The following is a 270,924-nucleotide window of genomic DNA, read 5'->3' on the forward strand; positions in this document are numbered from 1 at the left end:
GCAATATCCATGCATCAGAGTCTGATCTAACCCCACAGAGTCCCCGTGCTCGTAGAGGCGGCACATGTTAAGACTCCTAATGTAGTTTGCAAACATTCCACGTCGTAGTCCAGCAGCTCTCTGTTTCTGAACCCATCATCATCTCATACACTGTGTGTATCAGGGAGTCAACGGTGTGTCCAGACCCCCAGTGACAAGTGCTTTTATAGACTCATAAGCTAAACCATACGTAAAGAAACATACTGAATGTGAAACCAAAGGCAGAGTAGACCTGTGATGGAGAGGTGACCGGTTTGATGTCAGCAATAAGGATCCATGTGGACAGACTGCGATCAAAGTGAAGACCCTGGACCATAAACACTGCTGGTTTCATAGTTCACAACAGAGAGAGGGTGTGTGTGGTTTTGTGTGTGTGTGTGTGTGTGTAGACCTATGTGCTGAAACATAATGTGTATTTTGAACCAGATGCTGGTTTGAAATTGTCACTCTATAGTTCTTGGTCTGTATTCATAAAATGGATCCTAACCTCCAAGACTAGAGATAGAGCATTCATCGTGTCGGCCAATCAGAAACGTACATGTGATCATGTGACTTAAATATTAGATTAATGCTCTTATTCTTTGCAGCTTTGTGAATACAGTCCCTGTCCTATAGAGCTCCATGAGTGGATGTTTAGGCTAATGTGGTTACTTTGCTTCAAGGAAACAGTGTCGTGTAAATGTGTGAGTGTTCAAATAAAACAAGAACAAACTTACATCGTACTGTTTATTGGGCAAACACTGTTTCAAACCGTCAAAAGGAAGTGTATATTTGTGTTAAGGTGTGTGTGCACAGACATGTGCTCAAGTTGCATAATGACGTAATGAGTCTTCAAGATGAGACGGGACAGTAGTGGATTAGAGAACTCATCAATTATGGAAAAGAAGAACAAGACAACTTCATTAATCATGTCCTGCAATAATAATAACAATGTGTACATTTACATTTTATGTCAAGTGCACAAACTACACTAAATTGCATTTGGACTGTGCATAGGCTACTTTATCATGATGTGAAAATGTGAGGGTTCAAAAACATTAGAGGACACAAGACTAGATTAAAGTTATGAATTGGAGCACAAAATGAAAAATGGTGCACAAAGATGGTTTGGAATGCAGGATAAGAAATTTAGGGCTAAAAATGTTTTTATCAGGTCAAAATAGTCTGAATGTGAAAAACAAAAAACCCTTAAAAAATCATGATCTTCATCCTGACATAAAACATCCTGATATATTTTTATTATTTATTTATCGCCCCCTAATGGAGAACATTTCCTCTGGTCTGAAGCAGAGTTTGCTGATGTCCGTGTAGCATGTAACCAGCAGAAAACTGACCACTGATCATCTGGTATCAAGAGACACCTGAGGGACAGGTGAGCTTTGATTTCATAAGTCTGTGATGATCGCACAAGTATGTTTGAGTTCAGTTAGTGACTGATTTTTACAGAAATCACTGAAAGAAACAGATATCAAAAAGTAAATAAAAGTGAGTAAATAAAAAATAAATAAATGAAATCAAATGTGACATGCTTTGAAAAAAGATTAAGAGTTAAGGTGTTGAAATTGTTGCACATCTCATTGTTTGGGCATCAAAACTCTGCCTCTTTGGACTATCTTACCACATCTGGAATCAGGGGCATTAATTCAATCCAACTCAAATTGAATTCAAACTAACTTTATTTATCTCCAAAGGACAATTAAAGGCACCAAGAGCAATGTACAATGTAAACTACTGAAGACAAAGATGAGGAAACAAACAGCACAGACTACCCTGGTGAATAAAGCAAAACAAGATGTAAACACATCACCCTCTGGGTCACGAGTTTTCTGTAATGTGCCAAAATACCGCCCAGTCCTGAAGGTAACTTTAACATGGCACTCACTGCTGACAGTTGAGTGGTGTGTCTCAACTTGTTAATGAAAACACCTTCTGGGAGTTTGAAATATGTTTGATTAATGAACCATCCTTGCATTACCTGCAGTCCCAGGGTGAGTCCTCAAATAGCCTCAGTGACGTAATACTGTCTTTGAAAGTCTTTGGAAGTCTTTAAATCATGCAAATGATCCAAGGAATTCTCAATCACCTTAACGTGCTTTTAAACAAGAAAATTATGTAGACTTTTATTTTTATTTTTTTACCTTTTCTAAGAAGCTCGAGCTTTTATGGAATTGGATTCAGAGGATTTTTTTTTTACCAATCTGGTGCTAAAATACCTTAGAAACTATTCTTTAGGCCTGTAAAATTGGTGGACAATGTGCACAACTTAATGACTTTAGTCAAAGTTCAGATACTCCTGGCCAAAAATGACTCCAACACAAGTGAAAGCAGCTAAGTTCAGTGGTTACTTGGGATAGAGTAGTGATGGAGTACTTGCTTTATGCTCAAATATTTGTAATACTTGAAAAAATATATATGTAAATACAGTATGTTATATTCCACATTGCATGAGGGCAGTCAAGAATACATATGGCCAACAGTACTACACCGTAAAAAGTGAAATCGAAGCAAGCATCCAGGTTGTATTTAAAAGTAGAAATTCATCTTGTTAGACTTAATATGAGACACATGGGTACAAACGTTACCTGCTTGTGAGCCCAGACACACTTGTGCTCTTGGGTGGAAAAAAGACTCACACTAAACTGCTTCTTTGGCTGGTTAAAACATAATAAAGTGCCCTCTGAGGTGGCAAAAATGCGCACTGAAGTTGCATAAATAAAACAAAACAGAACAAAACAAAACAGAAGTTCCCTCTTTGGTGGCAAGAACTTACTGTAGGCGCCCTTGTCTTCTTTTTGCCCCTACCCTTTAAAAAGTCTGTGCACACCACAGATGACAAGTCCAGAAAAATTTATAGTTTCAAAATAGTAAAAAAAAAAAAAAAAAAAAAAGTCTCTGAATTACGAGTAAAGTGTAAAATAATTTGCCCAAATAATGTCTGTTTGGTTCCTTGAAATAAAAAAGTCCTGTCCTAATACAATAAACTAAACAAGTAAACCAGATTTAGTTTTTTCTTTTCTTAAAATAAAATATTTTTCTTGACTTGTCAAGTGAATGTGTTAAGTCTAATAAGACATTTTTATTAAAACTAAGATGTAAACTCTTGTTATATTTCACTTTTTTCACCACTTCATGAACTGTCTGATCTGCACAGTGTAAATCAACTTTACCTGCAAGGTTTACTGTCTTTGGGAATAGATGATGGAAAAGAACTGGTCATTTATTCAGAGCAAAAGCAGAGCGCATCCAGAGCGTTGATAGATTTACAGTGGCCTCACAAGTAAAATGTTTGTTTTTCAAATGGAGTAAAAGTCACTAGTTTTACCAAATGAATGTAACCTTGATACTGTCCTCCACTGATCTAAAATCTATTTAGTAATGATTAAACTTTTGCTTTTTATACAACTGTAGTTCCAAATCATCTTCTGAAAAGAGGAAGATTGGTTACTAATAAGTTAAAATGTTGCTTCATGTCTTTAGAATAAGCAAAACACAAATAGTTTCCTGTTTCATCTGTGCAGGTTTAGTCTCCAAATCAACACAGTAAAAGTTTTGATGTCTTACAGTTCTAAGCTTTCAGACAACCCACAAACCCTCTAATGAATGAATGAATGGAGAAAAAAGGGGTTCTTTTCCTGTCGTTGTTTGTACCATATCCTGCTCGTCTGATCTTTTTTTACAGTATTTGAAAGCCATTAAAATGTTTTTCTTTGCTAGTGTAAAGCCTTCTGGGTGTTTAAAATTTGCTTGATAAATAAAACCTTGTATTACCTGCAGGCCCAGGGCGAGTCCTCAAATAGCCTGAGTGAAGTAATACTGTAGTCTGTAAGTGCCTGTGAAAATCTTCCTTCTGTTATAGAGGAACCTTCTAGATATTTCCATTGCATGCATTACAGGGAAATAAATGATGTCAGCATATTCAGACATTTTCAACTTGCCATAAGTTCCTGCTCTGCTTTAACAATCTTGTCTAGTGTCTCTTTTGTCCCGGCTGTCTCTTTGCTTATCATTTATGCAGCCTGGAAATCAACAGCATTTGAACTCTTGGCCTCGGAGTCCTGACCAAGACCAGCAGCAGCATGATGCTGCAAAGTTACACACATGCAACATCTACTTAAAAAGAAAAAAAAAACATGGCAGCATATCCTGGATTAGCAGGAAATCATTGGTCAAAGCATCTACAAGCTAATGCATCTTCTTCCAGTGCCTTCCGCCTGCTTTTAAAAACATTAGGTTGATTAGGGAACTTTATCTATTGTAATTTTATTTTAAGATCACAGGAAAAATGAGTTAAGATCTCATCAATGTAGGAAACAGAGGAAATCAAATGTACAGATGCATGTTTGTTCAGGACTTGTGTTTGGACCTGTAGCCTGTGGCAATCTTTTAAAATCCTGCAAATAATCAAATAAAGACTGACTCTCATCCCAAGGCCCCTGACAGTCCTAAAAGCTACATTTGTTATACTTTCACTTACTTTAAAGAATGACAGTGATGGCCAAAGTTATTAGAACACCCGGCTTAGTTAAAATTTTTTTGAATGCTTTTGTTGAATTGGCTTTAAAAACATCCATAAATCCAATTCATAGACCGTATGATAAAGCCACCATGAGGAGATTTAGTTCATTTTTCTTATAACTAGCAACACTGAAAATTATGGAGTAGATCAAATTTGGGTGGGTTGTAAAATAAAGTGGACAGATCTATTGTGCATTCAAAGGAAAGCTGGCATAACATTAGTGTTGAATTTCTCAGGAAATATATTGACATAATGCCAGAGACATGTGCTGCAGTAACTCCTGCAAAAGGTGTACAAAGAAAATGTAAAATTAAAAGGTAGATTAAAACAGGGGGACTCACTTCATCTGATATATATTGTGCTCAGAGCAACCATCTGCATGTTTCATGATCAGAATTTGGAGAAAAAAAATGTTTAAGGTGTTCCAAAAATTATTTTCCACCACAATTTAACTATCTGAGATTCATTAGTTTTAGTTAATATGATATTACATCAAAGGATCTCTTGTAGACAGAAATAACAAGAGTAACACGTGAGTAGTAAAAGTAAACATTGCTTCACTTTGAGAGTTCATTCACCCTCAGGAACGTTTTAGGCTAATTCAAACACGCCCACTTGCACCACATGGTTTGTGCTTAACATCAACATTGGCTGCAGGGAAACAACTTAAAAAGGTCTGAGGAAGTTGCACAGCCAGGTATCTACAGCTGTCTGAGCCACTCTGCGGGTCTGAACCAGCGGCACTGTGGTTACTGTGTCTGTGTGAGCAGGAGACCAAGTTAGGACGACAAAACCCAGGTGTTCCCCAGGTGTCTGTATCTGAGCAGCTAGCTTGTTGGCTAACAGTGAGTTTAGAGGGAAAATGAACGGTCAGCTGAACGGTTTCCACAACAGCTCACTTTATGATGAAGACTGCTTCCTCTTCACGTCTGAATCAGTCGGTGAAGGACACCCAGGTAAGTTCTGAATGTGTATAACCATGTCTGCAGTGTATACAACAGTAATTAGCCTCGTAGCAGCATGTTAGCCTCTAAAACAAGGTCATCATGTGGCGTGTTGGTGTTAGTGTTAGCTCAGCGTGTTGGACTGTGTCAGCTGGTTATCCCATTCATACACGGTGGACTGCTGTCAACACAATCCAAAGGCGTGTACATGCTGTGTAACAGTGTTTTAGTTACGTGTTTGTAGACTTTATCCCTACAAGAACAACAAACTCTTTGTATAAGCCGGCTTCGTCCAGGGGTTTTGCAGCAACTTACGGCTGCACTGCGGCTAATTCTGCGAGCTAACACCGCGCTAGCTCTGTGCCTGTCAATCACTTAGAGCTCCACATGGCTTTCGTACATGAATGTCAAAAACACGCTACGTCTTTGTTCAACATGTATCCAACATCTCAGATTATAAAACGGCAGTTTTGTGTATCTTCACATCACTTTCTGGGTAGCTACCATGCGGCATAGCATCATTACAGTACCCCTAACTGTACATGCTAACAGTACGTGACATGTGCTCAGCAGCTTAGCATGTGGGTTGTTGTTTGTTTGGGGAAAGAGGGCTAAAGTTGAGTTTTGGGAATCAATTTACAAATTATTCATACACAATACGCACAAAAAATAACTGTAACACATTCTGAATTAAGGTAGCTCTCACTTTTAAGTATTAGCCGTGTTCTTTGCTGCTTAGAAAAGTATTAAACTAATGGATCTATTTTCACAGGGCGGATGGATTTAAAGGTTGAACACCTCTCAGCTAAAAAATATTTAAGTACATCCTAATACACCACTTGATCACTAACAGTTGTGTATTTTATTTCACACAGGGCTGTTGCATGAGACTTCTTTGGTCTTATTTTGGTGCATGTATTAGGTTGAAAATTGAGCCTACATCTGCAGTAGTCAACTGTGTATATGCAGAGTTAGTCACACAGCACTCCTCAGTTTTTAATCTTTCATCGAGGTAGTAGGTGCCAATCCATTGCAACAGATAATAGGCTTACCAGTAGTCCTATATATAGGTACTGCAGGGGCCGCAGCTGGGCTGTGGGTGTAATGTACCCACATCGACATACTTTATAGTTGCAGGGCACTGAGGTACCTACATAGATCTCTACTGATTGTGTGCTAGAGTTTCCCTTTACACACCTAGGCAGAGCAAACTTGAAGTATTAAATGCCGCAGACCTCCTTTGTAAGCTGTCAAACCTGTTTCATTAACGAGTGAGGGGAGCGTCTGCTTCAACAACTTTCAGGATGTGAGAGAGTAACCTGACAGATAAGAACTTTCTCAAACACTAAGTGAAGTTGAAATTGACACTGTGCACATCTATAAATGAGCGAAACCTGTCTCTTTTATGAATTGTTTTTGTCTCATTGAGATATTCCTGCTTTTCTCCTCAGATAAGATATGTGACCAGATCAGTGATGCTGTATTGGATGCCCATCTCAAACAAGACCCAGATGCCAAAGTAGCATGCGGTATGTATTTCATAAGGATTATCCAAATGACTTATGTAGTGGGTTTTGTAACGTATTGTGCAAGTTCAGGAAAGCTATAGAGGCTGTTTACAGACGACTATAACATGTTGGAACAAGCGAGTTATAAAACGTGTTGTAAAACCGTGTTTAAGTCCACCCAGATATGTAACCTGGGGTGTAAACCTCATGGATGTTTTTGGTTCCTCTCATCATCATCATCATCATCATCATCATCATCATCATCATCATCATCATCATGGGAAGTAGAGCCAGACAAATTCTGCTGTAAACCAAGAAGCACCTAATGTTTCCTCAGGACTAAACCAGTGTCTTTATTTTTTCTACTTCATATATAAGAGGTATTTTCTTGTCTGGGGACTATTTTCTTTCAGCAGACTTTGTGGTACAGACATGAATTCACTTGGTAATGAGATCTGGACCTGAGACAGTACTTGTTTGTCAGGATCAATTTTTGCTCAGACAGATGAAGATGAGTTTAAAAAAGTTTCCTGTTTGACATGAAAACTTGTTGATCTAGTAAAACATGGTGGTAAGCTATGCTTGACAAGGAAATCACAGAGATTTGGAACTCTTGGAAAATGGAAACATACCTATCTCATGTTGTCTAACAGGATTTTCTTGAAAAAGCGTTTAGTTGGAAAATTAAAAGAAAATTGCAAGCATCCAAAGGTTTTACAAATATTTTATTTAACTTCAAACTCAGACTGTAAGTTCCTTGTAGGATGTCTAGACTGACTTTTTATTATTCAATATCCACATAAATAGATAGAAAAACAGAGAGACCTCTCTTTGCATCAGTCAGGGCTGAAAATATTTGATTTTTGCTTCAGATCTTTTTTAAGATCAGCTGGAAAATGCCAACCAGAGTCGTGGATCCCCTTTTGGCTCCTGGTTCTTCCTCCTGTATCTCCCCCCAGTCTCCCTCATTCCTCACGCTGTACGTTATTGTGTCCTCAGAGACTGTTGCTAAGACCGGGATGATCCTGCTGGCAGGGGAGGTCACCTCCAGGGCCAACGTGGACTACCAGAAGGTCGTCAGGGACACAATCAAACACATCGGCTATGATGACTCCTCCAAAGGTACGCTGAGAGAAGCTAGCAGTTCAGCTTAAGATTAAGTTAAAAAAAAAAAAACTTACGTTTGTGCCAGAGATGATTTATCATCTGTAGCATCAGCATACTTGGTGCATGTTGTTACTTATTCTGTTTGGACTTAGACTCAGCTGTTTGAGTTTGTCATTTTTAATCGATGACGTCAGACAATCACATAAAATGTGTCTCAAGCAGCTTAAAACAACAGAATAGAAAGCCTGTTGTGGCATTAAGCGTTGAATGTTAAACAAAAAATACATTCTTGGACTTGGTGCATAACATTCAGGCTTGTCATAAAATATGCATTAGACTGAATAATGCATCATTACATAATGTTCATACAGGACAGCAAAAGTAATGAACCTACATTATCTTTAACAGTGTATGACAGATAGTATACCCTTAGAAAAATACTTTGCAGCAGTAGAAATGACTTTATTGCAGAATGAGAGATTAGGGGAACAAAATAAATGGGATAATGTATGGACAGGTGCTCGTGTACTGCAGCTACGCCTTGTTAATAATTCTCCATCCATACAAGAGTGTCATCTTCCTGTACTGCAAAAACAGAAATCTAAACAAGTGTTAACGTCAATGACTTAATTTGAGTTTTCACCTGACTTGGCTAAAAATGGAATCAAATCACTTAAAGAGTGACAAAAATCCGCCAGTGGAGGGGGAAAAATGAATTGTTTAGTTTCTTGTTATAGAAAATATTCTCATTTCAAGCTTCTGTTGTGTCTTCTTTCCTTTAATATCTTGAAATTAGGCCTTTTTCCAAACCTCTCAGGTGAATAATGCTCGTATAAAGTCTAATCATAAGAAGTAAACATTTGTTTAGATTTTGCTGTGCATGCATGGTTTTCCTCTCAGCATCGTCAGTCCCCAGTTTTACATTTTACACTAAAGAATTGTGGTATCTACTGGACTTGATCAATTGCAAAGGTGTTTTGGGGCATTCATGTGCTGCTAGGAGATGCTGGAGAGTAAAACCTGTTTTCTCAGATTCATAATGAGCATTCTGTACAAAGTCCGCCCCAGGCACGCCATTGTACAGTAGCTCTACATAAAGTGCATTCTCAGAAAAATGTAATAAATGTAGTGTCGCTTTGAATTTCGGTTTATTGTGTGAGAGAGAGAGTTTTAACCTAAAGCAAAATGAGGTTTGCTAAAAGTCTAACGTCTGTCTCTCCAGGCTTTGACTATAAAACCTGCAACGTGCTGGTGGCTCTGGAGCAGCAGTCTCCTGACATCGCTCAGGGTGTTCACCTGGATCGTAAAGAAGAGGATGTAGGAGCTGGTGACCAGGTCGGAGGGTTCTCATACTCATGTTTGCGTTTGACCCACAGCTGGGAGCCAGAAATGTGCTGGTAACAAGATTTTGATGGTGTTTTTACCCTCATTTCACACTGTGCTCTGTGACTCCTGCAGGGGCTGATGTTTGGATACGCCACCGATGAGACCGAGGAGTGTATGCCCCTCACTGTCGTCCTGGCTCACAAGCTCAATGCCAAGATGGCTGAACTGCGCCGCGATGGGACACTGCCGTGGCTGCGACCTGACTCCAAAACTCAGGTGAGCTGCACCAGAGGATATTTTATCAATGAGAAGGTTCAAGCAGCTGTAGATTAAAATAAAGAAAGAATAAATTTAATCCTGAATTACTTTAAATCAAAACAAGCCAGGACATGATGCTCTGACATCAGCTTTAAGGCTTGAGGTCATTTTAAAACCAAACAGCATTAACAGAGACTTTGTTACATGACTTCAGGCTGTTTAGCAGCTCTGCTCATATTCCTGTCAACTCCTGTATCCCTGGAGGTAAAACAAACCCAAAGAGGGACAGAAGTAATCTCTCCAATCCCGCTCTTTATTTATTCCTGATCCTTTGTTTATCTTCCCCTCAGGTGACTGTTCAGTACAGGCAGGATCGAGGCGCCATGGTACCGCTGCGTGTGCACACGGTTGTGGTGTCAGTGCAGCACGATGAGGACGTGACTTTGGAGGAGATGCGCTGCTGTCTGAGGGAGCAGGTGGTGAAAGCCGTAATTCCCAGTGGATACCTGGATGACGAAACCGTGTACCACTTGCAACCCAGTGGACGCTTTGTCATCGGAGGACCACAGGTGAGACAAGGTTTTACTCTCCCACACAATTATACTACAAGGGATGACGTACTAATACAAATCTTATTCTAAGTTTTAGATCTCGAGGATTAGTCTGAATAAATTTCTACAGAAGTCTCAAATGATTAATTTATCTAGAATGACTCAGATACACCTGAATCTTAAAGTCTGACGTCCTTCCCTCAGGGTGATGCAGGTCTGACTGGGAGAAAGATCATTGTGGACACTTATGGAGGCTGGGGAGCTCACGGAGGTGGAGCGTTCTCTGGAAAGGACTACACAAAGGTGGATCGCTCTGCTGCCTACGCTGCTCGCTGGGTGGCCAAGTCTCTGGTGACGGCTGGGCTCTGCAAGAGAGTGCTGGTCCAGGTGAGTTAGCTACATCTAAACTACTTCTCTAGTCTGTACATTTTACAGAATAGTAGAAGAAGTCATCAGATCACATGTTAGCCATTTACACCCAAACACCGCAAACCTCACTTCAATCGAGAGTTGACTGAAAATAAAAAATAGTAGTAGTGGCTATTCAAGGTTACTGTTGCATTATTTTTGCCATTTATTGATCCAAATAAAAACACAGGCACAGCCAACTCACTTTAAGGTGGTATTTGTGCTGAGGGTAACTGTGATGACTAAGATATGCAGTAAAAACGATGTGCTCTTCCTGTTGCTCAAAACACTACTTTACCTGTGCACCAAAAACAAAAAAGTTAGAAGTAAAATGGGTCAAACATTAGTACTTTTTAAACTCTGAGAAGGTGCCTGAAAAAGTGAGTTTCAGGCCCTGTCTAAGACTAGATTTAGGAGTTAGATATTATTTATTCATTTAATTGCACATATTAGAAATCAAACATGAAATGAACCATACATAATGATTTGGTAAAAGAACAAAACAAAACTGAACAATGAAACAGACAATAATAATATGGAGAGAGAGGTAATAAGTTTAGGTTAGGTATAAAATTAACAAACTAACATGACAAATATTTTATCAGTCAGAAAACTGCACCACCTAGAGATACAAAACACGAAGTTATTATTACCCAGACATGCATGTGCATTCCTCAGTTGGGACACATGATCCAGGACATACATGCTAGTCCAATTAAGAAAAACTCTAAAATCGTTTAAAGAAGAAGGAAAAGCTTTAATGTCATGGCATTAAACAAATCCAGTATTAAATGTTTATTTTTGCAGTGAAAATGTGTGTTGCAATAGTCGTAGCTTTTCTAGTTCTCTCTAGCCACGCTGATGTTTTTAATCTGTTTGTAATTTGTCCCAGGTTTCCTACGCCATTGGAGTTGCCCATCCTCTCTCTGTCTCCATCTTCACCTACGGGACCTCCCAGAAGAGCGAGAAGGAGCTGCTGGACATTGTGAGGAGGAACTTTGACCTCCGTCCAGGAGTCATCGTGAGGTACGACCCAGTTTTCTTACCAACACTCAGGTTAGCTCTTCATTCACAAACTCTTCTCTAAAATGATTGAATTCCTCCCTCAGGGATCTGGACCTGAAGAAACCCATCTACCAGAGAACCGCGGCGTATGGCCACTTCGGTCGTGACCTCTTCTCGTGGGAGGTGCCCAAAGTGCTAAAATACTGAAGCCCCTCTCCAAAGTCTGAGCAGGTGTACTACAGAGAAACCTGCCTTTCTCTTACATCCCTCTTCCTCCTCCTTCCTCTTCTTCCTCTTCTTCTTCTTCTTCCTCACACACAGCCACATTACCACAGCCCCTCCCACACTACAAGCTGACCCCTCTCACCCGTTAGCATTGTACACGTCAAAGACAGATCAATCGTATGTCAGATGCCAAGATGTTAAATTATATATCTATAAGATATTTATAGCAGGTTTCCTCGAGGACCATGTGAGTATTTTCCACCAGTGATGGTGTTTTTTTAAGAAGATATCTAGTGTTGCTCAGCTGTTCAAATTGAGAATGTCATTGCAGTTTAGGCGACGCGTCGTTTTCATTTCTCCTAACATGGTTAGGTTTAGGGCAGTATAGCAAAGCACTCGTCAAAGTGTGAATCAGATCTGCAGTTTCCTCCTGCGTGCTGTCCCTTCAGGCCACTTTTGTTCTGACGTTTTACAGAGAAGTCAGAAGCTGCTAATGACCCTGTGGTTTTGTTGGGCTGCACTGTGAAGTCACTCCATTTTTATAACTTATTTTGTCAGTTGAAATGTCATGTGAATGTTCCAGATGATAATAAATGTGTCAACGCTCTACTTACCAAAACGAAGACGAGGTACACTTCCCCCCTCTTCCAGAGCGCGACGCTGGGTGTAGCTACAGAGAAACCCAGGGTCCGCCTCTGGGAAGGGAGTGCCTTTTTCCTGGATCCACACTTTACTTGAAATAATTTAAACAAAGGAGCATAACTACTGTGGGACTACAGGTTCAGTCAGGGAGGGATGTGTGGCACACGTCTTTATATTTTAAACCCACTCTGTCGCACAAGTTGTCAAACAGGCACAGAAACAGAGCTTTGGCTCAGGTGAGCAGGACGAAGAGATGGATGTAGGACACAGAGCGACTGCTTATGCGGTCTCAGCGTTGTTACAGATAAGGGATCAGATGTGCTCTTGGATCTTGGCTCAGCACATTAGTTAAGTCAAAACTTGACAGGATCTGGGCTGCTGTTACATGCACAAGACTTTATGAAGGTTACGTTTGCAGCTGAAGCTTTTCTTTTATTTATTACAAAATATCTTCACAAAACACCTCGTCATGAGTCTGATTCCCTGATGAATAAATCAGAAAAGAACCCATTTTTTGTGGAGTTAACCCTCTTCTTGCAGCCTTAGCTTGCTTGCAGTGAAATAATCTGAAGATCAGTGCCAGGAAACCTCTCCAGGTTTTATCCTGATGCCAGGATTCAACCTTTGAAGCTCCCCCAGATGCACACGTATCCTGACAATCTTCACTAGAAGCCTGGTGACACTGGTGCCTGCTCTAAGCTGTGTATACAAAGTGTCTTTCCATTATGTTGCTAGGTGGCGCTGTTTCCTCACTAATAATATAAACACAAGTTTTAATTTTTCACTCCAGCACTGTCTGGTCTGGAGTGTGTCTCCTCTGGCACCCCCCAGTGGCTCCATCAATGTACTGCAGATAAATTCAGCTATGAGCCTTAATGTAGAGTGTGCAGGGAGCAGGCAGCATTCACCTGTTTGTGCGATCGATCGATGAAACATTCTCCAAAATATTTTTTTTGTACGATATGTTAGTATCCTCATACTCGTGCACAGATGAGACCAATGATTGGTTGGTGTTGTACAGAGAAACCAGCCTGTTTACAGGTCTCCTGTCAGAGTTCTGAGGAACGTTTTTTCTGTTTAATACTTTTTTGTTACGATTGCAAACACGTCTGTCAGTGTTGTTGCTGAATGCGTAAAAGTGGCTTTTCTAAAAACCTGCCCCCGGATCCCTCACTCCTTATCTGTTAACCTCCCCTCCTCCTCCTCCCTCTGTCCTGTGATGGCTGACTCTCCATCTCCAACGATTCAACCAGAGGAGTTTGATTTGTTGAGTGTCTCTTTCAAACCCTTCAAATAAAGTGCACCCTCCTCTGTGCTAACAGCCTGTTTGGGCTTTTTATTTTTGCCAATCCATTTCTGAGTAATGTGGCCTTCATCACACAAAGATATGATTGTTCACTTATGCATTAACAAATAAAATCAAGTAGATGGGGAAAGGTACAGACTAAGTTTAATCAGTATTAAAGGTCTTGGTATGATCACTTCCTCAGGTGAAATCAAAATTTAGTCACATGAAACCTTCAGCAGCAGTTTCACTTCTTGGTTTCTTAATGTTACAAATGTGTTTTTGTGCAGTGACAAACATTTACAAACCTTTATACACAGTAACATGCTGCTTTAAGGAAGCACATCAAGCACGTTTACTTCAAGCTAAGAAGCCTTTTTCCCTAAAGTCAGTGGCACATGTTTGGTCTTTTAGTTTAGACAGGCATGTCCAAAATCAGGCCTGGGGGCTAGCTGTACCCCAGGATCCATTTTCATACGGTGGCAGCTTTAGTTTTGAGTTAATCATGGCAGTAAAATGAAACATGTTCTAAATGATGTTCACATTAACTTTTTTGTCAAGTCACAAACAGAACTATAGTATAGAAACATTTGGACTGTGCAACGTCTGCTTGTCTAAACCTGAAGCTCTGTTCATTCAGCAGATACTCGTCAACTCTTCCAGCTGACATCTTCACATGAATGTTTTTATCACAGTGTGAAAATGTGAGAATTGAAAAAAAAGCAGAGCATGGGTTCTCAAACTTTTTTTAGACCGTGGACCCCTCTCAGGTGTGAAATCCTTCCAAGGACTCCTAACATTGATTAGCATAATATTAATACCATGTCACAATGTACTGTTGTACTTAGCAACAATAGAATTAAGCTACATTTATACTTTCCAAATTATTTATTCTGAAACCTTTGGGAAAATGTTTACAGGGTGTTTTTGTTTTGTGTTTTCTGTTGTTGCGCACCATGAAGTGATGGACATTTCACGGTCATGTCAGAACTGATCTCATTCCACAAAACTAAATCGGGTATTGGAAAAACCAGCTGATTTTATCTCTGCAAGAGATCCCAGTTTTTCAATGTACTTTTCAAGTGATACAGCACACTTTTACATTTGTTTTTAAATTAGTCGGCGTACCCCCTAGCTATGGTTCACAGACCCCTGGGGGTCCTGGGACCTTACTTTGAGAATCACTGCATTAGAGGAGGCTAGGCTAAATTAAAGTTATGTAATGGTGCAGAAAACACAAGATTTTGTGCTAAAAATGTTCGCAGGTCAAAACAGTCTGAAATGTCATGTTAAAAACATTCATGATAAAATCCATCATTATCCTGCCTTAAAAAAATCCTGACACGTTTTCCCAACATCGCCCCCTAATGACCTCTTTTTGAAAAAAAAAAAACTGGGACTCCCCTGGATCATCATCTTTAAAAATAAAATAACAGGGAAAACAAAGTGATTTAACAGAGCAAATGTGAGACAGCAGAGACTTTAAAATCTAGTGAAGTTTCTCAGGTCATGACAAAATCACAGCTTTAAAATGTTTTATTCTGTTTTTTCTCCTCAGACCATGTGTGAAAAAGCTCATACAAAGAAACTTCATCAAAGCAGGAAGTCCTTTAACTCAAACAGTCGGTGCTTTAAAAGATAAAGAGAAATCTGACCACATCTCTAAATCATTTCTTTCTTTCATAAAAAAACAGTGACGTTTCTGTTTTCCTACATATCTTTTCAAACATTCCTCTCATTTCTGAAGTTCAAATAATTGCATAGCATGAGCTCACATTCCTTTCCCTCAGTGCAGGCAGTATGTAAAAAGTAGAAAATCAGCTTCTGAGTGAAAGCTTCAGCAGAAACCACAAGAGGAAAGTCAATAAACATTTGCAGTTTGGCTTGGAAAGATTAGCATGTTTGTCCAGCTTCCACTCTGACCTGGGAAGAGAAAGTAGAAGACATTTCTTTAAATGATGCACAGAAAAAAACATGATTTCAATCACTATAAAAAAAAAGTGAATAAAACTCCTACATTTGCTTTTCAGAATGTCTTGGAGTCAGAAAGTTTCCAGGCAAATTTCTGGCAGTAAAACACGGTCTGAAATGAGAAACAAATAGTGAGAAGTTATAACGACTGATTATTTTTAACTTTTGAAGAAAAAAAAAGTTTGAGTAAGTTTCCTTACTCCACACTGGAGGGCCGTCCTGACGTCTTTGCACCTGTGCTCTGCCAAAGTGCACGGGTCTAAGAGGGAAACAGTCAATATTAGAGGAGAAAATGTTGAATCAATAGATTAACTGTCCCCTGTGCAGTAAACTTGTGTTCTTGTGATAGAAACCTTTGTCCCCAATCAAAAGTGTAAAAGTGTAAGGTTTGATTCAAAGGATGGCCTCATCCCGTGTCTGATGATCTGAGCACTGACCCACGAGAGGGGCCTCCTGCCCGTCACACAGGTGGATGAGGGCACAGATGGCCTGAGGGGTGGCGTAGGTCATGATGGCCTCCAGCACTGCCTTGGTGAATTTGCTGACGACTGTCTGGCACTGATCGCGGTAGATGCTGGGCAACAAGTGGCAGATCTCTCCAACCAGTTTGACCACAGCTTCCTGCAGGAGGAGCAGAGGGGACATGTGTGAGATTAACGTTCAACCTCAGACCACAGCGTGCTCTGGCTGTTCAGTCATGATGGAGTAAATCACGAAGGGTAACCTGTTTGCTTCTTGGCTGTATGCTCACCTCAGTCCTTTGTCTGGGCAGAAGGCTCTCCAGCTCCTTGATCAGAAAAATGCAGAAGGTGCATTCTTTGGATTGTGCCACCTGACAGCAAAGGGAGTTAAACACAAGTCAGACCTTTATCCTTCACTTTCCATTTTGAAAAAACTTCTTCAGGTTGACCTTTACATTGTCACTGGTTGCAGCAGTCTGAAGAGCCTCCTTGACCACATCGTGAACTATCTGCTTCATGTCGCTGGATCCACACAGCCCAATGCTTTTGCAGAACTCTGCAGGTTTCTGCACAAGAAGAAATGGTTTCTACATGAAAAAGAGCCAAACACACTGACAGCAAAACTGAACCAACTCCAGCGTGACTCACAACAACGGTCGTGATGAAGGTTATGGCCACAGGGAGGAACTTCTGCACCTCATCCTTGCAGAGTTTGGCAGTACCAGGTGGACCAGGCAGGTGATCACACACGCTGTCAATGGCATCCATGATCTTTTTCTGAAACACAGAGCAGTTTTTGCCAGTGATAAGACAAACACTTGATGGCTTTCGGTGAGTTTTCCCTTTGTTTTGTTTTTTTTTTTTTTGGAAAGAAATGAGTCTCAAAATGTTTGTAGTAATCAACCAGTTTGAGTTTCCTTTCCTCTTTCACCTCAGCGAGGACCCACAGTTCAGACCAGGTGAAGCTGTGAGGAAAGAGGATCTCTGAGGTCAAGTAAGAAACAAAAACTGCCTGTAAAATCTCATTTCACCTTTCGTTAGACATGCAAAAGAGGAAGTAGCACAAACCAAAAGGAACATTTCCTCCAGTCTGTGTGTGGTTATCTGCGAGTTTTCACAGAAATATTTGCATCTCTGAGTGTGAAGAATGTGCTGTAACTGATAAAAGTACAGGTGCAGCAGTCCAGGAATATAAAGGTGTTTCTTTATTTCATTGAAAACTAATCAACCACAGGTCTTGGGAATCCCTTCAGATAGCGCAGCTGGTGTTTTCATCTTGACTTTAGATACGCTCATCCACAGAACCAACTCAAAAATCTGTGAGCAAATAAAAGAAAGAATGTTAAAGAATGTGTTTGCTGTTTGGTGACTCACCTGGAGGTCTGGATTAGAAAAGAGGTCAGCCAAGAGTTCAATTATTTGGGTGCAGTCCTTGCAGACGTCCCCGTTCTGTAAAGATAAAGATACATTATGAAAAAGGATTACTTAAGTATTGGACTTAATCATGCTCTCAGTCTTTGCGAGGAAGAAACCTCTTGTTTTAGTGATGAAGAGGACTTAATATGTTGTTACATCAGTTCTGCAAGACTGAAAACAAAACAGTCAAAAACCTGAGAGAGGTTCACACTTTAGATTTGAAAACATGGAGCAGAACAACAAAAGTTAAAAAAAGACTCCTGGATCGGATGAAATGCAAACGTTGTGGTTCTCTGAAATATGTAGATTCTATTTCTAAGTATTATTTATTTATTTATCTTTATGGGAGCTTTTCATATCACTTATCCCTTAGGGGTAAGCAGGCACATTTTTGTCCTTTCAGGTAATTATTTGCTCAATTTTTAGGTATAATTTTAGCTTTGTTACTCTATATAAAATGTGATTTGTGTAATGACAGTGCAATCAAAGATTGTATTTATAATGAGAGTAGATAGGACATTTTGTCTCCTAGTTGCCTGAAAGTGTAGTAAATTCAGAATCTGACAAATTCATGTACCAAAAAAAAAAAGCAACCTATCAAAATTAATTTTATTACCAATCTTGTGTATATTTTAACCTGATCTTGAAAAAAATATCCTTGGCCCCCCACACATTCTCTGGAAAATCACCCATTATGTTGTTTTTTTTTTTTCCCCAAAATAAAAATAGTGACATTATGTAATGAAATGGACAAAAAATAGAAGAAAAAAATATTAATCTGTTAGGGTGATTTTTACAGCAGTTTTTTGGTAGAGGACATTTTTGTCCTTTACCAAATGTTGGTAATTGAAGCTACCTGTAAGGGTTAGGGTCACCTCACTTACGCAGGAAGAACTTTGTAGAATAAAATCAACGACATAAAAACTACAAACAGCCGGAGTGAGGGTGGCGTGAATAAACAGAAAAACAAAAAACAAATGAGTTTCGAGCTGCAGTTTGAAGGTGGAGAGAGGTAGTGTCACAGATGGTCTGAGGGAAAGAGTTTCAGAGACGGGGAGCAGCACGGCTAAAGGCTCAGGACCCCATGGAAAATTGACAGGAAGGAGGTGTAGAGAGGAGCATGGAAGTATCAAAGTGCTTTTATCACTCTCATCATTATTTTTTTAAATATAAAACCAAAAGTAACTACATTTATACTCATAAACATCCGTTATATATTATTTCTGGTTTAATTTAAAAGCTCTGAGTACTTTTAACTCCACTACTTTCTGAGGAAAGATTTTACATCAGATGAGACAAAAAAAACAACATTAAATAATTTTGTTGAGCTTTTGTAATTAAATGTTTCCCAGTTTTATTGTTTTATGACGTCTTAGATTAACACCACAAATTGATTTCCAACCCAAACCTTTAAAGTAGTTTACTACCAAACAAACCACTACCTGCTTTCACTGTAAAACTGAAACCCCCAGAGGAAAGTAAAGTAATCATGTAAATAACACACCAAATGCGGTGTAGATCAGAATATGTCGTTTTTTCTTGAACTAATATTCAAGGTCTCTGAAATGATGTGTCTTTGTGATTAAAATGTCTGAGTTTGTGTGTTTATGTTTTAATGTCGGTGTTAATTTATATTCTAACTCATAAAAATCATTCACTTACTGCTGTCAGAGCAACTGGGGCATCGTACAAACCACCACCAGCATTCAGAGCTGAAGTCAGGGCTGCAGAGTGAAATATTCCTGTGTTAGTGAATCTTCAGTTTAAACATACATAAAATACTCTGATCAATAAAATATATTCTCACCACAGCCCTGAAGACAAACAAAGAGAAGCAAAGTGATCCTGAGGGAGGCCATCCTCTCTTGTTTTCTCTTCTCTGAGCGTCTCCCCTCCTGAAATCTGTACACCGGTCTCTGAACGCAGCTTATATTTGTTAGAGCCCCCACAGTCTCTGTGGCCCCCACCAACCAGATCCTGTGGTTACCAAGCTCGTATGATAAGAGTTTTTTTTTTTTTTTCAGCACAGCAGAACTTTTTTTTTTTTCATTTGGACGGTGAGTAAACATCATTTGTGTTTCATATCCTCAATCTGAGGGGAAAAGGCCTCAGCACTAAAAGAAGTTGTGATGTTTGTCACACCCTTTGCCTTCAGTTTTAAAGATGGCTGTGAACGCTGACATCAATTCTGAAGCTCTAACTGTGCAGTAACAGTCGCCTTCATAGACTCTCATTTTAGTGTTTTATTACCATAACATCCTGCATACATGATGGAAAGTTCCAGAGTTTGGGTTAATAACTCAGAAAACTGCAAAACAAAACAAAACAAAACTCATCAAGCTGCCACACACACATTAATTATCTTCATCAATGACTTTCAAACACAACTCAAGTCCAAGATCTGATGTTCATGCACCATCAAATACCTGGACCTGGTCTTGGACCTTTTCTAGTCACTCTGGCGGCTCCTAGTGGCAGCTTCAGATAAAACACTGCAGACAGACAGACAGACACATTCATCCTCCTTCCTTACCCGTGCTCTGACCTCGTGACATAAGACCATTTTTACTCTCAGTTACAAAAGTGCGTTGGTCAATCTGATGGTGTGAACAGAGCCGGTTACAGGAGTGAAACGTGTTTTTGGCAGCTTCTGAGAGCAAACCTTTGGTAAAAGACATGTTAGCTGTGTTACATCACTTCTTTTACTGTCTGCATTTTCAGACAGAGACCATTTGTTCTAATTCTGAATGATGGGTGTCTCTTTCTTCATATTTTGTTTCAGAATCTGCCAAAAGTTTTCAGGGCGTGATGAGTCAGGTCTGTAGGCAGACCACTTTAGCACCCTCACTCAGAGAAACATCAGAAAAATTGGCGTTGTCTTGTCTAAGTGAAGTCTACCTGGAAGTATACGCTGTTTCAAAACCTGTACCTATCACTCAGCATCTGTTGTGCCTTCAGTGACGGCAGGTTTTGATCTGTGAGCTGATAACAAGTCTGGCAGTCTTTCTTCTCTGAAGATTGGAGGATACAGTGTCAAAATGTAAAGGTTTGACTTGAAAGACCACGAGATAGGTCTCCACATCAGGCACAGAGACCGCAGCAAAATCATTTACAGACAGTTTGCTCTTTGCATGCTGGAGTTTTAACTTGTATTTGTTTTAAAGGTGTTTCTGAGCCCACACAGTAATACCAAACACAGGATCATGTCTGGTTTTAACATTAAGCTGACACTTAAAGAGATTCTCTGAATCTTTTAATAGCAGCATGCTCTGAACATGATGATGTTTTCATATTATTGGCAGTTTTATGCTCAGAAACATTTTTATTAACCCTCACTTGCATTGTGGTGACTGCAGTGGAAGGCGATTTAAAAGTCACTTTCTCTGAACTGCTCACTAGTCTGTGTCAAGATTTTTTCCTACAGTGTTTTCATTATTTTTAAGAGAAAAAAAAATCTATATATTTTTTTAGATATTGGTGGGGTTTTTTTTGTTTGTTTGTTGTTGTTTTTTAAGTTAAAGACATGTATCAGAGGGTTAAAGAGTGTATCAACTACAAATTGTACAAAGATTAAATGTGTGAAAATATGCTCAAATTTTGTGCAAAGAATAAAAAAAAAGTATTGTTCATGGAATTACAACAAACAAAAAACAATTTAATTCATTAACCATTAAGTTCATACTGTTTTATGTTAAATGCCCAGGCACATGTAGTCCACTGGAGTGTACATATCTTTGACTTTCTGAAAAAAGATAAATAAATAGATACAGGAAAGTAAATAAATAAACAAATAAATAAATAAAAAAAATAATCCCCCAAAAAGAATGAAAGAAAAAAAAAGAAAAATATTTTCACAAGCTTCATATTTCTTGCATCAGGGTATTAAATTGCATTTTATTTATGTAACAGCCATGGACTGTATAATATAGAATAGAATAGAATAGAATAGAATAGAATAGAATAGAATAGAATAGAATAGAATAGAATAGAATAGATTAAAAATACTTCATTTATGTGCAGGGAAATTCAAGATTAGTGACAGCAGCAATTAACAAAACAAAAGTAAGAAAGTGTATGGAAAGTGTAAAAAGGTCTATAAGAAAATAGATGATGACAGCTTGTCCATCATTGTCCAGTTCAGTCAGCCTCCACCTCCACAGGGTCCAGGACTGAGCTTCTTCAGCAGTCTGTTCAGTCTCTGTCTCCTGGATCCTGTCTGCTCACAGCAGGTGAAGCTCTTCCAACGAGGTGTTGGTGTCTGATGTTAGCTCTGTTAGCCATGTCTGTGAATAGCATGATGCTACTCTGCCCTCTGGTATTCCCTCTGTTGCTGGGTTAGTACAGCTAGCTCGTCCATCTTATTGAAGATAGATCTTACGTTCCCAATAACGATGGATGGAAGGACAGGTCGATGTCGTCACTTCTTAGCTCACACCTGAGAATCAGCACGTCGTCCTCACCTCCTTCTCCTCACCTTGTGGGAAAACATCAGGCCTTGCACCAGTTAGCATTGGCATGCTAAAGGCTGCTAACAGCTAAGTTCACAAGTAAACAATGCAGCCATGGTTACATGTAGGATCTCCAGACAAACACAGGAGAAAAAGTAGTAAAAATATCACTGAAGCCACAAAAAGTTTGGTGTCCATGACCAACAAATGAACCATACAAAGTAATGATCCATGCCAAATGCAAAAATGTCAAAAAAAAAGAGACAAAAAAATAAAAGAAACGGACAAGGAAGAGAGAGCTACTGTAACAGGCAGTCACAACAGGACAGAAGTAAGTAAGAAACAGGTGGAAGTAGTCTCTGTGACATCACCCATCTGTTTCTGATACAGAGTTTTGAAGCCTCTAACTTCATCTTACTCTGGTTGAGGAAGTTTGATGTAGAAATCTGGAGTTGAAGCTGAGTTTTCCTCTAAACTACAGCGCTGTCAGAAAACCCACTCCCTGAACACTATGTGCTGACAGTGAAATGAGCCCCTAAGAGTGAAGTCATTTTCTGAACCAGGTGTAAACATGTTTATTTCACTTTTAAAGATCAGCTTATTTGATAAAGTGTTTGTAATACATCGGTAGCCAGCCTTAAATGGACGCTCAGTGAACCATGGTTTTTACTTATTTATATATTATTAAACCAAAATTGTCCTAATAAACAGTGCAGCTATCAAGTATCTTCGACCACAGTTTTTGTGTGCTGTAGGGTCTCACCTGAAGCAGCCACCAGAAGCTGCCAGAGTAACAAGGCCATGGCTGAAAATGTGCTGGTGTGTGAACAGTGGCAACATCCTTAAATGATGCATTTGACAAAAGGGTGGGTATCCTCACAGTGTAGGGGCTTTAGATGTAAGAATACAGCATGAATATGGGTTGTGGAGTCTAAAAGTTGGGTCTAAAAGACGTAAATTATCAATTTGGTCCCGGCAGGTTCATATGTTTTCTTTTGCACTTTACTGGTACAGTGTGAAAACAAAAGGGGAAGCAAAACTTAAGCTGTGGTAAGTTAAAGATGATACAGGCCAGTGTCTCTGGGAGGGTGAATGTAACTGTGAGAACTTCAGATTTCCTGTCAGTGTTCACAGTTCATGTTCTTCAAATTGAAGGAACAGGATATGACAAATTCAGTCACCAAGTATCACTCTCCACTGAAGTGTTGAGGTCTTTGCACCTCAGTTTACGGAGCAAAACTTATCACACTTCACCAAGGTTACTTTTTCCCACAAACTCTGGTAGGCCACAGGGGCAGGCAGGCTCCGACAATTGTAACCTGCGTACACATTTCATAAAGAGCCAAGAGCTTGAAAATAACAAAGGATGGCCTCACTCAAGATCACTTTGCTTCTCTTTATTTGTCTTCAGTCCTGTGGTAAGGATATATTTTATTAAACAGAGATTGTTAGTAACAAAAACAGGTTTGATAACACAATGGCTTGGCAGCTTTATGTATGTTTAAAGTACACTATTATTAATGCAGAGAATTTTATTCTGCAGCTCTGACTTCAGCTTGTAATGATGATGGTTTGCACAAAGTCAATTAATGATAATTTTAGAAGTTAAAATACAACACAGGCATATCCAAAGTCAGGATCAGGGGCCAAACTTGGCCCAGGATCAATTTTTAATACAGTCTTCCATCTTACTGAATTAATGCCACTGAAATGAATCATGTTAAACTATGTGTACATTTACATTTTTTGTTGAGTGAAAAAAACAAACAAAGCAAAAGTGTATCTACTAAGATCTCAATAAACTATATCTGGACTGTGAAAAGGCTTTTTGTATAAAGATAAAGCTCTTTACATTCTGCAGAAACTCAGCAACTCTTACAGTTGATGTCTTTAAAACAATGTTTTTATCATGAGTTAAAAATGTGAGAGCTCAAAACATCTTGACATATGTTCTCCATATTCTACCTGGTATCAACAACTGAAGGACAGGAGAGGTTTGATGTCATCAGTCTGATGATGGAACAAGGATGTCTGAGCACAATTAGTGACTGAATTTTACAGAAAACACTGAAAAAATAGTTACAAAATAGAGCATTCATATGTAACTTTCAAGGTTCATAAATATGTTAGCTATTTGCACAAAACCAATTGTGACTCTCCCTTATGGAAAAAAAAGTTTGACACACCTTCTTAATGGCCATGTTAAACTACACTCAAGGAAAAACATCACTGAAGCAACGTGTAAGCATATGTTCTCTAGATGTTAATTCAACCTCTATTCAAAAGGTGTTTTTTCCTAGAACACTCCAATCAATTTACAGGATGAAGAAACATTTTTTTTAACTTCATCTCTAGAATATTTTTTTGACATTCTCTTGGTAATGCTTTTCTTTTCAGTCCATGGCAGGGTGCAACAATTACTTTTAGCAAACATGCTACTGCATGTTAAGCTATGATTCACTGAGGTGATAGTGTTGAAAGGAATGCGAACTTGAAAGTGAAACTTAAGAAATTAATTTCAGTGTTCACATCAATTGAAACTGAAAGCACAGGTTGAGACAAAATGCAGCTACAAACATTAGCTGCTCTCAGACTTTAAACAGCTTGAAACTAGGAGAACATGGCTTCGATCAAGATTGCGTTTCTTCTCTTTATTTGTCTTCAGAGCCCTGGTGAGAATTTTTTTTTTCTTTCAAACAAATATTGTAGATAAAGTGAATGATAAAAAGGTCAGGCTATTTTATGTCTATTTAAACTGCAAGTTTAATAATGTAGAAAATGTCACCCTGCAGCTCTGACTTCAGCTTTGAAAAATGCTAAAGGTTTGCATGATGCTCCAGACACTAAGACAGCAGTAAGTGAATGACTTTTTATGAGATAAAACAACAATTTACCCACAAAATGTAAGACCTAATGCCACCTGTATAAGTCACCTGTCTGTTTGTATGAGCCAGCAAATCACAGACTCGATCCTTAACCTGTGTTCTGCCTGCTCTGCTTTTATTAAATTATTATTTCCATGATGTGACTTTATCTTTACAGGAAGGGGACAGCTGTAAGGACTGTATCATAATTTTTGAACTCATTGTTGACCTCATTTCCAAAGCACATCTCCAGGTGAGTCGCACAAGCAGCTAACACATTCTTCAACATGAGTATTTGCTCACAGATTATTAAGCTCATTCTGTGGATGACTGTATCTAAAGTCAAGTTTAAAGGTCCCATATTCTGCTCCTTTTCTGCAGTTTAATATGGATCATTGATGTCTTCATGAAATGGTAGTAACATGTTTTGGTCCAAAAAGCCAATAAATCAAGCACAGCAGCATTGTTTCCAGGCTCTCATAGCCCCTCTGTTCAGAACACTCTGATTTAGTGGGCGTGACCTTCATATGTAAATGAGCCACCGCTGATACCGCCCCGCTCTTCCACGTCACTGAGAGCAGCACCACAAGCTCCGAGTGCACAATTTTAGAAAACAGCGAAGCTCGTTTACCGTAACATTACAGGCTAAAACAACAGGCTAACTGCAGCTAAAGTTAGCATCCTGAAGCTAACTCAGAGACAGGGGGGACACTGAGGAAAAGCTCTGCTCTGGTGGACCATTCAGGTCACTTGCTCCTGATTGGTCAAAAAAGGGAAGCGCTGACACGGCAAATCCCCAAAATTTAAACAGCTTGTTTTAGGTCAGGATTTAACATTCACAAGCACTATTGAGTACAGGTTTTATCATAAAATATCACATATTGTGGGCTGGGAGGAAAGCCAAAGACCCACAAATTTCACCAAAAGACTTAATAAAGTGATTTTTGCATAATTTGGGACCTGTAAAATACCAACTCGCTATTTGAAGGGATTCCCATAACCTGTGCTTGAATAGTTTTCAATAAGATAAACACCTCATATATTTCTGGACTTCTGCACTTGTAATTTTACCTGTTAATGCAGCTAGCATAGCTTTTACAAGATGCTATAAAGCCAGTTTATTGGATGAAATGGGTAACACTTTACAATGAGGGTCCCTTAATGTTAACTGATGCATTATTGTGCATTAGTTCTAAGTTTATTAATCATTATTATGTGTTACCTCACATTGATTAACACATTAGTTCAGCATTAATGAGCAGTTAATAAATGTCTAGCATTAATAAAAGTCAAATTGTGTATTTAGTTATCCATTAACCTTAGTAACCTTACATAAACCTCAATAAATGTAAAGGAGTGCATTATGTAACTATGGTTAACCATAAATGAATGCTTTTTGGACCCTTATTGTGAAGTGTAACACACTTGTCCCTAAGGTAACACCCATGCTGGTAACACTTTTATTAACTACATTTAATTTAGCATTAATTAAGCATTAGTTAAGTATTAGTTAGTACTTGACTCATAATCTGTAAAGCAAGAGTTACAAAAGTGTTTATAAATAAAGTGATAAATTTTACCTTTGGTCTGACTCAGGAGCTAACAAGCTTAATCCAGACATTCAGCAGCATGTGGAGGGAATAATGGTTCTGTTGTTCTTATAGTCAGTGATCTTTCTTTTGATTATGAAGATTTGTAAAGCAGTGACTGCATTAACACATCAAGATTAAACGGATCATTCTCAGGTTTAGGTTTAAGCACTGCCAGCTCATACAGGTCTGTGTTTCAGAAAAAGATCACTGACAGCGTGTGTGATTACCTGCCTGATCAACTTGGTTTTGCCAAATACTGCAAAGAGAATGCGCAGAAGTTCCTCCCTGTGGCCATCAAGTTCATCACTACTGCTGCTGTTGTGAGTCACGCTAGATTTGTTCCCAAGCTCTGGCGAAGTTTGTCAGAAAACTAAACAGCACAAAAAGTAAGGCAGCTTGTGTTCAGTGGATTATTTCTTTGTTGTAACAAAATGTCTTGACAATAAATCATGTACCTTTGGAAAGCCTGCTGATTTCACTTTTAAACAGTGCCATGGTGCTGACACAGGTGAGCCAACATGGTTGTGTTGGTCACTCTGGCAAACAGCACGCGCCAGTTGATCCCACAAGTGTTGAATGGGTTGAGGTCAGGACTGCTGGAAGGGCACTCCATCTTCTCCACATCCAAAGTCTGGAGGTGTTTTCTGAGAAACCCTGCTCTGTGGGGGTCAGTGTAGTCATCTTGGAGGATAGAGCTGAGATCATTCAAAAGTGGCATGCTGGTTCTTGGGGCAGACACCCACCCCATGATCACAGATGCTAACAATTAGGTGCAAATCAGGCTCCTGGGGAACAGGGGCTAAGACACGAGTCAGAATAAGTTGTTTGGCATTGGCAATAAGAAGATCTGGAATATTTTTAATGGGTGCAACCCACACACACTTCTGTTCTGCTTATCGCAAAAATCCATGCTTATTACAAATGTGTCTTTACTTAGAAGAGAAATAAACAGGCTTTCGAAAGGTACTACATTTATTGCCATGGGGCTTAGTTACAACAAAGAAATATTCTACCAAACACAAATTGCCTTATTTTTGTGATATGTTTAGAGGCAATCATTTTGTTTCCTTAATTTTTGCTGTTTGTGTTTTTGGCTCTGTTTCACTCAGACATCATTTCCTATCTTCCTGTACAGAAACCAGCAGAGCTCTGCAAAAGCCTTAAGCTTTGTGGTTCCAGTGACACAGAGAAGATGCTACGTTCAGTCATCAAGGGGGTCCTTCAGGCAGCAGTGGACACTGAAAATGTAAAGGTCAACTTAAAGTAACTATTTGAAAAATGAAAGTGACATATTTAAGTCTGACTTTGATCTCTTGTGATGAACTCCCTCTCCTGTCAGGTGACGTCCTTAAAACAACACACCTTTCGCAGTTTTCTAACCAAGACTTTTGAGGAGCTTCTAGTGAATCAAAAGACTGAGGTGAGCACACAACCAGGAGGTAAACAGGTCATCTCTTCTTAATTCACTCCATCACAAATTAAATTTCATGGGTTGAAAATAAGCTTGTAACAAAATTTTACAGGGTATGGTCATTACATTTGTGAAGATGGTATGGGTATGATTTTAATTTTCTGTACAAATGAAATATTGTCTATTCACTGTTCAAGTTTAAAATTTAATGTCTGATGTAAGACAGCGTTATGAGCAAGGTTAAAATAGTTTGGGATTTGTCATTATAGTTTAGTTTTAGTTAGTTTTGACATTTTTTTTCCATTAAAGTTTAGTTTTAATTAGTTTTAGAGCAGGCATTCTAGTTTTTATTTAGTTTTAATTTTTGCAACAAGGCTTAGTTTTAGTTTAGTTTTAGTTTAGTCTTAGTTATTTCATACCTTATTAACCAGGTGCAGGATTCAAAAAGGTCAGAGTAAATATTTTGTCATACTGTTTATTTTCCAGTCCAGCATGGTGCTCACTGCTCAGTCAATGCTGATACTGAACTGTTGGCTGCTGCCTTCATCACAAGAAAATAATATAAACTTAATATAAAAATATAAACATTAATTATATAAAATAATGTTAACATGAATGAAATAAAAATAATAAAAACATAATTTATATAAAACAATATAATATGAGCTTTAATAATTAAAAACTTGGACTCACATGAAATTTTTAAACTATTACAGATGCTCTGATTCATTGCTCCTCTACATTTTGTTGCAGCACAGAGCACAGCCAGTCAGTGCAGTAAACAAGCACGTCCCTATACGCCGCTACGGCTGACAACTGCCTAAAACTGTCTAAAATTGGTTGGGAAAATGTGTTGGATTGATTTAAATCCTAAAGGCTATTAATGTTGTCAAAACTCTAACCAAAGACATTTTGTCTTTAATTTTGGTTAGTTTCAGTTAGTTTTGAGAACACAAGATACAGTTTTAGTTTACTTATTGTTTTTGTTTTATTTTCTAGTTTTTATTATTTCGAGTTAACTGCAATGTATTTTAAATTTTAGTTTTCCTTTTTAGTTTCGTTTTAGTTAACTATTAAAACCTTGGTTATGAGTTAATATAGCACAATTCAAAGGGGTAAGATTAGTTAATACTTCTTCCTACTCCTTTCCGCTCATGTTAACTTGAGAACCATGTTCTGTTTTCATTATTTTTTTCTGATTATCACTTCTTTTGTATTTTTCATTGTTAAAGTTGTCATCTACATGGTATAAGATGTACATGTTGTATAATAATCTTTATTTATCTACCTGATAAAGATTCATTCTTTCAAATAAACAAAGACTCCTTCTGCTCCTCCCACAGGAAGCTGTGGTCAAACTGCTCCAGGAGACTTGTCAACTGTTACCCAGCTTCAACAGGGATCAGTGCAAGATTGTGGTCAATGAGTTCGCAAAGATGGGGCTGAAAATCATCCTGAGCAACCCGACCACTAATGTCTTGTGGAAATTGATGTCTCTAGTCTGGATGCTGTATAGATAAAGGCAGGAAACAGATCAAGTGTCTTTAGGGTATTAATGATTGTAAGAAGGAGTAAAGAATAAGGACTGTCACAGCTGTCTACAGAGAAGCTCAGCTCAGGATATAATATAGGACACTGTATATGCGTCAAACCCCAACGCCTTTGAACCTTTTTACCAAGAAGGCATGTGAGTGAACACAGTTTTGTAAAGAAGACACAACAAAGTCTGCACCAAGTCAGGTGTCAGGAATGTCAAACTAAATTCACATTTTAATACCCAAATTGGAGCCAGCTCACTGAATTTATCTGGGAAGTAAATCAAATTAATCAAGAATAACAAACAACAACTAAAACACATGTCTTTCTCATAAAAGGAAGTAAACAGCTATAATTTGACAACCAAAAATAGTAAAACAGTGTCTTTAACAATTAATGGATAACACCAATAATTATATTTTATCATTTAAGATGTCACTTTGATAGCAGATCTTGCACATACTGGTGGATTAAATATTACTGCAACACAAAAATATTTTGGTAATCAGCAATATACACTGGGTTGTGGTCTAATAAATTTGTGAAACTGTGTACTGTATTTCACTGCACTGCTCTTTTACTCAAGTCAGCCATGCCTTCATATGGACAAAATTTTCATATAGGTGTAGTCTCCATGACATCACCCATCTGTTCCTGATACAGTCAAGTGAAGACAATCGTCGTCAGAGGCCATATTGGAAGTGCTGGCTGAAGAGGCTCGTTTTGAGCCTCCTCACTGACAGCTGCAGGGAGTCAGACCTGTCAGTCTGTGAGCTGTGTCTTGTGATCTTAAAACCTTTTAAACCACTGAGTTAAACATTTTTTGTACCAGGCTACAAATATGTTTTCTTTTATTTAATGCCATTAAAGTGTGTCTTGTTTTGGCTTGGTTTATATGTGGTTTCCGCAGCCAGCTTCAAGTGGACCATCAACAAACCGCAACTTTAAGCACTTCTTCACAGGTTTATTTTTTTTAAAGCTGATTTTGCCCTTTGGTCTTGACCCTTAATTTATACATTTAAAAGGCCAGGTTAATTGGCCTGTCTAACATAAAACTGATGTGACTTACATTTCTTTTTTGCTGTTTTAATGTGAACGGTACCCCATGCAAAATGGAGATTTATGAGGTGAATATCTCAATTTCATCCTTTTTCCAGGAAGTTAACAAATGATATGCTGGCAGAAGTGCTAACCGATCATGCAAACCTTTTCACATCTATAAATTTAAAGAATGTGATCATGCAGCTTCAGGGACTTTCTGGCAACCTAAAGTGTTTTTCAACCTATTAGCAGTAAGTGTAGGTATTTATAGGGTTGAATGATACCAGAGAGCAAATAATGATCCTTTGTTCAGTCGTCTGTGGTTGTTAGACTTATAGGTGAGCTTAAAGAACTGGGTGCAGTCCTGTCAGACGTTCCATTTCTGAAGAGATTATGAATCAAATAATGAAACTAGACCAACAGCTTAAACGGATTAAAGCGGTCTGATTAAGGTTTCTTATTATTAGTTTCTTTATGAATACTAAGCCACTCTAAGCTGCCTGTGTGCACAACGCCCATTATCAGTGTCTGATGTAGGTAAACTCTGTCCTACAAAACAAGTCTGACGTCATGACCTCAACAAAAACTGTGCTACTCACTGTGACCAGCAGTCATTGACTGAGTGGTGTGTTTATTATGATTCAGGTATACATCATACTGTATTGAAATGATGTTCTAGTTGTGCCCAAAGACTGCGTATCACATGGGTGTGATATCCGTGGCGTCACCGATCTGTTTCTGGTTCAGCTCTGAATGACACAGATGGATGATTTCTAATGACCCCTGTTCAAGGTGAAAGTCAGCTCTAAACCAGATTACATAAAGCCCAATTATCTGTGTTGTTTGTACTGTAGTGTGTCTGCTGTAGTCCATATTTACTGATGCTTTCCATGTAACCCAGCATGTCAACATTCTTTAGACAGCAGGCTTTGTGTGATGAATTAAACCAGTGTTTATCATCCTGTGGTTTAGTTTAATGAATCAAATAGATCGTATATAACATGATGAAAACTAACTTAATGAAAGGTCACTGAAAGGAGGGGTCCACTTGTAATGTGTTCTTGCTCTTGCTACCTTTGTGTCTTTAGGCTTTAGAGTTTTAGGGAACTGAGGGGCCATAGTGTACTAAACTCATCAGTAGAGGCAGTAATGAGGTGGGTGTCTTCACTCAGCCCTCATCTGTTCACTGCTAGTTAAACCCCAAATTTTCCCTTTCAAAATAAGCGCATGCAGAACATTCATTGGACCAACTTAGTACACAATATGTATGAAATTTTTTATATGTTGTTATTATTCACCTTTCATGTTATTTCATTCTAAATCAGCTACCCAAAGTCAATCAACACTTCAAGACAAGGTCCACCACGGGGACTGACCCATGACCTTGGCGTTATTAGCACCACGCTCTGACCATCTGAGCTAACCATGCGCCTAAGACCAACTACTTAAGGGGCCACCAATTTGCATATGGCCACACATATAAAGGGTCAGCTGGGCTGGTTTTGCCTTTTGACCAGCATTAATCAACCATAAAGGGACTCAAACCCTCAATTTTCTGATCCAAAGTTGGACGCCTTGTCCATTACGCCACTAGTCATGGAAATCTGCTGCCCATTCAAAAGTAACTCGTTCTACCTCCGAAAGAGAATTATGAAGGGATGCGAAAGGCCAAGCCAAGACAAGGTTTTTAGTGATTTTGAGGAGAGCTGTTTTTGTGCTGTGCTGGAAACAGAAGCAAGATTGTTTGAAACAAATGTTATTGGTGAGGTAGGACTTAAAGGGTGACAATACGTTCCAGGATTTTTGACAGAAAGAGGAGGTTATACATATCGTCAGGATGGAGTCCAGGTTTCCTCTGGATGGGGGAAGCGGCTGAAAGTTTCGGCTTTTGGGGGCTTTAAAATCCCTTGAAGTGTTGATTGACTTTCAAGTCCTACCTCACCAATAACAGTTTCAAACAGTTATAATCTTGCTTCTGCCCCAGCACAACACAAAAACAGCACTCTTCAAAATCACTAAAAACCTTGTCTTGTACTCCGATTCTGGCCACATGGATCTCACCGCTGCATTTAAAACAATAAACCACACTATTCTTCTCTCTTGTCTGGAACATACTGCCAACATCACTGGAACTGCACTCTGCTGGCTGAGATCCCACCTCTATCAGCATCCTACCTCACTCCCCCCCTTTGCTCAAGGTGTCCCCCAGGGTTTGGTTCTTATCATACACCCAACATGGCCTTCATGTTCCCTGCTACGCTGATGACATCTAGCTCTACATTTTAACTAAATCCATCACCACAGAAACACACTCCAATGTCATAAACTGCTTCTCTGAAATAAACACCACTAAGCTACGACAAATCTGACCTTATAATCATCAGTCAAGTCCTCCACAAATTCCACCCCCAATCTGAGCCTCAACCTGAAAAACTCGACTTTATGTCCTGCACCTTTGCAGAATTATTCACATTTCTGTTATACAGCATGTTACCCAGCTCACTGAAATTGCCTTCATCCACCTTAGAAACATCACCTGAATCCATGCATTCGTCACATCCTGTTGAGATAACTGCAACAGCATCCTCTATGGTACAGCTTCCAAAGTCTAAATAAAATGAAATACATCCAGAACTCTGCTGCACTCATGTGACCACATCATCCCTGTCCTTCATCATCTTTCATGTCCCCTACCACAGTTTAAAGTCCTCCTCCTCACCCACAAAACCCTACACCACCAGGCCCCTTCTTACCTCAATGACTTCCTCCACTATCACACTCCTTCCCGTAGCCTGTGTTTCTCACACAGACCCACCCACCAACCTTATTTTTGTTTGTACTGATTTTAACAATTCTTGTGTCTTTTTTTTTTTTTTTTTTAAAAAAAAGCACCATTTGCATTACATTTGTTGTTGTTATTATCATCGTTATTATTATTATTATTATTATTATTATTATTATTATTATTATTGGGTGTAGTAGTAGTAGTAGTAGTAGTAGTAGTAGTATGTCAATGATTATCAATTATTAATGGAAGACTTTCCCTAAAATTCACAGTTGTTGCAGATGAAAGGATTAAAATTATCTGATCTGTTTTGCCGTTTATCTCACTTGTTTAAAATATCAGTGAAAAAATGTATATAGGTGACCTAGATTCATTTGTTGTGCTCGTGCCTAATAGAGGAGTAAATCACAGTTTATCTTGATTTGAAATGTTTCCCAGACGCTTATCTTTATGCTCAGTAGTTTATGGTAGCAGACGGGTGTTGTTTCCAGCAATCCAAGGCTCTGCAGCAGTCCCAGATACCTCGACCTGCCTACCTATGGTGATATAACCTGAGGCGGATTCTTCTTTTACCCCTTTGATGAGCTTTTACAACATGCACTTGAACTTCCTGTTTAGCATGTAAAGCCGGCAGCCTCGCTAAGAGGAAGCAAAAACAAACTGGAGGTGCTGACAAGAACAACAATAGAAAGTTTAGGCATTGTGATTTCTTGTTGTTGAGTTGTCCAGGTACCTGGCGTCACCATCGATGTCTGCAGATGATCGTAGGCGGGATTCCATGACAGCGTGTTCTGTTTTGTTCCAGCCTGACTTTCTTCCTGGTCATTCATATGTGATCTTGTGAAATCACCTTGGCATCCTGCTTGTCCCTGCTTCCTCCTGGTGTGGATAGAGACAAAATCTGCAACTTTGGCTCTTGTGAGGACGTTTTAAGTGATCGTAAAAAGATCCCTCTTAAAATGAGACCATCACTGTCAAAATAGGATGTTTCTAAATGGTATTTCTCAGCCTCCGGATTGGGTCGGACAAAACCAGGTTGATTTAATGTACATACAAGTCTATGTCACAACACCACGCCAGCTGACAAGGTTTAGTAGTGAGAGGAGAGATCTGTGTTTTTCTCCGCTGAAAACGATTTCTGTGATTAATTTTGTAGTGATGGTGGACACTGGAGCCAAACTGTCTGACAGAAAAAGGACAGAAGAGCAGAAGAAAGATGAACAGGAGAGAGATAGAGCATGAGCTAACACAAGGTTTAATCTGTTAATGATAATGTTGATTCCAACCCCCAGTCAGCAGTTATTCTGCAGTGGTCTGTTCAAACTTGAGAGTCTATCAATAAAATGAAGAGTGAGGTTACGTTAGCTCTGATTGGTGAGGTTAGAATTGGTAGATGAACTCTGGTAGGACAGAACCAGACACGTCTCAGAGCACAAGGCTGAATCAATGAAGCTAACTACTAAACTACGGAGCTCACAAAGTTTGTTTGTAGTCATGTTTCAAACTGAAGTACACCACTGCATAACTGTTGTCAAATACCTTACTGCATTTTGTTGTATCGGGTAAAAAGTTGTTGTGACCAAAGAAAAGTAGTGTTAAAAAAAAGATCTGATCTCCATTTATTTTTCAGAACAAACACAAGCCTTGTTGAGAGACATATCATCAGACAGTATGCACATGATTATCTGCAATCCACTTCAAACAGATAGTCCTCAGTCCATTTAACTTGCTTCAGGTGATTTCACTTTGCAAAAACTAAAATGTTGGCAGATTTCTGTCTTATGGTAAGAAATAGTCAATTAGACTTGATATAAGCCACATTCACCTGCCAAGTTTAGAAATAAAAGTCTTATCCAATATGTTAAAAGACAAAGTGATGCCTTAATTGTATGTGAGGAGAATTTATTAACATGTTTATTTTCTTGAATTGAGACATTTTTCTTTTTTTAAAAAGCTTAGAAAGTTTTTTTTTTCTTCCACACTAAGGGTAAATTATCAAGCACTTAAGACAGTATTTAATTTCTTTAATATTTTGAAATAAGATTTTTTTTCTGGTGAATGTGGCTCAAATTAAGTGTGCTAGACATTTTTTTTTTTTTTTTAACCAAAACTAAGACGTAAAATACTTTATTAGATTTTACATGTTGCATCACCAGGGCTTTTAGTCAACAAGCAGATTCATCTTTAAAAATGCTTTTTTTGGTCCACCAACTAGAAACTATGAACCACATTATCCAAAACAAGCCGCAAAGAAATTGACTCAGCATTAAATGTGTCCTGCCTAGGTTTTATAAAAATATGCATCTATTGTCAAGTCTTGACCAAACTTTTGCATCTATTGTGTTTTGAAATGAAGAGATAAAATTGTCCATTGTTAAAAAGGAAACTGAAAGGAGCAGCTTAATGAACAGTTGACCAAACACAGTTCAGGGTGGTCACTGCGGGGAATGAAGTTTTTTTTTTTTTGTTGGTGTCTTTCCGGGACGATGGGACTTTGCTCTGTTTGCCTCATATCAGTGACTGGAAGAAGAAGTGGAGGGGGGGTTAGAGGAGTCCTCTGGGATCAGGGAGGCTTTCCTGGTCATCAAACAGTTTTACAGTTCACGGATAAACTGAGTATTTTTGCAGGATATTCTTTTCTGACTTTTCTGGATAAAATAATAAAGGTTGATTGGATGAATGAGCAGTAAACCAGGCTTTGATTTTTCCCTGCTTTGTGTAAAAGTAGACTTATAGATACTTTAAACAACAGGAGTGAACAGAAACCATCTCTGAAACCAAAATGACCCGATTACAATGAGTTTAATAACACATACAGCTGCTCTTAGACTGAGAGGAAGCGAAGAGTCATTTGATACGTTCCAACGATGTGAGAAAGAGATTAACTGACATGTAAGCTGAGTATCAAATGCTCCATGTTGACGGATAATAGCAAGCTTTTTACGCCCTCTTACAAAATGATTAAATAAATGTGTGTTGAGTCACATCATTTCAGTGCTGTCAAGACAGTAAGCTCTGTTTCTAGTCAAGGGTTGAGCAAAAGAAATTCTCCAAGGCTTAAAGGTACTTTGAGGACTTCATGAGTAATCACACTTTTATAAATTTGGCTGTTCAGAATCTATGATTTAAAATAAGATATCAGCAATAAAAAGTGGTAATTTCTAGATATTTCTCAGAATCTGTGGTCAGGTCATATTTTTCCAGGGAGAACACAAATCAATTTATGGCTCAAAGACTTTAAGTCCCTCTGATCAATCTACACCCACTGGCAAAGTTTAGCAGCTGCAAGCAAGATCTGTCCTCTTTCTCTGCTGAAAATGTTTTTTTCCCCTTGTCCTGTTCAGCGTCACGACAACAGAGTTATGGTCTGGCTGCCGTATTGTGCAGAACACATTTGCTTTTCCAAAGGGAGCCATTAGTGTATAAGGCTCCCCTTGAGTGTTAAAATTGTACTCTTTATTAGTGTTTTTTTGATATATACTTTATACATAAATACACATACATATATATGCATACACACACACATACGTATATATGCTATACGAATATGCTATATTCTTGAATTAATTTTGTTGTAATGGTTGACACTGGAGCCTTACTGTCAAAAAAAAAAAAAAAAAAAGTTCTGAGCAGAAGAAAGCGTAACAGGAGAGCAGAAGAAAGATGAACAGGAGGGAGATACAGCACAGGCTAAAACAAAGGTTAAGGTGGTTTCTGTGCATGACTTCTCGTCTCCCTCAATCTTTGCCATGGTAAATGTACTCGTCACCACAATGGAGCAAATCCAATGTAAGATGATGCATTGACTTGAATGAAACTTGTCACAGGATCTTGTGCCATGACGGCCCAAATACACTAGACCCAGTTACAATCAAGCAGCACCCTCGGTCTAAGAATATGAGACAATGTGAAAGTGCTTAAATCTGCTGTTTTTCCAGTGTCCACTGAAGGCTGACTCCAGAAGTCCAGGAAGTCACATACACACCAAGCCAAAAAAAACCCAGTAGAAATTAACCTATTTACTGCCTGGTTTAAAAAAAAAAAAAACGTCTCCCGTCTGAATCACTAATTTTACTATCAGCACATGCTTACGGGGGTGAATTTTTTGTCTAACTTGGCAGTTTAGAGATTCCAACCTCACCCAATCAGAGACACAGCTCAGGTGACGCCCTGTAGCAAAGCCTTTGCCACTTACAATATGGTCACTATAGCCCATTTGCTCCAAAAACCTTTACACTACTAAATAAGCTTAACTTTACAAAGTTTGATGTTTGTCTTGTGTCAAATAGCGCAACATAACCACAAACAAATATATATTACCTTGTTGCTTTGAATCCTGGGAAGAGAAAAGTAATTTTAAAAAGAAGATCTGCTCTCCAAAACAAATGCACGCCTTGGCAAGAGTCACATCTGTACAGCAATTTGTGATAGTGCTCATGGGAAACTGAGTCTTTATCCCAGAAAAACAATATTGATTCCAGCCACAGGTGTCATTGCAGCAGCATATTCAAAATTTTGTGGCTAAGAATGAAGAAAAATGTGAACATCGACTAAAATGAAAACTGTCTTTGTTTCAACAGTTGTGATACTCAGTTATATACTCAAATATTATAACTCCCAGTGCATGCTGGGTATAATGAATACAATGACAAGCTTTAAAGCTTTGATTTCATGAGTTGTGATGTGGTTGAAGACGTCCTCAGACAGAGTGGAGCCCATGGTATCCAGTTTCTCATAAACACATGATGCTGTTATGTAACTGTTTGGAGTCAGAGGAACTGAATTAACAAACATTATGGTGAGAGCAGCCGGTTGATTTAACAAGTTTAACTCAAAGGCAGCTTACACACACACCCAAGGGTCTGAACACTGACACACAGAGGGGAAGTGAAGCTTGAAGAGGTTAATGTTGACGAGTTCTTCTTTTTAGGTTAAATTTTTGTATTTTTGGGAAAAGACAAACAATGAGGCAGTTCAGACTGACTGTTGAGTGCACCTCATTTTTCGAGGGTTTCTCTTTGTTCTCTTTATTTCGCTTTGTGAGAAATAAGGAAACATACATGAAAAAGGTGTGGCCTCTTGTTGCTCAAACTTACCTTCAGTGTAGCAACCCTTTACCGTGCAAGAAGCTATACATTTCTGACCCTGATCTAAGATCGTGCTGATGCACTGACAGTCGTTTTCAGCGCTTAAATCATCTGGTTTCCCATTGTTTGTGCTGTTAAACACATTATTCATTTGTTTTCTTTTTAGGACAGGTAAATTTATTCCCACAGTGAAACGTCTGCCAACCATTCCTGGGCTCCTGTTTTGATAATGTCATAAAATGTGACTTCCTGCACCTTACCTGCTACTCTCAGTGTAATCAATCTGACAGACACCTAAACTTTACTGCTTTCAGTTCTGAGCCAGTTGCTTCCTTATGTTCAGGTTGTGTCTTTGTTGTATAACTTGTATACTGACTTATTGTCATCTTAAATGACTCATAGCGATGAAGACAGCTCTGCTTCCTGGATTGTGAGGGGATTTCACTCACAAAAACAAGTCTGTGAGGCAGCGTTGAGTCATAGAAAACCTGATATTTGTATCTATTAATAAGAAACTTGTTTAACGTGACGGCTGAGTTGACGCTGGAGTGTTGAGTGTCTTGACAGCACACTTTTGTCATATACCTTTTTCAGTCAAGAGCTGCTCTCCCGCCGACGGACTGAAGAAATATCATTTCTTGCTAAACTCTGAGGTTGGCCCACGGTGTTTCAGCCATTGCAACTAGTTTCTGCTTTTTTAACTTTCTTCACCGCGAGCTGAGCAGAGTTACTGCAACTTCCCACAGAGTATCGCAAGCTGAATGATTTGCTGACAGAAACATGATCCTGCACTTTTGGACAAAAAACAAGCCATTGTTGAGTCATGGTAGCATTTTTACATAGATGAAAGACAATGGTCGTTTATCCATCTATCATATTCCACTCATCCAGGGTCAGGGGTAGCAGTCTGAAGGGAATCATCCTAGTCCTCCTGAGGCCTTTCCAGACCAAATTTTCGACCAAGTTCTGGGCCTCCTCCCCGCTAAATGTGCCCAGAACATCTCTTATTGAAGACACCCTTACCGAGTGCTTGAACCAGCTCAACTGTCTACTTTAGATGGAAAGCTTACTGTTGGCGGTTGCAATATTGAAAAAAGCAACTAAGTTTAGATGAGGTATATAAGGAGACTTTAAGCCACTGTAAAGACAGCTACAGGGTGTCAGCCTGTCTAGCAACTCAGCAGTCGCGTATATGGGCAAAACTGATAAGTTTCATAGCTCAAAAAATTAAAGGTTATGAAAAAAATCCTCTGTTGAGTGTGTGCTGATAAAGAAATAAACTATTCAGACCAAAACCAATATTCTAACTAGATGTGTTTATCTTTGCTGTGAAATTGAGCTTTTTTGAATAGGTGTATATGTGGTTTCTCATACTTCTGCAACCACCCTCCAGTGGACGCTCAAGGAATTGCACTTTAACATTTTAATGGGTTGCAATTTGTTTAAAACCTGTAGCTCTTGACTACAGGTAAAGGGTTGAAGAGATATAATTACTGATTATTTTATTTCTCTTTTGCATTTAAAACAAATATAGCTCACACCTTTGAAAATTAGACAAATTGAAAAACCTGATTAAGAAACCCAGAGGATACAAATCATAGACTGTATAATATATGGACGTGGTCTCCACGACGTCACCTGACTGTTTCTAACATAGAGAAATTAAGTGAATTGGCAGCAGGGGCCAGTGTGTGAAATACTGTGCCACAATCAGGGGTCCACTCTGACTAGCAGGTGTGTGCTCACACATACAAACATACATATTTGAACCAACTTATGGCCAAATGTACTTCTGAAGAGACCCTCTAATATTTTGCAGTTGAGGCTTTCAGGGGTCTCAGGCCCCCCTAGGACAATGTACGTCATACACTATTGGGGGGCCATACTTGAAATGGTGACTGAGTAGACGGGAATTGAGCCTCCTCACTAACAACTACAGGGTACCAGACCTCTCAGTCACATGGGCTGCGTTGGGCTCTGTTTGGACAAACTCTGGATTTCTATCTTCTAAACCGCTGAGTTACAATAAAATTCCCCCCTACACAATGTGTGATATTAGCAATGTTAGCATTTCAGACCCAAGCTGTATTTTCAACCAGGCTGTAAACATGTTTTAAATGCCGTAAAAGTCCATTTTTGGGGCTTGGTGTGTACGTGGTTTCTGCAGTCAGCCTCAAGTGGACCATCAATGAGCTGCAACTTTTAGCAGTGCTACACAGGCTTCATTTTTCTAAACAAGATGTTTAATTCATGTTTGAGCATAATTGAAATTGCAAATAAAACCCCCCAAAAAGAAACTTATGCAAGTGTTTGTGTCTTATTTTCAGTAAAAGTGTCTAAGACTCATTTACCTGACAATTCCAGAAAAATATCTTACCTCAAGATACATAAGACAAAAAAACAAAAAGAAATCTGCCTAATCAGAAAGAGAAATGTTTTGTTTAGTTTTTTGTGTATGGACCTTATTCTTATTTAAAGAAGCTAAACAAGTACATTATACTCACCCCATTGGAAGATTCTCTTTTGTCTGTGCAAGCAACTCAGGCGTCACTTTTCCGCTCCCTTCCAGTAAATGTGGCTTGTGTTGAGTCAGATAAGACAATTTAACTTTACAGTTTTTAATAAAAAAAATAAAACAAACACTTGCTTTGATTTCAGGTTTTGCAGTGTGCAAGGAAAAGAAATGCTTCATTTTTTTTCTGGCTTTGAGACAGGCTTGAGTAAATAGTGATGTATGTAAATGAATAAGTAAACACAACCACAAAAAGGCCTTCCTCATATAGTGTGTGTTTTTGTTAAGGGCCAGGTGTCAGACAAAGTGATTTCCTGTAAAGTTTTGTTCCTTTTTTCCATGGAAAGGCCTCTCAATGAGTGGTGTGTCTGCCAACAGAGAAAAATGAAAATGGGAAAATTCTTCTCACACATTCACAGGAAAAATCAGAGAACAGATAAAAGACACATCTTTGCCAACGAGACTCATGTGTGAGGTGTGAAATACTTTGAAGCCAGGAGCAAAAAAATCAGATTGTGGTCACTTCTCCTCGGACTGTGATGGAGGCCAGAAGCTGCAGCTGGTTTTGACCCTCACATGGATCTGCATGATGATTTTCACACTTGGTGAAAATGAAAGCCATGGGATGTGTTCAAGGTCGTCTTTTGTCTTGGGCCGGTGGACATTTTAAAGGTCTCTTCCTTGTTTGGTTATCATTGACCATTTTTGCGTGTCAGCTATGAAGAAAGCTATTGTATGAGCACAGCAGTCATGGAGCTCCCTGCCCAAAAACAAACAAAGAGCTTCAGGGAAAATTTTGACCTTAAGCCTGTCTGATTTTTCCTTATTGCACAAGCATTTATTCCATACAACTGATTACTTATTGACCTGTAATAAAGTCAACAAGACACTGGAACTCGGAAAAGGAAACAAATGAATATGGGTCATTTCTCATCAAATTAAAGAGGACTTCTCATTCCTGTAGAAGTCGTTCAGTGATAATCTTAAGTAAGAAGTGTGAGGCCTTCCTCTTTTTTAAACACTTTCTCAAGTCCATCGGTTTCTGTGTAGCAATACCAAACACTGTGAGCCACAACATGTCAACATCAGTAAACAAACGGCACAAATTTGGTCAAATCCTGTGAGTTAGCTCAACTTTCTGAAACTTGACTTAAAAATGTTGAATGAAAGATGATATTTGAATTGGAGGAAATTTTTTATTTTTATTTTTTATTTTTTAGATGTTTTTCTGTGGAAGCATTTATCAGTCAGTGACTGCCTCCTAATTAGACATCACACACTGCACCTTGCGTGCCACTTAATCTGCATTTTCCTGGATTACATCAGCTCGATCACTGACCGGAGACAATAACTGATAAGAATGAAGGATTTCCTTCAACACACAGACGAGGAAGAAGGAACTTCTGCTCTTTACTGACAGTAGCTTCACCTGCACAGCCCTGGGGGCGGGGCCTGGTGGCCTCAGACTGAATAAAAACAAGGTGATGATGTGAGACGCAACATCTCCGACTCCAGATCTCGAAGAGCATCTGACACCTTCACAGCTAACTTCTCACGCACAGGTAAAAAAAAAAAAAATTTTTTTTCTTTTTTTTTGTTTAAAATTATGCTTTTTTTTATGATTTATTCAATATTTAAATCTTTTCTCTTGGATTGTTTCAGAGATGCTTCTCTCTGTGCTCTTTGTGCTGGGCATCTGCCTGGTGCCTGCCCACTCCAAACCAGCAGGTACATCTTCAGTTCCCTCTGAATGAGTTTTCCATCACATTGATTCCCAGTTTAATGTGAAGTGTGTGTTTTTTTGTCCTCTGCAGGGCAATATTTCAGCAGCTCTCTTCTTCAGGAGTGTTTTCAGGATGCAAAGCAGCTTGTGGATAATGCTTACAAGTACTCCAGAGCAGAGTGAGTTCATCTTTTCCTCTGAGAATTTAAAACTTGAGAGAGCCACATGCAAGACAAAAACACAAAACTTGATGAGAAGATTTTTTGTTTTAACTCGTGAAATTATCTTTCCTTGCTGCTGGTTTATTTCACTTGATACGGAATCTTGAAATAAGAAGGATAAATAGAGGGAAAAGTGGCTTTGAGAAGTATTCTAAGTTGTTAAAATAAGAAAAAAATCTTTCTTTCTCTTTTTTTTTCAAATAAAAATACTTAAAAACAAGCTTCCTGAAGCAAAATAATAATAATAATAAATAATAATAATGACAATTTACTTCTTTTTGCTTTCTTAATTTTAGCAATGGACAGCAAAAATATCATTTATTCAAGTTAAAAAAAAAAAACAACTCAGATTTTTTTCTAGAGAAGTGTGATGCTTTCCTTCTATTTCAAAGAAGTGTGTTCCAATTAAAAATATGTATTTTTATGTAATATTATTGTACTAAAAATGTGCTTCAGGATGTATCTATGTATCAGGAGTCATGTTTGTTTTCAAATGGTGTCTCTTTCACATTGTTTACACAAGTCTGAGCTGTTCAGATGGTTTTAATGCGTTTTTTATCTGGTGTATTATCTGTCAGACATAAATCAAGCTGCTTGAGGATGTCACTGAATCCTACAACAAGTTTTATTTTGAAGGGACCTTTGGTGAAAGAACCAATTTAGTTTATTTCAACAGTTTTTTTAACTGGATTTTAATATCCCCCTTCTAAGTGGGAAATAAAAACATATTAAAGCTCAATAAGGATTAATTCGTAAACCCAAAGACAAAAAACAAGTAGAGCACTTTTGAAACAATTGTGTTTATCTAACGTGTGGAAAGCTGAGAATTAAAATCTTTGCAAATACTAAATAATTTGAAGTATATGACCAGTCAGTACCTTAGTGTCTTAAGGAGACACATGAAAGAGGCAGAGCAGGATTTTGGATGTTGTTTTGTTTTTGGATGAATTTTGTGTAAACTTCTTAAAACTAAAGCATGTAGAGAAAGTCTGAGCTGTGTTAAGTTAAAGATAATAATCTAAGATTTGATATCTTAAGTGCAAAAAAACAGAAGCACGTCATAAAACAAAATTTCAGAGGAAACAGTCTCAGGATGAAAACAACAGATCAAGAGCCAAAAAAAGATAAAAGAATAATTAGGGTAAAAAAAAATTTTTTTTGGTTTCCAATTGATTGATTAAAAACAGCTATGTGAATCACTTGTTAGAAAAATAAACAACCCTTTTCATTCTATGTTTTCACCTTCCTGCCTTCAGGAGTCTGAGAAGAGTCCGCAAAGAGGTGGTTCGTCCCCACGATGCCCTCCGTCTCCTGAAGCAGCCTCGTTCTCTCACCAGGGAAGCTGTGAGATCTGCAGACTACATGGCACAAACCCTTCGTCTGCTGCACGAGAGGACGCCTCACGTTCACAAACGCTCCCTGAACGCAACAGGTCAGACCTGCAGCGTCGGAACAAAGACAGCACACGCAGACAAACCCTGACAAACACAGGCGTCATCGTGTCTTCCTGACTTTTCCGTGTTCTTGGTTGAGCGTCTGGTTACAGAATGTGATTGAAGAGATCACTTCAAAGGTTTCTTGTTTTTTTTTTTCAGATTTGCTCACAGCAGAGGACCTGAGGAGACTATCTGAGATAACCGGATGTTCAGCTAGAGTCGCTCTCCCAGAATGCCGAACCCTCCCAAACCTCAACGTGTATCGCACATACTCCAGTGTCTGCAACAACCTGTAAGAAAAACTGTGTAAAGAGATGACTGCAATGCTTCTTAAATTTACATCCTTACTTTCCAAACAGCTGAGTTACTGAACCACATATCTACGTTTACATCATCTGCATCACCAGATTTGATTTCCAGAACCACAAAGTTTAACTTTTATATAGAAAAACAGAAGATGTATAGTTTCTTTGGTATAGTTACCAGAGTCTGTGAGTGTGCTGTGCTCTCTTGAGGAGGAAATGCTTGTGAAACATGTTATACCATAGACCGCAGAAGATGAGAACACATTCCTGAGATTGCTCAAACGGCAACCTGACTGTCTCTCCCCTGCTTTCAGAAAAAACCCTCGCCTAGGAGCCTCCAACACAGCCTTCGTTCGATGGTTACCCGCTGAATACGATGACGGCATCTCTGAGCCAAAAGGCTGGAACGTCAACCGGACGTTCAACAACTTCATGCTCCCGCTGGTACGGCATCAGAGCATTGCTTTTTTTACTTCCATTTGGAAATGAATGTTAGAAATAAAACCATTGTTTCTTCTTCTCAGGTGCGACAGGTGTCCAACAACATCCTCAGCACAAGAGACGACGGCGTTGTTAATGACACAGACTTCAGTTTCATGGTGACTTTGTTCGGACAGTGGAATGATCACGACGTCACATTCACGCCCTTCTCCCCAAGCATCGTCTCCTTCAGTAATGGCGTTGACTGTGCCGAAAGCTGCGAGAGAACCGAGCCATGCGTCCCCATCCCGGTTGGTGTGATGAGTCAGATGTAATGACACATAAACTGTTCAGTCTATTGAAGATCCAATCTGTAACCTTTGACCTATGCCCACCTTACAGATCCCAGCCGATGATCCCCGCATCCCTCCAGGTCCAGACAGCTGCATCCCTTCCTTCAGATCCGCTCCGGTTTGTGGGACAGGATTCTCCGCGTATAACTTTGGTGGTGAACCTGAGAAGAGAGAGCAGATCAACGCTCTGACATCCTTCCTGGACCTCAGCCAGGTGTACGGCTCGGAGGATAAGGTGGCCTTGGCTCTCCGCGACCTGACCAACAACGATGGGCTGCTGCGTGCGAACACACAGTTCAAAGACAACGGCATGGACCTGTTGCCGTTCCACTCTCTGGACGTGAACATCTGCGCCACACGCCGAAGGACCACCAACGATAGCAACGCCAGAGAAGTGCCCTGTTTCTTTGCAGGTAGATCACAAATCTGAAGACTTGAGTTCAGCATCCAAAAGCAAAACAGGAATTACATTTTGCTGGCTGTCAAAGACTATTTAGACCTGCAGAATCGCAGCTTTTGCACCATGAAAACTACTTTGGTTTAACTTTGAAGGTTCCGCCTTTCAGATCAATCCATGCAAGTCTATCAGGGTCAGCTTTGGGAGTGGTGTCATACAATGTGTGCACAACTGCACCCTGACTTCCTTTTCTTTTGTGTTTGAGTAAAATACAAACACGTCACGTCTTGAGTGTTTCAACAAACTCTGTTCTGACTGTAACAGCCAAAGGTTTTATTAATGATGTCAGTAAGTGGAGCAGGAACACTTGAGGAGCCCTTATCAAATCCTACTGATTTACAAAGCATGGATTAATGAGTCGTTTGCAAAGTGTGACCCAAACGTCTGATCACTTGTTTTAACCTGAACCTCTCTGTCCATCAGGTGACGTCCGTGTCGATGAGAACATTGCTCTGACCTCTATCCACACGCTCTTCTTCCGTGAGCACAACCGCCTGGCCCGTCAGCTGAAGAGAATCAACCCACACTGGGACAGCGAGACCCTCTACCAGGAAGCCCGAAAGATCAACGGCGCCTACACACAGGTAGGTGAACCTGGGAGCTCTGTTGCACCATGTGTTGTACACCCCACAGTCTGTTCCCGAGAAGAATCACTCCTCCTTCCTTTTCTTCCTCAGCTGTTTGTGTTCAGGGACTACCTGAGGCACATTCTGGGGAAGGATGCAGTCAACAGACTACTGGGGCGTTACCCCGGCTATAATCCCAATGTTAACCCCAGCATGGCCAACGTCTTTTCAACGGCAGCTTACCGCTTCGCCCACTTGGCCGTCCAGCCGTTGCTGTTCCGTCTTGATTCCAACTACAGGGAGCACCCTCAGTTCCCCAGCGTGCCCCTGTACGAGGCCTTCTTCACGCCCTGGAGAGTCATCTTTGAGGGTGAGATATTCAGAGAGAACGCTGTGACATGTTCGTCTCCTCTGTGGTAAACTCTAATCCTTATTTCCTCTCTACAGGCGGCATTGAGCCTCTGCTCCGTGGTTTGGTCGGCCGCCCTGCTAAGCTGAATACTCAGGATCACATGATGGTGGACGCTCTGAGGGACAGGTTGTTCCAGTTCGTGGAGCACATGGCTCTGGATTTGGGCGCTCTCAACATGGCAAGAGGACGTGATCACGGTTTACCTGGTACATACCTACCTACCTTGGGTTTCTGCCTTTTTTAACGTCCTCTAACGTCTTCCACTCCTCATCTATCATCCACATTCACTCGTTTTACTCCTCTAGGCTACAATGCCTGGCGCAAGTTCTGTGGCCTGTCAACACCCAGAAACCAGGCAGAGCTTGCTCAGGTCCTGAACAACAGCGACCTGGCCACGCGGCTGCTGCAGTTCTATGGTACCCCTGACAACATCGATGTGTGGTTGGGAGGCGTGGCTGAGCCGTTTGTGAAGGATGGCCGTGTGGGGCCTCTGCTAGCCTGCCTCATTGCTGAACAGTTCAAGAGAACCCGTCAGGGCGACAGGTCGGTACATACGTGTGTTTGTTGCTATCTTTGAAGCTCAGACCTGTTCTTCAAGCCCTGATAAATGATATCACACAAAACAAAACATGACCTCTTTCCTTCCTCTGGCAATCAGACTCTGGTACGAGAAACCAGGTGTCTTCACCGCTCGGCAGAGACGGGCGCTTGAAAGGGCAACACTATCAAGGATCATCTGTGACAACACAGGAATCAATTCCATCACCGCCGACGCCTTCATGGTGCCGTCCCGCAAGAACCCAATCGTCAACTGCTCCCGTCTTCCCATACTGGACCTGGTGGCCTGGAGAACGAGGCCCTGCTCAGGTGAAACCTCTCAGCACCAAACCGTGTGACTTCGGGGAGGGGGGCACCATTTTCACAATCTTTTGTCACCCACTGTAGTTTCACCTGGTGTGTTTGTTCTTCTCTAACCTCTGTGTACGGACATCGCTCTTCATGTGTGGTGTTTAATCTTGCAGGCGCAGGTGGTAGCTGTTTTGAAGATTATGAAGCAGAGGTCGGTTTTTAAAACTAACACGTAGTTTTCACATTTCACGAGCACAATGCAGCCACACTTTCTGAAAACTGTGCACATTTCAGTCACGCACTTAACCTTTGGTCACCTTGGTGAAGGTGGTCTCATAACATATGAACATGTTGAAATAATTCCTTTATTCACAGGCTCAGTAGGCTTTAACTCCACATTTTCTAAATACACAGAATGTGACCGAGTGGGACCCCCTGGACCAAGAGGACCCCGTGGGCACCGAGGGCCCCGAGGCCAACGAGGTACGTTGTGCAAACATTGTCTCCCTTTTTTTTTGATTTACAGAAATAAAGTCATAGATTTACAAGAATAAACTCATGATCTCAGTCTTTAGCCATAGGCTACCAGGAGTTCTGAGAAATGTAGTGAAAAATGTGAGATCACATGTGTAAAATAATTTTACTCAGGTAAATTTATGAGATTAAACTTGTAATTTATTATTTAATTCTTGAATATTTACATCTTTATCTTTGTAAATTTGAGAGATTAATCTTGTTTAGTAACTTCTTTTTCAATGTTCCCCCAATCGTCCACTGTATGCTACCAAAAGTCACTCATTCACATTTTTATCAGCACTGAACATTTGAAAAATATAAACTCTGGTTGCATTGTTTAAAGGACACACTCAGCTCTACAAACCCCTGATATACAAAGTAGTTGATGAGCAGTGAGACAGTTTAAATCTTGCAAAAGACTGAGAGCAAAAACTGTAAGTAAAACAATGTAAAACAAAAGCACAAAGTACGTCAAAAATAAATAAATAAATAAATAAATAAAAGCTGCACCCAACGTGTTTATTTACAGGCCAAATATAGCTTACTGAATTATTTCAGTAGTTCATAATTGTAATGAAATGATATAAAGTGGATAAAATCATGTGACTAAACCTTTTCTTGTGTTCCTTTGCAGGTCCAGTAGGGCCCCCAGGCCCAAGAGGCCCCCCAGGAGCGGTAGCAAACAACGTTAATGCCTCACAGCCACAATCTGCCTTCTCTGTCCTCCTGGGAAAATACATCACAAGCTCAGAGAAAATCATTCACTTCCATAAGGTCATCTACAACCAACAGCAGCATTACAGCTCAAAGAGCGGCATGTTCACCTGCGTCATCCCCGGCGTCTACCAGTTCAGCTTCGTCTGCATCTCCTACAGCAGTGCAGGAAGCATGGACCTGTGGTGTAACAACAAGGTGGTGCTGCATGGTTACCCTGTCCATCAGGGGGGTCGCCACACCGCCTCAGGGGACACAGTGCTGCGGCTGGAGGAAGGAGACAGAGTGTGGGTGGAGGCCAAAGAGGGGATGAAAGGCCTCAGCACTAAAAGCTACTTCTCAGGACATCTGCTCTACGCTGTGTGACACCAACACCTCCTCTCCAGGCTGAGCCTCCTCCTTGTGATGCTTAAGTGCTCTCTCTGCTCAGGGATCTCTATTATTGCTGCACCTTTTTGCACTGAACTCTGCCTAAAACAATCAGGTTATACCAAATATCTATTTTAATTTAATGTGTTCTCTTCTTTTTTTTGCCTCTGGAGCAGGATTACACGACTTAACCTGTTTCAGATTCTTCAACAGATCAGCTAAATTATGAGCAGCCTAATGAACATGAATGAAAATGATTGTAGCATATCATTAAACTCTGTTACAGCATGCAGTCTATTGGACTCATATTTCATCCAGTGTTTGAATAATCATTTAATGCTCTGATGAAATAGAAGCATGCATTTAAATGCTTTGACTGTGAGGCTATTTTTACTGTGACTTTCGTATGTGTGTGTGTTTTGCATGAATAAAGAAACTGAGCTGCAAACAGATGTGTTCATGTGTTATTATATCTGAATGATTAAGGGGAAAGAAAAGTGTGAGTGGAAAAATGCATTTGTGTGTCACAATTCAGCAGGAGAAACACAAGATGAAAGAGGAACCAGGTGCAGATTGTAACCAAAACTCACAAGTACAAAAATATTAAAATAAAATCAAATAAAAAAAAAAAACTTTTTGAAGCTAAAATATCCAAAATTCTAAGAACTCAAAATTCCAGGATTTAAAACACATGGGGTGAAAACACTGGAGGATGAGACACGGAGAACAAAGCTACAAAAAGGAAAAAGGAGGAACACACTTCAAAAAAAGTCCAACACATTACAGGAAACAGGGAGATGGGGTGCCTCAGGGGTCAATTTTGGGTCCCCTCCTGTTCACTGTTTGCATGCTCCACCTGGGGCAAATCATACACAGTCATGGTATAGATTTCCATTGTTATGCTGATGACACCCAGATAGATGTCCCCTAAAGTCTGGATCTACAGATGTATCCAACATGTGGTCCTGTCTGTCTGACATCAAAAACTGTATAACCAGAAATTTTTTACATCTTAATGACACCAAATCTGAAGTTCTTAAAATTATTTATTCTGGCTCCAGCATGAGCATTGCTGCTAACCTCTCCACTACTCTCTGGTAGTCCAGTCGTGTTTTATACTACTGATGCTTGTGAAGAATAATTTGACCATTGTACAGTTCATGTATTCAGTATGATCCCTTAACCTCCTAACCTTTTCATGTATTTGACTTTATGTAAACCCTGTTCTAATCCTGTCATGTAATCATGCTTTTAATTATTATCTACTGGCTCCTGCTTCTTCTGACACTTACACAGCACGCACCCACATGCCTTAGACATTTCTTAAGCACATACCATATATACTGATTCATCTGACCTCTGTATCTGACCTCGGTGTAGAGACTGTCTTTCGACCTCTTATCTGTTGAGGGACACCTTCCACACTAGCTCAGTCTGGCTCATTCTAAGACAGTGAGGTACGAAGGATAACGTACACACACATACACTTCTTGTCTCTCTCATAAATACCAAGAGCACATACCACTTCTTCAGTTTCAGCATCCAGCATCCTGTTGACATGTTGTAAACTCGGGCACTGTATTAGATCTCAACTTTTTGCTTCAGTCGTCTCATGACCATTTTTCCTTTTTGAGTTATATCAGGGGTTTTTGTGGTATGAACCGTCAAAGTTGTACTGAGCTCTTAGAATTGCGAAGGGACAAAATCCTGACAATGCTGCTCACCAAAACAAAGCCAAGTGGCTGTGGCTCAGTGGTGGCTGTCTATCGAAAGGTCTGAATTGAATTCCAGCGTTGGCAGTTGCATTCAGAAGTGTCCTGATGTTCTTGTGTTTGAAATACATTGGCTAGATGCGACAATCAAGCAGGCCTGGCACTGTGTAATACTGTGCACTTCCTCTTTTTGCATTCTTTGATGGAAATAAAGTGACGTTGGTTCAACGCGTCCGTCAAGGGTTCGCAGGTGTAAAGCAGAAAGCCCTCCACAATAAGAACGCGAGTCTCCTCCTCTAACTTCTTAGTATCAGACTTTGGAACGATCTTAGTATCCAGGGTGTTATTAACACCATTAGGTTTCTCAAACTTCACCAGGTTCTCTAACCATGTGTAGTTGAGCAAGACACTGAACCCCATCACTTCTATTGTTGGTCAGTGATGTATGAATGGGTGCAAATGCTTTCAGTGTGTGAATGTGGTAAATGAGACTACCAGTGTAAACCGCTTTGAGTGATCCAAGAGACTAGAAAGACACTGGTCCATTTCCCAGTCATTCCTCTCCCATCCAGACTCAGATAAAGTCATTCATGCTTTCATCTCCTCTAGACCTGATTGTTGTAAATGCATCTGTTCCTGCATTTGTAAATCCTTTTATTCATAGACCCCAACCATAGTGTAGTGGCTATTTGTCAAAACAAAAAGGAAGAGAAACTAAAAGGATAAACTTGGGGAATAACTTTGACAAATTGCCATGATGCACCTTTCCAGTTGGGTCGTACGCAGGTCAAAAGAAAGCTCCACTCAGAAATCCAATTTGCGTCTTTTTACTGATAAGAAACTGTTCACAAACATTTCATCGCGTCTCACCGACCTGGTAAAAACCTGTATCCCCTTCCAGGTGCATAACCCCCAATGACACACCCCCTACCAATATAGATTTCCTAGGAGGTCACTGCCTGGTACTGTGCTTATTGCCCCCTGGTGTTTACAATGACAAACACATATACATATATCAAACAATCTAATGAAATAGCTACAACACATAGACTGTATAAAATATGAACATAGTCTCTGACTGTTCACCTGTCTGTTCCTGATGCAGAGCAATGAAGCCTACCTTTGGCAGTGGCCATATTGGACATGACGCAGGCTTTGAGCTTCCTTTCTAACAGCTGTAGGGCGCCTGTCAGTCACCTGAGCTGAGCTGTGCCTCTGGTGGACAAAAAATCATCCCTTTCGTACAGTGTGTGCCAATAGAGGGAATAGAGTTTCAGACCCAAGCTGTTTTTTGTACCAGGCTGTAAATGTGTTTTTAATGCTGTAAAAGTCTGATTGTGTACATACTTTCTGGTCTTTTCACAGCTAGCCTCAAGCGGATCCGTGATGAACAGCAACTTTAAGCACTTCCACAGCTTCACTTTGTTAACTGAATGTTGCCCCTTGACTCCAACTGCTTCCAGCCTTTTAACCCAAACTATATGAAGTGTGCACATTGCTAGTGCATGCTGCCCTCTTCTGGTAACCTGTGAGTTTTGGGATTGATTTTAAAATTTTACTGCTTGTTCAAAGCCCTCCATGTATGTTCACGAAAAGGGACCCCAAGCTTTGGGACTCCCTACCTGAGAATCTCAGGCAGGCAAACTCAGTATCTTCTTTTAAATCACCTCTTATAACCCAATTTTATCCAATTGCCGTATCTATTGACCTTATACTTCTTTTACATTGTTTTATAAATTGTTCTACTTGTTTCATGTGGTTTTAATCACATTTTTTTATTGTCAATCAGATTATAACTTTGATTTTAAAGGTGCAATATAAATAAAGCCTGATTGGATTAGATGATACTGCTAAAAAAAAACCTGTCTCCCAAAACGTCCTGTTCTATATGTCGAGGTTCAGTCACTTAAAACACATCAACCAGGGCTTTAACACACATTTCTAATAACTTAAAACACGGGCCAGCTGTGCTGAATGAAGTATATTTAAAATTCAGTTCACCATGATGTATCTTTCCTCTTAAAGAATCAGTGTTTCCCTCTCCCACCTGTTCCCAAAAAGCCAAAGGATGGCACTTTGGAAACTTTGAGTCTCATTTATTTCCCATTCTTAAGCAGCTCATCTAGTTTTTGACCTTAAATTGTGTGAATTTACCAAGCACAACCAAGGACAAAGCACGATCTTCAATAAAAATCTCTTCTATGCACCCTGTAGATGGAGCCATTGTCCTTTAACAAACAAAATAAATGAATACATAACCAGCTGGTATGAAGAATAAGCTTTCAGAACATGTACAAAGTGTTTCCTCCTTAGCTCCAGTTTTCCTTTTTCCATTTCTGTGGCAAAGCTCGTGTGTCTAAACAAAAACCATGCAATATTTATTTATCTTTTCCACCTCACGAGAAAACAAGTATTTATTCCTGTGTTTGTCATCTCCACCATGTTATTTAAGCCTCTAACCTACACTCTAGGCCAGGATCTGCCCACTAACAGCTATATACATGTCTGACAGATTGAGCAGACTGTGGTTAACTTTCTGTGTATCCTCCAGCCTACCTGAGCTATACGTGCTCAGAGTCAGAGGTGTCCAGAGGAAACGTAGGCGAAGCAACACACAAACATCACTCAGAGGGCTTTGGGTCGGTCGAAGGATGTGGACAGCCAGCTTTATCTGCTTTATCTAAAGATAAGTCCTGCACAGCATTTCCTCTACAGTAAACTTCTTGTGAAAAGATTGTTCGTAAATAATGCAGGCAGAGAAATATGAGAAGTTATTGGCCATTCCTACTTCTCATACTCAGACAGATCTGGACTGGATTTTGAGGAGCATTTAGGGCATGAAAGTGTGTTGTGGAAAAAGGGCACATTAGGGACCAGGGCCTGTATGCACGTTCAGTTATTTCACAAACAGGACCGTAAGTCCTAATGTACCATTATGGAACAGTCCATTTGGCCATAGCGTTAGCTGCATGCATGACTGAAAATAATTGGCCAGCTAACTAATTACACCATTAAAGAGGCACAGGTGCAGATTACGTCATAATTTGGGGGAACCTTACAGAAAACCCCTCGCAACAAATTTGAACTGTCTATGCCTACTACACATAAACAGCAATAAACCTGGGTAGTGTTAACGGTGTGACTGAGAGAAGATCAAGAAAATCATTTCTGAGTGGTAGAAAAGAACATTCAAGCAGCTGCTAACTGGAAATGTTGTGTTTCCTAACTCTAAACTGCTGGTTAGCTCCATATCGTCATACTTTTCCAAATGATTAGTTCAATCTCTACATATCCACTGTTTTGCATTTTTGTCTTAAACAATAACCCATTGCACAATAACCGCCTTTAAACAACCAGTGGTTAATGGTGGGGTCCACCACTATTAGCTTGAACACGCTTTTGGGGCGTTCACCTGGCCCATGCATACCGCTAATCCATTTTTTCACCATTATTACAAACAGTCTGATTTCATTGATAATGGTCGACCAAGCCTACGGGTCCAGGTGTTTTTTTCTTTGTTCGCTTTCTGTTTCCTTTGTTATCTTTTTGCCCAAAATCTATATTAATATGGACTTGAAAACCAAAGTGCTATCTCTACCAAAGTTTCCATCAGTCTTGCCACAGACAGGAAGTGGAGTACAGACAACTATGTGTCCCTCTGTCAGTCAGCTAGACACATTTCATGATGCGACTCTTCTGTTGTGTCCTTGAAAGTGAATCACATGTTAAGTCAATATAATGATGCCAGATCAGAGATGCATCTGGTGTGTTTTGGCCGTTACACTGAGTGGGGAGTGACATGGGAGAGAAGGCACTCGATGTCATAGGGTGCTCAACCTCATGGCAAGGTCATCTCGAGGGGGCCTGAGCTCTGTTAAGCCCCGTTTCCACAAAGTAGTTCTGTTCATCTTGGTGTGGCACAGATTTTGTGGCATTACCACATATCCCAGGACAGACCCCCAAATAACCAAACCCGACAGTCCAAGTTTTTGGTACCCTTCTTTTGGGGTGCCAGACAAACCGATCTGACCCAAGCTACATCACTGCAGTCTGTTGATTGGTCGAAAGAATCGTATCTTACCATGTGACAGTTGCTGTATTTCTCCTCGCCGTACACAACCTTCTCTGATTGTAACTAGGAGCCACCTGCCAATCACAAAGAAGAGTTGCTCTTTGTTTTACGGTGTTGTGTCTTTGTTGGATTTATTAACGGGGTTCACTGAGTCGCGCTGCTACAATGTCACACTATAAGGTAATTGACGCACTTAGTTTACATGACCCCGAAAACGGTCAATTCCGCAAACATTTCGTCGCGTTTTGGCCTTCCGTTAAGATAAGACCACGTTGCGTTTTCAGTGAAAACGCAATCTTTTGAAAACACTCCCCAGAGTGGAAAGATTTGAATCCGCTCCTCCATCCAGCCTCGTGTAAACACAGAGCAGTCACTGCATGCGCACTCGCAGTTTCAGGTGAAGGCTTTGCGCGCAGCCACATATCAGTTAAGCCATTCCGGTCCAGTAGGTGGCGGTAATGCGCATCATGGTTGGATTGCCGACCGTCTCACACAACAAAACGTCAGAAAAAGAAAGAACAGAAGAAGTGACTTGTCCTCTTGGAGTCGTATGAGCGCGGTTCGTTTTCACGCCGTCCTCATGTAAACGTGGGTGGCTTTTGGAAACGGAAAGGAAGAATCTTTGTGGGAGTCTCCGTGTAAATGGGGCCTAAGTGGCATCCTGCTTACACACCACTCACCAAGAAGGGCACAGTTGGGTGTGGAAGCTCCAACAGGAACAGGCTTACTGATCCAACCCGTACCAGACTGTACTGATCCACATCTGACTGCTTGATAGAAACGGGGCTTTATAACTCGTAGCCTCAAAGTAAAATAAAGTCCTCCAGTTGTCCTGTTTCAGTATCAGGCTGTAAACACACTTGTCCTGTAATAACTTATAACACAGGACTTTATCGGGTTTTCCTGTCTTTCGCAGCTGGCCCCAAGTGGACACTAGTGGAACCACAATTTTTTGCACCTCTGCATTAGCTTAACTTTTCATCACCTGCTCTTTGATCCTGCATTATACCTTTATATGTAGCATTCTCTGAAGCAGGTTTATTATGGAGTATTCACTGTAAAATCTCAACAGGGGCCTCAATCTACGAGCTGTTAATGAGTTTTGCAGACGGTGTTGAAAGTGGCAATACAGAAACAGTCTGAACTGATGCCCTGGCTTGCTTTTGTGTGTTATATATTATATTACTGAGACTGTTTCATAACCAGGAAGAGGAAAGAAGAAAAACTTGCCCACTGTAGTTTGAAAGGGTGTTAATATGTCAGTGTTCACAGTGTGTGTGTGTGTGTCCTTTGCTGCCAAGTGATCATAAAGCCAGAGACATTAACTTTAACCATAAGTCAATGTTACAGTTTGTTTCACTGCCTGTCAGTGTTATATACAACTCGAGTTAAGCAGAGAGTTGGATAAAAAAAGATGACGGGTAAAAGAAAAACAGTTTAGTCTCTTTATCCTTGTTTTGGATGAGAGTAGACACACACAGCAAAGAGATCAGCATGAATCATTGCACAATGTAAAGTCCTCTGATGAAGAGCTCCTCCTCCTGGTCGTGGAGGGTAACGTGCATGTGCAGAGTGCCACGTAGTCCTCCAGACAGTGTGTGTGTATGAGAGAGAGTGTGTGTTAGTGTGTGAGTTGTGCAAGCCCAAACTCGGTGCTCCAAGTGTAATGGAAACCCAGTATTTATGAAAGAGGAGAGAGTTTTTCAGTTGTCTGTTTCTGTCGTAGGATTTGAACTTGACCTTATTTGAAAAGGCTGAGTTTTGCAGATCGGAGAGTGGAGGGGAAAAAATATCTACGACCAGAAAATGTGTGAGTGTGATGAGGAGATGAACTGAAGAAGAGGCTATGGAGTAAAATCTGAAAGGTTTAAGTAAAGGGATGGATGATTACTGTGAAAAGATTAGAGAGCAGAGATGAGATCATAACAATGACGTGAAAATGAATAATTGGATGCAAATGGAAGGAAGAAATGTGTTCAGTGGAAGCAGATATCCTTTTTTTAAAAAAGCCATATCTCTCTTACTGTCAGACGCTGCCTGTGCTAAACGCCTGAATGTCTCAATGGCGAATGTCTGGTGCTGAATGATAGGTGCTGGTTTGACGGTAAATTTAGCATCCTGAAAAAAGGATGAGGAACTTTTAATTTTCTCATGTCCTGCGCAGGAGGCCTCGTCACTACATTCCCTCCTTTTTTTTTTTCCACAATTTGGACACAGAGTTATTCGAATTCTTTCAGCTCACGAGTGCCCGAAACGTCAGATATGGGGGTGAATTCCAGCAACGTGGACAAAAGAACTTGGCTAATTCTTTGCAGATGTGTCTCAGAGCTGTGCGAGGGAACACTGCGCTGCCCTCGCTGGAGAGAAACTCCAGAGGACTCGGCATGGAGACAGTTCAATGAATTACGAGCAAAAAACACCAGCGACCCAGTACAGCTGGTTCTGACAGCCTGTCTGGGTTTCCAGGGAAGAGAAAGGAGTCAACCCGGGAGCTAACGTGCATAGTTTCCACCCTCTTGAGGAAGTTTTGGTATGCAGAATCACAGGAGTGTATGTTAGTCACCGACTCCAGCATACATAGCTCTTTTATGCTGTTTCTCTCATCAGGACACTTGAGCCATTGATACCCTCATCTTGTGTCTGTTCCAGATGTTTCCACTCATCTTTGACTCAGATAATGAAGGGAGGAGAACTTTCAGAAGCTCACATAGCCTCACTTGGCTCTGATTCCAGCTCACAGCTTACTCAGGCTTAAAAGGTAACCTCATGTAGAAGTGAGATAATGTGCGTCCTTTGTTATCCAAGAACAATACGACTGATTCAACCATCATTTGCAGCATGATTTAATCTGTTTGCTCTACTATTAAAAGGAAAATCAGTGTCAGACTTAAGCTTATTTTTAACCTGCTCTTGGACCATTCTGTTGGCTGTTAAAGCAGAATAAATTGCACGTCAAGGAACACACCATCTCACCACTCTGGGCTAAAAAACACTGACCCTCTGCTAACATGGACAGCTCACCTCTTTTTCCCTCACACTTTGAGATGTAGAGCCAAAATACCTCCTCGACGTGCGTTGATGTACTGCAGTGGTGGAGTCAGAGGTGATCTGGTTGGTGGAGCATCAGGGCTGATGTCACATCCTCTCTGCTTACAAAGCCACATTAAAGCCCTGTATCCTCCAAGTGGTCTGGTTTGGATCAGTACAGCTTGGTACAGGTTGTATTTGGTAAATCCTGATCCTGTTTGTGTTTCCACAGCCAGCCGTGCCCTGTTGGCAGGTAGTGTAAGCCGGATGCTGATGGCCGAGTCAGTTTTGTAATAGCTGGACGCCATAACAGCGCGTCACAGTGTACCCCGCAATAACAAACTTGTTGTCAAGCACAATCAAGCTTTGTTTCAGAGAAGACTGTCTGCCGCCAGGAGATACAGCAGCCGCTGGTGCACAGGAAGTGGTGATTCTTCTGATCAATCAACGGACTGCAGTGTTTTTAGCTCCACCTTCTGGGGTCAGATCATGTGTCTGGCACCCCAACAGAAGGGTACCAAAAAGTGTGACGGTACTGGTCAGTAATTTGGGGACCTCTCCTTGTATTAGTCAAGTGAAACACCACAAAATGCACACCACAGGGTGAACTGGACTGAACTGGACTGAACTACTTAGTGGAAATGGGGCTTTGAAGGCTGAGGTGGGTTCAGCCCAGCAGAAAAACTTTTTGACTTTGAAGAAGACACTAATAGTCTTCTCAATTTTATATATTTGCCTGATCGTGATCTACAATTTAAAATGAGAATATTAGCCCCAAAACTGGTTATTTCCTAGGGCTATTGCTCTGTGTTTGGGGTTAAATTGGGTTTCCCCAGGAAATTTACAGCAAGTAGACCAAAAGTCTCTTTGATGACACAGCACCGACCGGCAAACTTTGGCAGTAACGCCTAAAATACACCAGATACATCTGCAGTGCATTGTGAACTTCCCACTCCATTGATAACGGCTGATTTGTGCTTGATGCGTCCATGGGGTCAGTGCAGCTTCGTGCAGACAAATGACGTCATTTTGGCACTTATGCCACCTTGCACAGTCCTATTCAAATGCTTAATTTCCTCACAACACACACTCAAAAATGTCCAACTTGCCAGAGACGTGCGGACAAGATGAAGTGCAGAAATACAGGCATCTGTGCGACTCTTCACATAGAGATCACCGTGGTAAATAATTTATTGGGCAAAATTGTGACTACTCTTGGCAGAGAAGAGGAATCCGTTAAAAGAGCCTGGAAAAATCTCTGGGACAGATGTGTCGTGTTGTAAACAAATGCAAACTTCTTCGACTCTCGTTTAGTACTCTGGTAAATGTATGTTTGTGATACACCGCCCCCTGCAGTTTAGGAATGGACATCGACAGCAGCGCGTTGGGTGTTGAAAAATAGAAAAGCCTCACACGTTCTCTCCTGTGCATCTTGTGCGTTTCATTTCTGCTTAGACATGTTCGCGTGGAAAGCACAACTCAGCCTTCAGTCTTCCTTCATTCATGTTGGGCTGTAAAACCTCAAACCTGTTGGCTCCTGGTCTGACTCTGCTCATCATGTCCGTTTGTCGTCATAGTCAAGCTAAATACAAACTCATTTTGACATGGTTGGTTTTATTTTGAAAGTCACTGAGTGTTTTTTGGTACTTTCTGTGCACTACTTTCTGTCCTGCTCGATATGCCCTAAATGGAATTGTTGCATCACAGCTCTGGTGTCCAACAAAAACAGGAAGGTTGAGTATTAGCAGCGACCAGCCACAGTCGGACCAAAACGGAGTGGATCCAGTGTAAGTTGACCCATTGGCTTGAATGGAAACCTATGTGATCGTATCGAGAGGAGATGGACTGGAGATGTATCTGGTGTATTTCAGTCATCGGAGCACCAGGCTGCGGAACAGTTAACAGATAGTCTGCTCACTTTCTGGACACTAAACTTCACTACAAAAATAAATACACTGCCTCGAAGCCTGGCATCTTAGGAAAAGTCGTCTGGAAGAAAGAAAAGTAAAGCTCTCCAAAACAAATGCACACCTTGGCAAGAGTCACGTCTGTACGACAATGGGTGACGGTGCTCATGGGAAATGCAGTCTTTATCCCGGAAAAGAGAAAAATTGGCCACAGGTCTCACTGCAAAAAATGCAAGATGGGTAGTCCTCACCAAGAGTTCAAGAGCACTATATGATAAACTGATACTGGCTGCACAATACAGACGTGAATAAAGAGGGTACCTGCTCGGGTCATAACGCAATCCCTGAACCCACCACATGTAACGCAGTCATCTCTCAACTCCAATTCAGCCCTGATCTCCTGTGCAGGGGCATGGAAGAGGAAGTGTCTTCCCAAAGTTCCTCAACTCTCCTATGTAGAAACTGGATTCAGTCAGGAGAGATGGATTAAAGAAGAATAAATATTTACTTTACAAAGCTTGGGCGACACTGGATTTATGAGGTCATGCTGAGTTAATTCAGGCCCTTGAATTCATCTGAGAAAAAGAGTGGTATGGGTAAGGTTTTTTCCCTCTGGAGTTCAGACACTGATGGTTGAGGGGTTTCTGATGAGCCTGAACAAACTGTGTAAACTTGACTGTTACCTGGAGACAGTTGACGAAGCTGAGAAATCTGGGTGTTGACTTGGCTAACGCTGATGATCCAAGTTAACACCAAATAAAGGCACAGAGGAAGAAAAGTGTCTCAACAACAACAGTGTTCCAGTTCGATCAGAGCGAGCTTTGCAGTTGATTAAGGAGGAAGGAAATGAAATGAACCCATCTGTTAGAACTCACACTGTAGACACACACATGGCGACGCTTTGTTTACTGGAAATCCTCACAGCTCTTCTTACAAGCTGTGAAAATTCTTGCAAAGCATTTTTTTAATTAGTTGAAGAGTTTAAAGTCATAACAGCCCAAACACTGAGTGAGATTAATGTCTGTTTGGTTGATTGTTTCAGTAAGCCATAAAAGCCCTTGTAGTACAAGCAGGTTGTTGAGTTCACAGTCCTCGGAAAGTGAAACCATTGTTTGTGTCCGTTTTCAAACTAGTTGGACCGCGAGTCTGCTGTCAGAGATCCAGTTTGTTTTTGCTCTGTTTGTGGATGTAACACGTACGAAATCCTCCACCTGCAGGGGGATGATGAGCTGTCTGGACTGAGGGAGATGTCAGGTCAACAGTGGTAAATGATGTGATAAAACTGATCCTGTCTACAGCAATTTAAATCCTAGATTTCTAAATGCTCCGGACTCATGTTCAAATGGAGAAAAATGCTCAATAAATGGATCTCTGGACCAGTAAGAGACTTCTGTCCTTTTTATTTTGGTGCCAGTCCAAATGTCTCTGACACTCTGTTTCTCAAGGGTACAGCCTGTTCTGTCACATCCTTTCTGTGACAGAACTGATTTCTTCTTCTAGTTTATTGATAAATGGAAAACCAACTTGGCAACACTGGTAGAGTTGTGGTACACCCAAAAAAAATATCACCTTTACCAAGGAGATTCCGACAGGTTGCCTGTGAAGACACAGGCTAATCCTAGACCAGAATAAGGCCACAACTGCTGCTGACTTTAGTCCAAGAACCCTAAAGACCACTGCTTCAACATCACAAACTATCCCTGAATGGACTCTCCTAAAAGAGCACCAAAGGGACGTGAAAGTCGAAGTAAAGTCTTATTCTTTGAGGAGAAAGAATGTAACCTTGACGGTCCTGATGGCTTCTGACATTGCTGGTATGACAAGGAGATCATACTTTTTTACTTGGTACTGTGGAAGAGACGCCATCATGATCTGGTCTGATTTGAATTTCCTCAAAGAACCTGAGGGTTGTGGAACAAAAGAGTCAAGTGTTAGACCCAAAGATATTTTACCAGTGCTGAGCCAGAGGATCTGATTGGCTGTCAATCAAGACACAGGACAATCCTCGACCCAAATTAAGGTGGTTACTGGAGCCCACTGCAGTCCAATAACCATTAGACGTCATCTGAGAGAGAAGAGCTTCAAGAACAAAGCACGTCTTTAAAGGCCTTGTCTCCTTCAACGCCACAAACTCACCATTTGGACTTTTTCAGAGAGCAGCAAACATGGGACACTGAAAGGTGAAGAAAGTTTGATTCTCTGAGGAGAAAAACGGAACCTTGACATCCTGATGGCTTCAACATTACTGACATGACCAGGAGATCCCACTGGAGATGTTTGGACCAATGGAGCTTCAGGTTGGTCAGGGGCGTCAAACGGCGGCTGGCTCTGTGGAGATGTTGCAGGGGGCCTCCTTCATGACTGAGGGCCCTGGTCTGTGTGGGAATGACTGGGTTTTTCAACAGGACAATGCTGCAGGTCACAATGGGCGCCTGACAAAGGACTTCTTCCAGAGGAATCAGCTCACTCTTTGGACCATCCTGATGTTCCCCTGATCTAAATCACTCTGACAACATTTGGGGATGGATGGAGAGGGACGTTTACAGAAATGGACATCAGTTCAGACGGTGGATGATCCTCCATGAAGACATCTTCACCACTTGGAGCAACGTTCACACAGCCTCCTGGAAACACTCACATCAAGTATGACAAAACAAATTTTTGACTTGTTTAAATTCTTGTAACTTTTGAACCAGTCTTTAGATGGTGTTCAGGAAAGCATGTTAGGCCCCTTTCATACCACAGCGTTTCATCTGAAAACTCTTTTGGGAGATCTCCACTGAGGTAGAGTTGGGCTGATCATCTGGTGTATTGGTGAATACTAAGTGCAAAAGTAGAGCAACAGATGCACATTTTGTTGAAAGACAGTCAGCAGATTCAGCAGATTCAGCAGATTCAGCAGATTCAGCGATGCGAGCACAACATGGTAGTCTGCGACAGTCATAATAACGGTACTGTTGTATGTGTTTGATCACTGTGCTCCCTGAATGCAGCCTGCTTGTTGTACCCATAGACTGTATAAAACATGGACGAAGCATCCGCAACGTCACCTGTCTGTTCCTGAAACCATGAAATGAAGCCAATCCGCAGACTGTTGGTTGTTGTTGCTGTTAGTTTTTCTTGCAGCTACAGGATGCCCTGCAGTCATGTGACCTGAACTGTGCCTCTGATTGGAAAATCAGACAATCCCGATAACTTCTAAACCGCAGTGCTGACAGTGGAATCAGCATTTTAGACCCAAGCTGTTTTTCGAACCAGGCTGTAAATATGTTTTTTTATGCCGTAAAAGTCCATTTTTATGGCTGGGTGTGTACGTAACTTCTGGTCTTTCAGCAACCAGCACCAAGCAGATTCTCGACAAACAGCAACTTTTAGCAGTTCCACATAGGCTTCGTTTTCATTAACCGGATGTTGCCCCTTGGTTGTACCTAGATTTTAAGGATGCGGTTACCCTGGCCATTTGAACCAGACTGAAGGCACATACATGGCCCGCCTATGTCATCATGAAGTGTCTGTTTACACGAAGCACAGACTCGCCAGAGTCAGCACGAGACACAGAGAATACACCTCGCCAAAATGTGGCAAAGCAGAGAAGTGAAGCATACTCAAGCACGGTACTCTTGGGGTCACACTGGCCAAGCAATCTGGACTTTAAGGCTGAAGTGTGCTTAAGCACAATTTGCTTGTGTGAGTGGGCCCTAAAAGAAGTATGGGAGGTGGAGCCTCCAGTTATCAAGCTCTTTATCATTTGAATCATCTAACAGTCAGAGTCTAGGAGGGGAGGGGAGGCTTCAAACTTTTCCTTTTGATAGAGCTTATGGTGCACTGTTCATGGTGCTAAAAAAATGTTTGCCACAAAGAAAACCCTGCTGTTAAAAAAATCTTAACTTCTCATATGAAAGAGACTGAAAGCCATAAAAACTGTGTTTCTTTGTAGGATGTGATCACTCATGTTTCCCAGGCTTTAAATGGGTCAGTGATGCTGAAAATAAACTGGTTTGCATGACGTTTCACCCAGCCTCCCCTGAAATAAAAGTATTTAGAGCTGTTGTGGACAACCACACTGAAACGTGAGGCTGAGGTGGTAATTATGGAGTACGGTTACACGTGATAATTGTTTAAATGAGGAGAATGGCACACTCTTCTTTACAACTTTCCTCACGGTCGTTTATGTGTTGTGCTTGTTTACTCTTAAAAAGAAAAAACCTGCTTAGCTGACCAATAATGACACAAGATGAACGATGTTCAGCATTTTGAAGAAGTGACAGAAAATGTTGGTTTACAGTTTCTAAGATATAAAAAAGGAGGCTGTTCAGAAACGTTTTTACACTTCACCGTTATTAGCTGAAGAATTTCATCAAACAGTTATGAAACGTTTTAGGAAATGCTGTTGAGTGGGTTGAGAACATTGATACCATCTGCTCCAGTAGTATCAGTCTCATCTAACCTCACGCTAGTCAGTGTTTCTCAGAGCGGTTCAGTCTTGCTTCAAATGTGTGACGCTCGGGGTTGAATGTTTACTGGATTCAACCAACAGCAACAGAGAAAAACCAGACCTTAACCAGTCCTCGTTAAAGGTTCGCCTTCACCCCATCCGGAGGTTTCATTAGTTCCATTTGACACAATCCAGTTTGTGAGATGACTGCTTTTCCTGTAAATGACGCAGTTTGAGTTGTTGATCAGTAAACAACATCCAGGGGTGGAAGTAACTAATTATAATTACTCCAGTTACTATAACTTAAGGGCTTTTGAACTTTTTAGTTGTACTTTTACTTGTACTGAAGTATTTCTGTGGAAGTTTTGTACTTAACTACATTTTACGTTACATCAGTTACTGAGAAGGAGAAGCAGAAACGATCCAAGCTGTCCATCAACATACTGCTCATGTTGAAATCACAACAAATCCTTCCTCAGGTTGGTCCTTCGGGTCATAACTTCTCAGAGAAACATAGATCTGATAAAGCTGACACCTCCTTCCTACCATAGTCAGCTCAAACGTGAGCTATAACCTTATTCTGATCAGAACAAGCCGTCCTGCAATCCAGACACTTTGTAGAAAACACAGGCTGTGATCTGATGAAAAGAGCATCTAATTGGTACAAAATCAAAACAAAGAGGAAACTCAAACATTCAGGAACTTCTACCTAAAGAAAGGGCTAGAGCATAAATTCAGTAGATTTAGCACTCTTAACATCCCAGACCATGCTAATATTTATTAAAAAAAAAAAAAAAAAAAAACCTACGGTTCTAGTCTGAAAATGACATGCAGCACTGTTGTCTTTGGTGTCACTTGTCCCCTTACATGTGTTTGGCTAATTACTAAAAAAAAAAAGTTAAAGGTACCCCCCCTTTTAAAATAAAAATAATAATAATAATAATAATAAAAATAAATAAAAGTAATTGAATCAGTTACTGGATTACTCTTTCATGAATGTAATGTCTCATGAGACTAGTGTTACCCAAAGCAGACGTAGACAAACACTTTGCTCTGGGACACCTCACATGTATGTTCATGTAGTGCCTGTACTTCCATCAATTCTCACTCAACAGACCGCTCTGAACTTACCATTGTTGCATCTCATTCTCTTGTGTGGCTGTTTGTGGCGCATTGATGTTTTTAACAACAACACCCACCTATCTGAACTCTTGCTCTGATTGGCTCACCATGAAATTGTACTGTGACTTTAGCCAATCATCATCACTTATGTGTCCATCATCCCTATAGACTGTAAAAAAAAAAAAACGGACGTCATCTTGCTCGGCTCAAAGTGAGGTCACCACAAAAACTGCTCCCCCTGGTGGCTGGCTGCAGTTTGGGTCAAAAATCCAGCTTCCCAGTCTTTCCAGATGGGCTGTGGTCAAACTTTAAAAAAATATTACTCCTTGTAGAATGTTTCTAACATCCGATTGTTGTGGTGATTTTGAAGATGTTATCTAGCTGCCTTGTATTCAGAGCAACTTTTTACAAAAAAGTTTTGTTTTCATTAGTCATAAGAGGTTAAAAACAAGGTTTTACATCATATTTAATGTATAAATAATTAATAATTGACAGCTGACGCTCTTGTGTGGGTTCTTTTTGGGGGGTCATTGTAAAGTATGTCAGGAAGTGGAGCCAAGAAGAGATTAGACTCTGGAAAGAAAAATATATATATTTCTGTCACCTGGCTCCACTCAGATTCTCTTTGAGTCCCTCAGCCTCTAACGCGTAGACTCTTGCTGTACGATGGCGGTGCCTCCGATGCAGTATTTTGGCTTTAAAACTGTACAATAGGAAAAAGGTGAGGCCACACAGTCCACTCTATATACAGTTTATGGTCATCGCTCCCCTCTCACCAAAGAAAGACAATCAGGAAAAAAAAAAGTTTTATTTGCAGCTCCTGTCCTGTGCCTGGCTGAGGGAACCAGGCCGGACAACAGCTGATAGATATCAGTGTATTAGAACACACTGCATTTCACTTTTGCTGACAGTAATGTCGTTGGAAATGAAATTAATAAAACAATTTGATAACCTGTAACTGGAAAACAATAACAGGAATAGTAACACCATTATCATCAACAACATTAATCCCCAATACTGCCCCATACTGATGAAATGTAATCTTCCCTAAGGTGATCTTTATGCTGCTTTGCCCTGCTTTCAGTACGCTTCATTTCTCAGTCTACTTCCTCCCTCCTTTTTTATAAAGCTTAATCCTGAATCTGAGTTTACAGCCTGATAAACACACATAGCATATGTTTCTTTTGGCCTCTTTGCCCTTTATCTGAGTCATTAGGCAAAGTTCCCATGATTCCACAGGCCTTTATGATATGGAAACTAAACCCTTGTGACAGTTCACTGAGGTTTAACAGCAGCCTTCCTGTGGTCGATTGTGTAGATGCAGGAAAGATTTTCCTGGTCTGCTGAACCGAGGAATATGCAAACCTTGGATTAAGTTTCCAAAGCTATGCATTACAGCTGTGGTGTCAACAGCAGGGCGGTGATTTGACCGAGCTGAACAGAAGTATTCCTCGGGATGGGAGTGAAAGGTCATTGTACTGTAAAACAGATACAACAGGCACATCACCACAGCTTCCATTTGTTTGGTGCACAGCATAGACTAAATATGACCATATAGAGGAGGAATGTCTTTAGATGCATGTGCAGAGTCTTTCACATTGTCAGCAAACCTCAGACAGAAGAGGTTTGTGGGGGATGGTTTCCCCGAAGGAGAAAAAACAGAAAGTGTAGCAGAGCCATCAAAGAGTACCATTAAGGCTTCTGAGATCCTCCTGTGAGAAAGTGAAGTGTAGAGGCGTCTGGCGGCACAGCTGCTGGAGTGTGTTGCAATTTGGTTGGGAGTTCATCCAACAGTCAAGAGAAAAGCTATTTACCATGAGACCCTGTTGATCTGGCAGAATGTGATGAATAAGAGAATTCTGCAGAAGTTTCTGAGAAGTGGGTCAATTAGTCATTGAAAGTGAGTTCACTGGAAGGTATGCATCTTCTTTGTTTGCAGCTGCAATAATTCAGTTTGTGCATCTCAAATTTCTGCATTAAGCATCTTTTAACGAGTCAAAATGAACAGTTATCAAACACTCTTGGCTGGGCATGGTCAGACATCACGTATCCTTTTTCTGGTTATATGAGCACCGGCAGCAGACTTGTGTAACAGATTCACCAAAAGCTGAACTCCTCCTCCTCCTCCATCATCCTCATCTCACTGGGCGCATCTGCAGGCTGCAGGAGCAGAGCGATATGAGTTTACACCGATACATCCAAACTTAGCTTTTCTTCTCTGCTCTCTGAGAATCCTTCAAACAGAGATGAGGGATTTTTGAGGTAACGACAACTGCTAACCCCGGCTCACATGAAGTACTTGCTTTGTCACATTGAATCCGCTCTGATTTAGTTCAAAAAATGGGATTACGCGTATTTGGCACGCGTCTTTACGCATATGCCTGCCTCTACTTTTGTGTTTTCATTTTGCAAGTCGCCCACTGTCAGAGGGAACCCGAGGCACAACAAAGAGCGGCTCTCCGGCAGACGTTTCAGTGGTCACACAATGGGAAGATTTTTAGCATTTTAAGCCACGGCTCAGAGTATCAGCCCGCGAGGCGGAGAGGGGCGCCTCAGGAGCAAGTGCACGCGCGACCTGTCACCATCATTCACAACGAAGACGCGAGACATCCGGACACCTCGAGCCAGTCGCAGCAGCTGCAGCAGCAGCAGCAGCAGCAGCCTCCCCGGCCGGCATCCAACCCTAACAGCTCCCGTGGCCTCCCGCCTCAGCTCCAGCGGCTCGTGAGAGGGCACGCGCACCGCCAGCATCACCACGAGCGCCTTGCGGAGACGCAGAGAAACAGAGCCAATGAGACCCAGGACAAGGTCACTGTCAGCCCGCCCCTACCCCGGAGAGAAGACATGATGATGGGGGACGATCCCTACGACCCCTACAAATCCATCGACAGTGATAATCCGTATTATAACTATTATGACGTCTACGAGAGACCGAGGCCGAGATCGAGACCCGGATATGGCACAAGGTATCATCAGTACGGTAAGAGAGGGGAAAGTGACCGAAAAAAAAACTTATTTAAACTCTTTAAGGCCAAAAGTCTGGGTGTATGAGTTGTTTTTTCAGGTGTTATTATGTTAGAACAATATTCAGAAAATCAATTTATTTAAAAAAAATGAATGATACGAAGAGAAAGTCACAAAGTGTTGGATGCTAGTTTGTTCCATTTCTGTTAAAATTATTTAATTTTTAATACATGTCTTATTTATCTGTCCTTTCTTGCCATTTATCGTCTTAAAATGACTGAAAATTCAATTTTTTTTATTATTATTTATTTTCAAATATGTTCAATTATAAGTTTCATCATCTTCTATTTCTGATTGGTTATGATGATTTTTAATCGTAGGTGTTTTGTCACATTTAACCATGATGACCTACATTTTGTTTTTAAATGTAGGTCTGCCTGATCTTGTACCTGACCCCTACTACATCCAAGCCTCTGCCTACGCCCAGAGAGTCCCCATGTACAACCTGAGATGTGCAGCTGAGGAGAACTGTCTGTCCAGGTAGACTGCCCAGCTGTCAGGATTTTGCCACATGTAGAGCAAGAGAAAGTAAAGAAGAGGGAAAAAGAAAGTATGGGGGGGTGGGGGGAAGTGTTAGCCACCAAGTCTGTGTGTGATTCAGAGAGCTCTGAGCCATAACAACCACCTTAAGTGTTTGTGGGTGAGAGGGCTGAGCAGTGGAACCATGTGATGAGGTAAAATTAACCAAATCCTCCCGCTGATGGGGTGGAGCGGTGGATTTCTGTAGAGCTTAATCATAGTGTGCGGGAGGAGAGAAAGCCTGAATGGTAAACACATTATTGAACACCAACCCAAACATGCCTGTACCTTTAAATTATTTTTCCACCCATCATTTATACAGACGAGGAAGCTCTGGAGGAGGGATTCAGCTGTCTGAGTGACGTCATTGTGTCCATATCTGCACTGAGGATTTATATTCCTCCTCCTGTTTGTGTCTGCAGCTCCGCCTATAGAAGCGAGATCAGAGACTATGACACCCGCATGCTGCTGAGGTTCCCACAGAGAGTCAAGAACCAGGGGACGGCAGATTTCCTCCCCAGCAGGCCACGTTACTCCTGGGAGTGGCACAGCTGTCACCAGTGAGTATAAAGTCACTGTCCACCTCACCGTCACACAGAGCGAGTCCAGAGGGACATGTGGTTTGTTGTCGTGCTTCATTTATCCTTCCACTGGCATCATTTGGAGTCATTTGCATGGAGCTGTCATGCATGGAAACATGAAACAGATCTGGAGGTACCTGCTCTGAATGAGAATGTGGAAACAGAGGATGAAGATTGAGGGATTTAAAAAGTTTTAATGTGAGACAGCACGCTCAAACCTATACACTTTTGTCAGTTTGGTCCCAATCATCAACAGAACAATGACTGTCTCCACTTTCTCCTTTTTTAGTATAAACTGAAGCATTATGCTCTCATTTTGAGCCACATTTGTTCTATTTTTGGCTTCTGAACAGTTATGCCAGCTGTTTTATTGCTTCACATCAAAAAACTGACATCTTTACATGTGTTTAATTTCCCCCCTCCTTCTTTTATTCCTACACTCTTTGTAGAAATGAAAAACACGGACATAACTGAACTGACTACGACCTCCAGCTTCAGTTTATTTACAGCTGTAAATCTCGTAAAATAAAGTTGCCTGATAGAGTTAATGAACCACAAAGGAAAACTGTGATTCTTTTATTGAGCGTCTGGCTCACTGCCGAGTTTTCCCTGATTCTACAGAGGCTACCTCAGCCCATAGTTATGTAGTTAAATAAACCAGAGCACTGTGCTAATGCCCGACACAGAGCACACTTGGCACAGACCCAGGGAGCTGTTAGTTCAGCCCGTGTAGGCTCTCTGTCAGTGTTTTGAAAGTCGACGGATGCTGAAGTCCAGACTGTTTCTGTTGAATTAGACAAACTTTGTCTTGAAGATAATGAAGCAGATTTGGATCCACTGCAGCTTTAAAAACGCCTGCATGATGAATTCACAGACCTACAGTATGGATTCAGACAGAGCAACCTGAAAAAAATTTGAATCATTTAACCAAATCTGTTTGGATGGAACAAAAGCAAAACCTGGTTCTTTTTAATTCGTCTCACATTGATGTGGAGCTCAGCTGGTTCAGATTAAAAGCGTTGAATTTGCTGTCGATCCACAGACACTTCCACAGCATGGACGAGTTCAGCCACTACGACCTGCTGGATGCCAACACGCATCACTCCGTGGCCGAGGGACACAAGGCCAGCTTCTGTTTGGAGGACACGTCCTGTGACTACGGCTACTACAGGAGATACGCCTGCACAGCGCACACACAGGTGTCAACATTTACCTCTGATTCACTCCTGAAATAAATCACAAGAACAGAGGGAAAAAATTACAAGAATCCACATTTCACACTGGTGGATTGTAAGCAGGTGGTAAGAAAAGCTTCAAATGCAGAGAGGTTAAACGGGAGCCAGAGAGAAAAATTAGAGAGTAGCTAGTTCATTGAAAACTGCATTTAAACTCAAACAGGATGTTCATCAGCTGATCAAAAGATTAAGGGAGTGCAGATTTAACTTTTTAAAGTTGTCTAACAACTTTTTGAAGTAAGTGATCACCAAGAATGATGGGGCTGCTCTCTTCCAGGTCCTTTCTTTGACACTTTTTTGGATTTATTTTTTGGGGTTTAATTACACACTGTTTATTTTTTTGTCTCTTGCTTCTGTTTATCTCTTTACCTTAAATCCATCTGTGAAAAATGTGATTTTTTAAAATAATTTCCCTCAGTCTTTAAATTTTGTTCAGGCATGTGTAGACAGTGCTGCTAGTGTCAAATTGCGATTCTTAACACGATCAAACAGAACAATTATTGGAATGCATCCAACCAGGGTGTAGCTCAGGGGTCAAATTGTGCTTTCTATGTACAGAAGGAGGAGGAGGAGTTCAAACATGTGGTCCAGGTTTTGATCTGGACCGTGCCTCTTTGATGCATGTGATCCACCAATCTTTCTTCACAGTTTCTGACTCCACAAGTTGCTGTCCTTTCAGAGGCTCCAAAAGGCTAAAAACAAACTTTAAAGAAGAAAAAATTCCTAGTTTTTTCTCCTTATTCTGTAGTTTTCCTTCTTTCTTAGCTGTAGCTCAAAGCTCAAAGTTGATGTTTCCATTCAAAACTATTGACAGTTGCATATTTTATCCATTATTGGGAAACTATAAACAAAAATAGAGGCAAGATGCTTTAACAAACCGTTTGAACATAAAAGTTTGATCTTTTTTCCACACTTCAGGATTAATATTTGCGCAGATCAGCTGAATTCAGAATTTATTTCTCACAGCAGGAGGTCTACAGTGTCTGGCAGCTTTATTTCTGGGGTCACAGGCTGAGAAGTTTGGAAACTCCTGTGCTACATGAAATGTACAAGCCAGATAAAGGAAGCAGATGGTGCTTTAACAGATTTACATTCACCAGTAGACAAAAATAATTTGCTTATAGGTGGTTTCTAGTGTTGCCTTGTGTCTGCTGCTTGTAAAATAATGACCTCTAACCCAAAAAGTTGGTCAGAGCAGTTTCTTTAGGCACACAGTGTGTCTGGTTTTGTTAAGAACTTGATTCGCTGCCCCCAAGTGGCAAAGAAATAAACCAGAATCCAGTCCAACCAGTGAAGATCAACCAGTACCATGTTAATCCCCATGTTCTTCTTTAGGTTAGTGCTGCAGAAAAGTTAAATTAATCTATAAATGATCATCACAAACATTCCCATACACATCACTGCTTGATTGTGACTACGATGATCTAAATACATGAGTCCTCCTTCATGTCAGTCTTTGTCATCCATGACAGTTTTATTCAGCTGGAGCATCCTGTGGGCAGAGGAGTGAGGCTCATTCACAGCAGATGTTTTTTATCGACACAGTAGGAAAAGTCCTGGTGTTAATAATGGTATTAGAGTCTTCTCAGTTCTGTATGAGCATTTCAGTAAATCACAACAGTGAGCCAGTATGTTCAACTCCAACGTCTTATTATCTACACATGTGCTTTTGTAACTCTGACATTTTGAAATGTCAGTTACAAAATGAAACTTTTTACTGAAGGAGAAACCGTCACCTTGAATTCGACTGAGCTGATGTGTTTCTGCAAGTTCACACTGCGGTGATTTACAGCATCTACGTGCACAGATGTTAAACGCTCTGACCAAAAATGAGAAAAACTTCCTCTGTCCTTCTCATGGAACGACTTGTTTTGGTATTTTTCTCCAGAACATCGGAGAAAGTACGAGTAGTAAAAGAAAAAATGACACACTGTGGCAGCTGTCCTTTGAAAAACAGCTTTAATATTTCCTCTTTGCTTGAGCAAGCGGTGGTTTAATGAATTTTCCTTTTTCTGGTCTGGTTTCTTTCTGTTTTTTGAGCAGCAGTATCCAAAACAATCAGAAATAAAACTTTGCTCTCTATAAATCAATCACAAGATAAAAAAAAGTTTATATGTCATGAGTTTAGACTGACTGTTGCATGTAAAATGACCTTACAGTGTTATATAAGAAGATTTTTGTGTGTTTATATGATGTTGGTTGCTGCCCCATGTGTAGGGTCTGAGCCCGGGATGTTATGATACCTACAACGCAGACATCGACTGTCAGTGGATCGACATCACAGATGTGAAACCTGGAAACTACATCCTCAAGGTCTGACAGAAACACCAGACACTTGGCCTTCTCCTGAGGCACTAAACTATTTTAATAAGATTTACTCTTATACAAAATAATATTTATCACATCTGTGCTTTTGATTCAGTTTGCTGCTGTCTTGTTTATCATTTTGTTTTCTGTTGTTCTCCTCAGATCAGTGTAAATCCACAGTATCACGTCCCAGAGAGCGACTACAGCAACAACGTGGTGCGCTGTGACGTCCGCTACACCGGGAACTACGCCTACGTGTCTGGTTGTCACATGTCGTCGTGAGTGTCGAGCCTCAAGTCACAAACTTTGATGTTAATTCTTCACAAACACGTCTTCATTCTTTTTCTCTGTTTTAATTTTTCAGGTATTAAGACGTGACAGACGTTCACACCAAAATGAAGAGGACTGCATATGAAAGCATATAAAATTTCATAAATTCTATTTTATGATTGTTAGATAAGCAGTTTATATAATTTAAAATACTACCATGTAAAAGGGAGCATCTGCTAAAGCGCCAGGTAACGTTTAACTCTTCTTTCCTTGTGTTTCTTATCTCCTCTTCTCACTAACACATATTTCTTGCTTTATTTTCATGTCTTACTCTTATTCCATATTGTATCGCTATTTTGAACTATTGAAAATGTATTTGTTATATTTATAAACAACAGAAAAAGCTCTTTACTTAAAAGCTTTGGTGAAACATGGTGGAAATAAAAAGTTTGAATATTGTACAAAGTGGTACAGCTCAACAGTTTGAAGTTTTTGTCTCTGCAGCTCATTCTAAAAAAGACAAAAATGGACCCACACAGCAAAAATGAAACCACAGCCAGTGTTTATCTCTAGTTTTTTTTTGTAAAAATTGTCTTCTTTGACTCCTTTTGACATTTATCCGTCAAGTCCAGAAAAAAAAGACGCCTGGATTGCTTAAAAAATAATAATAATCTACCAGTTTGGTAAGAAAGATGTACTGGTTAAGTTTTCCTTCAAGAAACTTGACAGTCAATATTTTCTTATCCGATAATTAAATAATTTTTCCCCTATTTGCAGTCAATTCAAGCACAAATTTTGTTAGATTACAGTTTTTTTAGTGTATTTACTGTGTCAAAGAAGGGATATCTGTAAAAGATGATTTACCTCATAGTTTATTCTATAAGGAATGAACCTAATTCTGATTATTTTGTTTCATGCCTCATGGTAATGCTCCAGCACCACTGAAACTTTTAGTTAAATGTGAGTTAAGACTTCTCAGGAGGCTTACTGGTACCATGGAGGTTAGTACCAAAGACGAGAGAAGACAGGGACTCTACATAAATCTAACTGATGTTTTATTTTTCGCATTATTTACTTGATAGCAAATATGACTTAATTTACTCTTTAGCTTTGGAATTTAATTACAGACCATTTTTGGACAACTGATGTAAACCCACCTTATTCTTTCTCCTGGTGTGTGCCCTTTGGCGCCCCCTGTGGGCAAAGTAGTGTGTCTGATCCCTGCTGTGTTTGTCCTCTTAGACGTTTCCTAACAGCAACTTAAAGAGAACTTTGGCTTGTTTTGTTTAACATTTAAGGAGTAACACTTGTTGTTTTTCTTTACACTGTAAATAGTCACGATTCATCAGATTTTGTACCAAAAAAAAAAATTCTAACAGGGTCTCCTGGGCCTCCATTGTGGTGGAAATTAAGCTCTTTCAAGGTAAAGACCTCTTGTATAAGTGAGGTAACAGTGATCTTCCTGAAAAAAAGAAGCTCTTGTGATGCACGACAAGTATGATCTTCAATTTGTCAAGTAATAATCATTAAAATGTCCATCAACACATTTTCTTTCCCTTTTTTCGTCTTCCAACTGGAGCCTCTCACTGTGGCTGGTTCTAATTAACATAAAACATTATTTATGCTCACAAGATTCAACGCCAGTTAAAACAGACTCATAAATGTAATGAAACACTTTAACAAACTTTCTTCTGATAAATTTTGTTAATTAAGAACACTTTTCTTTCATCATGTAACTTTTAGCTGCTGTTGTTGAAAGCTCGATTTTGAAGGGAGCCAAAACAAAAACAAAAGGCTGGAAAACACTAAATACCCTTCAGAGCCAAGTAAAGCCAGATGATGCACAAAGTAACTCCCTTAGATAAAAGAAATCATGTGAATGTTGACAGAAAAATTAATGATAACTCATTAAAAAGGAGTCAGATGCATTTTTTTGTTGACAGGATAAGTATTTTTGGGGGAAAAAAATGGGTGCTGGTTAAACATTTTGTTGAACTTAACATGCATCACATCTGTCAATAAAGGCTGCCACCATTCTGCTTTACCTACTACAACATCTATGGCCCACCAACTTTCCATGCACCTCTAGCTAAATATTCAGATAAGAGTCATAATAAAGCACCGTTTCAATAAAAACTGCTTTGTTTTTTCTATTTATCCCTGTATACAGAATATATATGACAATTATGCCTTTTACAAATGTATTCATGTGTTACTCATTTAACAATTACTCCTTTTTTTATTGGAAATTTTACATCTTGGTGTCTTAACCCAAAAAAGGTTAGACCTCTTTGACCTCTTTATGTCCTTTATATGTCATTCATTTATTAATTACTTAAATAGTTGTATTTCTTTCCTTATTTATTTATTTAATTATTTATCATTCATAATAAATGTTTTTTTTTTATGTCAAATTTAAACTGGCTGCCCAAAGTCAAACCAGCACTTAAAGACATTTTAGAAGTTTTTTTTTTTTTTTTTTTTTTTTTTTTTTTAAGTGTGGAAGCTATTGTTGCCAGTGGGATCAGTATTATAAAATCAACAGTTCTGAGTTGGGCCTTTGACTTAAATCTTTTTGTCTTAAAAGAATTGATATCAGTAACAATTTTTTTTTACTTGAGAATGCTAATTGTGTGTCCTGCAAAAAAAAATGACTGAATTATTGCGATTAAAAGAATAAAGACCCATTTCATTGAAAAAAAAAAAAGAAAAAAAAAAGTTTTTTTGGTATTTTTTCCCCGCACATTTATTTACTATATTTCTTTGCACACATTATTAAAGGTTTTGTTTTGTTTTTTTTTTTTTTGTTTTGTTTTGTTTTTTGTTTTTTGTTTTTCAGAATTAGAAATTTATCGTATATATTACCGTTAATGACTCTTATTTGGTCAAAAAAAAAAAAAAAAAAAAAAAAAAAAAAAGATAAAATCCCTACCGGCCTCACTGTGTGGTAACCTCCGCTCCACCAGGGGGCTCTACTGAGTCTGTGTTTGCTCTGTTTGAGTTCAGTGATTTTTATCAGAGCTCCAGAGAAGCTGGAGTAAACCACCAGCAGAGTGTGTTTGTGTGTGTGTCGTGGAGTGTATGAGTGTCACAGGATCAAATAATCCCCGCTGAAGTGTAACAACCTGGAGCCAAAATGCACCCGGTCCGAGTGTCGATCCCCTCGTTCCGTTCAGAAAACAACCCGATGGAGAAAGGGTTCACGGTGAGCCGCTCAGTAATAACCTCTGTGTGTCTCTGTGTGTCTGCATGTCTGTCTCTCTCTGTGTGTGTGTGTGTCTCTGCTGCTGTCATCAGCTTTACCCAGATGTTTTTCATTCTCGTACTTTTAAATGAACTTCAGTCTGTTTCATATCGATAAACTAGTAGCGTTATTATCTCTGTGGGTTTGGTATCTCTGTGTGTTTTTTTTATGTTCGCGTCACAGATCAGCCATGGGAGCCTCCTTGTTTGCATAGATATTAGTCTATGTTAAATGTCAAGTTTATTGTAATTAAAACAGCCAAAACTTAATGTCTGTTTACTGCAGCTTCTACTTTGTGAATTAATGTTTGTTAAGCGTTACTGTGCATGTTTCCAACCCACACACTGCAGAAGATCAGAGATCAGCACCCTCTGTCTGAAACGAGTCAAGTAGTGTAAATAGGTTTTTTTTGTATTAAAGCTTTTAGTTTTTTTTTAATTTTTTATTATTTTTATTTATTTATTTATTTATTTATTTATTTACGAGTTGTTGTATTTATGTTTTTTGTTTTGTTTTGTTTTGTTTTTGTTTTTTCTGGCAAAAAATAAATAAAAAATCAAACGAGACTCACTATGACCTGCATTCACCTGACAAGTCTTATTTCAAGACATTGAGACAAATAAAAAAAAGGCAAAAATATTGCCTGAGTTGCTCAAATTGCCAAAAAAAATGTAGCATTGGGTTGACAAAATTTAGTTAGTGAAAATCTTAATCATTTTAAATTCAAAAAACTATTTACAAACCGTTTTTTGGGCGCATTGTTTTGTTTTTATTAAAATCTTCCAGACTTGTCAGTAGGGATGGGTACCAAATTAGGTACTGTTATAGGTACCTACCGAATTCTGTCAAAAGTACCGGGTACTGATTCACGTAAAACCAAAAAGCACCATGTTTAGGTACCTAAATGCATCCTTGTGACTGTGAGGGAGTGGAAGAGTAGGAGATTTTCCATGCTGGACATGAACACAGCATTGCAAGGTTATATATTGAAGAATAAATTTGTCAAATTGAAAAAAGATATATGTTTTACTTTTGAAGAAATTGATGTTTTTACTATAAAACACAAAAAAGTACCAACAATTGGTACCGTTGAGTACCGTTGGGTACCGGTACCGATTGCCAGGTACCGGGCATCTGTACCGTATCGCTTCAAATGTAAAAGTTACCCATCCCTACTTGTCAGGTGACTTTGGCATACATCAAGTCTTAACATATGGTTTTACCAAAGTAAGATATAGAGATATTTGCTTAGAATTTATTTCTTTTTTTGTTGTTGTTGTACTGTTGAAATCCAAACCTCAGTCAATGAATTGAATATTTTCCCTAATGCGCTCTATATGAATAGAAGTGCAAGCCTGCTCTTTACTCCTGAAGCAAGTTTTTTGTTTCTGCACTTAAGGAAAAGAAGTCATGCAGTTTGTTTTCCTCTAATTTTGTTCCTTTTAATAAGCCAGAAAGAGAAAGCTTTAGATAAATTCAGGATGCAGACGTAAAAGTTGTAATCCTTTAATCCAACTCCTGGCAAGAAAACCAACAACAATGTTGAGCTAATCCCTGAAACTCTTCAAATCGCCTACACAAGCTAAGTCAGCAGTCTGTGGTGAATGAAACTTACTTGGTTAGCAGTAACTTTGTGACACCAAATGGAAACTGAACGTGACGTGTTTTGTAAAAGCAGTCACAAGATTTGTTAAAAAAAGTCTATCACAGGATTTTTATCATTTCTTTCTCCTTTGCTGTTTTTTCTACATTTAGACATTTAATTTATGTGGAAATCTCAGCGTACTTCTCTATGTTTACGCCACCAAAATTGCACTGACTACGGTCATAAATGCTGTCGTCATTTATGACTGGATTTCCTGTCTTATTTGAGTCATTTTGAAAGGTTTATTTTTGTCTGTCTTTCAAAGAAGATGAGATAAAGCAGGAAACAGGTTGGGAGTGGGGGGTAACACTCAGGAAAGAGTCCACATTTTGGAGTCGAACCGATGCCGTCCTCTTTATGGTATTAGCCTCTATAAATTGGGCGTGCAGCCTAACCACTGGTCAAAACTGGTGCCCAATTATCTGCATCTTTTACGGAAGAATCCAGACAAGCGAGGGAAGTAAAAGTCTGATAAATGACATACTCATTGTTTTTTTCATGTTTTCTTTGGAGTAAAACCAGCAGATGTTTCCTCTTGGTAACTCGCTGACAGCTACAAAAACTGACAGCTCCACTCTGACTGTTTCAGCGAGGAGGAAGAGGGGGCACATTGGCTCTGATGATGACAAGTCATAATTTACTCAACTTCACCTTTTCCCTCTTTTTCAGGTCTTTAAGATTGATGTGCTGATGAATGGCAGGCAGCACAGTGTGGAGAAACGCTACAGTGAATTCCACGCTTTGCATAAGATGGTGAGATCAAGTGCTTCCCCCACGTTTGTCTGGTTTGACAAAAACAAAGTTCTCCTTTTTATGTTTTTAGGTACTAAAACTTGAGTGTACTCGGTCAGAAAGTAAACATAGATCGTGTTTATGATCTCATCCAGCGTATTCATAACCTGGTTCCTCAAATACACGAGTTGTGACAGCATTAAAAATTGAGAAGTGCTGGAAATCCAACATGTTCAGGCCAGCTTATCAGTGGGTGTTTCCTTCTGGGTCTTCATCTTCAGTTGCCATACTTTAGAAACTGAGCAGCTGACTTATCATGTATGCTCATTACCTAACTAAAATATTCAATACAGTTCAAAGTAATGCAGTTTTTAATAAGTCCCTCGGTGGTTAACCACACTGACCATATATGTTTATTAGTTGTTGCAGCTTTACAGAGCAGTTCCTCTTCCTGTCCTGAAAATAATCCAAATTCTGTTCGGCTGCAGCTTCTCTTTGTCTGCACGCTTCTCCCCAGAGGACATGTTGATATGTTGCATTAAGAGCAGCACAGGTATAGATGATGGAATAAACCACAGCTTCATCACAGTTTGAGGATCCTGGAGCTGTTCATAGCGTCACACCTTTATGGCGTGTTACACGTGACTTGCTGAGGCATGTTTGATTTAAATGGAGCCATCACGTGCAAGTTAGTGCTTTCAGCTGTACAGGTCAGGTCCGTTTCTGCTATAGTTGTTGATATTTCTGCATCCTGGCTTTGCGTCATGTGTAGTTTCAGTCTAGACTAAAATATCTGAAGTGATACAGACATGATTGTGGTGTAACTTCATGATGATCCCCTGACTTTTCTTCTAGTTGCACCAGCAGGATAAAACTTTAACTTCTGTAGTTAACTTTATCAACTTCTTCCCTGTGGATTGGAACAACATCCTGGTCAACATTGTGATTTAGTTTTGTAAATTAAAGTTACATTTATGATATTTCTATCACTCTTCTTTATTTGTACCACTGCTGAAAATCAAAAAGCAGTGGCGCTAGTTTGGCATGGTGGGCAAATTCTGCATTGTGCTCAATGCACAGAAGCCAGGGTCACAAAAACTGCAAAAACTAAACACTAAACTTATGAGTCATTTTGAGTAAAAAAAATTGTCTTATTAGACTTAATATGAGCCACGTTCACCTGACAAGTCAAGGGAAATGTCTCATTTTAAAATATTAAAGACAAAAATGACGCCTGAATTAATTATAAGGATGTAAAAACTCTGCCATTAAGTAAAGAAAAATGTGCTTTTTCATTTTCTTGTGCTAAGACTGACATTCTTTTTTCAAGACACTTGGCAAGCAATATTTTTATGTGTATTACATCTTTATTTTGTCTTTTAATGTCTTAAAACAAGACATTTTTTGGACTTGTACCTAAATGAAACTCAAATTAAGCCTAATATGACATTTTTACTAAAAACAAGACTTAAATCGTTAAGTATAGAGCAATGTTATATAATGTAATATAATGTAATATAATATAATATAATATAATATAATATAATATAATATAATATAATGTAATGTAATGTAATGTAATATAATATAATATAATATAATATAATATAATATAATATAATATAATATAATATAATATAATATAATATAATATAATATAATATGACACAATATAATATAATATAATATGATATAATATAATATAATATAATATTATATAATATAATATAATATAATATAATATAATATAATATAATATAATATAATATAATATAATATAATATAATATAATATAATATAATATAATATGACACTATATGATATAATATAACGTAATATGACACAATATAAGGTTAGAAGAAGCCAAAGCCAAAATACTTTGGGGATATTGAAATATTTTCTTTCAAAGCACCACTGTGCCCACCCAAAGTTCAGCCTCACTGAGCTGTTTATACAGATATAATTTAATTTGTTGTTCCTCGTTTCTAATCTGTCATGATCAATGAAAACCCTGATGATGTTTTTCAGCTGAAGAAGAGCATAAAGCCACCTGAGATCCCCTCCAAACACGTCAGAAACTGGGTTCCCAAAGTCCTTGAGCAGAGGAGACTGGGTCTGGAGCTGTACCTGCAGGTACTTTGACAGAACACACTTCAGTCCACCTGATGGGACTGATTTACCAGCATAAACACACAAACCCGCTGCAGATGTCAGAGGATTAAAGACACTCAGAGTTCTCCAGAAGAAGTCATGGAGGTCACTGGCTTTGTGTGCCGCTGCCTCTGGTGCACGCTGTAATTTGCTTTTGTTTTGTCTGTTTTTCTCAGACTATAATTATGGAAAATGGGGTTCTTCCAAAGATATTCCTGGATTTCCTGAACATCCGCCATTTTCCTTCAGTGCCAAAAACAGAAAGCTGCGGGTGAGTTGGGAATGCACAGTTTCCATCGAGTAAAAAACAAATCCCTATTGTTTGTTTTTGTGTTTTACATCTTCATTCTGCCTCTCCCAGGTCTTTCGACACAGAATCTGAGGAATCCAGGTACAAGTTTTTTGTTAATTCTAACACTATGATATGAAACCAGTACATCTGATGTTTCAGTGACGGTCATCTACAAACTTCCTGATGTAGCTCGTTTTTATGCAGGGCTCAGATACCCAGACACTCACTAACTTCTTCTTTTGGGTTTTCTTTTTTTTAGCAAACTTTCACACCAGCCTGTCCTGCTGTTTCTGAGAGACCCCTTCCTGATGCCATCTGCACACGGTGAGTTCAGAGTACTAAGATCAGGGTTACAGTATCCCACACTGCAAAAAAATGAAATCTTATCGAGTGTTTTTAGTAAAAATGTCTTTTTAGACTTGATATGAGCCCCTCTCACCTGACCATTGCTGATTTTTTTTTTATTTCAAGTTCTTAAAAGACAAAAATGAGGTCTAAACTGCCTGTAACAAGTAAAAAAAAATCTACCAGTGGGGTAAGAGAAATGTGCTTGTTATGATTAGAAAAATGTCTTAATACAAGCACATTTCTCTTACCCCACTGGTAGATTTGTTTACTTGTGACAGGCAGTTTAAACCTCATTTTTGTCTTTTAAGAACTTGAAATAAGACATTTTTCTGGAGTAGTCAGGTGATTGTGGCTCAGATTTAATCTAAAAAAGACATTTTGTATTGAAAACAAGAGAAATACACTTGATCAAATTTCAGTTTTTTGCAGTGCAGTTCGTTCTTCATACTGCAAAAACGGAAATCTAAGCTGGTGTTTGAGTCTTAAAAAGAAACGCTACATTCCTATTTTTTTTCCTTTTAGTTTCTTCTTGGACTTGTCTTTCATTTTAACATTTTATATCCTGAAGTTTCCCTTCCCTCCTTTTCAGACGCATTTGCAAACGTGGTGATCGAAGGTGTGGTTCATGGAGTTTTCTACCCAGACCTCCAGCCGAGGTAGAGCTGCAGAGACGGCTCTGAAGGCATCTCACCACAAACGGATGCTCCGTATTTCTGCACCATTTTAGGTGTTCATCAGCAAGGGCATAACATGTTACAGTACACTGAGCCTCATTTGTATCATCCAAAGCATTAAAAAGCACATCCATGATTAAAAAAAGGGATTAATAACTGGAAGAGGCAAGTCACAGACACTTACGCCTCTTTATTTTGTAAAGTATTTGTTACACACTCATATAGAAAGGTTTGGAGAGCCTGAAGTCCTTTAAACACTTAAAAATATTTAAAACAAACAGTAGTTGTCAGCACTAATACGTTACTTTATGTGTACTAAAATATTGCAGTGTTACTTGAGTGTTTTGTGGCATCACAATCATAAAAAGATCATTCTTTTTTAGAAACTAGAGCTTTAAACTCAATCAGACTTTCTTAGATTTCCCTTTAAATATTAATATGAATATTCAGGATCGACTGGAGTTTGGAGAAGAGCAGCTCAGGGAGAAATTCCCGCACTGCTTTTTTCTCCGTTTTTGTTTGGCTACTTTGTGTTCTGCGCGCCACACCAACTGTTGAAGAAGCACAGAGGAAACGCAGACGTCAGCTGGACTGAGGGATCGTTTGTAGGACAACAAAGAGGGCGCTTATGGCCTACATACCAGCGGCTGCCACTCCCCGTGCTGCGCTGTGCTGGCTGGATTTGCTCTGAGGTGCCAAATTTAGACGTCAGACAGAAAGATGGCGAGCTGCAGGGTGGAGGGGGGGGGGTGCTCTCTGTAGCCAACATAATGATCTGATCTCTGTTGGTGGCTCTGAGCAGTGGTGTGAGGTGGAACTGCTCAGAGATCTAGAAAGGTCTCTCCTCTGATTTCATGTTGGTAGATTATTTCATTTTAAGTTGGACTGACGCAGAATCATGTGACATTTTTAGTCAGATTATCAAATTTCATGAAGCTTGCTTGTAGAGCTACTAAAGCCTTATGCACCATATGTACTATCTTTACATTTAACAGCCTCAGACTGACCGTGATGTGTACTTCACAGTCTGGAGTTCCCTCTTTGGCAGGATTAGAGTTCAGTGCTCTTTTCTATTCAGAGGACAATGATTAAAATAGAAATGACATTTAGTATTAGCTACAGCTTGTGCAAATTAAAAAGTAACAGCAGAAATGTTGAGTGTAACACTTTGTAAAGGCCAGTTTTAACACTAAACCCAGTAACGCTCTGTTTTATGTCGCTCACGTCACGTTGTGATTAGAGGAAGTGTCATCCTCCGCTAAAAGGGATTTTGTTGTTTCTTGAATGAGAGATGACGATTCAAAGGACTTAAAACCAGGAAAACTGTGCAATATGAAAATCTAAAAAACAGCAGACTGTCTATATCTTGTTCTGTGAAAGTGTTAACCCTCTCCTCTAGTGAACACTCAGAATGACTTGTTGCTTTTGTAAAACTTTATCTCACATCAGTTATTAAAAACACTCAAATGTGACTGGACCTCCATTACATCTGCACATTCACACTGACCTACATGTGTTCTGATCACCTGACCTCAGCGAGGCAGATCATGATCCTGACTCTGAACCATTTCATAAAGACCCATCATGTAGATTTATTTATATTGTTTAACATTGTACTGTTTGAGTGTCTTTATGTGCCATAGTGTCGACCTACAGTGAACACTGGAACTAGCACTTTAAGATGAACCATGTGTAAAATCCTGACACCAATAAAATGAATTATTTACACAAGTCTGAGAATTCAAGTTTATTTTTAATCAAAAAACACATGAATTGTATTCAAACATGACTTTTTCATATAAAAATTACAGAAAAATTCAGAAAATTTACAAGCTGTGGTTTGTTTTGTCAGGCTTTCTCACATTAAGGGGTTAGCATAAAGGCTGTACCTTCTGTAGAGTTAAAAATGTGGAAGCAGCAGGAGATTTTTGTGCATCCTTAAAAAGATTTAACCTTCCAGCTCAGTAACATGCTTGTTCGCTGCATATTTTCATTTAAAACAGAGTTAATTTAGCTTACAGGGTACTTCAGCTATTGTCAGTGTCTTTATACTTGTTGTTGGTCACATCATCCAACCAGAAAAATCCTCAGGCTGAATTAAACTGGAAATATCATCATGCTCAGCAAAGCAGTGCACTTCTGTTACCAAACAGTTTTCATGTTGCAGCATTAACAGAAACTATCCTCCACAGAAATTCAGATTCATGACCAAAAGCTTAGAAAACAAACAGAAATACTGGCTTTACATTTGGAAATAATCTGAAATGCTTCAGAAGCAACGAAGATTAAAATCCTTTGATTTCTGCACCAGGGCGTCTCAGTAACAGTCCAGTAGAGACAACACACACATACACACACACAGAGGTGTGAGTGTGTGAATCTGCACCTGTAGTTCATTTATCTGAGTATGTTTTGGTCCCAGTGGCCTTTTTAAAGCTCCCCGTGACCGACTTCATCTTTCAAGGGATCGTTCTGGCTGCCATCTGCCTGCGGTGCTTTCATGTTGGCGAACTCGACTTCTCTCGTCAGCTGTTCAAGGGGAGGGAGGCCGAATGCCAGGTTTCTCATGGCGATGGCCGTCATCAGGAATCTAGAGAGTGGTGATGAAACATAAAAATTAGCTCCTAGTTCTTTCAGAGTGAAAACCTGTTGTTGCTACAGTCTACACTCACCCTCTCCGTATGGTGTAGTATTTCTTCGTTGCAAAGCGATCCAGTCGCTCCAGAACGCCGGCCTCCCTGCGCTTCTTCACCTCTTTCATCCGGCGCTGCCTCTTCAGGAACAGCTGCACTATCGGGTCCGTGGCGTTGACCTCCGCTCCGTCGTCGTTGGCTGCAGCAATGAGAGGCTGCAGCTCAGGAGGAAGGGGTTCAGTTTCTGTTGAAAAAACTCATTTAGATTAAAACCACTGGTTTACACGAGGAGCTAACTTTACTGCACATTTCCTACAATGTTGGGCCACTTTTTCCTAACAACATTACCTCGGCCTGAGACAATAGTCAATAAATCAATTAATCGTTCAATAAATGAAATAAGTTTAATAATTTTGCCGGCCTCAATATATCACCATGAACACGTGTGTTTGTTTTTGTAGTTTGGGATGAAGCTGATGAGGATGATGAAGCCTCATGGATAAGAGGAGAAGCATCTTCACAGACTCTGAACAGTCCAGTTTCCTCAGTTTTGAGCGTTAAGATTAACTCTGACCTGGATCATAAGAATTCACACGGACACAGAGAGTGAAGTTTGCTATGTCACAAAAGAAATTCTGCATTTTAACTCAGTTTTTTTATTCAAGTGCAATTTTGGACTGAGCTTTTATTTTTATCCTTTGTTGTTTGGATATTTGAAAGTTATTGATATTCTAAGTACAATAATAAAAAACATACTCTTGACAAATAAAGTTCATTGCATTTGAAAGGGTGTAATGCGTTACTATGATTTATATTTTTCTATATTTGTGGTTAATTTGGTCTAAAAATAGTATTTTCAGCAATATCGTTTATCGTTAATAATTGTCAAATAAAACTACAAGTTTAATAAGAGGTTAAAATGGCTTAGAAAAAATAGCCTTTAAAACTAGCTTAATTTAAGAAGGAATAGAAAATAAATAAATGAGTGAGTAGGTTATTTTTGTGATTTTATTTCGGTAAGTTTCGATCAAATAAAGATAGCCACGTGCAGTTCTGAAGATAAATAAACAAATAAATGAGAACTTGAAATATTGATAATTACCTCGTGCTGCTAACTAGGGGAGACAACGAATATTTTAAACGATAAACCGATAAACCATCATCTTTCACCACTTAAAAGCGCACATTTCCTCCGGGAGTTTGGTACATGTTGTCCTGACGATGCTAGCATGGGCGCGCGCAGGGCCTGCGCTCTGCACGTGCGCCTGCGTCCCTTTGTTCTCGTTGTTTGTCTACGTAACGCAATAAAGATACGTGATTTAAACTAACATTATGTAAAAAAGAGACATAAATGAATAAAAATTTGATTGTTTTGAAATTATTCCTTTAGTTAAGGCAAAGCAAAACCTGGTTTAGTTTGTAACTCAGGATTTCTAAAAAATAAAAGAAATAGTTTCACTTATTTGTAATCAAAACCCAAGTTTAGGCTATTATTAAACTTAACTTGTTTTAAAATATATTACTTTGCTAGGAATGTTGACTTTTATTTTTAAAAAATGCTTAAACTTCATGCTTTTTTGATGATTTAAATGATTTCTTAACATTCTATTTGGCCTGCTTACTTTAAAGGTTTTTACCTTGAAAAAGAATAAAAATGGCAAATCCAAGACGAATCTGTCTTGTCATTCTTCAAGAGTAAAATCCAGTCTACTTTGGGCAGTTTACACTTCCTTTCAGTTGGGATCACTGCACAGCCGAAAGGAACTTGACAATAATTGTGGGACAATATATCGTCCAGCAAAATTCGTTATCAGCCCAGGCCTAACATTACTCTTCATCTTCAGTCTTTTACCTGTGCCGTTACGAACGCGTTCCTGGATCTCATGCAGTTTGGTGAAGTTCTCCAGCAGCGCTGCTTCTGTCGTGTTGACGTAGATGTACATGTAGCAAGAAGCCTCTTCAGACACTGTGTACACCTTATGGTACGCTCCTGCCGGTACCTGCAAACATAAACACACACACATTAAAGAAAGTGTGTATCTGTGCTCCTGCTGGGACGTCAAATGTTTGGGGGTGATGATGGCGTGCTGTTTGTACCTGTAGCTGCTCACCAGGCTGCAGGGTGTAGTTCTTCTTCTCCTCCACGACCTCAATGTTCACTTTCCCCTGCAGTACCTGGATGCTGGTGTTGCCCAGATCTTCGCTTACGAAGTTTTCTAGATGGAGACCTTAAAGGAAGCAGAAAGCAGAGAAAAATCAAGGTAAATATCACGTCAAAGCACAATTACTTTCTTTATTCTTTCATAGAGAAAAAGAGATTTAAAACCTGGGAAATCAGCGATAAAAACGATCTCTGTCTGATTGTCCAAACTGCCCTCGATCTCCTGGAACTTCGTCCTCCAGGGCGAGAGGTCCACCAGCAGAGGCATCAGCCACAGGTTTGGCCGGAAAGGAGACCAATCAGCCCTCACGACATCCACACGAGGGTCAAATATCCTGAGAAGAAGTTGAAAGCAAAGGTTTAAGCACATGTGACACTGAATCAGGAGTAGGAACATGCATATTTTCTCCTTCACACCTCTGCTGGAAACGCTCGTTGATGGACACCCAGATGTCAAAGTAGATCTCCGGCTCAGTGATGTTGTATCGAGGCAGCAGCTGGCTGAGGCACGTGGCGTACTGCTTCAGCATGTCACCGTGATCTTTCCAGCGACGGCTCTGAGTGAACACCTTCAGCACACAAACACTTTAATTACAGTTTCATATTATTGTGCCTGTATTTGCTGTTAACCAAAGTGAATAAACAGAGTTAACGTGACGCTCACGTGCTCTGTGCCTGACCGTGTTTTTGTTCTCACAACTCACCCCTGGGTTCAGATATCCAATTTCTCCTGTTTTTCCATCCTTGTAGGTGATCTTCACGTGCTGATGGGAGCGGGAGTGAACCATCATGTCCCAGGAGTAGCCGTACAAGCCATTGGTCCAGTTGTTGTAACCCTAAAAGTCACATTGAAGAAGACTGTTACTCTGTCTTTTTACATTTTGTATGAGTCGTGACCTTGAATCATGAAAAAACGAAAAGGGGGGAAGTTTAAAGGGTTCAGTAACAGGTTACGTGATGAGAATGTGTGTGTGTTTGGAGTTCCCTCTATGCTTACAACACCGGTTTGATCTGTGTTTGCTGTGACCCATTGACTGTTGACTCTGATTGAGCAACAAGTCTGCTGACGTGAGGAGGATTTGTAAGGCTTCTGCTGACATCAAAGTTAAATCTTACTTAATGCGTTTTCCTGTGCAGACAAAGAAAATCACAGAGTGTGTAATTACCTGTGTAATAAAGTGGGAGTAGGGCATGAAGAACTGCTCCATGATGTAAACAATAGTAAAAATAGCTCCCAGCTTGTGCTTCAGTCTCAGTTTGGAGGCTTTGGCGGCAGGTGGGGTCTCCTGGCGTTGAGTGGTTGTGCTCTGGGGTTCGGGGTAAACACAGGAAGTGCTTGGCTGGATGTCTGATGTGGTGAATGGCAGGATTGCCCTGAGGAATTCTGGGAAGCGGGCGAAAAATCTCCTCGGCCAGTCGGTGTAGCAGAAGAGGGGACTTGTAGCAAGCATAGTGTATGAAAACATCCCTGAGGAAGAAACGCATTACTGATAAGATAATGGTCTAACAGCTTTGAGTGGGACAGGAGGAAGTTTTACAGACACGTAATGAGACAGCTTTGAAAACTTGTAGTTCTGACTGACCCCTGGTGGACATTAGAGAAACTACATTTCAAATTCTGTTAATGACTTTGTGAAGCGAAGACGACTTTCATGACATTTGTTTTATGTGCGTCAGACCATTCAGAGAATCTAAGACAGTGGTCTTATTAGAGCCCAAAATGCAACAATGACCCGAAATGTAATAAAACCCCAAATAAAATACATTTTTGTCAGTTATTACATTTTTTTAAATTACATTTCAGGCTCAGAACTTTTGTTACATTATCGAACAGCTATTACATTTCAGGCTTTATTACATTTTTTGATTATATTTTGAGGCATTGTTACATTTTGGGTTGTTGTGTTTCAGGCTCTAACAGGGCTGGTCAAAGGTCCTCTAAGAAGCAAATGTTGGTCATTGGTTTCCATCAGTTAGTCACATTTCACATTTCCCAGAACCACTCGGGTGGTCATTCCTGTTTGTGGCCGTTAGACTTCATAACTCCTCCTTTCAAAAATCACACACCTGGATCAATGACCTGGAACATTCTTTAACTTGGACTACCAATACAGAGTGCAATAACGTATGTGCAATATCTGTGTAACACCGTTCATCTTTTCACATTCATAGTGCAAGCTTATCTTGTTTAGTAGATATTGTTTGTTTCAAATCCTTCTTTATTTTTATCTCTATTCTATTTTATTTCTGACTGCTGTACTAGGGTGAAGGGCAAAGGTACCAAATTACCCCACTGGGTTAATAAAGTGTTTTAATTGGCCATGATTTAATTTGGCCAAACAGGGACTTTCATGCTTTGTGTTAGACTCTATATCTAGTGAACTGTTGGCATAGCTGTCAAGTGTCTCATTTTGGCCAGGAAGGTACCATATTTTACTCCTCTTTCCCACCGCCCTCCTGTATCAGTGTTCTCCTTTGAATCATCTGTATTATAATACTACTGCTACTACTACTAGTAATAATAATCATAATAATAACAATAATAGAGATATACCAATATGATTTTTTGGGGCAGATACTGATACTGATTATAAGTGGGCAAGGAAAGGCCGATAAACAATATTTTAAGGCAATATTAATTTGCAGTCAAAGTTAAAATATTGGTGCAAAAAAATTTGTACAATACAAACTCCAACACTCAACTGCATTCAAATGCCTTCAAGCATATGTTAATTAAACAGCTTTTAGGCTCAGCAGCGTGTTTTATAAAGTTAAATGAAAACTTGAAAAATAAACAGCTAAAGTTTGACAGTGAATAAAGTTTTCCAAAATTTCTATGTAACTGCAATAAACCTGGACAGAATTGACTTTGTGCTGCCTTTTACAGACATGTAATGCAGTTGAATTAATTTTCTGTTTGGTTTTACATGACTGATTTCAAATGACCATCTTATGCTTTCATAGTGTAGACAGGGAGAAATTCCGTGCAGAGAAGCATCAGAGTCAAACAACACAGTTTTGAATTGGTTTCATGTCAGCTGTTGGATCGTCCTGGCGAATGGGTCTATCCCTATATAATAATAATAATAATAATAATAATAATAATAATAATAATAATAATAATAATAATAATAATAATAATAATAATAATAATAACAACAAAAACATCAACAACAACAACAATAAGAAGAAGAAAAAGAAGAAGAAGAGGAAGAAATAAAACAATCTTCTGCCCCTCTAAACTGAACTCTGTCACTTGCCTCCTGCAGCAGCCTGAGCGGCAGTTGTCATGCAGTTAGTGCCGACAGCAGGAACAAACCACGGCTGTCTAGTGTCCCATTTTTGGAAACTCCCATATTTTATCCCTTTGTACCTAGGTGGGATGGCTCACAACGAGTGTCGGAAAATTTCCCTTACTTTCAAATCCAAAACCTGACAGGTATGGCTGTTGGTGCTGCAGGGAAGCTGATAAGAGGGCACCAGAGCGAGCACAGACCACACAACTCTTGGAATTTCTTAGCAAAACAGTTGTGCATCATGAACTTCAAAATGAACAATTGAAACTGACAGAGAAGCAAAAGGTCTGATCTCTTAAGAAATACAGTGATGCTTGTACAGATCATTGATTGAAGCTGTGTCAGAAACTTAAATCACCTCACATGGAAGCAACATGACAGACTCACCGATACTGAAGAGCTGAGAGTTCATGCAGTGGAAGTAGGTCACAAAGAAGAAGCCATAGGGCCGTGTGACATCAAAAAACAGCAGGTATCCTGCGGTCAGATCCAGGACAAGACCCCCTCCATGCACAACCAGAAGATTTATCACCTCCACAGGAAGCAGGAGTCTAAAAAAGTCATGAGTCACAGAGCGGGATCAGAGTCAGAGTTATACAACAAATGAACGTCTTTGGACTGAGATGAACAGCACCTACTTAAAAGGATCAAACAGCCAGTGATGTGCCAGGTACGACATGGAGTATCCCTCCACCCAATCGGCATCCAGCTTTTTGATTCCCGCGATGAAGTAAACAATAAATATCTGTGGAAAGAGAAATGCATTATAAGATCACATGTTAAGATAAAAGATATACAGTTTGAGTGTGAAAAAGCTACAAACCTGTGTCCTTAGAATGGTGTAATTCCACAGAGGCACGTGAGCGTTTCTGATAGAAGGCCTCCGCAATCCATCAATTGACCTGCGAAACAGACATGAAAAAAATGTCTCCCTCTGTAAGTCCAACGCGTGCAATGCATGAGTAAAAACATGATGTTTAAAACCAATCTCACCAGAATCTGTTCCCCTCCATGAGCGTGAGCTGGAATCCAATGAGGCCGTAGAGGTAGGAGTGATTGTTCCAGGCCGTTTTGTCCAGAAAGAAAATGTACCAATATGTGGAGATGAACATGAGGCAGGAGAGACGATAGAAACAGCCAAGCATGATGCCCACAGCACCTGGAGAGTGAAACACAAGCACGCAATACACGACGTGAGTAAATAACACTAACAGTTTCAAATAATATTCTCAAAGTCTATTGAGATGTCTATTTTGACACTTAAAAAGCTGTCAACCCCCGAGTTTCCTAGTCTTTCCATTGTCCTATCCTCTACAAATACAGGTGTAAAATCCCCCAAATAAAGCTTTAACAAGAAATCACTTCACTATCCCACTGTGAATTTAATTCAGGTTGGAAATTAGCCTGAAACAAAGTCTAATGTGCCTCAGGATGAGAGCAATCCCATTTCCTTCTTACAATATCTGAGATTAAACTGACACATTTGAATTCCTGTCCTGAAACATTGGGTGCGTTATGAGACGGAAATAAATGACATTAGAGATTTTGATGTAAATTTCTTGTAAAACATCTGCTAAAATACACAAGAAAATATCTCTAGTGTGAAAGAATTGTGATTCTCTAAGATAAACAGGTGTAACTAGGTGTTGAAACAAAGGAGGAGAATTGATTTGTACCCACACTGGTGCAGCTTCAAGTATGAATGCCTATTGATTTTTCTATCAGTATCTATTTACTTGTTTTTCTGCATGGTGTCAACAGTCTCCTTTAACTACACAGATAACTTTTTTGCATCATTTGTTCAAATATTAGTGAGACACAAAGAAAAACCAGCACTAGTTAGTCAGCTTGGGGGAAACAAGGGGGAAATTACAGGTCTGGTGTTCATGCTTTGATCTTTTCCTTGGACACCCCCCTCCCACTGAGAGTGCATCCTGTAAAGGGATTGCTTGGACTCGTAAAAAGGGTGCTCTCAGCTTTCCTACCCTCTGTGAATTCTGGTGTGTCTGTATTAATCCTTGACTCTTTAAGAAATCAGCTCACAGCTTTATAAACAGTAGTGTGACCCACCTAAGAACATCACCACATACACCAGATACATCCAATCCAGAGGCAGCGGCTGCAGGAAATTGAAGAGAGGGAAGCGGCACACAGGGGCTCCATCCAGGAACCTGTAGTCCAGATGACTGAGGCCCCGCTCTTGTGTGACATCAATAGCCATCAGCAAACCTACATAAAAGACACATTATGATGTTGTGGTCGGCACAGGAGTTATTTAATAGCTTATAGGTGCAAACTTTGGTTACTATGCAAACACAACTTACCAAACAGGCAGCGGAAAATGCCCAGGGATGCAGGGTCAGTGGGTCGGTTCAAGAGGGTCACCAGTCTCTCCCAGGACGTCAGGTCCTCCTTTCTGAACCCAAAGATCTTCTCAAATCCACTTTTGCCCGGTGCCTCATCTTTGTTGGGAGCTGCAGCTCTTGTTGCAGTTTGCTCTTTGTGTTCTTCTCCATCACTTCCTACAAGAGCTCCTGCAGATTTAGAATCAAAGATGTGACAGAATATTGTTTTACTTTTTATTGCTTGCATTATATTTGTGTTAGCCCAAAGACGACGTCATCTTATGTGTGCTTTATTTGGAATCACTAAAAACTAACTTTATGATTCATACAACGTGAGTTTTCATTTATGCACCGAATAGTTTAGATAGCAGCTTATATTTAGGTTAAATCGTGGCCTAACTAGTCATTACACTGACTAAACAACAACACACCGCCTCACCACCCGACACCGCCAGCAACAAGCTCACCTGCAGTCGCGTCTCTTGCCTCCATGGTGAATTGTACTCAGATTTGAACCGAGCAGTACAATCCCCTCTCTGCTCACCCTACCCAGGTGGAGGTGTCCTGCTAGGTCACGTCGCTGAAGCAGACACAGTTACGTGTCACAGTCCCACGCACACAGGCTGTGCAGGCAGGGAGAGTGGGAGGATGTTTTGGGAGGGATTGGAATGTTGTGAAACAGGTACTCATCACTGATTGGCTGATTCGGTCAATGGATACGCCCTTTAAGGGAAACACCTGTACGTCATATCCTGTCCGGGATCTTTTTTTTTTTCGGGAAAGAAGATAAATATGTTTACGCAACGCGACTTTTCCACAAAAACTAAGATTTTTTTTGCAATTACATGTAAAGTAAAGTTCAAAGCTGCATTCAAAGTAATCTAAAATGATAAAATGATAACAATATATATCTTTATATATATATATATATATATATATATATATATATATATATATATATATATATATATATATATATATATATATATATATATATATGTACAGAGTTTAAAAAAATCTTTTTTGTCCGAAAACAATTATACACTTTTATACATTAATCAAGGGATTATTAAAAAAAATAAAATAAAATAAAAAAAAAATAATAATAAAAAAATAATAATAATAATAATAATAATAATAATAATAATAATAATAATAATAATAATAATTTCACAATTTCTGTTTTGTACCAAAAAGTTGAATGTATTGTTATGTTTTGGGCACATTTTTTACATTTATTGAGCCATGTTGTATCTACAAGACGGATTTTTTTTAATGATGATTATAAAAATGATGATTTTAAAAATGACTATGATGATGATGATGATGATGATGATGATATTGATGATGGCTTTATTCAGTAATTGCACATGTTTCAGACAAACAAAATTAAAAACAAAGAAGAATTTTAAAAATAGTGTCAAAACAGTTGTCTTTTTTTTTAATCACGGGGGTAAATAATATTACATCATTGTTATGATATTAGAATAATGTCACTCAGGTCCACTGTATTAGACTGAAAAATCACTCAGTGAGCTATCTTCAAAATGGCTTGGAGACATGATCTGATGTTGTTATAGAATGGTGTGAAACAAAAGCACTAGGATGCGTTGCACAAGGCTGGGTTTCCTCACATTTCTGCCCTGCATTGGCTAAATGGCATGACTTTAATTCTGAAATATAACACTGGAGTTGTAATAAATTTTGTTATTTAACATTAGTTTATAAAGTGCTCAAAAACAAAAGTTGTAGATCAAAATATTTTTTTTAAAAAGCCAACAATTTCACAGTGCAGAACTTAAACCTAAACAAGATGAGCAACCTCAACATGTATAGCAAATAGTTAAAAACCTATGAGTGGGAGATGAGAACCCTGGAGAAAAAACACTCAGACGTTTCTGTAAAATTTTATTTAAAGTCCACATGAGACAAAAGCATCAGTGGTTAGACTTCAGACTGTTGATTTGTCATTGCCCTTTGGACTCAAAACCAACCTGACAGACTGGTCAGTGGGGTTCAGCTGGGCCTGTTGTTTAGGCTTGGTCAAGTCAAGACAAGTCTTCATGTTTTTACTCTTACTATTGATAAATTAAATTCTACAATAAAGATAAAATTTTAGTGAGTTCGTACCTGGAGTTTCAAGATACTGACAGTAATAGGAAAAATATTAAAGTAAAAATAAAATGCATGTAGTACCTCTGTCCCCCACAGGTTGGCGATGTTGAGAGGAGCAGCCACCGGTGACGTCGAAGTTGCTGCTACAAAACACGGAGAGAAGAAGAATAACAAAAGCAGCCGCAGACCTCAGAGCAGTTACACATCAGTCAGTCTCTGGGCTTGATTTTCCTTCTGTTTAGAAAAATGTAACTGGAACAAGATTCATTTTGGTTTCTGGAGGCTGGCGTGGAGCGGGAGTTTGTGAGAGCGGCAGCGCTGCTGATGTTTCCGGGCTGTGGTTTTTGAATTCAGCAGCTAAAGCTAGCTGTGGGGTTAGCTCCTCTGTAACTGGCTCGTTAAAGTCAGTCAGACTGTCTGACCTCAGATTATCTGTTTACCGTCACCACTGACCTGACACCTTCATCTCAACCTGTCCGCTGCTGAAATCCAGGTGAGTGAGCTCAGACGGTGCTCTCTTCGTATAATAAACAGTAAATGGTTTGCAGGTGCAGGCAGCCCCTGCTTCAGACTCATTAATCAGAACCAGGTTTTGTTAGGAGCTTCAAAAATGCCTGTTTCTTTGCGGTTAGGTCTGATTTTTAAACTGTTGTTCACGATACGATATCTGATTATAATAGGCTCACATCCACCTATCAATGTATGCAGATATCTTTCTTGGATGCTTAACAATGCAACCACCTTAGATGATGTTGTTCTTGTTATTGTGACCCGGATGATACTGCTGTCATTTCATTATTGAGACAAAACTGTGTTGTTGCAGTGAAAAACAACTTAAGGTGTATAAACCATTCGTAGTTTTCTTCTATTGGTGTGAGGATGAACTATGGGTACTTTAAATTATTTATATCTCTTGAACATATTTGAATCAAAATGTCATCCTTCAAGAAAAAAAGTTTTTCCCCTAAAGATAAATTTTTAACCATTTTTAAGCTACTGTGAGCGGGTGTATTGATGTACCAAAGCAAACCAGTCCGTCTGGGACAAGATTGATTATGTCTTTAGTTGATGTGTGTAATAGCTGTTGGGGGGAGGTGTCAGGTGACCAAACTGCTAACTACTGAAAGTCTTTTTTTTTTTTTTTACATTATATTTTCCTGTAAGTTATCTTTTTCTTTCTTTTTCTTTCTTTTTTTTAAAATCTGATTATTTTCATAAATAGATTAAAAAAATAAACCAGGGTGGTTCCCAAACTTGGGGTCACAAAACCCCTTTCAAAATCAAGATCTGTTTACATCTATCTACATCTATTTGTATCTTGTGCATTTATTCTATTATTGTGATAATATTCCAGACTGGGGGTTGCATTTCATATAGAACCATGCAAACAGAAAATGTTTGATCTGTTTTCTTCATCTTTGTTGAAGACACCTGAGGTGGCTAAGCGGGATCAGTGGAGGCGGATTGGTTTAGGAAAACACAGCAATGTGTGCACATAGGTAGACTAAACTTTCACCGATTGGTTGAATGAAGGGCTTTGTTTCATTTTCTAAGTTATTGGACTGGCTTATTAGTGTTTTCCTGCAAAGAGAGATGAGGTACTACTTTTTTCACACAAATTGTTGGCTGAGAAAGAAGGGGATTTTGTATCTTAATTTTTTTCAAGTTGACAATCCTTAGATGTTAGGGGCAAACCAAGCTTTTAGAAGACTTCATCTTCTTCTGTTGCTGCTCTCACATCTCTTTGACAGGCATTCAGATGGGGAGTCTTGGCAGCAGATTCCAGTCCTCCTCTCAGGCCCCAGAGGAGGCTGCAGAGGGCACAAGCCCGAGCCGCAGACACGGCTGTGAGTGTAAGAAGAGGAAACGAAACGCTCAGTGCGACTGTGAGAGTGAACAAGAGGAGGAGGATGCCTTACTGGACACACCTCGCAGGCATGTCCTACAGGAACAAATCTGTTGATCCTCAAATATCTGTAACTCGTGACTAAAAGTCTTTTATTTCTTCTGTCAATTTAATGTGTTTGTGTTAAACTCGAGCAGGAAGAAACTGAAAAGTACGTCACGCTACATTTACCAGACGTTGTTTCTGAACGGGGAGAACAGCGACATTCGGATCTGTGCTCTGGGACAAGAGTGGAACCTCCACAAAGTCTACTTGTGCCAGGTAAAACATTAACACAATACAATGAGCCACCATGTTGTTATGCTCGTCTAGTTTTTCACTCTGGTACTTTTCTCGTATTCTATAGTCGGGATATTTCTCCAGCATGTTCAGCGGCTCCTGGAAAGAGTCCAACATGATGGAGATCAACTTAGAGATCCCCGACCAGAACATCGACACTGAAGGTGAGGATGGATTGGTCACAGTAGTAGCGACATCAGTGGTTCTCTTTGTGCCTTACTGACAGAGCTTCACTCTTTAGCTCTCCAGGTTGTGTTTGGATCCCTGTACCGAGACGACGTTCTCATCAAGCCCAGCAGAGTCGTCAGTATTCTTGCAGCCGCGTGCATGCTTCAACTGGTCTGTGTTAAATCTTGATAAAACTATTATCTGGACTTTCATGTTTCCAGTCATATGATTCAAACCTAATCAGGTCTTGTGGTTTGTTGTCGTGTGCAGGACGGTCTGATTCAGCAGTGTGGAGAGACAATGAAGGAGAACATCAGTGCCAAGACTGTGTGTGGATACTACGCCTGTGCCAGCATCTACGGCTTGGATTCAGTCATGAAAAAGTCAGAATTTAACTCATTGCTGTGAATGCAGCAATGCATTCACAGTATATGTTCTTCTGTGACAAAAAAATTTATTCTTCTTCTTCTTCTTCTTCTTCTTCTTCTTCTTCTTCTTCATTCTTCCGCCCGCTTTTTTGGACCGCTAAAACTCAGGCAAACTTCAACCGATTTTCACCGTTCAAACTTCAAAACGTGTGTTTCAGTTGGGACAAGGGGGCTATGACTCTTCAGACACTTTTCACAAATACTTTTCGAGATATTTCAGAATTTGTGCGTTTTTTGGTCTCATAGAGATGAATGAGGAATTTTCAAAATTTTCTCCTTTCAGGACATTTTTTCAGCCTGCTTCAAACGCTCCTCATTCAGTCATACATTCAGCTACAAACTCCATTCAAACTTTAAAATATTAAGCTACCTTTTGGCTTCATTCAGTTGGTTTCAAATGTTTCCTAGCATTCATAGTTTCTTCACAATGACCCTTCAAAGGTCATGATGCATTTCAGCTCTTCGAGCCGTTTTAACATTGGTGTGTATTGGACGGAATGTTTCGGCTTAGAGCAGGGAGAGGGTGAAACCAAACCTGAAAAATTTCTGGGTAAACTGCTCTTTTGGTCACAATGTTCGCTCCACATAGGCATTTTATATATCAAAATGGAGGAGGGCTTGTCCTGCTTCTGACAAAGTGGTTTTTAAAGCAAAAGGATGGAGCACTTTTTCACAAAATGGCCAACTGTCATGAGAAGTTCAAAAAAATCCCCATATACCTCCATGTTAATTCCTGAGGGGTTTTCTCAGATATCAGTAAATTTTCCCTCATCTATCTATCGCTCTCGTGGGTTCGTTTCTTGACCTACATGCATGAAATTTAGACGGACAGCTTCCTCTGGGTCTCAGGATTCCTACGGTGTGTTCATTTTTATTCTAGCCCTCACGGTTTTGGCAAGGTGACAGGAGATTCGGACTCTTGCTTTGCCACAAAATCTTCATAAGATTACAGTAACAAGGGCAAAGTTGTGCACCTGCACCTGCTGCCCTTGACGAGCTGGTCACCGTGGAAACCTTTGATCTCATGCAGCTGTTTATAGTAACTCATCAAAACATCCAGGAACAAAGACAAGCATGTGTCTGTTAATTTATCATTGATCACCAATATAAAATCTGGCTTCAGATAAGCCTCAGCAGACAGGTTGACATGATTGAACACACACACACACACACACACACACACACACACACACACACACACACACACACACACACACACAAACACACACACACACACACACACACACACACACACACACACACACACACAGGGCAGAAAGTATCACACTTTAACAGCATTTGACTTCCATTTCCCTGAGTCAGCTCCTTATTTTCCTAGATTTTTTCCTTTAAATTTAAATTCCTTCCCTTAATTCCTGAATTGATTCAGCCAGTCAAACTTTTAAATCCAATTTTGGATCACACTGATTCATGCTTCATGATCATTCTTTTTGTCAGAATTGCAAGCACCTTTACACCCTGATTTCAAAAGGGGTGTTGGGAATCAACAGACTCCACCAGCTCTCTGATGGCAGTTGGTAAACAATGATCACCATGGCAACATCTGGCTTCAGATGGGCCTGAGCCTACAGGCTTACATGGTTAAAAAACTAACACATAGGACACACAGGATTACATTTTAACAGGGTTTAAGATAGCAGACTTACATTTTCCCTCAGTCAGGTCATTATTTCTATAAATGTTCTTTAAAATTTAATTCATTCCTTTAATTTTTGAATAGACGCAACCATTTCAACTTTAAATTCATTCATCCATTCCATTTATTTGTCCATTTATTTCCTTTCATCCAAGAGTTCATGGCAGGCTAATTCAGCATTCTGCATTAGCAGTTGAGCGCAAGCTTTTACAGGACTTCTTTAAACAATTTTCAGACATATCCTCAGTCATTCTTGATCAGCATTCTGCATCAGCAGTTGAGCACAAGCTTTTAAAGACTTCATTCAACCATTTTAAGACAAATCTTCAGTCATTCATGTTCAGCGTTCTGCATTAGCATTTCAGTGCAAGCCTTGCATGACTTCATTCAACCATTTTCAGACACATCTTCAGTCATTCATGTTCAGCGTTCTGCATTAGCATTTCAGCGCGAGTTATTTAAGACTTTGTTCAGCCATTTTCAGACATATCTTCAGTCATCCATGTTCAGCATTCTGCATTAGCAGTTCAGCGCAAGCTGCTTCAGCATTCTGCATTCACAGCGCAATTTCTTCAGAAATTGCTTTTCTAGTTTATTTATGATTCTTTTTCCTACAGTCAGCATTTACTTCTCAAAGGAACTCAACATATACAGCAGACACAGAATACTTGGCTCTACAAAGATTTTTAAAAGTAACTTAAAGTGATACTCCGGGATGGAACAAGTTGGGTCCTATCACAAGATTTAGGGCAGAAATTACCCCTACAGCAGGGATTTTGTGCAGCAGAAGCCCAGAGCGCACACACCAAACACCCCCTCCCCTGCTCCTCTGCCGGTTTCCTCTGCACTCAGACGGGGCCATATTTTACTTGACCAAAAACACAAATAAACAGACTCCCATTGAAAAAATCTGATATCGGTCTGCATTCACGCTTTATTTAGAGAATTTTCAGTGCATTACTTTCACACAAAAACACCGCTAAATAAGGCTCTAGTTCTCATCGTGTCTCTTCGTCCTGGCAGACTACCTGCATTTGTTTATATCTGGCACGCGGCGCGCGGACTGATACACTGAGCAGCGAGCGCCTTGTACCCAGCTGTGGCTCTACAGCGGAGGTAGCGCTGTTTTACGACATGATGAGAACTAGAGCCTTATTTAGCTGTGTTTTTGTGTGAAAGTAACGCGCTCAAAGTTCTCTAAATAAAGCGTGAATGCAGACCGATATCAGATTTTTTTGGTGGGAGTCCGTTTATTTGTGTTTTTGGTCAAGTAAAAAATGGCCCCATCTGAGTGCAGAGGAAACCTGCAGAGGAGCAGGGAGGGGGTGTTTGGTGCGAGCGCTCTGGGCTTCTGCTGCACAAAAACACTGCTGTAGGGGTAATTTCTGCCCTAAACCTTGTGATAGGACCAAACTTGTTCCATCCCTGAGTATCACTTTAAGACATGTTTACACCAGAACATAGATTACAGTTTAGAGGTTGTACATGGGAGAGATAGTAAAAGTAAAATTAAGGGAAAGCAACAAATGTGGAAAAATAAAAAGTAAACATATCACTTCCTCACCATACTCAGTCAGAGGAAACCGAGTCTCACAGGTTTGCCATTTTCTGTCTGTTTGGACCAGAGTCTGTAGATTCTTTTCTTGGCAGCTTTTCCAGAACATAAATTTAATGTTTATGTGCTTTAATCCAGTCATTAGCAGTGGGAGGATCAGGTTTTAAACATTTCCTTCTAACACCCATTTAGATTATCTCACACCGCAAAGGGATTTTAACACCAAAAAATATTACTGATGTGAATTTCCTGCTGACAGTGAACAATATCTGGGCAATTCCAGAAAAAACAGCAGTGATTGGCATCACTCATCCAACAAAACCTCCAACAACAACAACCGTTTCCCTGACGTCTGTTTTTTACTGCAGTGTATCAAAGAACCATGCTTTTCCTACAGAATTCCTGTCGTACTGTCTCACATATTGAGCTCGATTTCCCTGACGTATTCTTGTCCAGCCCTTCACAAAAATATCACATTTCCTTCCCTTTCCCACTTCTCTTTGATGTACAAAGTATTTCTGATTTGGACTGGAGTTTGCCATTTTAAGGTTCAGAAACGATCTTGTGGCGGGATTCAGATTTGGTTGCTGAGAAATGAAACGTCAGAAATTCTGTCTCCTCTTTTCCCAAGCTGCACTCAGGTTTTATGAAAAATAATGCCTGACTTGTAGAAATTACTTTTCCTAAACCAGTGTTTTTCAGCCTTTTTGACCCACGGCACATTTTTTACATTGACATAAATCCCACGCCACACCACCTACCAAAAATGTTATACAATGGCACTCTGTAGCCTAATGATGTTGTAGTATTTTAATTTATTTATACTGAGTGTGAAACCTGGGCCTGTTCAGATGAACACAAAGCTAATATCCTGGGTGGAATTGAAGACACATGCACATGAAGCCCTTCAATCTCTCTGTTTTTCATTTTTATGGCAGTCAGGGTTGAAAAGCTCAGCTCACAGAGATATGTTAAGGAAAAAGGGGGAGATGTTGAAGTAGCTTTGTTTGACAGAACAGGGAACGTCTATGGAAGCAACCAGGACGCGTAACTATTTGACTTTTAACAGCTCCTGAATGTTTAATACTGGCATGGCATTGAATCTGAATTTATTTGTCCTGAATTCACCTATTGAAAATTCAGGTCCATGCCCTCTTTACCTACCGCCAGGAGGATCAGACCCTACCTGACACAACAGGCCATGCAGCTTCTGGTACAGGCCCTTGTCATATCACGCATCGACTACTGCAACTCCCTCCTATCAGGCCTCCCTGCGTGTATATTCAAACCTCCGCAGAATACCCAGAATGCAGCAGCACGTCTGGTCTTTAACCAGCCCAAAACAGCACACGTCACCCGCTGTCAATCTCTTCACTGGCTTCCAGTGGCAGCTCCAATCAAATTCAAAGCTCTTCTTCTGGCTTACAAAACATTGACAAGAACAGCTCCTTCCTACCTGGGGTCCCTCATCCAGGTCTACACTCCTTCTCGCCCTCTACGCTCTGCTTGTGAAAGACGCCTGGTGCTCCCAGCCTAGCGTGGCTCCAAATAACTAGCCAGACTCTTCTCCTCTGTTGTGCCCAAATGTTGGGATGAATTATCTAACTCTATATGATCCACAGAGTTCCTTTCTACTTCAAGAGATGTCTGAAAACTCATCTGTTTGGGGAACATGTAGGCCTTAAAGTGATACTCTGGGATGGAACAAGTTGGGTCCTATCACAAGGTTTAGGGCAGAAATTACCCCTACAGCAGTGTTTTTGTGCAGCAGAAGCCCAGAGCGCACACACCAAACACCCCCTCCCTGCTCCTCTGCAGGTTTCCTCTGCACTCAGACGGGGCCATATTTTACTTGACCAAAAACACAAATAAATGGACTCCCACTGAAAAAAGTCTGATATCGGTCTGCATTCACGCTTTATTCAGAGAATTTTCAGCACGTTGCTTTCACACAAAAACACAGCTAAATACTTCTAGTTCTCATCGTGTTCCTTCCTCCTGGCAGACTACCTGCGTTTGTTTATATCTGGCACGCTGTGCGCGCGGACTGATACACTAAGCGGCGAGCGCCTCGTAGCCAGCTGTGGCTCTGCAGCGGAGGTAGCGCCGTTTTACGACACGATGAGAATTAGAGCCTTATTTAGCTGTGTTTTTGTGTGAAAGTAATGCACTGAAAATTCTCTAAATAAAGCGTGAATGCAGACCGGTATCAGATTTTTTCAGTGGGAGTCCATTTATTTGTGTTTTTGGTCAAGTAAAAAATTGGCCCCGTCTGAATGCAGAGGGTGTGTTTGGTTATTGCGCTCTGGGCTTCTGCTGCACAAAATCACTGCTGTAGGGGTAATTTCTGCCCTAAACCTTGTGATAGGACCCAACTTGTTCCATCCCAGAGTATCACTTTAATCTGAACCTTCTCCTCTTTGTCCTCAGGGGTAGAATGAGTCAGAAGGTCTCAGACTCAGCTCTTAGTGAATTTTCAGCACTTATTACTGAATGCTTTTGAAGATTGAAGTATATTGTTGCAGCAATTAATTGTGGTTTAATGGCTGGATTATTCTATACTGCAAAAAAAAAAAAAAAGTCTGCACTTAATGGCAGCATCTGTAGCCGAATAACTTGTAGCACTGTTGTCGCACTAGGTTTTTCCTTCTGTCTAAATTCTTGCTTGTGGTCTAAGTCCCTTCGAACAAAAGGGTCTGATAAATGAAACTGTAAAACTGTAAACTGTAAAAAAAATCACTTATTTGAAGTTCAGATCCAAAAATTTACGGTTCCTAACTCAACAACAAAAAGATTTGTGTTGCATAAATTCAGTTCATCAAGTTCAACTCGTCAAAATTTAGATTCAAAAGTTCAAGTTGAAAAATCCAGGCTTCCCAGGACAAGCAATACCATATTGACGCATGGTGGTGTTTGATAACATTCAGTTGTTAAAATTCAAATAATTAAGTCTCTTATTTGCCTCCTAATAAAAGTTGCCTGGTCGGAAGCGTCAGGTGTTTCACAGAAAGCTTTTACTGCACTGTCTCCAGTTCACCAGCTTTTCTTTCTTTTGACTACCTTTCATACTATAGCCCTATAATTTCCCAGGGCACATTGTGGTTGAAAAACACTTGTCAAACTTGAATTTTTCCATTAAAGATTCAAATGTTTAAACATTCCCTTGTGGGTTAATGTAAAATGGTTTTCAAGGCCTTCATTGGTTCATTTTTTGAATCTAGTATCAAGTGCGTTCACCATCTCAGCGGTTTATTTTCAATAGCATAAAAATCCAACTCACAGCATTTCTAGGTTAAACCTATGTTGTCATGTTTTGAATGTGTTTCTGCAGGTGTCTAGAGTGGCTTCTGAACAACCTGATGACCCACCAAAACGTTGACCTGATGAAGGAACTTGGGTACTTATTCACCATTCTTCTTTCACACATTTTAGATTTTATCGTTGCCTCTTTGGAAACAAATGCATTTTTTTAGCCAGTTTTTGTCTACATGAAAGTCATCCCAATAAAATTCTGCTTTGTTTTTTGACTCTCATACCGTGAAAGCTGCATTGTACTCACTGTTTGTGTCCTCGCTGTGTGTACAGGGCAGAGGTGATGGAGCAGCTCATCCAGTCGTCTGACCTGTTCGTAATGCAGGTGGAGATGGACGTGTACACAGCTCTGAAAAAGGTAAATGAGAAGTGAATGATTCAAACCTCCTGGATTCATCAAACCTACTCCCTTACACTCTTTCTCTAACACACTTTCTCTGCAGTGGATGTTTCTGCAGCTCAACCCAGCGTGGGACGGCCCGATCAAGCAGCTCCTGGCCGATGCTGACGCCTGGCTCTGCAAACGCAGGACAGGTACGAAGAAGACAAATCGAAAGAAAAATAAATCTTTGTACGCTGTTTTTTGATATTAACTCACAGATTTCTGTTTTCCTCTGCAGACCTGTGTGAAAGAGAGCCTTTCTTAAACACGGAGGAAGGAGCAGGATTTCGGTCAGTGTTCAAATACGTTCGTCTGCAGTACATCATCAACGATCTGGCTTCTGCTCGCATCCTGGAGAGAGATAATATTCTGCCCCCGGGTACGATCTGCTGTTTCATCCTCTTTCCAAACGCTCATTCATTTCATTTTCCTGGAAGAAGGCAGTTGATTGGATAATTTAATTTAAATCCTGTATTGATGAACTTTCATGGGATGTTTGATATTTTAGAAAAAAAATAAGTCAATTATTTTGACAATGAGTTTAAATCAGTTTCACGAGTTGATACGGTGTAATTTAAATGTCTCTGAGTCATGTTTGTGCCATGCTCCTGCTCCTTTAATATTTTCTGTTTTCCTGATTTCAGATTGGTTGACGTCAGTCTATAAAAACCAGTGGTTTGCTATGCTCCGGACAGAGTTTGATAACGATAACGGGTAAGAAGAACCTGAGCCTAGCTGTTTAATTTCAACCTCACTTGCAGCACATTCAACAAACTTCCTGCATATGAAACAAGTGCTGCTGGTGTGACAGAAGCATCTTTCTCCTCTCCTCAGTCCCCAGGAAGCAAACAAAGAGGAGTTTGAGCTGAGCAGTATGAGATGTGGCAGGAAGCTGACCAAAGATGGAGACGTGAGTCACACGCTCGCTGTGCTGCTGTTCATTCAGCTCCTGTTCATTGTTTTTTATTCCTCTTCTTGTGTTTCTGTCTTCAGTACTGCTGGCGCTGGACGGGCTTTAACTTTGGTTTCGACCTGCTGGTGACCTACACAAACCGCTTCATAGTCTTTAAAAGAAATACTCTCAGTCAGCCATGTGGGGGCGCTGTGAGCCTACAACCTCGGAGGCATTTGGCATACAGGTTTGTAGAGCAGTTGAACTTTAATGGGATTAGATAAAACTGGAGTGGAGAAAATCTCAGACTCTTGGATAAAGATGAAAATCTAAATAGTGTGATAGAAAAGAAAATATGTAAGGGATGAGAATTAAATACAAAGAAACTGAACATGAGAGTTTAAAAGTATGAAAATTGAAGTTTAAAAAGGGAAACGATGCAGACAAACACAGGGTTTACATTTATGGGTATTTTAAGGGAGAATAAAAGCTCAGAGGTCTCCATAAAGTGAATGTAAGATAGTTAATGATATCAGAGTGACTTGTTTAAGACTTTAATCTCCAAATTAGTTTACTTTTGTCGTCTTTTATCCGTCCAGGTTACGTCTTGCCTCCTTCGACAGCCGTGGAAAGCTGGTCTGCAGCCGCTCGACGGGCTACCAGCTCCTCACCCTGGAGAAAGACCAGGTCAGTTTAAGACCACACATCAGTGACACTGTTTTTAGGCTCTTTCAGGCTTCGATGTCAAGTCTGGAGTCCTCACAGTCCAAGTCAGAGTCAAATCCTGAACATTAATCTTAGTTATAAGGAGACTGTATGTTTATATGAACCTGAACTGGCTGTGTGAGTTATTCCTGGATGTTTAGAAAACACCTCTCTTCAGTGTTGAAGCTATTTCCACTGCTTCATGGTGGTTTTACTTTTAATCACATATTTATTTTGTTTGAGAGTAGTGTAGGATTATGTTCGGTGTTATGAATATATTTTTGTGCTTAGTTTGATAGTTTTGCACCAGATGTTTATAGTGTAAACACCAAAGTTATAATAGTTAACTAAAACGAAACTAAAAACGAAAACTAAAATTTAAAATACATTGCAGTTAACTCAAGCTAATAAAAACTAAAAAAGAAAGCAAAAACGATAAGTAAACTAAAACTGTATCTTGTGTTCACAAAACTAACTGAAACTAACTAAAATGATAGAAAAAATTCCCTTAGTTTTAGTTTCTGACAATGTTAATAGCCTTTAGGATTTAAATTAATCCCACACATTTTCCCAACCAATTTTATGACAGTTTTAGGCAGCTGTCAGTGCCGCACAGACTTTAATTGTTTTTAAGTCTGTCTTTCTTGTTAGAGTCCAAGTTTCTAAAGATTTAAGCTCATATTATATTGTTTTATATAGTTTTTGTTTATATTATTTTATGTAATTTAAGTTAACATTATTTTTTATATAATTTGTGTATATATTAAGTTTATATTAAGTTTATATTATTTTTTTGTGATGAAGGCAGCAGCCAACAGTATCAGCATTGACTGAGCAGTGAGCACTATGTTGGACTGGAAAATAAACAGTATTACAAAATATTTACTCTGACCTTTTTCAATCCTGGCTAACCTGGTTAATAAGGTATGAAAAAACTAAAACTAAACTGAAACTAAACTAAAACTAAACTGAAACTAAGCCTTGTTGCAAAAGTTAAAACTAAATAAAAACTAGAATGCCCGCTCTAAAACTAATTAAAACTAAACTGTAATGGAAAAAAAATGTCAAAACTAACTAAAACTAAACTATAATGACAAATCCAAAACTATTATAACCAGTTGAAAAAAAGAATGCACATATTTAGCAACATGGTTTCAACGTTTCAAAATGCAAAAAGAAGAAATGGGAATGAGAAAAAAATCAATTATCCGTTTGTTGCATAGATGTAAAAGTGAAATAAGCTTTTCAAGAGCTGATCAAAAGTTTAAAACCACAGCCCAAATCCCAGAAACTCCCTAAAATAGAAAAAAGAGTTTGAAAAAAGGAGTCAGTCATGAGGAGCTCCTCTGTTCCTTTTGCTCACTCCATGTTTGAAGCGAGTGTTTCCAGGAGTCTGTGTGAACTTTGCTCCAGGTGGTGAAGATGTCTTCATAAAGGATCATCCTCTGTCTGAACTGATGTCCATTTCTGTAAGCGTCCCTCTCCATCCATCCCCAAATGTTGTCAGAGTGATTTAGATCAGGGGAACATCAGGATGGTCCAAAGAGTGAGCTGATTCCTCTGGAAGAAGTCCTCTGTCAGGCGCCCATTGTGACCTGCAGCGTTGAAAAACTCAAAATCCAAACTTGCAAAATGTAAATTCATACAGTTTTTCAACTGGTCTAAAAATTTTAATCAGGTGTAGATGGGCAGGTATGATAGGAGGGACAAACCAGCTTCTTACCAGGAGACTTTAGAGTATAAGGACACAGCTACATTTTTTTGTTTGTTGTTTTATATGAGAAACTTTTTTTTTTAATGAAACAGCAGAGACAGGATGTTTTGCTTGGGCATTTACCGTTTATTTTATTCTGTGTACGATTCTCTCCCCGCCTCGGTCAGTTTGAATTTGAGGTTTAATTGTAGCAAATTAACAGGATTTAATTATTCTAGATTAGATTCTAATGAAATCCTGTTGTTGTGTCTGACGGTTTTAACAATCAATGATTGTAGAGCGCTGAGTGTCGTACATAAATGAGCATGGCACTTCTGTTGAAGAAGGGACACGCTCATCTGTCCAGCTGCAGTGGGGTCTGAACAGACCAGGGGTGGGCAGACTTTTTGAGTCGTGGGCCACAATGGGTTCTAACATTTGACAAAGGGGCGTAACTATCAGGGTATCATTCGTTCATTCCATATCCGTTTAAGAATCCAAAATCAGAAAAGGGATAACGACTTGTTATTCAATTTTTTGTTTTCAAATCAAAAATCAGAAAACACGTAACGGTCTATTTTTCGCTGTTTTGATTTTGTTTTGAAATTAAAATTTGATTATGAGAGAATGAAATTATAATGGGATTTTTAATCCATGTATGGTTCGTTCTTTCGTTATTTTGTTTCAAAACAAAATCAAAAAACGAAAAAACTGACTTGTTTTTTTGTTTTTCTGTTTAAAAAACAAAACAGAAAAATGGAATTACAGAAAAACACAGTTTTTCTGTCCTGGTTTTGAAAATGAAAAAAACTCAAAAAATAACAAAAGACTGTGTCAACATTTTTGACAGGCCGGATTGAAACGTTTTACGGGCCGCATGTGGCCCCCGGGTCGTAGTTTGCCCATGCCTGGAATAGACTGTAAACCGTCTCTGGTAACTGGAGCATCTCTCTTACTTCTCTGCACTCTTCCTGGACAGATGTCTGTTAAAGTTGGAGCTTGTCTCAGTCTTCTGCTCTTTGGTTCTTCTGAATATCCAATATGACGCTCTGATCTTGTTATCAGTTTCTTTAAAATCTTTGAAAGCAACAGTCTGAGTCCTGGATACGGGCTCTGACAGGGACTCACAAACGGGACATGCCTCCCACCTGTGCTACTTTATTTGTCTTAAAATGAGTCTTTTCCGTAAGATACAAACTCCTTAAGGTTTTTCAATCATTAGAAAACAGGTAAGTGCTTTAAACGCAGGATTCTGACATGATGAGGGAGGAAAGATGTTAAAAAGACACTGTCATACAGATCTGTGCTGTCACTGTGTGTAACCTGCTGTTTCCACACTCTCTTAACGTTCCTCTTTTTCTGTCGCCCCTCAGGAGTACGTGGTGATGAACCTGGACAGCCGGTTATTATCATTCCCTCTCTATGTGTGCTGTAACTTCCTGTACACGTCGCCTCAGTTGGACCAACGTACAGATTCCTCAGAACAAGAGAGCAGCCCTCGCAGCGTGTCCTGATGTCAGGTCAGCGCCCGCTCACTGCAGATATTCCTCCAGGAAGCTGAGACTCCAGAAAAGAAAAAAGCTCATATGTTCAATCCACTGTCACTTGTAACCTCACTGTGACGTCGCTCATATCATCTGCATGCTGTGTAACCCAGTGAGGAAACCGTTTGACGTCTGTATGTTCAGTGTTTGTCACGTTCAGACTCAGCCGAGGGGAAACGTATGAAAGAGACACATGACTCTGGCTAAGAGGGATCAGGCCACTTTAACCTCCAGAGCAGCTTCACACACTGGACCTCTGCCAGGAGCTGTCTGTAATGAGACCAAGGACCACTTCTGAAGATTATTTCATCTTGGGAGTCGATGGGATTCTGCACTTCAGAGCTTTCTGATGGTTTGGACCACGCAGCTCCAAAGGAAGCACTCTGGATGTGTGAGGCTGAAGCGCGTATCGCCCTGGAATGTGGGAACATCTTAAGGGAACAACTCCAAAACTGGATGTCCACTCATGGCAGCAGTCAAACTCCACCAGCGTGCCGCCTTGTTTTTTTTTGTTGTTTTTTTCCTGACAACAGCTTTGTGCATGGAACAACCACACACAGAGGTGCTCTGCATGGTTTTAAAGCTGTTACGTAAGAAACGCAAAGTTTTTCTTCAAACACATATTATCTAAATATCAGCTGAATGAGATTAACATTTTACCTGCAGTCTCATTCTATCAAATGAGGAAAAGTTAATGACCAGACTTAAGAGACAACACGTTCTGATTAATGTAAGAGCAGGATGTGTCTCATCAGTCTCTGTGCTGTTTCCAAACCAAACTACTCACCTCCTCTCTCAGATTATCAGCCGAACTCAGCGTAAAGTATCCACTGGACTCTGTAAATACATTATTCATTATATAAACTTTAAAGTATGAGTACATGTTGTCCTCCAGAGGTCAGGATCAATGCTCAGCCTAAAAAACGTCACTTCATAAGACGATATCTTGAGTCTTAGAGTATCTTTGACACATTCTGCATCTGATGAATCAACACCAGCTGTTTGTCAAACCGTTACAGTCACATTGATGTCACTTTTGTTTAGGTCACTGTGTGTTTGTCAGTTTATGAAATCTGTTACCTCATGCTGTGACATGAACAGCTAACCAGTCAGGATGACTCTCCTGTAAAGCGCCGGCAACTGTAACTGACTCTTTTTATTTCTTGTTGTTGGGTATTTATTGATTTTGTACTTGTATTCGTTCACTTTTTGACAACATGTCTCAGTACTTGGCAGCCAATAAAAGTGCCCCCTCATGTGGGCTGTGGTGCTATGACACGATCTTCTACTTTTCAATAAAATCCAACCCACTCAGGCCTTCTCTGGTGCTCCACCTCTTCGTCTCCTCGCTATGATAAAGTCCGTCCGCCTGCTGAGGATTTCTGTGTCACTAATCTCTAATTTCTCCCGATGATCACAGAAAAACATCTGACCCCATTCCCACAGAGCCTTTTCAGTCCATGATCATCCAGAGGTTTAATCCCTCTTCACTCAAACTCAGTTATATCAGATTATCACTGGGTGAACACTACTTGAAAATAAAGCTCCACTAAGGAACTTTAGCTTGGTGGAGTAGGTCAGATTGAGAAAGCAGCAGCAGTTAGCTTAATGATGAAATGATGTCGCTGAAGAGAGAGCACACCCCCTCCCTGCAGGCCTCGAAAACCAGACTACAGCAGGAGGATGACATCAGTGTTGATATTTTCATTCAATGGGTGCGTCTCAAAGCTCCAAAGTTTCATCCTTCCTTCCTCCACATGCATCGTTCACTTGCGTCTTAGTCCCTCCCACCAGAGATGATGGGAGAGACGCGAGGAAATGAAGAGAGGAGAGAGGATGGAGGAGATTGGTTTTTAGAGCAATGGGACATCCTCTCCTTCAGAGCGTCACATGAAACGACGTGTTTCAGTGATGACGGCATCAGCTGATCACCTCTGGATCATCTGTCAGTCAGCTCTAACAGCTGTTTGTGTGTCTGCACATGTGCGCTGTAATAACTCTGATCAAAAAGGAACAGTAACAGAGCTTTGTCTGTTCCTTTAACCTGTTTAACAAACACGTTACCATGAAGAAAACCTGCTCTCTGTTTATTCTGTGTGCTGTTTAGAAGCTCATGGATCACTTTTCCGGTAAAATACGTAATTGTTAGATTATTTATGAACTATTTAGCCCTTATCTAGAGCCCATCTGATCGTGAACTCTGAAGCTTCTTAATAACCCACCTTATTGTGTTTCAGGAAGATATTATTGATCAGTCAGTTTTCTGTATTAATCCTCTGTTATATTGATTTGATGATGGTTGTGTTCAGTGTTTTGTGCTCTAAACTCACAGCGAACACTTTATTACCAGATTTATGATCAGTTTCTGAATGATCCTCTGTGCCTGTCCTCAGCTCGTCTTTTCTCTCTCATTAAATTCCGTTGTGTTTGTGAAGTTTCATGTAAAGTCTGAGCCACTGCAGCGTCCAATCAGAGAGTGATATTCCATATGGGGGCGTGTCTGTCAGTGAAAAGACTTCAGCAAAGCCGGCTCTCGTGTCTCCTTGATCAAAGCTCCTCTGATCAGTCTCCTCCATCCTCTCTCCTCTGAGCGCAATTATCGCTTTGGGACAGTCTTCAAAATGGCGACTGGTGTCATGGAGGAGATAGGATGGAGGAAGCACGTAGTTAACGCATTGAGACGCACCCAATGTAAGACTGAGGCTTCCAGAGGGCTGGCCAATCAGAGGGAAGGGGGTTTGTAGTGTGGGGAGTCTTAAAGAGACAGCAGCTAGAACAAAGCGATTCAGACAGGCTGAGAAATAAGTGTATTCCAAAACACCAGTGAGAGAAAAACAGATTTTTCATATCATTTAAAGTTACTACAGGGGGGACAGATGAAGTCTGAAAGAGATAATTACCCCCTCTTTAATGAGATTTCTGTTTATTCTGCAAACAGCTGGCTGAAGTAATCTTGATCCTTTGAGTGTAAATATGGTACTGACTGTGAGTATTTCTGTGAGGGACACATCTGTAAAACTAAAAAGGTGTGTAACAGATCCCACATGCTGCAACACATCATTCATAAACTCATCTATTGAAGATGTTCATGTACAGTCTTCTCACATCGTTTCTATTGCCTTTCTCGTACAAGTATTTGTTTTATATAAATATGGAGAATATTCTTCTGTAGTCATTAAAACTGTGACAGAAGAATCACTTCCTTTCCTGCTCTCTTTTTGTCTTTGTTTTGTGATGATGGTGTGAAAAAGCAGTCGTGAAACGGGATCATTTACAGAACTTTTAATCCAGACATACAAATGTTTCTCAGCACAGGAGGTCAGAGGGTTTAGAACAACTCACAGTACAATGACTAAAAAAAAGAAAGGATACAAGGAGCATGATGGAGGGAACTTTAGGTCAAACACGGCTGAGAAGAGTCGATGAAGAGCAAACTTTAATGCATCGACAGATGTGGTTTGAGTTGAACAGCGTTCAAAATGCGTTACCACTTTTGGTAATGCAGTTGTAAAAATGCACAGCTGTTTGACAACAAACAACGATTTGACAGCATTAACTCTTTCTTGTTGCAGATCTCACTCCACAGAAGGATCTGCTTGTACATAAGTTACAAAAACAAATCTCACAGTAAGCTCTTTAAAACTTTGACAACAGCACCAAAGCTTCTCAAACACATCAAACTCTCTGCATCATGAGATCTTCACTGTGCCTCAGCCCTCTCCTCTTCAGCTGGTCAACCTGGCTGAGCGGACTGAACCTGCGCTGCTTCAAAGAAGCGTAAAGAGCGCAAGCCTCCAGGACGGGCCTCAGCCGTGCATCCTGCTCCTCCTCACTGAGGTATAGAGTCCAAGTTCTCTTTGAGTCTGCGGGTCATGCTGGGGATCAGGTTGATGTGGTCATCGATGCAGCTGCCGACACATCGCTCCATCAGCGATCGGACAGCTGGCTCCTTGGCGCCTGAGTCGAAGAGGTCCTTGGCCTTATCGTTGCAGTGCATCGTGCATCTGGACAGACGATCCTGAAGGTGAAGAGGGTTAAGATTCAATTAACGCAGACACAGGAAAGGGAAAAAAACTACATCCTTAGTGTCTGTGCAAAGATCTTTAAAAAGGTGTCACAGTGTGTGATTTTTGAAATGCTCCTGAAGTTTGTTCCCTAGAGGAAAGCTTGTGCAGTTGTAGTTTTAACCCTCTTATTGCTTCATTCTGCTCCTCTGTGAAGAAACACATCATCCTCAATGTGAGCAGATGAGCAAAAGACAATAAGAATTTAATGAAACTAGAAATTAAATCCATCCTTAACAAATCTTTGACGAGATTTTGTCCCCTTTCTTTAAAGCTATGAATAGTTATAGGTACTATTTCAGAGGGATGAATTAAACAGGGTGGGCCAGTTTTACCCATAGTTTTTTCTAGGGCTGTCCCGATCCGATACACTGATCGGTATTGGCGCCCGATATGGCTATTTTCTGAGGATCAGATAGTATCGGATTTCGTTACATGATTGAGACCGATACAGTTTTCATGTGTTTTCAGCACCGTCACACTTTACAGCTGCTGTAAATCAAAACATGTTGCAAACATGTCCGCTGTGTGGGACTACTTCTCTTTGGAAAGCAATGATAGTAAAACAGTGACGTGCAACATTTGTAAAGTGAGTGTTCCTCAAGGAGGTACCAACAGGGCTCACTTTAATACAACAAATATGATTCATCATTCACCCAGCAGGGTATGGGATTTATCGGAGAAAGATATCTGTAGTGGATCGGTATTGGCAAAACATATAATGAAAAAATTGGATGGGAAGTCGAAAAATCTGTATTGGGACATCCCTAGTTTTTTCTGCATTTTTCAGAAATGCTTGCTGACAAACATAAACATTACACACAGTTTTTATACTTAATTCTAAGCTACAAAAATATATACATCTCAATGTCACCACCCTTTGTCTTGCTGATAGCCTGGAGACAACCTGGCCTGAGCGGCGCACTGTCTCTGCATCAAGTTTTGACCATGACTTTATCAAAGTGGTAACACTGCTGAGAGATAGTCTCTCCAGGATAGACCAGATCGCCAAGTCCATTAGATTTATGTCCAGACTTGACAGAGGCCACATGTTCTCGTCCCAGAAGCCAGGAGAGTGCTTCTTGCATCACTGGATGTGTGAGCGGATGCACCATGTTGTGTGAAGGTATACTGGTTTCCAAACACATTGGTACATCATGGCAACACTTTTTTTGTTCACGTTTCTGCAGCCTTCGGGTAGGTGCTGTGAAGTATGTGCATAAACCCTGTCATCCTGGGAATTGACCACTGCCTAAAAACAGTGAAGATCTTCTCATCAGACCAAACCAGGACTTAGTATTTCTTCTTTGAATCAGCTGAATTCAGTTGTCTGTGATGTATGTTTAGAGCTTTCAGTTTGATGTTCCCTTCCTTCATTTAGGTTTCCTTTGGACCCTCTTCCTCACCATCTCAACAACTCTTTTGGAGCAGACTGAAGGTTTTCTTTCAGGGGTTGGCTTGTTGGTGGTCTTCCCAATGTCCTTGTTTTAATTCATGACATTGTAGACAGTCTTATGACAAACATTCACCTTTTTCATGTTTTGCTTTGTTATCAGCTGTCCCCTTCAAGGACACAATGTGTTCTTGCTTACCCTTCAGTGCCATACTGGACACTGGTCAGGAGTAAACAAATAAGCTCAGGCACATCAAAAGATATAACTCTTGAGATAAACTACACAAAAAATTCAGATTCTAGGACAAAAGGTAAGTCAACACAATAAAGGTATATGACAGGTAAATATATTTCATATCCAGTCAAAAGCTCCTCACTGAGGCTTTACACCTGCCATTTAAAAGGATCATAGATGTTCCTCATGCCATGCATCTCTTCAGTTATCTATTGAAAGAGGAGGTCATGATCCTCACCTGAAACTTCTCCAGCTCTGAGGTAACCAGACCCTGAGCCTTGGCCAGAGGAGTGTGACACTTCTCGATGCACTGATGCACCTGGGACATGGAGTCTGAGGTGCGTTCACAGCACTCTGCGCTGCAGTGGAACATACGACCCTGCAGCAGACCAGACACGGGGTGGGTTCAGGTGTTATTGATAAAAACAGACATGCAACAGTTCGGATATCTTAAGACCTACCTGCATTTTTCGGATGTGGTCCCTCTCCAGGCTTTGGACCATTTCTTCCACCTCATTCTGCATGCGTGCCTGATGTGCCTCAGCCATCTCTGCTCGATCTGCTCCTTCAGTCAACTTTTCACTGAACCTCAACACAAGTCAGCATCTAAACCGGACCGGACTGGGTCTGTGTACCGGGGGGTCGCCTCGTTAGTTCACTCCTCTGTAGTTTCTCTGTAGGTCACCTCCATTCAAGCATGGCTCAACATGAGATCCGCTTTACTTCCGCAACCGGTTACTAAAGAAAAAAAACTGTTTCCGTTTTAGGTGTTCGGCCTTCAAAATAAACTGTTCGAGCGTGAGTTGAAAATATTTCTCAGTTAGTTGACTAAAATGTAAATAATTATTACAATAATTACGTTTTTTTAATTATTATTATGTGTTTTAGATGTTGTTCATTTTTTTTTGCAGACAACCTCCGCTCAGTTTAACTTGAAATGAATTTAAAATAAAATATTTTTAATTTGATTGCACAAAGAAAATACACCCAGAAGTGGTGGCCCCAGGGGCGTAGCCACAGTAAGGCAAACACATGCAGTTGCCTCGGGCCCCAAGATTCCCAAGGACCCCCAAAGCATCTCTTAAAAACTGATTTGTGAAGTTCTCTTCAATTGAAAGCATTTCTTTTTTCTAAATATTACCCAACCCTTCTTTTTCCAGTTTTATGTTGTGCTTGATATTTACATATTTTTTCTTTACTAAATTATTTTTTTCAATATTTACCTATTGTAATTTTTTTCACTTCATACTTTCTTGTTTGTTACTGTTACTCTGTAAATTCCCCACTGTGGGACAAATAAGCTGTCAATTGACCATAAAAGATTTCAAATCCAGGACAAAGTGGACTAAATTATGTATTCACCTTTTTCAAAATCAAACTAAAGTACAGAACTTGAGGAAATGCATTTAGTTGCGTTAATTTACCATGTACAAGATAAGCACTGTCTCATGCCTTGGTTCTCAGAAAGAGACAGTGGACCCAGGGAAGGCCAGTCTAGCTCTGAGGAAGATGAATTACAAGGACATGGAGGGCCCCATTGACTGGGTTTGCCTTGGGCCCCCAAACGACTAAATACGCCCCTGGGTGGCCCTGAAGTACTTAGACTATAAAAGACAAAATTAAAAAAAAAAAAAAAAAAAAAAAAAAAGAAAGAAAGAAAGAAAGAAAGAAAGAAAGAAAAACCATAATCACTTTTTTTGTGTTTGTAATTTTTTCTTTGATAATAGTAACAGACAAAAAATAATATGAAGAATATTACAGTTTCAAAATATATGTGTAATACTATATATTGAAACTATGAACATTCAGTGTATTTCAGTCAAATTCTCCCTGTATTGAAGACAAACATGGCATTGCTTTAATTCAGATTAACTTTAATGTGATGGATAAAACTGCAAAATAACCTGTAGTTACTTTATTGTTGTTAAAATACTTGCTGCATTGCCTTCTGCTGAATTCCTTATTATTGTAACAAAGCTAGGTATTACAGCTTTGTTTGCTATGAAAAGTCACAGAAGTATGTCATGTGTCTAAGAATTGTTCCATATATTTTATTGTTTTAACTTGATGCTGTTTCATCCATCAAGTCATTTGGTCTTTACTTATAAGTGGCATGCCACATATATGCATACATACATACATATATATATATATATATATATATATATATATATATATATATATATATATATATATATATATATATATATATATATATATATATATATATATATATATATATTCAGTTGTATTAACATACATGACAGGAAATCCATCAAAAAGCTTTTATTGTGAAAGTCGAACGTAAGCGAACCCGGAAGTGTGTCTGAATCCGAGGAGACGTTCAAGATAATCCGTGAATGGTTAAACCTGTCCAGTGGGTTGTTGTCTCTCTCAGTGTGTTAGTGTGTGTTTGTAAGCTGTTAGTTTGTGTTTGTGTTTAAGAGGAGAAGCGTTAAATCCACCCTGAAGCTTTACGAAGAGCTGAACTCTGAGAGGAGACTCCAGGACCTCCTGTGGAGACTCAAGACAGAGTGAGTCCACTCTGAACACTTTACACTGTGAGCTCTCTTATGAACTTTGTCTCTGTGAAGTTTGAACTGACTTGATGAGTTCACTTTCCTGTTAAATTAGTGCTCCTGCTGTTTGTCTTTATTATTATTTGTCCTCAGAAGTCCTCTGAGTGTGACCTTTGACCATCACTGATAAAGCTCTGATCATGCTTCCTGTTTTCTCTCCTTGTGTTCAGATCACAGACTGTTTAATGAACAGGTACAGATGGTCTGAAGAGTAGAGAAGATCTGGGTGCTCATGATGAATCCACACACCCTGTCCCTGAGAGCTCTGCTCTTCCTCGGGCTTTGGCACACCGGGAGAAGAAGTTTTGCCTCTGCTCCAGGGCTGCAGGATCCTCCCAAAAAGATTGGTAAGAGCCTCAGGGCGTTGGTGGAAACATAAACACTTACAGGGATTCACTGATACACCAGCTTTTAACATCAGCATCAGCTGATAATCAACCTGCAGACAGATAAAAGAGTGTTTAGAGATGTTAACTGACTGCAGGTGTCCACACACACCCGTTTACATCCTTCTTACTGAGCTTTCAATCACAAACAGGAAGAATTACTCTTACCTACAAATGAAACGTTTTCTAATCTAAGTGGATTTGTTTCACAGCTGCTTCACCTTTCACCCCTGAGTTTCATTACAAATGACAAATTACAAAGCTCTGACTCACTATCATGAGTTGTACTTTCAGGTGGATCGACTCCTTTGGTGACCCATAGACTCACACACTAATAGACCTCTATTGATAAGGCAGTTTTTGGCCTGCTTCCTCTCTTTGTGTTTGTATCATGCAAACAGTACTTTTTGCCTTTTCAGGAAAGATATTAGGAAAAGGGCTTTTGGGTTCTCTGCACCCTCAGCTTGGAATCTGTTGCAGAACAACATAAAGCTCAAGGAGCTGGTGTCCTTAAATGTTTTTGAATCTAAAATGAAAGACACGGAAGCAGGATGTCGCTGTTTTAGCTCAGCTGTTTAAACAATTGATTCCCAGATATGACTCATAGGTGGTACCGTTTCAATCCATAATTATTTACTTCTAACATTCTACTTTGTCTCTCTTTGTATTTCAGTCTGTAACTTTGAGTTTTCGCTGCTGCCTGTCAAGGCTAGGTCTTTAATCTCAATGGGACCAACCTAATCAAATATAGGTTAAAACTAGAAACAACATTGAGAATGGCGAGATTGGTTTACAAAATGTAGATTAATGTAGATGAATTTGTGTCTTTGGTCTAGATGGGGAAATCCATAACAGAACTAGAAAAGCACTCAGAGAGCACAGACCTCCACCAAGCATATTGTGACTGTCACCAACACTCTAGTCCTACTTTAATGTTATACCTTCTTTCAGCAGACTGTCTGCTACAATCTGGTGTTAGTTGCAGGTTTGTATGACAATTTGTTTTCTGACAGTGTTGAAAATGATGATGACCCAGTACATATTTCATATTACAGATCTTAGTATCCAGAATATTGGCAGGATCTGGATCATATTTTTACATCTGTCAGAAATTATGGTGACCAGTGGCGTCGTTAGGCCTAATTTAAAAAATATGAACAGTGGGGGCTACCCTCAGGTCTTGAGGTAGGCTGTTCCACAGATGGGGGACATGATAATAGAAAGAGGCTTCCCCAAGTGTTTTAATTCTAACTTCAGGTACCATTTGAGTCGACTACCTGATGGCCTGAGAGCCCTACTTGGCTCAAATGATAAAAGCAAATCTGATAAATATAAAGGAGCAAGACCTTTAAGAGATTTTTTTAGACTAATAAATTAAATTCTATTCTAAATCTTTTCTAGTTACTTATGTGCCAAAATTTTATCAATCTGACTTCAAAATACAAAACTATTATTGAGTTGTCTGCGAAAGTCATGGCATTAGCCTCTATGTTGAGCAGTTATTAACTATATGTGTTGTTTTTCGTTTGTTACACATTTGATCATTTGCATCTCCTGGGGCTGAAGCCCCCCCTGTCCCTAAATCCTAGTGACGCCCCTGATGGTGACCTTGTCTTGTATTGTTTTGCTAAGTAATCCGACCATTTATCATAGAGTTATATACACATATGTTGAAAACAGCCCTATCGCACAATGATAAAGAATCCTTTAAAAAAGTCCTGGATCCAGACGGTGACTCAGATCACCTCAGAAATTTAATCACTTCTTCCTTATCCCATTTTAAACATTTCCTGAAGATTTCATTAAGATCTATTTGTTACTTTTTGAGTTATGTTGTTCACAGACAAACAAACAAACAAACTCTTCCAAAAACATATTGGTTGGTGGAGGTCTTGAAAAAGTACAGTTGGTGAAATTAACCTGTGCAGGCTTCTAAGCTATGAAAATAGTATTTTGACATCAGTATCAGCTTTTATAGCTTTTGCATTTATGCCATATATATTTTTCCTTTTTCACTAACAGCACTAACAAACAAGGAGCCCAGTACAACATTGATGCATACTTCCTTGCCATGGAAATAAATCAGCTCCTCAACACGATTCAGCATAGTAAATACCATGGAAAAGTCTCTGAAGTAGTATTACTTCCTGTACAGTGTTTTTGTGGTTGTTCCCTCACAGCGGTGGTTGGAGCAGGCATCGGCGGCACAGCCACAGCGTATTACCTGAGACAGGAGTTTGGACCTGGGGTGAAAATCGATGTGTTTGAACCTGGATCTGTTGGTGGGCGACTGGCGACGGTGCAGATGGGAGATTATGAGTATGAGACAGGCGGCTCAGTGATCCACCCTCTGAACCTTCACATGAAGCAATTCATAGAAAAATTAGGTACGAGCAATATTTGATGGGATATCATAAAAAGAAGAGTGATTGAGACCATTGTCTGTGAGTGTGTTTCCTGATCTCCTCAGGGATTCCTCCGAGGAAAGATGTCCCCTCTAAGATGGCGATCTTCGATGGCAGGGAGCTCACGTTTGAAGAGAGCGACTGGTTCATAATAAACTTCATACGCCTGCTCTGGCGGTACGGGTTCAGCTTCCTTCGAATGCAGATGTGGGTGGAGAGTATTTTAGACAAGTTCATGAGGTGAGGAAGAGGAGAAGCTGTCGTGACCTCTCAATCCTGGCTCCATGTTTCTGATTCCTTTAATCTGAGTTTTTCATGATGCTTTCATTTAGGATCTACCAGTACCAGCAGTATGGTTACTCCTTCACCTCTGTGGAGAGGCTCCTGCACGCCATGGGCGGCGATGAGTTCCTCACCCTGATGAATCAGACCCTGGAGGAGACGATGAGAAGCGAAGGGTTCTCACAGGTCTTCATCAACGAAATCGTGGCCCCCATCACTCGGGTCAACTACGGTCAGAGTGTTCGCATCGACGCCTTTGTGGGTAAGAGTTTGGATCAGGTGTCACGTGTTGGTTGACCTGAAAGAGTTGGAGCATAAAGTATTCGTGTTGTGTTGCAGGGGCGGTGTCGTTAGCTGGAGCAGACTCAGGTCTGTGGGCTGTGGATGGAGGCAATAAGAAAGTGTGTTCAGGACTCCTGTACCACAGTAAGAGCGAGCTCATCCCTGCCAGAGTGACGTCTATTTCTGTCAAGGTCCGACCATCCAAGACAGGTAACCTTACATCCTCCATTTCCTGTCAGAGAGGGATTTCTGATCAGTGTGTTCATACTTTTTAAGTGTTTCCTCTCACTGCTCTCAGGCCCCACTTCCACTTTCTACGAGCTGAATTATGCGGATGAGTCCGGCTCAGCACACGCTCTGTACGACATCGTGATAATAGCAGCTCCACTCCACCAGGGGAAATCTGACATCACCTTTTCAGGTTTCTCCCCTCCAATCCCGTCTCACTACCCGGGGCGGTATCATCAAACCGTTTCCACTCTAGTCCACGGCACGCTGAACATGTCCTACCTCGGGACCTCTGAGCCCGCCTCAGAGTTCACCGTATCCGACATCTTCACCACAGACTCCAAGGACTCAGTCATCAACAGCCTGAGCTCCATCGACCCTGTTCACATCCCGTCTGGCTACAAACGCCCTCCGGCGAGCCAGGCCAAAGTGTGGAAGGTGTTCTCCCCTCAGCCGCTGTCCCAGGAGCAGCTGAAGGACATGTTCCTCTCCTGGGACTCTGTGTCTGAGACTCGTTGGCTGGCTTATCCGTCGTACCGCCCCCCTCACAGGAAGACGCCACCTTTCATTCTACATGACAGGATGTACTACCTCAGCGCTGTGGAGTGGGCTGCCAGCGCCATGGAGATGAGCGCCATCTCAGCGAGGAACGTGGCCCTGCTGGCACACCACCGCTGGCACCATCAGGTCGGGAAGATCAACCAGGAGGATCTGCACACGCGGCTGAGAGGAGAGCTCTAAGGAAGAGGCGTGAGAGTGATGAGAGAAGCACAAACAGGTACTCGGGGGTTTACCTGCTGCACTGGAGAAACTCTGTCAGGAAAATCCCTGCTGTCTCTTTCAGGTCTCTGCAGGAACCTCTTTATGCACAACTCCTCTGGGTCTTACTGTCGTAGTTTGGCTTCACAGTGTCTATCCTCTACTTGCCAAATGAACTGACCTGCAGAAAACTTGTTTACACGTGAGTCACTGTGATCTGAGGTGAATCCTTTAAACGATAACAAACACAGCTCTGCCTTCCAAGATCTCAGCGGTTACCTGAAGGGGGCCCAGTGTTTCAACCATCAACAGCAACAAAAAAAAAACTGTAAAAAACATGTTAGAGTTTCAAGAGTTGATGTTCTTACTTTTTTAATTTGTTAGATAAATAATAGAACCTGTGTTGCACTAATCTCTAATCATCACTGTGAGCCATGCTGCACTCCAGGCCAAGCACACACACACACACACATGCTCAGTGTTCCTCTGTTTCACCAGAGTCTTAAACAAAAAGTATTTTTAGATCGATTTTTTCGTGTATGTGGTGCTGCCTCCAGGTTTCATCCTGCTGATGCTGCAAACATCTCCAGCCTTTGGCTAAAATCTGACTTTGTTTCACTGCAGTGAACTCAAGAGGAAGCACGTGTTTTTGTCTCATTCCAGTTGAGGTGAGAGATATATTTCTATATATTAAGTTATATTTTGGGCTTTTTAAGGAGCTGTAGGCTACACTCAAACACTCAAACCTGGGTTAGCCTCATGGGGTGCACATGCTAACTCTGAGGCCTTACCAATGCCCCGTGAGATGTTTTCCTACAAAGGAATACGACAAAAACACCTCCTCAGTTTTATTTCTGCAGTGTTTCTAAAGATGTCCTTTTATCTGAAAGCTTTTCTATGATCTCCTCTGCCCCTCGTCCTCCTCGGCAGTCTACACCACATGTCGTGAGTGAGTTCAGGCAGCGTCTCCTCTTTGTGAATCAGATTTATTGTCATATGAATAAATCTCTAAGTGGAGAGTCTAATCACACTAAGTTTGGAGGTGTTTGTATTTTGCTGTTGTAGAAATGATTGTGCCTTAAAACAAAAAAATAAGTGTCCCTATGATATAAAATCACTTTTGTCCTTCTTAATCTTTCATGTGTCTGAAAACAAAGTTGGTATTGTCTAGAGATTTATGTATAATTCTACCTGGGATTTGTTTGACCTCATCTTCTTTATGCCACTGTTCTGACTTTTTAGCAACTTTCCAGCAACAGAAACAGTTATGAGCCTTGTAGAGGTGTATTTTTCCAGATCTTTAATGTTTTTTCCCACAGCAGTTTTCCGTTTGTGAATCTATGACAAGACATACTTTTAAAACAAATCTGAATAACTGATTTTAAGAAAAAAAGAGAAGTCTAGTTTTTCCTATGGGGAGATATCGGACCATCTCCTTCTGCACAAATAAAATGAGTCTTTAATAACGAACCTAAGTTTTGATTATTTTATTTGTCTTCATACTTCACTGATGACCTCAAATCTTTATTTGTTTCGTGCAGGCCAATTGAATATTTGACGACCAGATTAAAGCTTCTGTGAAGGACTTTGTTGTGTTGATTTTGGCGCCCCCTGTGGACAAAGAGTTAACTCTTTCTTTCTAGAGTCTAATTTCTTCCTCTTTGTCTTGGCTCCCCCTTCCGATGTATTTTACAATCCCTGAAAAAAATACACAAGACCGTCAGCTGTCACTCATCTTTAAACGTGATGTAAAGCCTCATTTTTAAACTCCAATAAATAATGAAAATGTTCAGAAAAAAAGAGGACTTGAAAACAAGGCAGACAAATATTAAATTTAAATCACCACAGCAATCAGATGTGAGAAACATTTCTACGAGGTGTATTAATTTTTTTAAAGTTTGACCACAGCCCATCTAGATGGACTGGGGAGATGGATTTTTTTTTAACCTATACTGCAGCCGGCCACCAGGGAGAGCAGTTTTTGTGGCCACCTCACTTCGAGCAGAGCAAGATGTCATCCATTTTTTTTACAGTCTGATTTCAATGGACTGTACAATAAACCAACACAGTCTCCATGACGTCTCACATATGTTTCTTCACAAACAGTGGTGTGCTAAGGAAGGGTATGGGGTGACTCAGTTGTTAAAAAGCACACTCTTGGGAGCCAAAACACATGCTCGAGTGCCCTCTTGGGTGGTGAAAAACATACCCTCAAAAACACATGGAGCTTGGTGCCCTTTTCAGTAGTGACAACTCTCTGTATGCGCCTGTATTTTTATTTCGCCCCTGCCCTTTAAACAGTTTGTGCACGCCACTGCTCACTAATATGAAACCTAAAATATTACAATCGCCCCCTGGTGGTTTGCTGCAGTGCAGGTCATACAAGTCTCTGAACACCAACAAATAATAAACAATAGCATACATAATAATGATACATAACAATGAAAATTATTAAATCAAATAATAATATACTACTGAGGATACCCTTTTTTTTTATTTAATGAGAGCGTCATGCCCTCACAGTGTTTCTGGCCCTTGGACAAAAGAAGTTGATGACCCCTGAGCTACAGGACACCTGCCAATCAGTCAGCTGAGCCACACCTCTTCTTCGTGATCCCAAAATTCTTTAATATGCCAGATCAGAAAAAAAAAAGAAAGAAATCACCCCCTGTAAAGTGTAAAAGTCTTTTCTATTTGTTTATTTATTATCTGGCTTGATGTGTTTGTGGTTTCTGGTCTTTCTGAAGCCTTATGCAGATTCTTGATGAACTGCAGTTTTTAACACTTCTGCATGGCTTCATTTCCTAACAGCCAGGAAGTTTGCCTCTTGTTTAAACCACACAAAGGGTAACATGATCCACTAACCTGCTAATGGCCTCATTTTGGAAGTGAAAACCCTTTGTTGAAAAAACCGTCAGTCTGGAGCGGTTTGCACTTTTGAGTCCTGCTTTGAGTCCTCCCCCTGCCAGGTCATTTTGCCATTCAAGTTCATTAATACTCTGTTTCAAAAGTTTAAAACTCTCTCCTTCTTTTTTTAATCATAAACATATTTTTCAAAGTTGCAGCTTAGGAGCTCAGAAGACCAATTACCCCCTGTTTAGGAATGCTTTAAACCTACAAAAACAGATAAAGTCTGAGATAGTTTTCTGCCACCACTGATACCATCATTATCCTGTCTTAGTCTCCTTAGGGATCTTAATCAAAATTCAAAATAGATCAAACATTTTCATACTTTCATGCTTTCTTATCAAATTTAACCTCTATTCTTGTTTATATTCTTGTAATAATGGATGAAATATGTAATTATAAATATTTTTGAAGGCATTTCAGGGCCCCTCTGGGAGTCTTGACCCTCACTTTGGGAATCACTGCATTAGCTTACCAGTCAGAGAGCAGCTGTTTAGCTCAGCAGGTGAAGGCCAAAGTATTCAAGGCATTTTTTTTTACTGGTATCAGTAACAGCAAGATATTGAGTGGTCAAAAATAATCTGCCGTAGAAATTACTCTTCATGTGTCAAGTGGATTAAATGTGTGTGGTGATGGCAATCCACTGGTGTTTTACTCATTTTGTCCATTTCAGCCTCAAAATCTGTTTTGTTTTTATCATTTTGAGGTCTTAAATTTCATCTATATGTCTAATGAGTAAAAAGTTCTCCTGATCATCAGATAATCATAAAAATGCTGAACAGAAGGGGGAAAAAGTTGCAGCTTTCTTCATTATCATCTTCTGCATGATTAATCACTGGATTGTCTTCCTGAGCGACATTGTGACCCATCATTCATAATTCAGGGATGTGCAGTGAAATCACAGGAACAGGAAATAAACAATGTTTCATTCAAATTCAAGGAGCCCCATTTTTTGTTTTGTAAATCAGACACAAAAGTGACCCAAATAAAGGCCCCGTGTGACTGCAGAGCCCACAATGGGCGCCATTGACAGCCTGAATAAGGATACGTCTGTGTGCCGATGTGACACCCAGCTGTCCTCTCAGGTAGGGAGGGACAATGGTACCAGAGCCGCCTGTCCATGAGCAGCATGTGATGTGACAGAAGATATAAAAGAGCTGTGAATCAACAACACCACACAGTTTGGAGGGACACCCAAAAAATCTTTCCCCAAAGCAGAGCAGCCGCCAAGATGAGGTTTCTAGTGCCGCTTTTTGTTTTCCTCGCTGTGGCAGCTTTCCACTCTGGTAAGAGGAATACACTTTAAAGTTCAGGAGCAAGGGGTTAAAATTTAGCATCTTTTGCTTGTTTATATCTGTGCTGTCTAACCAGAAGAAGTGTTTAGCTGAAGTCTGACTGATGCACTTGTGATGACTTGTAGCTCTCTCAGCGTCTCTGGAGTCTGCAGAGAAAGAGGAGGCTGTGGAGAAGAAGGGTGAGAAAAACATGCATTAATAAGTTCCAGCAGTAATAATGCAAATGTAAGGACACCTGCATGCCTCAGAAAGGGCCTCATACAATTCAATTGTCTTTCTTTTTCGTGCAGATGGGCTCACTAAACTACAGGAAATAGGTACTGTTGACTTTTTAACATTTCATGTTTGATGCTTCGTTTTTTTTTCTGTTGGTCTCGATCCATCAGGCGGAGACATTTTTGCCCTTTTGTTTCTGTTTCATAATATTTCTTTACAAGCCTCCCACTTCACACTTTAGAGCTTATGTGTTTGGGTTTATCTCTACATTTCTTTAATGGTTGTTCTTATATTAAAACCTTTCTGCTGGGCCTAAAATGAACTGTTTAAACATTTTCAGATCAGGCAGAGTTTGAAGCCGCTCAGAAGAACGAGGCGGCTCAGATGAACGGTAAGTTTGACAGAAGCCTTTGAGGATATATCTTTCACACTTATGTAAAGTAAGAGCTGTCAGCTGGACAGGAGCCTTTCTGTGTGTAGTTTGCATATTCTCCCCGTGCGTGTGTGTGTTCTCTCTGCATTCCCTCCCACAGCCCAAAAACACGCTCATTGGTCATTGTAAGTTGCCCACAGGTCAGGTGTGACTTTCTGGTTGTTTGTTATTCCAGCTCCAGTTGCTGGCAACCTGTTCTAAGTATACTGCACTGTGCGCCCAATGACATATAGGGACAGAAAAGCTTTGAAAAGTAATAATAATAATAATAATAATAATAATAATAATAATAATAATAATAATAATAATAATAATAATAATGATAATAATAATAATAATAATAATAATAATAATAATAATAATAATAATAATTATAATAATAATGATGATGCACCTTTCAAAACATTTGTTCACACAGTGCTTTTGAACAAAACAGATAAAATACATCAGTCCTGGTCAGGAAAAAAAAACAAAAATGTACAATACATAAAATCCCAATAACAGGAGAAGAGAACCCAACAACAAGGACCAGAGGTAAGAGAAAATAGAAGGGTTAAAAATACATGGCCAGTAGGTGTTGACAATAACTGTCAACTCGTGAAACGAATGTTTCTCTTAAAAAAAATTCTGTGAATAAAACTTTATCAGTCCATTACATTGTTAAAATGAAATCTTAAAAGATTTCAAACCAATCGGCCCAAAACAAAGAGAAACATTGATGTCTACGACATACTGACTTGCTCAGTGCAACAAACTCATATTATCAAGTTTATAAATGTAATATTTTAATATATATTCGGTTGATCTTTCATAACGAATTACTTATGTCATTGAGGACACTTGCATAACTCCAAGAAGATTAATTATTCAATATTTTTCATGATTTTTTGGTTTGACCATTTGACAGTTTAATGGGACTGATTCTTTAATTGGTTAAAAGTGGCAGAAATATCATATAGAATACTATCACAGCAACAGAAATGCCAACTACACATTTTAACAAACATCTAATATGTTGTTTTAAATAGTTTGAAGCATATTTTAATGCCAACCTCCTATTTATCACTGTCCCCAAAAAGGAAAAAGAAACAATACGAAAGAAAAACAATAAATTAGATAGAAAAAAAAAATACATAAGTGGATATATAAATAAAGATAAAGGTTATGATAATAACAGTAAAATCCAAAGGTTAAGATAGCCAAATAATGTTATGTTCATTAAAATAGTTTAGGTAAACAAGTACAAATGATATGAATATAACAACAATGAATAAAAAAGATCCAATAAGATAAAACAGTAATTGAACATAAAGAGAATTAAAACTGAAGAAAATAACACACTTAAAATACAGAAATAACAAATGGAATAAAAGGCAAGACAGCAAGAAGCCTATAAGGTAATACATGATCTAAATGTTGTTTCAAAACTCTATCTTATCTAATTTTTCCGTAACTTTCTCAGATATTTAAAATAATATTCTGAGCCTGTAATACACAAAAACTAGCTCCCAAGTTCTTCAATCATTTGTCTCTGGGAAACTTTTTGTATGGATCATAAGTAGGCCCCGGAATGTTTGCAAAGGGAACCTTGGCTAAAACACCAGAATAGCCCTTTAAAGTTCATTGAGGCTCCTCAGTTATGCCCGACAGCTCCATGTCTCTTATTACAGACAGGAAAGAGGTAAAGATGATTGATGGACAGATGTGTGAAGCACAGAGTGTAAACATTTTCAATCTCTTTAAATTTTCCTTTTAGTCACTGAGGAGCAGAGCGAGGGGACCCGCTACGGTAAGAAGAGCCACATGACCTTTGACCTCATCCAGAAATAAAAACATCAAATTCATTAGTTTAATCTGTTGAATCTGTTGAATCTGTATCACACAGAGGCTGTTCAGGATGGAGCAGGTAAGTCACACCTACACCTACAAACAAACACACAGGCAGACACAGGTTTGTGTTTGAAGTGAAAATCACGTGTTGAAATGTTTCCTGCAGTGGAGGGACGTGTCGAAGCTGACAAGGACAACACAGGTGTGTCAGAAACCTCCTCCTGCTATCAGCATGTGTCCTCTATGTATGTGATCTTCAACATTACATAACTGTGAAATCCTCCTCCAGCAGGGGGAGGCGCCAGCTCTGACGCAGCAGCACGAGGGGGTAAGAGCGGATTTACTGTCCCAGGATCGGCCTGTAGATGGCCTCAAAGGACATTTCAGAGAAGTTCTTCAAGATGAGGCGAGGGCACACTGGGGTGTGAAATTCACAGTCTTGTGACTGATTTTTTTTTTTCTCCCACAGAATCCTCAGAGTCCTCTGAGGAGGCCGAGGGTGAGTTCATGACTTTATTTTGGACATAAAAGTTAATTCCAGTTAATCTTTTACTGACCGTTTTCTTTTTATTGTTATTGACAGGAAGACAAAAGCGGGGTAAGTATTTCTACATCTGCAATAAAGCACTAAACGCACAATCCAACATTAACTTTGAGTGAAACAAAGTTTATCTCAGGGCAATGATCTGTTAAAAACAAGTTCTGGTATTTGTTTTTAAAGTAGTCTTTGAGATGTTTAAGGGTTAAAATCTGAGATAAGCCAACTTTAAAACTATTTTTTGTGCTTTATTTGTACATTTCTCCTCCTCAGAGCACCATGAGGCTGTGTCAGAGACTGTGAGCAGCTCTGGTAAGATCAACCTTCACTGAAAATATGCTTCACACACAAATACTCATCTCTTTACTTACTGCAACATCCCTCTTTTCTCTTTCCTCCTGTAGATGAAGGCAGTCATGATTCAACCAAGGAGGAAGGTGAAAACACCTGAATGCCACACAAATGCTGCACCACAAAAATCCACACGCCTGTTTACTGCGTGTCATCCATAACCCAGATATCTGAGCCAAGGTGGTGATAAACATTTCTTGAGGCAGACTAAAAGTACCTGCTGAGGCACGATGTGGTGAACTGTTTGGAGCACACCATGTGAAAGTCAAATTGTAGGTTATGCAATGAAGAGCGAAAACAGAGCCGGTCAGGGCCAGTCTGAGCTAGATTTAAACAGAGTTAAAACAGTTTATAGGTCGGGCGCAGCAAACAGTAAAAGAAGCATATAACAGCTTGTGAAAAGAAAAAAGAATTCGAGGTTTTCCTCCCCAGAGTAATGACATAATGTTTTAGAAACACATTTTTAAGCCACCACAGTTATGGAAGAAGCTGTTTACTGCTTGACCTCGAAAATAAGACGCTGGCTTTGTTTGTAGGAGCACAGTCCTCCTTGTATGTGAATAAATCTGGGACAAAAATCCAGGACACTCTGAGGCTTCTGTCCCACAGGTGCTTATTGTGCTTGATTTATACTGTATCATCTGCTCCGGGTTATTTTAGGAGCCAAGGATGCTGCGTCCCTGCCCTAAAAGATGCAGAAAGTTGAGTTTTAAATGTGATCAGATTCCTAAGGTGAAGAGAAGTCATTGTGACTGTTTGAGGTGCTGCAGAGGAAGAGCGTCCTATGCTGGAGTATAAGAGAAATTAATGGTGAAGCAGTAAATCTTAATCCTTCTGGGGGTTGAATATGCTGCTCTTTTTTTTTTTTTTTGCTATACAGCAGTAAAGTGCTGCTACAGGCTGCTGCAGTCATTCATCACTAACCTGCTCACGAGGGCTGAGTCACATCAGGAAAACAGAAGGAGAGCTCTGAATCATTCACTCTGGAAAAATACTGAATTGTTGAGTGTACAATGTACAGCTAGCGTAAAGGAATCCTGTGTGTGTGTGTGTGTGTGTTTCTGCGTCACAGATCCAGATGATTGAGGAGCACTGCAGCACGTGGATCCCATCGCTCCCTCGTCACCCGGTGCACGCGCTGCATCGGGCTTACTACGAATAAAAGGGAACTATCGTCTGTAAAACCTGCGCTCCTTCTTTTTGACTCATGCTCCTTAAAGTTTGTAACTGTAAGGACATTAAATACTACTTCATGGTGTAGTGAATGGCTTATTTAATGAGTTTTCTTCCAAAATGGTAACAAAAACAAACACAACATCTGTATTTTCCCATTTTTATTTTTCATTTGTTTTTTGTATCCACAAGTTTGATTTATAGTATGTCGATGTGCATTAAAAAACAAAACAAAAAAACTCCTGTCTTTGGTACCTAAGGGAAAATAAAACAATTAAGGCAACTACAGCATCTACAGGTCTGAAATGCATTTAGTACTGCAGCCAAATGGTGGCATGCAACTTATGTCCACCCTCATTCAAACGAGGCCAGATCAACTTCCAGATTTTAGGTTCCCGTTCCTTCTACTTCACAACCGTGTTCAGCTCCTCAGGGCCCAGTGAGAGGAAAACCAGAGCAACCCAAACATCCACGTAGGTGCAAGTTCCACAGAAAAACCAAACGGGGAAGAAGCTGATGAGAGGTTGACTAGAAAACATAAAGGCTGAAGCAGACCTAAAGCATTTAACCGCCGTGTATGATGCAATCAAGTTTTACAGGAAACTTAAGGTCTTGTTTGAGAGCAAAACGCTGACAATGTGTTGTTACATTTCTGAAATTCAAGTCATTTCATGCAGAGGATCCTGCAGTTAGCCTGATGACTGATTCAATGATGAGGGCTTTGTTTACTTCTGTCAGAAATGGACTGACTTGATGCCAATTTAGGGTTTTACAAATGTTTTTTTCAGGCAGACATTCAGTGAGAACAGTCTTCACTTTAAGTTAATGGTCATTTTTTGTTCCACAACACCAGGGAGAGAAAATACACATCCCGGTTAATAGGATAAAAAAGAAGCCAGATGAGAAAATTTACTGAACAAATACTCAGAATTGGGGGAAACACATAAACACACCATAACCTTGTTGATTGTTTTTTTTTTTTTCCCTAAAAATATTCCTTTTGCAACTACTTTACTTTCAGCATGTTGTGTGACTGAAGAGTTACATCTGCAAAAGGCTAATACTGCATTTTAGTTGTTCATTTTGTTACTAACATGTAAAACAAAATTAAAACAGCATGGTCGTATATACATAAATGCAAAGTAAAAAAAATGGAAGAATGATAGTAGAAAAAAAATCAGTTGATGTTTTTTTGATTAACTCTTTACAGAATGACAAAGCAAGTCAGAACAAAGAAATGCAAACTTCCCACGGGAAGTAAAGTGGCCCAACTGGAACAAAGCAATTTCTAGGTTGAAAATGATGCAGCCAAGAACCACAGGCCCATATCACAACTCATTTCAAACATCTTTTTTTTCTTTTTGCCTTTTTTCTTCCAAAGTTGTTGGCTTGAGGTAAAGCGATATATTTTGGCCTTCCAACTTTACTCCTCGTCTCTCCTCGGTGCGCGCTGGAGCGGTTTCTTTCTCCTCCCCTGCGTCGGGGTGCAGCTTAGTGCTCACAGGATGCCGTAGATGAAGATGGCCATGATGGCGGCGCTGATCAGGCCGGAGATGGGCACGGTTACGAACCAAGCCATGAAGATGTTTCTGAACAGACGCCAGTCCACCGCCTTTCTGGAGCGCAGCCATCCTACTGCGACCACGGAGCCCACCTGGAAACAGAGCGGTCGTTACGTAAATCTCACCAAAATCGTTCGCTGTAAAACTTCAATTATCACCACGCCTAAAAATGAACCGTTTCATAATGGAGAAAGTTACTCAAGTCAAAACAGTCTGACTCCTGTTTACTCTGCTTCCCTCACACTGAGCGGGCTTCTTCCCCCGTGTCTAGTCTGTTTCCCTGACCACAGTGTTTAACCGGCGTACCTTGCAGTGGGTGGTGGAAACAGGCAGGCCAATGTTTGAGGCGACCACGACAGTCAGGGCTGAGGCCAGCTCGATGCTGAAACCACTGTGGAGGAATAAAAACAACACTCATGACTCTCAGGTGGATTTGTCTGAGCATGCTCACTAAATTCAAAGAGTTGTAAAAGATGTGGTTTTATGGAGGAACAGGTTCAGCACTGTCTGAGGACTTCATACCTTGAGGGGGTTATCGGGGTGAGGTCTTTTCCCATCGTCTGGATCACTCTGCGTCCCCACACCCAGAGCCCAGCACAGATGCCAACACCCCCGTACAGGAGAAGCCAGATGGGCGTGGGTGCATTTGTAGTCACACTGCTGGTTTCATAAACCAGCCACAGAGCCACCAGTGGTCCAATGGCATTACTGCAGAGGAGGGAAGGACCCGTTTTAGATTTCAAAACAAATCCCTTCCAGCGTACCAAAGAAGAAAAACCAGATAAAAACAGCCCTTTAAAGAATTCTGCTTACCTGACGTCATTTCCTCCATGAGCAAAGGATCCGAAGCAGGCGGTGAGAATCTGGAGGAACTGGAACAGCGTTGAGACCTCTGGCTTGTCCGCCTCAAGGCCGTCGTCATCCAGAGAGCTTTGGCTGCTTCCTGCGTCCTCCTTCCCCATGTCCAGAGCCACCTCGCCTTCCCCAAGGCCTTCAGGGGTCGTGTTCTCCGCCACAGCGTTGCAGTAGCTGGTGTAACTGTCCATGCGCACACGCTTCTTCTCCTGCCCACCTGGACCCTTCTCGCTGTCCTCGCTGGCCCGGAAGTCTGTGTCTTTGTGCTTGAAGTCACCGTGCATGCCGATGATGGCCATGGTGTAGGAGGTGTAGCTGTTGTTACGCCGGATGGGTCGATCACCGCCCTCACCCATGCAGTCGCCGACTTTGGCCAGGTGGAGCTTGTGCAGCAGGTCTTTGTAGAGGCCGGAGTCTTTGTGCACCGTGTGGTACTGGCTGTAGCCGTTACTGGGGATCTGTGCGGGCCTGTTGTTAAACTGAGCCTGGTGGTGATTATTGGTGGAGCCGTAGCTGTGCTGGTTGTTGTCCTGGTTGTTAAGCTGGACTTGTTTGGAGGCTGTAAAATAAATAAATAAAAAAAAAAAGAGGTGAAAAAGTTACATTTAATATCTAGAAATCCAGCTTGAGTCACATAAATGTAGAGGCTGCAGAAACCTTACCTCCATTTGCATTGCTGTTGTCAGTGTCATCACAATCTCCGATGTCAAACGCCACCTTGCGTTCCTTATTGTCAACTTCGTCAGAGTCTCCGATGTCAAATGCCACTCTGCGTTCCTCTGGGGCGGCCTGGGGCTGGGCGGAGGGGTTTTGATTGACAGCTGGGGTGGTGGATGTCTCCTTGGCAGTCTGTTTCAGGATTGGACAGTGGGCCTCTTTCAGCTCCCTCTTCTCCATCAGGGGGCTCTCAGAGGGGCTGGCAGCCTTGAGATCTCCTGGCAGGGGAAGAGTTGAGTGAGATATTGCTTGGATTACGTCCAAACATCTATACAGTACAGCTCAGAAATATTAGAACAGCACATGTGTTTACTCTTGGCCTAAGCTGCGGGGAGTCATCAGAATTGCATAACCAGAGTCAAAAAATCCTTTGTTCCATAAATGTAACTAAACCCGTGTTCAAAGGTGAGCTGCTGCGTTCACAGGATCAGATAAATGGATTATTACCTTACAAGGAACATATTTACACGAGCATGAGCAGCTGATGAGAAGAAAGTCGATAAGACCTGACACATCCTGAGGCTTACAGGAGTTTTGTTTGTGTTTTCAAGGGGATGAGATACTTAAAGCCAATATTTTCTATTTGACAATCCCTGGTGTTGTCCGACTGGTTCGTCACATTGACTGCTGCAGCTCCAGCTCTAACCAGTTCCGATGAGGCTGCATCCGCCCCACAACACACGCGCTGTACGTGCCATGTTGACGCCTTAAGTCAACCTGAGCTTATTTTAGTCCTGGAGGTAAAGGCCAATTAAGAGGCTCACTTTGACCCAATTAGGCCGTTGGTCTACTGGCAGTTTGCTAACATGGATCATACCCGGTCAGATCAAACTCACCTTATGATGCAAGAAATAAAAAGAGCTCGGCATGCAAAAATCGATACAACAAAATAAATATTTAACCCTCTTTCCCTCAAAGGCTCCACACAGAGGCCTGTGCACTGCTTTGTTATCCCTGATGGTTCATCTTTTAAACACAGCAACAAAAGGCCACACTTATCACGCATCTGTTATGAAAGACCAGTTAATAAAAAGCATTGTGACATTAACAATAGAGTGACCTAAAAACTTCACAAATGGTCAGAGATCCCCTCAGACATAGACACACAGGAGTGTGAGTTTTGGGTTTGACTCTTGGGATTTTCACATTAAGCCAGCATTACATAAGAAAAACTGCTGACAATATTTTGGGATCCGCTTTCTCGAGTGACTCCACCATGACTAAATATCCCTTTAATCTCCATTTGCTGGATTAATGGGAGCGCTCAGTGTGAATGGTCACATTGAGCTACATGGTGTGCAGGCTTACTTTATCTCACCTGCCCAGAAGCTTAAGTGAGGTCACCAACGTCTCTGTGGTCAGAAACTGACGGCAAAGGACTCCAAAAATAAAAAAACTGAAAAGTCAAAAACAAAAAACACACACAGGACGGCAGCTTACCCTCAATCTTCTTCTTGAGGCGAGGACAGACGATGAACCAGACCACGATGGCAGTCAGCAGGGACAGACCCATTGAGATGAGCAGGGTGCCCCACCAAGGAATCTTGTCAAATCCAAGCACTTCAAGATCGCGAGGAACAAGGGACAGAAACACACAAAGAGAAAGAAAAGGGCATTTTTAAAACACAAGGCAGCAGCTGCTACCTTTCTGAGAAAAGTTACCAATAAAAAAGTGTAAAACTCTAAAATGTGAAGAAAACAAATTAAATAAACTTTTTAGAAACATGAAAATGAGAAGTGAATATCAGTCTTTTAAAATCATTGTCCTTTTGCTCTACAGTCAATGTCACACTTGTCTGCATTGCCTCACTGTGCCACATACTAGTTAAACATGGAAAGCATGTGTACCCCACAATGTCAACAGTTATGTAACAGCTGACAGGTGAAAGAGCAAAAATGTCACCATGACCCCAATATGCCCTGCTAACATTACATGTGGACAATGAGTACCTTAAAAGGCGACACTGCTGAAGGAGAAAAGGGAAAGAAAGGGGGAGTCGTTCCTTGGAGCTGTTTGCTGTAGCAATAACGACACGCTCTTGCCAAGACTGCAGTAAAGCTGGTGCAGCAGAGGTAGATATAATGCAGCACATGCTGGCAGAACGCGACTATTTACATTTCCCTGGGGACGCAGGCAGCGTTGTCAAAGCAGGGCTGCAAGTCAGCAGTGTGTTAAGGAGAAAACAAAAACAAAAGCTACTAGAAATTCTAACAACAGCGCTCCAGGAGAGGTGACCTTGGCCCTGCATAATTACAAACAAATAACACTTAACCAGCTTGGTTCGTTTGGGAAGTTGAAGATAAGAAGGGGGAAAGAGAAGCCAAGGCTGCTCGATAACTGTCTCGGTCGCCGTGCTCATTTAAGGGCAGAGTCCACCGTGCACTCTCTCCACTGAGTCACGCTGCAGCATGAGACTGCAGAGCACCTAACTGATGTTTATTCAGTTACGCAATGGAAGCGGACTCCCTTTAGGACTTCAGAGACATAAGAGGGGGAAAAAGGGCAGGCAGCTCTGTAACAGCTGAGTCTTTCACAGGAGTACGGTGGCTAACGGGAAGTGAGACATCCAGAGACAGGTGTGACTCAGTGAGACATCACTACGCAATAACAGTCCAGAGGATCCAACAAAGGGACACAAAACAACACCGTGAACAACAAAAGGGCCTGATGGATCCCACATGGACACTCTTTGTCACAGAGACTTGTTTGTGGGCAACTTCCTACAAAATATAAAAGAGGGTTTAAAAAGTAGCCTGGGTCTAGCAGTCTGATAAACACTCCCACACAAAGGGGTGAGTTTATACCACAGCCATGCAGTGGGATGAACAGGACTGCACAGGAAATTGAGTCCAACCACGGCTGCGTTCCACAGCCCCTCCCTGAAACCTCTGTATCCTGTGGCCTACATTACACAATAACACGGGCTGACCCCCCCATCCCAAATACTATAAATGCAACTTACCAGCGACTTCAGTTATAAAGAAACTTAAAGAAGTTTATAAGTCACTCTGCCACATCTAGCAAAGCATCATACCAAGAGTATTAGGATTAAGTCAGAGCTCCATTAAGCATCTGCTCTGAAGTGATGTCTAAGCCGGACATTCTATCCACACAATCAGTGTTTATCACGGCAACGCTTCCTCTGAAGACATCCAAGTCCCTGTTTCAGAGACAATGGCTCAGACTCACTGTGCCAGGTATGGTGACATGTGAGCGTCAGGTTTGTATTTCTGATTGTTTGGCGTCCCCTGAGCAACCAACGCCAGTGGGTGTCTGTATCCAGCAACACGCATTGGAGTTAGTTAAACGAGGCTGTGTGTGAGGATGATGAACTTCAGCTTTGACTTGGAAACAAGAGGAAAAAAATGCAAACTTGTGTATCAATTTCTCTGTGAAGGTCAGCGACATAGGCAAAAGTAGATGGTGATTTTTTAACTCTCCTGGAGAGGCACCAAATTTCAAAAATGAGCGCTGAACACTCAAAAGGGCCTAAAAAGGGTAGCAAGTCTTATGTGTGTCGCTACTTGATGGATTTCGTTCAGCTGGGAACGGAGCGACAGCAGTTGTTGATTTGTAACGTGTCAAGAAGTCGCACCAAACCTCATCCGTACAGGCTGCCAGCTGACCCTCAAATGCTTTGGCCAAAAGCATGCACTTGCTGACTTGAGGTCTCTGGCACCGGTGTATATATTGAGTTAAGGAATGTGCTGTGGGATGCCTGGTGTCCAATCTCACCACTGTGATGGGGTCTAGATTAGGGGAACGCTGAGTCCTATCAGGAGACCAAACATACTGTACTCAGTTGGCAGCAGATAGTACTTCTGCAGGAGGGTGAGTGTAACAGCCGTATGAATCATATCCTACGAGCCAATGGAGTGTAGTATATTCGTGGCCAAAATTAAGCCTAATAGTTAAATCTTGTTGAATGATTTATTGTATCAGATGGACACGGAGCAGGCTGTGACTTAAAGCCTTGATGTAGAATGGCATGAGAAGTGGCCCTCCAGCTGTTTTGAGGCTTTAAAATTGGCCTGATGTGTTTTTAATCATTCTTCCTTCAAAATAAATAGACTAATGTGAATGTAGGAGGTGTCAAACTTAGCCTCTCTGTGTCAAAGTGAGTTTGTCATGGAGTCAAAATGCAATCTCGCACCTTTCTCAATGTGAGGCACCAAAGTACAGGCCCTCATGTACAGTGCACTGTGGTTTGGGAAACTTCACACAGCTGTACAGAATGTGCCTGACTAAGCAGGCTTATGGGCTATGCTGGATCTGCAAGTGATCTCCTCTGAGTGTGCTGCTGATGTGCCTGCACACATCAGTGCACCATATCTGGTCAAACTCTGGCCTGTAGCAGCCATTTACTGGCCCAGGCCAGCTAACATCTTGAACTGCTAGGCCCTGTAGAGAGAAGAAAACAAAGGAGCAAAAGTTGCTCATTTAATAAAGAGATTATGAATAAATGGCTCACAAGTATTTAGAGCATTACTCTAGAAAATTATAGTATCAACACAACTAACGACAGCCCTTTTACTTCTCTTTTCCTCCTTCATGTCTGAAGGACAGACAGTGACGTCAAGCGCTAGTGAAATCTTATTTCCATCTCCCTGTTGTGCTCCGCTCTATAACTTCATTCCAGCTATGACCCACATACAACCACAGGCAAGAAGGCCCCAAAAAACATGTTAAAATAAACACAGCTTCTGTGAAAACGGTAAACACAGTCTGGTTCAGTCTGGAATACATGTGGGCATCCGGCTGTCTGAGGGAGCAGTTTATTTTAAACTGTGGCTGTGGGCAGGCATGCAAAGCAAAATGAGTCAAACAACGATACTCACTAGGAGCTCCAGTGAACATGATGGAGAACAGGTTGATTCCCATGGTCATGGCATAAAAGACAGGAAGAGCTTTCAATCCATTAGGCACGGGGTCTTTCTGTAGGGGAGACAAAAAAACAGAGCAAACTAGCAAATGTCTGGGCTGCACTGAAAATGAACCGTCCCTGTTTTGTTGTCTGATTACAACTGATGACATAACAAGGGCACAGTGGTAATTTCAGCCCCACTCAATGACAAGAATAGGGAACTGATTCAGAGAACAGAAGTATCATTGCTACATTTCCTCTATCCAATTTTAAACACTGACTTGTTAAGCCTTGTTGAAAATGATTCAAACTTTCACTATGAAACCTCTCACCTCACTCAAAACCATAATCTAGCCAGAGTTTGACTGGAGCCCTCTTACCTTTTGCAGGATGAACATGCGCACAAAGTAGAAAACAATCCCTGACATTATTCCAGACAAAAGGGGACTCAGGAACCAGGAGCCAACTGAAAATTAAGGAAAAGGGAGCACAGAAAATTAGCGGAAACGTGATATTTGAAATCTGGGGAATGCAATTTCATGTGGGGAAATAAATCTGATAAGTGATGTAATTTCCCTGGTTGGGTGGTTGGCTGTTTTGGCTATTTACCAACAAAGTGAACAGTCTCTTTTCAACTAGAGAGTGGATCATTTACACTTATTCAGCCCCAACATTTGTCAGGGCTTAAATTTGCTTTTCTACAGATGACAAAGGATCTCGTTTCTATCAGCTTGGTCTTTTTGAAAAGAAGTTAAACCTGAATTGCAGCATCTGACGAAATATACAACCTGGGAAATAAGAAGTTTACCAATTATACATGTTACAAATATTTCCTCATTCTTTACTGCAACACCCTGTTAGCTATAATTTTTTTTTTTTTTACACTTATCTAGATTGGATACCAGTTTCATTTTTATCATCACATACAGACAATAGATTTTGAATTAAAGATTTTGCTGTGAAACCAACAGGGTCATGTATAACTGTCTTTTATATGACTGTTTTATATCAATACTTCCCTGCACAGACAACATAAAGGCTACAATAAAATGATAATGGTGCTTTACTTGTCACACCCTGCCAGTCCATTAAAACAATCTGAGGTCCAAGCCAACCAAACATGGAGAACTTTTCTAGGTCAAGTTAAGGTCACTTACCTATACGGAGGAGTTCAAGCCACTTAACTCCCTGTTGGCCTCTGGCAACCAGTGAGAAGCCAATAGTAGCACCAACAATGCAGTGTGTTCCAGAGATGGGAAGCTTAAGGAAGGAGGCAACCAACTGCCACACAGCAGAACCTAATGACAGCAGATAAAAGTACATTTGAATCAACCTGAGCTCTCTACAGTTGTACTTAAATAACTTTTCAGACTTGGAAAACTGGCAAAGAAAAACACTCAGCAGACTGATGTATGAAACATTCTGGTTATAAAACAGCTTTATAGTAGAGCTGAAACGATTCCTCGAATGATTAGAGGTACTTGATTACAAAAAATACTCAAGTAATTTTCTCCGCCTCGAGGAATCGTTTCATTTTAAAAAAGATCAAAGAGTGATATTTCAAATAGAGCTGAGGCCATATTAAGAGAGTTTTCAGACCTCTCAAGCTACCAAAGCAAGCGCTCTTATTGACATGCTGTATCAGAAAATTCTATTTCTTAAAGAGAAAAAAAATCATTTGAAAAATAACTGCTCTTTATCTAAACATAAATGTATTTTATCCGATTACTCAATTAATCGATGGGATTTTCAGTAGAATACTCGAATACTAAAATATTCGATAGCTGCAGCCCTACTTTATAGTGACAAGCCTTGTGTGCTGCCAAGCCTCATTCACCAGGTTCAATAACCCCAGGTGTAATTACATCCAAGATTAGCTGCCAGTACTCACCAAACATGGCACTGATGGATCCAGCCATCAACACCTGCTCGGAGCCATTGTACATGCCCACATCGATGATACCTTTGCGGATGGTTTCGCTGACTTTGGCCCCAAGGAGAACAGAGCCCAGGGTCTCAAAAATTGTGGCCAGAATGCATGCCTGTCGCAAGGTGACCACCCCAGAGCCTACAGCTGTACCAAATGAGTTGGCGACATCATTTGCACCCACGGAAAAGGCCAAAATAAATGCAATGATGAAGCCAATAATCAGCAGCCACAGGTAATCTGTGAGAGGGGTGTGGGTAGCTATCCCTACTGTGGTGGCAAGGATTGTTGCAGCTGTAATTGTTGAAACCATGATTGCAAATTTATGAGAAACTGTTTCACAATCTTAAAGGGAATAAATGCCTGACAAAATAGTGATTTATTTAATGCTATATCTAAACAGCAGTTAGTGAAATTAAGAGGTAATCTTAAAATAAATAAACTTCTCTTTCCCACCTATAAAGATAGGATTCAGCAGTGCAAACTTGTAATTTGTTTATCCGGTACAGACCAGAAAACAATTAAGGTAAACAGTGGTAAAGTGGGGGCTTATTGCTATCCTGTAATTATACTAGATCTGTTGATTTTGCTTTGGTGCTGGGCTATCAAGCAGAGTGGACAAACAGCCATGGTGCAAATGTAACTGCAGATGAGCAGGGGTACATTCTGAAAGACAAAAATAAGAAAAAAATGTGTAAATAAACGACATAAGACCCAAAACAATAACAAATGGATGATCCAAGAATTTAGAACAAACATAACAGCTTTTGTGCTGGCTGAACTAGATAAAACAACCCAAGAGGCGTGGTGAAAAGAAATACTTGTTGCAGCGCTTGAACCGGAAGATAGACCTCGACTAGCCTCCTTTCCAATTGGAAGCCATGTTTTGTGTGTGTCGCAGGAAGAGATCGAAGGTTAAATCACACCAAGAGCCTTTAGAATTTCCAGGAAACATAACTATGTCCCAGTTTACAACAGCTTCGGTTGTTCACTGCTGACTTTAAGCGCCGTACAAAGAAAATAAGTGCGTTATCTATCGGAGACAAGAGGCTCCGGTCCTGTCTGCGCACGTGTCGTCATCCATTCATAGAACACGGCAGTGAGCACGAGCCTCTTCTGTTGATACCGCTTCACGGGACGGGTCAGCAGAAGCAGCTCGACACGAGTAGGAATAAATAAAATAATATTACATTAATGTGTAAAGTAACCACATGTTTTATCCAGTTTGACGTTGTTTGTCGTAATAGGGGGCGCAACCGGATGTTACTCAATATAGGGAACACAAGCGGCTGGATGGGAGGACAGTCACCACTGCGAGTGTGTCTGTGTGTGTAGAATCTATTTTAATGACCTGCCAAGTGTCCGTGCGTTGGACAGATGGTCAGTAGTGCTGCCGTAAGCTCACTGTAACATACACACTAGTTCAACATGAGGATAACCTGATGTCGGGCGAAGCCTTCATTAACTTCACGGCAACTTGCGCGATCAGTCCTAATACTGTGTCAAACAATTACTAAATGTATAGGTCAAATAATGGGCGAGTTTTCACCGACATAACCGATCGTGCTGATAACTGTTTCCTTATGTCGCATACGTAAATCCACGACTCATCACCCCGGCTAACAATAGCATTAACGCAAGGAACGTTAGTTATGTCAACATTACATACTACAACAGTAGCCCCCTAATCGTTCATCAATAAGAAACATGAGTTTTATTATTCAAGAGAAATATGCAAAAATTTTAGTACTTACCACACGTTGAAGTATCTGTCCAGTAAAGAATAGAGTTGCTAGCCAGTAAGCTAATTAACTTAGCGCGCGCACGGACCGAAACGTTACGATAGCGCGCGCGGGATACTACAAAAAAAAACACAAATTTTGAAATATAACGCCCAAAAAAGCTGCCTATAGTAAAGTAAAGTGACTATTTCAAAAAAGCTATCCAATCAGACTTGAAAATTATCGCGTCTTCTGTCATCCAGAACCGTCTCAGTTTGAATGAGTGTCTCGATGCCGCATGTGTGGAACTTGCTCGTGCCGGCTGAAGAGAACACAGGCTTCTTGTTTTATTGGATACACCCTCCAGGAGGCCCCGCCCAGCTGCTGTCAGCATCATCACTAGCAACTGGGTGATTTTTTTTTTTCTTCAGTGATCATGCGTTTAACGTATGAACAGAAGATCCTACTTCGTGTCAGTTCACATTTCTTTTGGTTTGTGCAGTTTTTCACAGAACCTCAAAAGAAAATGATTCAAAGCCCAACGAATCCCCTGGCCTAATCATAATCGACTAGTAACCTACACCTTGCTGTCACATTCTGTACACGTGTATACTTGCTTTTATTAATTTAATTTTCTCAAGACATTTACAAGTGTAGTGACCTACTAAGGTCATGAGAGACTACACAGTTAGGAGTGAGCTGTGCTTCTTTTCCCATTTTTCCAAATGTGGTTGAACGTTTTCTTTTCACATAAATAATGCTAAAACATAAAATTGTCCTCACATCAGAACTGTCACAGAAGTCTGTAGAAACATGTCATATACACATTTTATAGCATAGCTTGCATACAAATATCCATGCAAATACACAAAACCTCCTCATCTAAAACAATGACATGCCTGAGTTTGAAATCATGATTTCATGTAAAAGATATGTAACATAAAAGTAAAGAACAAAATATTTTTCTGCTAAGTTGGTACGAAAACAATAATCTTCATCATTCTAACACCATGTGACGACAATCTAACGGGTCTTAAACTTTACAAACACACCATGAGACTTTCTTTCTCGCTCTCTTGCACACACACACACACACACACACACACACACACACACACACACACACACACACACACACACACACACACACACACACACACACACACACACACACACACGACCACTTTGGTTATTGTAATGTTTATTTCTTTATGGTGATTAACCCAGTTCCAAGTTATTGCACGTGGTCATATGACCATCTTTTACGCAGTACAGAGAAGACAAAGCACAATCATAAGTACTGTTTTTTTTTTTTAACTTATTGCCATAACAGACTAGGAAAATATCCGGTGACGACGTGAAGAACATTAAGGACAACTTGTTTTTCATTCAACAGCAACAGACCGGAAAATTTAACAAAGTCACCTTGAAAAAAGTATGACTGTTGTTTAATTCTAGAGAGTCATGGCAGGATAAATGTATGAAGTGCCCAACTAATGCACGGTTAAAAACATGTTTTGAAGTTATGTAACAACAGCGTAGAAAACAGTGAGAAATCGCCTAACCACAATGAAGAGTGTTTATTTTCGTGGGATCATGCTGTATGTCAGCTCATATAATTACTATTTTATTACGAGCTGCTCGCCCCCCTCCATTGTCTTTCCCGTCTACCTACGTCACTTTTTTAAGGATCATGGAAATTTCCCTTCTTCCTAAATCAGTGGGCATGGTCCGGGTTTGGCTTCATTCGATGAATAAGAAATGTATAATAACAACAAAGCTATGATTGAAACAGGAAAAGATAGTAAACAAAAAAGTCCCTTTTTTTTCTAAATCCAAAAACGCTAAAAAGAAAAAAAAAATCATATTGTACGTTTGCAAAATTTGTTCACTCGTAATAACGACCCCCGCCGTGGCACCTGAATGCATCATTTCATAAAGGAAGGAGTGGCGGCTGTAAGTGTTTCAATTCACTGAATGAGGAAGTCTAGTCCTGGCATTTTTATCAAAAACATACTTGTAATATGGGTTGATATAATTTATGTACTTTCCGAGTTAAATTCCTAAGCAAACACAGAAGTTACTCTTACTAGTGCACCTCGTTTACTCAAATATATCGGCTTGCCGGGACTCAATGACAATCACGGGACTCCGATCCAATAAAAATTAAATGAAGGGATTACAAATTCCATCTATGACTCACTTTTCTTTTTAAGTAACTACTGTTTGATATAGCTTCCGTTCATTCTGAATGGGTCGAGCTATTCTTCCTTTGAAATACTCATTTATGGTTACGTCACGTTATTACTTAATGTTCAAATCAAAATCATAGTGTAAAATACTCATTGAAAGAAAAGAATAATTTCAGTAAAGCCAACAAGTTCTATGGTAGTTTTCTTTTCCCCATTCAGCAGAAAATAACATATAAAAATAAAACTGTGACTAAAGCACTTGATGTGCTCTTTTAGAGACATTTGGTCACATGATACTGAAGTTGTTATGACTAAGACACACATGTCTTTAAATGACTAAAATCCCAGGTTAAACTGTAAATTCCCACAAGTCGTATACTTTTAAGGCCAATTCTAAAATCTTTATGTTTTTATGATTAGTGCATTTAATACGGTCAAAGTTGTTAAAACCAGAGACCCATACTCACAGATGTACCTTTATGGCGACTCTCCACCTTCCTGTTTCTTTCAATCGTTTTCATTATATTTCTCATTCAAATTAGTAAATTGATCAGTAATTGCAACATCTGTTATCTTTCCCTTTCGAGGTAAAAGAGCGACACCTGGCGTAACATGATGGACCAACATGGTATTCTAATTTGGCTCGAAACTGCTTTATTTTGTTAATGAAGATGTAGATTTTTTTTTTGGCCAAAAATTTAACGTTTAGATTAATAATAATAATAATAATAATAATAATAATAATAATAATAATAATAATAATAATAATTTATATGGCATGATTAAAAATCTGGTTACAAAATTCCTAAAAACATTAAAAAATAATAATATTAAAGAGAATTGGAAGAAAGCAAAACTTCCAAAAAAAGAACAAACAAACAAATGAATGATAAACATAAAACTGATTTGTCCCCTGCCAACTTAAGCTGCATGACTTACTGTCTGTCATAAGATTTATATTTTTTGGCATAAAAAAATCCCCAGCTTTTTCAAGTCTAAGATGCTTTCTTTCACACAGGTAGGCTAAACTTAAGCTATGCCTACATAAAAATCAAATAAAGGATAATTTAAAGCTGTCCCAAAGTTTCCTTTCAGTCTTGGATCATTTACATAGCAGTCATAAAAAGTGAAGCAAGTACTTTTTGGCAGCAAACTCCGGTTAGCTATGACTGACAATGATCAGGGTGAATTCTGCCATTGATGTCTGTCATTTCAACCCTTTTTTAAAATCTATTTATTTATTTATGTATTTATGTATTTATTTATTTTTCTTGAGTGGTCAAGCCAAAGCCCAAAGCCCCTATTACTTTTTTCATGCTTGCAGTATACATTTATATATATATATATATATATATATATATATATATATATATATATATATATATATATATATATATATATATATATATATATATATATATATAATCATTATTATATATGTTATGATGCATATGTATTGCATGATGGCAGGTAAAAGCCAGGTTCAAACTATTACAGCCTATACTAACAGGGTCGACTGTCAGGCCCAGTCACAGCCCTGTGTCACTGGACTGTTACAGGAGTCTAACAGGGTCCAGTGTGGTTTGATTTGATATTTAGTAATAAATATGAATTTTAAACAGTGCATTAAAATACTATGTCATTAAAGACGCAAAACATTTTTTTAGATTCTCCATAATCATGAAAATTTGGACATTATCCACCCTCACTTTTTTGAAGACAAATGTTCTAAATTCAAGAATACAAACATGTTGAGACAGGGAGTTATGCAATTTATATTGACCCCAAAACGTGTTTTAATCGAGATTAGAAGAAGGATAAAGAGTTATAGGTGCTTTTTGTTCTGAAGTGTACTTACCGTGTTCTGTTTTAATGCACACATTCATAGACGTTTTTGAACAAGAATTTTACGTTGTGGTAATTTAGTGCAGAGTTTGAGCACCATCGCTTGAGGGCGAGTGCGTCCTTTATCTAATTTGCCGTAAACACTGATCCTGGACGTGATAAGAAAAGTGCTTACTTGTCTCCACTTGCGGTTAACCTGCGCAGCCAGGTCACAAGAATCTGATCTGAGACCAACCCAGGAACTTAAATACTCAGGTAAGGACATGAAGTCTGACAGACGCACATGCTGGTGCTTTGAGCAGCTCAATAAAAGACGAGCGTTCACTAAGGCCAATCAAATTCACCCTGTAGAACTCCACGACCAATCAGCGCTAGTTTTATGATTCCTAAGGCGGGACTTCCGAGTGGGTGTGCAAGAGACAGGAGGAAGAGGAGGTCAAATGCGCTGCTGAGAGTTTGAAAACGTGAGGCTGACTCCAGGAAAGACTCAGGTAGAAAAAGATTCTGTTTGTACTCCAATAGAGCAAGAATTGGAGTTTCGATTAAGTAATACGTGCAGTGGGGGTGGGCAGACGTTTCTTTCTGGTCTCACTCAAAAGCAACAGAGATGTCAGCTAACAGTCGATGCTAACGTTACATGTCGCGTGCTCGCTAACACCTAAAGTACTATCGTTTCAAACAAGGTGGTATTAAAAAATTGCTCTCTATTCATCTATAATAGCAAATTAAAGGTGATGTATGGTTTATCTACGCTGACCGTTAGCTTTGACTGTGATAACTGTTAGCTAGTGAGGACTAGCTCCTGAACTTTGCTGGACAAAATTTTGTCTTTGGGAGCTCGTCACGGTCACAGCTGTCATGTTTCACTCTGTACCCCGACGTCCGATTTGCGAGATCGGTGTTAGTACAATGAGGCTCCAAAGCAGCCGATCCTTCTGGCGTACTGTCGAGGAGGGCAGGGTAAGACTCGTGAACAGAAGCGTGGGCCTGCTGTTGTCCTGGATCCAAAGGGCAGGTGTTGGTGCCAGTGAGGCCGCGGGATCTGGCCAAAGGAGGAAGGGCTTGCTCTCCATATTCGCGGATCATTGCAGCTTTGTGACGGGACAGAGGGTTCGGCGGGCCTGTCAGATCGGAGAACTCTACTCCAACCTGTATTCCGAGCGGACAAGGTGGACTCTGGTTGGGAACATATGGCGCAGATTTCAGAGCAAGCATGCACCCAATGGCAGGCTTTTCGCGGCCTTGGCAGGTGTCTTCATGTGGGAGAACGAGAAGATCAATGATGAGGAAATTCGCAGGTTTGGCATCTTTGTTTTACATTTAATCACCCAACAATTTATCATCCTGACATCCTTAAGATCTCTGAATAAATGTGTTGACAGTTTAATACAAGTTCGTCCATGCAGAGTTAGTTTTGTGAGCATGAATTGTATCCTGTGGCCTTCTGAATAGTTGCGCCGATCCCTCTGATACTCTTGGAGATGCATGTAGAAAGTATGACCCCTCACCTTTAAATGAGAGTCTTCGTCCCCGGTCTCATGTTTTTGTTTTTAGGAACTGTTAAGTCAACTGTACAGTTTACCAAACATCCTGTCCTGTTGTTTGCCTCCCCTCTGAAGATGTGGATTTGAGCTAGAGGCGCTGGAGGCAGCAAAAAGTGTCAACACACCTACAGGGAAAGCAGCAGGAAATATGGAGCCTGGCTGGGAGGTTGTGATGGAGAGAAAAGACTTCAAAGTGTGGAAGCGCCCCATTCCCAACAGCCATCTCTACGAATACAGAGGTCAGACAACTTATCTCATGCTACACACATTGCGACGTGCAAATAACTTTCAGGTGTTTGCTGTGTTGGAAATGATGAAATGATCGGTCTTGTTCTTCTGTTTGAATTTCAGTATTGGGCTCCTACAACGATGTCACCCCAAGGCAGTTTTTCAACGTGCAGGTACACACATTTCAAATCTACTCACTTGCTGCAAAAAAGCTGTTTCAAAAGTTAAAAAAGTGTGTCAGGTAACTAATTATAAAGGGAAATTTGATCACAATTCGAAGCACAAATTGCTTTTGAATTGAAAACAAAAAGGTTTGTATCCCTCAATTCTCAAACTAATATTTTTAAAGGTTAAAAAAACAACACTGAAGGGCATTTGTCATAGATTGTCCTCAGTGTTTTATGGCACTCTCTTTAGCGGTTCTTTCACCCAGGCACTCTTTCGCAACCAGCATATTTGCACTGCATGTGCCGAGCACAAAAGCATCGCTAACACTTACCCTCTGAGCTATATTAAGCACCTTACCCTTGACTTCTACTTTCTCCTTTCCCCCAGTTGGACACTGAGTACAGGAAGAAGTGGGACTCTCTGGTTATCAAGCTGGAAGTGGTGGACAGAGACGTCAATACAGGCTCAGAGGTTGTTTATTGGGCTACACAGTTCCCCGTGAGTTTCTCTTCATTATTAATACACCCAGAGAGAGACAGAGGGGAGGGGCTATTTACTCTCCACAATGTCTGTACATATTTCAGTTCCACTTTTTTCTTTTTACACTCAAACACGGTTAAACAGAACATAGCTTTTGCCTGTTTATTCTTTTGAGGGGACTGCTGTAATCTGCTTTAATCTCTCCTCACAGTATCCCATGTACTCCAGAGACTATGTGTACGTGCGTCGCTATGATGTTGACGTGGAAAACAACCTGATGGTCCTCGTGTCCAGGTAGATCTTAAAAAAACGATGTGTCTGTTCACCATCATGGTTTATTTTGTGTATAAATTAGTTAATCATTATCTTTTCACCTCGTGTGTTTCTCTTTGATTAGAGCCGTGCAGCATCCCAGAGTCCCAGAGACCCAAGAGTTTGTGAGAGTCAACTCATACCAGTCAAAGATGGTCATCCGTCCTCACAGGTCCTTTGATGAGGTTGGTGTCACACGATTTGTTACAGATTTGTAAAACTTACATCCAGGGTCCAATATTTTCAGCAACTCAGTTTCACTTTGTTTTTTTCTTGCAGAATGGGTTTGATTATCTACTCACATACAGCGACAACCCTCAGACTGTCTTCCCCCGTTACTGTGTGAGCTGGATGGTGTCAAGTGGTGAGCTCTTTTCCACAGACTGAGGCTAAAAATGTCTTCAAAATTATATTCCATCTTCTTCTTTTTTTTTCAACCCAACCAAGAACTGAAAAGAGATTTGTTTTTAAATTAAGCAATTACATTTTTATACATTGTGCAGATGTTCTTGTTTTATGTGCATCTCTAAGCTTTGAGACCGTCTTTTCTTTGCTGCACAGTGAACTTGTATTGTACCCATTTAAATGAAGGTGCTCTCCCTCATCTCCTTGCAGGTATGCCTGATTTCCTTGAAAAGCTGCATGCGGCTGCCCTGAGGGCCAAGAACCTGGAAGTGGGAATCCACGACTACACAGGAGTCATTAAATCCAGTGATACCAACCGGCAAGCAAACCAGGAGCGGCTAAGTGGAGAAAACCCCCACACAGGCAGTTCTGGGCAGATTTATGCCTGAGATGTATATTTCACAGACTGAGGGTTATGTTGGTGTGTGTGCACTAGCAAATTAACCCAAACTAAACCCTCCAACCCGTTCGCTTTGAGTACTGTGAACTGCAAAGGGAAGCTGCATCGTAGGTGAAAGACAAACAGACCCATCCATAGACACGGGTGTACTGATCGTAGATGACATGTCAGAAGAGCATCAAACTTTACTGTGACAGCTTAACGCCTCTTTGAAGGGAACGCTGCCATGGAAATGTCCACCCAGACTGCTGGCATTAGCATTTACTTTGCTTAGCCAAACATTGCCTCATGGCCTTTTTGCCTCCTTTGGTTATGATGTGTGTCGTAGAAGCGCCGATGATGAGATGGAGCCATAATTCCTCGTTGTTTTGATGCTTTTGCCAAAGCACTGTTTTCCTTCATCTGATATCTGTTCTTCCGTTTAGCTTTAAAACCATCCAGCCTGCAGCCACGTCGCTGGCATCAGTGGAGTGTTCGTGGTGAGATTCCAGCAACAAGTTGAGGGAAAGGTTTTGCAGTACTGAACTGAGAATTGTTACTGTGACTCTCCACTGTTGGAGGTTGATAATAATAAAATGCAAGAACTATGAATAAGATCTCTGCACTGATGAACTGAGGCCAAACCGTGAAGGCGCTCCTACATGTTTCTTCATCTCATGGATTCAAAAAAACTGCTTCCTGCGTGCGTGCATCCCGAGTGACTGGTCTTCATCTAACTGGACCAGATTGATCCACAGAAAGAAAACAAAATGATGCCATTGTTGTAAAAAAAAAAGGGTGTAATTGAAGATGAAACTTAGGGCTTCTCTTTGTGTTTTGAGCATGGCGTTACAGTTGAGGTTCCAAGCTGTCAGACTTCTTGTGTTTGTTGCAAACTGCCAGTGTTGACAAAACAGCCTTCTGAAGAAAAGCCAGTCCTTCAGCATTAGGGGCATAGTGTCTTATAACAACAACAGAAATCCTCAGATTGAATGGTACTAATGCGCTCCACTTTAGCTGCCCCAGTAACACCTTTTAATAAGCCAATGTCCCTTTTTAAAACAACAGCACTTGTGCCACACCCTGATCCATTAACATTTCATAAAAATGCAAAAAAGTAAACTGTCTCCTCCCGCTCACAACAGGTGTAGCAAACATCACTCAAGCGTGCACTATGGGAGATGTGGGTGTTTGTGTTTTCTTTCTGTTACTGTCTGTCTTGTACATTTACAGACCTACAGCTGAGATCCTGTTTTATGATCCCATAAGCTTCTCCTCTGTTGTGCTTTTCCAGTTTGTGTTTATAGTGTGGGTCCTACTGAAACTCCAGACGTCATCTGTCTAATTAAATCACCCTTTTTGCTTTTGTCATTCACTGTTTGCAGGGGGTGTTATGAATGTACAAAGAGCACCACGTGCTGCGGAATAAACTACACTGTTTACAGCCTGACAATCTGGCACAAATATCTTGAAATCTTTTAAAGAAACATCTCATGTTGTACTGAGACTCAGTGTTACGTTGTTGAAGGTGGTACATAAGTGAGTGAGCAGCTGTCTGTCAGTGAGATCCACTTGTGACAGGATTTTCTGTATGTATGAGTGTTAATATATATAAATATAAATAATAATCCCCACTGTTAAATGGAATCTGGCATGATGGTTTTTCTGCTATTGATTAAAAAAATGCCCTTATGAGATCTACTTGATATGTTGAACATGTGAAGGAGGAAATAAACGCTTGTTTTTTAATCTCACCAGACTAAAAGGTCATAATCCATTAAACATTACACGTGTTGTTTGCTGACGTTGAGCTTGCGAATGTATCATGTTAATGCCATATGTGTGCCATCTGCACTAAAATGTGTTTTTTCCTCTGCAGGCAGTCAAACATTTGTTGAAGTAATTGTGTGAACATGAGCACTTGTTACCATATGAGTCCAAGAGTAATTTGAATTGCAGAGCGACTAATCGTTCAAATAAACAGAGCTTCACGTGTGTCATTCTGTGTGCAGCTGTTCGTGTGAGGTGGTTGTGACCTTGTCTTTGCAGAGAAAAGGCTGATTAGCATTGTGTCTGTGCAGAGCAGCTCCCATCACCCACTGCTGTCCAGAGTAATGGGATAACCTGTAAACCCTTTATTCTCTGTCTGGGTGTAAGGTCAGTGACGGACTGCTCAGGAGCTTCACATTGCACTTAAAGGACTGTCCACTCAACTGGTCAGCTTGAGACTAATGCTGGTCTAAAAATAGCCCACATGCTGCAGTGTTCACTTGAATCCAGACGTAGTCTGCTGTTAAAGATGATCTATCACAAAAAAATGAACAGGTTTATGCTACAAGGTATACTGGTTCTCAAAAAATATTATACTTGAATGGCATTTTGGAAGCTTTGTGCTTAGATTTCATGAATTTGTTGCCATGTGGTTGAGTTTCCTTTAGAAGCTCACGTTAGGTCTATTAATAGCAGAGTTGTTGTCAGATCAGAAGCTGTCTCTGATCTGTGTTTGTATTGAGTTCCACTTCTCTGCAGCTCTGACTCAAGATCGACAAAAGCAGTTTTCTTAAATTCTGCCTCTCGTTGCTCCTGCAGTGAGACACACTCTATTAATGATGGTGGTGACTTACAAAGAAGTGACAACTGTCATTTATTGACGGTGCTAAAACTGACAAAACACCAACAGGAAATGAGAAGAGGACGGACAGCTGCTACTACGACTGGGTAGCTCCAGTTTGTATACATGTATTATTAAAGCGAATGAACTGTCAAATGAGTGGAAATTGTGACAAAATGAGGAGTAGATGTTGATTTTTTATTTTTAACTAATTTAATACACCTCTATACGAGCACCATTAGTTGCACTAAGCATATCCAGACAGTTCTTGATTTCTTACCATGTTTGCTGTAGTACAGCCTCATCAGTGATCCTTTGCTTTAGATCAGTGATGTCCTGTATCTTTATTCAATAGACATTATCTTTAACATAACTGTGTGGTTCTGCTGTGTCGGCATATCCAATTTTGTTTCTATAGACGCATTGTGCCTTTTCTTGAGGAGTAGACATTTGGAAGGGATTTATTTAACAGTACCTCTTTTATCAACAGGATACCTGAAATACATAAATTCAATGAGATTAAAATCTTTTATGATTACTTTTATGAGTACGAATCAAATGTTCCCAACCAGAGAACAAATCTGATTACCTTTGGAATATATATATTTTTCAAATGTAAAGAGACTTTAAGGAAACCCTGTAAGTCACCACACTGTTGAGGAGAAGTGCAACCATAAACTGTGTCCACAGTGAGTGAACTCTGGGACGCTAATGGCCCTAGGTACGGAGGCTATCCCAGACTGAGCACTGAAACAGAAGGAGACAGTTAAAACTCCAAAATACACAAAAGAAAGAAAAGCTGGACGATAAAATAATAAAAAACTCAAGAGAAAGCTGAACACTACAATAAACAAAGTAAATTAATGTGGACGGAAGAATCTTTGCCAACCCTCGTAACATAATTTAAAGTTCTGTTTTCTATTAGCCTGTCTTTAAAAAACCATTCTGAAAAGAAAAATGAGACACAAGTTTACAATGATTAAAATACAGCTACCTTGGGGTGTCTCCACCTCACATAGCAGACAGTTAAAATATATATTCACAGAAATGACACCCAATCAAAGGACTGTCTCACTAAAGAAGCCACAGAGTGTAAGGAGGCTCACCTGCTGTCCATGAGCCCTCTCATTTCCTCCTGCCTGCTTCTGACTGGCTTACATATAGTCATTTTTAATGCAGGAATGACATGTATTAGCAGGAAAAGCTGCTTTTTGGGAAAACCAACTCTCAGCACTTATTTCAGATGCTGGCTGACAGTCCCACTGTGAAGGTTAACTGGGCTGCACCAGTATAAGAAAGACTTCATTAGCAGTTTAGAGCTTTTCTTCATAACATAAAACTCAATCTGTCTTGGGATACGTTTATTTTAATGGAACTCATTGGATAAATCATTTTCCAAAAAAAAAAAAAAAAAAAGAATGCATTGATTTTATATGAGACCAAAACTGTAATTTAGAGATGACATCAGTACAACACAAACAAATGTTGTCAAGGTTAGCGCATTAGCTCAGGACGAGGAAGTCTCATGATTCACTTCATCTTTGCAGAGGTCATTCTGACAGCAGGTCTAGGTTATTGTTTGTGTGTGTGTGTGTGACGAGTGAAAGTCAGCTCCATGTTTGATGTTTAAGTATCAGTTACAAAAACACAGCTCATTGGAGAAATTCACCACTTGTGTTTGATTTATGGGACAATAAGGACCTAAAAACCATCCTGTGTAGTTTTATCATCATCTTAAGAACACACACTCACTGTCCTGGGCTTGTGATTTATAAGTCATGACGTGTCCGTACTCTTAACAGGCTGCACATTGTTTTAATGTATGACCTCCACTTGCTGGAATTATTAGTCGTGGTTAAAAGCTACTGAGCACTTACAGTTATTGATCGTTTCCACAAATCAGCCACACTGACAGCAAGCAGGTTAAACAAGACGACTGGTTTATGTACATGAAAGCTTTAAAAACCTTAAAGACACACAATCTGTGTGTTATCAGACATGTTTCTGCTCTCCTCACACCAGTTAATAAACAGAGCTTTTGCCAATGAAACACACACAGGATGTTTGGATGATATTTATTAGTCACAGTCTGAAAATTATTGTACATTATGAGATTTTAAAAAGCAATCATTAAAGCCTCAGTCAGTTTTTCGACACTTTTGCACTTTGGTAAAAACATTTGCTCCAAATTAAATACATTTCTTAAATGCCAACCAGAGAATACAAAAAATAAACATGTGTTTGTTCTTTTTTAACCTGTCAGTAGAAAGTGCTCGCAAGCCTCCAAGGTGCTTGGCACAACCATGAACAGGAGACGTACTGCATGGTTAGATCAAGCACAATGGAGTCCTGGGCAAAGACGAAAAAAACATGTTTCACAGGAGGTTCCTCCAAGACACTCCAAAGCTTTGGGTTTGATTCGAAGGTTGGTAAAATCAAACATGAAATCATTTTACGATCACACTCTCATGAGCGTCTGAAGGTTTCAGAATTCCTCAAAGAGCTCACTGTAGATCAAACGTTTTCTTGTTTTTGCAGGAAAATCAAACATCTTGATTTTTGTATCTGCGGTTCAAGAGTCGAAAAGTCCTGAGGTGTCAGGGAGGGGAGAAAAGAAGTTGCATCATTGGTTTCCATAATAATTAGAAACAAATTGTCGCATTTAAATCATCTGCAGAATAAAAAAAAAAAAAAAAAAACGATTAGTCATAGGTCGCACTCACTGCGGTATAAAAGGGCTACACCCTTTCTGCGCACAAACTGCGTCAAACCCCGCCCTCCCGTCCTTCGCACCCAAATTTTCCAGACGCCCCAGAAAAAAAAAAAAAAAAAAACTAAAGAATTTTACGACAAACATTCAAAAATCTCAAACATTGTCCAGAAACAGACTGAAGGAATGGTGGTTTAATCAAATGAGTTCTCCATCAGTCCATTGAGTGATCTTTGGCCAATCAATGGAAACAGAGTTTGGGTGATCTCGTTACGACCACAGCGTCTTATAGAGTCCAGTTTCTAAGTCATTTGTCCAAAAATAAGTCTTGGTATCCAGTGGACTCAAGAATGACACTCTACTGTTTGTCCATTTGAGGACGTTTACCAAAGACACAACCGCTCCTGACCTTTCAGTCCTAACTACGTTAACGGTCCCCGAGTGCAATGTCAAAGAGTCACGATACCATCAAGCTAAGAGAGCGATTTCCCAAAAAGCTTTGACAATCTTGTTACCTTCTGTTGCGTCTCTTTCTGCTCCCCAGGGACATCTCGCTAAAATGAGAAGGCTGGATGCAATAATCAACTTAGAGCTCCAGCAACTGAACCACTTTGTGAGATGAAATTACGCCGTAATGCATGGAAGAGTTAGTTTGGACCAAATGGCAGGAAAATGGGAGCACTTTGGGTGGAAAAATGGTGGGTGGTGGCGGTGAAACGGACTTCTGTTTTTTCTGAACAGTGAGGATGTTTCAACGGGTTGATGAGATGGTGTGATGGGTTTTATGAACAGATGATTGTGAAACATAAGTATGCGTCCATAACTTACCTTTTTTTTCTCCAACGGTTGAATCACGCCAAGTGGGATCAGTTCAAGTTCAGTTTTTTACATCTCCAAATCTTTTTTCTGAATTTGCCTTGAGAGAGTTTAAATTTTCCCGATGATTTATCGGAAACAAAAGATGTGATTTAAAGTATGAAAACAAGAAAATACATCAAATACTTCTCAGACTATCAGTCAACCCAAGAATCGTACAACGTACAAATTTTGTTAAAACTTACTCTGGATTTGACCATCATTGGAAAGTCTACCAATGTGGTCTTTCCAACAAACCCACCTTCCTTTTCCATCCGTTGGCACCAGAAGTCGTCGTTGGTTCAGCCGGCTGAGGGTTGCTGGAGGCGGCTGAACGGATGCTCTGAGCTCAGTCTTGGGGTCTTCTAGCTTGCTCTACTGGAGGCAGACTGTCCTGACTGCGTCCTCAGCACCCTTCAAGTCCCCATCTCCTGCCCCTCCTTCAAGCTAGGAGGGGTTGCTGATGTTCTCTTGGGATAGGTGCACTGGCAAGGAGGACTTGGTCAGGCTGGGATTGGACGTGGGTTGGAGAGTTTGGGTAGGGGGGGGTCTGCCGGTTCCGCATTTCATAAATATTAATACAGAGTCCTCCCTCTACAAATGGCTAGATTCTTTAATTTTGTTAGAGGGGGAAGTGCTTTATTCACTTAATGGCTTTTATTAGTGCCCGGTCTTCAACTCTTTCATTAGCTAAAGTGCTGCTATAATTTACAGGGTAAAGAGGGGGAGGGGAAGAGGGGGAGGTGGTGTCTGAGGAGGGTTGATCCTGCTGCTGCGGGACAGGAAGGCTGTACCCTCACAGCCACTGCAGCTTTTCCTAAAAAGTGGCTTTTCCCTCAGAATCAGATGTGGTCTAAAACATCAGATACATCTGTTAGCATCTTTAGTGAACATTTAGTGAAGTAGTAGATTGTGGATTGTGGCTTTAAATACTGATCAACTGAACTAAACGCTTGGTGGACATCCAAAAGTTGCACTCCCCAGAATAAAACACTATTTAAATGAACAAAACTTTAAAAGGAGGTTTTGTCTGATTGGACTTGTGACAATAAGATGGTTTCTCCTCATACATGTGGCTCTTTTGGATCATGAAAATGTCTATTTGACCACAGATAGGATTTCATTGACCGAAGAGAAAAACTACTGCGTATTATTCGTCAAGTTCTCTGCATATGTAAAGACAGCTTTGCAGAAATTTGGATGTTGCTTTAAAGATGAAGAGAATCACTTTTGTAATTGCATATGTCTGTATCTCCTGATTCATTGTGGTTTGTACCAGAGGATGTAGAAGGATTGGTTGGTCTAAATTACCAAACCCACACCAGATCCTCCTTATATACTGAAACGCTCAACAAGCCTGCATCTCCTTTGGATAACATCTGATTTATGTTTCTTTTTCTGATTGGTGAAATGAAACCTACAGTCAATATTCCTCAGATTCCCAGTCTCTACATGTTCTGGCGCCATTCATGACATTCACTGACCAGCATCAGGTGCTCAGACACAAAATGGCCGCACTACGGTACTCCAGTTGCAACATATCGACGTTAGTTCAGCTCCGGTCTCTGATGAAATGCTCTCCGTTCCGCTCCGTGGAGCCTTGTTAGTTGTGAACAGCTTGTGTATGATGTCCCCAGACTGCGTCTGAGTGAATGAACTGATTAACCTGAGTGGCCGTCACTACCAGGGAGAAGTGGGTGGGCCACCAGCCTGAATAACTGCCTTCATCATCAATGTCACATAAATCACTTAGCTGGACAAGCTTTTCAAATGAGGCTTTTTTTCCTTCTCTAAGCCAGACTGCAATGAGCCAATAACGCTGCTGCTTAGTGCTGGTTGGTTTCAGAGGGAGATGTGTAACTGTGCTGGAGCAGAGGACGCACCGATGCAACGTTTCTGTGACCACAACATGTAGATATTGATTTTATTTATCTAGAGAAAAAAAAGACTCCACAGCTTTATTTGGTGCCTTCAAAGAATTTCATAGTGGGAAGAAAAAAAATAAACACAGGAATATTCCTCAATTCTTTTATTGTACAGATATTTTCAAGATCTTAATGCAAGCCTTAACCAATATTCAATATGAACTATTCATGGTGTTAAGTACTGTAGGTTCTTCTCAATGTGACACATACATTCATTCCAATCTGCTGTTTTTTTTTTAATAACTGGAGAGGAAACATTACAGAGATGCTGGAGTTGATGTGTACAGGTGACTTTGTTACACACAGGCCATGCAGTGCACCAAGAATCCCTCTACTTCTTCACCAGCTGGATAACATCCTCATCCTCCAACACGTGGTCCTTCCCCACCTTCTGAGGGTTGTGTTTCACAGACGATCCCCACACAAGAGCGCTGAGGGAGGAAAATTTAAACATTAGTGGAAATTACTGAACATGAATGCCTCCTTTCAGGTATGCATCAGAGAATCCGACGTCTAAACAAGTGTTTGTCTCATTTTTATAAAAAAAATATTCTACCTTATACTTAATATGAGCCACATTCACCTGACTAGTCTAAAAAAATGTATTTTTTAAGGTATTAAAAAACGAAGGTGATGCCTGGATTTCTTACTGGGGTATAATTTTATGTTTAGTTTCAAGAAACTAAACAAGCTATGTATCTTGCAACATTGGCAAGGGCTGGGCAATTGATGAAAAAAAAAAAAAAAAAAATCAAAACTGACTTTAAAAGCTTCTAACCAACATAAAACTGTTAAGCCAGTTATTTTGATTTTCCCATGCGGTATTCATATTATCAATTTTGCTTGCAAGAAATACAAGTTATTAATTTTCTCAGTTTTTTTTTAAGGAAAACTTAATTATTTTTCCACAAAACATTTTCATTCTAGCTGATGTGTGTTTTCAATTCCATTATTTCAATAGATAACCCATAATTGTTCCATCTATGCACGGTCATTTCAGTTGCTTATTGCAACATGATACAAATATTTATAACTAAATTAAGTTGAAAGTAAGAAAACATGCATCAACCAAAACTGAGGTAAAGGGTTTGATTAATCGTGATTTTGATTTTTGCCATAACCACCCAGCCCTATCATTGCGAATTTTAATTTAAGCAATTCAGGCGTCAGTTTTGTATTTAATATCTTAAATGAGCTATTTTCCTGCTCTTTGGGTGAATGTGGTTCATATTGAGTCTAATAAGACAATTTTTGGATTTCAGTTTTTGCAGTAAGACACCTGCATTAACAGATATTACTCACTCTGCTGCTGTAACTGTGGGTTTGTTCTCCTAAGTAACCTACAGGCTCCAGTGACACCCCTTTAACAAAGGCTTTCTAATCACTGGTGTCACTGTTGGAACCATTAATTCCCCAGAGTACAGCGAAAGCTCAGCTGCACCAATATATCCACTGATTGATGATCTAAGCTTTCCAATCCGGAGATGGTGGATCATCTCAGATCCCAATCCAGACTTTTAGATTAATGCTCATCCACCGCACGTCATAAAGAGGGTAAAGGCTGTGATTAAAGGGCTTGTGTTGTTTTAAAACCCTGAGATGAGCCATTATCAATGTGCTGTTAAATAACTCTGTTAATTTATGAAAGTCAGAGACTTTTTCTTGCTGGAATAAAAACTGATACCTGCAGAGTGAGCTCCACCTGAGAGCTACAAAGGTTATTCACCTAAATGACCTCTGCCCACAGACACATGATGTCTGTCTATATGAACTACAAAGAGACATTTAAACTGATCTACAACCACAATACCACGAGGAAGTGTGTTTCTGTCTAAAGGATTAATAAAACATAACTTTACTGATATGCAAACCATCTAAATTCTGAATCTGTTTCATGAAAAATAAACTAAATTTGATACCAGCTACATGTTTCACCGCAGCATGTTTATCATCGTGTTGCATCAGCTCTTTTTTAACAACCCTCTGTAAATACTTGGGGACAGAGGAGACCAGCTGCAGGCTGTAAATCACATTTCCCCTAAGGGGTAACAAAGACTTTCTTAACTCTCAACATTTCTGATTTTGAAAGTGAAATTCAGGGATTCACCAATCTGATTTTTAAAGACACATTATGAATATCAGTACCTGGGCTTTGGTATCAGGGGATACATGTACTGATCCAATCTGATACCAGTACAACTTAATCTTTATCCCTTAATATGACACTGAGAATTATTATGCAAAAATATATATTTAAACTGACTGTATCATTATTTTATGGGATCATAAATGTGTAAATGCATCCTGACAGGAAGTACAGTTTAACTGTAAACCTCAGCAGTGGATAAGTCAGGCATTAAACTTGTGAATGTTGCAAGTTCAAGTTTGGTGAAACGAGTTAAATACCTCACTGACATGATGATAATATACACACAAATTGTTGTCATAAACACAGAAGAGCATAGATCTAAATTTAACAGATCTTTTTTGTGGATTGTCCCTATGTCACAGATGACCAATCTAACTTTTCTGAGTCTGTATCAGACTGATACTTGTAACCAGGATCAGATCGGAGCATCCCTAGTGAAGTGTCCCATTCTGGCCCAACACAGGATTTCAGCTGCTCTATAATTGAGGTCCCCTTTATGGTGAAGACTTCCACATAGCCATCCCTTCACAGGTGCCGGCTTTTGGTGTCCATGGTTTCCAAAAAGAATATCACATGTCCCCAAAAAAGTTGAAAGCTTTTCTGAATCATGCTTTATGATATCCATTTTGATGTTTTAACTTGCATTTGTAGAAGAAGCTACAAACTGTGTTCAAGGACCAATTAACTTGAGCCCGTACGGTGGTTTCCACTTCAGACAAATGTAATGGATTTTGTTTAAACTTGGCTGCAATAAATGTAAAATAAGCATGTTTACATAGAGTTCTAACATTTTACAGTTTTAGAGTGTTATATGTTGCCTTAACACCATTTTAAATTAAATATTAGACTTGCAAACCATCCAGAAAGTTTCTTTTTCAAAATATTTTACTCATTGCACCACCTTTGGGGGACATGTGGCAGTATGTAGACGACGACGTAAACACGCATCATTGTAACCTACTAATTTTTCTCTACTTTCACCTGCATGACAGTAATTTTGGGTCTAACAGAGCAAGTGGGAAACCTTTGTTTCCTTACAGAAATAGAGATTTAACAAGCTTTTTGGATCAATACATAGTAAAAAAAAAGACACAAAGGAAAGGAAAGAAGGAAACCTGTGTAAAGAATGATGATTGAAATTGCAGCTAAGATAAAGAAATGATTTTATTAAAAAGGTGAAAAATGAACCCAGTTTGATGGTACTCACTACTTAAATTCTTTGATGAGGTTTTTGTGGATCTTTAAGCAGAAATCCTCAACAGCGGTGTGTTGGTCAGGAAGTACAACAGGTGATGTGTAATCAGGAAGCTGGCCTTTGGGTTTGGTGTAGCTGCAAATAAATGAAAACATCAATCAGGTAAGAATTCACAGACAGAACTGACCCTTCTACTCCTCGCGCTGCACAATCTGAAGCAGGTTTTCACCTCCTTCAGTTTGTGACTTAAAGAAAAGGTCTCACATGCGAACAAGCTTCAGGTAGTCCCACATCTTCTCCAGCAGGTCGTCGAAGTTCCAGCGATGGTGGGCGGAGATGGGCACACAGTGAGGCACCTTGTAGATGATGTCCAGCTCCTCGATGGAGATCTGATCGATTTTGTTCAGCACATAGATACAAGGGATGTAGACCCTGTCGTGACAAGAGCAGCAAAGAAGGAGTTGTTACTTCACATGAAACATCCTCAGCAGCTTTGTGTTGTCCTGTTGCGCTAACTTCACACTAAGGTAGTGTAAGAAATGATGACGAGCAGCTTTTAAACTGCACTCACAGGCTGCCTCTGTCAAACTTCATGAAGACAGTTTAATCTCATTATCCTGTTACATCCTGAACTGATTTGGCAGAGTCCTTATTTGTGTTATTTAAAGCATGGAGGGTTGAAAAGTGTGGAAAAGTGTGTGTTATGGAGCTGCACTGGCATCAAAGCTCCTGTGGGAGGCAAATATTGAAATTTTACTGGATTTGGATTATAGAATGTAGGTCTGTTCTGTGTTAAACAACCTCACAGCGGCACATCAACATTATGTGCACAGATTGGATATCAAGTAAGGGCTTTTGGATGACTGTGAACTGAACTGAACCCGAGCGTGTTTATTTGTGTTGGAAGGGATTAATTTTCATGGCACAGTGGCTGATCATGGACAAACAGGACAACCATTCAGCCAAATGATTGCAGTACAGAAATGATAGAGTCAGAGAATGAAATTTCATCTTTTAATGAATAAATCATGCATGAGAGGCGTCCAAAGTATGCCCACTCTCCACCGTTTTCCCCTAAAGCTGTCTGATGCAGGGGAGTAACTGTGAATTACTGAGGTGCTTTGTCTGTTAGGTTAATCCTTTCATTTTGAAGGGCACATGTATCAACTTTCTTTTTGTCTTTGTAGGAAGCTAACTGTGACTGTTGTGTTTTCAAATTAGATTTCAACTCCTGTCTTCCTTCTTGATTTTCCTTTAGGGCAGTTATACTAGAGAGGCTAAGTTACTTTAGAGATTTCAGTGATGAGAAAGGCGTGATAAATTGGTGTAGATTGCGAAGCTAAAGTTTTAACATAGACTTTGTAAAGGATGTTCAACATGACAGCTGTCCAAAAGTGAAGCCTAAAAGTGTGGAGCTCCCTCTTTTGACAGGCTGTGGGACAGATTTTAAGTCACACCTTTTCTATGTTTGCAGATCGGACAAGGGGAAAGTTTCAAACCCCAAAGCTTAGGCTTAAAGTGATACTCTGGGATGGAACAAGTTGGGTCCTATCACAAGGTTTAGGGCAGAAATTCCCCCTAAAGCAGTGATTTTGTGCAGCAGAAGCCCAGAGCGCTCGCACCAAACACCCCCTCCCTGCTTGTCAGCTGGTTTCCTCTGCACTCAGACGGGGCCATATTTTACTTGACCAAAAACACAAATGAACGGACTCCCACCGAAAAAATCTGATATCGGTCTGCATTCACGCTTTATTTAGAGAATTTTCAGCGCGTTACTTTCACACAAAAAACACCTCTAAATAAGGCTCTAGTTCTCATCGTGTGTCTTTGTCCTGGCAGACTACCTGCGTTTGTTTATATCTGGCACGCCGCTCGCGCAGACTGATACACTAAGTGGCGAGCGCCTCGTAGCCAGCTGTGGCTCTGCAGCGGAGGTAGCGCCGTTTTACGACACGATGAGAACTAGAGCCTTATTTAGAGGTGTTTTTGTGTGAAAGTAATGCGCTGAAAATTCTCTAAATAAAGCGTGAATGCAGACCCATATCAGATTTTTTCAGTGGGAGTCCGTTTATTTGTGTTTTTAGTCAAGTAAAATATGTCCCTGTCTGAGTGCAGAGGAAACCAGCAGAGGAGCAGGGAGGGGTTGTTTGGTGCGACCGCTCTGGGCTTCTGCTGCACAAAATCACTGCTGTAGGGGTAATTTCTGCCCTAAACCTTGTGATAGGACCCAACTTGTTCCATCCCAGAGTATCACTTTAAGCTGCGTTTCCACCAAGCAGTCAGGTTCAGTTCAGTACGGTTTGGCACGGTTTGGTACAGTTAAGTCTGATCCTGTTTGCGTTTTCACAGCAAACTGTGCATTCTCGTGGTAGGCGGCGTGTAAGCTGCACGCCGAAGGCCGCAGCTGTTAATTTATAGCATGACGCGGTAGCAGCCCGACACAGTTTACCCCACTAATAAATCCAACAAAGAAGAAAAACATGACACAGTAAACAAAGAGCAAAGATGGAAGACATGCAGCATTTCATCCTCTTTGTTTTAGAGAAGTCTGTGTGCCACCAGGAGAAATGCAGCTGCTGTCAGGGTATATGACGATTCTTTTGACCAATCAATGGTCTGCGGTGTTGTTGCTCCACCTTCTGAGAGCAGATAAGGTCAGTCTGGCACCCTAACGAAAGGGTCCTAAAAAGTGGGACGGCTCGTCACGGTTATTTGGGGATCTGTCCTGGGATAAGTCAGTGGAAATGCCCCAAAATGCACGCCATACCGAGACAAACTGAACTTGTCTGCTTGGTGGAATTGCGGCTATAGTTTTTGTCATCAGATTGAGGTCAGAATATTATACTTTTATTTCTACATTTCAGTTATAAAACAGTTTTTTGTTACTAAATAAAAGGTAAAGCAGAAAGTGATCAATGCCTGAATTTTTGAGCTTGAAAATTTTAAGTTTTTGAATCAAATCCTTTTAAGGAGTTAAATGAAACTGAATTGAGATACTGAATTCCACATTCTGTTCATATCCAGCTTCTGATGACACACACTTCTGCCCAAATACAAATAACAGCTTCGACAGTGCTCATGATCATAGGAGTGAGTGATGGCTTTAAACTGGTACAAGCAGCATGCTGTAGACCACGTCTTTACTATTATTGTACAAATATGAAAAATATCAGGGTTTGAAAACTAAAGAAAAAAGATGTGATCAATCCACATTTCTTTGTTGAAGACTCCTAAGGACACCAGGATAATGATGGTAGATTAATTTGGGAAAAAGTGATATGTGCAGAAAGGTAGCTGAAAATTGAATAATTCATTTATTTCTGTTCATTTTTGGACTGGCTTGTTGGTGGATTTCCACAGCAGCAGGTCACTGGTCTCTGGCCCTGCTATCTTGGGGGGTATAGGCTAAAAAGTTTGAGAACCTCTAATCAAGAGGATAGGCGGATTTTGGAGGAATTTTCCATTTTTGGAAGTTAAATGTGTATTTTGGTTGGTGGAAAAGGCGGGACATCAGTCCCTGCTGTGAGGTCTCTGAATGCGTCAGACCTCAAACTCCTGCAGTGGAGAGAATTTTGGCATCATTTCCAAACAGTAAGATGAGATGAAATGACTTCATCCATCTTTATGAATGGTTTCAACCATCGACTGAACACCATTTTTTTTTTCTTTCTTCTTGTCATTACTTGTAACACAGACGCAGGGGGGGCATTTGTAAAAAAGAGACGCTGAAAATGATTTCATTATTCCTTTTCTTCTTTTTTGTATTCTGTAATATTTGGATTCATGATGCAGAAATCTCATGCTGTCTCACGGTCCTGTTTTTTTTATCCCAGTGTCATTTTGCTAGGTCGAGTGCTGTGCAAATTTCAAAACCTGTTCTGGGAAATAAGGAGCCATTTTCAACTATGCACAGAGTCTGACCATTTCTACATGCCATACCCTGGATTTCAGAAGCAATGGTTGATTTTTTTATACTGCAACCACAATAAAATGACTATCCAAAAGATTTACCCCACTTAGCTGGACTTTACGCATAACAAATATCAATGAACTGGTTCACTGACACATAAGCAGCAGGCCCTGCACTGGTGTAGTGGGAATCAGGCCACACCCCCTTGGAAAGACTAAGGAAGGCCCTTTCTGGCACCTCTGCAGCTTACCGATTTCCCTCCACCACATCAATGAGGTCATCAGCTGTGGCGTCGCTGCGCAGAGTGATATCGGCGTTGTGGATCTTGTACTCTGCTAAGATAGTCTTGACAGTATCAGCATCCAGCTCGCTTTGTGCACACTGAGGAGAAAGAGGGAGGAGAAAAAGACAGAGAGGGAGGGAGGGTGGAGGACAGGTATGACGTCAACCATGTCACAGACACACACCTTATACATATTTAAAAGTATCCCATACTGCACAGCTTAACGTCAGGAAATCCAGAACATGCTTAAATTACAGTCTGTATATATGGCATCTAAATAATAAAGAGGAAATGATTATTGTGGTATTTTTAGAAAGAGAATTAACGCCGATCTTCTACATTACACAAAATAAATATGTCTCCGTATCTGACCAGTGTTTTTTCATTCATCGCCACCAGAGGGCAGAATAATAAAGCTTTTCAGTGGAGATAATGAGGCAAAATCAAGGAAAATCATACCGCTTTTGATAACAGAGGTTTTTAAATCCTTTACAATGTTTGTTTGAACTAAATAGAAAACAAAAAATCTCCAGTCATCAAGTTTAAGTGATGGTCAGTTAGAACATCCCTGCAGAACTGATCATCCAACTGCAATCCTGGATTGGCAGAAAAATCTAAGTTTTAGGGCGAACTTTTATCAACAGGATCTTTCACTTTCACAAGTAAACAACAATTTAGGAGAAAAGTAGAAAACTTATACTTCTCATAAAGGAACCTAATTAGTAATTCTTTATTTCAGTCACTCATGTGAAAGGGAAAATCTATGCTAAGTTTTTCTGTCTTGTGCGAGACGTACTGTGGCTGTGAAGTTGATGCCTCCTTTGTCCTTCTTCTTGAAGCCAATGTTAGGTGGTTGCTTGTTGAGCCGAATGCCAAAGCCCTCCAGCTCGTGCTCTATCAGCTTCTTGTGTCCAAGAGGCTTCAACACATCGAGCACTATCAGGATTAGGTTGCAAGTTCGAGCCACTAAAAACAGGAGGTGGAGGAGCCGGGAAGATTAAAACAAAACTGGTTAGAAAGGAGAAGAGAGGAATTTGTCACAGAGCTCTTTCTTTGCTGAGGCATTTGGTGTAAGCCTACAGGACATCAAAAATGTGTTAAGGGAGATGTGTTTATCTTTCTGCTGCTACAGAGGACAGAAAAATGAGCCATTTTCCGCTCTGTTGTGAAGTTTTATTTCTGCCATCAGAGACACATAAGAGCACACAGTGATCAAAAATGAAAAGAAGATTCTCATTAAAGGCACTTAATGGATTTTTTTTACCGCTTGGATTTCAGTGAAGACAGAATCACTTCAACCACATCTTTTGTTTTATGATCCTTTTTGTCACTGATTCAATCACTGATCACATCTTTTACCTGCAATGACTTGTCTGCCTCTGCCTTTGCCATCCTTAGCTCCCTCAATGATTCCAGGCAGATCCAGAAGCTTAAAAGTAAAAAGCAATAAATTAAGAGGAGAGACGATGAAAAAAACTTCACAGATCCTGAAGAATCCTGAGAGTCTCGTACCTGAATTTTGGCCCCTTTGTAGCGAATGACTCCAGGTACTGTGGTGAGGGTGGTGAACTCGTAGGCTGCAACCTCAGAGTACACACCTGCAAGGTTACTGAGCAGCGTAGACTTTCCCACTGAAGGAAAACCTACAAAGCCGATACGAGCATCACCGGTTTTTGCCACATCAAAACCTATAAGACAAAAAAAAACAAATCAGATGCTTGAATTGGCAAAATATACACCACAACTTTTGACTGTGAAGATACCGAGTCAGCGTGTCAATGAACTTCAATCTGTTCTTTAATATCAATGTTACCTTTTCACAACCCAAACCGTTTCTGCTATGTCCACCTTTCAGTGTTTAAACTATTTTCTTCATTCAGCTGACCCCTGGGTTTTTTCAATTTATTCTTCTACATCTATATTTCTAAATTACGATACTTCTTTTAAATCATTCTCACGGTGTGAAATCTGCTTCAGCAGCCCACAACTTCTTAATTATTATTAATTAATTATTCCCTTTTTTACTGTCTATAATGGTTTTTGAGATCTTACTGTTAAAATTAGGGCTGCACGATATGGGAAAAAACTGACATTGCGATTTTTTGGGGGGTTGCGATATATTGCGATATATATATATATATATATATATATATATATATATATATATATATATATATATATATATATATATATATATATAAATATATTGCGATATTAAAAAAAAAAAATCACCAGATGACTTGAATAGCTCTGTTTGGGAAGAATTTGTTTGACTCACAATGACACCATTGTTTTCCTATAATACCGTTAAATCCAGACTAAGGGGGTTTATCTGTTAATGATGAAGATTGCTGTATATGAAAGGGATCCAGGAGGCCATGTCTCTATACAAAAAAGAATAGGTTTCAATTTCAGTTGCTTTTTTTCCATTTCTCCAATAAATGGGGGAAATGCGATAGTCGCTTGCATGCGCGATATGACTATTGCACATGCGCATATTGCGTTCAAACAATATATTGTGAAAGGCTAGTTGAAATGCATGCAAATTTTTCTTTTTCTCTGTTTTTACTGTGATTAAGCCCTCCAAATTTCAGCAAGGAAGCCTCCATTACATGTTTTTATTTTGTATTTAATGTGTCTGTATCTTAAACAGTCTGACATTGTACCTTCTCCTGTTGCACCACCACTGCCTCCTTTTGGTGTGATGAGTTCCCTCCTCAGTTTTGCGAGACGGGCTTTGAGCAGACCCAAGTGGTGAGCTGTGGCCTTGTTCCTCTGCGTCCTGGCCATCTGGAATTTCACAGAAATAACACAGGCATGATTACTTAAACTTATTTAACAGCTCTGTGGTTATTTCAGTCTGATAAAAACAACATAGTATGTAAATAATAGCACAACACAGTATAGAATAAGCCTGATGCTGTACACAACTTTGAATGACTACATTTGGGAGGATGTGTTTTTCATAGATCTTTGTTGCTGAGGTTGTTAGTGTTACTAGAGAGAAGAAATGTAGTAATGTATTTCAAATGAGGATCTAATAAATACAATAACCAACAAATAAAGGAGACAATTATTGACTATAATAGAAGATAATATTAACTCAGTATTTTGGTACTTTCACAACTTAAATGAGAATGACAAGAAAGATATCATTTAAGAAATTAGAAATAAACGTACAGCAAGATTTAGCTTGTATTTTAAAGTATTGCGATAATCAATGTAGCTGAATTATATTCATAAAATTTCAATGGCATGGTTTTGCATCATTCAGAAACGATTTAATACTAACTATTATGTAAAACTAAGAGTACATGTTTTCTTTCACAACATTTGTAAGTTCTTTCAAGGATTTCTTTATCTCTATTTCCGCACATTGTAAATAAGTTAAATATGACCAAAATGACTTCATCTGTTTTCCACGAAGGAGTCCTCACCTACTGACACTTCGAAAACACCACAAAACACTGTGTGTCATTTAACGCTAAATAACAATTGGCTGATAATAGCAACAATATACGGATACAGACTCTTATGTCAGTGCAGGAATGAACATAACAATAAACATGCTTTAGGTTGCTTATTGAACTGACAGCTCATCAAACCAAATCTGAAGTCAGCGTTGGTCTCAGCACCTCTGTGCTAACTGTCACCAACTTGCCGACAGCAACGTCTTCCAATATAACAATTCGTTTATTTATACATTTATAAATAAAATAGGTGAATGGGAATGGCTCAAATTTGATCAATAACATTCTTATTGTACAGTGTTATCCATTTAATACATTGAAGTGTGCTGAGAGGCCCAGCTGTTTAAGCCTGGCTAACAACCGCTAGCGCTAACATCTAGTTAGCAGTTAGCTAAAACGTGACTGATTCAACGGGTTAAATTGCTTTAAAATCAGAACTTACCTCATTTTCAATCTCCGCTATTTTACACAGTATACTCATTGTGACTCCTCTTTACAGCCTACGTTACAGGATGAAAGTGTAAAGACTTTACATTGAAGTTAGTGAAGTTTATTGGTATTTAGCAATCACACCGCTCTACACCACGCAACTGCCGCTATATCAACTACTTCACGGAGAATCTCGCGAGAGTACAGTTCATGGTAAAAGCATGTGCCCGGTGGACTGACTGGCAGGAGAAAAATGGCCCGGCATATGAGAAAAAAACGAAATAACCAGTGGCGGAGTCAAGAGTTTGAGGGTCCAAGGCGAACACAGGTATGTAGCTTTCCACGTCCGTTGTTCTTCGTGTTTTTCCATCCTAGTTTAGATAAGAAGTCCCACTTATAACTTTTTTTTCCTATGGTCTCCACTGCAGTTGTTAAGAAAGCCAAACCTTGACAGTTGAACAAATACACTTATTTTCAGAAACAAATGATCTCTGAGAATGTACTTTACTGAATGTTGGGATAAAATACACAGCATCATCACAAGATTTTATTGAAAGGAAGGCGTCCTGAAATTAAACGTATAAATAAATAAAGACTTAGAACCTGCTAATCAATAAAGAAAGAAGAAGTTGGGAGGAATTAAAGTCCATAACTATACATTGTATTTTCATACACAATGATTTAGGGATTTATAGCTCCAGCTGTGTTGAGAGATATTTTGTTTTCTCAGCCCTCAGTCAGTAAACACAAAAGTAAGTATGGTAAAACAATAGGTCATGCAATTGGAAATCTAAGAAAAATCGAAAAGCAATATAATTGGATAACTAAATGGCATACCAGCACAACAATATTCTATAAAAGCTTTCTGAGGTCTGAAGGATCACTTTTTTTTCCCAAATCAGTGGTCTGAGTCAGGAATACCTTGCTAAATAACATCATGGATATGTCTGGATAAAGACACTTTCAGGAATTATAAAAGAAACTGTAAACTAATATTTTTCACCCTTTTTTCTCTCTTTTTTTTTTTTTTCTTTCAATTATTTTCTGCCACTGAAGCTGCTAATATTACGGATGATCAGCTACTTGTTGTTTATTCAGTTATGATACTAAGAAACTTTTACTTCTACCTGAAGGACATGTGTCCTTGATTTATAATACCTTATTGGAACAAATACAAACTCCTTTAGCAATTGTATGAAAATGGAACAAAGACTGATCTGAGTCATCCATAAACTGGGCAAATTTTTGGAGAAATACTTCTCATTCATCACAGAATCTAACAAACTTGTATTTCATTTTGGAACCAATTTAACACCTGTATAGTGTCACAAAATGCACAATGAGGTGAGGGTGACGTGCTCCTTCTGTGAGTTAAACCAAATGTACCAAAATTACCTGTTGTCCCGAAACTATGCTTCTGAACGATGACTGAAGGCAGAATATGATTGTTACAGAGCTATTAGCATCCACAGGGAAAAAGGGATGCTCTCCACAGCTTAGTTTTACATGATGACACACAAACACAGATTTCCAACACAATGAAGTTGGACACAGGCTTTCTAATTTATATATTTTTATTGTTTAGTTGTTTATTGTTTAAGTCGCATACAGTATAATCTCTCATTGGTTTCTATGTTGCTGAAGTTTGTGGACTGAACATCTGCCGTTTTTTGACCATCTGATTGACTTATTGGTTAGTGGGTGGGCTGGTTGAACAAGATCAGTGCTGCTGAGTTGACCAGATGTTGTATTCTGACCCATGCTATGCTAAAGGTTGCATTAACTATGTTTATATAGTGAATATTGATGTCTAGAGGGTATACTGGCCACATTAGGGCCTTACACACAGTTGATATGGAGTTAGACTGTTTGACAGGATATTTCAATCAAATTTAAATATCTTAATTTGATTTTTGCCATTTATCTAAAAAACCTAATAAATGCCAGCCACTGTAGGTAGGTTTACCAGCTCTGCTCTTGAGTATTGCTCTTCCAGCTCAGCCAACAGCTTCATCTAAAATGTTTGCTGTAAAAATAAATGCAATTTGTGGGGGAATGCAGTTTTAAATAGTCCATACTAAGTTCAGAAAATAATAAAATAACAATGTGTGTGTTTGTGTCTTAACTCTAGCCCAGAAACCATGAAACCATATGCTAGCTATGCTGAATCTGTCACTTCATCCATCGTTTTGTTGTTTGTTAAGTAGTAGGAGGTGTGCTTGTCCTCATCAAAGTATACAAAAATAGGCTTTTTCTTTTTAAAAGGTAGATACGGTTACAGCAGGTTTGTTGTTCAGCAGTTTGTTGTTGCCCAGCTTGGGTGACAGGAAGCATAGGTAGCATATGAAAGATGGACAAGAGATAAGACACAGCAAGACAGAGGGGCTCACTGCTGAGTGATCCTGTATCTACAGGTCTTTGTTGATGCTTCTTATGGAATCACAGACAGAAAAAGGGCTCTGACTTTGTTCATCAACACTAGCCACAACTTGAGAATTGACGATAATAAACCCATGCCCAAACATCTCAAATGTTCTTCTTTTAATGAGCAACGCATCTGTATATCATACGTCAGTCAGCATTGAAGTGCATTGGTTAAAAAGTAAGTGCAAGTACAGACTTTGATGCATTCATTTTGACTAGAGGATTAAATTATTTGCAACGTCGCTCCCCAAAAATAGTCATTCTACGGGGGCACTCTGCAAAAGAAAACCGCTATAGTTGATGCTGTTTCTAACCTAAAAGATATATGCTTTTTTTTCCTCATTTCAAGCTTTTTAAATTATCTCTGAGTGACGGTGTGAAGGAGCGATTTTCATCTGCCCTCTGGTGTCAGTTCACTCCAGTCCATCAAACCCAGCACTTTTCCTCAACGTCACTGTCATGCTCCCTGACTTATTTACTCAGTGTTTTCTCAGTTTGCCTCAAGGAAACTGAACCAAGCCAGCAGAAGCTCAAAGTCGGTGAGAAGCACTATTTTAGTGCAATAGTTTCACACCGTGCCACCTAAAACTGGCTATCTCTGCATAGAGATGGAGTAGAGCTCAGGTCGAACCCCCATCGATAGGCCTTTTAGTTTGTACTGAGGGAAGCGCCATTATTTGTGGTCATGTCATCAGAGCAAGGATAACAACACCTTTTGAGGTAATAAAAAACAAATAACAGCATGAAGTTATCCGTTAAAATGCATTGTCCCCAGTATCTAGGATTCTGTCATCAGAATTTTGGATAATACTTATTGAAACCATAAGGCTTTACGATAAATGCAACTTGGCCATATGATGGCAAAAGTCTTCAGTGGAGGCGTTCCCCGTGGACTCTAGCTGCTCTCGGAGGATGTGGGCGGTGCTGTGGAGGACGACCTCCGTCGGGAGACTGACTGTGAGCGCTCAGGGCTGTGTTTGTCATAAGGCTGGAGCTGCACCTCCAGGAAGTCCCTGTGCTGCTGGCTGATCACCTGGCTGATGAGTCCAGGCAGAGCCTGCAAGTTACTCAGAAGAGTCTCCAGCTTTGTCTCCAGCAGAGCGATCCTCTTCTCCATGTCCTCGCCTCGCTCGTTCAAGTCTGATATCATGTCATACATGATGTTCTGAGTCTGGAACAAGGGGAGAGAAACACACCTGGTGTGAGACGCTGACAGAGGAGGTTACTGTTGATGGATACTGACAACACAGAGGTCACACAGACAGGAAAGAGCAGGCTTCTTCAATTCTTCAATAAGTATGTTAAAATGTTAATTCTGAAAAGGAAAGGACATAAAAGAGAGATTCTAAGCACACTTTGTTCAGACAAACCCCTACAAGAGGAGAGCTGGTGCCAAACATTTATTGTCAACACAGAACAGTGAAGCAGCCTGAAACAGAAAGATCTGCTTGTAAAATCATGAAAAATGAATCAAAGAAGGATATTTGAAGTAAAAAATAGAGCATCATGGGCTTTTAAACCAACAGAAAATACTGAAACATTGATGTGATAAGACTTGCTAAATACAGGTGTCAGTGCACTTACTGGCAAACAAACCGTGCAAGTGTTGAGTTTGTTGAAATCTTTATCAGATTTCTTTGTCCTTACAGGAGAGCATTTGTTGACTGCAGAACATTTAATTTAACATAAAAGAAGAGCTCAAGAAGGACACCAGGTTAAGTTATTTCAACAACCTTGAGAGGCAGCAGTTTTTCTGACAGAGAAGGGTAAATTTTATTTTACCAGCGGTTTTTACGATACTTCACGTTTCCAGCGGAGCACATTACACCGTGACCTTGAGGAGCGAGACATGAAAGGTGCCCGTCAACACTACAATGCTCTCTGCTCTTTTGATGCTTCCTCCATCACTTCAAAGTTGTTCCAAAATAACATCTAAAAGCTGTTTGTTCCTCCAGTCCTGGGAATCAATCTTCAAAAAGTAACAGAAGAAGAAATCTGTGTCACATTTGGGATGAGAAGTGGGAGTGATGCTGCTGGAGGGCGGATTGTGAGGTTTATTCAGCGGAGGACTAATAATCCCTGGCAGCCTACGGGCGACGCCATCCATCACCTACCTCTTCCTCTTCTGATTCCAGGCGGCAATAATGGGAAAGGTTGTTTATGTGACTCAGGAAGAACTAAAGATGCTCTGACAAAGCTTAACCTGACAGCAAGGAGTTGAAGTATGTGAAAAAAAACAAATGGAATCCAACATTTAAACAGTCTGTGTAACACTTTATCACCTGTGGGTCTGAGCGTGGCTTTGATTGGATAAGAGGCACTGTGTGAGGGCTGTTAAAGTCTGTAACAGCACACAGTGAATTATCACCATGCTTCAGGGTCTGATATGGATGATAAATGCTACAGAGAAGCTCATTTATAGCAGTACATGCAAATAAAAGAGAAGCAAGAATGCAGGGTTGTTGTGTACGGAGGTGTATCGCTGCCACGCAAAGGAGAAAAAAACATCAGTATCCTTTCATAACATGAGCAGTTTCCTGTTTATACACAAAATTATGACATAATAACAGGATATTTTACTTTTTATGGCAATATACTATTTATATCATACTGCTTACCCTGAGAGTATCATATAAATGCCCTCTTCTTTTTGTGGTTTCTGTAAAAATCAGTCACTTAGTTTGCTCAAACATCCTTGTGTCATTATCATAGACTAATGAAATCAAACCTCACCTGTCCCTCAGGTGTCTCTTGATACCAGATGATCAATGGCCAGTTTCTGCAGTGTTACATGTTGCAAAACATCAGCAAACTCTGTTTCTCTGATTCTCCATTAGGGGGCGATATAGGTGTGAGGATATAATTTATTCATTTATTTATTTTTTGATGGCAGGATCAGGATCTGGATTTTATCAGGATTGTTTTTCCTATTCTGACTTTTTTGACCAGCAAACAACATTTTTTTAGCCCTTGAATAGTTTTTATCCTGCATTCTGAAATATTTTATGCACCAAATTTTGTCTTTTCTGGCCTATTGAGGCCACCTAGCTTGACTTTGGACATGACTTTGTTACACCATAATAATATGCTACAATTTATTATGTTATAACGAGATTAATAGTTATTACATTGTTATTACATTGTTATTACACTGTTATAAAACATTTCACCTTAAAACATGACAATTATGTTTGTTTTTTTTTATAAAAAGAATATATCTTATTCCAACTTCCTTTTTTCCCCTGTTCTAGCACAATACAGATTCTATTTTTTTTTAAGCATGGCAGCAATAGGCTTCTGCAGTTGTGTTTCTTTGCAACACTCAAATGTTTGTGTTTTAACAGAGGTACTAATGCTAATTTTTCATCTATTTCTCTTAATGTATAGATGACAAAAGTCATAGGAGTATGAAAACATCTTTCACCCAACAAATAATTTCTTTTAGGCCAAGGGTTACATTTAGACGAAAGTAAGCCTTGTCCCCATCTGTAGATCCTAAAAAATGTGACCTACTGATGGCTTTATATTAAAGGTCTGTTAAATAATGAGAAGATAGACATCATAACCAGAGGATACATGTAGATCATCTGTGATTAACAAACATTTCTGGACAGCAGGATCAGTCTGACGCTGGTTTGAGTAATTCAGCCTGCAGAGAGACACAGCTTATAAAGTGCATCACTCATGTCACACTGATGATAATGATAATAATGATAGTATTTAAACTTAACAGACTGTAGAGGAGACAATGAGTTCAGGGAATACGCTGCAATCAGAGGATTTCACATTGCACTGCAGTGGCGGTGCAGCTGCCAGTGCTACATCCAGCTCTGTCTCTGTTAAACCGGAGTAGTCTGAAGCCACACTGCCCTCTTATGGCAACAAGCTTTCATAACAGCGTTTAATGATCAATCTGAGCTGCACTGGCGACAGGCCACCTTTGCCAATGTCACATCCCAGCTCTCGCTGCTGTTTTACAGCACAAAGCGATTGGGCAATATTAACTGATAGCTTTCATGACACGCTGGCCTGAGTCCAGCTCGACTGTGGGGTACTTCTGAATGTCAAAGCCCTCCTCTCCTCCTCTTTTCTCTGCCTTTTTACTTCTGGCTGAATCATCAGTGTGTCTCCCTTTCCAGGTTACTGTTTCTGCTGTGTCAGGCTGGCGAGCTGCCTGGTCTTTCCCTAAGGTTTGTCAACTTCTGTTAAGTGCATCTGGAGACCAACATCAGAAAATACATCAGGAGAAAAACGGCGCAGGCTCTAAGGGGGTAGCTTTCATTCAGTAAATTCCTCACAGACACGTCCTTTGGTGAGTAAATTAAACTGTGAAATAAGATGAAGTCATTGTTCCAGGATCTCAGGTGAGCCCAGACAACCACAAGCATCATACATGTGAAGTTTTCACCACCTTGTAAAAAGCCTGTCTGTTTATTTGACACCTGTAGACTTTGATCAGAAAACACAGCTAAAGCGTTAGCTTCAATCACACAGAGGAAAAAAGGAGGCATCAGGCTCTGTCCTTATGTACAATGCAGCAGGAGACTGTTAGTCTAGCTTACCTTAGCAAGGTCCACTAGTGAGTTTGCTTGGTCATTCAGCTTGCGTTGCTCCATTTTAACACTTCTCAATCTGAACACAAGACCATTCAGAACCCAATGAATTAATGCTAAAAGAACTTGAGCACCATTGATATTTGTGCACACACAGAGGCATACACATGGAGGACACTCCTATAGGACATGCACAGGATGTGTGTAGAAAATGCAGGGGAGGGGGCAGTCTGTTTGATTTGAGCCGCATGCAAGTGGAAAGGAGACCAACAGAGGAGGAGGAGGAGGAGGGGGAGGCCCGGTCTATGTGCAGGATATTCAACCTGCTCATACAACCAGGCTGAAGGAAAGAGGAGTCATCAGGTGTAAGAGCATCTACGCAGCGTAAACATCGTTTATCAAGGCCTGTTTCTACCTCAAATGACGGCAGGAGAAAGATTACAAGATGCCGAAAAAGGTCACTGTTGTACCTTTAAATTTCTCTCTCTGGTTAAACTCAACCTTTTCTCTCTTTATGAATAATTTATCCAGTCAAAAGCCACAGATATCAAACATTAATCTATGTAAACACAGAGGTTTAAACCTTGCAGCTTCTGTACGTCGACTGTTCTCCTTTTGAGACAATGCAAATGCAAAACAAAGGAGTGGAAAAAAAGGCTTATTTTTCAGAGATGGTAGAGTTGTAGGAAAGATTAGTCCCTAAACGGCCCTTTTTTTCATCAACTGATGCTCGTAGAGGCAGCAAAAAATATCTCACCTTCTCCATAAGACATGCTTAAATAATTCACATCTCCTGTTTAATTAGACTTCTAACGCCTGTTTTCACTCCTCCTCTCAGGGGGGCTCAAAAACAGCAACTGTGCAGTATCGAAGAGTGTCGACCTCACGTGGTTTGAAGATATTAAAGAGGGTTTCTTTTTTTTATCATTCAGATCACCCACGCATGCTTTGTTAATTACACTGGGTGCAGAACACAGAGCATCACGATGGTGTCAGGCTGCACATTTCAGGTCCTGGTTCTAAAAAATATGATCCCTCTGTGAGACATGGACGCAGTTTGAGCGTGAGGTGATCATTAGGTTGAGTGAGAATCGAAGGAGAGCTAATGAGGAGCGAGAGGGGGTTCAAAGGGAGCCTCTGGGAGTCTGCTAATTAGCTTAGCTTAGCTTAGCTTAGCTGAGATGCACCCATTCTCATGCAGTGCAGGATCCTTTGTCTGTGTCCTGAGGACAGGCAGATGTGGAGCGGAGATGACAGGTTAGACCAACAGAGGGTGCCACAGGAGTCTCTAAAGGAAACCAGGATGTCCTGACAGGACCCTAACGCTTCATACAGAGTACAAAAAAAACAAAACGCTGAACGCTGCTTCAAAACAGCACTTTTATATTATACAAGAGAGAAGTAGAGGATAGTCTGTCTAAAAAATGATGGAAGATAACAGATTTTCAGTGTTACATGAGTTTCTAGTGGATGTAAGACCTGTCATTGTTTTGGCGTTTCACAGTTGGATGACCAATAGCTGTCACACGGAGGTCGGAGAACAGGGCAGCTCGAGGTCAGGATGGAGAGGCCTGTGCTTGCCCTGCCTTTATTAGTCCACAAGTCTGAATCCCTCCGTCAATCACTCCCCACGGGCAGCTCTCCCCGTTTTGAATGGGCACTCTAAATCTGCTCGCTATCCATCAGGGGAGGAAAAAACGGCTATGCTAAGCTTTTCAATCCCACACTAAATCAGTAAGGGCAATCTCAGTTAGTGCTGCGCTGTATTTTTCACCCTCTTGACTTCTTTTTTCCCTCATATTGAAGAGAAAATGCAGATGCTCTTGCAGTTTAATAGACATTCTGTGACCAGTTTTTCTCCTCTCGGTCCCCGCTGGCTGCCTCGCGCTGTCGGTCACAGTTGAAGCCTCACGGGCTCAAACTGAATTGCTCAGGGGTGTTTACTCTGACCTTCCTCTCAGGTTGCTTTCCTGTCTCAATCCCCTGATCTCCGAGCTAACAAGCACTCACATCTTGTCATGTTTCAACCTTGCGGATGGAGAGGGACAGCATTCCCGGAGGAGCTGGAGACACCTGACTTAACAGCTGCTGCACACTGTAACGTAACACTGCGTTGTGGTAAGATGCACCATCCTCCTGACCTCAGGGGCGTTCAGACTGCGCTAAATGCTAACCCTGCTAATTCTCCTTAGTGCGCTGATGCATGACAGCTGTACATCGATGTTATTATGCTGCTAATCAGCCACGATAACACCGGCTCAGCGTCTCGGCTACTGTGTCATCCAACAGGGAAAATCGAGGAAATGTGGCTGCAAAATGTAGCAACAGGCGTAACAATGGTTCCACACGCCGAAAGATGACCCTGAGCCCTGATCTGAGTGAGCATGACTGCTGAGTTGTAGAACATGACTTGAGGGATATTAAAGATTAAATACTTGAGCTAGTGCAGGTCTGTGTCCTGGAGAGAAAGAGGCTCTAGTCGTCATCCTTCGGTAGGTGAAAGCACAGTTGGTTGGAGTTTAATCAGTGGCTTTCTGATTAAAGATCAAATTCTCATCACATCCATGCAGAAATGGGAAGAAAAACACCCTCCATCACCGATAATTGAAATTCACTTTACAGACAACAGTGGGTGTGTGCGGCATGTGTCGATATCAGGATGTTGGAGCTCGTGCTGGAGGATAAATGTGAGACTGATGTGCAGTTTATCACACCGTCATGCTACTCAGCTGGACACGTCTTCGTGAAAACCGTGTGTGTGTCTTTGTGTCATTTTGTGGCATGAATTTCACTTATCAAATGAGGGAGTGTAATTTTTTTTTTTTTAAGGTCACATTATTGGGTTGAAGGACAAGCTCTCGTTAGCATGCACACAACAGGTCTGTAGATCTACGTGTGAGGCGAAGACTTACTTTCGAGCTCTATTGCATTGTGTCGACACAAACAGGAAAAAAAGGAAAACATGAAGTAGACAAATGAATTATTGCAACATCAGATAAACATATTCAGATGGCACAGTCTGTTTGCGCTTGTCTCTGCTCTGACGGCTTCCCTCTGAACAGCAGCAGCTATTTATTCTTGACTTTCTTCTCCTCCTGCGACCTGCAGAGTGTTATCTCCCTGTGTTGGTAGCTGCAGCTCTGCCTGCACTTTAATCCCTTTTTTTTGCTCTCTGGTCCTGTTTATCACGAGTTGAGTAAATCAAAACAACCCTTCCTGCTAACTTCAGTAAACATTCGGTGACACAGGCGGCGCCTCGCAGCACCTATGGCTCCATTTAACAACAGTTTGCACCTCCCATCCTTTACAGTGACTGATTCAGACCTCTGAGGGAGTTTTTCTTGCAGCTCTGACCCCGAGGAAACAGGCGCGATGCTATCTAATGCGGTGTTTACTATTGCTTCATGACAGGTCAAGGATGGCTGTAGGCCTCTTCCAACCTTTCACTTGAGCGATTTCCTCGCTTCCTGTCCTGCGTTCATCTCAATCCAGAGTTCGTGCATCACATTCCCACTTTGCCAGCACACCAGCCAGAGGCGAAGATACAAAAAATCCCTCCAGATAAGGCTGACGAACAGAAACTTTGTGAGATAAAGGTGTGACAGGGACATGTTGACACCATACTGAGCAGTCGTCCTCGCACACAGAGCAGGGCGCGACTTCTCCCCTCACAGATCTGCTTCTTTATAGATTTAACTCAGAGGGGATTTCCATTATTAGGCCTTCCCAAAGAACAGGAGACATGAGACTCTGTCATCGCTGCTGCAAATCGCCTGAATGCGACAGCAGGGGGACGTAATGACTCGACAAAGCAACCATGACGAAAGGCTATTAAACAGCACAAATCTGGATGCAGGTTGCGGCAGCAGACGCTTTTTGTTCCCCCTTTTTTCCTCATAATCAAACATTGTAAAGCAGTTAAAAACGTAGATGTATGTTTAAAAGATTCATGAGGAAATCAAAGTTGAGCACAGAAAAACCACAGCAAGCACAAACACACACAGAGGAGGAGGGGGGGGCATGTTACTGGAGCACAAAGCTGCACTTTAACACAATTATCCCACATGTAGCAGCTTATTTTACAAACCACTGCCTGTTTCAAAAAAACAAAACAAAAAAAAATCCCAGACTGGATGTGCCTGCGAGCACTGTAGGTTGCAGAAAAACAAGAGGGAGGTGAGGCTGAGATCAATACCGTTTCAGAGGTAGATAGCACTCCGGGGAGTCCTCGGGGACCCACTAAAAGACTGGCTGACAGGTGAGTGTCCCACCAGCTAGAAAAGTACACCCAGACGTGTCAGCCATGAGGTCAGCGCGCGAGCTGACTCACACAGGAGACACACACACAAGAGTCAAACCGACAAATAAAGGTGAGCGGGAGCGAAAGCGATCAATACCACACCGCTGTGAATTCTGCAACTTGAGAATATTTCCTGAAATGTTCCTGGAAGGCTGCGTCTGCTAAAACACTGAATGTTTCCACAATAAACCAACGTCTTATGGGACTTGTTTGACTTCCAATCAGGGAAATAAACAAGCATTTAACATTCTACACATGCAATTTGCTACGGGAGAGTTCTTCCTGAGTGTGTTTAAGAACAAGAAACTTCTGCATGAGCGATGCTACCACGCTAAATTTAGTCCCCTTGCATGACAGCCGATTGTTTGCTCTGCAGGAACACATCTGAAGAACAGGAGCTGTAATAATGAAGTTTTCCACCATCCAGAAAGCGGATTCCATCATGACACAAATTACTCTATAATTAATACAAATGAGCGCCATTATTTGCCTAAATGTGTCCCAAACTCCCTCACACATCTGCAGATTTAAAGGTAAATTCAGAGGAAACATGCTCATGAGGCTTGAGTGCCTTCAATGTTACGTATTTTGCTACAGGTGTCAAACAATTCAGATTCCAGGTTGCATCCGTAAATCAACACACGGTGAAATAAAAGTGTAAGTCAGGGTTTGCAGCAGGGAACCTACTGGTGAATGGCTTGGAGAAACTTCCTCTGGTGCTTCCTGACTCTGGCGTGGTCCATCTTCCTCACCAGTTTGGTGTTCTTGTAGATGAGCCACGTCTCCCTGAGAACATTCGCAGCTGTGTTTTTCACCTGAAGGGGAAAAAAACCAAGAAAGACTTAAAGACAGAAAAAAACGATTAAAGGAGCTGTGAGGATGAGCTGGGATCTGTGGTGTTTTTTCGGGATTAGGACTCTGTTTCCCATGAGCACCATCACCCACTGTTGTAAAGACGTGACTCCTGCTAAAACAAGTATTTGTTTTGGAGAGCAGATCTTCTTTTAAACACTACTTTTTTTTGTTAGCTTTTCCCATGATGCAAAGCGACGAAGCAATGTAATAATTTGTTGTTTGAAACGTGACAACAATCAAACTTTGTGTTCAGAAGTTGAGCAGACTTCTGTTTATTATTACAGCCCAGTGCTCTGAGACGTGTCTGTAATGTTCGGGTGACCTTACGTCCTCTTTTGACACGTCCTCCTATTTGGTCGTTAAATTATATCCTTGGGAATTGAATAAAATCCCCTAAAATGTCCAGGTTTTGCTCAGCTTGTTCTACAGACCAGTATTATTTAAAATAAGTGATGCACTTGGTCACTGGCATTATTCTGATGAACCTACCTGTCAAGTTGTTGAACATGCACGCCACATGCATCCTGACCATAGACTGAACAATTAATGGACCAAGTCTTCTTGACGTCACCCATCTGTTTCTGAAACAGTTTTGAAGCAGATTGGCTGTCGTGGCCATATTGGTAAAGGGGCGGGCTTCGAGTCTCCATTCTAACAGCTATAGGATGTCTGCCTGTCATGTGAGCTGAGCTGAGCCTCTGATTGGATAAAAATGTGTTCTAAATGCTTTCCAAACTGCAAGCTTAGAAGAAAATTCACCCTCCCCTACATTGTGTGTCGTTAGAGAAATTAGCCACCCAGACAGGAGACATGTTTTGTACCAGGCTGTAAATATCTTTATTTCTGCTGTGGTAATGGCTTTTTTTTTTTGCTTAGTGTGTGTGGTTACTGGTATTTCCAGAGCCAGCCTCAAGTGGACACTCAATGAACTGCAGATTTCAGTGCTTCTGCATTGTCTCATATTTTCATACCTGAGGTTGCCACTTCGTCATGACATGCAGAACCCAGGCTACTACTTCTCTCGGTGCAAAACAGAAAACATGCTCTTAATGCCTGCACTGCGTTCCCAGACAGAAAATGACGAAGTGTAAGTGCACTTGGTAGAAGCACTCTGCACTATTTGCAAAGCTGGCACCTATAGATGTGTCAGATACAAAAGCTCTGACCAAAAGCTTTATTAATTTAAATGCCTAAAAATCTAAGTTAAACTTGAACGAAGATTATGAGGCTTTTTTTTTGAAAGAGAAATATGTATTTGAGCTGTCTTTTTTTTAAATTTAAGAATGTTGTGAGGCATTATTTATGTTTAGGTTATGGAAACTGTTAACTCCATACAGAAAAAAGCAAGTTTTCAATCTATCTATTGTAGGGATGGTTACCTTTACATTTGAAACGATACCTGGTTATTGGTATCAGTACTCAATGGTACTAATTTTGGGTACTTTTGTGTGTTTATGCAGTAATGAACATTCATTAGTTTGATAATAAAATCTCAAAGTTTTTAAATATAACATTTTTATTCTTCAGTATATTACCTTGCAATGATGTGTTCGTGTACAGCATGGAAAATCACCTACTCTTCCACTCCTTCACAGTCTCAAGGATGCGTTGAGACGCCTGAACATGGTTCCATTTGATTTTACTTGACTCAGTACTATGTACTACAGATGGAACTTGGTCAGTACCTATAAAAGTACCTCATTCGGCACCCATCCCTAATGTATGGTTTACAAAGCTTCTTTGTCCTCTTTGACTATCTTTGGGTATTTTTGCAGTATCTCTAAGAGGCCAGGTAGGGGGTCCACTATTTTGGTTCACACCACATGGTCACCCCGAGTAATAACTTGTAACATTAGTGAATCCTGATTATGTCAAACCAGAGCTCATCTACCAGCTCCAACCTCACCAAGCAGAGCTAACGTAACCTCACTCTTCATTTTATTGAAACACTCTGAAGTTTGAACAGACCACTGCAGAATAACTGCTGACTGTGGGTTGGAGTCAACATTAGCAGAAACAGCTTAGCCTCTGTGTTAGCTTTTAGCTCGTGCTCTATCTCTCTCCTGTTTATCTTTCTTCTGCTCTTCTGTCCTTTTTCTGTCTGACAGTTAGACTCCAGTGTCCACCATCACTATAAAATTAATCACAGAAATCATTCTCAGCAGAGAAAAAGGACAGATCTTGCCTCTCACTGCTAAACTCTGCCGGCCTGTGTGGTTTCATCAAAGAGACTTTCAGTCTAGGGCTGTAAATGGATTTGTGTTCTCCTGGGAAAATCCAACCTGAACAAGATGAGTTAGTCATTTCACTCACTCTTTTTGTTAGCTGGGTGTCCATCATAAAATTATGGACGTGTTTTTCAGCTTTGGTTAGTTCCAGTTTCTTTGCGACCACAGCCACCACCAAGGCCGTGCAGCCAGCACCCTGTGGAAGAAAAGACGAAACCAGATGTACATCACAGATTTCTGCTGCTCATAAATCAGATGCACCTAACTTCTGCAACAAGAAAGAGAAATTTATTAGAATGAAAAATGAACCTCCCTGAAATGTAAAATATTCGATCCAGCTGTAGTTGTGGAGAGGTGCATTGAAATGATGAATTATGCTGTGGCGTATTTTATTTGACCTTCACCTGTCGTTACTTTGTGTCAAATATTGCCTCAGTTTGCAGATTTTATTCCTTTTTTATTCATTTTTGCAGCAGGAAAACTTTACTTTAAATGTGTTAGCCTCCCTGAAATCTCTCAAGCATCTTTAAAAGTTGACGGATTGATTGACTGCCTTATTCTGTTTAGTTCTCAGCTATTTTCCGGTTAGTTGGAAGCATATTTTCTGACTGTCTCTCAAAACAAAAAGATGGACTGCTGCTCTCACCATGATGCCAGTCAGGAGGCAGACTCCTTTTCCACAGTACGTGTTTGGGACCATATCCCCATATCCAATGGTAAGAAACGTGATTGAGATCAACCACATGGCTCCTAGAAAGTTGCTGGTTATGTCCTGGTTGTCGTGGTACCTGTGAAGGATTGAGCAGAATTGAAAATACGTGTGCACAGAAGCTTCACCTCATTTCCCCTCAGTTTTAGGAGCACAGATTGAATATCAGAGAGGATACTGCAGGGCTGTAATCTTGTAAATCTTTCTATCTTAATGCTCAGACACTGAGTGAGCTTAGACGTGTGTACATTATCTATTTTTACACCTAATCTATGTTTCATGCCGAGCAGAGCAGAGCAGCATAGCGTGAGAAAGTGATCCAGGCACCTCTCGCAGGCTCTGACAGTCCATGCGGCGATGATCCACAGCGAGATGGTGAACACCAGCAGCACAGTGCCGGGACAGATGGTCATGAGGGTCTTCATCACGAAGCGTGTGTTGAAGTTAATCTTGTTGAGCGCCCCGATGCTGCGAGACGAGGCGTCTGTGAAGAGCTTGCTGTGCAGCAGCATGACACGAGCGATGAGGTACAGCCGCAGGAACATGGGGATGGACAGGATGATGTCCACGTCCGCATCCGTCTTGGATGGTACGTAGGAGTAGGCCAGGCGTGCCGTCCAGGTGAAGGTGTAGTTCCCTGGGATGGGGTGGATCGCACACACCAGGATCTCCAGGCAGATGAAGAAGATGCGCTCATACGTCATGGCTATCCTCCAGTCATCCGCGGCGTTGTCCACCATAAATAACTGCAAAGAAAGGGCACGGTGAGGCGGGGTGAGGGTGAAAGGCATCCAACATTTTCATCATGGTGACACAGCACGCTACAGGAACTCATTAGACCTCATTTAACGATAAGTCACAAAGAGCCTGCGGTCATCACATCACATTTTTAGTCACATATTCTGACGGCCTGGGCCATTTCTTTGGATTATTTCCAACAGGATTAAATTGATTCAAATAAAGGAAGAGCTGCAGCCAGATAAATGATAACTAACTGAAGAGATAAGGGCAGGACGATCACTTTAAGCACATCTTAAGGGCCTGACATGTATCTGACAGCTGTATGCAGACTGAAACTTCATGCTTTTTATCTGAGCACACTTTAATGAGAACTTTGTGTTTTGTTCAGAGTTTCTACCTTCAGGGTGGCAATTTGTTTCCATTAAACTCTGTGCAGCCAGATAATTACTGCGGTTAATTAGCTTCAAACTTTCACAGATCTGATTGTCACATTAACCTCCAACAGGTGCAATACTGAACAATTCAGTCTGACCTCATGTGAATACGACTGATTTCTTCTCTTTTGTCTTAAACATGTTTCCCAGCCCTCTAAATCCCCTCTAACAAGGAAAATATCACAGATCCTAAGGAATTAGACGAGCATTATGTTTGATTTTAACTCCTGTGTCTTCTCCTGACGTAACGTCACTTCTCTGACTCTCACTAACTGTGTCCCCGTTCAGGGTCCACATCCTTCGAAGGGCACATTTGAAGACTGATTGCATCACAGCAGCACCTCAAAGGCTGTCCCATTTCAAAGCTTCCTCTTAATGCGTCCTACTTTTCCCAGACTGTGAAGGATACATCAGGTGTATCCTTCGTGACCCAACATATCCTGTGATTCTTTACTCTTAAAGTCAAACAAGACGGCTGGCGGACGGCTGGGGCTCGGTGGTGAAGCTGATCTTTTTTCAGTCTAAAGGTTGAAGAATCACAAACTTTTGGATTTTGTTTACGTAGCAGCTTCTGCTAACTGTCCTTTAATTGGGTATGAACGTGACATGTAATGCAGAAATGCTTTGAGGTATCAGGAGACCTAAGAAAGTGTGATGCGCTTTAATTTGAATTATTTTCTTTCTCAATAAGTTCCTTACACTTCATCATTTTAAACAAGGGGATGAGCTACAAACTGAATTCGTGTTTTTTATTCCCAAATTTGTGCAAGAGAACTCTAATTTTCTGAGAGAAATGAATCAACCACAAATACAACTTTTTGTCTGTTCAGAAATAAAAGTAAATAGCTGTAATTTGGCAATAAAAAATAATAATGTGTTTTAACTGCTTTTTGTAAAACAGTTCATTTGAAAATTCGTAACAAAGATAATTATATTTTAGCATTAAAGATATAATTTTGATTAGCAAGCTTGCACATCCTGGTGGATTAACCATTACAGAAACATAACAAATAATTTGTTCAACATGAGTACAAAAAAATAAGATGAATGAATGAATACATATATAGATAAATAAAATAAATAAGAGCTTGCCTAAAATAAATAAATAAATAAATACATAAATAAGAAGACCATCCACTTGATTCTAATGGTCAAAACCACTTGATGACAGTTATCAGCTTCTACTAACATGTGTAATGCCAAAGGCAAACTGATCACACATCATGACAAATCCATCTGCAGAAAAGAGCTTCTACACGTTAAGCTAGTTACCACCACACACCATAGGATTAGGTGCTTAGCTTCTGTTAGCATCATATCAGTAAACAATGTGGTTAAAATGTTTGCAAACCTGGTGATAGCAGCAGGTAAGAGAAACTTTAGGTAACAGGTATCTACAAAGAAAGTGAAACCATGAGCCGTGGTGATGATAGCATCAGTTTAAAATTTGTGACCATTTATTTATTTTTGTTTTTTAATTTATTTATTTATTTATTTTTAAATGTGTGTCGCCCACAGTTTTTAAAGAATAAGGAGAGCTAAGCTAAGACAGTTTAAAGAAGGGCACTCATGCTTTTCTATATTTTAAACATGGATATAAGTTACAAATATTAGTAGTTCAGACAAAACGTGAGCAGATTATCAAACCTCTACATGTTCACATGTTGTAGAAATCCTTGAATCTGTTTGTAAACTGATCAAAACGATCCGTTCTAAAAACAGCATCAGATCTCCACGAGACTTGCTGAAGGTGAGATGAGGATATCACATTGGGATCTCGTGATTGGTTCATGACATGTGACATCAGCTAATAGCTCCGCCCCCAAAAGGGCCTTCAAGAGGACTGGCCAATCAAAGGGAACGGGGTCTGTGTAGCTCAAGCCTTAAAGAGACAGTAACCAAAAAAAAAAAAAAAACGGAAGGCTGTAATTTGGGTTTCCTGAAAATCTAGTGGGAGTAAAAAAAATTTAAAAAAATGGTGGCGCTAAATAATGTAAAGCTAGTATGGGGGCACGAGAGGAACAGAATTAAGAAAAAACATAATAAAAAAAAACTCAATACCCCCTCTCTAATGTTTAATCAACAGGCAGAAATTCTTTTGCTTAAATGAGTGTTTTTTTGCCAAAGTTTATGTATTTTGAGTTTGTAGCCAGATAATGTATAAGGCTAATGGGTGATGATGGAAACAGAATCCTGACAGTGTAAGAGGAGATCACTGATATGAAGGCTGTTCTTATTTTTTATCCAAACTGATTCTTTTACACATCCTCATTAGGAAAAGGAGAAGCTGATGTGCAGATAAAGCTGACAGATCCAGATAAAAAATACTTCCTGCAACAATAGAATTAAGTCCACAAAATAACTGGTTTCCAGTGTAGAAGGTAGACAGGAAACAATCAGGTTATTGATTGGTAGAAAAAAAAACTAACTTTAAAAATAAATCAATGTTTAAGTCTTTTTTGAGGAAACAAAGGGAAAATGTTTTGTGTTCATTGTCTGGAAGTGATAAACATATGCAGATGCTCTCTGTCATGTGTGACAAATTATTGAATATCATTGAAAAGCTTTGTATTCATGATGTGTGGAACAAATCTAGAGACCCTAAACAATGATCCTGTGATTAGAGATCAATAACTCTTCATGAAACAGTGAGAGTGGGAGTAAAGTTTGTATTTCCTTTCCTGTATTTGACTCTGATGCACCAGGACTCAACACTGCGACAAATCCCCCCCTCGATTGTGTTTCCCCTCGCTGCTTTCAGATACAAAAAAATAACAAAATAAGTGTTACACTGGCATCATGCAGTAAGCGTTTTCAACTTCAAAGCATTATGCTGATGGGAACATCTGCCGCCTTCACATTAGCATTAGGTTCTGGTCGCCTGGCCACCCCGACCAGAAGGCAGGCCGCTCCACTGGGGACTACAGTGTGGGCGGATTTCTACACCTCTCATCACTCTTCTCCACCCTGTCCTCTATCATAAACACCCCCTTCTCACATGGTCACCTCAGGCCCATCCCCTCCTCCCTCTCCATCACTTTCACTCCAATCTGCAGCGATCAGAAGATTCACGGCTGAGGGTATTCACCCTGAACTAACAGCTCAGCCCGTGACCGCCGTCTCCACCTCCTTCACAGTGATCCCTGATCACGCTCATAGTCCTGGATTCACTATCTCCATCTTCCTCTGCTCACGGGGTTTTATATTTGCTGCTGCAGGTCGAGGATTAAACACTATCAAACTGTATTAGCTCCCTGAACATTTGTCAAATAATTCCTCTTTCTGACACACCACGGTGATATTCCTCCACAGCTGCTGCTGCTCCAAACACTCAATCACCTCAAGGTCTGTCTCAGCCTGTGTACGAGCCATCACCGCCCAGAGCAGATATTTCACAAAATGTTGCCGTCAGCAACTTCAGCCGAGGTTTCCCGGTGGCTGTTTTTTTTTTTTTTAAATTTGCCATGAGAGCAGAATCCCTCTCACGGCAGAGAAAGAAAAAACTGCACATGATTACATTTTACAGGGGAACCCTCCTTTCATTTGATTAGTCATGAGTTATACAATGTCCAGTGACTTAAAATGAAAATATGCACACACAGAGGAACGGTTGTGCTTTCAGTTCAAGCAGATTGTGCACAGGCTGCTTCATCTCTCAGCTAAGCTCATCTTTAATGTTTAAAGTCTGTGGTTTGGATTTTCACCCACTTTAGTCCCACTGCACGGCTACCTGCAGGCATGGAGAGGAAGATGATATATATTTAAAGTTTAGGGTTGAAAAAGAAATATAAGAGGGGGAGGTGGGCTTATAAAGGGACAGGGCATATGGATTTTTCTGTTTTAGGGAGTGGGTTTTCATTGTTTCATGACATTGTTTTCATGGATTAATATTTTATAGCGTCCTGTTTTAAGGTGTTGTAAAATAAAAAAAACACTGAGAGAATACATCAGAGAAATCACATGTAGTGTATCATAAAAATCCATCTCCAACTATGAAACAAAAAAGTAGTGAAGGACACACATGATCAAAATTTAGAGACCAGCTCTGCACTGTTGGATCTTTAAAGGTTTTACATAGAGTTTTAAAATGCAAAAAGAACTGGGAATGAGATTAAAAAAATGTATTGGAAACAACAATTTAAGTGGAAAAGTCTGTTGATCAGCTGATCAAAAGTTTAAGACCGCAGCCTTTAAAAGACAAAATCTGCACAAAAATGTGGATTCAATGTGATTGGACGCAGTAAGACACCCATTTTGAATTTCTTCAGAGATCCTGAGGGTTATGAAACCAGAAGTCCAGAGGTAGACCCAAAGAAATATCACCGCCGCAGCCGGAGGATCTGATTGACTGTCCGTCAAGACACAAGACGATCCTCGACCCAAATTAAGATTGTTACTGGAGCTGACTGCAGCCCAGTAACCATCAGATGCCATCTGAGAGAGAAGAGCTTCAAGAACAAAACACGTCTTTGAAGGCCTCGTCTCCTTCAACGCCACAAACTCACCGTTTGGACTTTTTCAGAGAGCAGCAAACATGGGACACTGAAAGGTGAAGAAAGTTTGATTCTCTGAGGAGAAAAAACTGAACCTTGACGTCCTGATGGCTTCAACGTTACTGACATGACCAGGAGATCCCACTGGAGATGTTTTCACGGTGGCACAGTGGAGGGGGCGCCATCATGATCTGGGGCTTTTTCCTTCAATGGACCAATGGAGCTTCAGGTTGGTCAGGGGCGTCAAACGGCGGCTGGCTCTGTGGAGATGTTGCAGGGGGCCTCCTTCATGACTGAGGGCCCTGGTCTGTGTGGGAATGACTGGGTTTTTCAACAGGACAACGCTGCAGGTCACAATGGGCGCCTGACAAAGGACTTCTTCCAGAGGAATCAGCTCACTCTTTGGCCCATCCTGATGTTCCCCTGATCTAAATCACTCTGACAACATTGAAGCCATTCATGAAGCCACCTTGACCACTTGGAGCAACACCCTCACTCCTGGAAACACTTGAATCAAGCCAGAACAAATTTTTGAAGTGATCAACAAGAACGATGGAGCTACTGTCGGTAATAATGATAAATTTAATAATAATGAGATGGCATCTCTCAAAAATAACTTCTGGAAGCTGAAATCCAGTCCATACAAACGTTATGGTTTCTGCATATTATGGGCTGTGTGATGTCAAAAAGAAGGGACAGACTGGAGTAGTTTAAATGCTGGAACGCTGTGGCTGCTTTCTCCAACTATTGTGAAGGCAGAAAGAGTAAATGTAGTCATTAATATTTAACTACACTAATGATTGTTCAGACCCTGACAGTAATGGTGGCTGGGCTCACACATTGGCGTGGTGTGTTTGACTCTGAGGCGAGAGTGTGACTGCGATACTCGCCTCACTTTCATCATCATTGAAGCTGTTATGTTTATAAGATGCAAATTCAAAGCTGTTGCTGGTGGTGAATCTTGTGGCAGTGGCAGAATATGACCTGAACGGTATGTTTAAACGGACATCATGAGTGTTCACTGACCATGAAGCCAAAGATAGAGAGCTCAATACAAGTTTTACAGTCCAACTATTGATTCAGCCCATTCTATAACACAGTCATTGGTCCAAACATGGACGCTGAATCAACATCTACAAGAAGATGTTGTTAAACTTTAGCATTTTTTTAAATTCAAGGTAAAAAGGACACCTGATTTAAAGAGTGAAACAATCTTTGAAGTGGGTAAGAAAAATGTGCTTGTCAAGTTCCTTGAAATAAGAGTAATGTCTTTATACAAGAAACAAAATAAGTACATTTTTCTTCCCTAAGGGGCAGATTTTCTTTGCAGTAATAAGCAACTCAGGCAACATTTTTGTCTTTCAGTATCTTAAAATCAGATATTATTCTAGACTTGTTAGTTGAATGCAGCTCATATTTGGTCTAATAAGATATTTTTCAACTAAAATTAAGAAAGACACTTGCTTAGATCTCATTTTTTTTATTAATATAGGGCAGAAAAGGAAAGAGTAAACACGATGAACACAGAACACCCTGAACTTTCTATGATCATGTTTTTCCTTTTTTAAGTCAACACTCAAATCTGTTCAGCTAAAAAATGCACTAGATGAACTTTTCTGTTTCACCTGTAACTTAAATGTGAACCTTAGTTAACAATGAAGAAATAATTGGGACACTGTGTGTCCTCGTAGTTAGGTTGTATGGCCCATGAGGTTGGCATGTCCTCTCTAAATAAAGCCATAAAAAGTCAGAAAAATCAGCTCATACAAATTATTCTGATTGATGGGACTTATATATTGATAGTACTTTTTAAGATACTAAACCTTCCTGACAAACTGTGCAAAACTATTAAAGGGATACAGACACAGTATTTTAGAATTAGGGAGGGGTAGAGGTCACTTGTCGTTTTTTCCAAAGGTTGGTTTTGTGTTGTTTTCTAAATGAGTCGGATGAGTCAGAGTTGCGGATGTTTGGAGGGAGAGAGTTCCTGAGAGTTGGGGCAGCAATGGCGTAAGCTCTGTCCTCCAGGTTATTGAAGGCTTTGTAGGTGATAAGCAGGATCCTGAAGTGGATTAGTTAGCCCGAGGTGGAGCCAGACTTCTCTAACTGGGATGAGAAAACTGGGGCACTGACTTTTGCAGGACTAGTGTGAGGAAGAAAAAGGATTTTTTTAAATTTTGATTTCCACTCGTCATGTCTACACGGACTTCTAATATTCAAAAATCCAATGACTCATTCTACCACTAACAAACTTAGGTTGGTTCAGCATTTTTAATGTAGCAGCTGTTGATGATAGGCTTCAAAACTCTGCATCAGAAACAAAAGGGATGACATCACAGACACTATGTTCATATGTAATACATTCATAGTTATTATAAAAGGGCTCTTTTCTTAAAAATCTGGAAGGCTGCTGTTCAAGAAGACATAATATTTTAGTATGATGTATTTAAGCGTAGTGCTTCATCAAAACCCTTTTTTTTATCTACAAAGCTTTCCAATGAATTTAAGTTTGACCATGGCCATGAAAAGTGACCTGAGCAAAGAGAGAAAGAGTCAAATTGTTAAAGAGCCTAAGTGAGGGTGAATCGTGACCATAAGACCATAAGAAGATACATCCAAAAGAGTCTGGGTGGGAGAAAACCCAAAGCAGAAAAAGCTTGTTGAACATTGTCAAGCCGAGAACGGTCAAGACTCAAATAAGAGGTTTCTAAAAAGCCCTTTTTGAAGCTTTGGAGCTCCATGATGACTGCTGGAATCTCCAAAGTTATATTCACTAATGAATGAAGGAGAACCCTGGACATTTCAGATGGTTCGGCATCTAGTTTGATTTCAAGAGGCCATGCTGTTTCAACTTGACAGCAGTGTCCACAAAGCATAGGTGTTATGTATGTTGGTGATGAAGTTGTTGGTTGAATTCTGAGGGACTCTGACCTTTCCTCTAGACAAAAGACAGTGAATGAGACACCAGAGTTCTTGCACTATTGTCAGATGCATGGTCACATGGCTCACGTTAATCTAAGGACTTGTTGGTATCTCAGAGCTTTAAAGATGTTTGCCTCATGAATTGGCCCGTGTGTCCACCCAGACTCAACCGGGTTGAAAACTTGTGGCCAATAAGATGCTGGTTCACAGTGATGGACAGCTTTATAGGGCGCAGCAGAGAAGACATCAGAAACCAAACAAAATCAGCTGAACAGAAACTTCTGATCCTCATTGAAAGAAACAAGGTTTTTATAGACATTAGGAAACACTATATTCAAAAGATTTCAATACCATATTGACCCAAATATAGGACGACCTCGATTATAAGACGATCCCTCCCTTTCACATCATTTTCAATGAAAAAAAAAGTATACATATTCTTATACAAATTCAAGTCAATATGCTATTTTTCTTTTGTAAACAGTTATAAAGACAACTGTTGCTTCTGTTTAAGCTTAAACAGAGTTGTAAGAAATATGACTTTTTTAAACAAAAATTTAAAAAGGTGCCTTTTCATATTTAATAGGAAATATGCTTTTATCACCAATTTGCATAATAATTTAACACACAAATTTCGTTTGTGCATTTATTTAAAAATACAGCCTACAGAACTTTGAAAAGCATAGTGTTAAACACTCATTTAAAGAAATATACAGCTATCTGACTTCTCTGACAAATTTGATTATTAACATAGTTTGTGTCAGAGCTCACTCAGCGGCATATAGAGGAAAAACCTGTGTCTATACAGTCCTGGTCCTCAGGCCCCTTACAGCTGCCGACTGTGCCACGCTTGTGTTAATTCAATCAACTTAAAGGACCAACTTTCATTCAGTGGCTCTCTGTTGCAGAAGGGACGCTTATTAAAAAGTGCATCATTTGTTACGTTAATTAAAACTTAATGCAAATATGCATTAATGTGATGTCTAAGAGTATTAAACTCATAATTGCGGGTGAGAGGTTATCAGTTTGTTGCAGCTTTCTCTGAGTCAAAGCGAGCCTCCATCCAAATGTCAAAGAGCCTAGTGAGGGGCCTTGCTTTGAACTAATATCAAACACATGTAAAACTTCCTCCTCTGACCCCAAAATGTTCACACTCTCCCTTTAAGTTGGGACTTGACTGAATATATTGATTCATCTGTAAAACCAGCAGTTTTTAAATCTGTGAGAAATAAAACTTTGACTGTACTCGACACATGCTGGAGGCCCACATCACGACTTGGCACCTCGCCAGTGACTCTCCATTTAGTTTAATTTGGAATTTCTCATTAAAGAAGTAAAAAAAAAAAAGGGTCCCAATCCTGGAAGGCTAATGGGATCAGTGACCCAGATTGTAAATTTAGCAGTGATACCTTACATAAAATTAAATTGCTGAAATAGTCATATTCCTCACATCGAGGAGAAGGTGTGTATTCATCATGTTCAAGGACGAAGAAGACACTTGGAAAATCAATAGGACTGTGCACTGCCACTTTTCATACATGAGTACTTCTCTCACAGCCTGACAGCTCTGAAGGCGCTCTGACATCACAGCCGCTAGCTTAACTTTGACACACAATGAACCACAAAGTAAACACGCTAATTATAGATTTGAGGCTAATTATAGACTCAAAAGAAACTGCATCAGACCAGCACAGCCAACACATGTTCAGGAACAAATGATACAACCCTCCACAAAGCCTCTGCCGCTCATTCATATTTATTTAAAAGCTACAATCAAAGTTCCCCCCAAACACAGAAAACACATGGATTAATTTTTCAGAGGCAGTTGTTCATATCAAATGAGTGACACTGAGCTCCTTTAACAAACGGACATCTGTCAGAGAAGTGTGTAACTCTAACCACAGCTCGCCTTGTTCAGCCTTTCCAACAGAGTGTAATGTAGACACAGAAACACAAGCTGTGACTCCACTCTGCTGTGGCGTCTTACTTACAGAATTAGGCCTCTGAAAGCAGCTAAATCTATTGTTTGCACACAGCGCAAGAAGCGTTTTATTTTACATTTTAAACAACAAACCCCGCCTGTCAAAAGCAGTTACAAAGTTTGTTGCCTCAAAACAATGTAATTAAAGATTTACACGCAGGTTGCATAAGGAAAGCCTACTTGGTTGGTAAAAGCAATTATGGTAATGGATGACCTGAAATACAATACTCAAGGGCCCTTTACCTCAGAGCATCGAATATTCCATGCTAGCAGCAGAAGAGACAGTTATGACTGAGAGATGGAGGAAACAACATCAGCTCTGGGAAAAAGAAAAACTGCATTTCAAATCATCAAAATGTTATAAAGGAGAAGACTTTGAGAGTCGGCTATTAAAATAAAAAAGACTGGATGAGACATTTTGGAATAAGTTTTTAACAGAGATAGTTGAGTCACTTTGTTGGTCAAAACATGCCAAAAAAAAAGGGGGGGGCAATGTGGCCTAAGAGATCCCCAACGTATTCCAAATCAAATATGTTATGAAAGGAATAAACAACATGCAACTCGAAGGATGCCATGATCAGTTTTCTTTAGGTGCACCAGCACAAAATTTGAGAGCACCCAAAGTTTTCATTGCATCACCTCAACTTCATAAAGTCACCTTTTTATCTCTCTCCATAACTTTCACATAATGTGAACAATTTTAAACAAGAACAATATAAAGAAATGTTTGTCTTTGTTTGAAGCACAGTTTTATGTATAAAAAGAAAAATAAAGTGTTTAAAGTGCTTCACTGAGCTGAAATTGAACAGTTCAAACTCAAAAATTAAGAAAATACAACACTTATGAATAAAAGTGACTGTGCTTAAAGGTAGAAAAAAAGGAGTTTTCCAAAAAATGAAATGTCATCTTTTACAGGAATATTCCTGCTCAATCGTCTCCTATAGGCCTCTGTTCATGTGTGTCAGTGTCTGCATCTGCCTTAAGCCCCTCCTCAGCCTAAATGCTATTGTTTAAGTTATTTCACAAATAAAGCTTTTACTGAATGAGGGTGAAGCTTAGCTTGACTTTCACCCGCTTTCAGGAATTTGGAGAGTAACATGGGACGAAGAGCAACACTAGTTAGCTTTCTGCTCCCAGGTATGTGTCAAATAGTCGTGATTAGCTTGTGCTAACATGCCAAGTCTGGTGCATGGCTCTGGAAGTCGGATGCTGTGGGTGTGCTGCTGCTGGCACTAATCCAAGGAGGAGGAGCACAGTTTGAATGTTGTGTTTACTAACTAGTAACAAAAAGTCCTGCAGACCCTACATTTTAAGTGCTTCACTGAATTGAATTGGTGTTAAATACCTTTTTTCTTTGTGAGAAAAATTTCTGATTTAAATTTGATAAACGGCAACTCATCTTTGGCAATGCTGTATGCAACATCAGTGTTTCCCCTGTGTTGACAGCCTGGTAGGGGGCCTCACCAGTTTTTGGTTTAATTTAAAGGTTTATCTTTAAATCTAGGTTAACAAATGACTTTAACTTTGTCAGACTGAAATATATTTATACAGTCATATTAATCATAGCTGTCAAAGTAGATAATGAAGTGAAGAAGAGGACAAATGGCAATCATTTTTAAATGTGTACACCCTGGCCACCCCTACCTATGCCACTGCCTTCACTTTGCTACCCCAGTCTGAAAGTCTGGACACGCCCCTGCACAGAAGCACATAGTCCCAGTGTAGTATAAACGATATTAAGCTTTCAGGTTTGGTTAACAAAAGCTGGAATACTCCTTTGTTGATTTTTAAAAAATGAGAGGAAAGATAGCCAAACTTTATATGTTGTAGAAATCCAAAATTATGCCTGTAAACCAATCAAAATGCTCCGGTATAGAAAATAGCACAGAATCTTCATGAGTCTTGCTGAAATGATGAGGTCAGCACATAAAGATCACCTAACTAGTTCATGACACATTGGAGAGATGGAACTTATACACCAAGGTCTGCCCATAGCTCTGGCCAATCAGATGAAAGAGGGTTTGTTAAGTGGGAGTCTTAAAGAGACAGCAGCTAAAACGCAGTGTTTCAGACAGAGACTGATAAAGGGTTTTCTAAAACATATATAGGTTTTGTAAATCATGTAAAGCTACTACAGAGGCACAAGAGGGACAGAGCAAAGCCTAAATAAAGCTAAATACCACCTCTTTAAGTTCTAATTAGCTCTTTAAATAAAAGTTTGTAGTGAAGCTAAATAGCATTTTGTTAGTGAAGCTAGCAGCATTAAATATACCATAACATCATATTTAACCGATAAGCTAGCTATATGTTAGGCTGCATTTAGACATGGCATGCTTTAAGCTAACAAGCTGCTTTGAAAGACAAAGCAACCATTATTTATTTGATTAATTAAGTTTCCTGTTTGAGTATACTGAAATTAGTGATGTGTAAAGCCACAGATGCCTGCTGAGGCTGATGGGTAGGTCTTAAATTGGCAAACATTTAATTTTTACCTCAAAGAGGTAGAGCATGCAGAGTTAGCAACAAAACTGACATATTACCTACATTGAATTACATCAGATACTATTTAAAAATTCATCTTGAATCACTAAATATAGACTTAATGATGACCCAGATGAGAAGTCAGAGGATCACCTGATCCAGCAGGGCTCATAGAAATGTTTTCCAGTTGTTGAGGTTGTTAGCTCTGGACCAAAGTCTTGGACTGTCTATTTGACTGTTACACATGGCATCTTGCTTGACACATGTTCCTCATACTCTAGAAGAGCCACCAGACTAAAGATGGGTCAAAGTGAGGTACTTTACAGAAAAATAAGTGAACTGACCGTTTCATTTTCACTTAAACTATTTGGGGAATTAAATCTGGCGTCTTGTTTTAAATCTCCAACAAACTCAAGCTTTCTCATTTTAAACCTACTGAAATCCACATTGTAGCATCAGCCCTTTGCCCTGAATGGTGACCTCATATCAGCTACGATAACAAACATACATGAAGCCCCTGCCCTGTTAAACACAGAGCACATGTCACTCAATACATTGACCAATCAAAATGAGGACAGATCCAGCATCAGACATCCAGCTCATGGTCCAGTAGACCTCCACATCCCTCCCTCTCATCATGAGAAACTTTCATTCATGTCAGGTTCAAGATAATGGCTCAGATATGTCCTCGGATCGTTCCTCATCCCGCGCCGACAGCGGGCAGTCCCACGGGGGCTCACCTGCGCTGCTAGCTGGGTTGGTTACTGGTTTCACTACGCTCAATATAACTAATGGAGTCCAGCTCAATATTTAATCTGTGTAATGTGGAGATGGGAACATATATCTTGTCAGTGAGAATGAAATCGCTCAATCTCATTAGTGAATTAGGTTGAGAGGTTTAGCCCAATTAGACATTAATGCAATGCTTTATTTATGATATCAAAGCGAGCCACTAAGAGGCCACTTTGCTGAGTAAATCTGAAGACGTTGTGGTTTTGGTTTGCTTTTGTTTCTGAAATTAAGTCTCACATTTGCATTTACATTCTTCTATTCAAGCAAAGTAAATCCTCTTTCAGCTGAAGTAAAGGCTTCTATAAATCTTTTTTTTCTTTAAGTGTCGCTGCTGCTGCAGCCAAGTTGCACAAAACACCCGACCTAAACAATCTGCCTGTTTAAAGTCACATGCGGCACAATTTACTGAAAGCATGAATAAATAATTTTGAAGTTTCTCAGCTCTTTGGGAGGCTGAGTGCCTCTGCCCTTGAAAGCCGGTACGTTCAGTGAAAACATCGAGGTCACCAGCCAGCGTTGGTTATCTGACTCTCGTCTGGAGTCTCAGGTAGAGGGCAGATTTCACTGTGAGAAATGCAGAGCATCTCCTGCAGTTACACCATATCTCTGACACATACGCACCACCCAGGGGCGGTCTGACAAGCGCGGGCCAAGTTTGACTTTGGCAGGATGGAGCTGGCACAGTTCAGGCAATGTGTTGTTATTTTATCTTTTCTGCAGATTAAAATTGTTGCACTGCGTGACTGTGGAACATCAGCGCTGACTTTTATCACAAAAAGTGCACATCAAAGACAAAAGGCCCCCTCAAAGCATTTTGCATCAGTTTGAGAAAACTCAGCAGAACTGTCATCACGAGGTAACACGACACGGCAATGGCCTCAACACAGATGCCCCTCGGCAAAGCGCCTTTGATGTGAGAGGAAGAGAAAACTCTTAAATAATGTCAGTTTCTGTCTGTTTTTAGGAATGAGGTGAACTCATCAACCATCACGGTGAGAACAGGAGGATGTCGCAGCTTTGACAATGACAAATCAAAGTCACGAAGCAGCCACACACTCTAACCTCTCCATTTCCTTTTGTACTGTACCGTAAGTAGCTGCCTGCCAGCACAGCAAACTCAACCCAACTAAAAAGTCTAAAAATTACTCGGGCAAAACGCCAGCTGTCAACAAAAGACATCAGTGGGCCCCAATCAGGCCGATAACACTTCAAGGAGAAGTTTAAAGTGAAACAGCATCATACGGCCAAAGAGGGATTAGACGGACTTCTCCTAATTGTAGATTGTTGGAACAAATCTGAGGACATGCATCCCTCGCTGGTACAACACTGGTCTCAGCGGGTCAAACATCACAGCAGATGTAACCCTAAACACCCAATGACAGCTGGTGTCCAACATCCATCCTGCCTGACCTGACCTTTGCAGTCTGCACTTGTCAAAACTTTCTGTTGTTACACCCGCTAAAAATGAGAGGGCACAGTCTTTACCCAGTCTGACAAGTAAATCAGTTTTAAGGGGCGAGAAGTGGTTGGAAAACATTTCATCATCCTGACTTATTCTCTACATCTGACAGGCATCTGTGGGTACACATGGATGTGCATGTGTAATCAGTTTCTCTGCAGGATCCACGTTTTACACAAGGAAAAGATGAACTTTCACATAAATAACTCTGACAATTACATAACGCTGCAGGAGGAGACATGACAAATATGAAGAGAGGGTCACAAAGCAGGGAGGAGCGGTCAAATTCTATGTCAGACAGCAATTACTCAACACACCTTTTTTTTTTTTTTTTTTTTCAAGGTCTATTTGTTAGAAGTGGAGCACAGCCTGGAGGAAACAGTCGTATAAGTACTGAGAAAATTACTCAACCGACGCCGTTGGAGTGCTGATTTTCAAAGAGGAATTTCACCTATTTTACAGTCAAGTCTGTAACAGTCTCGAGGGGATTACAGCAGCATATTGAAAATGGTGACTCGTGGCCTCAGAGAGAGCTGAGCAATATCTGATAGACTGCCCGAGGTGATGTCACTGGAGACGGTCTGAGCTCTGCAAATTTAAGGATGAAAATTAAGAAATAATTCCAAAAACAGGAGTCAGGAAAAAGCTTCACCTGCTCCTTATACATACAGACTACAGGCTACAGGCTAGCAGCGCAAGGATATGATAGCTGCAGATATCTGTTACACAACCATAGGGACTGTGTAAAATTGTTTAAAAATAGTTATATACAGACTTTTTGTTTTATTTTTCCTGAGAGAGCTGCTGTAAATCTGATAATTTTCAGTTAAAGCTGAGGACTACAAGCGTTTGAATTTTAAAAAAAGGAATCATCGCGCTAATGTCACTAGGCGACAGTGTTGGGCAAATTACCAAATTACTTAAAAGTAATAAGTTATAGTTTTTTGTTACTTTCCCAAAAAATTAACTGAATTAGGAACTAAATTACTTCTTTTAATAAATTTAATAAGCTTTTTTTTTTTTTTTTTTTTTTTTAGACTTTCATTTGTGAAAGAATTCAGTTTTTGAGCAGGTTTTGCTCTGGGACATAATGTCCACATGTCTGTTCTTGCCTTTTACATCTATGACATTAAAGTGGTGTCTGTTCACTCCCATCTTGAAAACGCTAGTTTTAACCCCACAGACTGTCCTGCACCTGGCTGAGCAAGCCAGGTTGGATCACAACTCTCCTGATTTAAGAGGGATTCTCCTGCTTTTTTACCCTGTCTCTGGCTCCACCCCTGGCTCATAATTTCCCCAGATTAACCCCTTATTTTTAAGTCTGGTCCTATCATCTCTGATATTTTTTTCAAGTCAAACCAAGTCAGCTACTTGTGCCTTACATTTGAGCCTGTAAGAGGATTCACCCCTCTACCTCGAGTTGGTTTGATCCAAAAATGCTGCAGGAGATCCTCTCTGAATGCAGGTTACACAGACACACACAGGTGGCTGTGTGATATTTGTTGATGAAAAGTTTACTTTAGCATCAGCTCTTTGTTTAAGTCTAGTCAATATGATTGTTCTCATCATTACTTGTGTGTCTGCTGCTTTTCCCACAATTTTTTTGCATTATATATCTTGTACCTGGCCGAGCGAGCCAGGTTGGATAAATAGTAACGTGTTTTAACTCACTTCTGTAACAGTAATGGCGTTGTAGTGTTTGAAATAGTATTCAATTCGATTACCCGCTACTGGAAAAAAATAATGGCATTAGTTTTAACGTTGTTATTCCCAACACTGCTTGCTGATGGGTTTCATGCACCACTGGGAACCAGGACCCAGGTGCTCATTTGGTGCAAGTGCTAGCACTCAGTTGGTCCTAAACTTGTTCTCTTTCAAAAAACTGGTTTGGTTTTCCATCAGCAAGGAACCAAGTTGAAGGTTCATCATTGCGTCACCAATAAACGTCACTGCTGTTTACCGAAGGACAATTGTGCCATACCGAAGCCCACAAAGCAACAATGGAGGGGCTCAATGTATGCATGCACTACTGCTTCAGTTTCACCTCCATTTCAAGTTTTGAATGAGGAACTCAAACAAAAAGTTGACGCTTGCTAAGCACCAGTTCTTAGAACTTTGAGCCGGCGCTTTGTTGGTGAAAAACAAAGAACTGGTGCCTGGTGAAGTCAGGCAGTAGCCTGGAACTAGCACTAGCACTAGCTCTGTCGAAAAGGGTTATGTAAGGTTAGACGCCCAAGTGGCCGAACCTGGAGCCTCCTGTTTCCTGCTTTATCCACTTTCCTGATCCTTCAGATTAAGAGCTTGAAATAACTTTTAAAAGACAAAAAATTCTTAATTTTTAGTTTAAGGATTAGAATCTGTTCCATCTACACCAACACCAGCTGCACTAAGCTAACAACTAGCAAGAAACACTTGAATCTCTCACCAAACAGCTTGAGTTAAGTTTTTGTTGTTGTATGTTCAAAGACCTAAGGACAGACAGATTATTTGAAACAGAAAGGTATGAATCTTTTGCAGTTAAGGCACAGGTAAAGCAGGTTTACAGCTTCTGGAGAGAACTGCAGCATGTCTGAAAAAGGTTGAAACGGGCCTTTTTGTGGCTTTAGAAGAAGCAGAACCAGAGCTGATGAACAGCCTCGGGTGAAGTGAGTCACTCTGTGAGCTGAGGATTGAATGTGAAGAAATCATTTAGAGAAGAAAAACTGTCAGGGCAACGTCTGAAACATTTACAGCCTGCTCCTTTATCCAGCTATACCAGCAGGTTTTTGTAGCTAACAACCGCACGATGTACGTGGTGCTGTGGGTAACTCAGGTTCAGAATACTGCACAGACAGACAGTGTGGCCTGAGTAACTCTGTTTCAGACTTGTGTAACTTGAGTCAGTGAGGTTTGGGCTGAGCACTTCAAGTCTGAAAACGAAGAAAGAATTAAATTGCACGGCTATAAAAAAAAAAAAGTAAAGCCTGCTCCTGATGCGTTTATGCTGCAACTGTAGACGGCATAAGCCTTCACACCCAGACACCTCAGCAGCAGTTAGTCTGAGGGTAAAGCAGGTCTAACAGCAGCATATGTGAAACATAAAAAGGTGATGTCATTGAGTCAACATCACACCTCAAACTCAAAGTGTGTCAATGAGAAAAATCCATCAGTGTATCCTTCTTCTTATCCTGCTCATTAAAGTTTTATCTGCTGCAACTGGGATGATTTTTCTGAAGTCGGACCAACCTGCTCGCTGTTTCAAACTACGTAGGAATAATATGCTGCAAGTAACGTCACTTGAGTCAGAATCAATCAGAGGAGACAGGCGTCTCTACCTCTGAAGCATGTTGCTCATCTCTGCAAGGAGCAAGCAACTGGAGGCTGCATCTGCAGCCATAAGCATAACACTGTCATATCTCTGACCAAATGGTGCGTGGTTATGTTGCATTGTGGGTAATGCAGGTGCCAGGTTGGATAGAAAGGATGTTGGATCGCTTCATTAATTTTACACCTTGGAAAAAAAACGTCTTTTTCAGGTGCAGGAAGCAAGGTGGAAACACATATTTCCAGAGCCACCGTGGGCACATGTGGAGTCATTAGTGAGATAAATGTAGAATTAATTTGTCTGAGTGTGTGTGTATGTGTGTGTGAATGCAAGCACATATGTCAGTCTGCAGGAACCGAGTAATGACAGACTAGCAACGACAGGCACAAAAGCCCCTCAGGCTGGGAAGGGAAGGAGCAGCTGGTGTGGTGGAAGCTGAAGTATAAACACGAGGAACTGCATTTAAAGAGTCAGACAGAGTCAGTTTACAGGAAGTGGCTGATAGTTTGTTCCAAAGGGGGGACTTGATGAATTATCAGACAGACTTTAAATCAACTCACACAAAATCGCAGGCAGGGAGTGAAAGACTGCAGTGACATGATGTTTCTGATTCATTTAGAGGCTTCAGGATCTGGATAAAGTGTTTATAAATCAGCGTGAAAGGAGGATATGAAGCAAGAAGTGCATCGCAGTAATCAAGTCGGGGGAAACAATTGCTTTAATAAAGTTTTCTGAGTCAGCAGAGGAGGATATTTCCTCTTTTTTCGTGAGCAGAGCTATCCAGGGTGAAAAATGTTGGAGGTATTGACGTGACTGTCGGAGGAGTCTGGATCAAAGAGGTTTGAAACAAACGTCCTGTGAGGTAAATGTGCAGCTACTGACAATTAAAGGAATGAAAGGGAAAGCTTGTTTTAGAGCTAAAATTAAAACTACTTGAGCTGGAGTGCAGGGAATGAAAGGATATTGCTTCGCAGCTATTTCATGTTTGAGGAGGTGGATTCAGGGTCTTTGAGCGTGCTATCAGCGCCATATTCATCGATACAAACGTGGAGCTGTATCACAGAATACTGCAGATAGAGTGACTGAAAGCATGTGGTGCACTTCATTGTAAACAAGGACCATGCACATAAATACCTAACCTGACAAGCAATTCAACACAACGTGCTACAACGCTCTAAGCAGAAACCTGCTGTGATGAAAAATGCACCCTCACATCACATTACTCACAAACAAAGCGCTCCATTTGTTAGCGCGAGAGAAAAGTTTGGACTAGCAGGAGGTTAAAAGTCTCTGTTTATGAATTAAATAATTCACGCTGGATTAGAGGAAGAGGCGAGGAGGCCGAGGGGAGGAGGGATAAATGTGATACTTTCATGCAAACTTGTAATTTACAAACAGCAACCGGAGAAGTGTCTGCAGGGGAAATGGAAACACTTGTGTTATGCATTGAAATATGGTAATGCTGTGTGTGCATTTCTCTCATCCCTCATAAAGAAAGGTTTACAATGAGACATCTGAAGGGGGCAACACATTTTACTGTCAGGCTATTTCAATGAGTGATTCTCCCCTGAGACCTGAGAGCATTGTAAATACCAACAAGGCTGATTGATATACTGAAGATAATACAAAAGCTAAAAGGATTTGTCCAACTTAATACCTTTCTCTTACTAAGACCTTTTCGACATTTGGAACGAGATTAGGTGAAAAAAAGAAGCTGGATCAGCTTTTAACATTTAGCCAAAGGCATCTGAGAAAAAAAAAAATCACAATCTAGTGTAAAAGGAAATCCATTAACATGATTAAACATGCTGTGGTTTCACTTCGCAGAGAATGCACAAGCTGCGATTCTTTACAAGCAGTTTCCTTTTAAGTTGATTTCATTTGGAAAAAAAAAAAAAAAAAAAAACAAGAAAAAGGGGGGGTTGGAGGAAAGGAAGCATCTGAAGCATGAAAGCTTCCTGGCAACATGCATCTCACCCTGCAGAAACCATTAATTCTGTCAGTTCCATAAAGACACAAGTGCTGAAGAGCGCAGGAAAACTGGAAAGTAATGCAACAATGCTCTGAGGCAAGGTCATAAAACTGTCCGAGTGTTGGAACGCCAGGAGGTGTGTGTGTGAATGTGTGTGTGCGTGTGTGTGTGGGGTGGGGGCTCACAATCTATATTCACCCAGTGAGCCTGGGACGAGTTACTAAATCTCATAAAAATGTATAATGAACTGTTAATGTGTGGGGTTAAAAGATTAGCAGACTCCTCTGATAACCACAACAGTTGTTCATGCAATCACAGGATGTGCAGGTTTGGAAAAAAGAGGAATGATGTTAAAAAAGTTCCAAATTTGTCATCCTGCAAATGAACACCTCAACAAAAACTTCAAATGTGGAAAACTTCCTGATCACAGAATGTTATATGTGAGATGCATTAACTGGATGAGATGAGACATTAACCATTATTACAGGCTGCTGAGGCTTCAAAACCAAAAGTTAAAGAGTAACAAAGGAGTTTGTACATTACCTGTATCTCTCTCGCATGGTATATGATAATCAGCCCCAGGAGAATGATTGTAGAAAGGCTTATCAGGCATTTTAGAGCTAATGAATACAGGGACTCCTGGAAAAGAGCGACAACACTAAAGCCCAACAACACACAACATCATGACATCAAACACATCCAAGCTTTAAAAAAGCAGGCATTCATTAAAACATGTGTGAAACAATCAGGAGAGAGAACATGCGAGTTATAATTAAGCTGACAAATTGTGACATGTGATATCTTTTTGTTCAGAGGGGATCCCCTTCATAGCTGGACAGCAGTGGGCCTGTTGGCCTGCGTGTGACAGTGTGACTACATGGGACACTTTGCAGACAGCCACGACTTCTCCTCCTCTATGTCACTTTTAAAACACAAGTTTCCTCCTAATCCAAGGGGATTTCTTCCCACTAAATCAACTCCTAACAGCTCAGTTTGGAAAAAATACGCACCTTTCCATAGGCTCCCCACGAGAGTTCAGTCTCTATAACCATAACAACGATCCCAAACATCCCAAAGATTAAAGCATAGTCGCTGAGCCGCTTCCTCTTCTCAAACAGGGCCCTCCTGTGTCCGAGCTTTTCCCCAATGTTCTGGTTCTTCTTTTTCCCCGATTTGCCGCCGCTGTGGCCGCAGCCTCCCCCTCCGTCCCCCGATGCGTAAGGCATCAGGGTGGTGGAATTATTCTCCGGCTTGGATACTAAAGTGTCCGACGCATCTGCGGCGGAGATGGGCTGCAAAGGCTGGGACTCGGAATCAAACTCGTGTATGTTTCTGCGGGACGAGCTCAAGTTGCTCAGCGGCCGCATTACGCCGCCGTTGTATCTGCAGCTGCTCATGGCTATTTCATTGTAGGAGTTACTGTCTTTGTGGCTGCTGCCCAGGCTGCCCCGCTGCCGACCGCGGCACTGCTGCTGCTGCTGCTGCTGCTGCTGATGGTGAGGAGGATGATGATGATTCCTGGTTGAACTACCATGACTAGAGGGTGTGAACTCGCAGACGCTGTACTGACAACCTTGCCTCGAAGACGTTTCCGAAGGTGTCCTTAAAGTTCCCACAGTGGTCGGCGACGTCCCGCGGAAGACGAGGCTTTTCCTCGCCTCACAGGTGCAGTTATTGCAGGTGCAGCAGTGCTCGTGCTGCTGCTGCTGCTGCTGCTGCTGCTGCTTGCTGATCCGATCCTCGCGCCCGCAGTAGTGCTGGTACTTACAGTGCTGGAGCTGCTGCTGCTCTGGGAAGAAATCGTTCTGCAGCTGCAATGGGGTTTCCATGTCAGTGCTGCTGTTTAAAGCAGCAGTCGGGTACCACAGAGCCCCCGACAAAGGGCGTTGTGGTACTTACGGCAGGACGGAGCCGCGGCATGAATAGACCCATTTCGGCTCCGGTAGAATGTGAGCGGAGCCTCCGATTGGGTAGAGGGGACCAAAACAACTGGCTCGACGTCATGAAAAGGTTGCAACTGAGCTGCGAAGTCCAGCCTTAATCATCAAGATTAAATGAATCTACTTTGAATTTAGACTTTTTTAAAGTTTGGGTCATTTACCTGCACTTTTACACCTGCAACGACCTCAACTTTGCTCGCAGGGATGTAAACTTCTCCCTGAAACTCATAGAAGAGTTGTAGGAGTATAAATTAAACCACATTAAAGAAGTTCCCCCTCCTCCCAACACTTGTGAGACACACACCTGACACACGCCCCACCTTTAGTGGTCTAATTTAGCTTTTCATTCACCTGCCAGGCCTTTCTCCCCATGCATTGACCTCGCAAGAAACACACGCAGCTCGCTGTCACAGCTGATTTACAAGCCTACTCCTGTTTCCATTCACCTCATTTGCGGCTAAACACGTGACCACACGCGGCCTGTGGCACCTGAACGTCCGTGGGCTCGTGTCTGAAGCCACAGATTGATGTGACCGCTGGTGGCTGCTTTATTAATGGAGCAGAAGAGTTATGTCACCCTAAGGAAATACAGCCCAGCTGGCTGAGACTGAGCAGCAGTGAAGGCATAAAGCAAAGGCTGAAACCCAATCATCTACACACCCCGGTGTGGAAGCAGCAACACATTCAGTCTCGGGGCTGTTAGGATACACTGGAGTGATGCTTTAGGAGGAATTAAAGTCAGAGCTGCAGACTCGATTCTCTTGCTCTTATTAAAATGAAGCCATAAAGTTTTGTCTTTTTCTTCCTCTGTGGCATCAGCGCCAAAGAGTCCAACTAATGAATCCACAAAGTTACTTAAGGTGAGATCTACATTTGAAGAAAAAAACTCTCTCATTCTTCAGAAATACTCACTTCTATTTCTAATATGAATTATGAAGGTGGAGCTGTCCACGGTGCTGAAAGCCACTCCATCACACGCTAACTTTCAGCACCGCGGACAGCTCCACTCGCTCATTGATCACTACCAACCCTTTAATAAAACAATCCGTCTGCCCAGGATCGCAATGCGCACTTACTCCTGATTGGCTGCAGCTGCCATGTGATACCTCCCACCTTTTCGAGGCGGAAGCTTCTTTTTTTCTCTGTGTGTGTGTGTGCGTGGGTTTGTGTGTGTGTGTGTGTGTGTGGAAACCAGTGAATGAAGACAGTCTGCATAAATTCAAGCCTCATATCGGCAACAGGAAGGGTACAGTACCATATCAGGGCAATAAAATAGGCTTGTTATTATTCTGTGGGACATAGTCTGAGGAGAACTGGACTAGTTCAGTTAAATGGCAATGTAAACCCACGTGGTGTTTGCATCGTTAATTTTCATTTATCTTGATAAAAATCCCCTCACAGAAGTATCTCTCTCTCTCTCTCTCTCTCTCTCTCTCTATCTATCTATCTCTATCTCTCTATCTCTCTATCTATCTATCTATCTATCTATCTATCTATCTATCTATCTATCTATCTAATACATTTCTATTAAATGTATTATAACTGACATGTGGAAATAACCAGTCTTGGCTGCTGTTAATGTTACTATTAATTCAAAGAGATGCCAAGGTGTATCAAACATTTAACTTTCCACTCATAAAATATAGAATACAAATCAATACATCTCAATTATTCATGACTAGAGTATTTACAAACCAATCATAGCCCTGCTCAGGCTCTACTGTCAGGCCAACCCTTAAAGCTGTCCCACGAGAGTCCCTCTAGTTGATTTTTCATCCCGTTGGAGATTTATTATCACGCCACTATAATTAGCAGGAGTGCATTTATATTAGTCGTGATCATATTATTCATTCATGTACAGTGTTATTGTCTGTGAAACTGATTAATGCTCCCTCTGGTGGTTTAAGTGACATGTCAGTGTGCATCAGGAGCCAAAGTACATGGAGAAGAGTTGAAGGAGGGGCAGGATACAAATTTGTTTTGCTTACCTGTGCAAATTGACAGTCTGGTAAACTTTGTGCCATTCTGGATGAAATCAGTTTAAGACTGAGATAAATGGTGCTTCAGATCACATAGAGATAAAAGTCACTCATGAACCAGTTCAGAGCAGAAAAGATATTTAGGTTTGAAAATCTCTTGAACTTCGTTGGAGCAGGTCTTACTGACAATCTGAAGTTAATTGCCCAAACGTGACTCCAATACTGCATGTATCTGAGGTAAAAGCATCAGTGTTATATTTATATATTCTATAAAGCATGAACAGAGAAATCTATCCCAGGTGAAGCCAAAACTGTTAGAGCTCCTCCTCTGACTGGTCCCAAGACTCGTCTCTACCATTATTGCCAATTTCCCGTCCAAAGAACCAGGTGCTTGTTCTGTGCAAGTGCTAGTGTTAAGTTGGTTCTCATTAAGTTCTTCCTAAGTATCAGTTTGGTTTGCCATTACCAAGGAGCCAAGTTGGAGCCAAGTCAGTGTGTCACGGTAAAACGTCAGTATGTCATTGCATACGTAACCATTTACCCAAAGATGCTAACTCCATAGGGAGGCCCACAAAGCAACAATGGAGGAGCTCATCATTTGCATGCATTGTTGCTTTCAAGTCATTTTTTCTGGCTTTTTTATGCCTTTAATTAATGAGGATAGGACAGTGACTTGGATTTGATGCCAGGCCAACCACTTGAGGGCAAACCTTATGGGGTGCGACCCAGACCCCTTGGTCATCAACACCCCCTAGGCTCTACTTTTTAAATAAAATGCCTGTTTTACACTACTAGTTGTTGGTTGCAGTAACCTGGCTCCCGGCCCCTGACATAGTTGATGCTTTGCGGAGAGTTGGTGCTAGCTAAGCACCATTTTTATGACCTGGTGCTGGTGCTTTGTCAGTGCAAACTAAAAGAACAGCTGCTAATTCAGGCACTGGCCTGCAACTAGCACCAGCCTGAAACACTGAGTAAATATATTTTTCTTCAATACACTCTCTGTCAAAGCTGTTAGTAGCTTCATGCTGACTTTTATGCAAGTATAAGTTGTCAGAGGACTTTGGTTTAAAAAATTATGAATCCAATGTGGAATTGTCAAAAACTGCAGTTCCTGGAGCCTCCACTTGAGGCCTGCTGCAAAGGCACAAGAAAGCACATACACACCCATTAAAGAGAGCAGATCCCTACAGCAGAAATAAACCAGTTTAAAGGCTGGTTTCACGAAACAACCTATTTCTCTATCAGCACACAGTGAACGGAGGATGACTCTTCATGACTCATTATTTCAAACTGATTCGTTTTGCCCATAGATGGGCCTGGCTGACTAAACCGAAAGGCCAGCAAACTGAAACTGTCTGCAAAAAGGCTTAATTTCCCAACCACTTTGCCTCATCCTAACTCAAACTGAGTTAGATTGACTCTTTTTTTTTCCCCCAGTATGGCCCCAGTTAACAATTGGGGGCCATGTGTTTTACACTGCATGCTCCTGCACCGCTTCACTGCACAGCTCCATGTGCTGATCTTCTGGACTGTGTCTGGACCGCCCTGAAAAGTGGGTAGAGAGCGTGTGGTGGGGTCTGAAGCAGAGTGAGCAGCCTGCTTATGTCGGACAGAAACAGACGCTGCAGACGCGCAGCAGTCACTTTGTGGTGTCCTCTGGGTGAAGGTCCATTACAGTGAGATGAAGAACACCAACAGCACCCTTGACCTCAATATGTTCTTCCTCAGAGTTATGGCCGTTCTTTAGCAACCCTCTCACTGTGATCCTCCTTTACGAAGACACACCTTTCAGGGAGTGTTTCACATCAGAGACATCAGAAAAAACTTAGGTGGAAAGTTTGTTTTTTATAACCTGCAATGGACATTAGCAGATTTTGATTTATTTTATTTTTTTTAAGTTTTCTCCTTTCTTAAACTAGTGCGGTGTAATATATTATTGCTCCATTTCAAACATAACCTCACCTCAGAATGATGATTACAAAAATACTCTTGAAATATATGTATTTAAAAAAACAAAGACCTTGAAGTTTGCAGAAAGTTGTTTCTCTAAACTCAAATTCAGGCGTTTTTCATGCTCGTAGCTGTAGAATAACACGTTCAGAGGTTTTATGTAAGTACAGTCACGTTTGTTTCGTCACTTTTGTTGTATAGCGGTGCCTTGGAGGTGTTTCAGCTCTGAAAGTTATCAATATGTCTGCAACAATGTCAGCATGACAAATTCCTCTACATTCATTATTAAGAGAAACGTTGGTTGTTCGGAGGACATTGATTGCTTTTTAATTCCCATGGTGATAAAATGATAAATTGCTTTGCGTTGTTTTTCTTATACACAGAGCTTTCATTTTTGAGTTTTCAATAACTTTACTTTTAGTCCTCAGATGACTTTGGCGCCACGGATGAAACAAATAAAAGCACAGCGAGAGTGAGAAGAAATTGTGTTAAATGTTAATTTATGCTGTGACGTAAAACAATTAATGAGGGGTGAACAGTTCATGTTTCAAAGTTTAGTGACCTCAACTTTCCAGTGAACTAGAAGTGACAATAATTGACTTTTAAAAAGTTCTTCTTAAAGCTTACAGTCAGATCTGGATCAGGTCTCAGTTATACTGCTGTCGGCTCAGACTGATAGGTGGTTTCCCCCTCTGCTCTCTCTGTCTGTCACTAACTTTAAATCTTGATGTCACATTTAAATTACTGACCATAGATAGAAGTGTGATGGGAGCTCCTGAGCTCTCTTTTCTTGTAGGCTCTTCTGGACTGTGCTGCAGACTACCTGCAGCTGTGGACCTGCCAGACTCCAGCTGCTGCGGCTATTAACAGACTCTCCATCATCATCACTGCTACAACTCCAACATTAAGTTTCAGACTCGCTCCATCTCTTTCTCCATCTCCCTCTCTCGTCTTCTGCTTGAGGTTTCTGTCTGTTAAGGGAAGTTTTTCCTCTCCACTGTAACTTACTAAAGTTACTATTACCAAAGTCTCTCTGCCCAGGGTGGGTTAAAGGGGCTGTGAGGAGTTTGAAAGTGATCTTGAAAAAGTCTCCCTTCTAGATATATGCTTGATCCTAAACCACACTTTAAAATGAGATTATCAGTACCAATATTGCTAGTTACAGGTTATTTTAAATTGCTACCTTTTAGCTTCCTGATTGTGTTGAGAAGGACTGGATTGATTTACGGCACGTCTTGGTCTTTATGACAACACCACGCCAGCTGACGAATTTTAGTCGAGAGAAGAGATATCTGTGTTTTTCTCTGCTGAAAACAATTTCTGTGATTAATTTAGTAGCGATGGTGGACACTGGAGCCTAACTGTCAGACAGAAAAAGGACAGAAGAGCAGAAGAAAGCTAAATGGGAGAGTGATAGAGCATGAGCTACAGGCTAAAGAATAAGCTAAAGGCTAACACAGGGGCTAAACTGTTTATGCTAATGTCCATTCCAACCCACAGTCAGCAGTTATTCTGCAGTGGTCTGTTCAAACTTGAGAGTCTATCAATAAAATGAAGAGTGAGGTTACGTTAGCTCTGATTGGTAGATGACTGGCAGGACAGAACCAGGATTTACTAACGTTACACATTACAGACATGTCTTAGAGCACTGGGCTGCCAAGTGAGCTAAATATAGACGACTACTAAACTACTTACAAACTGACAGTGTTTACTTGTTGTCACATTAGCCTACAGATCCGTCGGAACACTAGGCTGCTGATAGCACTACATATAGTCGACTGCTACAATGTTTGCTTGATTTCACGTTTCAAACTGTAGCGCTACATAACTGTATTGATAAATACCTTACCACGACGCGTTGTTTCCAGGAAAATGGTCTTATACAAAGAAAATTTGTTTCAATCCAATCTCCGTTTAATTCCAAAAAAGCACACGCCTCGCTGAAAGTCTTTGCGACAGTGTGTGGAGACTCCAGGCCAATAGGTGGCGAGGAAGTGTAATTAAAACAGATCCTCCTCATTGTATCTTTATGTTTTTAATGACTCTGGATATCATGAAATCTCAGCAAAGGTCAGTGAATCCAAAGTGTGCACTGTCCTGATGCAGTTCATTCTCAGAGCTTTACAGCATTTTATGTCGACTAAAGATGATGCACTACTGTAAAAAAAACATCTGTCACAATAAGACAATATAAAGTGTACTGTCTGAAAACACAACTTTATTCCAACTACATTTTTATTAACAAGGATAGAGTGAAGGAAAAACTTTTAATGCTGTTTGATGCTGACCCAAAGTGCAGCACTGTTGAATTAATTTAATGGTGATTAATATTTTGGTCATCTTAAAGTAAACCCTGAATGAAGAATAGTTTTTATTATTCTAATAGATCTCCAAATCTAGCTGTGGGTTCTCCTTTGTCCCTTGTTTTTTAAGTTGTATAAGTTATAAAAATAAAGCAGATCCTGCCCCGAACATGGGTCAGAGCTGTGAAACAATGAGAGCTTGAGTAACAAATACGCCCTTTGTTGTGCTGCACTCCTCACTAAAATCCTCCATGTGTCTTTATTTATAGTTTCAAAGCAGCAGCAACCTTCCTCACAATCAGGATATAAACAGATAAATGAAGAATTAAAAAAAGAAACACAACTCAGGCAGAACAAAGTCGCCCAAAAATAACAATAAAACATGAAACCAGGAAGAATTCTCCTCAATACCCCCTGGAGGTTAAGTTTTATGAAGAAGTGATTTCATTAAAATCTCTTCAGCTGCCTCCATCGAGCGTGAAATGATCCAACGCGACTGATTCAGCCGTATGGACACTGGATACCTGACGTGAGTGAGAAACATGCTGCGCCTGTTTTCACTCTGACGGCCCTGATACCTGAATCCAGAGGGCTTTTAGACGGGTCACACCTGACAGAAGAGCCATTTGTGTCCAGCTCGAGATTTACAGGCAATTTGGTCTAAGTGCCACACTCAAGGCCGTGATGGCCCGATATACGACATGGGAGTGAGACGCTCAGGTTTCGTGTGTATTTCCATCAGGAAAGAGAAGCACTGAGCTACTTTGTTTGTTTGTGATCATCATTTTAAAGGATGGAGGATTAACATCAGGCCTGGATACCAGACCTGGTGTTGAGGCCTAATTGCCTTTCTCCCCTGTTTCTCCACACTCAGAGTTGTTTTACAGCCGGTTGACTCTGGCAGTCTGAGAGTTTAAGCAAGCACTGTGTCAACAGACTGAGGATTATCTGGATAATTCACCAAAACATATTTAACCGAACATTGGCATCAATATTATTACAACCGCTGTCAGGATCCTTTGTTTGACTTGCTTTGTGTTGGGCCGTACTAGTCTGTTTCCTGCCACCAGAGATTAGAGAATTGATCCGTCCTGACTGGCACTTTGAGGACAAATTTGACAAGCTCTGCACGTTTTATCTTTGAGTCCACAGCATGTGCAGTTTCGTGTGTGTGTTTCACAAAGAAAACCTTATTTCTTTAAGGCTTTGTGATTTTTTAGAAGTATAAATTCTGGTTCCCGGCAGCGTCGGTCAGACTCTGAATATCGTAGCACACTTTGAGCACAGGCACACTGACGAGGGTTAATCCTGAAGTCTGACATCGACTACATCTTTTCGCTTTCCTGCTCTTTGATGTCCTCCGGTCTGGAACCCATTATCCCATCCCATCACCCAACTACAGATGAGAAACTGCCACTTCAGCAGACTCTCGCAGCCAGTCGCTGCTCAGTGAAATAAGAAGAGTATGTCCCCACATCTGTCTGCAGAGAGATAAAAAGCAGAATGTTGAATTAATTCTTATCAGGCTGGTCTTCTTTAGTCGCTACATTAAGGTTTGAGCTTGCAGTAAGACAAGGAGTCTCAGAGCACGGAGCCGTTTACCATATTCACCATTATTCTTTAATATCACACTCTGGGCAGGAAGCTCTCACTCTGCTCTTATACCGCTGTGTTACGGGTTTGAAAATCTCAAAAGAGGGCAATAACAGGATAATGTCATGTCAGGAACAAAGCAAAACATAGGATCATGATTTCTAGAGAAATGTCAGCCATGACATAACCATTCATCCTTACCTTCACCATCATTTCTGTGATTTTTAAAGCTAGCTGAATGCTAACCTTAGCTTGTCCTGATGTTAGCCAACATCTGACTGATAATACAGCCAGGTGTCTCACTAGATTTTCACAATCGGTTGTCCTTTTGAGGCTGATTATCAACCCCGGGCACAGTTTGTCATGTTATTGCGGGTTAAGATCTGCAAGAGCAGAAAGACGCGATAGCAACATTTGACGTATCCACCCATAGACAACTTGGGACTGTGATCTACACTGCAAAAACTCAAAAAGATGTTTTTGTCTTACTGCACACAAAATGACTTAAATGGAAATATCTCATACCTTTCTCATTGTTAGATCATAAAAATGTTTTAAGTAGAGTTTCAAAATACAAAAAGAAGAAATGGGATTGAGACAAAAAAATTGAGAAAACATTTTTTTTGCAAACAATGATTAAAGAGAAATAGTCTGTTAGCTGATCCAAAGTTGAGGACCACAGTTGAAAAAAAAAAAAAAAACTGAAAAAAGGACTCAGTTATGAGGAGCTCCATTGTTCTTGTTGATCACTGCGTGGCTGTGTGAACGTTGCTCCAAGTGGTGAAGATGTCTTCATAAAGGATCATCCTCTGTCTGAACTGATGTCCATTTCTGTAAACGTCCCTCTCCATCCATCCCCAAATGTTGTCAGAGTGATTTAGATCAGGGGAACATCAGGATGGTCCAAAGAGTGAGCTGATTCCTCTGGAAGAAGTCCTTTGTCAGGCGCCCATTGTGACCTGCAGCGTTGTCCTGTTGAAAAACCCAGTCATTCCCACACAGACCAGGGCCCTCAGTCATGAAGGAGGCCCCCTGCAACATCTCCACAGAGCCAGCCGCCGTTTGACGCCCCTGACCAACCTGAAGCTCCATTGGTCCATTGAAGGAAAAAGCCCCAGATCATGATGGCGCCCCCTCCACTGTGCCGCCGTGAAAACATCTCCAGTGGGATCTCCTGGTCATGTCAGTAACGTTGAAGCCATCAGGACGTCAAGGTTCAGTTTTTTCTCCTCAGAGAATCAAACTTTCTTCATCTTTCAGTGTCCCATGTTTGCTGCTCTCTGAAAAAGTCCAAACGGGAAAACAAGTTTTGTTCTTGAAGCTCTTCTCTTTCAGATCAATCAACTAACTGACTCCTCCGACTCAGCACTGCACAATTTTTTGTGGTCTATCTCTTGACTTTTTTGATCCCTAACCCTCAGGATCTTTAAAGAATGTCTGTCTTACTGCGTCCAACCTCAGCAGAGGTGACGTGTTGTGAGAGGCCTTGCTGATGCAGCTCAACAATCCAACCACGTTTGTTGGTCTTGAAGTTTTGCTGAGTTGTGTATTAAAAGTCAAAAATAGAGTCTGGATTGCTTGGGAAATGTAAAAAAAGTTTAGTTTTGGCTTTGAACACCTTAAAACAGACATTTCTATACGTGTCAGGTGATTGCAGCATACACTAAGTCTAAAGGGACATTTTTAATAGAAATTTGGTAATAAAATAAAATAAAATAAAAATTAATAAATAAATAAAATACAATAAAATAAAGTGAAATAAAATAAAATAAAATAAAATAAAATAAAATGAAATGAAATAAAATAAAATAAAATAAAATAAAATAAAATAAAAACCTTTGCTTAGTTTTAAGGTTTTGTAGCACACTGCTCCCACTATTTGGAAATGCTAACTCAACCTAGCGTTCGTTCAACGCAGACCTAATGTTACAACCTGGTTGTTTCCTCCACAGCTCCTTTACTGAAAACACCCAAGATTCCTTCACTGATATGTGTGGAAAAACAGCACCAAGCTCTCTGAGTAGAAAAACTTCTCTGTCTGTTTTCTTTACTTTATTGTTAGTTTTATAAAAATAAGTGGATAAATTCAAATGTGATGATAGCATCAAACCACCTACATTAGTACAAATGATAAAAAACGTAAAGTGAGTGTGTCAGGAGAAATTAGTAACACAGAGCTGCTAATTTTTTAATCTTTTCATTAAGGTGCATTAAGGTTTTCTGAAAGCTTTGATTAAAAACTGTGACCTGCTCGTGGCTCCGGGGAAAAACTAACTTTTGGATGTCTTTGAGAAGAGCCAGTCTAATGATGCCTCCTCTCTTAGTGGGGACTCTGCAGACACTTCTGTTTCCTGATGTGATCCTCATAGTCTGATCTTCTGTAGAATCACACTATTAAATATTTGTATCAACACCAACTCCCCTTCTTACATGTAAAAAAGTTCATAACCTTTAATTCTTTTAGAAATGTCTCAAAAGTGAAATTAATGATCAGAACGACATGTGTGGAAGCACAGCCTCATTTGTGTTCTTGCTCAGAGCTGGATAAGAAGCTTAACGTCTGTCTCAAACTGTTTGCTTAAAAAAGTGAAGCTACAGCTGGAGAGCTGTTCCGTTAAAATGCTCAGAAACATACAACACTTAGCCTCTAAAGCCGTCGTATTAACATTTTCTTCAAATTTAACCTGAAACCAGCACAGAGGTCTGACAAGAGATTTAGTGTTACAGTGAAGTCAGAGAAAAGGCATCTGGTGGAGAGCAACATGAGATCCAAAAGTGCTTGTGGGTGTTTTTTTTATTGCCTGCATGTCACTGAACAATTCACAAGTTGATGAAATTGAGATTTTTTTTTGCAGCCTCAGGGTTTTTTTTAGCCCAGCTTATAAACTACATCTGAAAGGCTTCAATTAGTGTCAGCAGGACACCCTGACTGTTTCTGAAAATATTCAGCAGTCACCTCGGCTGGACTGCACTTCACTCCTGGATAATGAGAATATAGTGAGTGTGTGTGTGAACCTGAAAAGCTCCTTGTAAAGTGAACCTGTGAGCCATCCATTATTCATCGTGATCAAGCGTTGCCATGACTCTCTGTCTACTTGGGAGGACCCTACGAGTTTGGCACGACTCCTTGAGCGTGTGTATCTGCTCCCAAGTGTTTCTCTGACTGACTGCAGCAGAGAGTTCAGACCCAGGGATATTCTGTTTGTTCAGAGACTCCTGACGAGAATATCAACGCTGCTTCAGCCATCGCAAATTTAAAGTCAATATTTAAGACAATCTGTGACAGACAGAGGATTGGTATAATTTAACAAGCCTGATTGCTAATGGGCTTCACTGGTATTTACTTTATTAATTTGGGAGTTAATTAATATAGAGGTTTTTCATTTTGAAGGACTTCTTATCAAAAGAAAATAAGATCTCAAATTACCATATGAAGCTCTTTTTCAACCATTTCTCCGCCATGACACACACACAAAAACAAATGTTACTCTGCAGACTCTTTCTGATCAATACCTGCCTCTTTGAAAAGAATGATATAAAAATATTTTTTTCTGAAAAAACCTCTGGTACACTGTGGTTCCCGGAATGGACAGCTGTTTAAAAGTCTATTTTTTTTTTTGCCCAAATGCAATGTTGGAACTCTGTATCAGCCTCTGGAGTGCTCTCTGCTGCCAGAGATCAATGAGGACCATTCAGTGGTCTGTCATTGTAACTACAAGTAATTTTTGCTCTGACTTTAAGATGACCAACAGACAGCCACACCTGTGGACCCCTGCCGACATATCCTGTCAATCCTTCTATTCCAAAAGAACCCTGGAGAAAAAAATAAAAATAAAATAATAATAATAATAATAATAATAATAATAATAATAATAATAATAATAATAATAATAATAATAATAATAATTACAATAATAATAATAATAATAATAATAATAATATATATATATATATATATATATATATATATATATATATATATATATATATATATATATATATATATATATATATATATATATATATATATATATATATATTTTTATATATATATAAATATCTTAGGAATACAAATTCTATTATTTTTCTAGAAAATAAAGAAAAAAAATGTTTGAAGTAACCATGGGTTCACTTGAGTGTACATCATGCAACACCAAGTATATTTCCGACACAAAGTAAAAATGTACAAAAAATATGTCAAAATATTTTGCAAAGCATAAAAAACATACATTGTCATCCAATTAAAATAAAAAAAATAAATACGATTTTTTATAATAAGTTGATAATGTGAATGCTCAGGCACATGTTGTCTGATGGAGTGGACATGTCTCTAACTTTATGAAGAAACCAAATTTCAAATCAAATTGCTTTGACCAAAGGCAGCCTGGTTGTGACTGCTTGTCTATGGTGGCTGGTTTTGTCAGACAATCTGCAAATTAAAAATGCTTTGCAAGAGAAATAAACACAACCACACTGCTAAAAAAAAAGCCACAACACAATGGAAGTTTAAAGAGGTCCACTTAAGCAATTTTCTAACAGACTTTTACTCCAAAGGACAACGAAGAGTTGTGAAAGTAAGTAAATCATTTTTTTTTCAAACTTCAGCTTTGATGACAGCTTTGAGGAGGTCTCCTCTCCCGACATCTTTGTGTTACTTAAATTTTTAAAATATTTAACTCTAATGTGATCCATGATCTCGTATTTAGCTTTAAGAATTCGTCATGCAATAACCTTAGCATTATAGCTAGCTTGCATTCGTGTTGTGGTTTTTGCAAATCCTCTCAATACTCCTCTCCTTTGAAGTGTCACCAGATCTGAAGGCCAACAAAGCACGATCAACACAGGCTGAATGTCCTCCATGCTAACAGACAAATTTTAAACTTTCTTCTTTCTTTGCTGTCCAACTGCCCTCTACTGGCATGGCACTGTATTACAATCACTTTTATTTTTCCTCCATATGTCACTTGCCTGATTTGCATAACCCACCCAGGTCTTCTGCTCAAACTGAAATTGCAGACAAACAATGGGCCACACAAACCATTTAGCCCCTGTGGATGTTTTACCAGGAGCTAAATGTTCTGCTCAGAGATTTGACTCATTTTAATGCTAACAATGATTAGCTAGTTAGCATCTTTAGAGTCATCTTTATTTGTGTAACAGCTTTCAAACATTAAAACATGCATCTCAAAGTGTTTTCCATAGGAACAAAAAGGAAATGAAGATCAGTGAGAGGTGATAAGGTACAGCATGCAGAGGATGCACAGCAGGGTCTGAAAATCTGCACCAAAGTCTCCGAAGATTTTCCACATTAAGGAAAAGTTTCATTCTGGACCGATGAGGTTGACATGTAAACAATGATTTCTCAAATCTCAGGACAACACCGTCTCTGTGTGTAAATGTTCAACAGCAGCAGAAGAAGAGAAGAGTCACTAAACCCGTACAGTACGGCCGGTTACTCTGCAATCTGTTAGCTAACGCTGGCAAACATTAGCTTTTATGAGCTGCTGGTCATGCCAAACCATAAAATCTGGAGCTGCATTGATTCTGTTTGTTTGTGAGGAAACATTTCAACTGATGTATGAAAATGTTCTCTGAGAGAAAACCTGAATTAGCTCAAAGTTATTGATCTAGAGCAGCTGACGCAGCAGTCACTGGCTTTAAAGAGAGGAACACACACTCACACACACATCTCTGTGTCTGTTCACAGTGTGTAGTCCAACAAATAGGCCCCCGACTGCTGATAATAACTTTTATCCAACATTAAAGTTGGTGATGTACAGCTTACTTGTGGTTGAACAGCTGGTCTTTCCTGCGTGTTGTTGTTAGTAGATTCAGGCCTCCGTAAAATCTGCACTGTCAGGATTTAAGTGCCAGTAGCATCATTTTGTCCTGCATTAGCCACTTGCTAATAAACTGTCCACTTCAGAGATAGATTGTTTTCTTTATAAAAAAGAAAAAAAAGGGGAAGTGCAATTTGTGGAGGTTTGATTTTTATATGTTGTAACAGTTTTACAACTGAGGATTTACCTCTGCTCTTTTGTGATCCAATTCCAGGCTTTTCCATTTCCTCTCTCTGTTCTCAGTGGCAATAAAAGCAGTCATCCTTCTCCTCTGCCTCCGTCAGGTGCAGCACATCCACCAGTTCTCATTTATACTCAGTATCTCGTCTCACTTTCCCCTCCTCAAACACAATGAGGCGCGGCACTGTATTTCTCACTCTGATTGCAGTGCCCTAATTTCTTCCCCTCGTCCTCCTCTCCTGTTTCTCTTGTTTCTCTTATTCTGGCTCTGAAGGTACAAGGTGGCACTTTTTAGCTCGTTAATCAGAATGTATTTTCTGTTCCTTATCAGACGCCTGGGGGAATTCAACCCACTAAGCACTTTTGGCATACCGGTGGTTTACACAGTGAGTAAGTCTGGGGCTTAACGGACTGAAACTTATTTGCTGGTTTTTAAAGTAAAAGACACAGAGGCTCGTTGTATAGTTCTCATAATGTTGACACGGTTAGAAACACAATTATGTTATCATTTAATGCTGTAGACAGAGTTAACATGAATCCTGTCCTAAATAATGCACTCATTTACATATTCTGTCAAAGTCACAAATAAAACCAAAGTATAAAAATATTACGTTGCATTGAACTACATTTCAACTGTGCATAGGCTGCTTGTATAAAGCAAAGCTCTGCACATTCTGCAGGAGCTTCACAACTTTTCAGATGACGTCTTTAAGTGAATGGATTTAACATGATGTGAAAATGTGTGAGTTAACAAAATACATTAGAGCAGTGGTTTTCAAAGTGGGGGCCGGGGTCCCCTTGGGGTAGCCAGGAGGCAACAGGGGGGCCTCAAAAAATTGGAGGGAAGGGAAAAAATACAATCAACCAGTGGCGATTGCTCTAAGACTGCAAGGGAAGCTCAGCTTCCCCTAAAATGTCCCCAAAAAAAGTGGTGATATGTTCTGCTGTGTGTACATTTCATTGAAAAAATATGAGCCAGAATTCCTTCATCTTTTGTTCAGAATCAGCTCCTATCACAGGTAACTGGCTCCACCTCTTTCTCATTCATCCCCGCAGCGTCTCAGCGCTTTGTCACAGTCGGACCCTGAGCGTCTTCTGACTTCAGCGGGGAAGCGTAGAGTGGGTTGTTCCACTGTGGAAACTGGACAGTCATTGGATAAATGCTGGGCTTTGTCCCGCCCTCGGACGCTCAGCGTCTCTGGGGGTCTATGAGGCAGTGGGCTGGCCTGGATGCTGGGCTTCTGCATGAAGATTGGATGATCTGTCTGAGGCTGAATCCCTTTTTGATTGACAGTGAAATGAGCCAGTCAGCGATCTTGAAGTATAACTCTCCACTGGAGCATCTCCTGAGTTCTACATTTACTTGTTGTGGACTGATCCGGAGGCTTTATCGATCCCCAGCAAGTTTACCTTTCGTAAAAATGACGAGCGCTGAGAGAACACTGGAAAAATCCCTGGAAAAAAACACCTGGTTGGTACGACAGGGTCAAAGATCATTTTCTTGTAAAGGAACAGAGGATAGAATTTGCGTTTGAATAAATACACAAATTTATGACGTAGGCCGGAAAAAAATGAGCTTCCTCTCCTTGACTGACCAGCAACCGCCACTGATTAGAGCAGTGGTTTTCAAAGTGGGGGCCGGGGTCTTCTTTGGGCCACCAGGAGGCAATAGGGTGGCCTCAAAACATGTGAAGTGCCTTAATTGTTGGATTCTCAAGTTCTCGACTGTACCTGACCGCACCCCGGGTGACAGCTCCAACTTTGGCATCATGATGTTATGACCCGTAGTTTGGATCTGGTGGTTTGAGCCTGTCAGTAAGCTATCTATAAATAAAAAACTCAACTTTGAGGCTCTTTCTCTGCTCTGAAACACTGCTCATCTGCAAAAACCTACCACTTTGAGTCTGGCTTATGTTTGTTAATGATTTCCTGTTCTAAACAAATGTAATAATTATTGCAAAGTGAATAAAAGTCAGAAAAACATTCTCAAAGTTGATGTTTCTTTACATATTGTAAAGCATAGTCTGATGGATTCCAAAAGGGGTCCCCGGCCAAAAACACATGCTGTTTGGGAACCCCCACATTAGAGGACACGGGACTTGATTAAACGTATGGAATGGTGTATGAGAAAGAATAAATCAGAAATATTTGGGGCTCAAAGTGTTGTTTTCAAGTCAAAAAAATCTGAATATAAAAAACAATCCTGATAAAATCCAGATCCTGATCCTGCCATAGAAACATCCTGACATATTTCCTACACATCGCCCCCTAATGGAGAACATGTTCCTTGGTCAGAAGCAGAGTTTGCTGATGTTCACCCAGCACATAACACAGCAGAAAACTGACATCAGTCTGTAACAATAGAATAAGGATGTTTGAGCGCACTTAGTGACTGATTTTTAAAGAAATCACTAAAAGAAAAAGTTATTTTGTAGAGAATATTTCGTAGCATATGTTTATTTAATATTTCAGTAAGAGCTGCAAACATGGACCATTTGGAAAAGTTTGGATACTGCTGAGATAAAGAGTTTGACCTCATCTTACCTCACCATGAGAAAAGACCTTTGCAACATTTTGCAAGTCACAGTGAGAGGGACAAACTTCCTTTACCAGGAACTCTGCACAGGCTGCCAGCCAATCACAGGGCTAACGTGACGAGACAGACAACAATTCACACACAGTCACACCTGCAGGAACTTGAAATCTCCAGTTGGTGCGATTAGCAAGTTTTTGGAGTACCTGGAGCGTGCAAACTCCCTGTGTGACACCCTCATAGATAACTGTTTGTGTATCTCTGGCTGTTTTAAGAGCTTCTTCAGAAAACACTCCTCTTGACATCTCTCTAGAAGTTTCTGTCTGTCACTGTGTCTCTCACTGCCAGAGTGTGTTTTCAACAGTTGCTGCCTCCCGGTAACTCTGCAGGACAGCTGTCACCAGCTCCGCCCTGGAGGTCATCAGTGCAGCACCTCACAGGTCAGTCTGAGTGATGCTGCACAAAGTTTCTTTTTCTGCTCAGAGCTGTCACTGGTCGGCTTAACTCGGGCTACAGTTGAAGAAAAGTGCCTGATGGCATCATTTTCATGTGAGGACGTTTCACCCAGAGGGTTCCCACTGGTCATGACATGGTCAGGGTTACCACAGGATGTTTCTTTCTACACTCTGAGGAGTTTTCCACAACTAAAGAAAAAGTTTCACTCTTAAACTTAGACCTGTAAAATCAGATTTTTGGCTCAGGGTTTTTGCTTCTATGTTCATGTTGAATTTGGTGTGAAATAGAGTAGATATTCAGTGCTTACCCCAGTATTCTGCTTTCCCATGTATTAAACATGGATGTAAACTGATGACATTTTTGTTTATGACAGGTTGGAGGGGCGGGCCTCAAACACCAGGGTCTGCCCACAGCTCTAAATCTGACAGGCAGAGACAGCAGCTAAGACAAAGTGTTTCAGGCAGAGGCTGAAAAAGGGGGTTTCTAAAACACCAGAACGAGAAAAATATGGATGTGTTTTGAGCTGTAAATCATGTAACAGACAAAATACACTAAAAGCATCTCTAGACCAGCTCCACTCTGTTGCCCGTTGACTGTGTACGTCAACTCACACCAGCCCACAAACAGCTGGAGTCACAGGACCAAGGAGTTCTCCCACCGAGCTTCCCACCAAAATGATGATCCTCTCCATGTTTTCCATGTTTTGGGCTGTAAAACCTCAGACCTGTGGACTCCTGGCCTGGCTTCGCTCATCATGTTGGTTTGTTGTTGTAGTCAAGTTAAACACTATGATGATTTTGACATGGTTTGTTTTATTTTGAGAGTCACTGGCTGTTTTTAGGCCCCATTTACACGACAATGTTTCATCTGAAAACGCTAAAACGCAGTGAAAAAATCTGTGTTTACACGGAAACGCTGATGGACTGAAAACGCTGTAAGAAGCATGCCAGGCCTGTAGGTGGTGCTATAACTGTCTTGTCCAGAAGCCGCTTTTGGGAGATCTCCACCAAAGTAGAGTTTAATCAGTCAACAGGTGTATTGGGGAATACTAAGTTAAAAAGTGGAGCAAAAGATGCACATTTTGCTGAAAGACAGTCAGCAGATTCAGCAGATTCAGCAGCATAAGCACAACATAGGAGTTCACTATGATCGTAACAACGGTACTGTTGTCCTGTTGGATGCATGCGCCCACTCTGAAGGCCGTTTTCAAAAGTTTGTGTTTTAGGTCAGCTGAAACGACGTTTCCATGTAAACGCGAAGCTGAAATGCAACAAAACTTTTGCGTTTCACCCTAAAACCGTTGTCGTGTAAACGGCCCCTTAGGTGGTTACCAACCACGACTTCCTGTCCTACAATGTACTGACGTGTCACAGTTCCAGTATCCAGCAAAAAAAGGATTGTTGTGTATCTGATGCAACCTGCTGGAGCAGGGACGTGGCCAGACCACAATGGAGCCGATACAGTGTAAGTTGACACATTGATATGAATAGAAACCTGTCTGATTCTTTACCATGATAGAGCCGAGTCGGACCAAAGATGGATCTGGTTTATTGCACCATAAAGCTACAACAGGGGTACAAGAGGGAGAGAACAAGACTTTTAAAAAAGCACTGTACCCTCTCTTTAAGTTAAGCTCTTTAAGCTCCTTAGCCCAGAACATTTCCTGGTGGTGGGCAGTGATCAGGGATGTCTCCCAGTCATCCCCTGCAGCTAGCCTTCTTCAAGAGTTGCTCACTCCCCATGCCTTGTCCCACCTCCTCAGCCAAAGACAGAAACTTGCCTTTTCCGCCTCTTCAGCCAGCTCTTCAGCTGGATCTGGTGTATTTGCGCCAAAAAGCTACAACGGGGGTACAAGAGGGAGAGTACAAGACCTTAAAAAAAGCACTGTAACCCCTCTTTAAGTTCTCTCTTTATTATGTTTTCTCCTCATTTCTGATACTGGAGCAGGATTAGTGAAAAGACTAAAAAAGAATAAAAAAACCAACACAACATCTATGAACCGGACTTATGTCAGATCTACCAGTGTAAGAATGCTTCACTGACCTTTGAGGACAAGAACTCTGGAGCTGTGTTGACTAACTTTAACTGGCTATTAGTATTGCATATAAAGTTTACAAAGTCTTGTTGTTATTATCATTTAAGTGGCCAACCTGCGGCTCACAAGCCACATGCGGCTCTTTGTCTTTCGGTATGCTGCTCTTTGATCCATTCATTAAAAAAACAAAATTGTATATATATATATATATATATATATATATATATATATATATATATATATATATATATATATATATATATATATATATATTGTTATGAGTAGTGGTGTGGCAATCAATCTAAAATATTGAAATACTGATGCCAGCATTGTGATCAGTATTGATCAATACTTGGGTGATGAGATCGATACTTAAGTTTCAGTTTCTTTTATCAACATCGCACAGGTGCTCATAGCTATCATGATTAATAGATGGAACTTGACACGGCTCCAAGTACAAATTTGAACACTCTTACAAACGCAATAAATGTCTCTACAGAATTTGGAAACGTATTGATTTTCATCGTATGTTCTTTTGTTTATGTGTGTGAGGAAATGCATTTGTGATGTGTCTCTTTGTAGTGCCACAGAAGTTTTTGTGGCTCTTGGTCTCTGACTGGTTGGCCACCCCTGTTTTAGGTTATGTTTCAAATCAAGTTATCTCATTGCTCTGCATCTTGTTAAAAGCTGTATCAAACAAATGAAATATTATTAAAAATATCTGTTTTTTTTTCTCAGTAATACAGGAAATAACTGTCAATAAGCTTCACAATAATGATTCTGTCAGCTCCTACTTCTTGTGCCTTTTGGAGCATGTGTAGCTCAGCAGAACTACAATAACATAACAGGATAATTCCCTCTCAATGCTGCTATCTAAAGCCATATCAGTTAACAAGTAAAAAGGCTGTTAGACTTTAAAGGAGGGTCAAAGGACAAGATTTCAGAGAAACTGAGGATGAATATTTAATGTTAGAAACTTGTTGCCTCTGTCTGTTTTGCATAATAAAATCTAAATCACATTTTTTAAGCTTTGTAAGAGACAAATTCTCTTTGGGTGTTTGAAACTTCCTGTGACCTAAAATATCTCAACGCCTAATTTCTTCTAGCAGCCCGTCCAGCTGCTTACACATGCAGACAGTTCAGAAACTCATTTAGTCACCCTGCTTTGCATTTCTTTCTCCACTCCAGTGGGAAGTTAATGATTTCAGGGATGAGTAAAATATGTCTCACCAGTTTAATGTGTGAATGATCCAGAAAGACGGCAGACTGGACTACAACAGCTATGCCACAGTACATAACACTCCTGGTAGGTCGTACTTTCATATTTAGAGGGTTTGTGCTTTTTTTTTCTTGACATAACAAAACCAAAATGAAGAATTTGGACTAAGATTTCAGAATATTAGAGTATAATTTAGTAATTATGTTTGATATCAGAGGAGAGGTGACAGGATGACTGTTTACGTGTGTTGCTTCTGCAGCTGGACTGTCCCGCTGTTATCGCTGCTATTTTTGCTGCTGGCATCGGAGGAACTTTTCAATATGGATTCAGTATTTCTGTGATGACTTCTCCGTCTGCTGTGAGTAGAAATGCAAGAAAACCAAAGTGCAATGTTAACCTCTTAAGACCCAAGCTTTTGAATGGTGTGCATTTTTTAATTCACCTTGCTATTTGACATAAGGAGACCTAATTAGTATTATAACTAAACTTGTTTATTGTACAGGAAGTTTGATTATTTTAATAGAAATAATAATAATAAAATAGAATAAAATAGAAAATACTCTATTTATCACAAAGGGTAAATTCAGGAAAAGTCACAGCAGCAATCAAGAAAACAAAAGTAAGAAAGTGTATAGACAGTTCAAAAAAGTCCATAAGAAAATAGATGACGACAGCTTGTCCATCATTCTCCAGTTCAGCCTCCACCTCCACAGGGTCCAGGACTGAGCTTCTTCAGCAGTCTGTTCAGTCTCTGTCTCCTGGATCCTGTCTGCTCACAGCAGGTGAAGCTCTTCCAATGTGGCGTTGGTGTCTGATGTTAGCCCTGTTAGCCATGTCTGTGAATAGCATGATGCTACTCTGCCCTCTGGTATTCTCTCTGTTGCTGGGTTAGCACAGCTAGCTCATCCATCTTATTGAAGATAGATCTTACGTTCCCAATAACGATGGATGGAAGGACAGGTCGATGTCGTCACTTCTTAGCTCTCAACTGAGAACCAGCACCTCCTTCTCCTCACCTTGTGGGGAACATCAGGCCTTGCACCAGTTAGCATTGACATGATACAGGCTGCTGACAGCTGATCTCATGTGTAAACAATGCAGCCATGGTTACATGTAGGATCTCCAGACAAACACAGGAGAAAAAACAGTAAAAATATCACTGAAGACAAAACCAGTTTGTTTTTTTGTTAGTTGTTTGTTATTAGTGTTGTTGAACTTAAATATGTTAGGTTTTTTGTTGGTTTTTTTTTGCTAAAATGGGTGTAATGTTGTGATTTCACCAAAATATGATGTGGGCAGTGTCCCTAAATGTGGCTAAAAGGTCAAGGTTGAAAAAAATGAAGTATCATAGGTCTGAGAGGCAAACATGTAATGTCCACATATGTGGATGCTGGGTCTTAAGAGGTTAAGACATATATGAGCATTTATAGTTTGCACATCAGGCATTAAACCAACTATTTAACTATCATGGAGACAAAAACGATGATCTCACTGAGCCACACTGCTGTGTTTGCAGTTCATAAAGGAGCTGGTGAACGTCACGTGTCTGAAGAGATACGATGTGGCCTTGGAGCAGTGGCAGCTCTCTCTCATCTGGTCTTTCATGGTGTCCATTTACTGCGTCGGGGGGTTACTCGGGGGGATTATGGCTGGCTCGCTTCTCTCCAGATTTGGGAGGTCAGTGTTGGTGAACAACAAAAAAACACAATCCAATAAATGTTGAACTATTTCAGACAAACAAGATTAAACTTTAAGCACACTTCCCGCTCCAGCAGATGCCCTCTGGCTGTAATGCATCAGTGTCTGTCTCCCACAGAAAACGATGCCTTCTGCTGAACAATTTCGTGGCCATAACCGGAGCTGTGTTGATGATCTGCAGCCAAACAGCCATGTCCTTTGAGATGATCATGGTGGGAAGACTTCTCTACGGCATCAACTCAGGTGAATACTACATGAGAGGGATAAATGTCTCTTTTTTATCCTTAAATTCTTCAAAGATGGCTGCTCCATCACTCTCTGCACCCTAATTAACCCTACAGACAATCGATTTCTATCTTTACCTGTCACTGAAATAGTCCTCTCAGCTATTTTTCACACAGTTATTGATCAGTATTGACTCTTCTTGAAATGTATGATTCCCCTGTGTGAGCTTCCAGGACTCGGCCTCTCTGCTCAAACCTTGTACCTCGTTGAGTGCGCCCCCAAGAGGCTGCGGGGGATGGTGGGCGTGACGGTGGGTTCTTTCATTTCCCTGGGGAAGTTCGGCGGTCAGCTGCTGGGGATCAGGTGAGGTGACTGGAGTCATGGATACTGTGAGGGGTCGGCTGTAATAAGAGCCCCCATGGGATCAGAAGGAAAATAATCACAACAATGTTTCTTCCCCAGGAGGGTGAAAAAATAAACAATTAACAGAAACAGAGAAGTCTAAAATTCAAAGAATACAAGAACAAATTACAATAAAAAAGATTAACAAGGATAAGTGCAAATTAAGCAGGATGAAGTGATGAAACAGATGGATTTTCAGCAGCACAAGAGTGATAAATTATTGTGAATAGAGAGATAAAAAGCATTAAAAGACCATAAAAGAAAGTTTAAGGAGGAAAACGACATCACATCAGAGAACATGGACCGTAAAAAGATGTGGAGAGATGAGATAAGAATAAAACAGTTGATGAATAAATGGATTGATGGATAAATGGATGATTAAATACGACCAATAAAGGGAATCGGCGGAGGTTTTGGGAATAAATACATACATGAAGTGCATACCGGTTATAAATGAAAAGTTAGGAGAGTTATAATAATAGATTGACTTAATTGAGTTTGTAATAGTAAGTTTTAAGGAGTGCTTTTAAAGATGTCACCAACTCTGAGAGCCTGATCTCACCAGGGAGGTCGTTCCTAAGCTTAGGAGAAAAACACAGTCATCTTCAAGAAAAAAAGATCTGAGGCTGTGAGATGGTGCATCTGGTTTCAACACTTGACCTATGGCCAAGCCCTGCCCCCCTCAACTCACTCATAAACTCATGAACATTCAGCGACAGGCGCTATGACAGGTGTCACAGTAGGAGACAGTTTTAGAGGAGGCTATCGTTCATTTTTAAAGACGGAAAAATCACGTCATGTAGAAGTCACCAAAAGGCCTTAGACTCTACATCGAAGTGATATATGAACGATTTTATTGTTGAGAAGGTCGAAAAAAAACTTCAGTCACGGACTAAATTTACAGGTTCCAGAGCAAACTTGATTAACAGCATCTGGTTAGCATCACCACTGAAGTTCAGGTGTTTGGCTCAGAATATGACAAAATATAACATCCTTTTTACTATTACCAAGAATTTTGTCCTCATTAATTTTTATGCTACAGTATTTACAATGAATCATTCAGCATAACGTTTGCCAACCTTTGTTATCTTGGCTATTACAGATAGATTAATTAAGCTAAGCAACAGAGGCTAACGTTAGTTTAACTAGAGCTCATTTAAATCCAGGTTGAAGACCCACCTTTTTACAGCTGCCTTTTATTAGAACATTTTAACAAATCATTTTAATATCATTTTAATATCTTGTCTTTAATTTTGCACTGCAAATTTTATCTTAAAATCTGTTTCTTCAAATCTGTTTTAATCTTTTGTTTGTTTGTTTGTTTTTTGTCGTTGTTTGTTTTATTGTATCTTTTTAATTAATCTCATTTTTAATTGAATTTTAATTGTTTTCTTTAACTAGTTTTGTCTGTAAAGCACTTTGAATTGCATTGCTGAAATGTGCTATAGAAAAAAACTTGCCTTGCCTTGCCTTTGGACAACAGCTAATGATGATGAACGATCACAAAAGAACAAAAACTGGAACAAAACAGGCCAATGAAATCCTAACACACAAAAATGTGATGAACAGCCCAGCTAGGAGCTAATGGTAGGCTAACTTAAGAGATGTTAAAGATAAATTTATATTTCTTTACAGCAAAGTGACAATATGTTGCTTCAAATACGATGTCAGCTTACCTTAGAACAGGTGGAGACATCCTTTTTCATTTTATTCACATTGAGTTGATCTTGTGGTCGACCGCACAACTTTGGTTTAGCTGTGTCTTAGGAAAGGATGAAAAAAAAAAAAAAAAAATACACCCTGTTGCCCAGCCTGTCAGGATACCTTGTGTCAGGGTTACATGTTTCCCATGAACACAGTTTGACATTTTTTTTTAATTTAAAATCTCAAAAAAACTTCATGAAACTAAACGAAAGTGGACTTCTTATAATGCATTTTAGTGGACTTTTGGATGGAGAATGTATGAGTGTATGAGAAAGGCTACACTCACACTGATTGGCTCATAGCATTTGAGGGCGGGACTTAGCTATAGGTCAATTAAACAACATAAGTCAGGGAGGAGACCCAAACAAGCTTTAAAATTGACCATTAAAACATTCACAAACTGTGGGGAGCAAGTGGAGGGAAGAAAAGACAGGTCTGCTATAACCAGCGAGAATCCAAGCTACCACCTTTTGAACCAGCTGGATACAAGAAAGTAATTTATGAGTGATACCAGAGAGGAGGGAGTTAAAATAGTCTTATTTGAAATAATAACAATGAATGAAAAACATTTTAACTCACAATGTCCTCTCTTGGTTTGCATTAGTTTTGGTGCCCCCTGTGGACAACTAAATACCTTTCATCTCTGTGCTATCACATAAACGAGCAGAAACTGCTTTTACTCATCAGAAAAACGTTCATTCTTCAAAACTAGTCCAACTTATCACTTGCAATGATTTTTTTTTTTTTTTTAATGAAATCAAAGCTGGCAGCGGGCAGTTTAGTCACTTTGTCTGTCACTTGCTTCTTTTTTAAATGTTTTAGACAAAAGAGGTGATCCAACAAATTATAGTCCTTCCCTGTGCTGATGATGATTAATTTAGAGAGCAGTATCAGTTTTAGCCTGTTTCATGACCTGTTAAATTTCAAAATTAAAACTCAAATGAGTATGAATTTAGGTTTTAATGTTCAGAATAAGAATTTGATTTATTTTTATATGACAAAAAAAAGGCTTAACAGAAGCCAGATACAAAAGATCTGCAGTTCCTTGAGTGTCCACTGGAAGCTTTTCCAAAAGCTAAGAAAGCCCATTCAACTCCATAATTAAATGTTTATTTACAAAGCAGAATCGAAATCACAAATTCAAATTGCAGTTAAATGAAACTGTTTTTGTTTGTCTGTTTTTTCCTTTTGTGTTCGGTGGTTCCTGCCTTTTAATGTGAGTATTATTTAACCGTACTGATACGAGTCTCTGGCAACATTATTTTGGGGTCCTGGGCAGTTAAAGTTTGGTATCCCTGCTCCCGACACTCTAAAGTTTTAAGAACGATTGTGATGTGCTCAATTTTCTCAGTCTCTATTTTAACTCTGGGAGCAGCAATAGAGAGCTCTAAATTCTATAAGAGCTCTTTTTGGGTGTTGAATTTTCTGAGCACTCCTCTAAGGACTGAGAGTCTATCACGCTGCTCTGTAATAGCTCCACTGTTGAACAATGCTGAGGCTGGTGTTGCCCTTGCAGTGAGCTGCTTGGGACACATGAGAGATGGCCATGGCTCCTTGGTTTTAATGGCTTCACTGCGTTAGTCCAGCTCTCCACGCTGCCCTTCCTGCCTGAGTCTCCCAGCTTTCTGCTGCTGGACAAAGGAGACCGCCCGGCCTGTGAGAAAGGTGAAAAATACTGCTTCTCCTCTCACAGGATCCCTCCACAAATTAATCCTTGTTAAATTAATGGCCTGTGGTGTTATCGTCACATTAATCTGCTGCTTTATGACACTCCCCCAGCTCTGAGGAGACTGTGGGGCAACAAGGACCACAGCATGAAGGTGGAGGAGATGTTGCAGGAGAAGGTTGCTTTGCAGAGAGTTCGAAGCCGCTCGGTGCTGGAGCTGATCCAGGACAAAACGATGCGGTGGCAGAACATCACCATCTTTGTCGTGTTTGGCGCTCTGCAGCTCTGTGGCATCAACGCTGTAAGTCAAACACACCAAACACTCTGCAACACATCAGTGATAAATGTTAACAGAGAATCAACTGGCCTCATTATATTAGAAGGCCCATACGTCCCAAACATGAGGAATGCCAAATGTGTTATACTACTGCATTTTAACTATCTGTCAGCTGGGTTACCATGATGAAGTGTAACAAGGACAGACTTAAAAATGAAAAGGTGGAAACATTTTGCATCCAGCTGAGTGTGACCTCATTGTGGTTAGCTAATAAACTCCTAGTTTCATCCAAGCCGCAAATTTTGGTCTTAAAATTAGAAGCCAACATGGAAGCGTTAAAACTGCAGTTCCTTGAGTGTCCACTTGGGGCTGGCTGCAGAAACACCAGACACCACATACACACCATTTTATAAAAAGACAATCTTTACAGCAAAAATAAACATGTTTACAGCCTCATTCAAAAAATAGTTTGGGTCTGGAGAGCTCTTTCTTTATTAGCACATGCTGTGCATGAGTGAATCTGTTCATAATTCATTACTTTTTGAAGTTATTTAGCTTACAAGTGTTGCCCATATAAAGGCACAGCTGACTTGACTGCCAGCCAAGTGGGCACCCTGTAGCTGTCTTCAAAGAGGCTAAAAGCTCACCTGAAGGTTCAGTGAAGTTAGGTTGAGTCCAATATGGCCTACATGACAACGGGCTTCGAAATTCTGCAACAGAAACAGATGGGTGATGTCATGGAGACTATGTCAATATGTTATACAATATATGGTTTATCCCAGTGGTTCCCAAAGGCCCAAAGGGTGGAAAACACAGAGGGTGCAATCACACTGGCCGTTTGTACTGTGCCCAGGCATGCTTCAACCATAGACTGTATATAGAGTGGACCGCATGGCTCTTCCATTTATCATTGTATGGTTTTGAAGCCAAAATACCGCCGTCTCAGGCGCCACCATTGTAGCAGTTGTGCAGCCAGAGTCTGAGCAGTAGAGACTGTGAGGGATTCTGGGAGAATCTTAGTGGAGCTGGGTGACAAAAATAATATATACATTTTTTCTTTCGAGAGTCTAATCACTTTTGACTCTACCTCCCATATTTTACAATCCCTGAAAAAAATCCACGAGAACGGCAGCTGTCAATCATTGTTAAACGTTACGTAAAGCCTCGTTTTTAACCCTGTATAACTAATGAAAACAAAACTTTTCAGAAAAAAGAGGACTTGGATACAAGACGGCCAAATAATATCTTCAAATCACCACAAAAATCGAACGTGAGAAACATTTCTACGAGGTGTAATAATTTTTGAAAGTTTGACCACAGCCCATCTGGAATGACTGGAAAGCCGGATTTTTAAACCTATACTGCAGCCAGTCACCAGGGGGAGCTGTTTTTGTGGAGACCTCACCTCAAGCCAAGCAAGAGGACGTCCATTTTTTTTTTTACAGTCTATGGCTTCAACCCTAAAGTCCAGTGACCAGTGACCGCAAGTGTACCGTGCTCAGACGTGTTTCCTATTACAAGGGGATCAGTGTTGCATGGTGTGTTGCTTGAGTATGGCACAGTACAAATGACCAGTGTGGCTGTGCCCTAAAGGGTGGTAACAAAATGCCTTCTAAAATCAGAAACTGTTTGCAATTGCATGTTTTTATCAGCTATAGGCATAATATTAATGGTCAATTTAACGACCCAGGGGCACGACTCAAAAGTTGCAATAAAAAAAATCTTTAATTAAAACAGGAAGTGGATTTATTCCGAAACAAGAGCAGAAATAACTACTTTACGATATTACTACCACTATTTTTGGGGGTCACAGTCTGAAAAGTTTGGGATTCCCTGAGTTAGCCATTAGCAAGTTAGCCTAGTTCCAAATCTGTAAAGCAGTTAGCTTAGTGCTATCAGGTTTTGAAACCCTTTCATGAGACCAAACAGTGATCATTTAACTTTTTTTTATTGTGCTTTATCCAACAAACTAGCTTGAAAAAAAAATTCCCATTCACTTTCTGAAAGGGAGTTAAGACACAGGTCTCTCTTTGAAGCTGCTAATCTGCTGCTAGCTTTAGCTAAGAAAAAAAGAAACCACCTAGCCTGGCTTTCTGAATCTAGCTTCTAGCTCTTTCTTTCCACACACACTCACTGAAATTACAAATACAAACATGTGTTAATAAAAATAATGTAATTCTCCTGTTTTATGTGAATCTTTGAGCTTCACTGTGTGCTAACTTAATTAGCTTTGAGCTGTTTCCCAAGATCAAGCAGGGAGATTTGGAAGTTGCGTGTCTGAGTCCAACACAAAAATTAATGTAGAACAGTGTGTGTTTATTCATCAGTGGTGGTGTACGCATTCAAACAAACCCTGGCTAATTGGGTTTGTTCAAAGCTAAGCTAAGCTAAACAATTGCTGCAGACCCCATGCTGTAAAGATGGTTTTAATCTTCTGACCAAATTGTCTGACAGGAAGCAAATAAGCCCAAAATGTCAGACTAATCCTTGGAGGGGAATTTTAAAGATGCTTTTAGAGAAAATCGTTGGTGCTCTTCAACTAAAAAGAGTTTGAGCCTTCAAACATATGACAGAGCTAAAGTCAGCTGCTTTGGCATTTATGCTTCATATTCCCCCAAAGAGCCCTATTTCAAATAAAAGCAGATCAGACTGTAAACTGGGAAGATGTTGAACTTTTAAAAATGAAGGAAAGGTGAATAAGAATCCTCCATCACCCTCTCCTCTCTGACTGGCCTGCATGGAGGAAGATAATGTGAACATAATTCTGAAACATGCTTCAAAATGTGTGATTTTTCTCTAATTTTAACACTTCTCTCTAGGTGTACTTTTATTCTTTTGATGTGTTTCGTGCGGCAGGAATTCAACCACACCAGTTGCGTTACGCAGCCTTGGGAACAGGGCTGTGTGAGCTCTGCACCTCTTTAGCCTGCGTGAGTCACAACTCACTCATTAATTAATATTTCAACATCTTTTAAGATGTATAACAGATACATCCTGAGATATGTTGTATTGTTTTCTGAATGTGATCTATGACACCTATCCTGTAATGTATAGAGAGAGCTCCCCCTTGTGGCTCTCTGCTGAAAGTGTGTTTTGATGTTTCAGTTCATGATAATTGAGAAAGCAGGAAAAATCACCCTTCTGTCCAGAGGATACATCGGGATGGCTGTGACCCTGATCCTCCTCACCATCACTCTGTACCTGCAGGTGAGTCAAAGCAAACCTGAGCGCTGTCTGAAGCACGTCTCAATTCTAAAAACAACTCAAAGTCTCACTTTTTCCTCCTTCAGACTCATATTTCCTGGATGCCGTACTGCAGCATGGTCCTCATTTTTATTTTCATTTTCTTCTTCGCCAGTGGACCAGGTGAGCTGACTGGAGATCTTTGTTATTTTTCAGGTGTTTCACTTGTAATGTTTCCTGTTTGAGCTCTTGTTGAGGATGTGTAAACACCCATTCTGTGTTTTTACCCTCAGCTGGAGCATCAGCTCCTCTTCCAGGAGAAATTCTGACTCAGTCGTATAAAACAGCTGGATACACCATCGCCTGCTCGCTCAACTGGTCCGGTCTGTTTGTGCTGGGGATGATCTTCCCTATCCTCGTGGTAAACACATTATTATCCCAGAAAAGTTTGTTGTATTGTGTACTACAGGGTAGCAGACACATGGAAGGAGCTATTTAGAGGAGATCACTCACATTAATCCACAAATGTTGTCCCATTTTCCTCTCTTTCAGGAGAAACTGGATTACTTTTGCTTCCTCATTTTTCTCTTCTTCTGCACCGTCTGTGGGCTGTTTGTGAGATTTAACGTCCCAGAAACCAAGAATCGAACGGCACTGGAGATAGCAGTAGAGTTTAAGAGGATGCACAGTGACTCTGAAAGATCACAGATAAATAAATCAACTGAACAAAACCTGAACACGATCGACACGTACAACACCAAACTCTGAGCAAATATTTACCTTCAGGATGCCACTTTCATCACAGTGAGGAGACTTTAGCTTCAAGCTGTAATAACTCAGACCGTCAGTAAATAAAGAGGATTCACCTTTTTTTACAGAACATTCTCACTGTCTGCTTTGTTTGTGGTGTGAGTTTTTGTGTGTCCAGTTTTGTGTTTGTGCTGTTCTCATGGCTTTCTTTGAGGTTTGGCCCCTGAGGTTATCAGCAGGGCCTGCATGCTCGGCCTGAACAGATATGCTTTAGGATATCCACAGTGTCCAGCTGCAGAAGATTCAAGCTGCACTCAGGACAAATAGCCTCAAGAGTGTGTGTTCAGTGTGTGTGAGTGTTTGGGTGGGGTTCCACATATGCATGTTGTGTTTATGTCAAAGAAGTTCTTAAACTTTCATGTGCAACGACATTAGGAGTAAATCTACTAATTAATATTTTGTTTTCTATATAAATTTAAAGGCAGCCGAGTAAAAGATGAGTTTGATAAGGGTAGGTGAAATAATCAAAGGCCTAAACCTACACCTTTTCAGTCCTGTTTTGCCATTTGTTGTGTGGACTTCCTTTTTGTTGTTGTAGTTTGGTGTAAATGCAGAAATAGCATCAACACAACATTTTGTTTTTCATTTTCACTTCATTGTGCATATGAGTTTTCTTAGTGACCGGACTAAACTAAACTCAACTCAACTCAACTCAACTCAACTCAACTCAACTCAACTCAACTCAACTAAAGTAAATTTAACTCAACTAAATTCAACTCAACTAAAATAAACTAAAATAAACTAAAATAAACTAAAGTAAAATAAAATAAAATAAAATAAACGAAGCTAGAATAAACTTAACTGAACTAAAATAAAATAAAATAAACTAGACTAAACTTAACCAAACTAAACTGAACTAAAATAAACTAAAATAAATTTAAACTAACTAAACTAAAATAATCTAATCTAAACTAAACTAGAAAATAATATAAACTAAACTAAAATAAAATAAAATGAAATAGAATAAGATAAAATAAAATAAACACATTCTTGGATTTATTACTATTTGCTTCATCTATTCATCAGTTTATTTTAACGGTAAAGTTATTTAGCTGTAGCAGAATCAGCTAATAACTCATTTACACTGGTCACCTCAGGAGACAGAGACAATCATGCAAACAGATACACTCTAATCTTGACCTCTGTACATCTACATGTTCCCCTTTACAGTGAAACAACAGTGTAACAGTAACTGTCATTGAAAGCTTAATGTGATGCATGTACACTTAGAGACTGAGATAGTTAGGTTAGCAACATGCTATCAAAAGAGTGACAAAACATTGAATCATTGCAGGATTAGAACACAGAAGATAGTGATTTACATGTGGTGTCAGCCGTGATAATGTGGCAGTAAAATTCTTTCACTTAGAGTTGGTGCATTAACAGATACTTAATCTGCCGTTGGAAAAATATGAATTAACTTTGTCGGAAAGTTGCATTCTTGGGGTGGAACTGAAGGAAGGTTGTAAAGCAGAGAAGTGAGTGGCATATGTTCAAAGATGGCACCGAGAGTTTAATTATTCAGACAGGAGTGAAAGAGAGGAGTGCACAAGTCAAGTCCTGCTACAGTCCTGGGAACCAAAGTAAGGGAGAGATAGGTTTGAAGAACAGGGAGGAAGGTAAAAAAAAAAAGCTGTACAACCTGATCTGTTGCATCTTTTGTGCATCTTCCTCTTCCTCTGAAAGATTTTTTTTTCTATGAGCTGTAGTGCACATTCAATTTATAGTTGTGTTTTTGGAATTTCAAAGTAGTTTTTGGAGCATAGTTCAGTCCAAAGAATAAAAAATGAGGCAGTAACGTATTACGTAAAAAATCAGAAGTCAAGTACAAAACTGAATTTTCTTCCCTCTTCATAACTTTAATAAATGTTATTTTCCTGTTCACGAAGGGATTAAGGTAAGACAAGATACACTTTATGCAAGGGAAAGTGTTGGATTACAAAATTCATGAAAGTGAAAAATACAAACTTTTTTGTTTTAAAGTACAAAAAACAAGTGTTTTATATTTATAATCAGAATCAGATTACTTTATTGATTCCCAATGGGAATTTTTTTATTTCAGTTACATCCCTTTCAAGACATATAAGAAGACAAACTCAGACATGGGAAAATAAACAGGATTTGAGATGAACTTAAGAGCTTGCCAGCTCATCTCAAACCCAGTGTGAATATCAAGTCAAAAGCAGAAAAGTGGTGTCTAAAGTACTAAAATGAGTGAATGAGAGCAAGTTGGACATTGGTGATGATGTTACAATATTTTATATATTAAACCAATAAATAAACTGCACATGAGTGAATTATTTCCTGTTATTATAAACCAAACAAATTAATTATCTACAAGATATTTCACATGAATACTTAAACATCTTAAAAAGAACATGATAAGAATTTGTTCCCAATAGTTTTGAATAATTTTATCTCGCCCACATGTCGCTGTTACTGTCTCTGCGCTGGTCGTGCAGCTGCAGCAGATAAATTCATCCTTTAAATATGTGACATAATTTGTTTTCATGATCCCAGAGAGCTGTCCGGGTCACAGCGGGTCTAAACGTCATGAGGGAACTCCTTCGAGTTACGCAGGCGTGCTGCCAATGTGTGTGCTCCTGATAACACAATCTGCGCGTTCAAATCTCCATGCACCCAAAGGGAACAGCGGGGGGCTTTGGCGCGTGCACGACGCACGGCCAACGTCACAACAAGCGAAAAGTCGCAGGGAGGAGTTTCAGCATGCGTAATGTGATGATAAACAAGTACAGGCGAGTGGTGTTTGGGGACATTTAAATGTGTCTTATCTCAGGGGTAATAGCTGCAGAGTTACAGACAACTGAAGGATTTTAAACACAGGAGTTTTACGCTGCGTCGATATGGATAAAAAGGGCCCAGATCCCAGCTTCTCTGAGGAGGTGAAGATGCTGACGGGTTTCGAGAAAAAGTGAGTCGCTCAAAAACATGTGCTGAAGTTATTTATTTGTTTAAGTTAATGTTAAAGATCAAACCTGCAAGAATACAAAGTTTAGAGACAACAAAGTTTCTCTTTCTGTTTCATATTTTCATTACATAAAGGTCAGGTGGCTCCATGTGCTTTAATTTCTGTCTGCACTGTTTAAAAGTTTTGGAAAAGCCTCAGGTGTGCCAAAAATCAAGAATCCACCCTCACATCTTATCCTCTTAAGGCTGCACTCTGTCACTAAATATTTAAACCAGGAGATACTGAACCCTTCAGCTGCCCACATCAGAGACACTGAAGCTTCCTGATGCTGCTTTTTTTTCCACTGGATTGATCTGAGGAGAAAGATCCTCAACACTCAGCAGTAACACACTTACAAACCAAGAGTTTCCAGCTAAATTATTTACAGCAGCTCTATTAGTATGAACTCTCAGGGAGGGTTTGGACAGGAAGGGGCTGCAGGTAGGCCTCTGTGAGGGTGTCACTGATAAACAGGAGCGTCTGGTGACAAGGGACACAGGAAACCAGGCTCAGATACAACAAAGAATAGTCTTAAAACACAATAGATCCTCTGTTTTTACTTTAATCTGTCTGTTCCCAGAATTTCAAACCCTACAGGAGATAGTTGAGGTGATAACACCACTCCACCCAGATCCACCCCCACTGCCAGAGTTTAACTTGTAGTCTTGATGAACGGGAGCTGTTAAAGTGAGAAGACGAATAATAGTGTCACATTAACAGCCAACAGAGATCACATCACTTTAGGTGGTTCCTGCCTTCAGGTCTTATATTTACAGATCTATCACTGTTTTCATTCATAATGCTCTAAAACCAACAAAAGATGTTCAAATGACACTTTCAGAAAGAGGTCGAGGCCTTACTCTTTCCATACTATTCACAGAGACTCAACTTTGCACAAGTCAGCAAGCATTTGACAACAGGGAGTGAGAAAGACTTCTTTTAACGGGCACAATGCTCGAGCAACTCATTGTTGGACAGCTGTCTGCCTCATCTGGCTCCGAGTGAAAAGAAACAAAACCAGACAAACAGGTGGAAAGAGACAAAAATAGGAATTCAAATAGAAACAGTAAAATTATCATTTACACAACAACGGTAATTAGCATAACACAAAGGTGATCTGCAAAAATGGTTCAGAGAAAGATTTCAGACAAAATAATATAAAAACAGTCTGAGCCTTTAGTATGGGCAGAGATCTGTGCCACCAGAAGCTGACAGTGAATTAAAAAAAAAACATGATCTGAAATCGAATATAAAGTTTTTCACTTCAGCGTGATACGACCATTATGTGATGTACGTAATCACTATGTCTATTTCTCTGCTGAAAATGATTTCTGTGATTACTGTTGTAGTGATGGTGGACACTGGAGCCAAACTGTCAGACAGAAAAAGGACAGAAGAGCAGAAGAAAGAGAAACAGGAGAGAGATAGAGCCCAAGTTAAAGGCTAACACAGGGGCTAAACTGTTTGTGATACTGTTAATTCCAACCCACAGTCAGCAGTTATTCTGCAGTGGTCTGTTCAAACTTGAGAGTCTATCAGTAAAATAAAGAGTGAGGTTACATTAGCTCTGCTTGGTAGACGACTGGCAGGACATCGTTAACCAGGATTCACATTATGGACGCGTCTTAGAGCACCGGGCTGCCAGTAGCACTAAAATCAGAATCATCGATATCAAGGCTCTACATCCCTGACTACATATAGAAACATAATTTGCACATTACAAACTGAGCCTATAGCAGTGTAACTCTAAGCTGGTCCAAGCAAAGCCAGCTGAAAACCCAACTATGAACTAAACCAAATTTTTTACTTCTGACTTTTATTACTAACTTTTTAGACTGCTCTCATTCTGCAAAAAAAGAAAGGTCACCCAACCCTCAGATTCAGTAAACGAGTCAAAAAGAGATCGACCTGATAAGTTCAGGCTGTACTACTCATGGAGACAATGTGCAACTTTTACACCTCTGAGCCTATAGCAGCTAAACACAAGCTGACCTAAACCAAGCCAAGGCCTGAATTATCGTGGAACAGGAACGTTGTTAATCCTTCTTCCTAAAGTAGGATCTAGTAGATCATTCCAAAGGAGGGTGTCTTTATGATTGAAGGCTCTACCTCCCATATTATGTACAAAAACTCAATACAACTGCTGCATTTTGAACCTATAGCTACATAACTACAAGCTCTGATACAACTCCACCTATAGGTTTTTTGTATGGCCAACTTTCACAAGTAGAAAGAGTGTCTGCCTCCCAGATCTGGCTTTAAAATTGAGAGATTAGTCTCTCCATTAAAGGCTCTACCTCCCATAATACTCATGGATACTGAATGTACCATGTAGACCTATAGCAATCTGAGTCCATAGCAGCTAAACACAACCTGGTCTAAGCCAAGCCTGATACATGCCCAACCATCAGCTGAATGATAAGGGTCTTAAACAGCTCTGAAGATAGAAAGACTCAGACCTGGAACCTGGTTCCAAAGGAGACTGGCCTGATGAGTCAAAGCCATACCTCCTGACCTACTGGTGGGGACTTGATGCACAGCTTGCAGACCTGCAAACTGATGGTGCACTGGTATTCAGTAGTGACTGACCTGTATGCTCTGTGAGACATGACTCCAGGATTAGTCTGGTCTTGGATCTGTAAAGTTAACGCCTGTATTATGTTTGTTTTCAGGGTGTTTGTGAACAGAAGTTTGACTCTAGAAAACATCAAATGCTATGGATTTGACATGGACTACACCATGGCGAGTATGTTATGATTAGGTGTCAGATTAAATATCTGAATGTGTTGAACAAGTTTTTTTGGCTTTGATGGTTGTACTCTGTGTTTGATTTCAGTGTATAAGTCTCCGGACTATGAGAGTCTGGGCTTTGAGATGATCAGAGACAAAATGGTGTCCAACGGGTATCCTCATGAGATTCTACGCTACACGTATGACCCCAGCTTCCCCACACGGTAAGTCTGAAACCTGCTCTTGCGAAAGAGCATTCATGAATTTCTTGCGATGCTTCTGCCTTGCTCCTCAGTTCCTGACAGGCCTTTTTAACCTTCCTTTTCTTCTTGTCTCCCCCTTCAGAGGTCTTGTGATTGACAGCATGTACGGGAACCTCCTGAAGGTGGACTCCAATGGGAATATTTTACTCTGCAGTCACGGCTTCCGCTTCCTTCATGGGTAAAGTCAGAATTTTGAAATGCTCTGATGAGCTTCTTTTATTTTATAAAGTTTACTCTAGAGCTCAGGAGACAGATACCTGAACATGGATAAAAAAAAAAGTTAAATATGTCTCTGAAAACTGAATCAGTGATAAAAAACTGAATGAAAGCTCCAGAGAACCTGGTTCTGAAGCAGTCTGAATATAACAGTAATGACTCTTGATGACCCAGAAAAAAGCAAACTATACATTCAGAAACAAGATAAACTAGTATTGTATTGTCATATTTAACGCATATAACTGGTGCAACAGGGTAGGTACCAGATGAAAGAACAGACCCCTTTACAACAACATCATTTATCAGCATTTAGATTTACTCAGCGAGACAAGTTAGCAAGCTTCAAACACTGGATTTAAACTGTAAGTAGCAGGATCAGCAAAAAATAATCAACAGTGAGGGAGGAGTGAGTGGCGGGGGAAATGTTTTTAAAAAGGGCAAGAACGAAAAGAAAAAAGAAGGCGCACAGCATATTCTCGTCACTAAAGCAGGGACTTAAACATATCTTTTGAGCTACCGAGGAGGGCAGTTTAACATGTTTTAGCCTGCCAAGGAGGCAGTTTAATGTAGTTTCCAGTCAAGAAGATAGTTTAGCATGTTTTTAGTTCCCATGGGGGAATGAAGCACATGTTTTGGCACCCAAGCACATGTTTGAGCTGGCAAGCTCGAAAAAGTCACGTTGGCACTCAATTGGCTCCCAAGATGGAACTTTAGCACACATTTGGCTCCCACAAAGGCTTGTTGGTCTGTTTTTTGATCCCCCAAGAGGACACTTTGAGACGGCTGTGGCTCCTAAGGATGCGGTCACACTGGCAAACCGTGCCGTGCCTAAGCACGCTTCAGCCTTCAAGCACGTTTGGAAAGACCAATGTGACCACAGCTGTGCCGTGCTCAAGCACGATTCCCTTTCGTGCTTTGGCACACTTTGGAGAGGTGGGCTTCGACACGGTTTACTTCATGCACGAGCACAAGCACGGGGACAGCGCATGCGATCCATTACGCATGATCGCCATCCCTCGATGATCAATTTAAACGAAGTGGGGTGTTAGAGGGCTGTGTCGGGTGAAAACGACTTAATATAAGTCCAAAAGTCTCTAAAGTTGTAGCAGTGCTCTCTGTGTCTCACAAAAAAAGGCCTGTAAGCACACATTTTGTCCCCTAAGAGAGCAATATAGGACACTTTGGCTCCCAAGAGGTCACAATAGCACACATTTCCCTTATAAAGGCCACTTCAGCATGCTTTTGGTTCCCAAGAGGGTACTTCTGCACACATTTTGCACCCTAAGAGGGTAGTTTAGTACCCTTTGGGCCAAAGAGGGTACTTTGGTGTACTTTTTGGCTGTCAAGATGGCACCTTAGCACCGATTTGGCTCCCAAGAGGGCATGTTGATTTGTCTTTTGCCCCCCAAAAGGCCACTTTAGCACACATTTTGTCCCCTAAGATAGCAGTCTAGCACACTTTGGCGCCCAAGAGGGCACTTTGCCCTTCAGTGCACACTGGAAGGTGCTGTTTCACAAATTTGAAGATATTCACCTTATCCAACACCCACCCTCATAGAAATAACCATTCTACTCATTTATTGTCTGTCTTTTTTTGACAGTCCTGTGAATACATCAGGGTTAACTTCAGCTGCATTAATTTCTGTTCAACACCTCTGAATGATTAAAACTGAATATATGGAGATATTCTACATATATTACATCAATGCTTAGTCCATGAAGTCTGTTTTCTGACATCTAAACATGTAGCATGTCACACAGACTTCTTTTTCCCCAGCTGAGGACCATAAAGTGCTCAGGAACAAACAGCTTTGAGTGATTTCAGTCTGTCTGCAGTGTTGACCTTCTTTGTCTCTATAATCTACAGGGAAGACATTCACAGATACTACCCCAACAAGTTCATTCAAAGAGACGACACCGACCGCTTCCACATCCTGAATACGCTCTTCAATCTCTCAGGTATGAAGTTTAACCACCGAGCAATGATGAACTTATTTTTCAGTATGAAAAGAATGACTTTGTTGGACACTGTGATGCTTGTTTCTAACTGCTGTGCTCCCTGCAGAGACATATCTCTACACCTGTCTTGTGGATTTCTTCACCCGATGCAGCAGATACACGAGGTGAGTAAATGAGTTTAAACCTCCCCTCTTTATTTCATCTAACATATCAAAATAAGTCACCTGAACTTTTTTTTTTACCCCTCACAGCCTCCTGAAAGGTTTCCAGCACGGAGACTTGTTCATGTCTTTCAGAAGTATGTATCAGGACGTTCGAGATGCTATGGACTTCATTCACGACACGGTAAGTTCTTATTATAGAGAGGAAAGAGTACAGGAAATAGTTCTTTCTCTCTTATTAATGTGTCTGTTTGTTCAACAGGGAGCCCTGAAAAATCGAACCATCAAGAACTTGGAGAAATACGTCTTCAAAGATGTGAGTTTATCCATCAATGAGATATTTTAAAGCTTCATATTCAACAAATTGTTGAAATATTGAAGAGATGATTCTTCTCTCTGCAGCCGAAACTCCCCCTTCTTCTGACCCGGATTAAAAATGGCGCCAAGGTTTTCCTCGCTACTAACAGTGACTTCAACTACACTAATGTAAGATTTTAACATCTTCATCAATCACAAACATACGAAAAAAAGCTTAAAAAAATGACTAAATCTTCACGTTTTCTCTTTCGTATATCAAGGCCATCATGACTTACCTTCTGCAAAGTAATGTGAAGGTAAGAGCTCTCTGACTTCAGTTTGGATTGTTAGTGTTTGTCCATTAAATCAGGTTATAAACGTTTCTCTTTGTTCCAGGGGGGAAATCCTCAAGATCAGTGGCGCTCTTACTTCGACCTCATCGTGGTGGACACCAGGAAGCCGCAGTTCTTTGCTGAGGGCACAGTGCTGAGACAAGTAGACACGGTACGAGGAGTTTTCTAATTCTTTAAAAGGTTTATGTGTCAGTAGTTGGAGTGTTTTTAATGGCGTGTTGTTTCTACAGGACACAGGGAAGTTACGGATCGGCACGTACACGGGTGACCTCAAACACGGAACTGTTTACTCTGGAGGTGAGATCTATTCAAGCTTCTTTACTTAGTTAAGTGTTTTTCAGAAACTCAGACGCAGTGATAAAATGTTAGATAGATATTATGATTTAAAGTTTTCATGATTAGAAGTAAAGCTCAACTTACTGACAGGTGAGCACAATGGCTACGTTTACATGCAGTCAGTAACTCTTTCATATTCTGAATATTAGCAATAACCCAGTTGCCCAAGGGCCATGTAAACACCAACAACCCTTTAGAAAAACTGAAATTCTCCCTGAGTTACTCTTTTTCTAACCTGAATATTTGGTTGTGTATACGCCTGTCACGATATCTCCATCCAAAGGAACATCGATTTCATCGATCATTGATCTTGGTCTTTTGAGTACAGGGAGTCCACCGTGTTGTTGTTGTTGTTGTTGTTGTTGCTGTTGCTGCTGTTGTTGCTATGGATTGTCGCAGAAATTATGCAAATTGCGTCATGATGTTCTCCATGCATTGAGATGTTGTCTGTGCGACACTGTTTTGATTGGTGCACCATGTAAACAGGACTAACCCTGTCTTCTCCCACATGTAAACAGGTTATTCCAAATTTTTTAGAAACGGGAATATTGACCTTAACCTAAATATTGACTGCACGTAAATGTAGCCATCATAGCGGTTAGCGAGGAGGCTCAAAGCCCATCTCTTCACCTCACACTGCCTCAACCAAATTTACCCCTTAAATACACAAGATACGTCTGCAGTCTGACTCCACTCTGGTGCGTCTTGACTGCGTTCGTCAACTCCAAGCGGCAACCTCCGGTCTAAGAATATTAGACAATGCGTAAGTGCTAAAATCTGCTGTTTTTCCAGTGTTCGCATGAGGCTGGCTCCGGAAGTAGCGGAAGTCACATACACACCAAGCTAAAAAAAGCTGTTTTTAAAGCAGAAATTAACCTATTTACAGCCTGGTTCAAAAAACATCTCCTGTCTGAGTCGCTAATTTTACTATCGGCACCCATTGTACGGGGGGTGAGTTTTTTTCTAACTCGGCCGTTCAGAGAATATTAAGATCGCGAGCTCCCCCAATAAGGGGTCAGCTGTAGGGGAAGCCCTTGCCACTACCAATATGGCCGCTATAGCCTATGTGCTTCATTTTCCGTGTCAGAAACAGACGGGTGACGTTGGCGAGACTACGTCCATGTTTTATACAGTCTATGGTCAACTCACACCAGCTGCGTGTTTAGTCACAAGCTGTAGCTGGAGTCACAGATCCAGGAGTTCCCAAGCTTTCCACTCGATTAATAAGTCTCTTTATTGACGTTGGGCTGTAAAACCTCAAACCTGTTGACTCCTGGTCTGATCCTGCTTATTATGTCCATTTGCTGTCTTAGCCAAGCTATATACAATCTTGTTTTGACATGGTTTGTTTTACTTTGAAAGTCACTTGGTGGTTCTAGGTAGTTTCCGTACAAGACTTCCTGACCTACTCGATCTTCCCTACGCTGAATTTATACGTCACAGCTCCAGTATCTGGCAAAAATAGGATGGCTGTGTATTACCTGCAACCTGCTGGAGCAGCCACGGAGTGGATCCTGTGTAATTTGACGGATTGACTTGAGTGGACAGAGCAGAGAAATTGGAGACACACCAGGTGTATATCAGCCGTTAAGTTGAGTTCAGTGTTTCCAAAATGGCATCTGGTGAGGACAGGCTTCAAAACTCTGCTTGAGAAACAGATGGGTGATGTCATGGAGACTATGTCTTGTAGGTCAGAGTTAATGGTGTGGCATCAGAAGAAACTGAGCCTTTGCTATAAAGGAAGAGTATGGATGATTTTTGGTTGATAAGACTCTGAGTGATCCCTGCTTCATCTACTATTGACCTTTAAATGAAGAAAGTCAGTCTGTTTCCATCAGCATACATATTTAGTTTAGTTTTTTTTTTTTTTTTTTTTTTTTGGGGGGGGGGGGGGGGGGGGGGGGGTTGTGCACAATTTCCGGTATTTTCAATTTGTAAACCCAAAAAAGCTTCTGTTTTATCATGGTTAACAAGCTGTGTCTGTAAAAATTACAGCCTGAATCTCCAAATACTGCAAAGTTAGAGCAAAGTGTGGGTTATCTGTTTGCAGGATCCTCAGACATCGTTTGTGATCTCCTGGGGGTCAAAGGTAAAGACATCCTGTACGTGGGCGACCACATCTTTGGAGACATCCTCAAGTCGAAGAAGCGTCAGGGCTGGAAGACCTTTCTGGTGGTACCTGAGCTGGACAGGGAGCTGAGGGTGTGGGAGGAGAGGAAGCGTGAGTTCAGAGCTGTAGCTTATAGAAGTGTTGTGATGATGTTGGTGTGTTTCAGAGACTTGATGACTTTTTTGGCTTTACAGATATCTTTGAAGAAATGAAACATCTTGACATCATCCTGGCTGAGATTTACCAGTAAGTCAGTTTACAAAGTTCATGCTCTCATAAATCAGACCATCTTCCTTTTTTTATCTGAGTGAACTGTTCCTCCTCTGTTTCTGACACCTGAAGGCATCAGGAAAACAATAACCTGAAGCGTTATGACATCGGCTCCATTCAGACGCGGATGAAGGTGAGAAGTGCTTCAGGATATTGAGAATGAACTCTAAATATTTGCGTTTTGTGCGTCTTCTTTTTTACATGAGTTGTTTGTGTTGGCAGGTGCTGACCTACAGGATGGACATGTCTTACGGTCAGATGGGAAGCCTCCTGCGCAGCGGAGCCAGACAGACGCTATTTGCCAGCCAGCTCGTGCGTTATGCCGACCTCTACTCCTCCGCCTGCACCAACCTGCTGCAGTACCCCATAAACTACCTCTTCGTGGCTCCTCCAGTGCTGGTCTGTACTTTTCCTCTTCTTCTTCTTCTCACCTGTTAAGAAAAGAAATGTACACTCCTTTAATTTCTTCTCTCATCATTTCTGTTTCCTCTTTTTTTCAGCTGCCTCATGAAGCCATATCTCAACCATCAGTTGGATTTGTGACAGATGAGCTTTCTGATATAGTCAAGATTATCATCAGCTAAGGTAGTTATCATTTATATTCAAAGTTTGGAAGTACTTCACTCCAACAATAATACTTTATTGAACTCTCCTGATGCTCTCTGTCTCCTGCAGCTCCTGAAGACGCTCCAGACAAAGGAGAACAAAGTTGCTTTGCTCTTCAGAGCCAGTTCTTTTTTATATGCGCCTCCTTTACTAAAAGCTAACTCAACTGCTCCATCTAGCGGTGTTGAAGTGCTTTGCAATGTTATATTGCACTAATGTAATGTGATGATGTAATGTTACTTTCTGTTTCAGATGTGTTCAGAGTAGTTTCCGTGAAGCTATTTCAATAAAGAATTTCTATTATTCGTTATTATTGTTTTTATCACACAAACATCAGGGAACACCTCTCTGTGTTTGAGACATTCAGCGGATGATATGATCACTTTTACATATAACTTTAAAAGGGAAGTTTGTGGATTTTTCACTGAACAGAACATGAGTTCAAACACTGGACTCATTTTTTTCTCCCTCTAATTCATTGAGGTAAAACAGAAATGTATTTCTAGAATAGATGCATAGAGTGTATAATCAATGGATGTAGTCTCTGTGACATCACTCATCTGTTTCTGAAACACAGTTTTGAAGCAGAGTGTCAGCAGTGACTACGCTAGAAACAGGGCGGGCTTTTAGCCTCCTCATTAACAGTTATAGGTCACCTGCCTGTCAATCAGCTGAGCTCTGCCTCTGATTGGGTGAAGTTAATATCTTCTGAACTTCAGAGTTAAAGAAATATTGACCCCTGCAGTGTGTGCAGATAGAGAAATTAGCTCTTCAGACTGAGATATCTTCTGTACCAGGCTGTAAACATGTTTATGTTTGTGGATGTGAAAACAATTTTTTTTTTTTGTCTCTGTGTGTTTGAACAAACTGCAGATTTTGCAACGTTCACATCGCCTCATTTTTTTCAGACTGGTTGCTGCTTGGGTAGAAGTGAATCTCAACAACACATTATTTCTCATTATATATTGAGTTTATTTGACAGGGACCACTCACAAACAAGCAGCAACCTCTGGTCTTAGACCACAACATCAACATCTATCTGAGGCTGGCTGCAGAGACACTGGAAACCACAAACACACCTGAAGGGAAGACAACAAAAAAGTAAGTAGGTAGCTAATTTCTCTATAGCACACACTGAACATGGGTGAGTTTCTCTAACATTTCTTTTTTATTAAAAAACGTATGAGTTTTTCTTACATAAGGACGTGGTTGACTGTTCGGTGAAGCATCCTGTAACTGTCTGCAAAGAGGCTTAAAGACCTGCCTCCAAGGTAAGGTCAGTCAAGCTCATCCAAAACTTGCTGATAATAGGCTTCAAAACTCCAACTTGAATACATTAAATCAGTTACAGAGTAAAACAAACAAATAAATAAAAAAAGTATTGGAAAGAATCCAAGTTGAACATCAACATTGTAAGCTGATTGGCTGACATCAATAACTGCTCAGAGAAACAGAGATCTGATAAAGCCAACACCTCTTTCCAACCACAGTTAGATCAATGTGAGCCTAAACCTGATTGTAATAAGAAAAAAAAAAAAAAAAAAAAAAGCTGTCCTGCAATCCAGACACTTTATAATTAACTCTTTGCACAGAAGGCTGTGACTTAATGTAGGGAGCGTCTACAAAGTGCAAAATTTGGTTCCCATACATTACTAAACTCTTACTGTGGTAGATTTACAGACTGGTACCTTTTAATTCTAATAAAGTTAAATTTTATCAAAATCACTGAACTTGAAGGTCGGTGAGAAAATATCACAGAGTTGAACAGCAGTTAAAGGTAACCTGATAATCAGGTATAATACGCTGTTGTATTACCTCAGCTGTCCACTGGGTGGCAGTAAATCACCTCTGGTGCATATATCTGTGTCAATGTGGGAAGACAAATTTAGAATTTAGAGATTTTAAGTGAAATACATGGGGGAAAGTAACAGCAGAAAAGGCATGGAGGTTCAGCTCTCTAAAAGAAAACTGATCTCTGCCATTGTTTACACGACAGGCTGTAAAACAAGTGTTTAATGGTGAAATAAGAAACTCCTCTACTCGTCTGATGTAGGTTTTTGTGATTCTCTACATTAGTTTAATCCCTGTGAACATCAGCAGTACTTTTATTAATCACCATAATCTACAAAAATCTCAAGCTGTGATAAATCTGCTGTAATTGATAACTCAACATGAGACAAGCTGAAGCTGACAGCGAATAAGAAGTGAGGAAACACTTAAAAAGCAGGAAGTACCTCACACCTGAAACAGCATTTTTACACACCCTCTGTATTTACAAATCAGGATTAAACCAGATTGAAAAATCTTTCTTAAATTTGCAGCAGATGATGTACAGATATCATGTAATTGAAACACAAAGTGCATGGATTACATCAGTTTGTGTAGTAAGAAATCACATGACGAGACGTGAATATTTTGATCTCAGGTATTAGTTTCTAACATAAGTGAACCTCCTCTGTGTATAAAGACAGGGGATAATAAAAGAATCTGAGAGCATCCAAAGCTGTCAGTGAAAGTCTGTGGAGGCAGAAGTTTAAAGAAGAGTAAAGAAGAGTAAAGAAGAGTAAAGAAGTCAGAGTATGGTAGTTTGAGTTCAGAGGACTTTGTGATTCTCTTGGCTCTGACAGTCAGGCTGTGGTTGGACCTGAAGCTTTTCTCTGTCACACATCAGAGAGAGCTGACAGGAATGTGCTGTCTCTGTCTCTCTGCCTCACACACACCTCACACACACACACACACACACCCTCTCCCTCGCTGTTTGATTTCACTGCTCTCTTGTTATCTTATATGAGTGTTTTTCTCTCTCAGGAAAATGATGTGATTTCTTAGAGAGCGCAGACTGTCACAGCTTTCCTGGTTGTTCTTAAACACACAGAGAATCACGGAGCATCAATCTGCACGTTTGCTGCTCCTGAATCAAGTTTTCATCTCTGGGTGGAGGAGCAGATGACGTAACGAACATTAACTGGTGTCTGATTTAATTCTGGAGATGACTCTGACTCCTGGATGCTTCCCGACCCCTGACTCTTTCCTTTCTGTGTTTTCTGACATTGTTTTGATTTTCACGTAACTTCCCTTAAGCTGCAGGTTTTTCTTGATGTGTCCCCCTGCAGACACACACACCTGAATACACACACAAGTGTTTCCTCGATGATGTCATTTCCTCTATCAGGGCTATTTTGGTTTATTTGGATTTCCTTCCTCATTGTCTGTGTGTCAGCTGGATTTATTGTTGTTTGTTGTTTTATTTGTTGTTTTCACGTCGTCTGGTTTTATTTCCTTACCTGATCATTTTCTCATCACGTCATATTATTATATTTCTTACTAGCTGGTATTTTAAGTTTAATGGACTGGAGAAGTGAGGGCTTTGAGGCAGTGCTCTTTATTTGAAGTGTAACTTTGATATTTAGAAACTGGATTCTGCTCATTTTGGATTTCTTAAAGCTGCATCTCTGCCTCCAGCATTTAAGAATGAAGCATCTTTGAGATATGTATAATATAACTTCCAGAGCCCTGTTTCAGATATGCAAGTCTCATCTGTGGATCAGAGGATGGTTCAGTTGGAAACAAACCCCAAAATTTACACCCTAAAAAATCTTGAAGAGGACTTTTCTTGCCTTGACAAAGACAAACACACGTCCTCCAGCTGAGACGATGAGCTCCTGTGGTAGCAGAGCTGTCTCCTCACATCAGGCTGTACCTGAGCTGTAGAGGTGTGTGAGAGGAGTCTGTGTGGAGTTTCACCAACATGACACCCTCCAGAAATCTGATTACACTACAAAGACTGAAACCTAAACAAGTGTTTACATCTTATTTATTGATGTAAATATCTTAAATATGACCAACATTCACCTAACAGGTCTTGAAAAAGAATATTAAAGAAAAAAATGATGACTCCATTGCTTAAAAAACATTTCACAAATTTCTTGAAATAAGCATAGTGTTCTTGTACAAAAAAAACTAGACAAGAAACTTTTCCATCAGGCTGTTCTTTCAGTCTCTTGCAACGATATAAAGAAATTTATCAGGCATTCAAAATGTATTTAGCTACACTATATTTAATGTTTGTCACTGATGACATTTTTACAGATAAACAGAGTTGATTCATTTCCTTCTGTAACTCAACTTTATTTCAACACCACCCAAAAACAGAAAGAAAGTTAGGTTCTGCAAAAACTGAAATCTAATTAAGTGTTTTTTCCCCAAATAAATTAAGTTACGAGAAATAATTGAAAACAATCTGCCAATGGGGTAAAAAATTTCTTATACTATGACATTATTCTAAGTTCAAGAAACTTGATGAGCAGTTTTTTTTCGGCCCACAACAGGCGTTTCAGGCCTTTTTTTGTCTTATAATATCTTGAAATATGATGTTGTTTTTGAATAGGTTTTATGAATACGGCTCATATTAGGCATAATGAGTCAATTTTGACTACAAGTTAGGTACACCCACTCACTTAGAATTCAGTCTTTACTGTGTAGCCTTAAAAAAACTATTTAGCTGAGTGCACCTCCATAATTGTTTCTTCCTTAATAAATCTTATATCTGTGAATTTAACCAGAGGATTGACTGTTTGAATACATCTTCATTTAGGTGAGAATCAAAACAAAAAAAAATGTCTTAAGGTGCCTTGTTAAGTTTTAAAAAAAAGATCATTATGACTATATTTTTTTAGACTATACAACATTCAATCAGTCCTTTACTGTACAAAATGTATGTTTTTATACCTTTTTAAGTTTTCAAATTTGGACTTACAGCTGTATACCTTAAATTCCTGGGGAACCACACCTTAGTACTCACCACACCCATACGAGCTGATTCAAACCTAGGTTTAAGCTAAAGATGAACTCTAAGGAAAAACAAATGCTGCATCTTTCAGATTTAGCTTGGAGAATAAAAATACCCTGAACTGTACAACCTGCCAGTCAGAGCCTATTACTGCACATATTTCAGTTTTTATCCTGGTACAAAATAATTACTGCATAATGTGTCTAAAAAGCTTCACACAAACCCTCGCTACTCCACAGTTATTCATCTGAATCTGACCAAAGTGGCAGATCACACAGCTCTGTTTATGTCAAACACACCCTGAAAGTTCCAGCTTTTCTTTTTTACCAGTTTTAAAGAAATCTCATTTCTTAGCCCATTTAAGTGTTGAAATGCAGAATTTGAGGGAAATGGACATAAATGTATAGTTTGCTTCAGAAGGCTCCTGGTTTTTAAGAGAGACCATTTTTATCCTCTATGTTTCTCTATAAAAATATATGTTTTTTTATTTCCTTTTTTTTATTATTATTATTATTATTTTTTTTTTTTTTACGTTTTACTAGTCAAGCCCCCTTAATACAAGAGAGTGAAAAAGGACTTTTTTTTCTCACCTCAATGGCAGATTTCCCTACACTTTACTATCGCTATAGGTGTCCTTTCTGTCTTTTAATGTCATGTTAAAAGAGATTTTCCTGGACTTTACAGGTTGTGTTGTTCATTGTGAGATTTTTTAAAACTATTTTTTGACTAAAAATATGACAAACACCTTTTGGGGTTTTGTTATTTTTCAATGTACCTTTTTAAAAACACAGAACTTCTAAATCACACCTTTCTTTTCTCATTATTATTATTTCTTTTCCCCCAATTATTATGCTTTGTTTTCTCTAAGCTTTTCACACACATTTAACTCCCCAAAAAAGTTATTACTGAACAATAAGAGTCAAGGTTATGGAGACCTGAGAAGCAGATTTATGGTTAATTCACTAACTTAAGAGACAAGAAATGAGACTGATGAGGCAAATTCAACAAAGTGTACATACTAAAAATGAATACACAGAAAAGTAAGACCTGGCTACCTCTTATTGTAAGTATTAGAGAGCTCCACCTCAGATTTAAAAACATGACAGACAACAGTTTTAAAAGGTTACAGGTGCGGGCTTCTGGTGTAAGCTTTTAAAATTTAACACCTTATTAAAGCAGATAACTTATTTCTTTTTTCAGCCTTTAAACACTAACTCTAAAAAGGAAAGCTGTCTATTTTTTGTGTTGTGACAGGATCATTGTTTTCCTCTCTTCCAAGCAGGTTCAAAACCTAACTCCACAAAACTACACCTGCAGGTTTTTTAGTATTATTATTTTGAGGCCACAAAATACTAACTTCTGCATTAATCTTGTATATATTTTTTAACACTGTTAAGTTTTTTAACCTCCCTTTGTCCAAATTCCAGTAGGTGTATTTAAATAGTTTGAAATTTTCACTCAAAGTTAAATAATTTCATGTGTTTGAACATATCCTGGCAGGATAACAGGGTGTTAAATGTGTCCTGGGTGGATTTTTAAGTATTAAAAAAAGGTGATAAGTGAATAAAATCAGCATGTGAGTGAAGCTTTTCACTTTGTCAATTTCATTTTTACTAAAGCATGCACACTAGTTAAAGGAAATGTGTTCTTAATGAAGTTTAAAGAGCAGGAAAAATGTTTTTGTCTCCTTTTAGCTGTGACATTAATTAGTTAATTAGACTGTTTCAGGTTTTACAGCCATAATCTCTTTATTCGCCTTTTATAACAGTGTTTTTGAATAACTCTCAGCAACTGAAGGCATTTATTTTAACATCTTTATTGACACAGAAAAATCAGTTTCATGAAGCACAAAGTTACAAGATTAAACCTTAATAAACATCTCAGTCTGTTTTTAAATTAGTTTCTTGTTTTAATTCACTTTTCTGTCTGATAAATGCTCCAGCAGACTTTCCTCTCACGTTTAAAGAGTCTTCATTAGCAGCATGTAAAGAGCACAGTCACATCACAGGGACAGAAAGTGTGTGTTTAATCCTCAGCAGTTGGACTTTCTGCTGTTTTCTGTATGTAATGAAATGCAGATGTCATTATCTCATTAGCTCGACGCTCTGCACTTTAATCTGCACATGAAAAGCTGCTGTGAAGGCACCGCTGACATGTTGGCTTTCATTACAGGATACTCTGCTGCTCCATGCAGTCAGATAACTGCAGAAGCACCACCGTCCCCCATTCCACACATTCCAGGATTTCCCAGCAAGCATTGCAAGCAAGCCTAAACAAGTCACGTTCTTTACTCGGGGAGAATTCCTCACTGCCGAGTGACTGAAGTCTCCTTTTGGTGCTCTCTCATAAAAACACTTTAACACCCAAGACTTTTCAAAGTGCTCAGAGCAACCTTCACTTTCACTGCTTTACCTGAAACTTTTTACTGCACCGTCCAAAAAAACATGTTTCCTTTCTGCTTGGAATAATTACTGCTGTCCCTGTGCTGTGGCCTGTAACAGCAACTGGACTGTGGTTAAACATTTCCACCCGCTGACAGCCATCAAAACAAACAAACCTCTTTACTCTTACTTTACAGCTCCACGCACACAGGAGCGACTGCACTTCATCTCTACACAGAGAGGAAAGAAAGAAACAAGGAGGAGGAGAAGAAGAGAAGGCAAAATGTAAAGACAGAGGGGGAGAAAGAGGGAGAGAAAGAGAGGCCTTTGCTCCCTACATTCCTCCCAAACGTCCCCTCCCCCCATCGACCTGCTGCTGCCACCGAGGATGCTCAAAAACACACATCAACCCCCCTTCCTCCTTTTTTTTTTTTTTTTTTTTCCTTCATGTGCTTATTTTACCATCAGCATACCGGCTCTGTGTTTGGTGTGACGACAAAACAGGTAAAGAAAAAACACAGGGGGGACCAAACCCCACTGAAAAAAACAAGAATTTAAGAGAAATTCAGCTTCACAAACTGGAAAATCCAGTTTGCATGCTTGGAAGGACTTCATCTGTTAAAAAGCATTTTTACAACAATTTCGGCTTGGATTAAATTTTCTTTACATTTTGATTTGTTTGCTTTAATTTAAAACTTCAGCTCATAAACTTTCTTTAAAAATCCAGTTTGGTTCACAGAAAGATTCAAGCTAAGTTGACTTCTTTACACCTATTCTTCTTTCAAAAGCTCATTTTCCAAGAGCTGTAGAGAAAACCTCTTTCAGGTGGAGATAAAAATCTCTATAAGCATTTTGAAAAATGTTTTACACCACTTGTTTCCTTCCTTTCTGAAGGCCTGTGAGGAAACATACGTCATATTGTTTAAATTCAGGTCAGAGGAGCTCCTGTTAGCCTACAAACGTGTGTAAACTCTCCTCTGTAAATACTCTCCTGGGTAAACAGTTTAGGAGGCTTTTGCTGTGAACGCACCGCCACCTGCTATCAGTCATCAGCTCCTCCACTTCTCCACAAACCCGTTTTTTTCCCTTCTTCTTCATTCTTTTTTTTTTTTTTTTTTTTTTTTGTTTTTTGTTAAAGAAAACCCTCCTTTGGCAGCCGGTTAGTTTAGTGTGGGCTCAGGCCAAATGCTATGACAATACTATTGCACTGCTAGAATGGATGGTACAGTAGTGCAACATTGTCAAAGCAGCTGACCTCAGCATGTGTCAGCACGTGGACGTGGGGACAGCCATTCCTCTCTGCCAAACTCACATTACATTTCAATCAGAAACAAAGCTGTTTGATGGCTGTTCAAGAGAAAGAGGGAGAAAGTTCAACTTTGATCTGCAGAAACTTTTCATTTGGATGTTTTTGTTTCACTTCTTAGTCATAAAACTTATTGAAAATTGAAGTAGGAGCAGATAATCTTAAAATAAGGATGAATAATCTCACCGAGTGTCACAGTCTAGGATCCATGTGCAGGTTGAAAGTTAAGGCAGTGAAGCAAAGGGAGGTGTGGGCCTCTGTTTCATCAGCCAATGCCCTTTTAATATTGCACTGCTCACCTCAATGTCCAGTAGTGCAACAGAAAAAGGGCAGTGGACGACAACATGGACTCAATCAGACTCCTCTGCAAACACTGGCATCAAAAATAAACTGCACTCCTCCTCTCACTATCAAGTGCATCAAGAAGTTAACTTTTCTTTAAAGCTGCATTTAACCATTTAAGACAAAACCCACCCTGAAGAAGTCAAACTGCATTTAAAGTTAGCAAAGTGTTGACTTTCTCCTGCATGAATCCTCCATTAAAGCTGGATTATCTCAACCTCAGATTGTGCCTCTTTAAGGAGATGAGTACATCACAGATTAACAATGCAACCTGTTGGAGTTAAATGAACTTCCTAAATTAAACAGCATTGGTTACTCTCACCCTGGGAGAATGGGAATTTCCCAGCATGTGGGCCCATACTATTCTCTGCAGTGAATGACATGCATTCTAATTTTGGGGGGGAGAAACTGGGAGGTTTTAGAGCTGCTGTTGAAGGAGGTGGGGGGTTTATTCCACTTCCTACGATTTTTTTAAAGAGCTTCATAAAAGCACCTTCAACACCATAAGGTTCTTTAAAAACATTTATTTATATCTTCCAGGAAGGATAAGTCCTCCTGTGCGTGCTTAGCATTCAGGAGCACGCTGCAACGAAATTATGTGATCGAAAAATATAAAATAAATTTTTAAAAAACTTCGGTAGAAGTTTCTTTGATCCATGAGAGTGAAATGACTACTAAATAAACTGCAACAAGGCCTGAAAGGAGAAAAAGTAGTCCCTGCAAGTTTGCACGGTCAACGTCTTGTTACACAACATACACAATCTATAGCATGAGAGGAAAACGAGGCTGGAATTCTCTAGAACAGCACGATGCCTCTTTTAACCAAACCATTTTCCTGTAACCACATGAAGGTGTTTTCTCCGTTTGTCAGATTTTACCTGGTCTGGGAAGCTTTACGTTAGCGTCGCCATACATCTGTGAGCGGCCTATACACCTCCTGAAGGCTGAGGATCTGCTCTGCGAGCCATTCCTGCCAGCTCACGAGCCCACCGTACAATACTGACGACTTGTTAGATTGCACAACAGCCTATAGGCTACACACACATACACACACATACGTATAGAGGCAAGCACACATAGTCACTCAGTCACACACACGCATAAACGTCCACCTCAGAGAGTCTTTACAGTAAGATAACAGCCCAACAAGGTGCAGGACGCCTTCATCAGCCCACCAGGCGTCAAATCGCGTCCTGATCAAGTTTTTGAAGCGAGCTTGAAGACACGCAGCGCGCGCGATTCACTTAACTCGTGCTCCCTCCTCTTCCTCCCTTCAAGTCGCGTAAATAAAAAAAAACCACACAATCTCCTGCGTCTCGACCTTTGCAACTTCCAAGTTTGCACTGACAATTTACGCAAAAAAATCAGCTACAACTCACAGCGGACAACCACCCCCCATTCTCCCCTCCTTTTCCACCTCCTCTTCCTCCTCCTCCTCCTCCTCCTCCTCCTCTCTCTGCATAACCTCCTCCTCCTCCTCCAAAAGCATGAATAGTATCAAGCCAAGGGAGGGACAATCCGTTATAGGCAAGAAAAAAAAAGAGAAGGGGAAAAAAGTTGTCCATAAAACAAAGAAAAGCAACCCTCTCCAAACACCACACTTCACGCGCCGCAGCTTCTTCAGGCTCGCGCCGTCGTCCCCTCAACGACCGGAAGCGACAGGAGAGCGCAAAATGCGCGGAGCTCAAAGAGTGAGGGGGGGAGAAAACACAAGTCTTCCTTGCACGAGCTCACGGCCTCGCAGATCCGGACTCCATCTTTGACTACTTGACATTCAGAGCCTGCCGGAGCAAATTCCTCGTTTGCATGCCTCGCGCTCATTGGATACTTCCTGCGCTAGTCTTTGCTAGGAGACGCGCCATTGGTTCGCTTTCAGCGTGTTCAACATTTCCAAGGCGCGTGCGATTGGCTGCGCGCGGGGAAGCGTCACAGCGTACAACGAATACCTGATTAACTGTGTCCCATTCACAAATTTCCTCACCCCCTCCTCTCCTCACTGTATCTGGAAACTTAATCACTAATTATTTTATTTACTTTTTGGCGCTAAAGCCTTTTGTGCAAATACAAAAGCGGATCATAATTAGTCTGTGATTGGCCTCTGGTGGTACAGTAATGAAGGAAATTAGCTCAAACACAGACTTAACCCGGATTACTGTTCTCATACACAGCGGGGATCAGGCCTAAGAATATTGATCCAATTAAAATATTCGATTTTATTTCTGGAAAGACTTTTACGCAAACGTTTCCCTCCCCGTTACGGTCTGTGCGCTTTTTCCCTCCACACTCTGCGCACCATCAGAAGTCAGATTTTCAGAGTTAACAGGGAAAAAGAAACGAATGATTGTAAAAGTTGGAGGTGGAGGGGAGCCTGTGATCTGGCTTGCGGGATCAATGCTCGGATCGGATCTCTCCGGGTTGGGGGCGGACCCGCTGGGCGCCTCGGCCCCTCGCGACGCTTTGATTGACGCACAGAGAGGAGTAGCGGGCTGTGAAATTTGGCATTCCTGGCCAGAGGAGCTGAAATAATGGCATTATCCAAGTGGGAGAGGGCCCACTCTTCACTCCCCTCACACCCATCAGACCGCAGCCCACTCAGAAGAGATCTGATTGTGCAGCCAGTCGGCAGAAAAATGTTTGATGGAAGGCGGGGCGGGACGGATCCGGTGCAGGTCTGGAGCGCCGGGATGCGCGCTCTTGTCCGGTGACTGGACTGGAAGTGTGCTGTCAAAATGTGGGACACTGAGAGAAAAGTAACTCCTGGGAGTGAAACCTGGTCCTGCGACAAGTTTGATCAAATTATCTCTCCTCTGTTTTCACAACAGCTGCTGAAAGTGGAGTCTTCCTCCTCTCGCTTTTTTCTTCCTGCAGTTATGAAACAGAGCCTTAATGGCCTCAGTGGACGAATCATCAGCCAAATAAACCTGAAAAAAAACTGAAATTATTTAAAGGTTCTCAAAACTAACATTTATTCCAGGGGAAAATGTGTAAACAATTAGAAGAAACAGGATGAGCCTCTTAAACTGTGTGAATCCAGATGATCTGAAACGAAGAGCTCCTTTTCTTTTTCTTTCATTAATTCATTTTATTTGTCCTTCTTATTTCTTTCTTTTTTCCCCTTTTTTTCTTTTTTTCTTTTAAATTAAATCAACCAAAAGTTGCATTTCTGACAGATTGGAAAGTTTATTCAGTGTAGGATAGAAAAAAATATTTTCCCACACCATTTCTGTCTTCACCTCTCTCATTTGGTTTGAAAAGTTTATTTGTATTTCAGAAGAAAATAAATAATTTCTGCTCAAATGCTCAAAACAATGAACTGAGGATTTGCTTCTTCATGAAGCTTAAAAACAGTTTCTTTGAGTAAAATTTGATTAAAATAAATTTGATCTGCCTGGTGCACTAAAATGAAGCCATGAAGAGGTTTTGAAGTTGAGATTACAATCTCAAATGTTTTTGAATTTCTTTTTGTTCACAGAAAATAATCCAATCAGAGGTGAGTTCCTAACCTTCACTTGTCAAACACATTTAAAACATTTTTCTTTAGTTTGTAAAGTCTAACTGTGGGCTGATGTGCTAAACTTTAATCTTCCTAAAAATTAGATTTTTTTCTGTTTTTCTTTAGAAAACTAGAAAAAAATAACCTGCAGCTCAAGGAAAATGGACTTATTGGAATAAAACATTTTAAACTGTGATAATTAATTGTAAAGTTTTGGACTAAAAACACATCAGTGCTGCTAAAACACTTTTCCATGATCTTTGAGTCTTTTTTCCGCTTTAACTCTTCTTTTGTTTGATTTCACTTAGTTTCAAAATAACCTACATAAGCAGCTTTTACTTTTTTAAATCAAATTATTTCTTCACCATTTTTAGAGTTGGTGTATTTTGCTGTTATTAAAAAACAGCAACTCTTATTTTGAAAGGCCCTTTTAAAATTCACATTAATTAACAGATAAGGTAAAAATGGTCATTAAAGAGTTTCTTCACTAAACTTTTATTTATTTCTCTGACACATGAACCAAATGTGTTTTTGTTAGGTAACTCAATTTTGTAGATTTAGCTGTGATCTCTTTGTAAAGAAATAAATTAATTGTTTTTTCTGTAATTGTTCCCTTTTGTTTGCAGACTTTTATTTTGTACCCAGGGAACAAAAAGCACAGATGTTTTCAATCAGGTTTAAAAAAAAAAAAAAAAAAAAAAAAAAAACATGAAAATTCAGGTAAAAGGTGGTCCATGACGCAGAAAAGCAGAGAAAGGAGAGGAGAAAAAAATGAGTTTGATGTTTTGGAAAAGTTTCTCCTTAAAACACGCCTGAGGGGGACAGAGGCCACAGAGCAGCTCTGGGCTCGGCCTGCAAACTGCTGCTGCTGCTGCTGCCTGTGTGAGGTGTCACGGGGCCCGAGGAAAGCCTTTTAAACATGGGAGTTATTGTTCCCTCGCTTTTTTTTCCAAACCTCCCATCCTCTGAAAATGTACCTCCTTTCTTCCTCTGCCCTTTAACCTCTCCCAACCCCCATCCCTCCATCTCACGTCTCCCACCCCTCTCCTTCTCTCCCCCCACATTTCCCCTCTCCTCTCTGCACCAAGCAGCCCTCAAAGATACTCATTGATAATTTCCCACCAAAAAAAGCTTAATGGAGGAGTTTGAGGGGGGTTTGGAGGTGACTTTTGTTGTTATTTTTAGGAAGAAGAAGTGGTAGTAGTAGTAGTAGTAGTAGACCCCACCTCGAGCATGGAGCCCCTGAGCCCCCTCCCCCTCCTCGTCCTCCCCCCTCTGCCTCTCTGGAAACAGACTCTATGGACTGCATGCATGACATTCCAGCTGTGTGGGTGGCACGGCCTTTTTTACAGCGTCTCCAACAGTACACAGGACTCCTGCAGCACAACAGCAGAGGAGCCTCCACCAGCATCCATCCTCACACACGTTAACTTCAGCCAGGAGCTCGGCTGGGAGCGGGGACAAGGAGCCACTCATCAACACTTTTCTGTTTCTGTCTGTCTTTGGTTTGACTCTTTAGACTGACTCCAACAGCTCAGGGAGCTCTGAAGAGAGGCTTTGAGCAGCTTGTGGCTTTAACAAACTCTAAAACTGTTGGTGAAGAAGCATAAAGAGGAAAAAACCAAAGACAAAACCCCTGAGAATCTTCAGTCTGTGTTTAAAAAAGTCAATTTCTTTTCATATGTTTTTTTTTGTAGAGGCATAAAAAGTCATGTTTTTTATTTAATAGTGATTCTTTCTAACTCTTTTTGTTGTCTTCTTGATTGTTTATAATTTTTAAATGCCTCACTTAAACTTTTTTTCTTTTCTTTTTTTTTGCCATCATATTTGGGTAACTTGTTTGCTGCACTTTGTTAGGCCTGAAATAAGGCTCGAACACAAGTTTCTGTTTGAATATTTTCTCTACAAACTGGGATAAAATGATGAGAAGAGAAAATGAATATTTATAGACAAAAAAAGATAAATGTCCTTTATTTCTTTTTGTATTTATTTATTTTGTGAATGATTTTTATCCTTTCTTTCATTATGATCAGCTGCACAACACTATAAAGTGATGAGGCCTACGCTTGTAAACTAATAAGTGAGGGTAAGGCCAAAATAAACAAAACAAACAAAAAACTCATTTGAATGTCTTCAGTTTTTATTTTTAGTACCAATACCTGAATAAATTCTTGTGTCATCCTGGCTTCAGTAACAGCCAAACAGATAAACTCTGATCTCCTGGTGAATTATGGGTAACACGGCTCAGCTTCAGCAACGTGTTGGGAGCTGAACAAATTTAACCAATAAACTTCCACACAGGCTCTGACTGCAGTTTAGGAGCTCGATCTGATGCCTGATTTTAATTTATTCACATGATGAACAGATATTCAGACTATGTGCTCTGTTGTTTTTGCATGTACGCCATTGTCTTTTTGTTTCTTTGTTTGAAGGTGTCTCTTGTTTCTCTGCTTTCCTCTATATTTTCTTTTTTGTCTGATCTATCTCTTGTTGGAAAATCAATAAAAATAGACACAAAATAAATAAATATATAAAGTAGATTCAGATGTTTTTATAGGCTTTAAGTCTGGTTGTGCTCAGGATATCTGCCAAATGAAACATCTTCTTGCTAAAGTTGCAGAGTGCTTCCTAGTAGTAACTTACTTCCAAAAATCTGGATAACTTGACTACATATATTTTATATCTTCAATGCTTAAAAACAACCAAAATAATTCTACCTTAAATATTGTTCTTTTCGTTTCAATTGTAACTTTTAACATTCCCATATTCTCTTATGTCTTGCTGTAACAAAAGAATTTCCCAAAACTTCCTGAGACCCTGTGTTTTGACATGAGTGACTTACATTTCAGCCTCTCAGACCCATCATACTTCTTCTTAAAAAAAAAAAAGAAAAAGAAAAAAAAAACTTTGACTTAGGGACACTGCCCACATCATCTCCTGGTCATATCACAACTTAACACCAATTTATATAACAAGATTGCTGGAATATCTGCAAAAAATTCCACAGCAGCCCCTGAAGTAAAAAAGAGAAAGAAAAAACTTATATCCAAATTGTCTGAATGAAACCTGAGTATTTACATATTTATACATTAACACAAATGACTGATAGAAAAAAAGGATGAATAAAGAATCCAGACCAGACAAAAGCTCAGGTCTCAGGAGGCTGATGATGGATCAATAAAGTACATTTTATTTTATCTTTTCATCATGCTACAACCAAGAGTTAAGATAATAGTTGGCATATAACTGAAAGCTGATTGGTTGATTGTCTTATTGCTGATTTTTTTCCCTACAGACCTCATATCAAACTTAAAAAGAGCTTTCTGACGCTGTGCTGCAAACTTACTTTTCCAAACACAGTGTGTCTTTAATTTAATGCAGGAAGTAAAGCTGCAGACTTTTTCCACATGTGTTTAACTGTAAAGTCAGGTGAGCTTTATTTCCCTCATCGCACAAAGATCTGCAGCCTGACCTTTGAACCCTCCAGTCAGATAACCTCAAACCCTCTCTGGTGGGAAAAGTCAGCAGCCTCACAATCCTGAACCCAGAGAGTCCGAAAAACCTGAGCAAACTCCACTTCCTGCAACACCTCCAGCACCTCAGCCTGCTCCATTAAATCAATTAGTCATGATCCCACAGGATTAATACCCCACTTTTTAAAGGCAGAGTGGAGGGAGGGTGGAGGGGAGGGGGTGTATTGATCTTTAACCGCCACCGATAAACAACAAACCTCATCCATAACTCACATGTGCAGCTTGTTTTTCCTCTTCCAGTGGGCGAGAGCACGAGCAGAGTCCAAAGGATGAAAAAACTCAGCCCCATTAACTGAACTTCAGAGGAATTCCTCACTTTACATATGGAATGCACTTTAGGTCAAAGGTCAAAGGGCCAGAGGGGAATCTATGCGCCCAGGCGGGTAGGCCTTATTTAAACAAGCCTGGAATGCCTGATGGAGGAAGAGAAGGAAGGAGAGGAAGAAGAAGAAGAAGAAGAAACCATTAACAGGAGCTGGGGCCATGACAATAAATACCAGCACTTTACCTGCGCCGCCTGACTTCATGTGAGTCTTAAAGGTATTATGAGGTTTACAGGGTTATAAATAGCAGATTAGACCTGGTATATTTGTCTGCTGCAGTGATAAAAGCTGGAATCACTGCCTGTTTTTAATGCTTTATAGATTCTTTAAGTGCAATAAACACCTGAGATCTTCCTTTCCCCCTCGCTCCATAATGACACTCCTCTGTGAGTGTTTTCACACCACATGAAATATTTCTGTATGTCCCTGAAAACACAGCTTTCACACACACATTAGAGTGTTGGGACCTTTACTACATTTTAACATAGATTTTTATTTAACATGACTACACCGTTAAAATAAAGATAAGTTCGACTGCATGTATCTCAGACTTACACCCTGCTGTGTGTCCAGGAAGCACTTCTTCCTCCATTCTATAAATTATTTCACCTTTAATTGGTTTTTGAAACCTAAACATGAATTCTTTTGTCTTAAATCAAATAATGAAAGGTTTAAACACGTCACACTGGACCAAGAACTCCAACATCAGTCTGTAAAATCTGGTTTTCTGTGTTTGTTGTTAACTCTTCATGTTGGTCTGACTGTGCAGTGACAGTGATCTGACCTGGGCTGGGTTGGAAAATGTTCATTTTGGTTCAAACTAGTTTTGTGAATCGTTTAATGAGCTTTACCACTTCTATTGTTACTCATTGTTAAATTCTGAACAAAAAAAATCTATCCAGAAACCTTAGCTTAAATGTTAAAATGGTTTTAAACACTTCTGCATTATTAAAGTAGTAAAAAAGAGTCTCCAACTCCACAAGTTTCAGACATATTTCAGCTCCTATGCCACAATCTAAGACACTTTCAGGCCTTTAATTCAAATAAAATAAATACTTCATATGTTTTAATAATATGTAGTGCACAGAATGTTTTTAGGACAGTGATGACTAAGGGTTGGCACCAAAAATCTGTGTTAAACTTGTTAAAACAACATGTTATATCTTTGTTTAATGTGTAGGTTGTGTTTCTGTTGGTGTCGTAGCATTTTTAAAGACTCAGTCCCATTAAACTGTTAAATGGTGTAACCACAAAGCATGACAGGTATTAGATAATTCACCTTCCTATAAGTTAAATAAGTGTACTGGTAAAATAAGTTATTATTTATATGAAATTTCAGCTCAAAGTGTATTTAAATAATTAATTTCTAAACTTAATATCATGGGTTTGTTGTATCAAGCAAGTCAGTGTGCAGCAGATGGTAACATTTTCTCACAATTTCCAGTCATTTGGTTTAAAATCTTTTTAAATTTCATTTTCATAGTGTATTACACTAATAAAATCATATTTCGTAGTGACTCTTTTGCCCAATATTAGTTTTTTTTAATGAGAAACTTTGGTTACACTAATTGAGTTTCACGAACTGACCCCGTTTTTCAACATTTTGTTGATGAAAGAATTGTCCTGACAGGATGAGTAAAAAATAAAAAATAAATAAAAAAGAACAATCTTCAAAATTAAGAATTTATAAAAAACTTACTGTACATTGAAACACAGCTAATCCTTTAACTGTTATTATTGCACAGACTGTTAACATTAGAGCCCTGCGGGGAAATTAAGTTGAGTTTTCCTGTGATGAATGGATGTTTCCATGCTGAAGTTTGCTTGTCCTTTTTTGTAAAATGAAATTTTTGATTTTTTTGTCTCTTCATTGTCTTTTAGTATATACACATTGTGGAAATTTCAGCCTCAAATTGAGAGAAACTACTCTACTAACTATTAATGGAAACTTTTGGGCCTCCACATGAGTTAAAACAGTTTTAGTGTTTGAATAACGTCAAACAAACTACAAACAAACCACACAATAAGCTGGAACAAATTATTATTATCTTTTTTTCAATTATTTTGTTTCTTTTTTTTAATTCATTCTTTAAAAAAATATATATGACAACACACAAAGGTCCAGGCCTTGACAAACACAAACCGATGACATCAACATTTTCACAACAACACCTCCATAAGGACAATCAGTTCACGCTCATACTCAAATAAATATTCAATTTCCCGTCAAAAGGTTCAAATTGCCTTGTAAAGGGTAGATAAGGTTTGAAAACCAAGACAAAATCAAAAACATTTCTCATTGTGCCTACATTTACAAATGAAATCAAATCAATAGTGAGAACAATAAGTTCCCCCACACCTGCTTCCAAATGGTTTCAGACCTAAACCTAGCATCATTTAATGTTTCTGTTATGCAATTTATACCTTGAGGATTTAAGAACCTGTTTTTATGGAAAAACATTTTAGTTTGTAAATTTTTCAGTTTGCCAGAATCATTTCTTTGGCTGCCAAAAAGGCCAAACCAGCTGTCTTTTGTCCTTGTCTTGGTTTTGATCATACAGCCCTGTGAGCCAGCAGACACACAGATAGACATAGAGCTATGTTTACATTATTGATCACTGAAATTAACAGACGGACTTCTGTCCAAAATAACCTGACTGCAGAGCAGAGCCATGACATATGAATCAAATTCATGCCAACACAGATCTGAAACTACTAGGTCTGGTCTTTTAATATGAGCTGGAGGAAGAATTTCCAGCTGTATTACTCTTCCTCTGACTGGTTTGGAGGTTGCATTAATGTTTTCCCACTCTGCAGAAGTAAATTCAATCCCTAAATATCCCATTGTGACTGTTTTTGAGTTAGAAAAAACTGACTTTGACAGGGGATACTGTCAAAAATCTTTATGTTCATGATGTGTCTTCTTATTGTCCTCAAAGGGCAGAATCTCTCTGTTCACTTCAACCTGAGAAATGTCTCTAATTCTGGTGGACTGGAACACAGTGATGAAAAAAAAAAGAGACACATGAAGCCAAGTTTTGTGAGGAATAAAAGTGTCTCTAAGTTTATCTCCTGCAGAAATGAATAGAAGTAATCAAAAAGGTGATTTCTCCTCCTGAGACTCAGACCAGATGCTCACTCCTGCCTCACCTCCTGTCTAATTGAGGCTGCCCCGTCACCTGCCTGACTATAATCTACAGGATCAATGGCAGAGGAGCTCCTCAGAACACAAAACCCTGCATGCCGAGCGTCTCCATTTTTAGGACCACCTCGCCAAAAATGCGTTACAAACGACCTGCTACAATCCCCATGGCCGTGCTGGAATCCTGTCCACCTCAGAGCTTCAAAGCTGCTGGAGCCGAGCGCCGCTCCGACCAATAGGTGAAGAGGGGAGGACCCTGCCTGCCCTGACCCCACCGACCTCCCCCAACCCTGCACCCTCTCCCACTCCCACACCCACATGTCCAGCAGCTCCTTCTCCATCCCCCCACCCTCATCCATATCCATCCAGAGAGGCAGTCAGTAGGTCAGGTTGTCCTTCTGCGCGCCTGACAGAATTACCTTCAGAGCTTTGAAAAGAGAGACGTGGAGTCCAGACCACACCTGAGACCTCTGAATGCAGCTTAGCTTCACAAAAGCAACTCTAATCAACATTTCAACACCGTTTTCTCCTTTAGCTGCTGGAAATACAGAAAAATGATCAAATGCTGCAGAAAGTCTAAATATCTGCTGCTCTCCTTCTCACACGGATCCAGAATTGTCCAAATATGATATCCCTCATCAATCTCAGTCACTTTGAAACAGAAAAAGATTGATTACTGATGACTGAAGTGAGCAGAAATGTGAGAGCAGCTTCATGAACTCTTGACTCAGCATCTTTGCTGCGTCATTGAGGCCGCCATTTTCCCATGAAGGCTGACAAGACCTCTGCCCTGCTGAAACCATTCACCTTTAGCTCTGATTTTACCACCTAACAGAGGAAAAAAACATCTCATTTTCTCTCATTTGTTGTAATTCAGTGATTTTTTTTTCTGTCCCAAGGAGGGCCTGATGTAAAATATGAGCATTTACAGCTGTATGCAGCATTTTTTTTAGTATGCAGGCGCCTTAAGGCTTCAAAGGGCGTGAAGTTCTGCTAAATGAAGATTGATTTAGAAGTACTCTATCAAAATCATATTTGTTTCTGCATTTGTGAGCGTTTGTGTGTTTGGGTGCAGAAATACACCAGGACTTGAATATTTCTGAGTTAAAGGAGGTGTTTTCACATATTTGTACTGTGTCGCCATCTGCTGGACAAAGTGGGATTTGCACCCTTCCCTCTAAATTTCCAGGCGATGGCACAGGAAACATTTCAGCTATTAAAACAATCACCCTAAGAGTAAAATAAGACTTTATGAATCATTTTAAATCTACAAAACCGGCATCTTGCTATTTAGAAAGTGGAAAATAGATTTTAGACATGTGTTTTTCTCCAGCAAGAAAACTACCTACTGTGACTTTTTTTTAGTAGACTGAAGTCAAAACCAGACCATCCTGTATGTTAGATCTCATTCTTTAAGGCACAGTTAGAGTTAAAAAATCCTTTAGAGGCTGAAATAAAGGAGCCTGTCACTCATCACATCGTCTCAGACAGAGAAAATCTAATCTGGTCCATTCTGCCAGCACTGCTAATTGAGAATGATCAAAGCTTTTTGTTGAAGGTTGATGATGATGATGATGATGATGATGATGATGATGATGATGATGATGAATTCTAAGTGAGCTGATTATAAACGGTGTGGTGTGTAGGTTACATCTTCTGTCATTTCAGGTCATCGTGTTTCCCTCGTACAGGCTGCTCTGCTCCTCTTGGTTTTCAGTATCTCGTCTTATTTATGACTACAATCTTCATGATATAGATTTTTCCAGAGGGGATTTTTTTTTTTTTTAAAGCGAGATAATATATTTTATAGAGTTCACTCTGAGTCATTGAAAGCTTATTCACGAGTTTATACTTTTACTGTGGCTTTGAAACGTTTTATAGATCTTATCATGACTGCTGCAGTTTTCTGAGTAAACTCAACTGAGAATTGTGACCGTTATAAAAAAAATAAAAGTTAGTTTGGAT

The 270,924-nt window shown here is 40.2% G+C and overlaps 17 protein-coding genes and 2 long non-coding RNA genes across 26 annotated transcripts; 13 read left to right on the forward strand and 6 right to left on the reverse strand.

The window, feature by feature from the left end:
* The first annotated feature begins 5,175 nt into the window (after nt 1-5,175).
* On the forward strand, nt 5,176-13,866 carry mat2aa (methionine adenosyltransferase 2Aa). Its single transcript, XM_074690778.1, has 9 exons — nt 5,176-5,511; nt 6,951-7,028; nt 8,007-8,129; nt 9,337-9,449; nt 9,573-9,716; nt 10,049-10,267; nt 10,454-10,636; nt 11,550-11,683; nt 11,767-13,866. Exons 1-9 carry the CDS (start codon nt 5,418-5,420, stop codon nt 11,867-11,869), a joined length of 1,191 nt encoding a protein of 396 aa, XP_074546879.1. The 5' UTR covers nt 5,176-5,417; the 3' UTR covers nt 11,870-13,866.
* A 1,357-nt stretch (nt 13,867-15,223) lies between these two features.
* On the reverse strand, nt 15,224-19,627 carry sftpba (surfactant protein Ba). The gene is made up of 10 exons (XM_074690751.1): nt 19,470-19,627; nt 19,325-19,386; nt 17,621-17,695; nt 16,895-17,023; nt 16,702-16,812; nt 16,537-16,617; nt 16,223-16,406; nt 15,986-16,044; nt 15,832-15,897; nt 15,224-15,737 (listed from the first exon to the last, which is right to left on the reverse strand). The coding sequence occupies exons 1-9, from the start codon at nt 19,519-19,521 to the stop codon at nt 15,841-15,843; spliced, it is 810 nt and encodes a 269-aa protein (XP_074546852.1). The 5' UTR covers nt 19,522-19,627; the 3' UTR covers nt 15,224-15,737; nt 15,832-15,840.
* Nucleotides 19,628-24,675: 5,048 nt separating this feature from the next.
* LOC141805092 (uncharacterized) lies at nt 24,676-26,851 on the forward strand. Its single transcript, XR_012599688.1, has 4 exons — nt 24,676-24,782; nt 24,903-24,964; nt 25,153-25,227; nt 26,764-26,851. It is a non-coding gene; the product is annotated as an uncharacterized LOC141805092 (long non-coding RNA).
* Nucleotides 26,852-27,377: 526 nt separating this feature from the next.
* On the forward strand, nt 27,378-30,060 carry LOC141805814 (uncharacterized). The gene is made up of 4 exons (XR_012599733.1): nt 27,378-27,529; nt 27,702-27,812; nt 27,906-27,986; nt 29,321-30,060. It is a non-coding gene; the product is annotated as an uncharacterized LOC141805814 (long non-coding RNA).
* Nucleotides 30,061-42,602: 12,542 nt separating this feature from the next.
* Nucleotides 42,603-48,968, forward strand: mpx (myeloid-specific peroxidase). Its single transcript, XM_074690314.1, has 15 exons — nt 42,603-42,666; nt 42,753-42,840; nt 44,139-44,314; nt 44,478-44,610; nt 44,938-45,067; nt 45,148-45,354; nt 45,446-45,809; nt 46,277-46,437; nt 46,531-46,789; nt 46,867-47,037; nt 47,137-47,374; nt 47,490-47,698; nt 47,854-47,891; nt 48,095-48,163; nt 48,831-48,968. Exons 1-15 carry the CDS (start codon nt 42,603-42,605, stop codon nt 48,837-48,839), a joined length of 2,316 nt encoding a protein of 771 aa, XP_074546415.1. The 3' UTR covers nt 48,840-48,968.
* Nucleotides 48,878-49,692, forward strand: LOC141805324 (protein HP-25 homolog 2-like). The gene has a single exon (XM_074690315.1). The coding sequence runs from the start codon at nt 49,013-49,015 to the stop codon at nt 49,274-49,276; it is 264 nt and encodes an 87-aa protein (XP_074546416.1). The 5' UTR covers nt 48,878-49,012; the 3' UTR covers nt 49,277-49,692.
* Nucleotides 49,693-67,713: 18,021 nt separating this feature from the next.
* On the forward strand, nt 67,714-73,992 carry loxa (lysyl oxidase a). The gene is made up of 7 exons (XM_074690544.1): nt 67,714-68,534; nt 68,950-69,058; nt 69,520-69,657; nt 70,721-70,877; nt 73,131-73,226; nt 73,383-73,498; nt 73,585-73,992. Exons 1-7 carry the CDS (start codon nt 67,895-67,897, stop codon nt 73,589-73,591), a joined length of 1,263 nt encoding a protein of 420 aa, XP_074546645.1. The 5' UTR covers nt 67,714-67,894; the 3' UTR covers nt 73,592-73,992.
* A 2,467-nt stretch (nt 73,993-76,459) lies between these two features.
* Nucleotides 76,460-84,306, forward strand: snx24 (sorting nexin 24). The gene is made up of 7 exons (XM_074690339.1): nt 76,460-76,695; nt 79,049-79,132; nt 81,140-81,244; nt 81,439-81,533; nt 81,624-81,653; nt 81,814-81,878; nt 82,492-84,306. Exons 1-7 carry the CDS (start codon nt 76,627-76,629, stop codon nt 82,560-82,562), a joined length of 519 nt encoding a protein of 172 aa, XP_074546440.1. The 5' UTR covers nt 76,460-76,626; the 3' UTR covers nt 82,563-84,306.
* A 70-nt stretch (nt 84,307-84,376) lies between these two features.
* Nucleotides 84,377-93,691, reverse strand: ggcx (gamma-glutamyl carboxylase). The gene is made up of 15 exons (XM_074690337.1): nt 93,479-93,691; nt 92,991-93,200; nt 92,737-92,895; nt 91,660-91,825; nt 91,490-91,568; nt 91,305-91,411; nt 91,054-91,217; nt 88,537-88,838; nt 88,075-88,206; nt 87,788-87,939; nt 87,536-87,705; nt 87,307-87,437; nt 87,062-87,209; nt 85,249-85,453; nt 84,377-85,166 (listed from the first exon to the last, which is right to left on the reverse strand). The coding sequence occupies exons 1-15, from the start codon at nt 93,501-93,503 to the stop codon at nt 85,007-85,009; spliced, it is 2,310 nt and encodes a 769-aa protein (XP_074546438.1). The 5' UTR covers nt 93,504-93,691; the 3' UTR covers nt 84,377-85,006.
* A 1,563-nt stretch (nt 93,692-95,254) lies between these two features.
* Nucleotides 95,255-112,725, forward strand: gmcl1 (germ cell-less, spermatogenesis associated). The gene is made up of 15 exons (XM_074691034.1): nt 95,255-95,619; nt 96,878-97,065; nt 97,174-97,293; nt 97,379-97,475; nt 97,553-97,650; nt 97,750-97,862; nt 104,451-104,516; nt 104,705-104,789; nt 104,875-104,965; nt 105,052-105,192; nt 105,458-105,527; nt 105,648-105,723; nt 105,807-105,952; nt 106,305-106,392; nt 109,477-112,725. Exons 2-15 carry the CDS (start codon nt 96,886-96,888, stop codon nt 109,615-109,617), a joined length of 1,512 nt encoding a protein of 503 aa, XP_074547135.1. The 5' UTR covers nt 95,255-95,619; nt 96,878-96,885; the 3' UTR covers nt 109,618-112,725.
* Nucleotides 112,726-112,939: 214 nt separating this feature from the next.
* Nucleotides 112,940-116,095, reverse strand: fam136a (family with sequence similarity 136 member A). The gene is made up of 3 exons (XM_074690636.1): nt 115,801-116,095; nt 115,578-115,718; nt 112,940-113,665 (listed from the first exon to the last, which is right to left on the reverse strand). The coding sequence occupies exons 1-3, from the start codon at nt 115,885-115,887 to the stop codon at nt 113,477-113,479; spliced, it is 417 nt and encodes a 138-aa protein (XP_074546737.1). The 5' UTR covers nt 115,888-116,095; the 3' UTR covers nt 112,940-113,476.
* A 1,545-nt stretch (nt 116,096-117,640) lies between these two features.
* On the forward strand, nt 117,641-122,571 carry pcyox1 (prenylcysteine oxidase 1). Of its 2 annotated transcripts, none has more exons than XM_074691074.1 (7): nt 117,641-117,900; nt 118,089-118,265; nt 120,485-120,691; nt 120,775-120,949; nt 121,042-121,253; nt 121,331-121,483; nt 121,572-122,571. In XM_074691074.1, exons 2-7 carry the CDS (start codon nt 118,151-118,153, stop codon nt 122,240-122,242), a joined length of 1,533 nt encoding a protein of 510 aa, XP_074547175.1. In that variant the 5' UTR covers nt 117,641-117,900; nt 118,089-118,150; the 3' UTR covers nt 122,243-122,571. The 2 variants fall into 2 exon arrangements, with proteins under 2 accessions (XP_074547175.1, XP_074547174.1); XM_074691073.1 differs by having other exon boundaries at nt 117,641-117,873.
* A 3,724-nt stretch (nt 122,572-126,295) lies between these two features.
* Nucleotides 126,296-131,090, forward strand: LOC141805867 (uncharacterized). Of its 3 annotated transcripts, none has more exons than XM_074691077.1 (13): nt 126,296-126,453; nt 126,588-126,641; nt 126,753-126,779; nt 127,019-127,069; nt 128,868-128,900; nt 128,997-129,017; nt 129,108-129,143; nt 129,231-129,269; nt 129,411-129,440; nt 129,525-129,539; nt 129,753-129,791; nt 129,884-129,916; nt 130,903-131,090. In XM_074691077.1, exons 1-13 carry the CDS (start codon nt 126,399-126,401, stop codon nt 130,914-130,916), a joined length of 447 nt encoding a protein of 148 aa, XP_074547178.1. In that variant the 5' UTR covers nt 126,296-126,398; the 3' UTR covers nt 130,917-131,090. The 3 variants fall into 3 exon arrangements, with proteins under 3 accessions (XP_074547178.1, XP_074547179.1, XP_074547180.1); XM_074691078.1 differs by having other exon boundaries at nt 129,234-129,269; XM_074691079.1 differs by lacking the exon at nt 126,753-126,779.
* Nucleotides 131,091-131,937: 847 nt separating this feature from the next.
* Nucleotides 131,938-142,990, reverse strand: slc20a1b (solute carrier family 20 member 1b). Of its 2 annotated transcripts, none has more exons than XM_074691075.1 (11): nt 142,684-142,990; nt 140,894-141,595; nt 140,160-140,300; nt 139,383-139,468; nt 138,977-139,073; nt 135,578-135,697; nt 134,083-134,355; nt 133,379-133,979; nt 133,088-133,273; nt 132,872-132,956; nt 131,938-132,657 (listed from the first exon to the last, which is right to left on the reverse strand). In XM_074691075.1, the coding sequence occupies exons 2-11, from the start codon at nt 141,240-141,242 to the stop codon at nt 132,502-132,504; spliced, it is 2,094 nt and encodes a 697-aa protein (XP_074547176.1). In that variant the 5' UTR covers nt 141,243-141,595; nt 142,684-142,990; the 3' UTR covers nt 131,938-132,501. The 2 variants fall into 2 exon arrangements, with proteins under 2 accessions (XP_074547176.1, XP_074547177.1); XM_074691076.1 differs by lacking the exon at nt 142,684-142,990 and adding an exon at nt 141,751-142,029.
* A 4,094-nt stretch (nt 142,991-147,084) lies between these two features.
* Nucleotides 147,085-152,194, forward strand: stard7 (StAR related lipid transfer domain containing 7). The gene is made up of 8 exons (XM_074690983.1): nt 147,085-147,985; nt 148,307-148,470; nt 148,583-148,632; nt 149,015-149,125; nt 149,319-149,401; nt 149,505-149,604; nt 149,699-149,783; nt 150,035-152,194. The coding sequence occupies exons 1-8, from the start codon at nt 147,546-147,548 to the stop codon at nt 150,211-150,213; spliced, it is 1,212 nt and encodes a 403-aa protein (XP_074547084.1). The 5' UTR covers nt 147,085-147,545; the 3' UTR covers nt 150,214-152,194.
* A 6,199-nt stretch (nt 152,195-158,393) lies between these two features.
* On the reverse strand, nt 158,394-169,954 carry drg1 (developmentally regulated GTP binding protein 1). Its single transcript, XM_074691203.1, has 9 exons — nt 169,754-169,954; nt 168,508-168,631; nt 167,354-167,529; nt 167,201-167,270; nt 166,638-166,807; nt 165,809-165,939; nt 161,913-162,080; nt 161,661-161,783; nt 158,394-158,735 (listed from the first exon to the last, which is right to left on the reverse strand). Exons 1-9 carry the CDS (start codon nt 169,790-169,792, stop codon nt 158,636-158,638), a joined length of 1,101 nt encoding a protein of 366 aa, XP_074547304.1. The 5' UTR covers nt 169,793-169,954; the 3' UTR covers nt 158,394-158,635.
* A 1,358-nt stretch (nt 169,955-171,312) lies between these two features.
* On the reverse strand, nt 171,313-207,317 carry kcnn2 (potassium calcium-activated channel subfamily N member 2). Of its 4 annotated transcripts, XM_074690731.1 has the most exons (9): nt 206,399-207,317; nt 205,932-206,027; nt 185,137-185,555; nt 184,747-184,888; nt 184,186-184,296; nt 181,705-181,832; nt 179,079-179,086; nt 176,727-176,833; nt 171,313-173,335 (listed from the first exon to the last, which is right to left on the reverse strand). In XM_074690731.1, exons 1-9 carry the CDS (start codon nt 207,215-207,217, stop codon nt 173,060-173,062), a joined length of 2,106 nt encoding a protein of 701 aa, XP_074546832.1. In that variant the 5' UTR covers nt 207,218-207,317; the 3' UTR covers nt 171,313-173,059. The 4 variants fall into 4 exon arrangements, with proteins under 4 accessions (XP_074546832.1, XP_074546829.1, XP_074546828.1 ...); XM_074690728.1 differs by lacking the exons at nt 176,727-176,833; nt 179,079-179,086 and having other exon boundaries at nt 173,169-173,335; nt 205,932-206,024; XM_074690727.1 differs by lacking the exons at nt 176,727-176,833; nt 179,079-179,086 and having other exon boundaries at nt 173,169-173,335.
* A 20,162-nt stretch (nt 207,318-227,479) lies between these two features.
* slc2a11l (solute carrier family 2 member 11, like) lies at nt 227,480-237,405 on the forward strand. The gene is made up of 12 exons (XM_074690383.1): nt 227,480-227,503; nt 227,676-227,774; nt 228,933-229,093; nt 229,233-229,357; nt 229,573-229,702; nt 232,962-233,110; nt 233,225-233,412; nt 236,208-236,318; nt 236,494-236,595; nt 236,679-236,754; nt 236,865-236,992; nt 237,124-237,405. Exons 1-12 carry the CDS (start codon nt 227,480-227,482, stop codon nt 237,337-237,339), a joined length of 1,509 nt encoding a protein of 502 aa, XP_074546484.1. The 3' UTR covers nt 237,340-237,405.
* A 2,774-nt stretch (nt 237,406-240,179) lies between these two features.
* Nucleotides 240,180-249,860, forward strand: nt5c2l1 (5'-nucleotidase, cytosolic II, like 1). The gene is made up of 18 exons (XM_074690382.1): nt 240,180-240,313; nt 243,022-243,095; nt 243,186-243,303; nt 243,425-243,520; nt 245,426-245,517; nt 245,624-245,681; nt 245,769-245,862; nt 245,941-245,994; nt 246,081-246,164; nt 246,257-246,292; nt 246,372-246,479; nt 246,559-246,625; nt 248,715-248,885; nt 248,969-249,020; nt 249,117-249,177; nt 249,267-249,443; nt 249,545-249,629; nt 249,720-249,860. The coding sequence occupies exons 1-17, from the start codon at nt 240,246-240,248 to the stop codon at nt 249,626-249,628; spliced, it is 1,494 nt and encodes a 497-aa protein (XP_074546483.1). The 5' UTR covers nt 240,180-240,245; the 3' UTR covers nt 249,629; nt 249,720-249,860.
* The last annotated feature ends 21,064 nt before the right edge of the window (nt 249,861-270,924 follow it).

The sequence above is a fragment of the Halichoeres trimaculatus genome, unplaced genomic scaffold (genome assembly GCF_033239565.1).
Source record: "Halichoeres trimaculatus isolate MK-OKI-2021-1 unplaced genomic scaffold, fHalTri1.1 fHalTri1_scaffold_16, whole genome shotgun sequence".
NCBI lineage: Eukaryota > Metazoa > Chordata > Actinopteri > Labriformes > Labridae > Halichoeres > Halichoeres trimaculatus.

Coding starts and splice junctions, on each gene's coding strand:
- slc20a1b (XM_074691075.1), bottom strand. CDS start 141,242: ATGGTTTCAACAATTACAGCTGCAACAATCCTTGCCACCACAGTAGGG. Junction 139,074..139,382: donor GCATGTTCATCCTGCAAAAG/GTAAGAGGGCTC, acceptor TCTCCCCTACAG/AAAGACCCCGTGCCTAATGG. Junction 134,356..135,577: donor CCTCAAGAAGAAGATTGAGG/GTAAGCTGCCGT, acceptor TTCCCCTGCCAG/GAGATCTCAAGGCTGCCAGC.
- gmcl1 (XM_074691034.1), top strand. CDS start 96,886: ATGGGGAGTCTTGGCAGCAGATTCCAGTCCTCCTCTCAGGCCCCAGAG. Junction 105,193..105,457: donor AGATAATATTCTGCCCCCGG/GTACGATCTGCT, acceptor TCCTGATTTCAG/ATTGGTTGACGTCAGTCTAT. Junction 105,953..106,304: donor CGGAGGCATTTGGCATACAG/GTTTGTAGAGCA, acceptor TTATCCGTCCAG/GTTACGTCTTGCCTCCTTCG.
- stard7 (XM_074690983.1), top strand. CDS start 147,546: ATGTTTCACTCTGTACCCCGACGTCCGATTTGCGAGATCGGTGTTAGT. Junction 149,402..149,504: donor CTGATGGTCCTCGTGTCCAG/GTAGATCTTAAA, acceptor CTCTTTGATTAG/AGCCGTGCAGCATCCCAGAG. Junction 149,605..149,698: donor CTCACAGGTCCTTTGATGAG/GTTGGTGTCACA, acceptor TTTTTCTTGCAG/AATGGGTTTGATTATCTACT.
- snx24 (XM_074690339.1), top strand. CDS start 76,627: ATGCACCCGGTCCGAGTGTCGATCCCCTCGTTCCGTTCAGAAAACAAC. Junction 76,696..79,048: donor CGATGGAGAAAGGGTTCACG/GTGAGCCGCTCA, acceptor CCTCTTTTTCAG/GTCTTTAAGATTGATGTGCT. Junction 81,534..81,623: donor CCAAAAACAGAAAGCTGCGG/GTGAGTTGGGAA, acceptor TGCCTCTCCCAG/GTCTTTCGACACAGAATCTG.
- pcyox1 (XM_074691074.1), top strand. CDS start 118,151: ATGATGAATCCACACACCCTGTCCCTGAGAGCTCTGCTCTTCCTCGGG. Junction 120,692..120,774: donor GCAATTCATAGAAAAATTAG/GTACGAGCAATA, acceptor TGATCTCCTCAG/GGATTCCTCCGAGGAAAGAT. Junction 121,484..121,571: donor GGTCCGACCATCCAAGACAG/GTAACCTTACAT, acceptor CACTGCTCTCAG/GCCCCACTTCCACTTTCTAC.
- loxa (XM_074690544.1), top strand. CDS start 67,895: ATGGGATTACGCGTATTTGGCACGCGTCTTTACGCATATGCCTGCCTC. Junction 69,059..69,519: donor GAGGAGAACTGTCTGTCCAG/GTAGACTGCCCA, acceptor TTGTGTCTGCAG/CTCCGCCTATAGAAGCGAGA. Junction 70,878..73,130: donor CCTGCACAGCGCACACACAG/GTGTCAACATTT, acceptor CCCCATGTGTAG/GGTCTGAGCCCGGGATGTTA.
- mpx (XM_074690314.1), top strand. CDS start 42,603: ATGCTTCTCTCTGTGCTCTTTGTGCTGGGCATCTGCCTGGTGCCTGCC. Junction 44,611..44,937: donor TCCAGTGTCTGCAACAACCT/GTAAGAAAAACT, acceptor CCCTGCTTTCAG/AAAAAACCCTCGCCTAGGAG. Junction 47,699..47,853: donor GAGAACGAGGCCCTGCTCAG/GTGAAACCTCTC, acceptor TTAATCTTGCAG/GCGCAGGTGGTAGCTGTTTT.
- drg1 (XM_074691203.1), bottom strand. CDS start 169,792: ATGAGTATACTGTGTAAAATAGCGGAGATTGAAAATGAG. Junction 166,808..167,200: donor AGGCAGACAAGTCATTGCAG/GTAAAAGATGTG, acceptor TCCTGTTTTTAG/TGGCTCGAACTTGCAACCTA. Junction 158,736..161,660: donor CTCATCAAAGAATTTAAGTA/GTGAGTACCATC, acceptor TTCCTCCCTCAG/CGCTCTTGTGTGGGGATCGT.
- LOC141805867 (XM_074691077.1), top strand. CDS start 126,399: ATGAGGTTTCTAGTGCCGCTTTTTGTTTTCCTCGCTGTGGCAGCTTTC. Junction 127,070..128,867: donor CGAGGCGGCTCAGATGAACG/GTAAGTTTGACA, acceptor TTTTCCTTTTAG/TCACTGAGGAGCAGAGCGAG. Junction 129,270..129,410: donor TGACGCAGCAGCACGAGGGG/GTAAGAGCGGAT, acceptor TTTCTCCCACAG/AATCCTCAGAGTCCTCTGAG.
- nt5c2l1 (XM_074690382.1), top strand. CDS start 240,246: ATGGATAAAAAGGGCCCAGATCCCAGCTTCTCTGAGGAGGTGAAGATG. Junction 246,626..248,714: donor CGGAACTGTTTACTCTGGAG/GTGAGATCTATT, acceptor ATCTGTTTGCAG/GATCCTCAGACATCGTTTGT. Junction 249,021..249,116: donor ATCCTGGCTGAGATTTACCA/GTAAGTCAGTTT, acceptor TGACACCTGAAG/GCATCAGGAAAACAATAACC.
- slc2a11l (XM_074690383.1), top strand. CDS start 227,480: ATGCCACAGTACATAACACTCCTG. Junction 229,094..229,232: donor CTTCTCTCCAGATTTGGGAG/GTCAGTGTTGGT, acceptor TGTCTCCCACAG/AAAACGATGCCTTCTGCTGA. Junction 233,413..236,207: donor AGCTCTGTGGCATCAACGCT/GTAAGTCAAACA, acceptor ACTTCTCTCTAG/GTGTACTTTTATTCTTTTGA.
- sftpba (XM_074690751.1), bottom strand. CDS start 19,521: ATGGCCTCCCTCAGGATCACTTTGCTTCTCTTTGTTTGTCTTCAGGGC. Junction 19,387..19,469: donor TGTTTGTCTTCAGGGCTGTG/GTGAGAATATAT, acceptor TTCACTCTGCAG/CCCTGACTTCAGCTCTGAAT. Junction 16,407..16,536: donor TGCCCAGACAAAGGACTGAG/GTGAGCATACAG, acceptor CTCCTCCTGCAG/GAAGCTGTGGTCAAACTGGT.
- LOC141805324 (XM_074690315.1), top strand. CDS start 49,013: ATGTTCACCTGCGTCATCCCCGGCGTCTACCAGTTCAGCTTCGTCTGC.
- ggcx (XM_074690337.1), bottom strand. CDS start 93,503: ATGGAGGCAAGAGACGCGACTGCAG. Junction 91,826..92,736: donor GTATGTGGTGATGTTCTTAG/GTGGGTCACACT, acceptor TTCACTCTCCAG/GTGCTGTGGGCATCATGCTT. Junction 85,454..87,061: donor ACGCGTTCGTAACGGCACAG/GTAAAAGACTGA, acceptor TTTTTTCAACAG/AAACTGAACCCCTTCCTCCT.
- fam136a (XM_074690636.1), bottom strand. CDS start 115,887: ATGGCTGAGGCACATCAGGCACGCATGCAGAATGAGGTGGAAGAAATG. Junction 115,719..115,800: donor ACCACATCCGAAAAATGCAG/GTAGGTCTTAAG, acceptor GGTCTGCTGCAG/GGTCGTATGTTCCACTGCAG. Junction 113,666..115,577: donor CAGAGCTGGAGAAGTTTCAG/GTGAGGATCATG, acceptor CTTCACCTTCAG/GATCGTCTGTCCAGATGCAC.
- mat2aa (XM_074690778.1), top strand. CDS start 5,418: ATGAACGGTCAGCTGAACGGTTTCCACAACAGCTCACTTTATGATGAA. Junction 10,268..10,453: donor TTGTCATCGGAGGACCACAG/GTGAGACAAGGT, acceptor TCCTTCCCTCAG/GGTGATGCAGGTCTGACTGG. Junction 11,684..11,766: donor CGTCCAGGAGTCATCGTGAG/GTACGACCCAGT, acceptor TTCCTCCCTCAG/GGATCTGGACCTGAAGAAAC.
- kcnn2 (XM_074690731.1), bottom strand. CDS start 207,217: ATGGAAACCCCATTGCAGCTGCAGAACGATTTCTTCCCAGAGCAGCAG. Junction 181,833..184,185: donor ACACCCAGCTAACAAAAAGA/GTGAGTGAAATG, acceptor TTTCCCCTTCAG/GTGAAAAACACAGCTGCGAA. Junction 173,336..176,726: donor CACTAGTGGACCTTGCTAAG/GTAAGCTAGACT, acceptor CCCTTGTTCCAG/ACTCAGAACATCATGTATGA.